Source organism: Triturus cristatus, chromosome 4_2 (genome assembly GCF_964204655.1).
Source record: "Triturus cristatus chromosome 4_2, aTriCri1.1, whole genome shotgun sequence".
Classification (NCBI taxonomy): domain Eukaryota; kingdom Metazoa; phylum Chordata; class Amphibia; order Caudata; family Salamandridae; genus Triturus; species Triturus cristatus.
This window is the reverse complement of record NC_140586.1, coordinates 201,418,314-201,698,443: the sequence shown is the minus strand read 5'-3', so window position 1 is coordinate 201,698,443 and position 280,130 is coordinate 201,418,314. Positions and strand designations below refer to the sequence as shown.

Here is a 280,130-nt window from a genome sequence, read left to right as displayed (position 1 = left end):
GTGAATCCAAAGTGGGTGCACCTAAAGGGATATGATTTCAAAAGAAAGGCCTGATGTCCTATGCCTCCTCCAATCTACAGTTATCTCTGGATGAAGATCAGCCCTCTATCTGCAAAGGTTGTTTCAGATAATTCAATAACCATTTTTTCCCAGGTTTCCTTTTAATTTGGTGCATGGTCTCCTGAAAAGGGAGCAGAGAGATCCGGATAAAACTCTGTGCCTATGTTCATGGCGAGGCTTTGTCTTTTGACAAAAGGGGAAATAGACCTCCCTCAGTTAATAACTATAGACTCTTGCTGTCAAACTCCACAGGTTAAACAGCTAAGTTGCTTTCAGATAAGGTGGTGATTTCAAACCCTGTTGACAAGATTTGTTGAAAAAAGCTATATTCTTGTTTACAACTGGTCATTATTAGGGCAGGTTTTTACTTACCGCCAGGTCCTCGGTTAAGTATTTCAAACTTTGTCTGGGGCTATCCAAGAGGTGGGAGGATGTTTGCAGCTTCTAGTGGTTATGTCGTCCTGAGCCAAGTAATAATCTTTTTTTTTGTACTTTTGTTTATTGATATTTTCAGATAAGTGCAATATACATTTTAATACAACAAACCAACATGCCAGTTATACATGTCATGAGATATACAACAGCTCACAAAATACATGGCAAATGTTAGACATCGTGCACCCAATGTAGCAATATGCCCTAGTATTACCAAGAACAGCAGTCATGTAACATTTAGGAGTACAGTTTCAGGAATATAGCAGTAGAGCCCAGACCCCGCCTTACATGATCTACATCATAAACACATCAAATAACCATATTGGATTATTACAATTCCCCGGCGGGGTCATCACGTGCCTAAACATCCCCATCCTCACCCTTCTGCTCCTGGGCCCAAGCAATGAACGGCTCCCAAATGTCACGGGGTCTCGAGGTGGGTGGCATTACTTCCCAAAATGTGTTTAGCTGGGAGGGGCCATATGTTACATCTCAAATCCATTCCTTAGCCGTAGGCTTCCTCTTCCTCCCCCAATAAACTGCAATCTGACGCTTAGTAAATAGTAGAAGTAATGCATGTAATTTACGCTTCTTAACTTGCGTATCCTTAACATATCCTAGCAGCCCCAATAATGGGGATGGGGTTAAGAACATGCAATGATCTGGTTTATTGATGTAAAAATCTTGGACCAAAACGCGGTAAGTTCAGAACAATCCCAGGCCATATGTAAGAAAGAGGCAGGAGTAAACCCACAGCGCCAGCAGCACTCATCATCTCTCAGCCCCATTTGATGTAGACTTATGGGCGTTCTGTAATATCTATGGAGGAATTTAAAATTATTCAAACGGAGCCTATTGTTGGGGGACAGTTCAGTAAGTTGATTGCAACAGTACGTCCATTGATCTTCAGTTAGTGGGGTAGGGAGTTCTTCGTTCCACCCCTGTAATGCTCTAGGCCACGTCACAGGAGCTGTGTTTTGCATGTGTGTGTAGAGGCGTGTGATAAGTTTGCGTGGCGATGGTGAATGAAGCAGGTTCTCTAGGGCTGATAAAGATGGCGGGGTAGCCGGGAAGTCGCCGTGCAGTATGTGGCAGGCGGCCCGTAATTTAAGATATAGAAACATCTCAGCAAATGGTACTTCCTGGCCCTCGTCTGCAACCGGGGGTCCCTGAATGTGTTATTTGGGTAGAGGTCCACAAACGTATGGAGTTGCAGTTTCTGCGCGACCTTTTTACTTATCCCGTCTTTGATATTTGGCAACATGGGGTTTTGTGCTAATGGAATGGAAGGGGCATGCAATATCTGGGTGCCCACTCGTCTCCGCAGCCCATCCCAAGCCCAACGTAGAGTTTCAGTGGTGTCAATGCCTTCTGTGGGGCGTTGATATGTCTGGTATAGTGCCACCCGTATACGAACTGGAGCCAGCGCATCTGTCTCCACTGCCACGTAGGCCTGAAATGGTGTTGGGTGAACCCAATAGTGTAAAAACTGTGCTTGCGCACAGAGTGCATATAATTTCATATCCGGAGCACCCATACCTCCCTGTTTTAACGGAAGCGACAGTAGTTCCCACGACACTCTAGCCCACACCAAAGAGATCAGTAGAGAATGTAATGTTTTGAAAAAGGCGTGCGTAAGTACGATCGGCAAATTAACAAAGAGGTACAGGAATTAAGGTAATACTACCATAATTCAAATTCCACACCTCCTGTAGGTCACGACTTATCCAGATGCCCAAATATTTGACCTTCTCAGCCTCCCATTTCAGCGGGAACTCAGAAATCACAGCCGTAGTGTTGTCTGTCAGGGGAAACATGACTGACTTAGCCCAATTAATGGATATGACGGCAAACCCTCCAAATTTAATGAATTCTCTTAAAATGGTGTCTAAATTCGTCGTGGGGTCTGTAATATACAGAGCGACATCATCCGGGTAGAGCGATTTAAGGAGGCTTCTAGTACTGAACCCTATCCCCCTGGCCGTATGATGTTGTCTGATACGTGCGGCTAGAGGTTCCATCGCACTGGCGAAGAGTAGGGGGGATAGGGGGCACCCTTGCCGTGTACCTTGCGAGATTGGGAACGGATTTGACAGTAGACCATTAGCCCATATCCGAGCAGTTGGCCCAGTGTACAATAACCGGATCAAATTAGTAAAAAGGGGACTAATCCCCATCCGGGCTAATATCGTAAAAAGCTAGGGCCATTCAATGGCATCTAGGAACACTGCCGCAGGCTGCACATCCGGGTGTAGGTAGTGCAGAACCAAAAAAACGGTCCGAAGATTATGAGAGGTGGACCTCCCAGGGATGAATCCCGACTGGTCTGGACGAGCAATAAGGGGGATCATGGGTTGTAACCTATTAGCTATCAACTTCTCCAGGATTTTAACATCAACGTTAATTAGCGACAAAGGCTGATATGAATCCAGCTCAGTGCCAGGTTTCTCAGGTTTCAGCAAAGTAATAATGATCGCCTCCCGCATCGTTTGGGGCAGTATGCCCAAAGTTTGGGCCTCCTCATATACCGCCAACAGATGAGGCACTAGCTCCTCCACATATGTTTTATGAAAGGCGGTCGTCAATCCGTCCGACCCAGGGGCCTTGTCCAGGGGCAGACCTTTAATCACCTGAGCGACGTCTTCCACAGTAAACGGAATGTCCATGTATTCCCTATGTCTGTTATTCAACCAAATGAGCTCCAAGGAGTCGAGGAAGGCCGGCATTCCCTCCGGGCAATTATCCTGAGTGGCCGTATATAACTTAGAGTAAAACAAGGAGAACTCATTAAGAATAGCTACAGGGCCCCTAATAGTACCTCCTTCTTCGTTAATCAGCTCGGGAATATAAGTAGTGGACCGTGGGGTACGAATCATATCAACAAGTATCCGTCCCGGTCTGTCTCCCTCCCCATATCTACGCGCTTCCGCATGCTTACCAAGAAACTTCACCTCTCGCTGCGCTTCTTCGGCATAGTCTAGCAGTTTCGTTTTCAAGAGAGCCAAAGTATCAGGTGTATCAGCAGAATAAAATTGCATTTCAAGGTCTTTGATTTGAGCTCCAAGTGAGGTCAGCGTGCTCCTAATGGCTTTCAGTATCCCCGCCTGGCGAGCGATACATTGACCCTTAATAACCACCTTGAATGCCTCCCACAAAGATGCTTCTGTGTCGACAGATCCTGCATTAAGAGTAAAATAGTCAGTTATATCAGTCCGCATTTCTTCCTTAAAGGCCTCGTCCAATAAGGCATGTGGAGGGAGTCTCCAGGAGAATGCTCGCTGCACAGAGTCAGGGAGTATCAGGTGCAGTAGGCAATAGGCGCGATCTGACAGAGTCCGTGGCAAGTGCGACACATCCACAATCCAACTGGCCACATCTCTAGATGCCAGCCAAAAGTCCAACCGGGACCAGGCCTTGTGATGCTCAGAGAAGCAAGTGACTTCCCTAGACAGGGGGTTCCTCAAGCGCCATATGTCATCAAAGTTGCCATCTGCAAGTATGGCATTCAAGACCCTGCTAGCAGCGGGATGAAGAGTCTGCGCTGTTCCCTGCCTGTCCATGTCATCATTTAGTACAGCATTAAAATCCCCCCTCCCATAAAACTGTGCTGCATCCAGTCGCTCTAATTTTGGCCCGTAAATCGTGGAAGAAATTAGGAGAGTCTACATTAGGACCGTATACACTGCTACTAGTACGGCAGGAACACCACTCAGGGATCCCAATAGTATAATGACCCTCAGGGTCTGTGTCTACCTCCCTCTCTCTCCAGTCGAGATTTTGCTTAACCAGTACTGCCACACCGCGAGAGTAGTTAGAATTGATCGAAGAGTAAGTATAGCCCCATCTGTTCTGTTTGAGCTTTGGGGATGGTTTGACGTTAAGGTGGGTTTCTTGTAGTAGACATATATCTATATTATGTCGTGTTAAGTAGGCATGTACGAGTCTGGACTTTCTGACATAATTTAAACCTCTAATGTTCTACATCAGGAAATTCAGGCTGTTAACGTGGTATATAAGAATGCAATACGTATTAAAGCACAGTGTCTAGGGCAACACATCATAGTCGCAAGTCTGGCTGTGTAATTTATCCAATAGCATGCAGGTACACTGGCAAAACATACATCAACATTCCCAACCCTCCACCCCCCCACCCAAACCAACCCCCCAATCAGGTTGAAGAGAACCCACCCAACAACATAGAAGGAAACAAATTAAATTCGGGAAAATTCCCATGGGGATGTGGGAGCACCGGCTCACTTCCCTACCGTACCAGGGTGGCAAAGAAACTGCAGAGAGCTAGGTCTGCTGCCTAACAAGAGAACGAGATAGCAGCTAAATGTTGTGAGTTGCTTCCACGGCACCCCAACCCCGCCAATTCCAGCATGATAAGATGGTGGACAACCAATAGCATCAGACCCTATATTTTTAGCAGAGAAATCAACCCTTCCCCACAGCAACCAGGGTCATCTGTCCATCTCGTGCATGGCCATCACGGAACAGATATATGAAACTTCCAATGCACAACTATAACCAGCAGTAATTGTCTAATAATATGGCAAGGAACGAGGTATCAAGCAGCGGAAACCATATAGTTACACACTAAATAGGAGAAAAACCTGAGCAATTTACAAAGCAAGTTCAGAGTGCCCTCAATCATTGTCACTTGGCTAGTTTTCGGTTGAGTCCTTCAAACTAGGGCTTCTCTTCGCCTGTTTACCTCCTATATGCTTTGCAAACTTAAGCGCGGACTTGGCGTCAGTAAAAAAGTGGGAAGAGCCATCATGTGACACCTTAAGCTTGGCAGAGAATAACAGCGAGTAGGGGATGTTTGCCTGCATAAGGGTCAGTTTTACAGGCAAGAACTCGCGTCTCGCCGACTGTACCGCTGGTGTGAAGTCTGGATAAAAGGAGATTTGGTTCCCTTTATGCGTGATTTTCCCCATCTCACGCGCCTGTCGCAAAATCATATCCCGGTCTTGATAATTGAGGAGTATCGCCAGGATGGGCCAGGGGGTGACTCCAACCGGAGGTTTAGGACCAAAGGCACGATGAGCTCTCTCTATCACGAAGACCGGTGAGAGGTGTGCATCAAAGAGTTCCCGCAGCAGATGGGTCACATACAACTCTATTTTAGCGATGGCCGCAGTTCCCGGAATGCCGGTAATGCGTAAGTTGTTGCGGCGGGACATTGCCTCCAAATCTTAATTCTTGGCATGTCTGACACCCAATAACTTGTCCCTTTGTAACAATTGCTCTTTCGTCTCCACCTGGAGCTCACGGAAGTCTGTTTGCTTGTTTTCTAGCACATCCAGCCGACACTCGTGAACTCCCACCTGAGTCTTGACAGATTCCATTTGGGTCTTCAAAGTATCCAATTTGGCGTCAAAAGTGAGGAGACTGGACTTAATTTCAAGCATGAGCGTCCGAATGTCTTCTCCCTGGTCTCCCAGCTGTCCCTCCTGCGCCAGGTTCAGGGTCTGATTCTGTAAGCTGGGTCATTCTCCTCTGACCAAAACTTATTTTGGGTTGTTTGGCATCTTGTTTACCCATGGCTTATATTGAGTCCACCACCACAGTAACAGAGTGGAAGCCTCACAGCAGGCCAATTGCACACGCTGTCCCACCACCTTCACGTGGCCGGCTGTCCCCTACAAATCTGCGGGGGACAAAAGGTAGAGCCAGGCACTCAACACAATCAAAGTCCGCACCACACTGTCCCCCAGGAGCCAAGCAGGCCCGTGGGATATAGCTCCGTAAGTTAGGGTCGCTCATCAGCAGTGGTACAATGCGGTGGAGCGTCCGCCCAGGGTTCTGCCTCCAATCACTAGCCTCCAGCTGCCCTCCCCAAAGGCGCCAGCCCAGCTTTCCGTCAACTCCGCTATACGCGTAAAAAGGCCCCAGCACACCGTAACTGCAGGCGGAGGTAGGCCAGCAAGTAGTTATTTTCCGAGGATTACCTCCTTGATCTACAGGGTCCGCAGCGGCATCTGGCACCTATCTAGCGTAGGGGTTGAGCTGGTAATTCCAGTCGGATCGCACTGGGTGATGTTGTGCTCACGGAGCACACCGCGTGAGCCCAAAATGGGGCCCTCGTCTTCCAGAGCGCCCCGCAAATCCCTCGCCGCCTTAGCTTACCCGTGTGGTTAAGTGGCTGTCTGTCAGGGCACACTGCGAGGCCGTCCGTCACCTCGGTCTCATCCAGCACTGCTGCAGAGGGCGGACAGGCTCCAGGATTCTCGACGACTTTTCCTGCTGAGGCCCGCGTCACTCTTGAAGCCACGGTCTCGAGTAATTCAGGCCCCTCTTCCGCCTGCCACCCGGATCCGCCCCGCCGCTGCTCTCCACACCGCAGGGCTCGTAGGGCGTCGCCAGAGCAGGGTAAACAGGCAAGGGTGTCGCCGCTCAGTACAGCATGTAATCCGCTACAAGTGTGTCATGCACAGAATGACCTCAACCCCCTTTTTGTTCGGATTCATGCAGGATGATGTCTTGGCTGGCAGAGCTTGCTCACAGAGCGGCCATTCCGCAGCACGGCAGACCACGCCCCTCCGAGCCAAGTAATAATCTTTGGCAATTTGAAGTCACTTGCAATGGCTACAAGTGGGGTGGTTGCTGCAAGAAGATAGCTGTACCTTGGTGGCTGTAAAAAAAAAATGGCTTTTGAAGATGCCGTTCTCAGGAGAAAAGCTTTTTGTGAAGGAGCTTGGGAGGGCCATTCATAAATCTTTTACGAATAGGAAGCACGCATGCCTTTTAATTTTGAATTAAAGAGCTTTGGTCCAGATGTACAAACATTGGGAATACCAATTTCCTTATTGCGATTCTCTCTGAATCGCCACTGATCGGTATTCCTAACGTATGAAACTCTTTTGAGTTTCATTAGCGATTCCCAGTGGGTCGCAAATAGACCTACCTCATGCATATTAATGAGGTAGGTCACAATTTGCAACCTATTAGGAATCGCAGCCATCATGGGGATGGTGGCCTGCTGAGGTCCGCAGACCCCCCATGTCTGTAATTGCTTTTTAATAAATCAATCCTTTTTTTTAAAATGCCATCAGTTTTCCTTAAAGGAAAACAGGATGCGTTTAAAATGAAAAAATGAAACTTTGCAGTTGCATTTTTTAAGAGTAGGCAGTGGTCTGTGGGACCACTGCCTGCTCTTAAAAATATTTTTTGAACATTTACAAAAGGGAAGGGGTACCCGGGGGATGCCTTCCCCTTTGAAAATGGGCTTACCACCAGCTTTAAACTGGTGGTACAGTATTATTGTTTTGTGACCTGAACTTGGTTGCAAAACATTAATACATACCATTCTGATTCTGAGTTTGGAAGGGACGCCCCTTCCAAATACTGAATTGGTATTTAGTAGTTAATGCAAATTGCGATTCGGTAACAAGTTACCGAATTGCAATTTGCTTTTTGTACATTGTAAAAAGCTTTTTAGCGGGCACAAACTACTTGTTTCTGTGAATCGGGACGTTTGCAACCGCAGAAAAGCTTTGTACAGCTGGCCCTGTGTGAGAAATTGAAAACCTTAAGATCAATTAAAAAATAAAAGCTATGACCCCACAGCTTACAAATCCCTTTCCGACCCAAGTCTGCAGGCAGTGATTTCAAGAATCTCTAGGTCCCAAAGGTCAAGCAGCATTTCAGCTATACCGAGGAGAGGGGTTATGGGGATATCGTTCAAGGAAGATTGCACCTGTTTTACAAAATGTGGCAAAAGTTGAGCAGAAATATTTCAGTCGTGCAGACTGTTTCTCAGGGGTATTCCTCGTAATTTCAGGATCTTCTTCCAGTGATTCGCCTCCTGCTCATTCCTCTACCCAAAAATCTGGAAAAGACATTGGGACCTCTGAGAACAAAGTGGACGGATGACTTAGGTGACATCAAAGATGAGGAATGGACGGAAGCTCTTCAGGGCCCCAGAGAGATAGCAATATGTGCATGATTTAGATTAGTGCAACTGAAGATTCTCCACAGAACATATTATTCTCGCAGACTAATACACAAAATGTGAAGTGCAGGAGATCCTCTATGCTTGAGGGGGTGTGGGCAGGAGGGCTCCTTTTCCATACCCTATCATGTCGTGGGTACTCTCAGTGGAGGTTCTGCTCGAGGCGAAGGGGTTGCTGCTGTTGATAAAGGGGGAGGAAAACTGGTCCAGACATGCTTGAATATGGTTAGCAATGGCCGCGGAGGTATCTAAATGGAATATTGCACAAAACTGGAGATCGAGGCTCCTTCCAGTGGTGGCTGACTGGAAGAAGGACCTAGACTGGTGCCAGAGGGTGGAAGAAAAAATATATTGCAGTAGGGGGTGCATTAAAAAATGGGAAAAAATATGGGGCCCGTGGAAAGCTTACCGTGCATTAGACCTGGGGTGAGGACAACTATACGGAGGGGGCAAGGTCTTTCAGTGACCTTCTGTAACGTAGATGATGAATACTACGATTATTTGAAGACGAATGGAGACAGCACCAAGAATGAAGTCGCAATAACCAAGTAAGATATTCTCAAATCTCTTTTATTCTTCTCTGGATTAAAACAACATGACAACAGCCAACGCGTTTCGTTCCGTATATCGGAACTTCATCAGGGCTGAAACCGACATAGAGCACAACATAAATAATCACACATAAAGTACACAGAGCCAGATACAAGCAATAAAACATGACAACCACATGACATATATATACATATAAAAGAATCATCAGCACATAGAAATTCAAAAAGAAAGGGAAACATATCCTAAGGCACTTAGACTTAAAGAAAGAACCTATAGTTCATTCACAGAAACCTTTTTCTAAAGCACTTTTACATAAAAACTATTACATAGAACAAAACTACACAAACATCCTGACAAATTCAATGTAATTGGATAAAATTGTCCATCCACAACTCATACCAAGATCCTATGTGTTCAAGTACCTGATTATAAATCTGCATATAAACGCATGTATTCACAAAATCAGAAACATATCTTATAAGCATCGGAGGGAATCAAAGAAAAGGACCTCGTCAATGTATCTTTCATGGGATCCAGAGCTTCATTTACAATACAATTAATAAATATAAACTTTAGAACAAGAAGAAGAAAAAAAGAAAGAAAGGGGGGAGAGAAAGTAAAAGGGGAAAGGACAGAGATGAGAAACAGAGAAAAGGAGAAAGAAGAGAGAAGGGAACCGGGAAAAGAAAAGAAAAAAAAAGGGTGAAAGAAAAAAGGAAAGGAAAAAGAAAAAGAAAAATCACCCAGATTTCAACAAGAGTAAACTGACACATTGCTGTAACGGCGTATTAACCCTGTCCAGTATATCAAGAACATTAAAGAATATGGAACAAGAGGGAAAAGAAAGGAAATAAGACTAGGACTTGTGGAAATAAAGATGGGGAAATATAAGAAATCCATATATACATATATACTCTCACCAAAACGAATCTTGTATGAATCACGTCCAACTTAGAGTATCAAGGCGATAATAAACCCATCGATACGGACAGTGCAGGATCGAAATCAGACCAGGGAGTATAAATGACCCTGGATTAGAATAAAATAAAATAAAATAAAATATAACAAAACAAAAGAGCTCCTTAGGTCACAAATCGGTTCAAAGAGGCAACCACCTCTATCTTATAGATCATTCAATCTGCTGTGATTTTTATCTCACCCAAAAAATTACTGTACCTTGTTTTAAACAGAATCTATGGACTGTGATATTTCCCACAATGATATTGGACGGGAACTTCTGCACGATTGGAAGTAAACAGCAAGGGGGGTGTGTCCGGACAAATCTGAATGGATGTAAATATATACCACAAGTGTAACTTAGGTTACGTAGTACTATCAAGAGAAATCGAGAAGAAAAGGACTAATGGTTTATAAACGTGGAAATATCACTTACATATAACTGCGTTTTAGATGTCCTTATAGACAGGATTGGTGTAAGGATTTGACCAAATGACGCCCGACAGCTGTTCTGAAAGAAGTGTATCACATCCTAAGTATAGTAACTCTGTATGTTGGCTAAGAATATTAAGACGATAACATTTTAAACAGTGCCAAATGTAATGACAAGGTCCCACCTGAATTGGAGGTATTTCCGATCTTGCCAATCGCAATGGTGAGCAGCTGTCCGCCACAACCCAGAACGAATGAAGTTATGATATACTTCAGTCGAAAAACTTCTGGAATATAGCAAGTCACGTGTAAAATTAGAACCATAATTGTACCCTACATCCATAGTTATCCTAAATCCTCAAGCCAACCAAACACACACCCCACAATACTTATAATGCCAACAACCCCATGTCATAGATACAACTCTCCATGTCTCTACATATGCTTATTTTAATGTATTGTATATCGCCTCGGTCTAATACGCCTAGTACAATCGTGTTACACCAAAAAACGTGAGCACCACGAACATATCTATAACTGATCACCCTCATCCAATAGGATACCTTTCCAATGAATCACATTGCCATCGGCTCACAGACTCACTCGCATCATAATTAGCCGTACCGACATCCAAGAAGTCCTGACCCACTTACCGCAAATGCCTTATATTTCGGCGGCCATAAATACACCCGAGCCAACAATAAAAGGAGCAGCAAGCTCCTCTCTCGTTTCCCGGCATTTTTAACCTGTGCGGAAAAGATCACGCTAACCGCGTACGACGTCAGTGCAGGTCAAATTCACCAAGTGTATACCTACGCCATATTTGAAGACTCCATAATCTGTGATATTTGTCATCCCACGTCATGAATTAGGGATTCATCAGACATTTCAAGTCCAAATACCAACCGCAAATTATAACGTTGATGATATTACTAATAAATAGACCTAGGCTTATCTCTTGGTAAGATCTGTTAAACCTTCATCTATTGTTTGTACAAAGGGAGCGCCATTTTGGATAAGTAATAGTGCTGATATCTCTAATGTTAGAAAAAGATACCGCACGATACATCCCGAGTACCTCGGGGCCATATTAGGAGGGTAGAATACCCATATAGTGAGTTGTTAAGTAAATGTATTCTACAGATGGCTTGGATCACCGTCAGGAGATCACAAATAATATTTTAATGCGTAAACTACCTAACAAACATGTGTAGTCCAATGATGTATACTCTATTTGGTGTACATCAAGACTCAGCTGGTGTGCAGTTTTGCTATGTGAAAAAGCTGTAAAGGTGAATATACAGACTATAAGGGTGCATATATAGATAGATATGGTATGCTGCACTGAGAAATTAACGTGTTAAAATATGCTAAAATCCACCAAACATCAACGACAATAATATAAAGCACATTTACATAGACAAAAATAGAGATTCATTGGAAGAATTGAGATACCAAAGGTTAATACTAGATATAAAGCACATGAATATTGACCTAAGTGGGGAATCCTTGATATCTATACCTAACCGACAGGAGGGGAAAGTTCCAAAGATCATACATTCTGGTTCCATGCCATTGAACATGTCCCTCCTAACAAGAGGGGTGGAAATAGGGAACTGCGGCTTAGACAGGCTGAGTCTAAATGGATCTGTCGCCTACAAGCTATACAATTTGGTCACAACACTGATGATGAAATGTATTATTTCCTGTGATTATGTATGTCCCAAAAGCCCTTCATGTATGTAATGGCCAATTGCATTTGAAATGTAATATTCTTGGTGATTATCATTGTCAGTGGAGCATTTGACATGTAGAACTGAACATTTGTCATTGAAAAAAAAATGTTCATGGAACAATTTGCATGATATTAGGTGCTTAAGACCATCAACATGTGTCCATGGTTATCTCCGTGCTTATTATCTATTTTTCAAATATTTTATTTCCTGCTGTTTTTCTTTTCACACTAAAGGGTCTCTACGGGGTTTTTGCTAATGTGCTTTATCTCAAGAACTAAGGGCCTATTATTTGGTCTGTGTAAATATGCTCTATTTTAAGAACTTTTTCACCCTGTCGGTTAGGTATAGATATCAAGGAGTCCCCACTTAGGTCAATATTAATGTGCTTTATATCCAATATTAACCTTTGGTATCTCAATACTTCCAATGAATCTCTATTTTTCTCTATGTAAATGTGCTTTATATTATTATCGTTGATCTTTCTGGGATTTTAGCATATTTTAACTTGTTAATTTCTTTGACCTGCACGGACGTCGTACACAGTTAGCGTGATCTTTTCCAAACAGGTTAAAAATGCCAGGAAACGAGAGAGGAGCTTGCTGCTCCTTTTACTGTTGGCTCGGGCGTATTTATGACCGCCGAAATATAAGGCATTTGCGTTAAGTGGGTCAGGACTTCTTGGATGGCGGTACGGCTAATTATGATGCGAGTGAGTCTGTGAGCCGATGGCAATGTGATTCATTGGAAAGGTATCCTATTGGATGAGTGTGATCAGTTATAGATATGTTCGTGGTGCTCACGTTTTTTGGGGTAACACGATTGTACTATGCTTATTAGACCGAGGCTATATACCATACATTAAAATAAGCATATGTAGAGACATGGAGAGTTGTATCTATGACATGGGGTTGTGGGAATTATAAGTATTGTGGGGGGTGTGTTTGGTTGGCTTAACGGACTTAGGATAACTATGGATGTAGGGTACAATTATGGTTCTAATTTTACACATGACTTGCTATATTCCAGAATTTTTTTGACTGAAGTATATCATAACTTCATTTGTTCTGGGTTGTGGCGGACAGCTGCTCACCATTGCGATTGGCAAGATCGGAACTACCTCCAATTCAGGTGGGATCTTGTCATTGAATTTGGCACTGTTTAAAGATTTATCGTCCTTATCTTCTTTGCCAACATACAGAGTTTATATACTTAGGATGTGATACACTTCTTTCAGAACAGCTGTTGGGCGTCATTTGGTCAAATCCTTACACCAATCCTGTATATAAGGACATCTAAAACGCAGTTATATGTAAGTGATATCTCCACGTTTTTAAACCATTAGTCCTTTTCTTCTCGATTTCTCTTGATAGTACTATGTGATGCGCCTTGGATACATTAACCTAAGCTACTCTGGTGGTATGTATTTACAGCCATTCAGATTTGTCCAGACATACCCACCTTGCTGTTTACTTCCAATCGTGAGGAAATTCCCGTCCAATATCGTTGTGGGAACTATCACAGTCCATAGATTCTGTTTAAAACATGGTACAGACATTTTTTAGGTGAGATATAAATACCAGCAGATTGAATTATCTATAAGATAGAGGTGGTCGCCTGTTTGAACCGATTCGTGACCTAAGGAGCTCTTTTTTAAGTGTATTGTTTTATTTTATTTTGTTCTAATCCAGGGTCAGTAATACACCCTGGTCTGATTTCGATCCTGCACTGTCCATATCGATGGGGTTATTATCGCCTTGATACTCTAAGTTGGACGTGATTCATACAAGATTCGTTTTGGTGAGAGTATATATGTATATATGGATCTCTTATATTTCCCCATCTTTATTTCCACGAGACCTAGTCTTATTTCCTTTCTTTTCCCTCTTGTTCCATATTCTTTAATGTTCTTGATATACTGGACAGGGTTAATATGCAGTTACAGGAATATAGGAAATGTGTCAATTTACTGTGGTTGACATCTGGGTGATTTTTCTTTCCTTTTTCTTTGTCTCTTTCACCCTTTTTTTTTTTACCGGTTCCCTTCTCTCTTCTTTCTCCTTTTCTCTGTTTCTCATCCCTGTCCTTTCCCCTTTTCCTTTCTCTCTCCCCTTTTCTTCTTCCTTTCTTTCTCTTTTTCTTCTTCTTGTTCTAAAGTTTATAGTAATTAATTGTATTGTATATGAAGCTATGGATCCCATGAAAGATACATTGACGAGGTCCTTTTCTTTGATTCCCTTCGATGCTTATAAGATAAGTTTCTGATTTTGTGTATACATGCATTTATATGCAGATTTATAATCAGGTTCTTGAACACATAGGATCTTGTTACGAGTTGTGGATGGACCAATTTATCCAATTACCTTGAATTTGTCAGGATGTTTGTATAGTTTTGTTCTATGTAATAGTTTTTATGTAACAGTGCTTTAGAAAAAGGTTTGTGTGAATGAGCTATAGGTTCTTTCTTTCTTTAAGTCTTAGTGCCATAGGATGTTTCCTTTTCTTTTTGAATGTCTACGTGCTGATGATTCTTTCATATGTATATATATGTCATGTGGTTGTCATGTTTTATTGCTTGTATCTGGGTTTGTGTACTTTATATGCGATTATATATGTAGTGTTCTATGTCGGTTTCAGCCCTGATGAAGTTCCGATATTCGGAACGAAACACGTTGGCTGTTGTCGTGTTGTTTTAATCCAGAGAAGAATAAAAGATTTGAGAATATCTTACTTGGTTGTTGCGACTTTATTCCTGGTGCTGTCTCCATTCGTCTTCAACTCGTATCTCTGGATTTCCAGTGAGACTCAACTGTAGCAGGTCTCGGAGATTATTGGCACAGGACATTACTTTTTGGTGGACGCTATGATTAAGGTGCCAAACGTATAGTCAGCTGCAGTATCGATTTATATTGGTTAATACTACGATTATTGACTGTTGAAAGAGATAACTGTACATGATTCACCTTTCTGTGATGTAACATTACACACTGGTCAAGTGTCGATACCATAATGGTAATGTCTCTGTAACCGCTACAATCTGTTTAATGTATTGATGAACGATAAGCTAGTTCAATAAAAAAGAGTTTTAAAATAAAATTGGAAAAAAAGACAAACACAGCAGGAGAATTTTTATATTGATGCAGAGGAGGGCTGTGGTTCCAGTTTCATGTTGGGAAAAGGGTCTAGAGTGGGATTCCCTAGTCCTTCTGGTGAAGAGACCTTTGGCGGACTATTGATTGATCATAGATTTGAAGGATCTGTATGTTTTTTTCTAAGAAAAGTCCAGTTCAAGATTCATTCTTTAAAACAGGTATTCTGATGGTTTAGAAAGAGATTTATTTTTGGCCATCCCTGGATCTCATGGATACTTATGCACACATTCCCATCAATGCAGAGCATCAAAGATTTCTAAGGTTTGTGGTGGGGGGGTCCCACTGGCAGTTTCAAGTGTTACCTTTCACTTTAAAGGCCTCTCTCAGAGTGTTCTTCATGAGAGGAACATTAAGGTTTATTCATACCTGGACAACCTTTTGAAGGGTTCCCATTCTCAGGAGGGCCTGTTCAAGGATGTAACTCAGGTGGTAGACACTGTGGGGGACTTTGACTTTCTTCTTAACCTCATGAAGTAATCAAACAATCAATCAATCAATCAATCAATTAATCAATCAAACAATCTTTATTCGATTGCATCAACCATTAATGACAAAAATAATACATCCAAATTCTTAAAACACCCCTAGCGGCGTGGATCCGGAGGGACCCTGTTATACGTGGATTGAAGTGGGCTCCATCGTGGGAGGACCGCATCTCGCTATATGCAGATGATATCCTCCCCCTTCCTAGCGGCTCCCACAAACTCGCTGATCGCGGTTTTTGATATCCTTTTAATTTTCAGCAGGTTCTCCGGATACTCCATTAACTAGGGAAGTCTCTTATTTACATTTTGCACGGGGGTCACCCCGCTGACCCTAAGAACTGTCCCATCCAAATCACCCCTGAGGGCTTTAAATACTTGGGAATCTATGTGACGTCCAACCCCCAGCTCTGCTATAGCCGTAACCTCCTCCCGCCACTACAAAGGCTGAAGCGGGACGCAACCGCATGGAAGGCACTTCCTCTCTCGCTGCTGGGCAGGGTGGCACTTTTCAAGATGATATCCCTGCCTCGCTTCCTATATGTGCTGCAAAATTTACCAGACCCAGTGCCCACGAGTTACTTTAAAGAAATCGAGAGTATGCAGAGGGAATTACTGTGGGGAGGTAAGCCTCGAATAGCGCTCCACAAACTCGCCCTTAATTGGTATGATGGTGGAATCAGCCTCCCAGACCTTAAGAAAAATTACTGGGCAGCACATCTTGCAGCCATCAATCATGGCACCTACCGCAGTATAGATGACCCGGGCTATGCTATGGACCGGTGGCTTCTCCCAGGTGGGAACTACTACAGAGAGCTCTACTCTACACCAAAACGCTTCCCCCTGATTGGACCGTCGCCAACACAGAACACTTCCGTTACCTCCAGGTCCGCCACGCTCTACAGACACACATACCCAATGGCACCTCTCTCCCAGACTACACACCCCTTGAGGACAGACTGCTTGACGGCTACCTGCCAGAAAAAACGATCTCCCTCACTTTCAAGAAAATTATTAATAATGCAGTCGAACCCCTTCAGGGACTCAGGGCAAAATGGGAAGGAGATGGCCTCGTACTGGACGACGAGGAATGGCAGGAGGCATTATCCTCCTCAAGGGAGGTGGCTATATCGGCAAAGTTTGCTAGTCCAGCTCAAAATCCTGCATAGGATATATGTCACTGGGCCCTGTCTGGTCGGAATGGGGAGGGCTGATGGGGGTGAATGCAGTTGGCAATGTGGCTCTGAAGGAATATTTATGCATATAATATGGGAGTGTGACCTCATTTAGAGATACTGGCGTCAAATCCACACAGTACTAGGCGCAGTATTGGGTCTTGATATCCGCCTCGAGGCGAAGAGATGCCTGTTAAATGTTTGGGAACCTACAGACCTGGGGAGAATGGGCAGGATTTGGGTAACACTGGGACTTAAGTTGGCTAAAAGGAACATCGCACAACAATGGGAAGCCACCAACCCCCCTACACTCGTGGAATGGAAGAAGAGCATGGATTGGTGCATGTTCCGGGAAAAAACTGTATATGTTGCAAGGGGGTGCCCGAAGAAATGGTCATTACTTTGGGGGGCCTGGAACACATACCGTGGGGAGATCTGTAGCCCACCACGTAGCACTAGTCTTGATGACTTGTTCTCACCATAAAATGTATCATCTAATGCGCTGTGGCTTTATTTTGATTGCTGCTCTGTATTGCCATAATGTCGTCGAATGAACTCCTCCTACCTGTCAATTATTCCTGTACCTTTCGCTTTAAGTGCTGATTTTTTGTTTGGTATATGTCAATAAAAAGAAATATTAAAAAAATATATATATTAAAACACAAGTAAAAATGCAGCAAACATTTTAAAACAGTAATGGAATAAAATATTCATCCCAACATAAACACATTTAGGACTTATGAGCACACCCAAGGTATCAAGTCAGCTAATCCGGGCCCCAACGTATACATCAGTAACAAAATGACCTTCCAAGAATTTTCTACACTTAACCACTGATTTAAAAAATGATCAAACTCTAAAACAAAAGTCCAAGATATTGAGTTGCTACAAGTACAATAAGGCTTTATTACACTTTATAAAACTTGAACATTTTAAAAACGGTTTGAGAAAGAGAATAACATTTAGCCTGTAGGATATACAAAAAAACAGAAATACAGCAGTGATTGTGCAGAGGCCCCATTACAAGGGCAGGGGAATGAACTGGGTACCCAATGATAAGTATCTCCCTGAAAACACAAAAATCTCCACGCGATACCTGCCCTGAAATGAAACAGAAGAGTTCTTTCACAACTGTTGTGTTCCAGGACAAGATAGGGCACCGGCTTTGGAGATGCTAAGGTCACAATGTAGTCCTTCACTGAACATTTAGGAAATTCTTGATCCCAACGTTGGTTAAGGCAACAGTCTCTGAATTTGCTTTTAACCAATAGTTTGTCCAAACTAACTATGTTGTGTGTTGCAGCAAATAAATCTGACAGAGTCCTGTATACATAGTTCTACCAGGGAATAGAGAGGCCCCTATCAAGTTTAAGGCAATCTGGAGTCACCTCCCTGTTAAAACTATTCTAAGTGTTGGCCCAAATACCAACCCATAACAGTAAAGGGGCAAACCTAGTCCCATCCAAAACATAATCTAGGTTCAACTCTGAGTGTGGAAAAAAATGGGAACTAGGCAGAAGCAGTCAAAGAAGATTCCTACAGATATGATTTTCTTCAATCTGAAGAGCAGATATATTATGGTGTCCCCAAATTCCTTCTCCGTACAGAGCCGCTGGAATACACTGCTGGTTGTAAATTCTGAAGAAGGGAAGAATTGAGTTCCTAAAGCTGGACCGTAAGAGACTCAGAATAGCCCGATCTGCCCTACTAAGTTTCATACATTAAATATTCATCTGGGGCTGCCACAACCCTCCCGAGCTATAAGTGACCCCAAGATAACAAAAGCTATTCACTCAGGGACTGACCCCTAACTGTCATAGATGCCATACTTCTCTTCCCTGGGCCGCACACCATTATGTGTGACTTCCCAAAATTTGTAGCCAAACCAAGCGTGCCCATATATGAAACGAATGATTCAGCTACGCTATGTAAGACTCTTGGAGTCCTAGTCATCAGAATGACATTGTAGGCATAAATTAGCGCCAGTACCGGAATGTTAGCAATTTTTGGAACGTCATCTTAAACTGCATTCAAATGGGGGCATAGGTTATTGATATATAAAATAAACAGGAGGTGGGGGCAAAATACTCCCTTGGTGCACTCCTCGAGCCAATGAAAAGCTATCAGAAGTTTCACACGCAGGGCCATACCTCACTGCGACTGATAAATTCTCATGCAAAACATGTAGGAAGTTTACAATGCAGTCCTCAATACCTATATCCAACAACTTCAATGAACTCCTAGTCCCGTTAACGGAATCAAAAGCTGTGGACAAATCCATAACTGCCAAGTACAGAGGGCAGTGCTTGGCAGAAGTATACCCAAGATCAACTGTAAATTTAAACATTGTTCCACTGTACCCTTTCCTGGACAAAAACATATTGAGAAGGAGATAGGAAATTATTATGGCAAGTCCAGTCTCTAACTCACTAGAAAATGTACTCGGCCTATGACCTTCACTGTGCTATTGATGAAAGAAATCAGACGCTAGCATTTGGACAGGTTCCTATCTCCTTTTTTAAAGATACGGCCAATCGGACAATAGTCAAAAGTGTCCATGGCATTGGTATTTCATGGCAAAAGGAGTTGTTGAATACGTTTACAAACAAGGGGCCCCATAGATCAATATTACATTTTAATAGGTCCTTTGGCACCCCATCAGGCCCTGGTGCTTTACCACCAGGGCTTGGGCGGATTGTATCCTCAATGTCCGGGAGTGTAATTAGCAAGGGTGGTGCGTCTCACATCCTTCCCCTCAATAAGCTAGCTAATGACATATCTTCAGCTATATAGTACATAGAGTTGAAATTGCTACTAAAGCGAAACTAGTTATGTTACAGGTCAACAGAGGGTTAATCGGGTTATCTCTCATTTGGATCTTGTTTACTGTTTCCCAAAACGTTTTACTACAGCTACCCAAGGCTGACTCCTCAAGTTGTTCCCAATCTTTGTTAAGTAGGGAAGTCCTCCTAAGGGTAAGTTTGTAGAATTACCTCGCCACTCAAACTTCCTCGGAGTTGCTGGGATTCCAGGCAAGACCCTTTCCCAACTGGCGATTTGCTGCCCTACATAAACCATCAAACCACCTTGGGCATTTAGGGGTTGGTGTGAATGGTTTCATCAGGTGCCTCTTGATACTAACACATAAGGAACTATAATAATCTGAGAGAGCTTCTCCACTCTCTTCAGCCAAACACCCCAAGAAAAGTGACAGGTGATAGTTTACCAAAAGGCAGAGTGTTGCCCTAGGCTCCTTGACACACCACATCAGTCTCAAATCATTACTAGAATGCTCAGAAATCCAAAATGCAGCTGCCAGGGATATTATCTTCTACCCCAGAAAATAGCTGATGGCATGAAGGGCATTATGAGCCCCCCATCGGGACTTCACAACAGTGCTCTGGGTGAGCCATGGAAGAACATTTCTAGTTACAAAAATATAGTCTATGGTGGAAGCCCGTCCATTTCCTCTGTACGTGGGTAGAGTTGGGCTGTCCCCATTGAAGAGACTGACCAAGTCCACCAGTTAAAATTCTGCTAGGTTAAAATTCAGCCCTATCCCTCTGCTGTCGTAAACGGAGTCTAATATAACAGGATGCTTGGTACCCAAATCCTTGGAATTAATGAGTTTAGTATTGAAGTCAGTACAAATAATGAATGTTGGCTGTACTATAGATGTTGATTCAAGTTTGCTTAAAAATGCAAATAACTCCTTAAAGTATCCTTGGTGAAATCATTATTATAAAAACCATCTAATATAAACGGGAAAGGCACGAATTATCCTTAATATACAAAACTTGAAATGTCACACATCCAGAGTCAATCAGAGTCCCCTTTACATTAAGGTTCAATTGGAACCAGACTTAGAGACGACACCCAGCTCTGCCCCAAATTGGTGATACAGCTGGGCTTGAGTAAGAAGCAAATCTAGAGCAAGAAGGTGCAGAGGTGGCCCATATCTCATGAAAAGCAATAATATTGTAGGCAGCAATAAGATTGATCCAGTCTGGGTCAATTATCTTCCCATTAAGGCCTGCTACATTCCATTTAAAAAAAGAAAGAGTTCCTGTTGTCATTCATCTTCACGGAGCTGGACCTGGGTAAAGTAGTTGAACCGTTGTTGAGCACTGTTGAAGGGGAAGAGAGTGGATTCGCTCATGGTCAGTCGACATCATATAGAACCTCAAAATGATACTAAGAACAGATCCCCTGGGTGCTCAAAGTGGGGACTTGGTAGCTCCTACAGTACAAAGGTGGATGCAAGAGATTGTTTTCGCCATCCTCCCCGGACTTGGATGCTAGATGGTTTGAATTTAGAGGAAGAACCTGCTGAAGCATATATAAATAGCCAAGAAGTACGAGAGAGATGACGCTCCTTGCATGGCGGGGAATGATTTGCCAAACAAAAGTCTTTGGACCAGTTGCCGGTATCTGAAGTTAATAAAAACACAATCACCTTTGGCTTCTACACGCCCAGGACCAATCCAACCAACCCTCATAGCTAGCAAAATGTTCTCCGCCATGTGGAATGGAAAGCTGGCTAACCAGTCTAGGACCTTATATCCACTAGCTGTGCAGGAGACTTTACCTGATTTTCCAGTAAGGGAGGCACTCTGGTAAGAACAACAACATACGACTGGCTGTCGGAGGGAGGTTGATCTGTGCTAGACCTTGGATACAATTAGTACTAGCTGTTGGCCCATACTTGCTGATCCTGTTGTTGACCCAGTTGATTCTGTTGACCTTGTATACACCTCCCCTTCAGCTTGCAGGTACCTACTTGGTCATAAGGTACAGTTAATATTTGTGGAAATACAGCTTGGCCCCTGTGATGGCACAGCCATCTGGGATCTGGGCTCAGAAGCACACCTCATCACTCCCCCTTGACTTGCGCCTATCATGGAAAGCCTAGGCACCAACATAGGATGATTATCCGTAAGGGCTGCTAAATACTTAGTCTATCCCCCTGCAGAAGAGCAATCTGGGTTTCAATAGCTTCCAGACGGTGTACCTGGTCTGCAGCAACTCTTTAAGACTAGAACTAAAACATTCCATTGGGAGCTCTCCCTAAGTCTCACAAGTTCCAGCACCGGCCTCCATTGGATTGGCACATGTACAATGCTTTTGCCTGTTAGGCTTAACATTAAAATGGGGCTAATCAGCGGCGCCAAACATCCGATTTGTATGGGGCCTATCTCCAGAGGTTTCTCGCAGGAACACGGGGTGCGAAAACACCAAGGTTGAGGGAACTGAATTCACAGCAGCAGATAAGTCAGCTACAGCATCCGAGTTCAATGAGAGCCTTCTCTCAGTAAGAGCTATTTCAATGCTGATCACCCCCACAGCCCTTTCTAACATCCTGTCAATGGAGGTACTCTAGGAAGGGTGGACAGGTAGGCTTTCAGTAATTTTCCTTTGCCCATTCTAATCAGTCACAATATCTCGATTGTGGTACACCCAAATGTAAAAACTAAGTGCTTCACCTTTTTCGGTGTTACAATATCTGAAACTGAAGCTGGTTGAGAGAAGATATGCAGCAACATTTTGTGGAGCAAGTCTAACCAAAGAGGGGGGGGGGGCACAGCGCGGCCTCCTCTGGGCTCTGGCCCGTCTTTGCCTGGGCAGAATCCGGGCGTGACCCACGTGACTCCCACCCAGCGGGCGGTGTTGGTGCTTTTGTAGTGTATTGGGAGGGTATTGTGTGCCTCCTCCCTCCTACTGCAACAATGAGTGCTTGGACCGTCGTCCCTCTCCGGTTCAGCAGACTCCAGATAGCCCAGCTTATGAAGTCAAAGTTGGAATCATCTCACAGCCACATCTACATTGGAGCTTGATTCCATACAAACATTCATCATGTCTGTCTGCCTCTGGAAAGACTCAAACTGGTGCACAGACTTTCCGACCTTCTACGAGCAGACAAGGCTTCAGCAAGAGAGTTCTTCCGAATCCATGGTAATACGGTAGGTGAATCTTTTTATGAAGCTATATCGGAATCCAACATTTATTTGGGAAATTAACTTTATTTCTTGTGTCTATTATCTTTCAGGCAGCATGTTTGTTTGTGGTCCCATTGGCTCATTGACATTTGGGGTCTCTGGTTCTCCACTGGGTTCCAGTTACATCAGTTTCACTCTCTCCAGTCTCACACAATCTGAGAAGACATCTTGAGAGGTTACTGGTTCCTTACAATTTGGATGAAGGAGTTTCCCTTTCTCCTCGAACCCGCAACTGTTGTAACAGCAGATGCCATCAAAAAGGGAAGCAGGGTGCTGATGTGCTCAAGAACTGCTCAGAGACACTGGTTAAACCATGGGAAGGTTCATTCCTCGAACTTAAAGGAACTTAAGAGGGTTTGGAAGGCTCTACAGGTGTTCTGCTACAAGACCTTACATTCAAACGTTATCATAAGAACATTGGTTTTCCCAAAGGTATAAGGACAAGAGTTTTTCTCTGGTTCGTTGTACCCCACAGAATATTTTTTAATTTTTACAGGATGATTTTGTTAAAGGTTGGTCGGTTTCCACTCTGAAATTGCAATGGCAGCTATTAAGGCCTTTCAGCTTCCTTGGGGTTCTCTGATTGACATTAAAAATTGGATTTTAAGACTCTTTAATGGTTTTGACCTCCTTTGACCTAAAGTAAGAAACATGTTTCCGCTTGATGACCTTTTTGTGGTTTTGGTGGCTCTAGAGAAATCCCCATTGGAGTACTTAGAGAAGGTTCCTCTCACAAATCTGTTTATTAAAGTGTTTTTTTGGGGTGGATATTATTACGGCTAGGAGATTGGGAGAATTCATGCCATTAATATGTCATCCTCTGTATCTTAGGTTATTTGAAGACCGAATAGTTTTGAGGTTGGGTCCACTATTTGTGGCAAAGGTGGCTTCGGCTTTCCATAGAGCCTAGGAAATCATTTCTTCCCCTACTTTCCGCTTCTACTGTTTTCAGGGAGGATGCTCCTTTAGATGTTGTAAGAGCAATCATAATTTACCTTTCCAGATCAGCTGATTGCAGAAAATGTGATGTGCGTTTTGGATTTTGAGACTCTTTCAGGTTTTTGATCTTTTGGTTCGTGCCAATAAGGGGACATATCTTCCATTTCTACTCTAAATTACTGGATTAAGGAGGTAATATCAATTTCCTTTGTGGTTCTGGTCTCGAGCTTCCAATAACAGTGCAAGCTTATTCAACAAGAGCACTGGCAGCTTCATCTGCAGAATGTGGAAGTGTCTCTATCTTAGAGATTTGTGCTACAGCAATCTGAGGAAGACAGTCTATATTTAATAATCATTACAGTTTGAATTTGGCCAGAGTTTCCGAGTTCAATGTTGGTACAGCAAAGAATGAGTCATAACCTTCAGTATATTTGACAAATTCATGCATTTTGCTTTATTACATCTTGTATTTTGCATGAATTCTGTCAAGTATGTACCTTAATTCTGTTTCATTGCTTTGGTATTCCTGCAATAGGTAAATAAGGGGACGAGGAATGGGATGAGGAGGCAATGTTTGGATTACTTACCAGTAATCTTCATTACTCCTATCCACATTCCTCATCCCATTACTTACCTACTCACCCTCACACTTCTTATGTTTGGAATAGGAGAGGGGTGTTTCAGAGAGCTTATAACAAAAGGATGTGTTAGAGGACTCCTGTCTCTTTAAATGGTAAAGGGGCAACTACTTTTATTGGAAGGATGGAAATGTTTGTAAAAGTGCCTGTAGTGAGGTGGGAGATATCACTACTTCAATAATTAAGTAATGGGATGAGGAATGTGAATTGGATTAATGAATATTACTGGTATGGAATGCAAACATTAGTAGTGAAATGCTTGCATATTGGTTTGAAAGGCTATCTCAGCTCTCTAATCCTCAGGGCTAGTTAACCCTTGATTGCCAACAAGAAAAACGCAGACGGGCAGGAGCTAAATTTTGTTTAGCATTCTACAAGTTTTCCAAGTGGCACTTTGACATGATTCCAGCAGCCATTCCTGGGGTTTCAACCAACAGCATGTTAGAGTATGGGGCTTGCAGTTTTGTTTTTAACAGTCATCATGAGCTCAAAAGCCCAGTATGAAAGGTTCTGTTGGATATAAAGACAGAATTGCCAGAAGTTGTTATGCATTACATGGAGCCACTTGACAGCTGTGTTTTAACATTTTACAAAGTGGTCCAGTCAATTTGAAAAACTGCTTGTTTCACAGGTAAACCTAAAACTAAACTTCGCTCACATATTTTGTGAGTATTCAGTCTTTCATTCACATCATGCATTAAAACAAACATTAGCAATGCAAATAGTTTTGTATAATGTAAAACCTTATGCCAAACTACATAGTACAACAAAGGTACAACATGAAAAGCAGCAGTGCAGACTTTCCGAACACAAAGTAAAGGACTGGTGGCAGAAGCAGCAGTAATGACACACAATTCTCTTAAATATACAGGGCAGGTACAACACAACTAGCTATCACATTAAACATAGAGTAGTTAAAGGACTGTTTTACATTCTCTGTAGACAAACATACAAAAACAGCCAGGGCTCTTATGGCATTACCATATATGCATGTACTCACATAGGATGATTAACCCTGGCCTACCTAGTGTGATATTCTTCAACAGAGGAATCCATCTCTAGCACCGGAAAGCATCCAAAATACTAGTTGTACTGTGTGCTAGGTATGAGGTCCCTAGAATGCGTGAGGTTATGGTTCGTAGCTTACATTTATGTCATTGTTAAGCTGTCAGACCTACATAAAAAAAGGTGCAGGTGTGAGCTAAAAATGTCGGTCTGCCACAAAATTAAAAACAGGAGGGCTGGGCTGCACCCTACCTTCCTTGTCGTCAATACATTTCAGTGCTCACATATTGCCTTTATGGGGCTAGACACCTTCCTTAGGGCGCTAGACTCTGTATCTTACATCAAATATGGTGAAGCAGTAGGTTTTTCAGCCGGTATGTTACACTAGTGCATTTAATGTATGCTTAGTTTTTTCATAAGATGAGGCAGCAACTGCCGCATATGATAACATTGTTTTCCAAACTACCTGTTACAAAAACTACTTTTCAAAAACATCTATCTATCTATCTATCTATCTATCTATAAATATAGATAAAGAGAGAGTAAAGGGAAATGCAGAAATAAAATATATAACAAAAGAGACCTGGGGACTAAAGGAGTTTGGGACTTGGGGGCATACCCCAGAAAAACAAATAAACAATCAAATAATATATACCCACCTTGTGAAAATAAACTCATATTCATATATTAAGGAGGTTTAGGGTGCTTCCCCCAATATAAATAACATTAAAATTAAATAAAACATAAACATGTCTGTGTACAAACACAACCATATATATACATATATAGAGTTGCCACCATGTAGTTATAATTGACTCAAAATTTCTTTAGAAAGAACTTTTTTTGAATCACTATTAACTTTGTTGATGTTGGATGAATCTGCATGAAACGATCCAAAAGAAAAAAATCATCCACTTCAGCTCCTTCATGGAAGGTTTCCCACTGATCCATCAAGTGGGGGGCCAATAAAAATGGTGGTCACAAAGTCTCCTGTGTTAATTCCCATAGGAGACTTTGCACTCTGATCTAGAAAAAAAGGCTGAACAGAATTACACCAAATTTGGCAAAAAGTTGGAACTATATTCAGAAAACATGCTTTTTGTGATTTGGTGTAAATCCGCATAGCTGTTTTTGAGAAATTGACATTTAAGGAGGGACTCCGATAGGGTAACAAGGGGTTAATGCTTAGAAAATGTTAGGTATATGTGGATGTTTGGTACTGTGGTTCTCCCACCGAAAAACTAAAAAATAGAGCCTTCTGTTTGGCTGAGGCAACTCTGTCCCCCGTCAACTATTTTGATCTGATTGGCTGGGTAGGGACACCCTGACCTGCATACATTTGTGGGTGGACCTACTGATACCAGGTTACTCCCTTGGCACCCAGAACAGCCCTTCCATGAGAGACAACGGTATCCACTGCATAAGCATTCAACCCATGATACCATGGTACCATGAGGTGGAAGCTTGAGTGGGAGTACTGCGAAACCTAAAAAAAAACTGTGTGGGGTTGGGCACCTGTGGGGTATTGGCTGCAGGACCTGACTTGAGGCGTGGGGTTGACTGCCCGTGACGAGGGTTGGGATTAGGGCAATGTAGTGTCAAAGGCCCGGTGCAAAGGGCACTTGGATGCAGGTTGCCTGAGGGAGTTTGGCATAAGCTCAACTTCGAATATGATCCCAAATTCCCAGAAATGCGCTGAAAACAAGGCTAAAGTGTTATAGTTAGGAGTTGAAATGAAGTAAAAACTAATGTTAGACACCAAAGATACAGCTGAAATTCACTGAGCCAACTATAGCTTGCCCCGCACCATGCACTGCTTATAACTTCACATATTACCTCACTTATGACATGCTAAATGACATCATTGTGGATATCACTGATGACATCTGAAATTACATAATTGATTATATCACTGATGAAATCTGAAATAATGTCATTGATGACATCCCTGATGACATCATCCGGGAATTGCAACAACGTCATTTGAAGCTCGTGGACTTGAAGTAATTCAACACGCTGCACCTGTGGTCAATTCTCTATCACCAATCATGACAAAATGGACATAACATTTGACCACATGCTGGACACATAGCATATCTATCAAGTCACCCTCATTTGATGGATGTTACCCTCTCTTTACTGGTATTCACCCACCTAATAAAAAACATGTCAGAATTTAATGGGGTTACCTCTTTTTAAAACTTGAATACTCTCCCAAAAAGATTTTGTACTCTACTTACCTTAACAGAATTTCCATCTTAAAGACTTCACATGGGCTGCAATAAGTCAAGAGGTTCACAGGTATGCATTTGCAATATAAAGATCCCTTCAGCCAGGCACTATGGACAATCCTCCATTGTTTGGCAAAATATACTACACACATTCCAAAGATGGACACAATAGTATACAGACTTAGAGCTGCATCTACAACCCCAGTGTGTGATAAACCACTTCTATTAGAACACCACTACATTATACATTTTTCAAAAGTTTTCAATGCCTCAAAATCTTCAAAAAGTTCTGGAAAGGGGCGTGGCCAAGATGGCGATCTGATCAGTTGCAGGGCTCGGAGGCTCTTCGCTCCTGGCCCCTAACCAGCCAAAACCCCGCTTTAGATCCCCTTTTGAGCACCGCAGCCGGCGGAACGGAGGCGGGGGTGAAGCAGCGATCCAGGGGGCGAAAGTGGTGGCAGCACACTCCCGGACGACACCCTACGCAGTCCTCCGGAGGCAGACGATGGTGGTGAAAATGGCGCCCAGGCCGGGAGCCAAGTAGAGCGGCTACTCGGGCAAGAGCGACAAAGCCATCTCGCCGCAGGGGCAGCAGCAGAATCGGATATTGCCCCGGGTGAGTGCCCACAGCACGTGCACCAGAGCGGAGGCAGCAGGGAGTGGCGCCATGGGAGGCCGGCGGTTCCCCGCTAGGTGAAGAGTGCAATTGAGGGCGCAGATCGCGGACCTACCCGAACGCCGTTCCGGCGCCCTCGCAAAGAAGCGGTGCATACTGGCCCCTGCCCGAGTGGCGAAGGCGGAGAGGCAGCCGGGTCGAGAGGTGCCCGCCACCACCGCAGAGGAGGCCTCTGGTGAGCCTTGGCCAGTTGAGCAACGGGCGTTGGAGGATGGCGCCAACGCGGGAAGTGAGAGGCACGTCAAGCGGTGACAGCGCGACAGGCCTACAAGCTTCCCTGCTGAACATCACAACAACCCAGGAGTAAGTAGTACAGGGGGGCTCTAATGTCGGTGAAGTGGCAATGGAAGCCCCCCGAAAGCAGCGCTAGGGTGAGTATAGCGCCGGTGGAGGAGCTACACCACTGAAGGCTGAGCAAGGCGAAGGGGTCCCACTACGCTGCAGGATCGACAGAGCAGAGTAGGGGCAGCAGACCTGGTGAAACAACTTGCCCACAACAGGGAGAACCTGGGGCCTAGAGTGCAGGGCCCGCAGCAATGAGGACGAAGAGAGGGCCTGCCATGCTAGATGGTGACTGGAGGCCCCGGCCGCAGACATTGAACTACGCAGTGGTGTGGGAGGGCCCAGCGCAGCATAGCAGAGGGAGACACGGAGGGCGAAGTGGCGGCTACGTGGCAAGATCCTTGCCTGGCTGCAGTGTAGAGCCCTTCACAGATGACTAGAGGAAGAGTACAAGGGGAGGCCCGTGTCTGTATATCTACCTGAGGCCTGAGGAGTGAAGTGACACGGGGAAGAGAGGCTGCGCAAACCGGTGGGCACCGGAGAGCACTTGCGCTTGGAAGGAAAGATCGGTGATGGAGGGGCAGCAGGGTCCAGAAGAGGCTAACCCTTGCAGGCTAAGCAAAGACCCCATCTGACTTGAACCTCCATGCAGCAGTGCTCACCCAGTGCCACACGAGTGTCCAAGTTAGTGTCCTAGGATGTCCACCTCAAGGAAGAAAGGGGAGCGATCCCTTAAGGAGATGCTTGCTAAAGGCTCCCTATCAGGGGAGAAAGGGGGTTGAACGTCACCAGCCTCTAAACCACAGGCGGAACCAGAAGGAGAGGTGCCAATCACGTGCGCATTCCTCGAATCGCTCTTCAATACCCTCCGGGAGGACTTTCAAACGCTTAAACATGAAGTGTCGGGAGAGGTGAAAGATCTGCCGCGATGTTGATGAGATCGGGGAGCAAGTAGCTGCTATTGAGGACCATGAACAAACCAGAGGCAAGGGGATAGAGCAATTACAACAGGAGCTGGACTTGCAGACCCATGCGGAGGACCTCGAAAACAGGTTGAGGCAGAATAACATTCGCGTCAGGGGGGTTCCACCGCAAGGAGAGGGGGCCGATGTCGCCAGATACCTACAGGGAATGTTTAGAGAAATTCTGGGAGAGGCCCCCGACTTTGAAATTCGTATAGACCGAGCGCACCGATTGCGCCTGGCGAGACGAGGAGCCAGCCCCTCCACCGGACATATTTGCCTTCTTGGCGGATTTTCCCCTCAAAGAACGTATACTACGCAAGGCTAGACTTAAGCAACCGCTCAAGTACCAGGGTCACTCCATAGCCTATATCAGGATCTGGCCTCCATCACTCTACAGAAGAGGAAAGCCTTCAGGGAGGTGACAACCTATTTGAGGGGAAAGGAGGTGGCCTACTCCTGGGGACACCCTTTCCGCTTGATCTTTAAGTGGAATGGCAAATTACATCAACTTCGATCTCTCCAAGAAACTTGTGCGCTCCTTGGACTAGAGCATCAGAGCCCAGACGAGTCACCCAGCCGCTCACGGAAGTCCTCTGAGGGAGGATGGTAGAGAATACACCACAGACGATCGCCTACACTAGCTTCGCGGCCGGATCCTGAAACCATGTCGCAAGAAAGACTGGCAGCCCTGGAAGCGGTGTCGAAAGATACTACATCGCCGGACCGACTATGATCTTCATGATGGTGTAGAATGGCACGAACTTTAGCTGGCAGGGAGGGGGGTCTGGGGGTGGGGGGCCAGGGTCACTTGGGCCACACATATACCCTGACTTTCTTGATCCCCACATGCCCGCGTCCTCGGATGATGGGCAATGGACTATGGTAAAACTTGGGGATTGTTCAGTTGGGGTTAGGGGGGGCATGGGAGGGATCCGGGAGGTTGGGGCTTTGGGGAGGACTCAAGGGTGGGGGACGGGGGGCGGGAGGGAATGACACAGATTGGGTGCGTATCTCAGGAGCAAAGGGAGCACTGCTTCAGGCTGGTTGATGGGGTGTTGTTGGGGTTAGGGAGGAGGGGGAGTGGGGAGGGGAAGCGGTGTGCTGCTTGTGGAGGGACCTAGACAAATGCCAGGGTCACTAACGAACAGAGCCAGGGTCCGTGGGCATGGCTACTTGGCTGCAGAGGACAGGGGCCTACTGCGATCACAGACAATACTAGTGACCATCTCATGTCACGATCCACTCTTCAATTGATCACCCTTAACGTGAAGGGGCTAAATAACCCCATTAAGAGGCGAGCTATCTTGTCCTACTTAGAGAACTCAGGGGCAGAGGTGTGCCTCTTACAAGAGACCCATCTCCTTTCCAAAGAATGGCACAGAGTGAGGTCCCACGCCTTTCCACCACAATGTTATTCCTCTGCAACGGACAAGAGGGTGGGGGTTGCTATATTGTTTGCCAGAAAGTTTCAGGGTACAGTGGGTGATAAAGTGGCAGAGGTCAAGGGCCGTCTACTGGCTAACAGGCTATGGGTGGGGGGGCTCCTCTGGTGGTGGGGTCCCTTTATGCCAAACAACAAATTTATAAGAGGGTCAAAAACAGAGGGGACTTGGTTTAAGGACTGAAACACCTCCAATCCCAAATAGACACAATGAAACCAACAGAAGGTGGACAGTCCGTTCAGAACAAAATAGCAGAACAATAGTTATTGTAGAGAAATACATGAGATCCTGCAAATAGTTGGGACAACCCCTCACAGGAGGTAGGAGTCCATCAGCCCACCCTTATTGGCGGAGCATCGTCATCTGGTACTCCTGGGAATCACTGTCTGGGCCCGGGGTCGCAGATCTCCAAGGACTCTGCCTGGTGCGCAGGCCAGTGATACCCAGAAAGAAAATAAACTCCTGCCAGGGTGTGTACCCAAGTAGTCGAGGGCTCCAGTGATGTGCAGTGCAAGAAAGTGATGTGAAGTTAAAAATGAATACTTGGTCAAAAAATGTGTTTAATGTAGATCAACCAAGTTTCATGTCTAAAAGAACCTATAGTCTGATATGAATTTTACAGGCTAATTTTTGGTTCGTGTAAAAGTGTGGTCAACATGTTTCAGCCGATACGGTGACTTAACCCGGCTTTCATCAGGACCGAAAGAACAACAAAAAACAGCTACTGCCAAACTAATTATAAAGTGATAGAGCTAGACCCATGCAAACCAAATGTGAGTGTGGGGTACCAGCGTGGCAATTGCCACCCTACCAGAAAAGGCTCAAACTTGAGCGTAAGAACAATGTCTTCATTCCCAGCTTTGTGTGGGAGAAAAGCCTCACCTCACCCGGCTGACTGCTCGGAGAAGGAGGCACCGCTCTGTCCGTCGATACCTCTGACTGACTCGCAAGCTATCGGCTGAAACATGTTGACCACACTTTTACACGAACCAAAAATTAGCCTGTAAAATTCATATCAGACTATAGGTTCTTTTAGACATGAAACTTGGTTGATCTACATTAAACACATTTTTTGACCAAGTATTCATTTTTAACTTCACATCACTTTCTTGCACTGCACATCACTGGAGCCCTCGACTACTTGGGTACACACCCTGGCAGGAGTTTATTTTCTTTCTGGGTATCACTGGCCTGCGCACCAGGCAGAGTCCTTGGAGATCTGCGACCCCGGGCCCAGACAGTGATTCCCAGGAGTACCAGATGACGATGCTCCGCCAATAAGGGTGGGCTGATGGACTCCTACCTCCTGTGAGGGGTTGTCCCAACTATTTGCAGGATCTCATGTATTTCTCTACAATAACTATTGTTCTGCTATTTTGTTCTGAACGGACTGTGTCCCTTTATGCCCCCAACTCAGGACAAGAAAACTTCCTTAAGGGTGCCCTGTCCGATGCTCTTAGTTCCCAAGACAGGAGTATAGTAGTGGGAGGTGACCTCAATCTACTTATGGATGCTGAGATAGATAGATCAGGCCAACGTTATGGCCAAATGGGAGCCCGATCCAGAAATAGGAGGGAATGGCTGGAAAGCAGGGGTCTGGTGGACGTTTGGCTGGAGGCTCATCCTCAAAGCACGCAATTCTCATTCTATTCCAATGCGGACCACACATATGCCAGGCTTGACCCTTTTCTAGGATCTACCGAATTAAACGCATTAGTACACACAGTAAACATTGCCCAGGTTGCGCTCTCGGACCATGACGCACTAACATTGACGCTCAACATGCCCCCGACTCATAGACCAATGGGGAGGTGGCGACTTCGGGAAATTTGCTCAAACGGACGGGCGTAACCCAGCAGCTTCACACATTCATTACTGACTTCCTGGCGACGATATGGGGGGTGCTCAAGGCAGTAGTAAGGGGCGAACTGATAGCTATTTCCGCTGCAGAAGCTCCAGAACGGAGAGACAAGAGAGAGCTGCTTACAGTATGAGTGGTGGAATTAGAAAGGGTGCACAGTCAAACCTGCGCTCCTAGGGTATGGCGCCAATCGAAAGCAGCCAGAGCACAACTAGCAAGCCTGGACATAGACAGGGCTGAATACGCGGCTCTTCGGCACAAACACTCATATTATATAGGAGGTGATAAAACAGGGCATCTCCTGGCGAGTAAACTTAGAGCCCGCACCCAGCGCTCCAAAATTCTGGCACTTTAAACTGTCGAGGGGGAGAAGGTGGAACAAGACGAATAGATAGCGGAAACCTTCCGGGAATTTAATGCGTATCTTTATGGTAAAGACCTGCAAGTGGGGGCGGATGGTGGGGCCTACCTCCAACACACCGCCACAACAGCGCTTAACGCAGCAGGGGCGGAAGCTTTAGATACACCTATTAGGATTGAAGAAGTGATAGGGGCAATTTCTCGTCTCAAACCTCTGAAATCACCGGGCCGGATGGCTTTTCGGCAGGGTTTTATAAAACGTTCTGTCCACTCCTTGTCCTGGCCCCGATTTTAACCCGCCTCTTCAACTCTTTCCAGGGTTCTCTGTTTCTTTTTTGCATTATTTATTCATCACCCTGCCTGAAATTGTATTTTTTTTTACTTAGACTGGGTGCTCCCTTGTGTCTGGACAAAGCTATACCTCTCTGAAGAGCTTTAATTAGAGCGAAACACTGTGTCAGGGGTTGCTTTTACTCATTTCAGGTTGGCTTGGTTGGTATTTTACCAATTCAAAGATGTAATATTGTGCCTGGAGTGGTAAATGGCTTTTGCCATTTTACAGCTCGGCAAGGACAGCACTGTGCTAGTCCTATGCTTAAAGACTTTGCTGTAGAAATGGCAAAAGATTTTGTCCTTTTCTATCTCGGCATGGATGGTACTGTGCTAATTCTATGCTTAAAGACTTTGATAGAAAAGCAGACATTTGAGGTGAGCAGATCCAAAGTGTCGCTGGTGTTGAGAGTGCTCTATACAGGAGCTGCTTTCCACCTAAACTTGAGAACTACCCAGAGTTCTCTGCTTCTTTTTTGCATAATTTATTCATCACTCTATGCCTGAAAGGGTATTTATTTTACTTATACTGGGTGCTCCCTTGTGTTTGGACAAAGCTATACCTCTCTGAAGAGCTCTAATTAGAGCGGAACACTGTGTCAGGGGTTGCTTTTACTCATTTCAGATTGGCTTGGTTGGTATTATACCAATTCAAAGCTGTAATATTGGGCCTGGAGTGGTAAATTGTTTTTGTCATTTTACAGCTCGGCAAGGACAGTACTGTGCTAGTCCTATGCTTAAAGACTTTGCTCTAGAAATGGCAAAAGACTTTGTCCTTTTCTATCTCGGCGTGGATGGCACTGTGCTAGTCCTATGCTTAAAGACTTTGATAGAAAAGCAGACATTTGAGGTGAGCAGATCTAGAGTGTCGCTGGTGTGGAGAGTGCTCTATACAGTAGCGGCTTTCCACCTAAACTTGAGAACTACCCAGAGTTCTCTGCTTCTTTTTTGCATAATTTATTAATCACTCTATGCCTGAAAGGGTATTTTTTGACTTATACTGGGTGCTCCCTTGTGTCTGGACAAAGCTATACCTCTCTGAAGAGCTCCAATTCGAGCGAAACATTGTGTCAGGGGTTGCTTTTACTCATTTCAGGTTGGCTTGGTTGGTATTTTACCAGTTCAAAGCTGTAATATTGTGCCTGGAGTGGTAAATGGCTTTTGTCATTTTACAGCTTGGCAAGGACAGCACTGTGCTAGTCCTATGCTTAAAGACTTTGCTGTCAAATGTGCCAGCATGTTACTGCGGACCATGACGCACTAACATTGACGCTCAACATGCCCCCGACTCATAGACCAATGGGGAGGTGGCGACTTCGGGAAATTTGCTCAAACGGACGGGCGTAACCCAGCAGCTTCACACATTCATTACTGACTTCCTGGCGACGATATGGGGGGTGCTCAAGGCAGTAGTAAGGGGCGAACTGATAGCTATTTCCGCTGCAGAAGCTCCAGAACGGAGAGACAAGAGAGAGCTGCTTACAGTATGAGTGGTGGAATTAGAAAGGGTGCACAGTCAAACCTGCGCTCCTAGGGTATGGCGCCAATCGAAAGCAGCCAGAGCACAACTAGCAAGCCTGGACATAGACAGGGCTGAATACGCGGCTCTTCGGCACAAACACTCATATTATATAGGAGGTGATAAAACAGGGCATCTCCTGGCGAGTAAACTTAGAGCCCGCACCCAGCGCTCCAAAATTCTGGCACTTTAAACTGTCGAGGGGGAGAAGGTGGAACAAGACGAATAGATAGCGGAAACCTTCCGGGAATTTAATGCGTATCTTTATGGTAAAGACCTGCAAGTGGGGGCGGATGGTGGGGCCTACCTCCAACACACCGCCACAACAGCGCTTAACGCAGCAGGGGCGGAAGCTTTAGATACACCTATTAGGATTGAAGAAGTGATAGGGGCAATTTCTCGTCTCAAACCTCTGAAATCACCGGGCCGGATGGCTTTTCGGCAGGGTTTTATAAAACGTTCTGTCCACTCCTTGTCCTGGCCCCGATTTTAACCCGCCTCTTCAACTCTTTCCAGGGTTCTCTGTTTCTTTTTTGCATTATTTATTCATCACCCTGCCTGAAATTGTATTTTTTTTTACTTAGACTGGGTGCTCCCTTGTGTCTGGACAAAGCTATACCTCTCTGAAGAGCTTTAATTAGAGCGAAACACTGTGTCAGGGGTTGCTTTTACTCATTTCAGGTTGGCTTGGTTGGTATTTTACCAATTCAAAGATGTAATATTGTGCCTGGAGTGGTAAATGGCTTTTGCCATTTTACAGCTCGGCAAGGACAGCACTGTGCTAGTCCTATGCTTAAAGACTTTGCTGTAGAAATGGCAAAAGATTTTGTCCTTTTCTATCTCGGCATGGATGGTACTGTGCTAATTCTATGCTTAAAGACTTTGATAGAAAAGCAGACATTTGAGGTGAGCAGATCCAAAGTGTCGCTGGTGTTGAGAGTGCTCTATACAGGAGCTGCTTTCCACCTAAACTTGAGAACTACCCAGAGTTCTCTGCTTCTTTTTTGCATAATTTATTCATCACTCTATGCCTGAAAGGGTGAAGTACTGGGTATTCTAGACCCAGCGGTGCAGGGGCACACACCCTATGACTTCGGGGTTTCACCCTGTTCCGGACCTACAGAAACACAGAGTCTTCTGGGTGAAGTCAAAGATTCGTTTATTGGCTGCAGACCAATGACAGATATCCTAGAAGTACAACAGCGTGTATGTTCTCAGGAGACTGCTGAAAATCATAGGAACGGACTTCTCCTTAAGTACAAAATATCATGCTCCAGGCATACATTCCTTGGTTTATGATATGGTCATATAAAGGCATACATTACAAACGAAAAAGCAGAGTCATGATGACCATCCCACATTCCAGTTCGGCCAGCCCACAATGATTTACACCGGAAGGTTCAGATCCCATGTTTGAAGTAAATAGACCCCCCAATAAACGTGAGCATCTCCTGTTTTGGGAAACAAGTAATAAAGCAAGAACATGCAGGTGTAGAAGAGATTAGCCGGGAGATTGTGTAGAATGAAAGGGTTTTATGACGGGTCAAGCCCTGATACGAATCACCGGTGGACGGAGGAAGGGGAGCTCGTGAGACCGGTTTGACCCGGGGCAGCAGAGCCAGCTGCCCAGGTCACAGAGAAGTCAGAGGGAAAGCTCATGTACTGTGAGGCCCGTATTAACTCCATCATAGCCTATGTGAGGGCAATGACAAGATGGCCACTGCTTCCAAAATGGAACCCGCGTAGTTGAGCAGAATACGTGTACACAGTGCATTCGTAACTAGAACGACACGCAAAGCACTCGTACGTGCCGCATTTACCATTTGCGGTTCGCTAATACCAAGATAGACAGGGGTAGGGCCCTGTCCCCTACGCGGTTCCCGAATATCAAAGTACGACAGACCCTCCTTTTGCCCTTACATAGGCAATCACTATACTCATCTTAATCCGAGTCTAGGTCAATGTCCGCAAAGTCATGGAGATGTTGCTGTAGCATCATCCTATTACTTAGTTCGTTCCTCGATACAGGTTTCCTTACCCATAAGGTAGTACAGAGGCCACATATCGCAGGAGCACACTGTATACACAGGCAGAACAGGAAAAGAATGGCTAGGATCATTCCAATGACCATCAGAACTTTCCAACCCCAGGCAGATATCAATTCCCAGAACCACCCCACCAGTGACCAATCTCCCTTATCCACGTGTATGGCTTCAGATATTTTATGGAGTTTGGAGATGGCTTGATACACTGTTGGAGCATTATCTGGTATGAAAATGCAGCAACTGGATTGGATGACCTTGCATACCCCACCGCGGTCTGCAAGAATAACGTCTAAGACCATGCGGTTCTGCAAAGTCATAAGGCGATCCGCTTGGAGCTCAGCTGTTAAATTACTAAGGGCACCAGCCGTTACATTGACGGTGGATTCAACCACACGAGTCAGCTGTCTCAGGTTCCTACTATTGACCATAGGTCCCCAAAACGGCAGGAAACCCAAGAAGAAGTCTCCTGCTTCCTGACCGGCAGTGTCCTCCTTACTGATCACACCTCTCACAACTCTGGTCTTATGATAATCAGAGGCGGCAGTAAATGTCGGCGGTAGCAAGTTCGCAATATAACATGTGCCCGAGAAATCAGGGGGCAACCATGTATATGCTCGATCATGACAGATGAAATATGTGCCCTTAGCAGCCAAAAACGCAGGGGAAAACTGTGACGGGAAAGTGTACGTTTCAGTACAGTCACTTCTTCCCAGTTGAGCCCTAGGGTTCTGACCATTACCCTGTAAGCAGAACCGACCCATGTGGGGTACGACCCAGATTGGAGATGAGATTTTCCGCTGTCTTTCACCCAGACTAATACTATACCCCGTCGCGTTCCATCCCATATAAGGTCTCAGCTCTTCTTTGGGAATGGATGAGTATGCATTAATATCCCTACTCATATCGGCAACTCCTTTCATCAAAGCCTTATTATTGGTGATGGGTCTGATGGAACGCGGTGGGCGAGGGGAGTATGTATCTAGAGCATAGAGGAACATGGTTTGGAATGCCCATGACGATCCATTGTAACTGTACGGTAGCACCAGGTAGGGAATACCCTTGTTAATGGTATGTGGCATTAACCCACAGACCCAGCAATTGGTCGTATTCATTACCAGTTGGTGCTGGTGCAAGAGTTGGATAAACGAGTTATTTACGAACTCTGATCGTCGGGTCTGTTCGTGCTCAGGCAAAGGGTGAAAAGAGTGAGAGGAGGCAGTAGAGAGAAGTATAGGCTGTTGAGTGGGTGCAATGGGTTTTGGAGCAGAGAAAAACACACATCCTACAATAAACATTATGATGCTACACAGTGTAAAAAGGCACAAAAAGACGAAACATTTACTTTTTACAATTCTACACATCCTGGCTTGAAAGCTCATTTCTTCAATCGGTCTCTCCATCTTACAAAACTCCATCCTCTACTCGGGCCGCTCGCGGTGGATGAGTTTCTTCTGCTAAGGAGTACGCCTGTCAGTCCAGGGAAACGCCCTAGACCAACCAGAACCGTCGACCTAGCGTCTTCGGCCTGTACCCCAAAGTCTTGGCACCGCGACCCTGCGGCAGAACCCGGATGGTGGTTCGAAAAACAAAAATCAAGAAAGTCCTTCAGATGGGAGAGCAAAAAATGTCAAAAGGGAAATAATGAGGAAATCTTTATTTGTCCATGGGCCTAGGTCTCAAATTATAGCGGAGACGGCCAGGTGTTGTTTGGTCTTGAAAAAGAAGTTCAGGCTCAGTGGTGTCCAGTCGATTCGATGGCGGCACAGCTTCCTGCAGAATATTGTCACTCTCTTGGACTGAAGCTGTGTCTTTTAGGCGTGCGTCACTGAATGGTACAAAGCGAGGCACAATGTCTGTCTCTGAGTCGGCGATACCCTCGTTGACCCACTGGTCATATGGCAGGGGCAAGGGAACTACCTTGCAGTGAGTACCATGGATCCAGTGCTTCTTCCCCTTCACTCGCACTGCTGATCTTGTCGAAAGAAGAACAAGATGAGGGCCGATCCAACGAGGCTCGTCGTTGCTCTTACGCTGGAAATTTCGTACTAGGACCCACGAACCAGGGTTGATGGGGTGTCCAGGAGGTTCAGAGGCTTGGGGAAGAGTATCATGTACCTGTTGGTGCAAAACACGCAGTTTAACAGTCAAATCATACAGGTAATCGAGCAGCACTGGGTGCTCTATCTCGCTGAATTTAGTGGGCCTTGGCACACCCCATACATTAGCCGGGCGGCCAAAGACCACCTCGTAGGGACTAAGTCCCACTCGGGAGTGTATCGTCATTCTGGTGGACAAGAGTGCTAGAGGCAGGGCATCAGGCCATTTAAGACCAGTGCTCACCTGAATTTTGGCCAACTTGAGCTTTAAGGCTCCATTGTAGCGTTCAACCAGTCCAGCTGATTGGGGGTGATTTGCAGCGTGAAACTTCTGCCTTATGCCTAAACCTTCACATACACTCTTCATCACCTTACCCACAAACTCACTCCCGTTATCACACCACACCATTCTCGGCATCCCAAACCTGGGGAAAAACTCCTTCACAAGGGCTTTGGCTGTGGATAGAGCAGTGTTATCTTTCAGAGGATAAGCCTCTACCCATTTGGAAAAAGCACAAACAACCACCAATACATATTTCAGGTTGTTGCATCTTTCCATGTGAATAAAGTCCAGCTGCAAAACTTCGAATGGACATGATGGGGGTGCAAAGTGACCAGCCGGAGTTGGGGTTCCCCTACCAGGGTTGTACTTCAAGCATACCATACAATTCTTGACCACATTCTCTGCACACTTGGGAATTCCAACATTTTGCCATACTGGAGCCAACAACTTGCAGATACCTTTTATACTGATATGCGCCATTCCATGCGCCATAGTAACCACTGGAAGCACATATGCATCAGGCAACAACCATCGCCTATGTTCTGTCAGGTCAATCCAACAACCATTCTCATCCAACTTACCCATACTCTCTCTCCACTTGCTTAACTCTTCTTCTGTAGCTTCAGCCTGAAGCGACTTCACACTCTCTATTGTGTTCTCACATATTCCCACATCATTAACCCATCTTGCGGGGCCTGCAACATACATTCTAGTCTTCACATTCTGTGCGGTTTCTCTCGCGGTCTCATCAGCAAACGCATTCCCACGTCCAACATCATCTGTGACTTTCTTGTGCGCACTGCATTTCATGATCGCAACTTGCAAAGGTAGGGTCAGTGACTCAAGGAGATCATTCACCAACTTGCCATTCTGAATTTTAGCTCCATGCGACGTCAGGAACCCACGCTCCTTCCACAGTCGCCCAAAATTATGAGCCACGCCAAAGGCGTACTGGCTATCTGTGTATATGTTCACTCTCATTCCTTCAGACAACACGCATGCTCTCGTGAGGGCAATTAATTCTGCTGCTTGGGCCGAATTATGTGGCACTCGTGCAGTTTCCACAACCGTATGTAAAGTCGTGATAGCATATGCAGCAGTCGTGTCACCATTAGGGAGCTTGAAACAGGACCCATCTACCCATAAAGTGCCGTCACACTCAGTCAGGGGAGTATCTTTGAGATCTACTCTCCCTTTCGTCTCTTCTTCTGTTCTGAACAGACAGTCATGTTGCTCAATCTCATCTGAGTCTGCTGGAATCGGCAATAATGTGGCTGGATTCAGTGTATTGCATCTTTTTATGTGTATGTGATTCGCTAACAGTGTTAGTTCATATCCTGATAATCGCGCACTAGTCAGGTGTTGTGTCTTGGTTCTATTTAATAATGTGTCTACAGCGTGTGGAACCATGACAATCAGTGTGTTGTCCATTACCAGACCAGCAGATTGTCGGATAGACATCGCTGCAGCAGCTGTCGCTCTCAGACAGCTTGGCAATGCCCTCGCTACAGGGTCCAAGGTGGATGAAAAATATGCGCATGGGCGCGGTCTGTCGCCAAAAGGCTGTGTTAACACTGACAACGCACATCCATCTTTCTCGTAAACATACAATGTAAAAGGCTTACTGTAGTCGGGAGTACCCAACACAGGAGCTGAACACAACGCATTGCGCAATTCCACAAAACTTTTCTGGCACTCTTCAGACCATGGGATAGGATTTGGTGTGTCTTTGCATGTTAAGGCTAACAAAGGTTTTGCCAATAAAGAAAAACTAGGGATCCAATGCCTACAGTATGAGGTAATGCCCAAGAAAGCACGCACTTCTCTCTGTGTCTTTGGCACACTCAACTGTGCAATGGCTTGAATTCTCTCTGGGGTCAGTTTCCTTCCCTCCTTCGATAAGAGATGACCTAAGTAGGTCACTTCTTGTCGACAATATTGCAGCTTAGAGAGAGACACTTTGTGATGGTAAGCTGACAAATGGCGCAACAGTGACAATGTGGCTTCTTTACAGATCTTCTCAGTATCCGCGGCGATCAGTAAATCGTCCACGTACTGGATCAGGATAGCGCCACTAGGTAAAACAAGTGCATCAAGCTGCGCTTTCAGAGCTTGACTATATATGGATGGACTCTCGCAGTAGCCTTGGGGAGCGCGTTTGAAGCGGAAGCTTCGGCCTCCCAGACTAAAACCAAAAATGTCTCTGCTCTCTTCTGCAATTGGGATACTAAAGAAAGCATTCTTTAAATCAATCACTGAAAACCATGCAGCGGAGGCTGGAATCATCGTTAACAAGGCAGTTATATCGGGGACAACCGGAAACTGAGGCACAACAATCTTATTAACCTCTCTAAGATCAATCACAAATCTGTAAACAGGTGGCTGTGAAGGGTCAGTTCGCTTTAAGACAGGTAAAATCGGGCTATTACAAACGTTGCCTCTTGTCTCTTCAATCACACCCTTATTAATCAAATCGCTGACAATGTCCAACAATGCTTTCTGCCCTTCATTAGAGATCTTGTACTGGGGAATACGTGGCAGTCTAACATTAGCTTTTAGAGTCACCACATATGGTGGTATTTCCAAGAGGCCCACATCATTGGGACCAGTACAATTCAGGTGGCATCGTGTTTTTAGACAAATACATTGGGGAAACCACTGTCTTGCCTAATGTAAGTTGTACTCCTGAAGGAGAACAATACAGTGTAGCGTGCAATCTTTTCAACAAATCTAATCCCAGCAAATTCTCACCACAACCTGTTGTCAGGATCAGGGGCGCTTTCAGCTCACAAGGTCCAACAGAAAGAGACATGGGACTGGAAATCGGGTTCCTAACCGGGGCGCCAGAAAAACCTACTGAAACATTTATATCGCCAGACAAAGGTGCGCCAGGGAGTTTGGAATGCATGATTGAACTCTTCGCAGCACCAGTGTCTAGCAGAAAAGGCTCCGTTACATTTGCTGTAGTCACCTCAACATACGGTCCACTCTGATCCACTGGCACTGAAACAACTCCCTCTCTCTGTCTACGGCAATCCTAGTAACCATTATTTTCTGCATCGCCATCTTCTGCATAATAATCATTATTGTAATACTGGGCCGTATTACCAGTCGCGTTAGCTTGCTGATCAAAAGTATTAATTGCGCTTTGGGGCGGAAGAGGACGCGCATTTTGGGGAACACTTCCACGCCCTCTGCCTCTAGGAGCTTGCTGACCACCTCTACCTCTTGCGCCATACGTATTACCATTCCGTTGCATTAATTTAGGGCAACTATATTTAAAATGACCTTCCTCTTTACAGTATGAACATTGGTTGGGACCTACAGGGACACGTGGTTGATAATACCCGTTCATTTGCTGGTTTGTCTGAAATTGTTGGGGTTGGTGATAGACACCTTGGGGTTGTCTATAATTATTACCACCTCCACGTGGTGGATAGGCCTGCTGTAGAAGGACCTTCGTTTTTAGTTCCTTCGTTTTCTTCTCCGTCCTATCTTTCTCGTCTTTATCTCTGTTTTCATAATACTGTGCAGTAGCCAGTATTTGCGCCGAAGAGGAAACGGCCCAAGAACTCTCTGAATCTTTCAACTTTTTACACAGGTCAGGGAGTAAATTCTGCACAAACTTGTCCACAAACAACCGTTGTCCACCCTCAGTATTCATATCTTGCCCACTGTGGTCAATAAACGTTTCCTCAAACCTAGTAAAGAAGTCTGACACTGTCTCATCTTTCTTCTGCTTACATGCAGATAACTTGTCCCAATTTACGCGCATCGCAGGCATTAGTGTCTTCATATACGTGATTATTCTACCAGGCAATTCAGCTACTAAAGGCTCAGGTTTCGCACCACCCGTTTGTCTAGCATCAGCAGCAACAATGTTCGCCCATGTATCCCCTAGTTCTACATCGTGATCTGCATTACGAATTGATCCCCATAGAGGCTGTGGAACAACATTACCAAACAACATATCTATGTCGGCCAAATTCATAACGCATGACCCTGCCGTCTGTGACAACTCTTTATAATAACCTGCTGGGTTTTTACGGGGATCAGGCAATGTCTGCTTAAGTGCTAACACCTCAGAGCGCTTCCATGGAACATGCACCCAAACACGCTGGAAATGCGCTGGCACAGCGGGGTTACCACCGGCAGCTGCAACCGCTTCCTTCCATACCGGGGGAACTTCTCTCATAGGGTATTGTCGCGCTTTTGCCTTACTCCCCACAAGGACCTCATGTTCAAACAATGACTGTTGGCAGTCGTCATTCCTTAAGGACAGTACAATCGCAACTGCTTTATCTACTTCGCGGTCCACAATCATACCAGTTCCAAAATCGCACCTCACTCTACACAATTCCTGCGGATTCGGATTTCTACCACTATCCTCCAATTCTTCACAGAGAATTTCGCACATTTTCTCAAATACGTATCTCTGTTTCGGGGCATCCCATTGATGGAAAGTGTTAACAACCGATTCCACATCATACAGTGAAGGAAAAACGATCCATCTGCGCGCCATGTGATCTATTACCTTTTTCTCATCGGGGTTAGGCAATTGGCTGCGCAACTGCTTACGCTGTACACCAGGAGTTGCACCAGATGACCCAAAGAGAGGCGACATTAATGTAGTAACCACATTAGCCAAACGCTGTCGCGCTGAAGGAGAAGCTGAAGCGAGAACAGGGGGAAAAACAGAGGGAAGAAAAGAGGATGTAGAGACAGGTACTGGAGTGATGGAAGGAAGAGTGTTAGGGGAGGCAGTTACTGTATTAGACAAAGTCGCAGGAAATGCGGGGGTAGTTGGAAGCACAACTGGCGGCGCTTGAGAGGCCTGCGCTACAGGAATAGGAACTGGTTGCCAAGCAACTGGCGGTTGCGGCAAGGCTTGCAGTATATGCACTGGAGGCGGCATATTTACAAGCTGGGGAGGCGCCGTGGCAGTTTGAGCATACGGGGGTGGCGAACTCAACAAATGTGACATCAAGGGATCTTTCTCCTTTTCTTCTGACTCATCCTGCTTAGAATATGGCAAAGCCGGGTAACATTTGTCAATCCCTAACTTACGCTGCCTGTGCAATTGCTCATTCATTTGCTCCTCTTCATTGTCTTTAAATTGTACAGCTGCTTGCATTACTGACATACCTCTCTCTCTCTTGTTCTTTTTCGCTAACTTAATTTCCTTCTGTTTGGCTTCCTTTCGCCATAAGCGGAAAGAGTCAAACATCGCCGGCCGGGCTTTCTTCTTAAACAATTTAATTTCCAGATTATCTAGAATATCGGTATCGAAACTACCATTTTGGGGCCATTTTAAAACACCGTCTTTCCTGGTGTAGTGGATCCACACTTCGTTATATGCAATGGGGCCTACGCCATGTTTTACATAGAGCTCATAAGTTGGAGTTCCAACCGGAGGAACCGGACATGATTCCTCTAGCTGGAAATCTTTTCCACAACCCAAACAGAATAATCTACCAAATAGTCCAGAACCAGGCATCTTCGCTCACTAGTCTAGATCCAAACGTCAAAGGATTATCGATTACGATATTCTCGTGAATACACGAGTCCTCCGGCTTTGGGGTTTGCAAACACCAAATCACCAATTACCAAACCAAACGATCCCGAGGGATACCAAAACAAATGGGAGACGCTCCACTTATACTTAACTGAATATAGCTGATCGATGACGTCACCAGAAGACTCTCTCGATTGTTTCGCTCTCTCAAACTCGTCAAGGGTCCAAAACAGGTCGATTAATCAGGGCAGCAGACCTTTGTAGCCGTCGGGACGCGGAGAACCTCGCAGAAAAGACTTTCGGACCACGTCGACATGCAGGGGTCGATGAAGTGGCGGCCTTCCTCCGGAATTTCCACACGAAGCTCCTCACGAACCTCTGGCTTGGACTGGTACCGCTGAAATCGGCCCGAGTTGGGCGCCAAACTGAAGTACTGGGTATTCTAGACCCAGCGGTGCAGGGGCACACACCCTATGACTTCGGGGTTTCACCCTGTTCCGGACCTACAGAAACACAGAGTCTTCTGGGTGAAGTCAAAGATTCGTTTATTGGCTGCAGACCAATGACAGATATCCTAGAAGTACAACAGCGTGTATGTTCTCAGGAGACTGCTGAAAATCATAGGAACGGACTTCTCCTTAAGTACAAAATATCATGCTCCAGGCATACATTCCTTGGTTTATGATATGGTCATATAAAGGCATACATTACAAACGAAAAAGCAGAGTCATGATGACCATCCCACATTCCAGTTCGGCCAGCCCACAATGATTTACACCGGAAGGTTCAGATCCCATGTTTGAAGTAAATAGACCCCCCAATAAACGTGAGCATCTCCTGTTTTGGGAAACAAGTAATAAAGCAAGAACATGCAGGTGTAGAAGAGATTAGCCGGGAGATTGTGTAGAATGAAAGGGTTTTATGACGGGTCAAGCCCTGATACGAATCACCGGTGGACGGAGGAAGGGGAGCTCGTGAGACCGGTTTGACCCGGGGCAGCAGAGTCAGCTGCCCAGGTCACAGAGAAGTCAGAGGGAAAGCTCATGTACTGTGAGGCCCGTATTAACTCCATCATAGCCTATGTGAGGGCAATGACAAGATGGCCACTGCTTCCAAAATGGAACCCGCGTAGTTGAGCAGAATACGTGTACACAGTGCATTCGTAACTAGAACGACACGCAAAGCACTCGTACGTGCCGCATTTACCATTTGCGGTTCGCTAATACCAAGATAGACAGGGGTAGGGCCCTGTCCCCTACGCGGTTCCCGAATATCAAAGTACGACAAGGGTATTTATTTTACTTATACTGGGTGCTCCCTTGTGTTTGGACAAAGCTATACCTCTCTGAAGAGCTCTAATTAGAGCGGAACACTGTGTCAGGGGTTGCTTTTACTCATTTCAGATTGGCTTGGTTGGTATTATACCAATTCAAAGCTGTAATATTGGGCCTGGAGTGGTAAATTGTTTTTGTCATTTTACAGCTCGGCAAGGACAGTACTGTGCTAGTCCTATGCTTAAAGACTTTGCTCTAGAAATGGCAAAAGACTTTGTCCTTTTCTATCTCGGCGTGGATGGCACTGTGCTAGTCCTATGCTTAAAGACTTTGATAGAAAAGCAGACATTTGAGGTGAGCAGATCTAGAGTGTCGCTGGTGTGGAGAGTGCTCTATACAGTAGCGGCTTTCCACCTAAACTTGAGAACTACCCAGAGTTCTCTGCTTCTTTTTTGCATAATTTATTAATCACTCTATGCCTGAAAGGGTATTTTTTGACTTATACTGGGTGCTCCCTTGTGTCTGGACAAAGCTATACCTCTCTGAAGAGCTCCAATTCGAGCGAAACATTGTGTCAGGGGTTGCTTTTACTCATTTCAGGTTGGCTTGGTTGGTATTTTACCAGTTCAAAGCTGTAATATTGTGCCTGGAGTGGTAAATGGCTTTTGTCATTTTACAGCTTGGCAAGGACAGCACTGTGCTAGTCCTATGCTTAAAGACTTTGCTGTAGAAATGGCAAAAGACTTTGGGGCATATTAACAACGGCCAGCAATAATTATTGCTGGCCGTGCTTAGCGATAATTATATTATCGCAGGCTATCTCTGGTATTTATCGCCCTGGTAGCGCGTTATTAACAACGCGTTACTCCAGGGCGATAAAAATTCCAGAGATAGCGAGGTTATCGCCCTTTTGCAGGGAACATCGCTGGTTTTCCAGCGATGTTCTCTGCAAAAGGGCGATAACCTTGCTGATACGACCTACAGGGTCTTATCAGCATAATCCACCCCCTATGTTAGGGATGGCTAAGTCAGGATTTTAGCAGATGTTAGGTTTTGGCGAAAACTGCAGTTTTCGCCAAAATCTAATGTGTGCTAAAATCATGTGGGCTGCCTTGTAAATATCGCGATGCAAACATCAGCGATATTTGCAAGGTAGTCCATCTTGGGTATGCCCAGTAACACCCACTTTACATCTCATTGGAGATGCAAAGTGAGGTGTTGGGAAAAAGGGTGCTAACATGTGATTATGCACTTTAGCACCCTCCTGTAAATAGGGCGCTGGTTTTATCTCTGCTTTTTTGGCTTTGTAAGCCAAAAAAGAGGAGCTAAAGCCCTTGTAAATATGCCCCTTTGTCCTTTTCTATCTCGGCGTGGATGGCACTGTGCTAGTCCTATGCTTAAAGACTTTGATAGAAAAGCAGACATTTGAGGTGAGCAGATCTAGAGTGTCGCTGGTGTTGAGAGTGCTCTATAGAGGAGCTGCCTTCCACCTAAATTTGAGAACTATCCAGAGTTCTCTGCTTCTCTTTTGCATAATTTATTTGTCACTCTATGTCTGAAAGGGTATATCTATATATATATATATATATATATATATATATATATATATATAACCTACTGTCGGTCGCCAGTAGGTAGTTATAGTTAGGACGTAGGTATTATAGGAAAATGGCAACATTCTATTCGCAATAACTTTGGCGCCGATTGACGAATCTTCGCGAAATTATCTAAACTAATTCTTTGTTGAGATCAGTTCCTATGTTGAAAGTTTGGGGGTGATTTGTCAAGGGGGGGGTCGAGAAAAAAGGAGGGTCCCAAAACATGTTTTCTCCATGTTAATTTCTGTAGGAAACATTAGACAAGGCTACAGGTCGAACGGGTGAACAGAATTAACCCAAATTTGGCAGGGAGAAGGGTCTTGGTCTAGAAAGAAAGCTTTCGTTTATTTGGTGTAAATTCGTTCAGTAGTTTTTGAGAAATATCAAAATTTACAGATATCGATATTTGGGAATTCTGCCATCTGATTGGCTGAGGTGTTACGAGCACGAGCTTGTTGCTGATTGGCTGTGAGTGGTGCGAGCGGTTGCAACTAGGAAGTGTTGGCCACTATTTTGTGATTCCGTTGAAGCGAGTAAAGTGAAAAAAAGGGGAAAAAAGGGCGAAAAAGTGGGAATTAGGAGGGTAGGAGCACTGTAACCTCTGTGGGGTGTTTAGGGTGTGCTATAGAGGGGGTGCGAAGCGAAGTATTTATCCCTACCGGTGTGTAAGTGGTGGGCTACAGAAATTAAGTGAGGTATTGGGTAGAGTCTGATGCAGGTAAGGTGAGCTGGTGTGGGACTCGGGGATTAAAGCGTGAGCCCAATTTGAGTGTCTATGCTGTGAAGTCATGTGCCGTGGCTGCTGCACTACAGTTGTGGAAGTAGTGTCCGGATGTGTTTATAACTACTAGGACGAACTACTGACCCGTACTGGTATGAAAGTCCTGGGGTACGAAATATATGTGAGGTATTGTCTAGAGTCTCATATTGCTAAGCTGAGCTGCTGCCGGAGTCGGGGATTAAAGCGTGAGCCCAAACTGTGTGTCATATGCTGTGCATTCATGTGCTCTGGCCGCTGTGCCACATCTGTGCAAGTAGTGTCAGCATTCAGTTATAGGTACATGGATGAATTTTTGTTTAGATGATTGTAGCTTGTGTATGGTGCTTAGGTGGTGTTGTATAGGGAGTGCGAAGGTAAATCAATATGGTATTTGTAGAGCGCAAACTACTCACCCCTATGGGTGAGTAGAGCTGGGGATCAAAGCGAGAGGTCTGTACTGCAAAGTGAGATGGTTTGGCCACTGCGCCACAGCTGTGTGGAGAATACATTTTGGCAAGGGTGCGGGAGTTGGCATTATATGGCCCTAAAATAGGGGGCCTAAGTTGTGAGTTATAGGGTGGCTCTAAAAAGAGCCCTTGTGTTCATTAGTTGGAGCTACATATAAGTGCGGATGCACAGCTTCAAGTTATTCAGGAAAACTTGGTTTACCCGATCTGTGAAGTGTACTCCATCACTTCTGTATATATCCGCCATATCAAAACGTATGTTGTTGTTGTATATGGACCCCATTTTGTGGTCTCTGAGGTATGCAGAGACAGCTCTGTTGAGTTTTTTCCCGAGATTTTTCAATCTGAGGACAAAATTGTTTGGACCATTTCCACTTCTGTCTTTGGCATATATTGGAATATACAAAGACAGTTTGAGGCAAAAGTAACATCAATTGTCCAAAGGTGTCCTTCATAAGCATTTCCAAATCTACCCCAGTCAATGTGCCTAGGTCGTTTCCACCACAACGCAACATCCACTACAACGCATTCCATTACATCGCATGACACTACAACGCATTTTTAAAAACTACCTTTACAACGCATTCCATTACATCGCATACTACCTTTACAACGCATACCATTACAGCGCATAATATTACACTACACTATCCAACACTTACCCTACTGTTGCACCCCCTGGAGTTAGAATAGTAATTTTTACCCCTATACTATCCAACACTTACCCTACTGTTGCACCCCCTGGAGTTAGAATAGTAATTTTTACCCCTATACTATCCAACACTTACCCTACTGTTGCACCCCCTGGAGTTAGAATAGTAATTTTTACCCCTATACTATCCAACACTTACCCTACTGTTGCACCCCCTGGAGTTAGAATAGTAATTTTTACCCCTATACTATCCAACACTTACCCTACTGTTGCACCCCCTGGAGTTAGAATAGTAATTTTTACCCCTATACTATCCAATACTTACCTTAAATGCAATGTAATATTATGCGTTGTAATGGTATGCGTTGTACAGGTAGTATGCGATGTAATGGAATGCGTTGTAAAGGTAGTTTTTAAAAATGCGTTGTAGTGTCATGCGATGTAATGGAATGCGTTGTAGTGGATGTTGCGTTGTAAAAATTGCGTTGTAAGTGCATGCGTTGTAAAAGTATGCGTTGTAACGTCATACATCCGGTCAGGGTGTTGGAGATGCAAACAGGTTTTAACCAAAGGCAACAATTGGTGCCACTTCAATCATCTCTGTCCAAACCATTTAATGTCCACATTTTGTAAACCTAGGTCTAAGTCAATATGTCTATGTTCTGCATACCTCTTGCACCAGAAAACATGGCTATGTCCTACGATCCACACTAGCATTTTGAAGGTATGGCTGGAAGGTATGGAAAGATGTCTGTAGCTCATGCAGTTCCTTCGTAGAATAAGAGATATGTTTAAAGATGGGGAACTAGTTTCTTTTCGAATACAACACGGTACCTGATTGGGAGATGAAAAGCATTGTTTTTTAAAAGTAGGGTGCACATTCGTTTTGTGGAAAAGTATGTTTGTGATTGGTTAAGAAAAAGCAGTTTGCACGTACATATTATAGTACATATTATAGGATAAAGTTTGTTCAACTCAACCACGCCTGCTACTTGCATTTGGAAGGCACTGTTCGAACTTAAAACAATCGGGAACTTTTAACCTGCACGTGCCGTTAAATGTTCGAGAAAATGTTGCAAAAAAATATCGTCTGGTTTTAAAAAATTGATTAACTTTTTACCTCCACGTGTTGCAGAATGTTCTAGAAAGTGTGTTGATAGAATACGTTGCATTTCTGACTTCGGTGTGTACCTGAATATTTAAAAAACTATTTATATGGAAAAGTAGAAAGACAGTAATAGAGAGAATTTTGAAAGCTAAAAGAATCAAGGAACTATTGTAATTTGTTCTTGATTACCTGCTGGCGGTCGCCAGTAGGTACTTATCACTGTTAACGGTCTGAAAGTGCGGTTTTGCTCAGAGTGGCATGGTGGTGATATGATATGGTGCTACAATCGGGTATGAAACCGAGAGTCTAAACCATGAGGTCATTGCTGTAAAGTGATGTGGTCTGGTGTTTGTAGCATATGTGTGCAAGTGGTGTTAGTAGGCGTTTATACCATACAGGGAGTGGGAAGCGAACTACTGACCGCTACTGTGTGTTGATAGTATACCGGAAGCGGGAAGCGAAGTAGTTACGCCTACTGGTGTGAAGACATGGGGATGAAACTGAGCTGATTGCTGTAAAGTGATGGGCTCTGGGCAGTGTAGGATACTAGCCGCTGTAGTATAAGTGTGTAAGTAGTGTTAGTATGCGTTTATAGTATAAAGGGAGTGGGAAGCAAACTACTCATCCCTACTGGTGTGAAGACTCAGGGATTAAACCGCGAGCCTAAATTGTGAGCTCATTGCTGTAAAGTGATGTGCTCTGGGCGCTGTAGCATACTTGTGGAAGAAGTGTTAGTTTACGTTTATACAATGTAGGGAGTAGGAAGCGAAAGTCTTACCCCTACCGGTGTCAAGACTCGTGGATGAAACTATGAGCTCATTGCTGTAAAGTCATGTGCTCTGTGTAGTATTCCATTCTAAGTCATAGTAGAATGTTAGTATGTAATTCTATTAGAATCTAAGGGGCATATTATCAAGGAACGGCGTTAAAATTATCGCCACTTTAGCGGCAGAAAACTGCCGCTAAAATGGCGATAATGGGCTTGATAATATGCCGTAGAGAATTCCAATAGAAGCCCATGTTAACACGAGAACATGGGCTTCTATTGGAATTCTCTACGGCATATTATCAAGCCCATTAGCACCGTTTTAGCGGCAGTTTCCTGCCGCTAAAGTGGCGATAATTTTAACGCTGTTCCTTGATAATATGGCCCTCAGTATGTAATGTTAGAATGTAGGGCTGTCATGAGGGGAAACTTGTAGAGTTTGTACACGGTGCTGGATTAGACGGTTGCTTTGCTGTCTGCTCCTGTTGGTGGTTGTTTCAGGTGTCTTGTTTTCTTGTAATAAATCTACTTATTGGATTCACTGCTGTCTGCCTTTCCACTACATAAATTTGGTGACGATTGGGAGAAGGCAGAAAGAAGGCACCACTCAGCAATATTTCAAAATTGCTTGCGCTGTTTCTACTCATGCCAGGGTCGTCGGCTCATTGAACTATGTCATCCGAATTCTGGTAGGATTTATATTTTTAGATTTTGCGCTTCCTCTGCTTCTTCACTACATTCTGGTCACTGTACTACACGTGTGTAAGTAGTGTTAGTATGTGTTTATACTAACAAATGCATCATGGTAGTAGGGAGGGCGACCTCTCAGGCGCAGCTCATACAATGCCCCGGGGTGTGCATTCGCTGGACATTTGTGTTTGCTATTAGGGTGGTGCATGGCTTCCACCCTGTGATAGCAAATACTTGGTCGACTACTTGAAGTGAGAGGAGGAAAACCTTGTATCGCTATAATAGAGAAAAGAACAAAAAAAGCAAGGTCTCACCCGTTCTTTTAAATGAGGCCCCTGGTAGGTGGGTAATGTTCTGTGGCCAATCCAATTATTATATTGCGCGGTATCTGTAGGACTGGGGATCTTAATGTCACATGTAAATTAGGCGTGGAAGGGCACAGAGACGTTTTGCAGCCTAGGGGAGCGCCACCTTCCCGGGTATTGTTTACTAATTGTTCGGGGGGTTCGAGGCCCACTGAAGTCCGGGGATCGCTACACTCTGGGTCTTTATTTAAATATGCAGGGTGGGCCTCGGCACTCCCTGAAGCCTTGGTGGTCCTAGGCAGTGCCTTATTTGTTCTGTAATCACACGGGCAGTACTTATGGTGTTATAAAGTGATACACTCATAGAACTCTTGCAGTTGTACAATTACACAGGCTTCATTTGTCTAATAGATTATGTTTGGTAGGTGCACTCTAATATTAAATAATGTTGTCCTTAAAATCTCCTATAAACAGATGATTTTCACAATAAACAATAGACAGGTGTCGTCAGAAAAAGAAGACCTATACACTCATTTATTTGAAAAAATAAGTAACCTTTATTAAAACAGAAATAAATAGAAATGTAATTCTAATAGAACAGTATAATAAAAAAAACATGGGTTGGACTCCAGTGGAAGAAGCGTAGGAAACCTGCAAGACAAACATGAAACATAAGTATGTGTGCTATGTGGAAGAGGTACAGAAAGGTAGTCCGAATGAAAGGACCATAGTGAGAATGGAAGGGAGGGGGAGTGGGTGGAAGGGAGATGGGGAGGGAGAGTCAAAAGAAGAGAGGGAGGAGGAGACAGAGTGACGGCCTATTGCACCCAGCCCTTAGTGTTTACCCTCCGTCACCCATTTGTCTAGGACGCTGGGGTCTGTGACAAAGAGTGTGGTTCAGCAAGTCCTTAAAATTAAATACATGAGGCCAGAGATTATGGGCCATATTACGAAGGTAGGGCGATAACATTATCGCCGCTTTAGCGGCAGGAAACTGCCGCTAAAGCGGCGATAAGGCGTTGATAATATGCCCTTGTGAATTCCCTTAGAAGCCCAGGTTCTGGTGTGAACCTGGGCTTCTATGGAAATTTACAAGGACATATTATCAACCCCTTATCACTTTAGCGGCAGTTTCCAGTCGCTAAAGTGGTGATAATGTTATCGCCGTTGTTTGATAATATAGTCCTACATTATTAGCTACGGGAAAATCGCTTGCAGTGTGCTGCACTCCAACCCCTTCCCCCGCACTGTGCTCAATTGTAGGTCTTGCACACCGGGGCTTCACTGCTCACCTGCCACCACTGGTGTGTTCCACGACGTGTTGGTGCAAGCTCCTAGTCCGGGGAAGGTTTTTACGATAGACCAGGTCTCCGGTCAAAGACGGTGTCTTGATCCCACGATGGAAGGTGTCAGAATGCCAGGGCATCATTGCGGGGTCAGCTCCCGCTCCGCCCTTCTTGTGGCAATCGATGGAAAAATAATTTAATGGTGGAAACGTCTGGAGGTAAATGAAGGTTTATTCCAAGCTTGATAGAAAATAAGAGTTGAGTGCATCCTTCGTTTTTGAAGTACGATCTACCAACTGTTAGTGGTAATCGTGGTTCAAAGAGGAGTTGGAGTGCATGAGAATACACAAGGTTAAATAATAATATGTTATGCCAATGTTCACATACAAAGGAACAGAGCGCATGCTAGAAGCATAATGTGCGCGTGTAATGCAGTGGCGGGAGCTTGTGTGCATGTACACTTTGTCAGGAGCTCACTACAGTGTCCTAAAAACCAACGCCACGTGTCTGTAGGGCAGCGCTGCCCGCTGGCTCAGGCCTAAAGTACGGTCCAGCAGGTCCTTAAAATTATACCGATGTGACTGAATGAGGTCAGAGATCACATCATTACGCACTGCAACATCGCTTTTTCGCACGTGTGCACTCAGGGTGATGCACCCCACCCCTCCCGCAGAACCGCCCTCAACAGGTGTCTGTAGGGCAGCGCTGCCCGTAGGTTCAGGCCTACCTTATGGTATAGCAGGTCTTTAAAATGAGACAGAGATGTGAATGAATGAGGTCAAAGATCACATGATAACACATGGCAATATCGCTTATTCTCACGTGCGCAGTCTGGCTGATGCATCCCATCCCTCCCGCAGCACCGCGCTGAAGAGGTGTCTGTAGGGCAGCGCTGCCCGCTGGCTCCGGCCTACAGTACAGTCCAGCAGGTCTTTAAAATGAGACAGAGATGTGACTGAATGAGGTCAAAGATCACATCATAAAACATTGCAATATCGTTTGTTCGGACCTGCGCAGCTAGGCTGAAGCACCCCACTCCTCTCACCACAGCGCGCTCAATTGGAGACCCTGTGCACCCAGGCCACTCTGCTCACCTGCTGTCATTGTTGTGTGAGCAAACACTATGGGCAGCAGTGCTCACAATTCAGATGGAGTGTTGATTGCAGGAGAGTGTACACCTCATGGATCCCTTTCGTAGACAACGGGCAGTACGGCTAACAATTTAGAGCCCATGTTGATTGCCAGGATGGAGTACACCTCATGGATCCATTTGTTTTTATTGCGCAATGTGATATGCGAGGTGGATGCGGCAAATCATTTGCGGTAGTGTGGAAGAAGAGGGATGTGTGGCGTCGTGGTTATCCTATTTATACGTACGCAAAGTGGGCTGGGCTTGCGTACGCCAGGCCAGCGTAGGGGTGTGAATAATTATTCCGGGGACTTGGGCATTGCTCAGTTCCTGCCTGGCCAGGAAGTGTAATTATGTGTGTTTCTTTTGTAGTTTTGACCTCGCAGAGTGTGCAATTTAGATTAGTGTAGCATGTGTCGGTAGGGCGGAAACTATCGTTAATGAGATGGCATGTGATCTAGGATGTGCAGTCTGCCCATGGCTGATGATGCTCCTTAGAGCCAGCAATACCCAGGCCGAAAGGAAGCACAATAATGTGCAGACACACACACCAGGGGCATCATGTAACACATATTTGTTTTTGATGGAACGTTCGAGATGCATGGCAATCACACGTGGAAGGCTAATATGCAGAGCATGAATATTTATCAAGATGATCGTTGCATGTTGTTTGTAGTATAAGATATGTGTATACAGGAAAACGCTTTTCAAAAAAGCTTTCTAAGCCGAAGAGGTGTCTCTCATGAAACGCTGTAGAGAGAATGAGTAAAATGGGTGGGGTCGTACAACTGTTACAATGGGAAATGTTATGAACCAATCAAATGCTTTTTTTTAAGGTCACATGGCAATCGCGCACCGAGCGCGCAAGGAGGCCGCACCCGACGCGATTTTGACAAAATCTATTTATCTTAATATAAGTTTATTACAGTTAGAAATATATAAATGTTTAAAATAATTTAGATTTTCGCGTGCTCTCATATACTGTTTAAAGTTAATTAGATATACTTTTGAGACAAAAAAAAAGTGAATGGCGTACCCGGCGTGACCCCATACATACATGATGTAACACATGGCTTGGAACTGCATACCCATCGGATACCAAAGTAGTACCTGGGGTGACTTCATGCGTATATGATGTTACACGGGACGCGGTGCCATGAACTCGTCGGATACGAAATGCGCATCATTTACGAGTTTAGCAATATGGCGGATAGGATTCGTGTGGTGATGGAGCTTGGTCCGCTACCGGTATGGGAGTGCAGTTTTCTCCACCCCCCAAAAAAATATATACTTTTATTTGGGAAGATATAATACATTACATGATTTTTAAAGTTAAAAACAAGAAGTATAAAAGAGTTCCAAAAAATTAAAAAATATAATAGAAAAAATATAGGTTTTATGAACATTAAAATATGAAATTAACATTTAAAAAACCTTCGAAATTCACTGAAAAAAACATAGGTTTTACAGACGGTATAGTTAGAAATTAGCATTTAAAAAACTTTAGAAATTCACAAAAAAATCAAAGGTTTCAGGGACGTTATAGTTAGTTGAACATTTGACTCATATAAAACCAGAGAAATTCGCCTGTTATAGTTAGTTGAGCTAACTATAACTCGTGTGCCCGCAATGCACTGCTGATGATGTCACATAGTACATCACTCATGACATGGTCAGTGACATCACTGATGACATCACTGATGACATCTCAAATGACATCGCTGATGACATCACTCATGACATCATCCACGTGACAATCTGATGCACATACTGATGCTCTAATATAAACTTTGATACACCCATTCTAAAATGCTGACTACTATTTTTGAAACCATACACAGAAGAATGCCATATACTGCATAGCACTCACTATTTCCTAGGTCTACACACACATCCAGTCACTTATACATGTAGTTACTCATCAATAGAGGACTATAATATGCACTTATACATCTATACATGCAGTCACACGCTGCCACTCATCCATAGAGTTACTCACATGCATAGTCAGTAATGCAAAGAATGAATCACATACCCATTTAATCATGTATACAGTTATACACACCAACTTCGTTATTTTTAGACCTACCACATCACTTATTTATACAGATACTAACACATATTTACTGTCTTATACAATCACTGATAGAAGCTGACACTTATTTATACACCCACTCTTGAAATAACTTAGTCTCACGTATACTCATTTATATACTCCAACACTCACATATAGTGGCTTAAAACATATGTAGTTAGTCACAGATATACCACTGAGACATTTATTCACTCACCAACACACCCATAGACACACTAACCCACCCATACAGCCCTTTCCAGATGCACATTTTAACCCATACAATCAATGAATCACCCACTCAGACATCTATGCACAGACTCATACAAACACAGACACTCAGGGACCCATTCAGATACTCAGACAATAAATCAATAACCTATATAGACACTCATGTAGGTATTCAGCAACCCATGCAGTTGCTTACACACCAATGGAGAGACTAATACAGATTTTTCCACAGTTTAGTCACTAACCCATGCATTCAGTTAGACACGTTTAATCACTCACTTATACAGTCAGTCACATACATACAAAATAATTCCTTTAGGCACTTGTAAATGCATTCATTTTTCAATACACCTTGGCATATATATATATAAAACATATTTACATTTTATAGAAACACACATTCACTGGATGATGTCATGAGTGATGTCATCAGTGATGTCATTTGAGATGTCATCAGTGATGTCACTGACCATGTCATGAGTGATGTAATATGTGACATCATCAGCAGTGCATTGCGGGCGCGCGAGTTATAGTTAGCTCTAACTATAACAGGCGAATTTCTCTTGTTTTATAGGAGTCAAATGTTCAACTAACTATAACGTCCCTGAAACCTATGTTGTTTTTAGTGAATATATATATATATATATATATATATACACACATATATTTTTTTTTAATCCATTCTCCTGTTCCTTTCAACTATCGAATAATATTTCAAAATATGTTTAGTTTTATGACTGATTTAATTGCATTTAGGTCCAGTGATTTGATGGTTTAAATCCAATTGTACAAGCGGCATGGCGTCACAGCTTCGGACAACGGTTCTTAATCTACAGAAATTTCAATTGAGATCTTTAAGTTTTATATCATGGGTGCAATGACCTATTCTGGGTCTGAGTTACACATGATTTAACTTTTTCACTGTATTCAATACTTTAATCACGATTTTGAATAGATAATGTATTTGAAAACCTTTGCACTTCATACTGTATTTTGACAGCACGATGTTATAATGTATGCCATTTGTTCTGCTGTAATTGGTGATTTAGCATTTTTGTAAGTGTACCGCCCAGTCATTTTGTATTTGTTGAAGTTCAACTTTGGAGATCCAACACTTGTTGTTCAGTATTCTACTAAAGGTCTTCGGTATTTTAAACATCTACTTGCAATTTTGGACTGATTGCAATGCTATAAATGTAATGGTCGTCCAAAATGTAACAATGGAGTTTTACAGACAATTTGTAGAGGATAGTAACACAGGCAGTGTTTCTACTATGTTTATGCACTATACATCACTATATAAATGGTGGGTGCCGTATGTGTGGGTGCAGTATGTATGTGTGAAAAAGGCCGACCACATGGCCGAAACGCGTCTATGGAAAGCCATGCTTAAATAAAGGCTTGTGAAAAAGGATCCTGTGCTGTGTCGAGCTTGTTCTTTTATTTCTGGAGCAGGCAGTGGAGGAATGATGTTCCGAGTTTGGCTGACATTGGATATCAACACTCCCCTCGGTCAGGAGCACCATGGCCATCAGTGTTAGGGGAGTCTCTATACAATTACTCCCTGCGGAGCCCCCCAAGCTGTGATGTGCTGAAAGTGTCAGAGGACACCCGAGTCTGCACGCAATCTTTAAAAACAAGTAATTCCAGGCAGTTGGGAGAGGGGCTTGCAGCATGTAAGCTGCATAGACAGAATCCATAACTTCAACTTGTTCTGAGCGACATGGCTGCCGGATGGTTGCGAGAAAAGGAGAATGCCACTGCAATTGTTGCAACAAATAGTTAATATGGATGTGCTTGCACACCATGAGGATTTTGTACTTCGAGGGCACCCATGCAGTAAGAACGGTAACTGAGCCATGCGTTATTGACTCCTGTGCTTAAAACTATTAGGGGTGGCAACTGAGATAAGTGATTGAGGTGGCTCAAATCCTGACATTAGAACTATATATGTATTTTCAATCCATTCTCTTGTTCCCTTCTACTGTTGAGTAATAATTCAATCTAAGCGCTTTAAACATTTTTATTCGATTTATGACTGATCTAATTGCATCAAGGTCGGTCCAGTGATTGATTGTTCATATCCAATTGTACAAGGGGCATGGCGTCACAGCTTGGGACAATGGTTCTTAAACTACAGAAATGTCGGTTGGCATCTTTATGTTTTATGTTAATGGTGCATGTGGTAATAACCCATTTTGGGTCTGTGTTACACAGGATGTATTTTTTTTACTGTATTCAATACTTAGGATTATGATTTTGAATAGATCATATGATTTGAAAAACTTTGCACTTCATACTGAATTTTAGACAGTAAGATTTTATAATGCATAGCATTTGTTCTGTTATAATTGGTGATTTAGCATGTTTATAAGTGTATCACCCCGTCATTTTGTATTTGTTGAAGTTTAACTTTGGAAACCCAAACACTTGTCGTCTAGTATTCTACTAAAGGTCCTCAGTATTTTAAACAACGACTTGCAATTCTGGACTGATTGCACTGCTATAAATGTAATGGTCATCAAAAAGGTGACAATGGAGTTATGAAGACAATTTGTAGAGGGTAGTAACACAGGCAGTATTTCTACTATGTTTATGCACTATATGTCACTATGTAAATGGACAATGCTTTTGGTGTTGTATGTGTGAAAAAGGCCGGTCACAGGCCGAAACGTGTCCATGGAAAGCCATGCTTGAATAAAGGATTGTGGAAAAAGGATTCCGTGCTGTGTCGAGCCTGTTCTTTTATTTGTGGAGCAGGCAGTGGAGGAAGTCTGTGCCTTCCGCGATGAGTTGTCTGCCTCACTCAGAATACCGAGAAGGACCTGGTGCTGGGCACCGCACAACATTCGTTTCTTTCCAGTGAGGATTTGTGGCTTTATTTCTTGTAGGGATTGTGTCTCTGGGCCCGACATTTATGAGGAGTCACAATTTGCTTCTTTCGGGATGACTATGCTCTATATAACAATGCTCATGACTATGTGGCTGCAATTCCCGAGTTTCGAACATTTGTTCTGTTAAACAGCGACATTTATGGCGGGATATTTACATAATGTCATCACTCATTTGAGAGACATATTGCAGCCCACAATGGAAGAGAACGTAAATCGCGCCACAAGATAACGCCATACGATGTGATAGAGTCAATCTTCTGTATTGAATTTTTAAACATTTTAAATGTATTTGCATGTTGTGTAAAACTCCAAACATAATTGATGTAAAGAGACATTTCTCCGCTTATAGTATTTTTAAATGTACCAATTAGGTGTTGAATATTTGCAGACTTACAACATTTCAATTTACGTGCAGCGTTAATAGTAAACACATTAGGCCTCAATGTCACTGGGGCATGAGAAGTGTATAAATGTCTGCACATTTCCTGACAGGTACTGCGCGCACGGTAAAATGGAAAAAGACAGATGTTTGTTTAGTTCTACTTGTAAAAGTTTGAATAGCGAGCGGGGGAAGTACCATTTCTATGTCCTTGATTGGAAGGGTTTTTAAAGCTGTCAATAACATGGTGATTTACTGATTGAGAAAGGCTGTGCGCAGCCGAAACGTGTCTCAGTTCTTTGTTTGTGCCGGGTCCAGAGTGACCTTACCTCAATAAATCAGCCATTATGTGGATCCCCGTGTACGTGCTCCCTTTTCTTTGTTGAAGGTGGGAAGGTTGGTTTGATATATATCTCTGCACTGAAAAAACCATAGGTTTCAGGCACGTTATAGTTAGGAATTAGCATTTAAAAAACCTTAGAAATTCACTGAAAAAACCATAGGTTTCAGGGGCGTTATAGTTAGCTGGACTTTTCACTCGTACAAAACCATTGAAATTCCCCCGTTATAGTTAGTACAGCTAACTATAACTCGCGCATCCGCAATGCACTGCTGATGATGTCACATATTACATCACTCATGACATGGTCAGTGACATCACTGATGACATCACTGCTGACATCTCAAATTACATCACTGATGACATCATCCAGTCAATGTGTGTTTTTCTGAAAATTAAATATGTTTTATATATGTATATCTCAAGGCCGATGGAAGAATAAATGGGTATATAAGTGTCTAAATGGATTATTTGTTTTTGAAAAATTGATTGTATAACTGACTGATTAAGTGTATCTTAGTGAATACATGGCTTAGTGAGTAATGTTTAAATATGTAAATATCTGTATCAGTCTCTCACTTTGTGTATAAGTGGCTGCATGGGTTGATGAGTAGCTACATGAGCGTCTATATAGGTTATTAGTTGGTTTTTTGAGTATCAGTATGAGTGTCTGAGTGTCTGTATGGTTCAGTGGGGGGTATTACGTAGTGCATAGGTGCATGAATGAGTGACTCACTGTTTGTATGTGTTGAAGACAGCATGTGTGCAGGACTGTATGGGTGAATGAGTGTGTGCATGGGTGTGTTAGTGAGTGAATGACTGTCTCAATAGTGTCTTTATGAGTAACTACATATGTTTTAAACTAGTATATGTGACTATTGGTGTATATAAGTGAGTATATGTGAGAGTGAGAGATTGGAAGAGTTCCTGTATGAATAAGTATGTGTTTCTATAAGTGATTGTTTAAAAGACTAAGTATGTGTACGTTTCTGTAGAAGTGTGGTGGTGTGTGTATAACTGTATATGCAAGTAAATGGATGTTTGATTCTTTATTAGCATGAGTGACTATGTGTGTGAGTAACTCTATGGATGAGTGGCGTTGTGTAACAGGATGTATAGGTGTACGAGTACATATGATGAGTGAGTACATGTATGAGTGACTGTAGAGGACTGTTGGTGAATGAGTGGATGTGTATGTGGATCTTAGAATTACTGAAAAGGTTGTTGTAACTGGTATTGGTATGTCCATTGTTTTGAAAATGTTAGTTTCTATTTTTGAATGTGTGTATCAAAGGTTATATTAGGGTGAGAGGAGGTCTGCCACTCTATCACAAGGATGATATTATCAGTGATGTCATAAGTGATGTCATTTGAGATGTCATCAGTGATGTCATGAGTGATGTCACTGACCATGTCATGAGTGATGTAATATGTGACGTCATCAGCAGTGCATTGCGGGCGCGCGAGTTATAGTTAGCTGAACTAACTAGAACGGGGGAATTTCAATGGTTTTGTACGAGTGAAAAGTCCAGCTAACTATAACGCCCCTGAAACCTATGGTTTTTTCAGTGAATTTCTAAGGTTTTTTAAATGCTAATTCCTAACTATAACGTGCCTGAAACCTATGGTTTTTTCAGTGAATTGCAAAGGTTTTTTAAATGCTAATTTCTAACTATGCCTACAAAGATAGGACATGTGAAGAAAGAAGAAAAAACGCACAGAATGAAAAAATAATGCAGAAAGAAGCAACAGAAGTCCTCAAAGACGAAGAAAAGTGCAGGAAGAAGGATAACGTGCAGAAAGAACAAACAGAAGAGCAGAAAGAAGCCTTGTTGCAAAATCATCCGGTACCCTCAACTTTTTCAGCCGGATACTGGAGGTAATTGAGTCTGACTAACCAGTCGTAGAACCAGTGCTATGTTAAAAGACACTCCGCATACAGTGAAAACAACTACATACACTAGGGAACACTATGCGTTGGGGTCCCCCTGTGATTTGCATGACCTCCTCTGTAAGCCCCTAGTATATAATAGTGTTACAACAAACAAATGATGGACGGAATGCTGACAATGCAGACATTCTCCCCCAGTCAAGAGATCTGGGTTAAATCCATCGTTCTTTTGCCCACTACGCCACCCCAGTTTAGGCATGGCCATATGCAAATCAGTCTTGACCCTGTGCCTCATGGGAACAGTCCATCCCGAACTGCCAAGCCATGTCTTCCCTGGACCGGAATCAAGCATCCTAGGACCGGTTTCTGGCTATCAGCCGTCATCAGCCAGGATAGCTTGACTCCAGTGGCGTAGTGAGCACTGGTCCCACGTCTGGGAATACCCATCCCACTTAGGGCGAAAAGCGTTACAACAAACAAATGTTGGACGGAATGCTGACAATGCAGACATTCTCCCCCAGTCAAGAGATCTGGGTTAAATCCATCGTTCTTTTGCCCACTACGCCACCCCAGTTTAGACATGGCCATATGCAAATCAGTCTTGACCCTGTGCCTCATGGGAACAGTCCAGCCCGAACTGCCAAGCCATGTCTTCCCTGGACCGGAATCAAGCATCCTAGGACCGGTTTCTGGCTATCAGCCGTCATCAACCAGGATAGCTTGACTCCAGTGGCGTAGTGAGCACGGGTCCCACGTCTGGGAATACCCATCCCACTTAGGGCGAAAAGCGTTACAACAAACAAATGATGGACGGAATGCTGACAATGCAGACATTCTCCCCCAGTCAAGAGATCTGGGTTAAATCCATCGTTATGATTTGCATATGGCCATGTCTAAACTGGGGTGGTGTAGTGGGCAAAAGAACGATGGATTTAACCCAGATCTCTTGACTGGGGGAGAATGTATGCATTGTCAGCATTCCGTCCATCATTTGTTTGTTGTAACGCTTTTCGCCCTAAGTAGGATGGGTATTCCCAGAGGTGGGACCCGTGCTCACTACGCCACTGGAGTCAAGCTATCCTGGCTGATGACGGCTGATAGCCAGAAACCGGTCCTAGGATGCTTGATTCCGGTCCAGGGAAGACATGGCTTGGCAGTTCGGGCTGGACTGTTCCCATGATGCACAGGGTCAAGACTGATTTGCATATGGCCATGTCTAAACTGGGGTGGTGTAGTGGGCAAAAGAACGATGGATTTAACCCAGATCTCTTGACTGGGGGAGAATGTATGCATTGTCAGCATTCCGTCCATCATTTGTTTGTTGTAACGCCTGGTATATAATAGGGCAAGGGGATTGAAACTACCTCTTAAAACGCGCCACAGGGCGTGTTTGCACATGTCACCTCAGGCCCTGTCCTCTCCCTTCCCCACTGTGTAAACACGCCCTGTGGCCGTTTTTAGTTGGGAGATTAAGTCCCCTTGAATCCTGAAGGTCCCTAGGGTCCAACTAGACCACTAGGTACCTCCAGTAAGCGCCACAGAGCTGCGTTGCAGAGAGATGTAAAAAGGGGCACGGCCTAGATCACCTCTCAGCAACGCAGTGCAGTGGCGCTTACTGGAAGCACCTGGTGGGCTAGTTGGCCCCCAGGATCCCTCAGGATTGAAGGTGAATTATTTCCCCAACTTAAAACGCGCCACACGGCGTGATTGCACACGTTAACTCAGGCCCCGTCCCCTCCCTTCACCACTGTGTACACACGCCCTGTGGCCGTTTTTAGTTGGGAGATTAAGTTCTTTTGAATCCAGAGGGTCCCTAGGGTCCAATTAGCCCACTAGGTACCTCCAGTAAGCGCCACAGAGCTGCATTGCAGAGAGGTGTAAAAAGGGGCACGGCCTGCACCACCTCTCTGCAACGCAGAGCAGTGGCACTTACTGGAAGCACCTAGCGGTCTAGTTGGCCCCCAGGGTCCCTCAGGATTGAAAGGGAATTATTTCCCCAACTTAAAAAGCGCCACAGGGCGTGTTTGCACATGTCACCTCAGGCCCAGTCCCCTCCCTTCACCACTGTGTAAACGCGCCCTGTGGCCGTTCTAAGTTGAGAGATTAAGTCCCCTTGAATCCTAAGGGTCCCTAGGGTCAAACTAGCCCACTAGGTACCTCCAGTAAGCGCCACAGAGCTGTGTCGCAGAGAGGTGTAAAAAGGGGCATGGCCTCAGAACACCTGTCTGCAACGCAGTTCCCTGGCGCATACTGGAGATACCTGTTGGGCTAGTTGGCCCTCAGGGACCGTCAGTATTGAAGGGGAATTAATTCCCCAACTTACAACTGGCCAGGGGGCGCGTTTGTAGAGTGCTGCAAGGAGGGGGCGTTACAAAAGGGGGTGGTGATGGACAGAGCATCAGAACCAATCAAACACTCACACCCAGTCAACAGATCTGGGTTTGATCCATCACCGTTCTTTAGCCCACTCTGCCACCCCAGTTCAGACATGATGCCTTCCCTGGACCGGAAACAAGCTTCCTAGGACCGGTTTCTGGCATTTCAGCCGTCTTCAGCCAGGCTTGCTTGAATCCAGTGGCAAAGTGAGCAAGGGACTCACGTCTGAGCAAACCCTGCCAACTTATGGCAAACAAAGCGGTACAAAAGGGGGTGGTGATGGACGGAGCATCAGAACCAATCAAACACTCACACCCAGTCAACAGATCTGGGTTTGATCCATCACCGTTCTTTAGCCCACTCTGCCACCCCAGTTCAGACATGCAAGGAGGGGGCATGGCATCTGGCGCGATGCCGGTCTTTTACTTATTTTATTTTTTCAAGAAGGAGGGCTGTGTGGCCCCCTTCTTTTTCTAATTTATTGGTCCTGGGGACCCCATCACCCAGGGCCTGCACCCTAATTTTTTTGTTTTTGAAAAAAAAAATTTGGAAGGTGGCCCAAGGCCTTAATTGGCCCCGGGGACCCCAACCCCCGTGGCATGGCCTTTTTTTATTTTTCATTCTTTAGGAGGGGGGCTGCATTGCCCCCCTCCTCAGGCCACTTATGGCCCCGTAAACCCCATCCCCCAGGGTCGGCCTTTGTTTTTTATTATTTATTTTTTTAATATATTTATAGAAATACCTTGGACATGCTGGACAAACCGTATGTACCTATCACCATGACGATTTGCGTGATATTCATTAAAAGGCGACTATGCATACAATGAATCCACGTGGAATGTATTTACACCGCTAGTGAAGCTCTGACGTGTCTGACGCCCTACCGCGCCTAATCCCTGCCCCCCCCCGCGCCGGTGGGTACTCTCCAAGTAGACACCCTTGTCGTTTATTTATACAAACATGGGTAGCTGTTGACGGGCACATTTAATACACACGCACACCAAGCCATTCAAAGGGGATCTGACAAAAATTTGACCAAAACTATGCAAGAAACCCTCCTCACGGTTAATAAAACACACATCCACCGCCGCATGTGTAATACTTTTTATTTTACTCTCTGGAAAGGAGACGAACCTCACTTGAGAGTCACAGAGCGCTCCTGGCTGAGCCCAATGCTGTGTTACACCCACCAGTGCTAGCCGAGTGCCACACACCTCTGTGTTGTATTCCACCAGCTAGTGCGTATGCTATGACACTCTCTAGCCCATGTGCACTTTAACACCACCCCGTGAATATGTCATGCCACACTTGCCTTCGCACGGGTTATATTGCCCCATCTAACGTGCCTTCCTCGATGCCTATGTTATAACGCACAGCGCTATGCCATACATATTACAATCTGGGATCCATATCTTTGTCACAGTGCATATGCAATGTTACACTCCCCAGCACATATTTTATATTACAACTTTTGAGACTAGTTAGGTTACACAACACTGCCCTGTGCATATTACATTCCAAGGCGCATATCGCATAGCACGTGCTAGTGCCTGTGCTATCTCGCGCTCTCCAATGAATCTGTCATTGCGCACAATGTACTGCATATTATTTTTCACGCCCCGGTTCATCTTATATCACACTTTTTGGTGCATAGTTTATACCATACACTATATCTAGTTTTCATTTGCAATCGTGCTCTCAGGACTATGTTCTATATAACACTGCATTAACCTACCCTTTTCACGGGCATTACATTTTGCGATGGGGGTTGGAGGGTCAGGGGGTGTTTCTGCCAAGTGAGCCCGGAGTCACAGTCACAAACGTCCTCTTCTTCATGATAAAAAGTGAGATTATGCTGCATACTTGTTCATATTTTAAGTAGTTCGCACAGACACACATTTTAAAAACAATTAAGTTCCTAATACCCACCTTCTCTGAACAGTTAGCTTGCTGCCCCATCCACCTCCTACCTATCCTCTGTTGGCTGAATCCATGGACTAGCCTCCTCCCTCCTGCCATGCATGGTCTGATGTGCTGCCACTGCCCTCCATTTAGCATCATGTACCAGTCCACTCCTCCTGCCCTCCATTGCCCAATTCTATGCCCCATGATTGACCTCCTGCTTAGCCTCTGTGCTTAGCTTGCTGCCACTATTCTCTTCCCCCTGCCCTCTGATGTCTTTGTGCATGCCCCTGCTCCATACCATACTTTTTGCCCACCATGTTCCATGGACCTGCCACTCCTATCTACTCTGAGTGTTCTGTTGAGCTGCCACTCCCCTCCCACCTGCCTAGCATTGTCAGATGACTGTAACCTGTCCCTGCCACCTCCACCCTGCCTGTCCACATACCATGCCCCTATCCCCTTCCTCCTGTCCTCCATGGTCCATTTTACTGCCACACCCTTCTGCCCTCCCTGGTCTGTTGTGCTGCAACTGCTCCTCCTGCCTGCCCTGCACAGTCTGTTATGAGGCCCCTTCCCCTAAACTCTCTTGTCTGTGCCAGGTCCTGACCCTCCCTTATATCCTCCATGGTCCTTTGTGCATGCCCCTGCACCCTCCTTCTTGCCCATCATAGCCATTCCCTGTGTGGTCAGCTAGCTGCCCCTGACCCCCTCCCACCTTCCTTCCATGGTCTGTGTGTATGCCATCATAGTCTCACTATTGCTCTCCATGGTGTGTCTTGTTTCTAGTGCCCATCCTGCCTGACCTCCATGGTCATGCAGGATGCCCTGCCCTGCCCCCTTGCCCCCAGCCCTCTGTTTCCATGTGCAGACCCCTATTCCCTCCCTCCAGGCTTGTCTGTTCCATTGTAATGCCCCTGATCCGTCCCTCCTGCCCTTTATGGTCTGTTGTGCTGCAGCTTTCTCTCCTGTCTGTCCATTATGGTCAGCTAGCTACCATTGCATCTTTCCCCTCTGTTCTCTGTTGTCCATGTGCATGGTCCTGTCCCCTCCCTATTGCTTTCTATGGATTGTTGTGTTGCACTCCCGTCCCGCATACCCTTTGTGGTGTATTGTGCTGCCGCAAACCCTGATGCCTGCCCTGTAGGGTCAGTTTGGTGCACCTCTCCATGTCCCACCTGTCCTCTGTTATCCGAGTCCATGTCCCTACCCCATTTCCTCTGGACTTCCATGATCCAATGTACCATACTTGCGAACAATTTGAACTTGGTAAGAGGGAGATTTTGAAAAATAACAGGGGTATTGATTTTCCTCTTTGCGTTACCTTGAAAAAGAGGAGATTGTATACAGGAGACAGATCAAATAAAGCCCATTTGAGGTTAAAAACATTGGACGTTTCCTGGCTGAATCGGGTCTGTTGGCATGTATGGTTGTACTACCAATGCCTCTTCCTTCTGCCAACAATGGTCTATTATATTGCAACAGCCTCTTTTGCCAGTCCTGTATTGTTGGTTTGTTGCCCCTGCCCCCCTTTCCACTGCGCTCCCAGTCTGTTGTGCTGCCACTGCCCTTCCTGCCTGCCCAGTGTGGTCAAATTGTTGCCTCTGCACCCTCCTACCTGCCTTCAATTTTCAGAGTCCGTGCCCCTGGCCTCTGCCTCTCAACAGTATCCTAATGAACAACTAGATTGCTAACATTATATAGTTATTACAAAAGTGTGGAACGCCTGACGTCATCTTGATGTGATCAAAACTGTAATACCTAGAGCATTTCCTTTAGAAATTACATATATGAGAGGGTCTTATTTGCATCAAAATTATGGTCAGTGCTCTAAAAAACTAAAATGAGGTCATATTTTCTGAGTTTTCAAATAGCGACAAAGCACTTTTAAATTATTTGTTATCTTTATTTTTTTTATCCAGTTGACCACTTGATTAAATGTTGCACTTAGGGGAGAGGACGTGGTGTTACTTTCAGAGCTGCAGACTTTGCAACTGGGGAACCAGGTTGGAGTTTCTGCTTCAGCTCAACATTCTGTGATTCTGGTCAAATCACTTAATCTCCCCATGTCTACAACCAAAATGAATTTGATCTTGTGTGATGTAACCAATGTTCATGTAAAGCACTCCAATACCTGACAAGTCTGCACTATGTAAAACTGAAAAACCACAAAAAATAAGTGTTTTGCACACTTCTGTCATTGGGCTACATGTGGGCTACATCTGGGTGATATTTGTGCTGCATTTGGGCTCTTTTGTCTCTGGTGGCCATCTTGGGAGATTTGTTTGTTATGAAGTTTCCTAATTTCCTCATTTACTGCAGTCTACTCAGTAGGAAATACTTTCAGTTTTTTACTTTGATTCCATCAAGAAGGTATTCAGATATGTCACACATTTGCCATGAATTCTGAATGTTAGCACTCTAGTTTCTCATTAGATCACTGTAGTAAAGCTATTGCTCACCACGGAAGTCTGCTGCTGGTATTAAAAGTGCATGTTTCAGGCTGCATGTCAGAATTTTTTAATGAAATAGAAGAGGATTTGAGAAGTCACTCAAAATGTGCCCTAATTTTTCTTTCTGCAGCACTAATCATATTTTCTATGGTAAAATGAACCCCCTCATTTTGTTCCTTTTTAAATTAAATGTTTTAAGTGTTACCAGTTTATTCCAATCAAGATGGCTTCAGGTGTGCCATACTCTTGTCATAAGTAAGACAGTAAGCGCTCTAGTTGTTCTTAAGAACACTCTGGGACATTCTGTCATTGGGCTATACTTGGGCTACATCTGGGTGATATTTGGGCTACATTTGGGCTCTTTTGTCTCTGGTGGCCATCTTGGGAGACTTATTTGTTATGAAGTTTCCTAATTTCCTCATTTACTACAGTCTCCTCAGTAGGAAATACTTTCAGTTTTTTACTTTGGTCCCATCAAGAAGGCATTCAGATGTGTCACACATTTGCCATAAATTCTGAATGTTAGCACTCTAGTTGCTCATTAGATCACTGTAGTAAAGCTACTGCTCACCAGGGAAGTCTGCTGCTGGTATTGAAAGTGCATGTGTCAGTCTGCATGTCAGAATTTTTTAATGAAATAGAAGAGGATTTGAGAAGTCACTCAAAATGTGCCCTAATTTTTCTTTCTGCAGCACTAATCATACTTTCTATGGCAAAATTAACCCCCTCATTTTGTTCCTTTTTAAATTAAATGTTTTAAGAGTTAACACTTTATTCCAATCAAGATGGCTTCAGGTGTGCAATACGTTTTGTCATAAGTAGGACTGTTAGCGCTCTAGTTGTTCTTTAGAACACTCTGGGAAGCTGCAGTAGAACACAAAGGAATCAACTGACAGTCTCTGCCCTTGTTGGATGTACATGTTTTTCTGAGAATGTCAGACGTCATTCTCACATGACTGAGAAAGATAATGTGAATTTACAGAAAATTTGCTCTAATTTTAGCTTATAGATCATTTTCCAAACCTCTGTGGGAAAAGCATGAGAAATTAGTTTTCGCTCAAACATGATTCATGATATCACAGCAGAAGGCTTTTTCACATGGTAAAACCACCTTAGGACACACCACAATTCCTAAAATGAGTATGGTACCATCAACAAATGATTTATAATGCAACTAAAGTCTTAAAACCTTCTATTAACTACAATGCTTTTTAATGAGGTGCTATCATGTATATTGGTCCCAAGATGGCTGCCAACACTTCTTGGATGAAGTACTGACAGACAATTAGATCTCACGATGAGATGTGTGGTTAGGCTCCGCCCAGATATATATGTGATTTTGATTTTGCTTTTCTCAGGAATTACTGAACGGATTTACACCATTTAAGCAAAAGGCACAACTCTGAAGCAAAGTCTACCTTTCTGCCAAATTTGGTGTAATTCCGTTCAGCAGTTTGGGCTGTAGGTGCGGCTAAAGGTCCTATGGGAAATTGCATGGGGAAAACAAGTTTTGGGACCCCCCTTTTTTCTCAGACCCCGCTACACGAATCATCCCGAGACTTTCAGGATAGGAGCGGACCGGAGCTGGCCAAAAGTTTTGAAAATTTCACGATATATATATCTTTCCACCAAACATCCCCAGTTGAAGACGCACTCAAGAAGCAGATGAATTCCAACGATTTTTCTAAAAGGAAACTGGCATTCCAATGATTCTTTTTCTAAAAGGAAACGGGCATTTTCATTCAGATGCATTTCAAAGCCTTACGTGTTTCAGAGCACAGCTCCTTGGTCACATGCTCCATTATACTGCACAGAAATGGTGAAAAGGCAGTCCCCCTCGGTATGTCCATTTAATTAGCCCTCAGTGGGCCTCACAGATGAATTCAATTAAGTGTTGCATGCTGGTATCAGTAGTGCACTTTAAAAATTCAATTACCTTTAGTAGGTTTCTGTGTTGTAGCAAAATGTTCATTTAATTTAAAAGTCCTCCAGTGGGCCTCCGAGATGAAAATGTTCAGTTTATTTTGTCTTTTCTGCTTTTCCACTAAGGAAGACTCGAAGTAGTTCTGTGTCCTCATAAAAAAAAATGTAAATCCGTATTTGTAAAGCGCAAACTACTCACCCTTACGGGTCTCAAGGCACTGGGGGCCATCGTGGAAATTAAGTGAGCTATTGCCCGGAGTCACATGGTGCTGAACTGAGCTGCCGTCGGAGCTGGGGATTGAACTGTGAACCCTGTGCTCTGAAATCAGCTGCCCTGGCCGCTGCACCACACCTCTAACCCCCTAACCTTGACCTTGAGGGGTGGTGCCGTCTTCCCGGCTGGACTGCCAGTCAAAAATCTTTCAACAAAACATTCCCAGTTGAAGACGCACTCGAAAAGCAGATTAATTCCAATGATTCTTTTAATAAAAGGAAACTGGCATTTTCATTCAGATGCATTTCATTGTCTTATGCGTTTTAGAGCACAGCTCCTTGGTCACAGGCTTCATTATACTTCACAGAAATGGTGAAGAGGCAGTCAGCCTTTGCATGTCCAACTGGGGACGTTTTGTTGAAAGAGATAGATAGATAGATAGATAGATAGATAGATAGATAGATAGATAGATAGATAGATAGATAGATAGATAGATAGATAGATAGATAGATAGATAGATAGATAGATAGATAGATAGATAGATAGATAGATAGATAGATAGATAGATAGATAGATAGATAGATAGATAGATAGATAGACAGACACACACATATACATTCACTGGAAAAAACAAAGGTTAAAGTGACATTGTTAGGTACGGTAGTAAGAACTTACATTGAAAAAATCAGAACTTCAATGAAAGAAACAAATGTTAAAGTAGCGTGATTTTGTGTTGAAACGCGATAAAAACTAAAGTTTAGAAACCAAAAAAACACTGAAATTCTTCATTTGAATCATTTCACTTGAGTTTAGATTATATTATGGCATCAATTGCCATGTTTCAGAAGCAATAGTTTCTAAACATGAACTTAGAAACATTCTTGAAACACCCACCAAAACAGCAATGCCATTAGTGATCCAAGCAGTAAGTCAGTTGTGTTGTGCCCAGCCGCGGCCGCTGCAGGTAGGAGCGGTGGGGCGGTGGGCCGGCTGGGGGGGGGAAAGGGGGGGGGGGGGGATTTCAAGGGACAACCACGAGACAAAATTCATTCATTCATTTTTTAGGTCTCACCTGAGCGCTAGCACATGCGCCAGCTCAGGCGAGACCTTTAGTAAGCGGGTTTTCAAAGTGCTACCAGAGAGGCTTTTGCTGGCCTAAAGCCTGCGTGCATGTGAGCGTGAACGTGCACAGGCCATCTGGCTTTTTGTAATGGCTCATTAAGCCTTACAGCTCGTGAATCCCCTCCCCTACCCTACCCCCTCCCTTCTCCCTCCTCGTCAGCTTCATTTTCACTACTCTCGCGCATCTGTCTTTTTCATTTGCCTGTTCCTTTCTCTCGCCTCTTATCTTTATCTCTCTTTTCTTTCACTTTCTCTTTGCGCTTGTTGAGCTTCTTATGTGTCAAAAATGTGCTTTTGTTTTGTGCCACTATTTGCATCTCCAAGGTGCTTACATTTTGTTTATCTAAAATCTCATGTTTTCTACGTTTTCCCTCTAGGTATGTGCGATATTGATGGGAGTCTGATTAGTAAAATTCCATTTTCTAACTCAGCTGGCGACCGCAGTCACTGCTGGCTTCTCTGGGCCGCATTTCCCATGGGTGAGACCATAAACAATTTTCCCTCTAGGTATGTGCGATATTGATGGGAGTCTGATTAGTAAGATTCATTTTCTAACTCAGCTGGCGACCGCAGTCACTGCTGGCTTCTCTGGGCCGCATTTCCCATGGGTGAGACCATAAACAATTTTCCCTCTAGGTATGTGCGATATTGATGGGAGTCTGATTAGTAAGATTCATTTTCTAACTCAGCTGGCGACCGCAGTCAATGCAGGCTTCTCTGGGCCGCATTTCCCATGGGTGAGACCATAAACATTCTGAACATTCCATCTAGGCCACGTGCTTTGCAATTTATGAAGAACGTCTGCCATTTAGCTAGTCTTTCCCTCTCCAGTATCCCGATCTGCTCCAACCCCTGTCCCTTGATCTAAACGCACTCTGGGCAAATACACATTTTGGACCCACTTAAGCCTACAAGCCACCGTCATCCACGTGCTGACACATCTGCACAGGAAGTGATGTCAGCTTGCTTCGACCCCTGTTCCATCAAATGATAGCGAGTGAAACAGAAACCATCTCCAAAGAAAAACGCATCCCTCAGTATAGTGAGAGAAAATGCAAAGTCATTCTAAAATTGATGAACATGCCAGGTTTCCCAGCAGCAAGTGTTTTAATTCATGCACACACATGCAATGTGCCAGGATAGCAATTCGGTGAATGCTGTGCTCGGGTATATAGGCCATTGACTATTGCATGCTGCTCCTTCAGCCAGGGACGTGTAGCGCGTTTATATGTGCAGTCTATGCAGAGCCCGATCTTGTGGGTTATTCCTCATAGAACTAAAGAAAAATATTGAATTGGAATATTCTTTAGAATCTTCTTTTCTGTTTCTCATGTCCAACAACAGCGTTTCCCGTGGTTAACGGTGGGCAGGGGGTGAACAAAAGCAAATATGAGCAGCAGGTAAACACAACAAACGTTGGCAAAGCCAACATGTCTGGCTTCAGCGTGCTAATGCATGCACTGCATCTGTGCATACACGTCTCCATGCATACAACATTAACGCCAGCCCTGTTGGCTCTGCTGATGCTGCTTTTGTTTTCAGCTGAATTGTGATTGTGTTTGGACCTGTATATGTGAGTCACACAGTCCCAGCAAATTCTTTTTTTTTTTTTTAAAAGCGTGCAGCAGTGAACAAAAGAAACAAGCAATGGTAAAGCCAATAGGTCTGGCAATGCCAATATTATGTTATGTTATTTTGGTAAAACTGTTGTTGGTGGGAGTTACTTGACTTTGGCCAATATAAAACGGACTAAAAGTAAACATTTATTAGTCTCAAAAATCACAAACATCCACAGTAGTCCCTTGCATTGAAGGGAACTATTTTGTGTGGGGATATGCTCCTTGTGAAAGGCAGAATCCTGTCAGTCACAGTGAAATCAGCCAATGACTAAAGTGGGCTGCCTCATTTTAAACACTAGATAGGCAATCAATAGGTTTGTCAAGAGTAGGTATCCAGACGGCTGCAGTGTGAAGCCAAATAATAATGAGAGGCACAGAAAGGGATGCTCCAATATCACACTAATCATTGCATAGTGAAGAAGGAGAGGGCATAAAATATGTGGTACAGGAGGAACACCCATATGCCATAGACTTCTTGGACTTGTAGCCCAATTTTATAATAGAATAAATGAAGCTACAAGTACCAGAATTCAAAGAAAAGAAGCATTTGCATAGCCAATAGGTCTCGCTTTTGGGACCTTATAAGTGTTTAGCCATGCAAGAGTTGATGTTGTTGTACAAAGGATATTGTGCTGCATAACTAAATACTTAAAGATCCCAAAAGCAAGACCTATTGGCTATGCCAATGCTTGTTTTCTCTTGTGGTCGTCTTTCGAAATAGCCCCGCCGGCCCCACCGCTCTTACCTGCGGTAGCCACGGTTCGTTGTGCCCCCTATATATGGGATATGTTGCTATAAATTATAGCTGAAGCTACATAATAGTCTTTTAACCCATATACAAGAGAGGTTTTTATACAGCACACATCCTGAACTGAATTATTTCAAGGTGTTCTCAAATGTGAAGGTCTAGCAAAAGAAGGAACAGTTAAGTACTTGCCTCATTTCACACAATGTGGTCAAGCGGGGAAGCCCCCTTAACACCGAATTCCAATTAATACATTGTGCAGTGCAGCTCTGAATATCACCTTTTTTCTTGTAGCACCAAAAGACTGTGTTTTGTGTTTAATGCTTTGGGGAGCTAAATCAGTAAATATCTTTAGTGTCACATGTTAAATCAAGTTGAAACAAATTGTTTCTAGAAAACATATAATGTTAAGTTCAAGTAAGACAAGAAATCCAGTTTTTATTTTGATTCCCCTGATTTAATATAAAAAATACATTTCAAGAACCGTTCAAGCTCCTCAACATCCCAATAAAGGCAGTTACAGGTATTAGTAAAACAAAGGATGCTCAAAGACCTCACAGAGTAAGAGGTGGTCACTTTCACTGAGACAACATTTAAGTGTAGCTCTCAGTTGTATACAGAATTTCAAATATAGCTCACACATGTGACTGTAGGCTACGTTTGCACTTTTGATTACACTCTGGAGGGAAGGGAAAGGTGATCAGAAGGTATGATCTTGAAGGTACTGTGAAGAGCAATAAAAATGAATGGAGAAGATTATGCTGGTGATTTTTCAAATTGTTCGATCATAAAATACGCTGTTTGAAAAATCACTAGTATACCCTCCCTCTCTGAGCACTCTCACAGCATCCTCAGCATCTTCCCTCTCATCCCATCTGACAACGTCCTCTCCATGGACAAATCAGAAATGTAAACATACGGTGCTACTGCACTGACCAACACCTAAACTGCTGCTTCTGAGAAGAGAGAAGGTGGGGTTTTGAGAATGTTTTGAAAGTGCAGGCACTGGGCATAAGGCACATGAAAATCAGCTCATTCTGGCACAACAGTCCAAGAGAAGGTACTATTGAATAAAAGCCAACCATCAGGCTTGAGATGGCTTGGGCCTACAGTGGCTTGCTTACATCTTCTTCTACCTGGTAGATGTGTCTCTCGATCTCTCTCACATGCACACACACACACACACACACACACAAATGCACATTGCGCCACATGTACGCCACTCTTATTTCGCTCCCTTCGAATGTTACCTCACATTAACTGACAACTAATGCACATTCAGTTCAACAAATGCATCTGCAGTTCGACAAGTGTGCAACAATGTTTGTGCTATTCATTTAAGTATATGCACCACAAATGGATGTCTCCAGTCCATCTTTGTGAACTTGTTTTAAGTTGATTCACTCGAACAGCATCTCTCAAAATATCAATGCTGCACCCAACTAATATCTCATCTACCTAATACATACAAGTAAAGATTGCCCAGGTCCATGAGATCCCTTCTGACCTTTCCCAGGATTGGATCATTACGCCACAACAGGAGAGGGCAGAACTTCCTGAGACCGCCTGCGTGAACAAAGGTGTCCAAGAGCCCAATGTGAATTTGTTGTCATTTGGTGACTAACTGTTGTGTTTTGTACTACTGGGGACTCCTCTTCCGAGGATGAGGTGTCCTCTTCAACACTCGTTTTGGCCGCTACTACCCTGTGTTGTTTGTCAGTCTGGGACAACTGTTGGTTATGTTAAAGTCTACGCCCATTTACGCAAATTTTCTACAGAGTGGATAAGTCTTTCAAGTAAAGTGAGCGGAGAAAGGAATCAAATCACTGGCCATCATTTCAACACAGTACAACCAATGTGGCTGCACATTAATCCACTCAACTCTTTTACCTGAGTTTAATAGGTTTAGTTATAGGTTCAAAAGCAAGACAATGTAGCTCATTCCCAATAAAATTATATAAAAGTACAAAAAGATCAGAGTACGCCCAAATCTCCTCAAGAGATGTACCCTATATAGTACAAAGCAAATAGCTAAATCAAAGGAAATGATGCAGGTAATCAGAAAGAAAAAATGAAGGTTCAATTGCATCAGATGATTCCCTTTAACGAGCATGAGTAATCTATCTTTCCCTACAGTACCTTAATAAAGACAACCCTAAATTAGAGCATTAGTAAAGGTATAATCAAATAAAGAAAAGAAAGGTGTCAGCCTCCTACGATGGGTCAAGTAGCGTAAAGCCACGCAAACAGTGGCATTGGTCTGTTTCCTAAGGAAACCCAAGATGGACTCTCTCCTTAACTGGACACAGCACGTAATATAATTTGCCAGGATGGTTCATGTGGCTAAGACTTGGGAAATTCCCATAACTCTGGTACAAATGGATACTTCAGCACCTTTTCTCAGCTGCATAACACGTTATCTCTTTTGTCCTTAGCCAATCCTTTCCCATGAAAATGCCTCTCCTCGCATGTTACGGCAATTTCCTCGGCCGACTCACCGTTCTCATGCTCTGCTATCTACTTACACAAACTCTTTTATTCTAAATAATGAGGCTTAGCCACACCCAAAATAGAAACAATCCAGCAACATACATTCCATACTTGAAGGTTAAGATTACCCCGTTTGATTTGAAGAACTCAGTTACTTTAACAGACACTAGATTATCACAATTCTCACCATAAGTATATTGTCTCAAATCCTTTGGGGATGACCAGAAGGGACCTGCAGCATACATCTTCCATCCTCCCTCTTCCAGGAGGTGACACACCAGCTGGAAGTACTGCCACAATTGGGCAATGGCCACTGCAGGCAGCAGACGTAGACTGCTGCCCAGAGTCTTCCGGTGAAGACACAGGCCTCTAGCTGACCCACTTTTAGGTCTTGGGTGAGGTACGGTGATTGGGTCACGGAGGTCACAAGTCACAGTGGCACAAAGCAGCCACTGGAGAAGAAGCAACTGCACAGTGAGTTATCTCAGCACAGTTTTTGAGTCCAGTTGCACCGTTCTCCTCTGGCACATTCTCAAGTGCAGCAATGTACACCTCTGGTACAGATTCGTTGATGCAGTAGTGCAATCCGGTTCAGGCACAACTTTCTTCATGCAGTGGCCCAGTCTGCTTTGTGCACAATTTCTTTGAGGCAGCAGCACCATCCAACTTGGGCACAATTTCTTAGATGCAGCCACACAGTAGGCTTCAGGCCCAATTTGCCGTTGCAGTTCCTGTCCAGAACAGTTTGTAAGGAGAGACTATGTGCAGGCTTATGAGGACATGCAGTTCTTTCTTTTCTGGCACACCCACACACTACCAGGAGTCAAGCAGCTTGTGGTTCTCTCTGGACAGTCACAACTTCTGAGTGGTTGGCAGGCTCCTTTCCCACTCTTATAGACAGGTTGTATTCTAGGGACTTCAGGACAAAGGAACAGCTTCTTTTATCCAGGGAAGGCTTCAGGTGACGTCTCTGCACCTCCGGAAAGCTGGCAGTCAGGCAGACGCCAGCTCTGATTGAACAGCAGTAATCTAAGTACTCTGAGGAGCAGTCCTCTAAGTAATCTGCAGTGCCCTCCCATCTTTGCTCAAGAAGAACTTGAACACCAAGTTGGTCAATGGCTGCCACTTTTATATAGTTAAAGGAGACAGGATATGTGGATTCATCCTGTGTGCTTTCAGGAATAGTTAACGGTCGTTCTTCTTTCAAGTGTCCTTTCCTGGCTGCTCTCCAGACACATCCTTTGTCTAGAGTGAGGTTCCCCACTGAAGAGTAGTCTCCAGCCTGGAGTACCTACAACAGAGGCATAAAGAAGTGTGAGTTTTCTACTTTTAGCTATCAACAGACACACTTAACATTGAAAAGGAAGAGAGACATAGGGCATACCTATCTAAATGGATTTTTGTTACCTTGAACAACAGAGACTGCAGCGCTATCCTTCACCTTGCCATCTACCAAATGACAGTGCTGCAGGAAGACTAAACCACAGGCCTCACAGTAAAAGACTGAATTAAATTTCTAAAAGAGCTTTGTCTCCTCTCTCTTGTCTTCAGTGTCTAGGTTTCCTCCTTCCAGCTTCAGGAATGTGAGCAATAAAATTCCACTGACTGAGAAAGCAACTCACCTCCGTCTTGTGCACAAGAATGGGCCAGATACTTCCAAAAGGGAACACAGAGGCCTGCATCAATCTGATTTACTCATAAAAACGATGCATGTAGCACATAGGCCATATAAACAAACAAGCATAACATACGCTTGGGGCATGAGCATGAGGATCTTGGTTAGCGCATAGAAGTTGGTAAGTATGACTCAACTCCCATGTTTCCGATAAAACATTCTGGTCACAGCTCTGGATTCACAGAACATGGTATACTGCCACCACCACTCCACAGTAGATCTCTTTCAGCAAATGAGGGCACACTTGATGAACTCCTGCAGGTAAAAGGACAGGTCCAAGATCTCACTCATGTCAAGGCCTAGGCCTCTGTGCACAAACTAGATCAATGTGAGGTTAGGGCCAAAAATCTAAAACCAGGAAAGCGGATACTCCAGGCTGGCACCCAGGACAGGGTAACAAAACTTTACCACATGTAGAGGACCTTCACAACCAAACTAAGCACAAATGACATATTCAATCTCTTCACAGATGATAATATATCACTTAACCGCTGACTTCATTAATAACATTTCCTAAGGCATTCAATGGCGTTATACCTAATTACTCAAGGGCAAATCTTTGGCCATACCTAGCAAGTTCAGTGAACAGCTACTTATTTACAACACACCCTAAAGTGAATAAGAAAGATTGTTGAGCTCAGAGACCACTTCAGACTGCTCTCAGAGCCCTGTGCCAAATGCTGTGAGCAGAAAGGTCTGGGACAACTATGCTGTCAGATGGCCTGGCTGGTGTGGGCTCTGGGCTCTACAGCTCTAGGATGTCACTGGAACTAGACTAACAGTTAAAGTGAAGGTTAACCTTTGGGTTACAGTTGTTGTCAGACTCTCTGCTCAGTTTTTGTTAGGTTTAGAAATATTATAAACTTGTGTTTATTTTCATTAGAGGGATCTGTGTCCAGAAGAGATCAATGGAAGCCAAACAACTCAATATTCACAGTCAAAATGCTATGCTATGCTATGCTAAAAGATTAGTAGAGTGCATGGCGGCCCGAAGGCATTCTAGCGCTGGTTAGTAGAGGTTGCAACAAGAACGAGGAAGACACCTAAGAAACCAAATCTAAAAACACCAAGTTTTATGAGCTTTTAAAAAAGACAGCTCATTGTCTATAGCTCGGATGGCCAAGGGGAGGGAATTCCAGAGCTTAGCTGCACTGAAACTAAAGGACCGTCCTCCACTTCTAGCTCTTTTGATAGCGGGAACGGTGGCTAGATGGAGGTTCAGAGATCAAAGTGACTTATTGGGAACATGGGGATAATGAACTGGCATAAAATAGGTGGACCTTGCCCATGTATGGATCTGTAGGAAATGTACAGAGACTTAAATTATTTTCTTTGGGCAATGGGAAGCCAATGGAGGTACCTTAATCCCTGCCTGGCTGCCTGAGACCTAGGAATTCCAAGTAATGTGCGTGCTGCTGCATCATTTTGTACAACTTGTATTTTCTGGGTGACTCCTTTAGGAGAACCCAGATAAAGTGAATTGCCATAATCCAGGTGAGAGAGAACAAGAGCCTGAACCACTGCCCGTTTTGAGGTCTGAGGGAGCAAAGGCAGAATCTTTCAAAACATATGCAAAAATCCAAAACAGGCTGAGATCTTGGTGGCCTGGACTTCCATTGTCAAAGTAGCTTTGAGCCACACCCCCAAACTTTTTACAACAGTCTTAGAGGCCGGGGGGGCTGAGGACAGTAGGCCAGCACAGGACTTGCTGGATGGGGGAATTGTTCTAGAAGATCATGAAATCTGTTTTACCTCTGTTGAGCTTAAGACAAGATGTATTCATCCAGCCAGCTACCTTTTCCAGGCACGATCCAAGGGTGGATGTTAAGGGATCCGAGTCTGGGAAAGAGATAAAACCAGCTGGGTGTCATCCGCATAGGAGACTATAGAGATCCCAAATGAGCTATAATGTCTGCCGGTGGTTGCAAGGATATGTTGAAAAACGTAGGGCTGAGTGAGGACCCTTGCGGGAACCCACACATAATGGGCACAATTTTTTTTTGTGTTTGAAAAGCTTTATTTCAGGAAAATATTAGTACAAAGATATCAGCAACAATACAAATACAGTTAAATAGCATGAAAAGGCCAATATCATAAGCAATGAGCAAAAGCATTTTATAAAGAGTTTTTAAGGGAAAAACAGGAGAAAGGGGGAAAGGGGAAGGGGGAAAAGAAATAAAGAGGAAAAAAGGAAAAAAGGAAATGATGCAATGCAATATGAGAATACAATAACATGCTTTAAAAGTAAGTGCTGTAGGCGAAAACAATAGTCAAAATAGCAAATACAAGAGCAAATATAACAAGAAATAAATCCTGTAGTGATATTGCAAGCAAAGAAGATGTAAATTCCTCAAGGCGGGTCAAAATTTTCTGCATTGGTGCATGATAGTTTCTTACGAACCATCCGGTCCAGATAAGAGGTAAGGGGTAACCAAAAGAGATCCCTATTGTGGGAGGGATTACAGAAGGAAGCAAAAGCGGTGTATCAAGTCTGTGGAAGTGACATAGAGAGTTCCACCAGCAGCGTATGGAGACCTTAGTGAGGGACTTCCAGTTGGAAGAAATATGTTGAAAGGCTAATGCAAGCATGAGGTCAAAGAGACCGCGAGAGTGAAGAGGGAGAACTAGCGAGTCTGATAAACTGCCAAGAAAAAGGATAGGTATAGAGTATTGAGAGGAAATATCAAAAATGCGCGAAATGTATAGCCAAACAGAGTCCCAAAAGTGAGAAACAGAGGGACATAAGAAAAAGAGATGAAAAAGGTTGGCATTGGGGGAAGAACATGTCCAGCAGAGAGAATCAGCAGACGAGGAAAAACGGGCTAGAGAAAGTGGAGAAAGGTCTAGTCTATGATACAGATAAAAGAGAGATTGAGTAAGAGAAGCAGAACGAGAAATTTTTAGAGATCTGGACCAGAGTTTATCCCACATGGCAACGGACCAAACACAACCCAAGTCCGCCTCCCAGGAAAGCTCCAATTTAGATTTAGGGCGATCCGGGTTAGGAGCAGAAAATAATTTATAGATGAGGGAAGCCTTGGGGAGGACAGAAAGCACCTTAAGAAGAGGAGCGCCGGGAGCAGAAGAAGGGGAAGAAGGGAGAGAGTAGAAAAACATCAAGAATAAGTGTCATTAGAGTAACAAACTTGTGCAAAAAAGAGCAAGGACAGTGAAAAGACCTCTGAAATTGAGGAAAGGAACAGGGAGAAAGACCGTCAAAAAATTGATTCACCCAGATGATGCCCTTAGACCTCCAAACCTTCCAGAAGATGGGCCTATTCTTTATAAGAATAAGTGAATTATACCAAACGGTGGAATCCAGAAAAGACTCCCGAGTAGTAAGTGAAGGATGAAAGAGAGGCTTTTAAAGAGAAGAGGTGGTTTTAAATAAAGGGAGTGACGAGTGCGGAGCCTTGGCTGAGAAACGAATAGTCTCTTTGAAAGAAAAAGGCAACAACAATGCTTGTTCGATATGCAGCCACAGAGGAGCAAGAGGAAAGGGAGTAGAAGCCAGCCACCTGGATGCCTGCCGGAGAGAGAAAGACTTATGGTAAAGACGAAAATCTGGGAAATTAATCCCACCATTGACTTGGACTTGCGAAGACACACTAATGAGATTCTAGCCCTCTTCTTACTGCAAAGAAATCTCGACAAACAAGAGTCGATGCGTTTAAAATAAATTGCGGGAATATGAACAGGCAACATAGACAAAATATAAATTAAAATGGGAGCTATCATCATCTTGATTGAATCCATGCGTCCCCACCAAGAAAGAAAGAGGGGATTCCAGGTGGAAAATAAATGATCAATACGAGATAAAACCGCAGACATGTTTAAAGAAATAGAGGAGGAAATAGAGTTGGAAAACCATACTCCTAGGTACTTAATTTTGGAACTATTCCAAGCAAATCCAGTAGAAGAGAATACAGAAGGAGTACAAAATTTGGTAAGAGGGAGAATCTCAGTTTTATCCGAATGAATTTTATACCCCGAGACCTGGGAAAAGGAATCAAACTCAGACAGTAAAGGGGGGATAGAAGTTTCCGGAGCAGAAATGAAAAGAAGGATATCATCCGCATAAGCAGAGAGCTTCAATTGACTGGTCCCATATGGAAAACCACAAATAGAGTCATTATTACGAATGGAAGACAAAAAGGAGTCAAGGGCCAGGACGAAAAGTAGAGGAGATAAGGGACAACCTTGACAACACCCCGTTGTAGAGGGAAGTACGAAGAGACTTGACCATTAACCAGGACAGCAGCTTTGGGAGAGGAGTACAAAAGAGAAATGAGAGAGATGAAACGAGGGCCAAAACCATACCAACGCAAAGAAGCAAAAAGGAAAGACCAGTCAACTCTATCAAAGGCCTTCTCAGCATCAACAGAAATAGCCGCCAAGGGGATAGAGAGAGATGGGACTTTCTTTAAAACCTTAAGAAAGAGACGAGAATTATCGGAGGTAAGTCTGCCTTTGACAAAACCGCATTGTTCCTTCCCAATAAGATGGGGCATAAGGGGGTCAAGCCGCAACGCAAGAGTTTTAGCAAACAACTTGTAATCCACATTTACCAAAGAGATCAGACGATAGTTCTTGCAGAATTTGGGATCGCGACCATCCTTAGGAATGAGACAAATGGTGGCTTCCTGGAATGTACCCTCAGCCTTGCCCAACAAACAAAACGATTGAAAGAGAGAAAGAAGTTTGGGGAGTAAGAGATCAGAGAAGTGTAGATAGAATTCAACCGAAAAACCGTCAGGACCTGGGGTTTTGCCTTTGGTAAGAATATTCAAAGCCGCAGATAGCTCTTGTAAAGAGAGATCCGCATCCAAGTCTGGGAGATTGAGATGAGAATGTGACGGTTTAGGAAGTTTATCAAAATAAGCCTGGACCAAAGAGGGAGGGGGGGGGGGGAGTTTCCGGAGTATAAAGCGCAGAGTAAAAGGATTGAAATTGGTCAAGAATATCCTGAGGTTTATGTAATAAGGTGTTCTCAGATGAGTAGATGGATTCAATAAAGGAACGCTCCTTGCGGGACTTAAGATAGTTGGCAAGAAGTTTACCTGCCTTATTGCGTCCACCATAATAACGCGCACTACTGCGAAGAAGCACCGACGAAGCGTTGTCAGTAGTAAATTTATTGTACTCGAGCTTGGCACGAATAAGATCGGGGGGGACGGGATTATTGGGAGAAGAGTAAAACTTATGTTCCAAAGATTTTATATGAGCCAATGTAGTTTTCTGCTTCTGAAGAAAACGCTTTTTCTTCTTAGAGACAAAGTCAATGACAAACCCGCGAGCCGTAGCCTTAAAGGAGTCCCAAAGAGAATGGGGGGAAATATTAGAAACATCATTTAACATAAAAAATTCAGTAGTGAAGGAAAAGAGAGGATGAGTAAGAAGAGAATTATTAAATCGCCAGCAAGAAGACCTGGGACGCGGAGGAAGGAGGTCGAGATCCGTCACAATAGGGGCATGGTCCGAGATAAGTATAGGTTCAATAGAGGAAGAGAGTAGATTTTGTAATAGGGAAGGAGAAAGAAAAATATAGTCAAGACGAGAGAAAGAAGAGTGAGGAGGAGAGAAAAAGGAATAGTCAAGAGAGTCAGGATGTGAAAGTCTCCAGGAATCGGTGAGATGTGATTGGGAAATAGTATCTAGGAATTGTTTATGAGGCTTATGAGGAATAAACCGAACAGATGACTTACGGTCCAGAAAAGGGTCCACAATCTGGTTACAGTCACCACCTAGAATGAAGAGGTCATCTCTATGCTGTATACATTTGCTCGTAATCGAGGGCCAGAAAAATAAATCGGGTTGTGTAGGGCCATAGACATTGAAGACCGTCAGAGGAACATCGTTAATCAGTAACTTAGCTAGTATCCACCTACCATCAGAATCTGTCTCTTGTAATAATACTTTACATGCTAACCTTTTATGACACAAGACAGCAACACCATTCTTCTTATTGGTAGAGGGCGAAAATAACACCGTACCCACCCAACCTCGCCTTAGCTTGAGAGACTCAGCCTCCGAGAGGTGAGTCTCTTGTAACAGAACAATGTCAGGATTATAAGAAGCAAGGTGGGAAAGAATCCTCTGGCGCTTGATAGGACTAATAGAGCCCTTTACATTCCAGGAGATTACTCTGAATTTAAACGCAATAAAACATTAATAGAAACAGTACCTACAGCATCAATGAAAAAGCGAGAAGATATCATATCAAAGACAATAAATACTAACAAAAAAGAAAATCGCAACAAATACAGGGAAATAGGAACAAATGGAAGAATATAAATAGAAAGAGAAAAACATGATACTAATAGAGAAGAGACAAAAGAGTATAATAGGGTGAGAAAGATGAAGAGGAAAAAAGATAAAGGACAAGAGAAAAAAAGTACAAGAAGAGACAGTACATATCCAAAAAGGATGACTGAAGATAACGTACCTGAAGGGGACATAAAAAGGATGGCGGGGTTGTGGAAGAACACATCAGTCGGCCTAGATGAAGAAAAAGAGGATGTGAACAAATATGGTGGAGGAAATAACAATAAAACAACATGTGTAGAAAAGAAAGAAACAACAAGATGTTAGATGAAAAAGACTTGATCTAAGGCAAACCAACAATAAGACACAAAGCAATGCAAAAACATTTTAGATAAAACCTGCAAGAAAAAAGAGAGTTAAGCATTCAACTACAAGCAGTAGAAATATCCATGCCAGCATTAAACTGAATGTGAATAAAGTTTTTAAGTTCTGCAGGATCTTGAAAAGTCCAGGTTTGGTTCTGATGAGTAACTTTAAAGATGCAAGGATGGAATAAGCCGTATCTGGCTCCAAGAGAGCGTAGAGGGGCACGAAGGCTCAAAAATTCCTTCCGTCTTGCAGCAGTTGCGTTCGAAACATCCTGGGAAAGAAAAACCCTCTGGCCCAACCATGAAACTTGACGCTTGGCTCTAGCCGCAGAAAGGACCAGAAGTAGATCTGTAAACTTTAAGAAGAGAATGATAACTCCACGAGGCTTGGATGAGGTGGAGGAGAGAGGGACAAGTCTATGAGCTCTTTGGATGCTAAGAGAAGTAGTGGCAGGCAAATCCAAAAGTTTCAGGAGGAAGGAGGAGAAAAACGAAACAGGATCATCACCTTCCAAGGATTCTGGAAGGCCATAAATGCACAGATTATTCCTCCTATTCCTATTTTCTAACTCCTCAGTGTGTTGCTGGAGGGCAAGAACGGACTTCTCTAGTGAGGCTATACGTTGAGAATTGACTTGGATCTCTGAAACCTGCTGCTCCACTGAAGAAACTCTGTTGTCCATAGTTGACCATTTTTGTTCAAAGTTCTGCATTTTGTTATTAGTCTCCTCAACAAATGGGCGTAAAGCACGGATCTCCTCCAGGAGTAACTCCAGAGAGATAGGAGAAGAAGGTTTGTCCGGAGGAGGAGAATCCTGCTTCAAGCGTTTAGAGGATGTAGAAGGAGGAGAGACCTTACTTGAAGAGGGCTGCGAGGAGGAAGCACGATTAGGGGCTGAAGCGGCCATTTGGTCTAGATTAGAAGAAAAATCAGCAGCTGAGGAGGAGGAAGGCGACGTCGTAGAGGCGTTTTTTGAGGGTACAAAAACAAACTTCGGGTTACGCAACTTGCCCATAGGTATTGAGGGGGCTAGGTAACACAATGTACCAAGGCAAGGAGGAAGAGAAGAAAATGATCTTCCTGACCCTGACAGGCAGGCACCGTACAGTGCAGATAGGCGGCACAGATGTGAGGTGGGCAACAGCAATATCGGTCAAGATTGAACTCAAAAAGGCATCGCAAAGACACTCAAATCCCTGCTGATAAAGCTGAGACAGGAAAAGGTGCGACGCCTTAATAAACGCCGAGGTGAGAATGGACTTTAGTCAAAAACCATGAGAGCTGTCAGAAAATGTGTACGTGCGACCACCACAGATATCACCAAACCTCCTAGAACCACAGCGCAGGATGAAGGTAGTCAAAACAAAGGGAAGTCCAGTGCCACTTCACGTGGTTCAAAACGTAATCCTGAAGTATCTCCTCAAAAAGCAGTGAAAGCAAGTCAAAGAGTAAAATGTAGTGCCCAAAAACAAGTTGGCGCCATATAATGGTCATTCCCACACATAGCGCAAAAGGGGCATAATATATCACCTCAGTAGAAGTCCGCAGCTGGTGAAACCAAGTGGAGGAGCGGGTAAAATACAAGTAAAGATCAACTCCCTATGGCATTCCTGAGCAGAAACCTCTCCTGATTCTCCTCAAAAGAAAGAAAAAAAAAAAAGGCTTCAAAACGCGTAGAAAACAGACATTAGGAATTCAAGCAGGCAGCATTTGCACCAGTCTGTGTGGATGCATTGAGCGCTCCGAGATACTCAAAATGGCGGCCGCGCTGAGGGGGACTGAAAAAGCGGCATTAATAACGCATATGGGCACAAAAAACCATAATGCAGACCTCAGGAGACAGGCGGCAGGTTCCGAAGTTGAAATTCACCGCAAACACTCATGTTACGGTTTCGAGAGCGCAGGACGCCGTATAAGATTGTCCCGGCACAGCGGAGCTCCCGTAGTAGGCGACCATCTTCTTCGGCGTCCTAGCCACGCCCCCAATGGGCACAATTTTTGATGGGCAACCTTTGTCAATACCTGAAAAGTACATTCATTCAGGAAGGAACAAACCCAATCCAGGGCTTTTCCTGTAATTCGGGCCTTACCAACCCTGTCTAGGGGTCTAAGGTGGTCAACGGCATCAAAGGCCACGCTGGGGTCCAGGAGTACAATGGCCACCGTGGCCCCTTGGCCCAGTCTTCTTTTTACCTCCTCCACTACAGCCAGAAGGGCAGTCTCTGTGCTGTGCTTAGGCTGGAATCCAGTTTGCTTGTGATGCAGGAAAGAATCAGCTTCTACGAAGTCTGCCAGGCAACTTTTCACATATTTTTCTGCCATTTTACTTAAACCTGGGAGCAAGGAAATTGGGTGAAAATTCCCTAAACAGGAAGGATCAAGGTTGGGTTTCTTTAAGTAAGCTCTGACCATGTTTCCAGGGTTGTGGTACCGTACCTGTCTCCAGGGAGAGGTTAGCTATGTTTAACAGAATGGGGAAAATAATTTCAGGCTCAAGGGTGAGGATTCTAAGAGGTAATGGATCCAAAGGAGATTCGGATTTGATTTCCCTAAAAAAGAGCGATGAATTCACCTTGAAGACCGAAGGGAATTAATAGTGCCCATCTTTCACTACTATTGTTTAATGGGATGGAATGGTCACTTCCATTAACCTCTTGAAATGATGATGTCCAGAATTTTAGTATGGAAAAAAGTGGCCAAGGCATTGGACCTGTCATTAGAGGGTTCAAATATAGGGGCATTGGTGGTGGGTTCCAACAGAGATTTTGTAATTTTGAACATCTCTCTAGGCAAATTAACGGTGTAGTTAATTCTTGTATCAAAATTGGAGACCTGAGCTCATCGAAATGGAATATGGTATATCCTCACTTTCTCCCACTATAAAGTTTTTTTATTTTCCCTGTAGTCCTTTCTCCGTGCCCTTTCTGCAGGTTCACTGATATAATATCGATTCCCAAAATATCCCATATACACACAAATACAGATGCAAAAAAAATCGATGTAAAAAATATCGACATCCTATATTTAAAATTGTAAGTACAAAAATATCAGAACAAAAATATTGATGTGAAAATTATCGATGTACAAAATAATTTTTTTTTATTTAAATAAAAATGAATGTTAAATATATTAAATAATAAAATTAACTTTAAGAAATGTGTATAGATTTAATATACATTTTAACAAATATAATAGAATAAATGTAATTAAAAAATATTTAAAAATACCTATATAAAATGTAATATATATATATATATATATATATATATATATATATATATATATATATATATATATATATATATCCCAGAGCGCCTCCAGCATGCCGAAAGGAAGTGGCCGCACAAGGAATCCAGGTAAGGGCTTTATTGGACAGCAGAAAAAGCGTGATGCATTTCGGCCGTGTGGCCTTCCTCAGATGCCGCTGCTCACCAAGAACATAGCCACGCCTTCTCCTTTAAATGGTACTGCAGTCTCCCATTGGTGGGAGCACCCTCCATCACCAGTCATGTGCTCGCCCACCAAGTGCAGCGCTGTAAGGACTGCAACTCCCAAGATGCTTTATTTTTGGGCAGGTATTGCGTGGGGAAACAAAGTTGAAACCAATGTGGCTGGTGTACTGCAGGGCAAGGCGTGGTGAACCCGGTTGTTGTAAGTCCTGAAGCCTCCCTGGGTCCCCGCATACGTTTCAACCAAGCAAGTGAAAGTCAGTCCGGCTGTAAGTTGACTGTAATAAGTCAAATAAACTACGTGAAGTCACGAGCTGCACACCGGCAGCAAGCTATGCTGAACAAACACTGCGAGGTGTGCTGGTGTCAATCCAATCCCTTAAAACAATGAATAAACTATTAATTTTAAATTATTTTATAATTTTATAAATATATAAAAATTTACAAATAAATATATATATTTACATACACTTATAACATAAAATCATTATGTTATAAATTAAAACATTAACAATTTTAATAGTCGGGGCATGGCTTGGACAGCCAGCATGGTGGACGCAGCCTAACCATGCTCCGCAAGTCCACGCCAAATAATCCTCACTTGGCAGCCTAAATCCTGCTCAGTCGAGCACATCGTACGTATTTACTATCGCGACAGCAGCCGGAGCAACATTTACCGGCGATAGGTGCGAAGCTGCGGCTTAAGGATGGCACGCTGTGCATCGGAGCTGCTGGAGGTGTGGCGCGGGCCTGGGCCTGTCAGAGGCCGTCTTTCACCCGGCTCACGACTCGGAGTATAGCTGAAGTGAGTGGGACCGGATCGGGCCCCAGAGGTGAGGTACAGGCGTCCGGTGCTGGGAGAGGACGCGGTGGGCTGCAGGCGGCGCCTGGGACACAGAGATCATAGTGGGCTTGCGGTGGGGGCAGGCCCGTCAGGTGGCAGCCGCCGAGCTTCCCGGAAAAATCCTTGGCTGCATATGTGCCTCCCTACCTAGCTTCATTCTACCCAGCGGCGTGGCGCTCTCAGACCTAGACGCCATCCGGACATAATATCGGCCCTGGAGGGCCGCACCAGATAAAGAACTGCAATATTGTGCTCCAGCCCCACGTGGCTTAGTGAGGCCCTGTGCCAAAAGGATTCCGGGTGCCCTGGGCCTCCCCCCCCCCTCTGCATCCCGCGGAGCAGTGGTGTGTCCAGCTGGCTGCTGCGACAGGGCCCCGAGGCAGGTGTTGACCGCCACCCGTTCGGACACCTGTGATCCTCCCTATATTTTGCTGGTCCTGGCTGAGACACTGGGCCAGACATCTGACAACTCGGTAGGGGTGCGCAGCGGGCTGGTGGTCCGGCGAGTCTGATACTATTTGGGGGCCTACTTGGCTGGCCGTCATGGGTTGCGGAGGTGGCTGGGCTAGGCTCAGTGCGGCTTGTGACCCAGGGCGTGCTGGATTCAGTGAGGACCAGTCTGCGGTGTTTCCCCGTGGCGCCGCCAGTGAAACACACCTGCGACATCCCAAGGCCTGCTGTGGTCTTCCCCATTGAGAGGAGAGCCCCCCCTGCCGCCAACTCCCTGAGGCCCCCGAGTCAGCCTCCTCCCTGATTGTAACCATGGGCAAAGTCAAACCAGGTGGTACAGGAGCCAAAGAGAGCACCCTCGATCACTACCCTATGACCCCGGGCAGAGGAGACACCAGTGGAGCCGTACAGGACAATGCAGCCCTCCTGGCGGCTATCACAGAGGCCAGAGACAAGCTTGATGCCAAGATTAGTGTGGTAGGATCCTAAGTCTCCTTCTTGCGCCAGGACCTCCGAAAGGCAGTGGACCGCATCATGGAGGCAGAGGTGTGAGTCTCGACCGTTGAAGACACTGTGACCACCCTACAGAAGAAAGTCCACAAGCTTACAGTGGTGTCGCAGGAGTTGGCATCTCGGGTGGAAGATGCAGTAGGCCGCGCCAGGCGCAATAACCTCCGCTTCGTGGGCTTCCCGTAGGGCTGTGAGGGCACCTCCATTAACCGCTTTCTAATCCAATGGCCTAAGGATCTCTTACCAGAGGATATGCTATCCATCTGCTTCGTGGTGGAGAGAGCCAAAGAAACCGCCCCCTGGGGAAAGCCCAAGGTCAGTAATTGCTAAATTACTCAACTATGCGGACCGGGATACCATATTGCAATTCGCCAGATCGCACAAGGACAAACTCTTGTTTGACTCACGGCCCATAATGATTTTCCTGGATTATACCCGTCTAGTGCAACATCGCCAATCCTTTGTGGCAGCAAAGCTTAGGTTACGGGACCTTAACATCCAGCATATGCTCCTATACCCAGCACGGTTGTGTGTCTTTTTCAATTCCAAGTCCCACTTCTTCGACACGCCGGAAGCCGTCTTCACCTGGACAGATGAACTCATCTGAAGCCTCACACTCAACCATCGCTGGAGTCGGACTCCTTCCGGGGCTCGCAGCGGAACAGACCAAAGAGGACAAAATCGATAAGACGACATAGATCTGGCTCCGACCAATGTTCTTCCAGTCCCAAACGGACATCCTGACCTTGACCGGCCGACAAGGCTTCCTGGCTCTAATACCATACTGATTGTTCGGATTCTAGAATATCCTGCTCCATACTGAACACTGAGTTGGCGTGGACATCCAGTCACAAGGCTGCCTAGCCCCGGACATTTGTACCCCATGTTAATGTTCTATAAGAGGGTTGGGTACCATTGACTGAGGGGCTCTAGGTCCCCCCGTTGGGGGCCCAGGGCTTCCTTCACCACGACAGATGCTCCTTGTATACGGCAGTATCAGGGGAGGGGGTGGCGGTATCCACAGGGTTTCATGTTATGCTGGTTTTAGTTTTTGCACAAGCGCAGACACATCGTCCAGATCCTGCTGCATCAGTTCCCAAGAGAGCGCACATAGACGCTAGAAGATTACACAATGCACACATTTCCCCACTTGGGGACCTGACCGTGGTATCCTGGAATGTCAGGGGATTGCTCAATAGAATCAAGAGGGGCGCTATCCTTTGCCAGGCTAAGCACTACGAGGCTGACATCCTCCTCCTACAGGAGACTCACCTGTTGGGCACCAAGGCTCCCTGCTTGGACAGATTTGGATACCACAGGATATATATCATGCAGGGTTCACCAGGGGATCCCGGGGACCGCCATGGTCATTCACCGCTGTGTCCCTTATGTCCATATAAAGCACCGGGTAGATCCGGGGGGTCGTTATGTCATATTATCAGGCACATTATATGGCGAACACATTAACATTGGCAGTATCTATGCACCCCCTCCGTTAGGGAATACATTTGTCCACAAGATCTCCCGACTCTGGGATAAACTCCCAGATGGTTTGACCTTTCTATGAGGGGACTGGAACAACGTCATGTCACCACTGGACATAAGGCGTGGGTCCGATCGAGGTCCCTCAGCCAAGACATCCAACTTGCACCTCCTAGCCACTACATTGGGATGGTCGGACATCGGACATCTGACGAGAGAATTTGCCGAGCCAAAGAACGACTCTGGAGGAAGGAATACTCAGATTGATAAGATGTGCTACAGAGAGGCACTGACAATATACAAAGAGGCCATATTTGAGGATAAATCTAGATTCTTTGCAGAGAAAATTATGGCTGCAAAAAATATTTCTGGGGAGCTATTCAAGACAGCTACAAAATTGGCCACTTTCGGCAATGCAAAGTCAGTAAAGACAACTAAACAATTTTGTGACAAACTTGCTAATTTCTTTTATGAAAAAGTGATCAAAGTCTATGATGAATTCTCCATAGGTGGCAATGACATCAGGCAAGCCGTGTCCATGATGGATGAATCTGACAATAAAGTCTTGTTAAGAAATTTCTCCTCCCTTACACAGGATAGAGTTGAGAAAGCTATCCTCAAAATTAAATCAGGCTCCTCCCTGGATCCATGGCCTGTTATGGTCCTCCACATGGTTCCAAACACAATAGCAAACATTCTAACACCTCTTTTGAATAATATCCTCACATCTGGGTATTTCCCAGCAGAATGGAAAAATTCTCTGATTAGGCCTATTATAAAAAAAACAACTCTTGATCCTCTCGAAGTGGCCAACTATCGTCCCATTGCCAGTCTACAATTTCCCTCTAAAGTTCTAGAAAAGGTGTTAAATGAGGAACTCCGGTCCTACATAGAACGTAATAATAAACTAGATATAGCGCAACATGGCTTCAGGCCACACCACAGCACCGAGTCTGTATTAATTGCAGCTACTGAAAGCCGACGACTACAACTAGATCAGGGTGGAAAGGCTATATTGGTAATGCTTGATTTATCCGCCGCGTTTGATACGGTTGATCATCATATTCTCCTTCAGCGTTTGGCGGATATAGGGATAAAAGATAAAGCTGCAGATGTTCTCCGTTCTTATTTGAAAAATAGGAAGCAAGCTGTGGTACTGGATGAGCACACATCTTCTCACTTTGTAATGCCGTGTGGAGTGCCTCAGGGATCGGCACTCTCACCTACCCTATTTAACATATACGTTTCCCCTCTGGCCAAACTTATTCGCTCCCATGGTTTCAAGGCCATTTGCTATGCAGATGACACACAAATTATCATCTCTTTAGCCACAAATCCAGAGACTGTGGCCGAGCGTTTTAAGCTATGCATGAGTCAGATCATCTGCTGGATGCAGAATAATTGCCTGAAATTGAATACAGGGAAGACAGAGGTAGTTATGTTTGGAGGAGACATGTTTCTCTGGAATTCAAATTGGTTGCCTGAAGCAGCAGGACTTTGCCCTCAGCCAGTAAAGAAGGTAAAAAACCTTGGAATTCTTATCGATGACCTGCTCTCCCTAACTGACCAGGTAAATAGTATCACCTCCTCCTGTTTTTACATCATTAAAATCCTTAGGAAAATCCTCCCTTTTATTCCTATGCCTTTGAGGAAAATGGTTGTAACGGCATTGATCCTGTCAAAAACTGACTATTGTAACTCACTCTATATTGGAGCAAAAAAAAGTGTCATCCAAAAACTCCAGACCCTGCAGAATGTGACAGCCCGGATGTTATTGGATTTACCTAAATTTAGCCCAATTAGCCAAATTACTCGCAAACAACTACATTGGTTACCCATATGAGCTTGCACAGGCTAGTACCGTCGCATATAGGTCAATACTGCACACAGTATACCCCACTGAGAAGTCTACGTTCTGCGTCAGCCCACCTGCTTGTGGTGCCAAAAGTAAGGACTTTGAAGTGGGGTGGCAGAAGTTTTCGGCACCTGGCTCCTAAATTCTGGAACACTATGCCGTTGCAACTTAGAATGCAAAGTGATCTACTACAGTTTAGAAAGGGACTAAAAACGTGGCTATTTACATGTATCCCCACAAAATCATAAGTTTCTCTGATCTGGATGTAATGGCAGTAAGCGCTAAGACTCCAAGGCAAACACGCGCTCTACAAAAACCAATTTTCATTTCATTTAATTTCATTTCAGTATCATCTAGCCGAACTGAGTTACACATACATGTCCACCGTCCACGGCTCTCTTTCCTGGATGGACAACATGTTTACACCACGCGGGTACCTTCACAGGTTCTCTCATGTCTCCCACCTCCCCAGAGGGCTGTCGGACCATTCCCCGGTTACTCTCAAACTCCGGACTCACTCCCATAAACCCCCCTTTAGGAGGCGTATGTCCCCATGGCACTTCCGGGACCCCAATTACCAGGAGACACTCACCAGGGCAGTCTTGGATTATATTGATGCGAATGTGGCCTCAGTCCAATCCAATGGTACCCTCTGGGAAACCCTAAAGGCCACAATCCGCGGGGTTGACATTGGTTACTGTACTAATGAGAAACGCAAATGCTCGGCCCAACTGGCCAACCTGGAAGCCCGCCAGACGACCTTAGAGGCGCAGCTTATCCGTGACCCCAGCCACCCCTCCAACGCAATCTGCTCGAAATGCAATAACATATACAGCAACACTTCATGGGCGAGACAAAAGAAATCTGCCTGGCTTCACAACATTGGATAAATCAGTGGGGAGATAAATCACGCAAAATGCTCCATAGGTTATGCCAGGCGGAGAAGTCCCTCGCCAATGTCCCAATTATCCGAGGATTGGACGGCACCCTACATTCGTCCCCTAGGCAGTCGGTGGGGAATTTGTGCATTATTTCTCTGCATTATACGTGCAGCAAGAGCAGCTGTGGTAGGCTCTCATAGCTGAATTCCTCAGAGATATTCCTCCCTGAAGACTCACTGACCAGGTGTGAGACCAACTAGATGCCCCTATCACAACCGACGAGCTAAGTGATGCGCTGGTCGCAATGCACCCGGGGCGGGCACCCGGCCCCAATGTATTCCCTATGGAATTCCTTCGACTGCATATACAAACATTAGGCCTACATCCGCTGGAGGCAATCCATGATGCTCTCGATCAATGCCTGTTACCCCGGGACTGGTGGCAAGCAAAGATTGTCCTCTTCCTCAAGCCAGGTCGCCCACCGTAAGATCCATCCTCGTATCGCCCTATCTCTCATTCATTTTGAGCCCAAACTCTTGGGCAAGGTCCTTGCTGACTGCCTGCCGGCTTCGGTGCAGGATCTGATCCACCTTGATTAATCTGGCTTCATACCACACCGGGTCACCCGCCTCAATATTTGACGGGTTCACAATGCCATGGCAATGGCCCCAGAGCTGGGGCGCCCTGTGGCCATATCACTAGCCGATAAAGACAAGGCTTTCGACTCCCTTAGCTGTATGTACCTCTTCCAACTACTTGAGGGCGTCAATTTTGGCCTGCGCTTTTTAGCATATATCCGCCTGTTCTACACAAATCTAACGGCATTGGTCCGCATAGCAGGACACTGGTCGGTTCCCTTCCCTATCCACCGCGGTACGCAACAGGGCTGCCCCCTGTCCCTGCTCTTATTCACCCTGGCTGTAGAACCCTTGGTGGTGTGGGTGCGCAGCGACCCGGTACTCCAGGCTTTGATGAGTCACAGTCACGCTCTGGCGGCATCGCGCTATACGCTAACAACATCCTTTTCTTCATGACCGACTCATGGTTCTCGGGCCCACAAATCCTGCAGATCCTCCGAGTGTTCGGTCAGACCACTGGGCTTCACACTAACCCCTCCAAATCTGTGCTATTTGCGGTATGTGGGGACCAGGGATGTGGAGCCTGGGTGGCATAGTTGTCCCAGGCGAGGGCTTCAAATATCTGGTCATCTTCATGTCACCTTGCCCAATGATTTCGTGGGCACACAACATAAACCTGCTTGTCGCCAGTCTAAGGGATGAGACAGCAATGTGGTCCTCCCTCCCGCTCTCACTGTACGGGAGCTCAGCGATTTTTAAAATGGTCTCTCTACCCAGAGTTCTGTATCAGCTGCAGAACTTCCCTTGCCATATACCACAATCCTGGTTCACACAAATTAACGCCATACATAATACATTTCTGTGGAATTGTGGGGGTGTCTGGGTGGCATTACATACATGTGCACAATCAACATATTGTGATGGCATCGCGGCGGCCGATGTGTATGCATATTATGCGGCTTCCCACTTACTAATTCTAAACAAATGATGGTATGGAATTGGCTACTCAACAGACCCAGCGTACACACACGGACACAGGCAATGGAAGGTGTCCCACTTCTTCAGCTGCTATACAGCGCACAGAGCCTAGACCTACCTCATGCCAGTAGAACAGTGGTCCGGCTCTGGAGGTACACGGTTAGACAAATGGGATGGGGTGGCTGCCTGACCCAGGCGACTCCCTTGTGGCACGGTACTAACCTGCCCCCGGTGGCGGCACTAATGGGCTTCTGCAAATGGGACCTGGTGGCCATATCCACCCTGTGGGATGTCATGCAGGGCACTACCCTAAAGTCCTTCCACCAGTTACAAGAAGAATTCCAGCTGCAAAAGACACAATTTTAAAAATATCACCAGCTGCACCATGACCTCGCCCCCATGATTGTCTCCCTAGATACCCTGCCGGAGTTCCATCCCCTCGAGGGCCGCCTTTTATGAGAGACCTAGGTGCACATAAAATCCGTCAGATATATCAGACTTTAACGACACACACCAGAACAACATTGCACAAAACTAGAAGGGCGTGGCAAGATGACATACCTGACTTGACTGATGATGAGTGGGTTAAAGCCTTAACTAACCCCCGGGGTGCGGCAGTGTCCTCACGCTATCATCTCATCCAATAGAAGTACCTACAGCGCGTATACTATACTATACGCGATCCTGACTCTGGAAGATGGGTGTTATCAAATCCCCCCTATGTCCAAAATTATTCCTACTTCATAGCACTGATGGGATAGGTGGGAACCAGTACAAACAGCACCTACTCTTTCTAGCCCACACTATTGCGAAGCATGACATTGCCCAGTTGTGGAAGGGGGCGTCTCCCGACGATAGGGGGGTGGAGAAAGTACCTGGACAGATGTATGGGTGTAGAGATCGCTGTGTTCCAGGCAAGAGGCTGCCCCCAGAAACACAGGAAAATATGGTCCTGCTGGGCAACATATCGGGGCATAGACCTACCTCCCCTTCCCTCTCAGACCCCCTGACTGAGATTGTCCCCGCATACCTGAACAACGTACACCACACTACATCACTGTCTGTACTTGTACTCAGTTATATTTCCTAAGATATTTGGGAACTAGAGCTATCTGCGCTATGTTTTTGTTGTTTTACCTGCAGGTTCTGCAGAAGTTACGAATGTATACATGCACTGGTACTTTAGAGTCATTTTGTCTCCAATGCATATGCACGGCCACGGCCAGGACTGGACCATGGAAATTCAATAAAATGTGTTATAAAAAAAATGTCATAGTCTTTAAAATTACATTTTGCACTCCATTGAGTGCAACAGTAGAGAGAGTGTTGGATAGCGGAGGGGTAAAAAATACTATTCACACTCCAGTTTGTGCAACAGTAGGGAAAGTGTTGGATAGCGGAGGGGTGAAAATTTATATTTCAACTGGAGTCAGTTCAAAATTAAGAACAAACAAATTAACAACAACACAAAAGATTTTTAAAAACAAAAAAAGAAACATATAAAAGATTTAAATATTACAAAACATAGAAACAGATTAGAATGTTAAAACGATCTAACAAATACCTAGAAAGATTTTTTAAAAATGCAAAACTAATTTAAAAACAAAAAACTATTTTTTATGAAAACTTTTTATAAACAAAAACATTACATAAATGTAATATTTTTTATATCCAACCCTATAACACCACACAATACACAACCCACATTTACATTTCTTTTAAAATGTACCTCCATAATTAACATAATTAATTATCAATTAGACAAATAATATTAATTTAAAAAAATGTAAAACAAATAAAAATTCATATATTCCCCAAACGTTACCCCTATCAAAACAAAACACAAACACAAAATAACAATAAACACTTACCATAAATATTTATCAATTGATAAATTAACATTAATAATCAACTAATTATTAATTAAGCATAAATTACTGTCCACCTTCTACACCAATAAACACCACAACCCACAACTAAAAATCATTATAAAATTTCCATAACTAATTTTACATTAATACATTAATATCAATTAACAACAACTTATTAATTAAATTTAAATAATTTACTTCCCACCCTTTACCACTATAAACCCCGAACTGACCTCACAAATTAATTACACAATTGCCATATTTTAATTTTAATTAATTAATTAGCATATATTAACAAACTATTAATTAATGATAAATAAATTACTTTCCACCCTATTCTCCTATAAACCCCACCACCTACTCCTAAAAGAATTACACAATTAACATAATTAATTACAAATTAATTAATTGTTATTAACAACCAATTAATAAATATTTCATAAGGAAATAACTCATACAATTAACACTAAAATATATATTAAATAAACATTAATTCATTAAAAATACTACATTTATTATAATTAAATTATTTCCCACCCTATCCCCCTATAATCCCACCACCCGCTCATAACAAAATGACACAATTAACATAATTGCCAACTAATTAATTAACAATAATTAACAGCCAATTGATTCATAATTAATAATAAAATATTTCCCATATTTAACACTAGAAAATCTAAATTAAATAAATACTAATACATAAAAAAATCCTAATTAATTTATTATAATTAAATTACTTCCCACCCTATTCCCCTATAAACCCACAACCCGGTCCCAAAAAAATGACACAATTAACATAATTGCCAATGAATTAATTAAAAATAATTAACAACTAATTAATAAATAATAAATTAATTCCCACAAATAACACCATAAAATCAAAATTAAATGAACACTAATACATAAAAAATAATGATAAATGTATTATACTTTTTTTTTTTGCAATTACTATTTGTGACCAAATTTATTATAATTAAATTACTTTCCACCCTATTCCCCTATAAACCCACAACCCGCTACAGAACTTACAAAACGCAAAATTCAATTAAGTTAAAATTAATAAATACTAAAAATGTAACACATATATTAAAAACCAAAATGTTTGTGTGTCAAATTTGTAATATTTAGTATGTTCTTATGGGATATATGTATGCAAAAAATTGACCAAGTGTTTTATGTAATGAAGATATTACTTTTCATGTTTATGTTTCAAAAATAAAAATAAGTATTTATTAACCCCTTTTGTGTGGGTTGTCAGCCAATGATTGACACTCGCACTCCCTCCCAAGTGCGTCTGTTGGCGGTTTGGCATACACTGGGGAGGTTTACAAAGGATCCGCAGGGTTTTTTTCACAATGCCTTCCTGACATGTTTTTCTGGCTGTGGATCGCAGTGTGACAGTGATCCACAGCCAGAAAAACGACTAAGGCACCAAAGACCTTATTTGGGAGAGTCAGCCCTCGTGGTAACAGGCGAACCCCTCTTCCATGGGTGGGGCATATATTTTTTTTTAAATGTGTTTTCTCTCCTGGGTGTGCGATCACGCCCCTGGGGGAAAGGACAAATCTTTTTTTTTTTAAATGAGATTGTCAGGGGATCAACCCTGCTGCCATATGTGCTATCCCCCTGTGGTACTTTACAAAAAGTGTTTTCCCGGGAGTGGGAGAGGGTCAGGGATTAGTTTTGCCCATTCGAGGTGCAAAAATGTATATGTAAATCTGCAGTTTATGCTGAAATTAAAGAGTTTGGGCCCCATTACGATGGCGGGCGGACAAAGTTCGCCCGCCACCGTAACAGTGAACGGGACCATTCACCAGAGGTGTGGCGGTCCCACTGTGGCCATTAGGATGCCACCGTCACTGTGGTGGTGGCATCGCCCTTTTACAACATTGTGGTGGGCGGTGCCTGCAACCTTGTCCATGCCAATGTAGGGGGGTACCATTGGTACCCCCCCATGTGCACCCCCCAACACCCTGGGGGCCTGCTAAGGGCCCCCAACAGCAAAGACCGCGAGCCTTTCCATGGCGGCAACGCCGCCATGGAAAGGCGAGTCACCGCCTGCATGATAATATGGATGGCGGTGTCTTGAAGACACCGCCAACATATTTTGGCCTTTTTCCGCCCAGTCGACGAGTCGACCGGCGAAAAGCGGCAGACGGTCTCCGCCGCAGACCCCCCAGCTATACTAATATGGCGGGGGTTCGATCATGCAAGGATGGCGGGCAGATTGCCCCCACCGGGTCAGCGATGGCTGCCGCCGGGCCGGCGGGGGCAATCCGCCTGCCTTCCTAATGGGTCCCTATGTGTCATTTTTTTTCATAAATGTGTGCCTTGCCCTGAGGGCCATTGCACTCCCAAGGAAAAAGCACACATTTCTTAAAAGAAATGCCACATAGTCTGTCATCCCTGTATAATCTGCTGATTCTTATAAAAAAAATGTTTGTAGCTCATATGGGTCAGAAGTGTGTACAAATGTGGCAACATTTTTTAACGCTTCAGATGGCCCTGCTCAAAGGTTGACTGGTCATCATTCAGTTGCTTACTTATGTATTTGGTTGCTATACTGGTGTTATTGAGGTAAAATATTTGCCCATGTAGAATTATGTGTTCCAACCACAAAAAAGTAATACTGACAAAAATGCAGCATTGAGTAGCATTTTGACTTTTCTTGCCACATAATTTAGTGCAATCTGTTGTATAATTTGGTCTTCTTCTGCCAAATAATTCCAGTGAACCTGGTGATAATACTGAGTTTTCACAAGGAGCACGCCTGAGCACAAAGTTGCAGGGGCTACTGCGAGAATGTGAGCTTTGACAGCACAGGTAGATTTTTGGTTTCAGAAAATTACTTTTCTACTGGTAATAGCCCATCAGGTCCCCCAGCAATACAGTGTTGCATAGGCCATGACAAAAGTATGCTGTGGTATTGGGTATGTGGCAAGGTGAAGTCATGCTTTGTTTGTATGTTGTTTAGTGTCTTTGGAGAACCTGCGGAATCAGGAAAACAGATAAGTAATGTTGTGTTTATTTACGGTTGCACACATCTTACCCGCACACACCCACCGACTGATTTAGAACAAAACTTTTGCCTTGTATGTAGGACAGTTTTTTAGAAGGATGATTTTAGCCAGTCAGCAGAGATGGTGTCTCAGTGGATGACTAATGCCCAGAACCTTACTCAGGTTATGGAGGGCAGTTCTGAGGCAGGATCAGAGACTGATACAGCAGATACTGAGACAGCATCTGAAGGAGAGGAAAACGGATGGATTAATCCCAGATCAGGGGGTGAGTGCTTGCAATGTTCAACACTCCGTCCATCATCCCCTTTGGTTTTGCTTTGTTTGCCCTGAGTTGGCAGGGTATGCCCAGACGTGGGTCCCTTGCTCACTTTGCCACTGGATTCAAGCTAGCCTGGCTGATGACGGCTGATTAGCCAGAAACCGGTCCCAGGATGCTGGTTTCCGGTCCAGGGAAGACATGGCTTGGCAGTTCGGGTTGGACTGTTCCCATGAGGCACAGGGTCAGACTGATTTGCCTATGGCCATGTCTGAACTGGGGTGGCGGAGTGAGCTAAAGAATGATGATGGATTAAACCCAGATCAGTTGACTGGGGGTGAGTGCTTGCAATGTTCAACACTCCATCCATCATCCCCTTTGGTTTTGCTTTGGAGAGGAAAACGGAGCAGAATCTGGAAGTAGTTTTTTAGTCAGCAAAGTTCCATCAGAGAACTCATTTGTCAGCAATTCTGAGGGACATGATGGCGGCTGTGCTGTCCCTCCGCAATCACATTCTGTGTAGCGGAGCAAATGTAGCAACCCAGCCCGGTAGACCATCCAAGAGAGCAGGTACGTGCGGCGGTAAGCCCAGACAAAGAGCATTCTTGGCAGCCCCCCAATTTAGTTCAGCTCCAAATTCTGCCTTTAACTGACAACACTGGATGTACATTTGATATGGCAATTTCTTTGCCAATTGACTACGTCCATCTCTTTTTGGGTGTTGACTTCTTGGAACAAAATGTACCACAAACAAATTGTGTGCTTGAACAATTTCTGAGGGAACATTGAGGCACTCAAGGGCCTCATTCTAGAGCACACCAGTGGACTCCCACTTCACTTGAGGAGTTGAAGATATTTTTGGGCCTCATGCTCAAAATGGGTTTTTTCCACAAACCAGGGTTGCAGTCCTACTGGTCTATTCCCACAGTTTGAGTTACCCCCATCTTCCCACCATACATGAGCAGAGATTGATTTTTGATATTGCAGCAAATGTTCCATTTCAATGACAATTCTGCTGCATTGCCCCGGGACTATCTACACCATGACAGGCTATTCAAAAGTTTGGCCTGTTGTGGAACATTTGTCTGCGAGGTTTCAAGAGATTTATACTCCTGGGAAGATTATAGTGACTGATGAGTCCTTCATCCGGTAAAAAGGGTGGCTGCTGTTCAGGCAGTCCAGTGCGAGCCAAAGAGTTCGCTATGTCATCAAGTTGTACATGCTGGGTCAGAGTTCTACTGGCTATGTGTACAGTTTGCGAGTGTATACGGGAACGACCCTACTCTAAACCCTGTAGATAACCCTGCTACGCTAGGAGTCACAGCAAGAATGTATAGGAGCTTGTCCAGCCACTCCTTCACAGTGGCTATAAACCTTTATGTGAACAATTCCTGTACAGTAGTAGAGCTGTACAAAGCTGGCAGTATGACTTACAGTACTGTTTGTTGTTGCAGCAAATGATTCCAGCAGGATCTTGTTTGTAAGAAGCTCCAGAAATCCCTGAGCACTGCATTGCATTCCAATGAACTGCTCACAGTCAAGTTCTTTGATAGGCATGATATGTACATGCTCACTACAATTCATGATGAAAGCACTTCTCCTGTCACGGGTTGGGATCAGATGGCTTCACAAGCCCACCTGTATACTTGATTACAACAAGTACATTGGCGGAGCGGATAAAAATGACCATGTTTTTCAGCCATACAATGCGAGTCGAAAAACTTGCACTTTGTAAAAGAAGCTGTTTACCCACTTGATCCAGATGGCAACAAACAATGCCTTTGAAGTTTATCGTCAGACCACCACAGGAAGAATCATGACTTTCCTTGACTTTCTATTGACCGTCATAGAGAGTCTTTCTGTTCCAGAAGCAACAGCCTCCACTTCATATGCTCTGGAGGATGTGGCAATGCTGCAGGATTGACACTTTGCCAATCACATTCCTGAAACAGCTAAAAAGACTTGATCATGTTGTTGTAGAATCAGCTCCAAGCAAGGAAAGTGTCATAAGAGCTGTGTCTACTTTCCCTAGTGCCGAACTCAGCCAGCTCTGTGTTTTCCTACTTGCTTTATGTTGCACCCAACAAAGTACTTGGAAAATGACTGAGGTGGCGCCTCCGCAAATACAAACCTTTCAATGGATTTGCATGGATACCTACCTTCCATGGATAACTACTTCACTAAGCAAACAGCCATATAATTTGTGTCCCTCTACTTGAAGAACTCATGGATTTGCTTAGGGCCTGCTCGACACCATTATTCACCATCAGAACATGGTAGGTGTTCTGTTCGCTGATGACAAGTGTATTATAGTCCCCATACTGCACATATTGGGGCATGGAACATAAGCCACATTGTTACGGAGTACCTTGTGTGTCAAAAATGTAAAATCTTGACTAGATTTTGAAGTGCTTTTTAGGGAACTTTTCAATACAACTTAAGGACCTGATTGCCCAGCGTAAGTGTAATAAGTCAAGGAAATGTCCAGTAGGACTCATTCAGCAACACTTCTACTTGCGTTGAAAGTGTACACAATCAATTAGTGACGTGTACTATAATCAATGTTATTGAAAAAAGGTACAAGACACAATTTCTTGAATGATGATGATTTTCAAATTTGTATTATCAGGACAATATACATGTCAGTATGTTTGAAAATTAGTGCAGACGATGTAGTGCTCAGGCAGTGAACTAATATGTATACAATAACATATAACAAGAAGTGAACAGATTGCAAGGTTGTGTATGATTTTATATCAAACAAACATATGTTCATTTATTGTATCTCCTGGCAAACCATACCATGTTTTGAAAGCAACTTAGGGAGACGATTTAACCTGTAGTTAGTCTTCTGGTCTCATCAGGACAAAAGTAATCGGACTAAAGTTCCCTAGAAACCGTGGAATCTTGGGAACTTCAATAAGGCATTCTGTAAGCAATACGTGCAAGAATACTTCAAGACAGTCTACAATGTACATCAGGCTGCTCGGTTAGTCGGTCAGTTCTGGCAGGGTAATCAAATTATTCAGGAGAAGTAAATGTTGTTATTGTGTAGAGAAAGTGGTCACACCTACACATACAGGAGTACTACTAGGCAAAGCCAACAATGCAAAACATGCCACTCGGTTCCTAAGATGGTCTCGTATAGTTAAATGGAATACCCAAGAAAAGCACACCTTTGTATTGTGTCACGCCACCAACATGATTGCAGATAATTGAATTTCTATAGCACAAACCTAGTCAAAGCATACTACATAGCCTAAGACAAGCATTAAATTAAACAGTTCATAAGAGGGTAAGCTGGTTGTGGATGGTCAATGCAACATGATGTAGTGTTCTTTAAAAGGGTGTATCTTAACTCTTTCGAAAAGTGAAGAAGTGGTCAGGTGGCCCTGATGGATACAGGATGCTATTCCAGATCATGGGTGCTTGGATTGAAAAGTCCTGCTTTCCCCTTTTTTTACTCTTCTCAGTCTACAGTCTGTTGGCGTCCTGGCTAAGGGAGTGCCTAGAAGCACCAGAGGAGGTGAGCTCGTCTGAAAGACAAGCAGGGGTGGTGGTTGGGATGGCTTTGTAAGTAATGCAGCCGAGCTTGTCTGCAAGATAAGCACGGGTTCTGGTCGGGATGGCTTTGTAAGTAAGCAGCTGACGTTGTCTGCAAGATAAGCAGGGATGCTGGTTGGGATGGATTTCGTAAATAATGAGGCTGGTTTTCACAATGGTGTGGGCCAGCCAGGGGAGCCAATGCAATTTCATTAGAATGGGTGTGATATCATAATTTTTCTTCAGGCTCTAGATGAGACGTGCTGTAGAGTGTAGGAAGCCCATAAGGAGTATAAAGAGTGCCAATGTGGGGGTCTGCAAGTCCATGAAGTAGGAAATAACAACCAACAGGTTCAAGACTATGAGAATTTGAACTGCAGTTCTGAAGTCACTTTGAGACAAACAGTTTGACTTTCTTTAGAAGACAGAGATTATATCAGGCCATCTATGTGTTTTTTTGGCAATGTGACCCTTAAGGTTGAGGTTGGTGTCCTGGATGAATCCAAGTGAGTTGAGGTTCACTGTCAAGGTTGATGTCATTGAGTCAGGTTTGCACTGTATTTTGTCTGTTTTTCTTGGCAAATAACAGGAATTCTGTCATGATTGGGTTGAGCTTCAGGTGTTTGCTGGACACCCAGGTCTGGATGATGTTCTAGCAGTGTTTGTGGCACTGGATGTTTGGAGCAGAGGAGACTATCACGTAGAGCTGTGTATCATCGGCATATTGGTGAATCTTCATGCAATTATCCTCTTTCCAGAGCTGCCTCTCCCTAGTGGATCCCTACTTGGGGGATCGCACTGGGATCGCAAAATACAAGCAGGGTCACACCTACTAGACACCAGGGAAAACTTTTGTTGAGGGAGAGCAGCCCCCATGGCATTGGCCTTTCCTTTACCTCACGGGCAATACAAACGTTCTTCCCCTGTGGGGCAGACAGAGAGTGTTTACCCCAAATCTTCTCACCGATGGTGGGCAGAACGCACCTTCAAGTAAAAAAAAGGGGGGGGGGACCAGAAGCCATTATTTAAACCAGGTCCTGCACACAGGGCTCCAATTAGAACTGTGCATCAAGGGGTGTGCTGTTCCTAACAGGGGGACAAGGGAAAAGGGAGGTCTTTCTTCGTGATCCCCTCACACACCCCGAAGGATGTCATGCTTCATCATTGGGCTCTGCTCCTCGTCGGGCCGGCGCTGAAATGCCCGACGGGCTCTTTGGCGGAGATCTTTTGAAGAAGCCGTGGGGTGCATGTGAGTATGCAGGCAAGGATAGAGTAGTGCACGGGTAGTAGGTTTTTAAAATAAGTCTTTGCCAGATGCAGCTCAGTTGTTAGCTTTAGTATAGTATAGCTTGTTTTTGGACAACCAACAAATACTATAATTCCCTGCCATCAGAAGGGTCAGATGGACGTAATGGTATATTACTTTTGTAAATAAAAAAATTATAGATGAAAATTATTTTCTTTCTTCCTTCCACAGAAGTACAGGACTTGGCACTGATCTTATTGCCAGCAGCGGCTCCTCCGCTATGGTGGAGGATCGTTGCCCCCCTAGCCAGAAGCCAAAAAAATTAAAAATAAAGTGATAATAACCTCTTGTTTATTATCATTTTATTTTTCTCTCTGAGCCTAGATTTTGGGGCGGGCCAGTGTGGAGACAAGCTTGAGGGGGAGTGTTGGGCACTGCCTTCACTGCGCACATGGGTTTGGACGGCCGTCTCAGGCCAGCCAAACCCACATGCGCAGTGAAGCTCTCTCCACTCCCAGTTGCATTGCTGGGTTGGAGAGAGCAGGCACAGGCTCATGCTGTGTGGGAGCACAAATCATCAGTGCTCAGACCAATCCTGACGCTGCTTTCATGCTGCTGAAAGCAGCATCAGGATTGGCCACAGTGCACTGGAGAAGCGAGGAGCGCAGAGTGACTACAAACTGGCAATCCCAAAGTTTATAGAAGGAAGCTGAAGTAAAAAGGGAATTAGGTTCCACGTCATGAACAAAGGTAGGAATAAGGGAGACAAGACGGTTCTCCCAGGCCAAAATTGATAACTTACTTAAGTATCACAAGGAGGGACATTTTAAGGGAGACTGTCAGGTCAAAGACCTTGTGCCAGTGACACCTATCATACCTAGAATGCTAACTATGGGGGAAGGGAGCAGTGAAATCCCTGTTGCCCGTAACCTAGTTGATATGGACATATGAGAAAGAGACCCAGATAGCCTGTAGCACATAAACCCAAACACAATGGAGTTCATACACAAGGTGGGAGGAAGCACACTGCCTCTCATCCCAACACAGTTCATCCCATTACATTCTGGTAAATGCAAAACGCTTACTTCAAAGTTGCTGTAATTTTTTACCGAAGTTCTTTTAGGTTGTTATCTCTAGACACGGGTTTCTGGGTTTAGCCCTTCATCAGTAGGGAGCAGAAGTAGTAGAGAACAGAGAAAAGTCATCTGGGGTTGCTGAAATGTAGCCTAAGTCTTCACAGAACAATACCGGCACACAGGTGCATCCCAGGTGAGCTCATCAGCTCATTGGCCTAACTTCTGCTCTCTACTGATGAAGGGTTAAACCCAGAAACATGTGTCGAGAGATAACCCCACTACGTGCACCAACTTTGGTGAAAAGCCAATGGACTACTTGGGGACAAGAGTACAACAAGGGAACCAAGGAAGGTGCTCTTTGTGAACCCACTTAAGCCTTCTCTCCGGGTAGATTACAAAGTGAACACCATGGCCATGTCGGAAACAGTCAAAGAAGACAGTGAGCCTCTTCCCAGTTGTTGCATGTGCCTTGGAGGATGAAACTAGAAGGATGGACCTGTGGAAGGTGGTACACTTAGCACCCCAAGTTAACCCCTGATCAACAGAGACAGTATAAGAAGCTGTTGGGGAAGTTTACCCACCTCTTTTCACTGATTCAAAGGTTAACACCTGTCTGTGTGTAAGAGATAGACACAGGAGATAGACTTCCTGTTAAAAGCAAGACTTATTGGATGTCTAACTACATCCAGTTTATTGACCTGGGGGGCCTGAGCACTAGCGTAGCCCTTGGACCAGTCCAGTGCTGTCTTTAGTGCAGTGCTGGCAAGGTTCTAAGGAATTGCCTTTCTGTATGGACTATCACAGCCTCAATTAAGTCACCAAGACATGATACACAACGGATTCCCAAAGTTGAGGAGTTTATAGACTGGTTGATTGCTGCAAACCACCTTTGGTTACTGGCAGATTGCTTTAGAACCAAGTATCAAGGAGAAGACAGCATTTCCCACACCAGAGGAGTTTTTGAATTTAGGGTGATGCCCTTCGAGGTGAAGAATTCTGCCACTTTTCAGTGCCCGGTGAACCAAATTCTTGTGTGATTGGGTGAGTTCTATGTGGCATAAGATTGCTGTGTTCAGAAAATCATAAGAGGGCCACCTGCGGCACCTTGAACAGGTGTTGGATAGGATACAGAAGGAGAAATGACAAGACTGTAAGAAATGGGATTATTCCAATCCAAAAAGCTTTATTCGACAGATAAATGTCACAAAAGCAAAATACATCTAATAAAAGCTCATTATTGATTACAAAACGTTCAGTGCAGCAGTTTTAAAAGTACAATAAAAAAGATTAAATAATACATCAAACTTACACTTACACTTAGTTAAGATCAGATTAAACAGCTAGCATAATGCATTAGATAAAAATATTGGATTGCCCTAGTTAAAAATACAATAGGTGATTAAGCATACACATTAGTTTAGAAGAATAAACTACGGACATGGATGCCAAACATCAATAGAGCAGTTGGTTGGTTGGGAGAGATCTTGATCTTATAGCCCGCATCCAGCTCAGATACTTGGCTACAGCTATTGCAATACAAGGCAGAGTATTATTACGCAATATCCTCATTGCAGTGCTACATATTCTGGTAGACAGCAATCTGCATATTGGAGCCAACCACGCTTTGCGCGGAGCTATATATGCTGGGGACACAAAAAGGGCATGGGCATAGGACTCTTCACACATCTCGCAAAAAGTGCATTTGCTGTCGCCCTCACTTGCCCACTTGGCCGTAAAGGTTCGCAAGGGCAGAGTCCCCACTGCAAATGGGATTATTATTCGGGGTGGATGACTAACCATCCCAAGGAACAAAAACCCCCTGTGTCAGGGTGAACCCTCAAAGTCAGCAAATTATCCTGAGCTCAACTCCCTAGTGGCTATGGCACATAGCAAACAGATGTATCTTAGTTCAATGTAACAAGTATTTCTGCAGTAACAAAAAAGAAACAAATAGCAAATGCAAAACAAAAAAATCTCAAAACAAATTAGACAAATACAGTAATATTTAATAAGGAAGAAAAAAGATACTATAATTACAATAATCAAATAGGGGAAACCAGAAGTTTTGAAATGTTAAAGTTTTAAGTGGGAATATGCTAAACAGCACAAAGTGATAATGAGGGTTCAATGATCGCAGTAGACCAGAACCCAGGCACAATTTGACGCTGAACACCGTGGAGTGTGGGTCAGCTACACCAACCAGGTTTGTCTTGGTCAAAGATATTACCTTCGGACTTTAGTTCTATAAGAAGTCCTTGTCCACCACAGGAGCACGCTTCTAAAGCCCCCAAGTATCTCAGGGGAAGCACGTAGAGACTTGCAGGGTTTTAGGCAGAGGTCAAACAGCAGGGCCCAGTCAGGTCCAGTTGCCAGTGGCAAACTAGACAGCTCCAGGAAATGGCCACTCGTTGCTTTTTGTTAGGGATGGGCACATCTCGCTGAGTTTTCCTCTCTCTGCGAAATTCAGCGGAGTTGCATAAAAACTCTGCGAGATTCAACGGAGTTCCGCCTACCTCTACTCTAAAATGCACCTCTGTTATCAATTCTAGTGAAATGATGACACTATCAATTTTGGATATTAATAGAAATACGGTGGCACAGGATGAGAAAGTTGTAAAGATAAAACAAAGCTAAAGGACGAGACAAGCCTAAAGCAGGCACAGCCGTATACTGGGTACACTGCCGAACACCATTCTGCAGAGGCCACTGCTGTACCTGTGACGTGCTTCAACTCACGAACCCTTGCAGGCTGACCATGAAGAAAACATGATGCACTCCTGGCACGCGCTCGCGGATTTGACACTGATTATATCATTAACTCATTATTTAGCATTTACGTTAGCGTTTGTTTTTTAACTACTCTTTCCATCCTCCCTTTTATGACAGCACCGTGCCTCTCACCGCCATGCTGGGAAGGGATGCAGAGAGCGGCCAGCAGCACTGGCACCCTCAGTCTAGGAAGCACAACCCATGCCATCATGAAGCTGTGACAAAAATCCCGATGATGGATGGGGTTTTGCGTGGGTGTTCCCACTGTTCTCTTCGGGTGAAGCCTCCTTCCACTAGGGCTTCAGTTTGTGAAGCAGCCCCGGCAGAGGAAACAAAACTAACTGTCACGGCAGCTCCCCTGCTTTTGCCTCCTCTCAGCACTGGATTCTGTGGAAGAGGGAAAGCAGAGCCCTAAGAGCACCGGAAGTATTAACACTCACACCCACAGTGTGGCAAGTGTGTATTGGCTGCCTGCTAGCCGTGTCATGTAACACTTAACCAATAGAAATACTCCGCAATTGCAAGGATGACTGGACTGGATCTGGTGACGTGGTAAGAGTGAAGAAAGGGGTGGGCGGTTTTTGTCAAACTCCACGCTCCAAGAGCAGTGCGGAGTGACAAAACTCTGAACTCCACCGGCATATCAGAGTTTACTGCCCATCCCTACTGTTTGTGTCCATTTAGCTTTACCAGGAGATCAGCTTTATGGTACTTGAAGTCCTCTTATTTATCCTGTGTAAGAGGGAGAGTAGGTCAAGTCTTTTAGGCTCTTCTCAGGTCTCAGACAGCAGCAGCAGTCTTCTCCTGATCTTCCACAAGCCCAGGAGTGTTTTGAAGTGGGTGCCTGAAGGTGCCACATTTATTTCTGACACGAGCTACTGGGTGGGAATGAATCCTGGGAACATCCTAACAAATGGGGTAAAAGTTCCCAGGACAAACCCTACCAACTTAGCGCATTTCGAAGATGGAAGAATTCTTCAACCACACTAACCTTGGGCTTCGATTGCTGGGGGTGGTGTAAGATGTGTGTGAGAGGAGGGAGTCGAGAGATGACGATGAGAGAGAATTAAATTAAACCACTTACCTTGCACTCGCCGCATCACCGATTCGGCAATCAGGCAAGCACAAGGTAAGGGTTTTTTATTTTTTATTTATTTTCCCCTAGTTGTCGTCTCTCGATTCCCACCCCACCCCGCCCCACCGCTCTGACCTGCACAGGCTGCTCCTGCACAATAATTATTTTAGCAGTCTATTTCCTATCCTTTCAAGTTGGCACACAGTGATATATGTAAACTCTCAAGAGACCTGTCAAGGAGGATATGACACTCCAGCAGCATTTGACACTGTGAGCTCCGGTCACAGGAGATCAGCTTACTTATTCTCAGAGTCCAAAATGAAGGGATGGAACGGAGAGGGAGCCTTATGAGCGTACTGAGAGACCAGGTTGTGTTTACATGACAAAGGTCCCAAAATTGACCCCAGGGTAAGAATGCATTAATAAAGAAGTGCATTCATCAGATCAGGACTGTGCGTAACCGTTGCCCCGTAATTTTCCCAGAGATCACATATGCAAAAAGAATCCATGATCCATCAGTGCATGAGGGGACCCTTGATTATATCAATATAAGATTTGAGCACAACCACATGACAAAGGGCTAGTATGACTTGAACTATGCAGAAATCCCTCGACGGGTACCGCAGTCCTGTTCACATTCAGACCACCATGCCCTCCTCCTCTCCCTTTCAGCCTCTGATCCCTATCCATCAAATTAAACAAGGATGTGGGGACTTCCATAGTGGACTGACTTGGAACCAGGTGCCGCTAAAGGAGGGAAGCTCATCCCAGGGGGGGAGGGGGGGGGGGTCCTTATCCCATGTACCTCACCCAGAGGAGATCCCGATGCCATTACTGTATAAGCAAATTTAGAAACTAAATACTATCAAGATCTTGACTTGTAATGTGGCAGGTGTGAGATCTAAGCTTGGTGACCCCAAATGGGGTATGTTTATAGACCTGTTTGATATATGCCTCATTCAAGAATCATTGAGCCTTGACCCTGTACATAGGTCTGGTTACATACATTTTTTTTGTCCCTGCTAGCCACAATGGAAAAAGTCGTCCCTCTGGTCCACTTGTTATTGCGTCACCTGATATTCAAGGTATAACCATCCATTGGAAGGATAGTCTCATATTCTATCTGTATATTATGTACAACTGAGGAATCAGAGGCGGAGGTGAAACACCAACACTGAACCAACTTATGCAACACAGGGAACAATTTGACACACATGATTCCCTAATTATTGCAGGAGAGTTTGATACTACCTTTGTACCATTTGATAACAGTGGCTACCCCCTCACAAAGGCAGAGGACAATAACTGGGGCATCCCAGCACTAGATATATGCCAGTGAAGTGGTGGACAGATGCAGCATATCAATTACTACCATTAACATTATCCTAGGGTCTGAGGACGTGCAGTGGCCATACGAAGTCTGACTTGCAAGCACTTCATTCTTACAATCGTTCCAACCAAACCAGCAGGATTGACTACATATTGATTGCTTTCTATTATGGAGATCTGTAGTAGATATGAAAGTGGTCACCAGGAGTGACAGCGATCGTAATGCTATCCACTATACATTGACTGACTTAATTAATCCTCTGGTAGACGACAATCACTCTCTACAGATCTGAACCCAACAAACAATAGAAGTAGAGTGAAATGGGCCAGAATAGTGGTAAAATTGGATCTCTGGCTATTATGAACAGGGCCCTCTTAAATGCCATCGTGGATTGAGATAGTCCTATGACTCCGCAGGATAAAAGCTCTGTGGTTCAACCCACTCTGGGGGTATATCGGCTGCCAAATCGGATAGCATATGGTGTAATAATGATTGTTGGGAGTGAAAAACGAGCTGCGTTAAACCTTGCGGATTGGTAGTATCGACCACATCAAATCAAAAAGGAAGCAATATAAACAGGTACAGGCAAAAGCTCAGTGATTGGGATACCAAGATTTGGGCGGACCTATATGAAGCAGCAAAAACTAAGGACTCCATGAAATGTTTGCACCTGATGAAAAATGGGTGGCATATTGGTAGAAACCACTTAGCGAATTCTATTCACCCTGAGGCCTGGCATAAGCATTTTTCTGATCTATATGGTCTAACCCTGGGGAAGAACGTGGGCCCCTGGGAGCTCTTAGATTCTGGGATACAAGTACAACTACCTCATCTCTAACTATAGAGCTAAATGAAACTGTGAGTGCAATCAAGAGCATCGCCCTTGGCAAAATTGCTGTGCCTGCCGAGTCCCTAGGGACCTTTTCTGTTCAGACCCATAGAATCGGGCCATATACATAAATAAATTATCCAATGCAATACTCGGGCGTGGGCATTCCAAGTAGCTGGAAAGCAGCAGAGATTGTTCCAGTCCATTAAAAGACCTTTAGCGATACACCTCTAAATTATAGACCAATAAGCCTCATTGATTTCACCAAGAAGGTCTTCTGTAGGCAGATCTTAAACAAACTTGATCACTGGATAGAAGAGCATGAATCCTTATAGAACTTGCAAGCATGCTTAAGGAGACACAGAAGTACCATCAATCAGGTCTTTAGATTTCTGACCATCTACTGGAAGATGATTGTCCTCCAGAAATCACATCTTTCCTTAGTTTTCATGGACCTGGTCCCCCACCATAAACTATAGGAAGTATTGAAGCAGAATGTGATCCCCCTGATTTGCTGAGTATCCTGACATTTTTGCACCAAGATACGTATACACAAGTACGCTGGGGACCCTTGGGTGAAATAACAAAACGTATAGGGATACACAAAGGTGTATGTCAGCAATGTGTACTTGCTCCAACTCTATCATCTGTGAGAAAGTGCCTCTCTTGACATGGTTAGCCCCCACTTTTGGGTGGTATTGATGTGGTTTTGATTGTAGTGCATAGGGTCTGTGCCAACCAGGTCCCCTGTGCCAGTGCTTCTTCCCTAAAACATATCCCCAGATGGTACTTCTGCCCCCTGTAAGTCCCTAGTAAGTGATACCCTTGGTTCCTGGGGCTTGGAGGCTGAAGAGGGTCCCCTGGGACCCCTCACTAGGACCATGCCACTGCCCTTGCTTCTTGCATGCCCTTGTGAGGTGGTGAGCTGAAAAACAACAAAGTCGACATGGCACCATGCCTGGGTGCCGTGACAGCCAGCACTGACTGTAGGTATAAGTAAGTTACCCCTCTAACAGGCCTTACAGCCCTTAGGCAGGGTGCACTATACCACAGGCGAGGGCATATCTGCATGAGTAGATATGCCTCTACAATACTTAAGTCAATTCTTAAATATTGTACATGCCAGGGAAGCCATAAGGAGTGCATGGGCTGGAAACTCTAGTTCCCCAGCAAGGTGTTGGCTTCACAGAAACCAGGAGTGTTTGGGACCAAGCAAACCCTTGTAATACATCCACACTGATGCCAGTGTGAGATTTATTAAAACATGTACTTAGAGGGCACCTCAGAGGTGCCCTCTGAAAACCTACCAACCCTTGTCTGGTCACTGACTGGCTTTAGGCAGCCTGCCACACAGACATTTTTCTGGAACCCTGGGTGGAGAGCCTCTGCCCTCTGGGACCAGAACTAATGCACATCACACCTCCTCCCTCAGGATGGGCTCAGTGCTCGAAGGGGAAGATTCAAAGGCCTGCCACCTTTTTAATGTGACCCCCAGCCTCTGCTGCTAGCGACAGATGGTAGCCCCAGGTTTACACCCCCATTTTGGGCTGAAACTTAGAAAGGCTAGCAGCTGTGCCCACCGTTGCCAATTCCACCCATCAGTTTCAGGAGGCGACGTTAAGCACACTTTTCAGTCCCCTCCATCTTGAAGATGAGGGGACTCCTCCAATCGGGGCGAGGTCTATGCCCCCTCCCACAGGAGGGTGGCATAATAGTGGGTGCAGTCACCCAAAGTAAAGTGCCCATTGGCCCTACCTGCTACTCCCCTAAAATGCCCCCTAAATTTAGGATTTAAGTGGCTCCCCCAGACCTGGAAACTAGTTACCTGCGACCTAAGAAAAAGGACATAGAAGACACCATGCAGCGAAGCCTGAACACGATGACTGACTTACAGTACAGCCAACACATGTTACGCCCCCTGTTGCAGCGCAGGCTTGGGGCTGTTTCAAGGCTGATATTGTGGATAAAACAGTACAAAAAGTAAGAGATTGGTGAATGGATAGTCACCATGATACCCAGGTGTGAACAACGTAAAAAGTGAAGAAAAGAATCAGAGAAAAGGCAAAAGAGAAAAACCAACCAACGAGAAAGATCGTTTTGTCAAAGTTCATGCAAAAAAAACATTGTATTGGTAATGACAAAAGTAAAAGAATTAGACACATGAATATGAATAAATACATACATTGACATTTAAAGAAGTACAAAAATAGTAGACATATCAATAAGCATATCAGAAAATATGTCATATGTGGTTAGAAAAGTACTAAGATTATCCCCAATTAACAATAGAACACAATGAAGTATGAGCAAACCCCAAAGTATATGTCCATATGTACAAAATGTCAAAGCCAAATTCATACGCATCTCATTAAAATTACCCGAATCAGCATCCCGAAATACAATAGGTATCATAGGAAAACACACCTATAAATGCCAAAGTTACAGATCGAACGTCCATTAAGTATGGTCCCACACACCATTAGATTAGAGTGCCAGAGAAAACCATAAGGAAAAAAGAAGAGAGAAGGATTCCATATATATGATCAAGTCCAAAACCATATTAGAAAATCCATAGTGGGAGTAAAAAACCATTATAAGCAGGGTCAATATGTAATAGGTCCCAAAAAAAAAAAAACAGTAGGATGTTATCAAATATGAAAGTTTTGAAATGCATAAGTGACAAATAAAAATATCATAAAATTCCTGCCGAATTATGTATTGCAGAGTAACAATAATAGAATAAATACATAAAAATGGAAATTAATATACATATGGATGTCCATTGGTAAATGTAGACATAAGGGTACAATGTATTAAGGAAAAAGAAAAATGGATAATAAGTAGAGTATTATATATGTTGCTTAAAAAAAAAGTAGAGTATCACATGTTACGAACTTGTCGTCTAAATATTGCAACCTTATAGAAGGCATGCAGTCCTGGTGCATGGAAGTGAAGTAAAAAACTATACCGAAGGTATCATATTATCAATCCAGGTGAAGGAGTGAAAGGAGAAGGGCTAAACCATCCAGATAGAGTGCGTCAAGTTTCAGAGTTAAAAGGAAATTATGGGATAGTTACCAAGGCAAGCCAACCGTGAAGGAGCACTAATGATATCCCCTTTAGTGTTAAAAGGCCACGCATGGTTAATATGAATGTGATGGAAAGGCTCTTACCAATGTTCGGCAAGCCAGAAATATCGGCTGGTTGTTAGTTAACATATAGGTCTGAAAGTGGAGAAACAGAGCCATGAGCTTCAAAGTATGAAAGGGGAAAGAAAACGATTAGTGCATTTCATAAGTGTCCGGTTACCTGCGATTGGTATAAAAAAAAAAGTGTTAGGCAACAATTGTATAGGCTTCATGGGATAGCTGCGGGACACGAGAAAATCAAGATTTAAAAAAAGAATTAATAAACAAAAGAAGAAGAGGGACCTTAGTAAAGGTTAAAAACAATATGTGGTCTAAAAAACAAATCTTCTGTTCCTTGTTATGTTATGTTACTTGCACTTGTAAAGCGCACGGCTACTCCACAGAGTGTCCCGGCGCTAAGAAGGACCCAGAGACAGATACAGAACACAAACCGACATGAAGATCTCTACTGAAGTTGGAAAAAACAGGTTTTTAGATTTCTCCTAAAACTAAGGGGATCCTGTACCTGTCTTAAGGAAAACGGCAGGCTGTTCCAAAGCTGTGAGGCCACCACCTGAAAAGAGTGGTCCCCCATGCGAGAGCGAGAGAATTTTGGCACAGTCGGCAGCCGCTGGGTAGAGGATCTCAGAGTTCTAGGGGGAGCATAGTGTTGAATACTGTTCCTGATGTAGGGGACCCCTATTTTGTGAAAAGCCTTAAAGGCCCGAACTAGGGTTTTAAAGTGTATCCTCTTGCGCACTAGGAGCCAGTGCAAGGATATCAGGAGTGGGGTCATATGTGTCCTCAGGCCTACCATAAGTATAGCGCGTGCCGCAGCGTTTTGTACCACCTGCAGGCGGCCTAATAGATAGTCTCGGAGGCCTAAGTACAGAACATTGACATAATCCAGCCTGGATGTAATTAAGGCCTGGACTACAGTATTCCTGTGAGGAACTGGTAAGAGAGGAAGAAAATTCCTCAACATTTTAAGTAGTCCGAAGCATGTCCCTGCCACAGTTTGGGCCTGGGACTTCTTGGACATGTCAGCGTCCAGTTTTACAGTGGTGGCTGAGCTTCCTGGGGGGGACATATGCTGAAGCCATCACTGGCGCCATTCCTCATGCAGCTTGTGCCCGAAAAAAAAAGATTTCTGATTTTTCGGAATTACACATCAACTGGTTCTGTCTGAACCAGGCGAATACCTTCGACATTTATCTCGCTTCCTCTCAGCATACTGTCTTTCTCATACTTGAACAGCTGCTGAGTGTCGTCGGCGTAGGATATCACTTTGGTGCCGCACTCCTCTGCCAGAAGTGCCAGAGGTGCCATGTTTACATTAAACAGGGACGGGCTCAGAATAGATCCCTGTGGGACTCCTACTTTCATGGAGGGGTAAGGGCCGAAAAAGGAGGGGCCCATACTGTTTGCTGGCGGTCTTCCAAAAATGAAGTAAACCACTGAAGTACCGTGCCTCCAATGTCACAGGCCTGGAGTCTGTGCAGGAATAAATCATGGGGCACCGTATCAAAAGCAGCGGAGAGGTCTAATAGTATCAGTACAGCTTTACCTCCTCGATCGAGTGTAATTTTTATTGTTTCTGAAATTTCCAGTAGAGCTGTCTCCGTACTAAAGTTGGCTCTAAACCTTGGGTGTAGTACATGATTGGCCTTTACAAAATCGGTGATAACAGTATTTACATTTGACAGGAAAGGTAGCAGCGTTATAGGCCTGTAATTGCCTACTACAGTAGGATCTGCCGAAGGTTTATTTAGAAGTGGTAGAATTTTCCCGTCTTTCCAACTGACAGGCATAATTCCCTTGACAGTTCAAAAAGTCAGAATAATTTGCGGTCCATATTAGCGCAATGGCATGCTACTGGTGGAACTTCTAAGAAATGTAGGACAGTGGTCGAGCACTTCACAATAGGACTCAAGTCCGGCATTGGCTGACCCCTCCTGGGCTCAACGACGATGCCTGCAGCCTGAATCCAGAGGCTCCCCCTCACTGGCTCCGGTCAGAAGACTGACGTCTAAAGGCACCCCTGCACCTCAAGCCCTTGCGCTTTTGTGAGCTGAAATGATGGTGCACCTATGACCCCCTACTTCTTTACTTACCGCTGCTGTCATTGGTCTCCCTCCTGCAACCTCCAATGCAACGCCTGCAGCCTGTTTGTCAAAAGCAGAATCCTCATTGAAAAGCATTGGGCAGCCGATGCTGTAATTGGACCCTGCATCCGGCCACCCCTGTGCCTCTGGTGGTGTATGTTTGATACTGCTTTGTGGTCCCCCCTGTGCTTGCCCTAACCCCCAAAGCTTGGTCCTTGCAACCGAATTACCTACCTGCAAGCAGTGTAGCTCAAGCACCCCCAGTCTCCATTGAAATGCATTGGGCCGAACTCCAATTTTGACCTCTGCACCGGCTGCCGCTGTGCTGCTGGTGGTGCAGTTTTGGTACTCACCACACTCTTGCCCCTTGCTGGCCTTTAGTCCTGAAGACTGGAATTGTGAGTGTTGTACTTACCTATTAAACAGCATTATTGTTTTCCTCCATAGGATAACATTGAACTGTTCAGAAATTGCACTGTGTTGAATTTTTAAAGTGAAAAGTATTTTTAGTTAAAAATGTATGTACCTAATTGCAAAGATGTTGGCCTTAAAAATAAAGTACAACCAAAGCACATTTTTATAAAATTGCTTTGAATCTCCTTTTTGAGTCATGTGGTCATTATTGGTCAATGTTGTGCAATAGATGCCTTACACTCCTCTGTGGTAGACCTAAGACTGCTCACCCACACTACCACTACTAGAGCAGGGTTTTACACTGAGCCCTGTACACTTTTGGGGAACCCCTGGACTCTGTGCACGGTATAACCACCTAGTGGCATACCACATACAAAGCCAGCTTCCTACAGTCTCTCTACCTTAATGAATTTGTAGCTCAACTTGAAGACTGTGAGAGTGATGCATCAAGGGTTGTGGGTCCAAATACCCCTCTGCTTTTGTTTGCAGATGACACCTCGTTGGTGTCCAATACTCCAGTTGGCATGTAAACCATGGCGGTTCGATTTGCGGCCTTCTGTGTTGATCAAGGGTTGGTGATCAATCAAATTTATGACTATTATCCCCCATAAATCACCCAGAGCCTTTATCACCCTTGAGGGAAGTGCCCTATACAAAGTAACCGCTTTCGATTACCTTGGAATTAGGCCAACCAGGAACAGGGTATGGTCTCCCCAAGTCAAGAAAAGCAGTCTGAACCTATCTCAACATGTGTCTGAATTAAAGAGAATATATCAGTCCACAACAGTAAAGCAGATTTCACCAGCTCTAATTGTCTACAGAACAAATGCAGAGGGTAGCGTTGTATATGGGACCGAGTGTTGGGGTTCTTCAGGACTGCCTGAACTGGGTGCAGCTGATAAACAACTTCTTCAGATCTTTGTTGAGTCTTCCTAAAAGAACACCCTTCCTACCTTTATGGTGGGACATGGGCATTAAACCCATTATCCACAAGGAACAATTAAAACCTGTCCTATATTGTTGCAGGTTAAAGCATACCCTGGCCCTTGAATAGTATTACAATGCCTTTAAGGAAATAGTGAAAATAGAAAAGAACTGTAAAATAACGTGGGGACGTCATCATCATCATTGTAAACTTTATTCGATCTATAAAAATAGACCATAAAAGTACAATAAAAAGGAGAACAATAGAGTACAGTAAATAAGCAAAAGTATATTTTCCAGTGCTTTATAAAAATAGTTCATAAAAAGGCAATATCATGTTTTAACAGCATACCCCGGTCTATGAATCCTAGTATTAGTCTCAAATTTTGAGCCAAAATCAAAAGGAAAGGGGGAGGGCAAAAACCTCAACTAAGGGTCCACTATGCGATTCCACCTGCCTGTGTCTCTCTTGCAATTATCAAAATGCATTTAAAACTTTATACAGTATTTACAACAAAAAAAATAGAAGAGTCAGGATGGGAATACGTTAAATTAAAACCACTTTGTATAACGGTACAGTTCATCAAACCTGGCCCCCTGAATTACAATAGTGATAAGACGGGCTACGACCCTAAGAGTCAAGACGGGAATAAGTTAAGTTCTAACCACCATTAATCGCAACTGGATCTGAGCCTGACCGCAGACCTTAAAAAACTGACGTCATATCAAGGATACCTTGCTCCAATTAGGCCTTGAAGAACTCTTGGGAGATACTACACTACTCCAGGGTATCTGTCAAGAAAAACTCTGGGCTCACATATGGTGCCTTGAGGTGAGCAACAAGAACCAAGGATCTCTCACCAGAGAATGTTTAGATCTCAAATCCCACAGTGAGTTTGAATGTTTCCTTGACTACATTCCAACCCCAGCTGCTAGACACTTTTATACCAAGTTCCTGCACTGTACCTTCCACTCCAGTCTTTTTGCTCAAAATGGAAATCCAAAGCGAATTTGAATACTATCTGTCCTGTGTGTTTGCAAGCAGAAGAAACATTATTGCATTTCTTCTGCCCTGGCTACGAATGCCAGAGGAAGGGCTGGATTATTCCGTTTTGCATACATCAATTTAATTATCCAGCACTAATTGCTTGCCCACCGTTAATCAAGAGAAGACCACAGCATGGTGCTTTGAAGTAGTTCAAACGATCTTTATCATTATTCAGTTGAGGTTAAGCACAGTGACATGTTAAGGACTCCAGTATGAGCATAACGAGCTGACTACATAAAGTGCAAGCAACATGTGGCAAAGCAAAGACCCGAACCTTCCCCCATGGCCTCGTCTTATTTGCATGTATTCTAAAGACCCCACCTTCAAAATAGTGGGCATGTGGAGACTGGCAGCGGGCGCTGAAGCAGGGGGTGGTTCCTCTGTGACAGGGAGTGGCTGGAGGGGCAGGAGTGAGCCTTGGTGCCCTCAGTCCATAGCACAGAGTTGTTTTCAAGTTATTCACTGGGGCTACAGGAATCAAGGCTAGGGGCAAGCTTTCCAGCGTTTATCATGGAGATAAAGGATTCAGACAGTGTGATGCTAAGTGACCGGCTACCATTCGTACACCCCTCCAAGGACATCCCTCCTACAGCAGGGCTTTGACAGCCTGTAAAGCCTCCGGAGCAGGCAGTCCCCAACCATCAGGTATGCCCTGGCTTCAGGGGTAATGCATTAATCCAGCTTTGTTCTGACAGTGGTCATGAGCAGATTTAAAAGTGCTGCCCACATTCCTGAAACATCAACACTAGGTTGTTTCTGGTTTAGAATACCACACTCAAGTTTATCGCTGTTATGTCTGAAATACTAATACCATCATTTAAAACAACGTACCACATGTAAAATGTGCTATAGCCTTTATTCAACAACATTGAGTGAAACATTCACATTGACAGTGTAATAAGGATTAACTGACTTGTGTTCTCGGTTTGTGGAAGCAACTGCTGCTCCCTGTTTAGAGAGTCCTAGTTCTACATTTTGACCATCCCGCATAGATTCTACACGCTGCTGCTTCAGGAAGACTACAAGCACCGAAAGCACCGAAAGCACCGAAAGCCCCTACGCCTTGGGCTGTTCTATGTAATGAAGATGGAGACTTCCTTAGTGCTGATAGCTTTGGTGGCTGCCATTATACGAGCAGTACTGTTCTGCTCTTTATCTGTGAGAGGGTGGAGGTGGTGTCTCTGCACGTCTTCTAGAAAAGAGGTGAGAATAAAGATTGAGGATTCAATGTATACGCCAAATGTCTAGCATACTCACTCCTACCAAGGAGTGGATAGGAAGCTGCTGAATGAAACTAAAGGAGGGTGGGTGCCAACAGCTCAACCTCGCTAAATATTAGGGGTGGGTGGAACTCCGCGGAATCTCACAGAGTTTTTATCTAACTCCACCGAGTAAAACTTTGCGCGTTCGGCCCACCCCTATATTATTTGCCAAACTTTTCTGGGCACTTAAACTGTATTGAGTCAAAGTCTTCTATTTAGAATAATTGCTAGACATGTTTCAATGTGTGAGTCTACATCAAGATTATTTAATCTTGTTTTTTTTCTTTTTCCCTAAAGCAAGCTATCCTGGCTCCTGATGTCTGCTATTACGATTTCATATGCAAGACCAAGAGAACCTATACATGAAGTGTGGCTTGCGGATATATTGATCTTACAAGCATTATGATTGCTGCTATGGTTCCAATTGTCTTCTCAAAGTCTTTGTGACTTTTATATACTATTTTATCTTGCTTAAAAACTCCTTTGGATTTTATATTTAGATTTTATTTATATGTGCCATGGAATTCAATGAAATTTGACTTGTGGTTTTACAGCCCAACTGAACATTTTATTGTATCTTATATTTATTTGTACTGTATTTTGTATTGTCACGTGTAGTTTTATGTTCTTTGTAACTGAATAAAGTATGGACTGACTAACACTGTGATGTCAAAAAGAGGCCCACTGTGTTTGGAGAATGCCTGGCTGGGCGGACACAGGAAGTCACTGCTCAGGTGTCAGCTAATATTTGCCTGTGACAGGTTAGGCCTCTTTGAAGTTAATACTGAACAGAAACACCATCCCACACACCAAAGCTTTTATTCTCTGCACTGGAAGCAGCCTTACCACCTCTTAAAATGCTAATTAATTGCGGGCAGAACTTGGAGAAGAAATGCAAATGGGCCCCCAGAGACTTTAGGAAGGGATCAATTCAACTTCACCATTACATTGGATTTCTAATAACTATTTAAATAGTTGTTTAATTATTTATTTAGTTGTTTCTTAACCTTATTTCGCATTATTAAATGAAATAATATAACTAGTGGTGGGCGGTAAACGCTGCTCCGCTAGCGGAGCTTGTGAAGTTCTACCACTCCGCGCTCCGCTTGGAGCGTGGAGTTCAGTAAACACTCCACCTTCCACCACGAAGCAGAGTTTACCAGTGCGTGCCCGACCTGAGATTTCTACACCTGATATGGCTTCTATGACTATATTCATGCAATGCACTCTAGTAGTACTGATGTGCTTCACAAGGCTGAAAACTTCAGAGCCAATTGTGAGGCGAGCAGCAAGTTAGACGGTTGGATGAATGATAGTGCCGGCTGCATTCTTCACAGCTCTTTTTCAACGTGTTGGAGGCAAATTGGAATCACCCTCCTTATAAGGCTGCATAACGCAATGCTGATTGGAGCTGTTTAGTGTTTGGTGTGGCACCTAGTGGCCTGAGCAGCCATGAGAGAGGTTGGAGAAGTGGGAGAGTTGCAGAGCTGTAACGCTGGAGTGGGACAGGGTGCCATTGGAGTTGCCGAGAACCATCGGCTGTGAGAGAGTGGTTAAGGAGAGGCCTAACGCAATGCAGAAATGGGAGAGATTCTGCAATTTGCTCTTAAGCAGCGCAGCCCTCTGCAGTAAGTGCATTCTATTCTAGTTATCATGTGCTCTGTGTCATTTGTTTCATGAGACACGAAATGAAATTGTTTAATGTTGGCCTTCTGTTCTGCTTGCTCCATCCTTGCTGTTCTGTGGAACGGTGTTCGGTTGCTCAGAGGCAGCAAGAATAAGTAGTAACAGAATGTGTTAGTGTGTGAAAGTGTTAATTAATAATTACAGGCCTCATCAGCGCCTCAAATTGGGCCTGCATTACAGACAGGCCTTTCTGCAGGAAACGCGGTACAACGAGGCTTTATGCTTTGCGGCGGATAATTGTACTAGATCTACGGGATATTTAGCAGGTTTTTGTCTGCCATGGCTCTGAAGGCTTAAGTAGCTCAGGCGCAACAGCTCTGGCGGCCCATAAGAAACATCATCGCAGCTCATGGTGGCTGCGGAGTGCAGAGTCATAAGATGCATGATTGAAGGGGGGTTCTTTTTTATGCTGTTGGTTGGGAGTCTGTGTCGGTGAAACTCCGCAGAATAACGCTGAGTTTTCATTCAATTCCCCGGAATTCCACTGAGTAGAACTCCATGAACTTCGCCCACCCCTAAAAATAACCCAGTGTATTCCTATGGACCACACAGCCTCACTACTGTTCTCCTTTTTGATCATCAGAACCTAGTTTAAGTTTAATTAAACACTAGACTGAAAATAGTTTATAGGGCTTTTTTTCCCTGAAAGAAAATGGGTAACAATAATTTTCCATATGTACTACTTTTAAATACCATTCACACTGCCTTATGGGCAATAACGTATACATTGGGGTGATTTATAAATATATATTACAGGCCATAGGTACACGTTGTACCATATTGCTGAGATTTATAGAAAAATTAAATGTGTCAATTAGGTGTACACCAGTTTTACCATGTTAAAAGGGGGAGCACAGGCACTTTATCACCAGTTAGCTTGGGTAAAGAGCACAGAGTTGTACAGCCAGGGACCAGTAAAAGGCTAAATATCTGGGGCGATCTTGCAGAAAGGGCAGATTTCCTAGACAGACAACCCTCCAACCAACAGTCAACAGCTAGGGTAGACTAATCAATGCCTTGATGGACTTCCCTGCCCAGGTGGTAAAACAAGGACAATTCACCTCTTCTGCAGTTCTATGCCCCTCTGAATCCATCTGTACCCCTCTGTCAAAATCCTCCTAATCCACTGAACTGGCCCATGTGGGGACCCTTTTCCTCATCTGCAGACCCCATCTGTGAGGGTCCTAAACTTAACTTGCTTCAGGGTGCATCCCAGTATGAAGATAGTACTACCCTGGCCAACAAGGCATGGAAGCCCATTCTGCCCTGGGGTCACTCACCCAGGGAACATTCTGTGCTTAAGACAGATAACCATCAGAGGCCACAAAGAGCTGTCAGTGTCAAGAGCCAGGCCCCTGACCATCCACCGCCAGGTGGAGCTTCCCATCTGTGGCCTTCGGCAGGCCTCACCTCGAACTAAGGGACTTATGAGGAAGCCTCCACTTGCATTTTGGATCTCTCTGGCCTCTTAAGTTTCCCAGAGTAGGAGGCTACACCCTCATGAAATGCACAAGCTTCTTCCACTCTTACTTCTACCACCTCACGGTTGGTATCCTGAGGCTGGTCATTCAGTTCAGCAACGTACCCTGAGACTGAACAGTTGCCTGGCAGTCCAATACTTTAAAGGGAAAACCACATACCCCCTCAAGGGTGACATAATCTGTCTGTGTCATAATCTGTCTGTGTCATGTTAGGTTCTGCCTGGTGCAGGTATCTTGTCTTCTGCCTCTGAGTCAGCTCACATATGGCCTCACCAAGGTCAGTCTTTAGGTGCTCTCCTCTCAGAGAAGATGACCCCAGACCTACTGGTCCTCTCACTCTGGATGGCCCTCACCTCTTACCCCTTTTCTCCATTTGGGCCTCCGTACTCTCTATTTGGGAGCAGTACCCTCAGAAATCTGTGTTTTTTGGGGCACCCTGGGCAACCTTGCCACCCACCTCTTTTTCCACCTGTGGAAGTTCATTACAAAGGATGCAGTCAGTGGCCATCGGGGGGCTGACAATGACTCCTTCAAGCCTGTACCTCTCCCATTCTACGGGTAACAAGGCTTCAAATTGAAAGAAGTCCTGCCCAAAGGCCTGGGATACGCTACTTACCTGTCCTGGCACATACTGTTCTGGGGAATCCAGCCGGGCTACCACCATAGTCTGGCTGGCACAAGTATCCTACAGAGCCGTGATAGGGACCCTATTCAGGGTGAACTCCTGGAGGCAAGTGCTCCTGCCCTCAGGGATCACCAGCTTACCTTCTGGGTCCACTTACCAACTAAGGGACACTAGGGAATGCTCTACCCTCTCCTCGTGGGGATAGCATCCCCCTAAAGTCACATTGGCCACCATGTGATGTGTCCACCTGTGGGAGGTATCATGAGACAGGCAGAGTCCCCCCACTTGGGCCCTGATTGGAGACAGTCATAACCCCTGGGTGGGTGAAAGGGGGCCATTGTATTCTGGCTATCAGAACCTCTGCCTTGTACTTTGAAGGGGTGAGGGAATCCTTTACCTCCAAACTCTTTTGGGACCTTTTAGAGATCCTCTCTGTTTTATCATTGCCTTCCCTCTCTCTCTGCCGAAGGGAACCAGAACTACCCTTGCTTGTATCACTCCCCAGTTCCTTTCTGGACACTCCAGTACCGATCCAGAGGTCAGATTCTTTCTCAAACTCTGAGCACAGTGAACTTGGAATCTACTAGTTGCTGGTGCAACACTCCAAAACAATTACTTACCATGTGCTCCTTCATAAACAAATTATACAGCCCATTGTAATCATTCACTTTGCTGCCACTCACTCAACCATTCAGTGCCTTATTAGAAGAATCCACAAAATCAACCCATGACTAGTGTGTCTGCTTCTGGCTATCTGTGACCTTCAAGCAAAACTTCTCTAGGGTTAAAACAAACTTTGTAATAAGGGCTTCCTTCATGGGGGAATATCTTATCTGGTTAGATACTTTAAGGGTCAACCATGTATCCTTCACAAAATGGCATGTGCTTCCACAGACTATCCTTCCAGTGCTTCTCTGGGACTTTTTGTAAACATAGGGCCACCTCATATACTGTAAACCACTTATCTATGTCAACCTCCACCACATAGCTAGGCACCAGATATTTGGAGATGTGCACACTTTACATCCCCTAGCAATTTCATTGTAGCTGCTACCCTCCTCACTGGACTCAGAGGTCCTTTTGGCCTTCAGGTCCTCTATAGCCCCTCTCATGGGCCAGTAGAATATTTTTTTTTCCAGAGCCAACTTATTTTTCTCCATGAGCAGGGTTGCTGCTGACGCCGATTCCTTCTTCTCCCCCAGAGCCATCTCTGCTGCAGCCTTCTTTTCCTCAAATGCTAGGGTAGCCAGGTTCAGCTTTAACTCCCCCTATACCCACCTGTCCTCCACCGCTGATTGGGTCAAGCTGCGAGAGGGCAAAATGCTCACTGCTATGGGCTCTGCTGTGATCTAACCCCTATTGCCTCATCCTCTTCTGACTCTGGTGCCTCTTCAATGTCAATTTTATTTCCTTTCTCAACCTCCTCCTTTTTCTCTTACTCCAGTGAGGTAGATCGCAACAGGTGCATTTCCTCCCAAACTCTGAGGGCAATCTGGTAGTCCCCCATTTTGGACTCTCTCCCCAGCCTTAGCCCACTGTCCTTGCACATCTTCCTCAGCTCTGCCATGTTGAGTCTTTCAACATCGTTCGGGTCCACCTCCATGCTTGCAAAAAGCATAGGTGCAAAAATAGAGAGTGTAGGAATTAATTTTAAAAAAATCAAAATATGGCCAATTGAAAATCAAAAGCCTATTTTAAAATCCAAAAGTCAATTGTTGATGTCACATTAAAAAGCAATTTTTAACTTTTACCTAAATCATTAAGTGGTACTGCAGAATACAAGTTGTAAATCACCAATGTAAGAAATTGGAGTACCACATAGGTTGGATGATTACCCAACTCAAAGGACAATCGCAATCATTCTCAGGATGAAGCCTCAAAGTCATAAAGTTAACCTGAGCTCAACTCTGTGGGAGCTCAGGCACAGAGCAGACAGGCTTAACTTAGGGAAATGTGCAAGTATTCATGCAGTATCAAAACAGTAATAAAGTCCAACTGCAAAACAATAAAAGTTCCAAAACGACTTAGACAAATGGAGTAAAATGTAATAAACAAAATGAAACCATCATGAACTGAACAATGTATCAACCTCCACCTCATTATCAGCGAGTATAAACTGCTCAAGTGTAGTGCCATTCATCTCACATTCATGGATTTGTCTAGCTCATTTAAAAACGTTAACAGATCCAAGCTGTGGGACCTCATGACCGATTTGGTTTTGTGGTAGGGTTTGGTGCAGTTCATGGAAGAGCTGCTTTTGACCTTCAGGCCATGGTGAGATTTGGAAGTATTGGAGAATGTTCTGATCCCCTGTGCCTAGAGCGAGGGGTCCGGCAGCGGTGTATGTTGGCTCTAATTCTTTTTCTGCTCTATATCAACAAGTTAGAGCCTGGTTTAGTAGGTTTAGGTGCTGCTGTTCCGAGAATCAAGAGTAAAATGGTGCCAGCGCTCCTCTGCGCAGATTATTCCGTCTACTGGCTAGAACCTCCAATGGACTCAAGACCCTCATAGATGGCTTTGTTGATTATATGGAGGGCCTCAACCTGGAAACTAATAGATATAAAACTTTTATAATGGTTTGTGGCCCCAGGAATGTGAAGACTCATGAAATTAATATTAAAGCCAATCGAATAGGGAGAGTGGGATCCTTTCCCTATTTAGGCATCACAGTTGAAGAAAATTTGAGTTGGACCTTGTGCATGGCTAACAGGTGTTCAAGTTTTACACATGCTACTCGGTCGATTTTTAAAGTCTCGGCATGTATGTAATAATGAAGGATGTCTCGTAGACAGGCCGCTTAGAACAGATTGTAGGTTTATTTGACAGGTAACAAAGTTCATATAAAGATCATCAGTAAGGCCTCAGATCTCCAGTGGAGCCCCTGTAAAGCCCCACCAGGAGCAGCCTCCCTGCTGCTCAGCCCCATCTCTCCAACTGCCAACTCCTCCAGTCCCCCACACTCAACATTCCAAGTGACATCACTCATGGCTGAGCAGCAAGGAACAGGACAGCAATGAGGAAGATGTACAACAACAACAATAGATTATAGCACATCTCCCTTCCTTAGAAAAACAAGCAAAAGATATGCATTGAATCAAGATAGCACAAAATACCTTTGCCTAAATGAAGTAGAAATAAAAAGAAAGTACATTATGCAAATAATTATACATCAAATCAGCAAATAGTCGCCAGAAAATATCTATAACAAAAGAATAATGAACCACATCCCCCTCCCTAGGGAAACTAATTAGATGGGTACACACTACCAAAAAAAAACACCTCACCAAGACACATAGAACATTGAAATAGGGAAACGTACCTCCCTATGAAACTCCAAAAACTGTAATAGGGGAAAACACCTCCCTATAGGGGAAAACACCTCCCTTAGACTCATAGAACATAGAAATAGGGAAACGCACCTCCCTATGAAACTCCAAATACTGTAATAGGGGAAAACACCTCCCTATAGGGGAAAACACCTCCCTTAGACTCATAGAACATTGAAATAGGGAAACGCACTTCCCTAAGACACACAGAACATAGAAATAGGGAAACGCACCTCCCTATGAAACTCCAATACTGTAATAGGGGAAAACACCTCCCTATAGGGGAAAACACCTCCCTTAGACACATAGAACATAGAAATAGGGAAACGCACCACCCTATGAAACTCCAAATACTGTAATAGGGGAAAACACCTCCCTATAGGGGAAAAACACCTCCCAAAGACTCTTTGAACACTGTAATAGGGAAAAACTTTCCCTATGATACTCCAAGATACCAAATCTTGTAATAGGGGAAAAACACCTCCCTAAAACTGAGAAATAGGGGAACAACCCCCTATGATCCAAAACCGGGCAATTAGCCTCAAAATTGAACACATCGCTCCACACAGCTCCACAACCCTACCAAAACAATGGGTACTTACCAGCCACTAACATGACACAACACCCTTGAACACCCTTGAACAAAAATGGAGACACACACCCTTAACCCAAGACACACCCAAAAACCCTCACGTGGGTGACTCTAGACCATCTAGGGTATCCTTTTACCCTATACAACACAGGGTCACCATCAACCCCATACAATTCAGGGCAACATAGCAAATCCAGTATGTCCTTGAACCCAAAATATACTGGCCAAACCACCATAAAATTAACTGACAATACACCCATAAATATTACATGGGAAACTAAAGACTAGGGACATCATGGGTAACTAAAAACTAAAGACATGATGGGTAACTTTGAACCCAAGAAAAACTAGCCACAAGAAGGAATTCAACAACAAATGCACAAATCCCCCAATAATAAACAGTAACCAATGTGACATTGCTGAAAATAAAGAGAAGGAAAGTCTCTGACTCCGGTGAGCGATCTCTCACCCGAGGTCCTCATCAAAGGATCCACTCAGCTGATAACATCCAAAACGTGGAACACAGGTTACCGTCCCAAAAAAACAAAAAAAACTTGCCAATGTGATATGCAGCTCCAAATTAAAATAAATGTCTGCCCAAATTCTACAAACCTCAAAGGCTCTCCGAAGAGTGTAGCAACGCTGTTAAAAAAACAGGCGTGCAACGAACTGTGGAACATATGTGGGCGGCAAACATTTCCATTTCAGTAAACAAGTACAGACGTGGTTGGCAACGTGCGCTGAGACAACAGTACCACCGGTCTAAAACGCCAACCATAAAATGGCGGCACGCAGCGCACGCTGCACCGGGTGGCTCAAGGCACGCGCGTGCATTAAAGTGTGGAAGCCGCAAATTGCTGCGCGAGCCGAGAGCAAGACTCGCGCTGTGAACAACGGACGAATGGCAGTTACTGGTAAGTGACTGTTCCCAACGAAAATTCCAAATGTCAGCAAGAGAAACAGAAACTGTCGCAAATGTCCCAAAAAATACTAATACTAATCCTTACGAGCCAGCTGTATGAAAGGCACACATCGGTAGGCAGAAATTCCTCTCCATAAACCGCCAATGCCACGAACTCCCGGCTGCTCACAGCTGCCTCGTTCAGGCAAACACTCCTTGGGGCTCGACTTATGCCCCCGACAAAGGAGTGTCAGTCGGTAAACTCGCATTAAAGTTAGTCAGTCTCTCCACAGCAACGCTTGATACACCCAACACCACAACAGTCCTCTTTTGTGCGCAAAAGATCCTCCCAGGATACAAAAACACACGCTGCCAGTGTAAAATCCCCACAGCTTCCTTCTACAGGGCAAACTCCAAATACTCCAGAACAGGAGCAGGCTTTAAAATCGGCAGGCCCAGGCTAGAGCTGACCGTTCCAGATAGACAGAAATGTCCTTTGGGGAAACACTCACCCGAATTCATCATCTAGCACGTCCACGATAGGGCTGACCGATCTACTGGTCACTGGTGGGGCTTGTGGAGTGCAAAATTACTTCTTTTTTTTCCTTAAGTGCGCTTCTTCAGTTCCAAGTTCATCCAAAGTAGGCCCTTCAGTTTCACAAGTCCAAGCTCCTTGAAGGTACACGCAGGTTCTTTAACTCGTCGCCAGTGTAATAATGAAGGATGTCTCGTAGACAGGCCGCTTAGAACAGATTGTAGGTTTATTTGACAGGTAACAAAGTTCATATAAAGATCATCAGTAAGGCCTCAGATCTCCAGTGGAGCCCCTGTAAAGCCCCACCAGGAGCAGCCTCCCTGCTGCTCAGCCCCATCTCTCCAACTGCCAACTCCTCCAGTCCCCCACACTCAACATTCCAAGTGACATCACTCATGGCTGAGCAGCAAGGAACAGGACAGCAATGAGGAAGATGTACAACAACAACAATAGATTATAGCAATGTATTCGGAACAAGTCTATTTTTCTGTTTGAGACATGCAAACGTAGATGTGTGCCTTTTTGAAAGATGGTGCTGGGATCTATGGTGCTGGGATCTATGGTGCTGGGATCTGTGGTTGTTCAAATACGGCCAACCTGCAGTTGGATGTGAACAGGGTGTTGCGTAAGCTTTTACAAGTTCCTCCCAGTAGTAGTAATTTTAAGGTACATAAGGAGCTTTGTTTAGATTATGTTGAAGATTGTATTAAATTGGCTACTCGGTTACTTTGGTGTTCTATCTGGTGTAATGTACAGGCCACCCTTAGCAGAGATGTAATTGAGGATTGTCTGGTGTGTTCCTTTGGCCTTGGATACACTATATACATACCAGCCTTTCTAGTCTTGGAAGACCCAGCTTTTTTAACGACCCTACATCCTGTTGAAATAATCTAGGGCAAGGGAGTTGGCCCTATCCACCTCAGACTCCTATAGAAAATATGTGCTCATTCAAATAGGTCCTGGGATCGAACCATACTTAGAGTGGGTTAAGAACCCCCGAGAGCGGTCACTCTTTACTAGATTCCATTTGGGCTCTGTTAGGTGGAAATGTGTTTTCCCTTGGCCAGTATGATATCTCTACCATCTGTTGTTGCCCCTGTGATGAATCATCTGATGAAACCCTACTGCACTTTCTGTTTTTTCTGTAGGTGTTACAGAGACTTGTCTAGGGGTTACTCATCCCAGCACTTCAGAAAGCAGAGATTAAAAAATGTAGACCTGCACTTCTCTATTTACAGTCTCTGTTATCTCAGGACGTTTGCTTTAGAATGGGCTTATTTTTAAAGACTGCTGTAAAATTACATAATTCATTGCTGTTTTAACCTGAGTTTTTATTGAACCTTTTTAGCATATTATCTGCCGGGTATGAATTACGTGTTTTATCTGTGAACAGTGGTTTTAATTTTATATTGTACAGTGTTTGTTGATTAATGCCTTGTATATGCTTTTATGGTCATTATTTAGCTGAAGTAAAGATGAATCAGATTGTGATTCTGACAATGGCATGACAAAAATCCAATAGGGGACTCGCTAAGACCCATTATATGGTTTTCGAGAAGCAGAACTGCAAAATCAGGCCAATTTCCATTAAGGGAAAACACATCACATGGGTAGCAGGTTTCCCTATTTAGGGGTCACTTTTGATTCAAGGAATGGCTGGTTACCCTGCCTTCCTAACTGTTGTCTGTGTTTTCATCAATCATTAGGGTATTGCTTGGATTGGCGTCTAGCTAGAGTGGGGAGTAAGCCGATATTGCCTTTGTTGGAGGTTTATAGACTTAAGTGTCTACCAGTTTTGACTTATGGGGCAGCCTTATGTGGGTACCGGGACCACTCGAAATTACAACAAGAGGAGAATCGTTTTTGCAGGAGCTTATTAGGCATAGGACCATGTAGTCCCCATTTTTTCCTCCATGAGAAATTGAGTTTATCTTTTATGGAAGGCCATATTAAACTTGCCCCTTTTCTCTTATGGATGGAGGTTTGGAGCAAAAAGCATGCCTCACTTAATCGTGAGGTGATCTCAGATTGTTTAGGATGTGACAATGGCCATAAGATCTCAGAGCACTGCTGAGGCTTTGGGATGGCCTGACCTGTATTGCTCTCCTCACACGCTGGATAAGACAGAGCATGTTAAGGTCAAAGAACTATATATCAGGTCTGCTTCTGCCATCAAGGAGTGAAGGGAATTGGATGAATTAACTCTATGAGACTATCTAGTTGTTATAATCAGTGATGGGCCTGAGCCCTATCTCTCCCTGGTGAGACACGCCTAGGAGTGGTCCCTTCTAACTAGTTTTCAGGCAGGCTCAATCAGAAGCCATCTCTACCTCCCAACAGGCCAGTACGATATAAAGAGCATTTTATATAATTCTTTGCAGGCATTGGATCACTTTATCTTTCTTTGTAGTTACTATGATCCCTTCCGATGTATATTTTTTTTTGATAATCAATTTTATTGAGTTTCAATCATACCAAAACAATACATTGGTAGCAAAATCACACACATTATGACGATTGTTTACAGCCACACAACTGGAGACAGAGCAGCATAAGGCATATTGCAGGGTAAAATAATTGCTCGTAAGTGACATTGAGCCTACACATCAGCAACCCCTTTAGGGGATTAGGTTGAACCATTTGCCCCACACCTTCTTAAACAGTTCAGGACAACCACAGGCTTCAAAGAGGGATTCCTCTTGGGTCCCACACCAGCCAACCCCCCGTTTCCATTTCCTGACGCTAGAGGGCTTCGCCTGGGACCAGAGTGCCGTAATGTCTTGCTTTGCCACCGCCACCGCTGTTCCGAGGAAGCGCTTATCTGCTCGGGAACCATCTAGGCTATCAAACACCCCCAGGAGCAAGCGCACGGGATCGTGTGGGACCGCCCACCCCAGGGTGAGTGCAAGTTCCAGCTCCACCCCTGCCCAAAACGCTGCCAGGACCGGACAGAGCCAGACCATGTGATAGAAGTCTGCAGAAGCGTGGTCGCATCGCGCGCAATTGGGGGGAGGACCGCAGTTGGGCGCTTTAAAGACGCGCAGGGGTGAGGTATGCCACATGCAAGTAATAGAGTTGGACTAACCTCAGCTTGGAGGAGGTCGTCAGCGTTTTAGGGGCCATAAGGGCGTCCCTCCAGTCTAGGGTCCTCCAAGGGGCCCAGCCACCCCTCCCAGCGGGCCCGCAGCGAGACACACCCCCCCTCTACCTAAATTCCCCATCATCACCTGGGCTTCTAGAGGACTGAAATCCGGGAGGGAGATGGGAGACGGAATGTGTACGTGGAGCACATGTCTAAGTTGTAAGTATTTGTAGAATTGTGAAGGGTGGAGGGAAAAGCGCTGCTGCAAATCCGCAAAGGATCTGATGTGGTCCCCCACACAGAGATCACCGAGAAGAGAGATCCCGATGCTGTCCCATCGGTTAAAGTCCAAAAGAGACGAGGCCTCCCGCAGCCACGTACCACACCACAGAGGCGTCTGTCTAGTGAGTTTCCGGTCCCACTTCGTGTGGCGCAACGCCGTGCGCCAAGCCAAGAAAACTGTCCTGGTGACTGGGGGGAGATCTTGGGGTATGGGGGCTCCATATAAGTAAGCCTGGAGTTGAGGGAAATCCATCGAGCGAAGTTCCACCTGGTACGCCGGGTCGGACCAGCCGCCCGCGAACCAATCATGGATCACGATGAGTCTTGTGGCTAGATAGTAAAGGTGGAGATTGGTAACTCCCATGCCCCCGTCATAGGGAGGTATACGGCGATGCACCAGGGACATTTGCGATCTCCCACCCCCTCAGAGAAACCAGGTGAGGATATCATCAATTTCACAGAACCAGCTCCTCGGAAGAGGAAGGAAGACGTTTTGTAAAATATACAAGAACTGGGGGAAAACCATCATTTTAAAGAGGGCACTCCTGTCCAAGGGGTTGAGCGGGAGGGACTGCCACTTCCGAAGGTCTGCTTTTGTCTTGTTGACCAGGGGTGTAATGTTTAAGGCCCATTCGAGTTCCGGGAGTAGGGCGATCCACACACCCAAATATTTGAAGGACAGCCTGCGCAGAGGAATGTTCGTCTGCCAGTCAAAGCAGTCCCGCGATGGGTGGTGAGGCACCAGGGTGGACTTCTCCGGATTGAGCCGCAGGCCCGAGACACACTCAAATGCGGAGAGGAGCGCCAGACAACGCGGGCCAGAGCTCTCCGGGTCTGCCAGAAAAAGGAGAATATCTTCGGCGTAGAGGGCGATCTTGTCGATAAGGGTCCCAGCCCACCCACGGATGCCGGAGTCTTGGCGTACAAGAGAGGCCAAGGGCTCCATCGCCAGCACGAACAAGAGCGGTGAGAGTGGGCATCCCTGGCGAGTGCCCCTCAGGATGGGAAATTTCTCTGAGAGCACCCCATTGATTAGGACCCTTGCCGAGGGACTGGAGTAAAGGACGCGGACGAGGCGCCGGAACGGAAGGCCGAACCCCATCAATTCCAGCACGTCCTCCAAATAACCTCAAGCAACCGTGTCAAACGATTTCTCAAAATCGATGAGAAGCAAGGCCAGGTATGGGGGGGAGGCGGTGATGGTGCGCAAGGGTGAGGTGGAGGCGACGTATGCAGTGCCGAGTGCCTAGGGCAGGCATAAAACCGCTCTGGTCCGGGTGGGGGCAGATCTGTTGGGCCAGTACAGTAGCAAAGAGTTTCACCTCTGTGTTAATGAGGGAAATGGGGCAGTAATCCGCACAGGCAAGGGAGGGCAGTCGTGTCTTCGGGAGAACCACTATGGTGGCCACATCCATTTCAGGAGGAAAAGACCCCGTGTCCACCACGTGCTGGAACAGCGCCATCAGGTGTGGGACGAGTAGGTCTTGGTAGGTTGCGTAGTATTCTTGCGGGTATCCATCCGGCCCAGGCGTCCTGCCCGAGTGTAGGAGTGAAATGGCCCCGTGGATCTCCTCTGGGGAAAGGGGTAGATCCAGGGTCTCGGAAACGTCCTGGGGGAGGCGGGGCCGCTGGGTCCTGGTCTCCGACAGCACTGCAGCCAGAGAATCCGCAGGAGGCCCGGCAGCATACAGCTTGGCATAGTACCCTGCAAAGGCCTGAGCAATGGCCCTCGAGGTGGAATGGTGATGCCGGCTGCATCACAGACCTTCGAGATGATGCGGTTCGCCCGAGGGTACGAGATTAAGTTATGGAGCAGTTTGCCATTGTTTTCACCCCAGCCATACACACGTGCAACCGAAGAATGCCAAAGCATTTTGGCAGAGTCCAATTTCATTGCGTAGTAAAGCAAGTTGCCGGGAGGAGTCAGGAGTATCAGCAGTGGCCTGGGCCGCCTCCAACAGTGCAGCGTGGGTCTCCAGCTGTGCAAGGCGGGCGGCCCAAGCCGTGCGTCGTGCATGAACCAGGCCTCTAGCCACTCCCCGCATAGTCGCCTTGCCAGCCTCCCACAACGTGGCCGGCAAGGTGACCGATCCCGTGTTGATCAGGAAGGATTGCTGCAGCTCCTGTTCGAGGGAGTCGATGAAGCCCTCGTCCTGCAAGAACCAAGCGTTCATACGCCAGGTTGTATGGACGCCCCCAGGCTGAGTTCCAAGTCGAAGGGAGACCGGGGAATGACCCGAGATGCCCTGTGGCAGAATATCCGTACCCGACACCAATTGGCAGTCGGTGGCCGGCACCAAGAACAGATCAATACGAGAGTGGGTGCGATGGGCTGCCGCGGTGTGGGTATATTGGTCCCGGTGAGGATTCCACATCCTCCAAGCGTCGCAGAGACCTAGGACAGAGGACCAATCAGAGAGTCACTTAGCGGAGGATAGACGGGACGCAGAGGGAGCAGCAGATGTGCTGCGCGGTGGATGCATAACAGCGTTAAAATTGCCCCCCACAACCGCCACCCAAGGCGGGAATGAGGAAAAAACACGTGAGGTGATGGAGGGTAGATGGCAGCGTGGCAGGAGGAACATATACACTCAGGAGATTAATAAGGTGCCCCTCGATCTTGCCGGACAGGGCCACGTAGCGGCCTTGTGTGTCCGTCTCGGCCCATGTCAAGGAAAAGGGAAGGCCTTTACGAATCAGTATGGCCACCCCCCTGGAGCCCCATGAGAAACCGGAATGCCAAACCCTGTTGAACCCATAGCGGGCAAGGAAGGTACAGTGGGTGCCCATCAGGTGCGTCTCTTGCAGGAGGATATCAGGGTCCTGACGGTGGGCGCTACGGAGGACAGCAGTGCGCTTAATGCGGTCTAGGAGGCCATTGACGTTCCAGGACAGGATGTGGAGGGGTCTACCCATGACAGACAACATTAGGATGGACAGTGTGAGTAGGGGACGGCGTGGGGGGTGTCCGGGCTCCAAGGGAGAGATCGATCCCAGGTTGGAACGTGGAGAGGAGAACCATATGGCAGGGCAAGGCCCATGTCCCCACCGGACTCCCGGGTGCTCGGGGAGGCGCTATGAAGAACCAGGGATGGCAGCCCGTAGGCGGCCGAATACAATAAACATGCAAGAAATAACATGGTGTCCCTCCACCCACATCCCCTCTCCCTCTCCCCCCCATTTTAGGCGGACCTGAGAGTAAAGTCCGCGTGGTCTGCCAAGGCTCATGTCAATGTCAGTGGTATGTGTGCGTAGTAAGCTACCAAGGAAAACAAACAACAGCAGCGGCTTCTAAGCGGCCAAAAAACAATAAACCAGCGGGAGACAACGGTCTACCCACCCTCCCTTGCCCCCCAACTCCCCCACCCTACTCTTTCAAACATGAAGCATCTGTTGCCCTGAAACAAAACACCTAAAACAACAATACGAAAATCAAGATAATAAGCTAAAACGCTTAGCAGGACGTGAGCGTATCAATGAGGGCCCCAGGAAGCGAGCAAAAATTACTCAGGGTACCCAACATACCAGCAAGTCAAGCAGAGTCTTGGCGAAGGTGGACCCCTCATACATACGGATACATCAAGGTTAACAGCTGCAAGGAACAATAAGGAACAGACGTGGACCCCACTCAGCTGGGCCGCAGGAGTCAGTCAGCATCATCTTCGGCAGATCCGTGAAGCATGGGGCTCCGGAATAGGTTTGAGTCGGACAGGGAGGGCCGCAGCGTTGCAGATGGGACCGGAATTGGGCCCAAGCCCTCCAAAGAACCAGGCTCTGAGGAGGTGTAGGAGGAGGGGACATCTGAGACCTCACCACCGGGGATAGCGAGGCCCCTCCTCGCCGGCTGCTCTTCTTGTGGGCGCGGTGCGGCATCTCTGAGGTTTAGGAGGGGGTGGTTGGGAGTGCCGTGGGCCGCTGCGGCCGGGATGGGAGCCAGGACGTGCATGAAGAGGGTGCTCCTCCGTGAGCCAAGTCCAGGCCTCTTGGGGGGTATCGAAGTAAAAAGTCTTGTCCTGGAAGATGACCCGGAGGCGGGCCGGGAAGAGGAGACCATACCGGAGACCCAGGCCACGAAGTTTATGTTTAACATCATCATAGGTGTGCCGTTGGACCTGCACCTCCCTGGTATAGTCGGGGAACACCATAATTTTGTTATTTTGAAAAATCAGTGGCCCCTGCAACCTCGCTGCCTTGAGGATAGCGTCCCAGTCTCAAAAACTGAAGATCCTCATGATGATGGGCCACGGCGGGGCCCCGTCGGGGAGCCAGGGAGCGGTGGGCGCGTTCAACCGCAAACCAAGGGGAGAGGAGCTCCTTGGGCATCCAGGATCGCACGCAGGTTTCCGTGAATGTGTCTGCTCGGCCCTGTTCAGCCTCTTCAGGAAATCCGACCAGGCGCAGGTTGTTCCTCCGTGATCTATTTTCGGCATCTTCAGCCCGGCGATGGAGTTCGGAAGTCCGGAGCTGAGCCACCTGGGTCTTGAGTTGGGTTATGTTGTCCTCCGCTGTGGAAATACGCGACTCAGCCTCCGTAATCTGGGCCGTGGCATTGCGGAGATCCCTACGAATGAGGGCCACGTCAACCCGTACCTCACCAATCTTGCTTTCGACTGAGGCCTGGGAGGCTCCAATGGCCTGCAGAATGGTGTCCAGGTCACCTCCAGCGGGAGAGGGGGACGCAGCTGCCCCCCTCCAGAGTCCCGTTCGCTGGTAGTATAGCGGTCCATCGTGGTTTGGTTTGGCGGGGCGGCCGCCTGCGTGTTACGGACTCTACCCATCTTCACCGGTGGAGAAAGTCGTTGGTGCAGGCCAGGAGATGAGGTACGGCCGGGAGTCCAGCAGCAGGAGGAGACAGGCACCCAGACCGTCAATACTCAGCTCCGGGCGCAACTGGGTAAGGCCCGAACTGACCCCTCGCCCAGGGCCGCAGCTCGGGACAGCCGGGAGAACGGGGAGACGCCAAAGGGCAGGAAGGGTTCCGACCCATGACGGAGGCCGCCGGGGCCGAGGAGGCCAAGAGGGCCAACACACACCACAGCCAGCAAACATGGAGATGCACCTCCAGGGGAAACCGTGGTGCCGGAAGAAGAGGGAGACAGCAAGAAGGAGGGGGGCAGGGGTGGTGCCACCACTACACCACCTGCCACCCGATATGATGGCCAAACCCAGCCCCACGCACCAGCAGGAGAGCCCCCAAGGCCACTAGGGAGTCCAGACACCCCCAAAGGCAGGCCGCCCCAGCCAGTCCAGAGCAGTCGGTGGTGGGTGATTTGAGCCTGATGAGGGAGAGGCCAGGCAGGTCCAGGGCCCCCCATGGGCCAGCAGGCACAGGAGGCACCCCCCGAGGTGAAGTGTGGTACGGGAGGGGGGAGGGGAGGGGGGACCTGGAGCAGCGATGCCAGCACTCTGCCTGCCACCCGATAAAGTGGCCAATCACCGACCCCCCCACAGTCCAGGGCTCAAGGCCACCACAAGGAACCGGCACCCCCAGAGGCCCCGCAGCAAAGAGGAGGTCACCGCCCCAACTCAGGTCCAAATCAGCAGGGGAGATAGGGCAAGGCAGCCAGGGTAGAAGAGCCAGGCAGAATCAGAGTCTCCCACTGGTCATCTAGTACAGGGGGCGCCCCAGAGAAGAAATGCAGTGCGGGGGGACACGCCGATGTCACCCCGCCGCCCGACACATTGGCCGAAACCCCGGTCCCACTCACCGGTGGTCCAAGGCCTGCAGGTACCACGAGGCTATGGCGCCTCTGCAGATCCGGCTCAGCGGAGACCAGGGCAGATTAAAGAAGGACGTCCGCAGCCCCGGCAGGCCTCAGGAAGGGCCCTTCAAGGCCTGCAGTTCCCACGAGGCTCAGGCGCCTCCACAGATCCGGCGCGGCAGGCTGAGAACAGATCAGGCTGAAGGAAGGACATCCACAGTCCCGGAAGGCCTCAGGGGAGCTCAGGGCTGTTCCTTCCCCGTGGGATGCTGCGATGGATGGTGTCCGGGCCTCAGACATCCGCCAGGGAAGGCCTCGCCCCCACAGGCCCACCAGACCATGCAATCAGCGCCGGGCCAGCGGAGAGCACCAGAAGTAGTCGAGGAAGAGCACCACTCCCCACACCACTGCCCGACACCGGCAGTCGAGGCTCGATAGTCTGCGCGCGGCTGGTGGGGTTCGGATATGGGCCCCCCCCCAGAGCAGCAGGCCAGGCCTCGATCTCCTGGAAGCCGGGCTGCTTCCGGCGGCCACCACACACCACCCCCAGCACTGGGGTGCCCTCACACCAGAATTATCCACAGCGTGGACTTACAATGAGAGCAGGCAGGCACAACCACCAGCGCAGCCAGGGGAGCCGGACCCCCAAGAAGGCGCCGAGCCTAGAGAGGAAGGTCTGCCAGGGCCGCCATTTTAAGGACTCAGGGCTGGCGGGAGAAGGCGGCGGCCCTCAACGGCGGGGATGCCGGTCCGCCCGCAAGAGGGATCAAAAGAGAGCTGGCGGTGATAGGAAGCTCAGCGGGTAGACATAGGAGGTGAGCAGCAGCTGGTAACAGGCGGATGACGGAGGGATCCAGAGCACTCTTAGAGTGCGTCCGCCATCTTGACGCCTCAGGCCACGCCCCCGATGTAGATATTTAATATCTATTCTTAACACTTATGCTTTTTGGCAATACAGAACAGCAATTTACTTTCGTCGTATAATGTCTGAGCCGGCTGGCTGCCGCTCTTTAGGAGGATTCTGTAAAAGTGCTCTGCAATGGCGCAGCTGAATGATTTTTTTAAGATTCCCTTTTAGCTTTCATCTATCTTTTATCGCAATGTATGTATTAAAATGCTATTTGGTAGTTGAGATAGGTTATGATCATGCTATGATGTATTTTTTCTGAATTGGATTTAGCTGATCTTATCATGTATTGTTTTATTGTTGCTCTTTTATGATTATTTTTAATAATCTAATAAAGATTGAAAGTTGAAGTAAAAACCATTCCAAGCACCATCGCTATCCTATCCCAAGTGCAGCCTCCCGCTTTTTTGTATGTTACAGCCTTAGTGAGCGCATGCTGCTATAATCTCTTAATGCTGGCCTCATATAGCTGGGCTCTCTTACAACTAAAACCCTTCCAGCTGCAGAAAAAGCCCGACAGAAACGGCAACTCAGGGCATGTGTAGGTCAGTATTCAGATGCAACCACATGTGCACTAGCTTACACTGGGATTTTGTGATTTGGATGACTGATGCTGGAACCATCCAATTACAAAGCAGCTCAGTGTCACAGAGCAAAGGCAGGGACGGGTAATTCCAGAGGTAATATTTATCAAGGTGACAGGCACTGTAAACACGAGGCTGCTCAAAAGATTTAACTATGGCCACAGAACTAAAGAGGACAGTAGGTGGCATTAATCAGAGAAATGAAGAGAGACAAGAGACAATCATTAGTACAAGCAATAGACAATTATAACAAGGTTTGATCAAAGTAGAGGATGTACTGGTATACAAAATTGGGTCTCTTTGCAGCCTCGTGAAAGCTCTTTGGACTGGTACCGAAAGATTGCTCTTTATAACGGTCGTAGTATGGCCTGCTGTGAGAGAGACTGTTGTACTCAGCGCAAGGTGAACTTGGAATGCACCACTGAGACAGGTGAGGCTCCAAAGGACCTAGGCACAACATCAGAAGTATTTCCCTTACCTGATCAGAACAGACACCAAACCAGAGCTTACAATGCAAACGGATATGGGACTGCCACAGACACTGGAACGGATTTGTACTGGGACAGAAAACCAGAGTGGAAAGAACATTTTGAAAGTTAGCAGTCAAGTTCTTTATGGCTGCTAACTAGAAGCTCTATAAATGTGCAGGGCAGCGGGTGTGCGCCAATAACTCTAAGGAGAACATTTGTTTTGCACTTAAAGGCACTAAATCATTGCTATTTTGGCACTTGGCTATTTTTAACGTGCGTTTTAAAACTTTGTTTTCCCTGGCTTGCCTTGCTCTGTTTAGCTTGTTTTTGGCTGCCATTTTGAAAATTATCAGTCTAGTTATTTGTGGCTGCTAACTGTAAACCTTATATATGTGCAGGCCAAAGGCACACCAGAAGCAAGCCCATCTGCGCCCATCCATGCCTAACCGGGACCAGGAGCCAGGGAACCTGCCCAGTTTCTCAAGTGTTCGGCCTCTGAGCTTCACAATTTAAAACTGGTTAACCCTTTCCTTGGGTGAAAGGTGTCTGAGACCTTGTGGAGAGCGGGTTTACTTAGAAATCCCCCCGTGGAGTGTTCTCTGGTCCCTGCCCCACCTGGTACTGGTATGCAGGGCCGGACTGGGAATCACAACCGGCCCTGGCAAAGTGCTCGGCCGCCCCCCCCACCCCCGGCGGGGGTGCCGCCGAGCTCTTTGCCAGGGCTGGTTTTTGGCAAATTTTGTTACAGGGCCGATTTTGCAGCTATGCTGCAAAAACGGCCCTATAACAAAAACGGCTCCCAGGGGCCCAAAACCGTCCCCCACCCGTGCGGCGCACCGGGGGATTGCCTGGTGCCTTCTACGGCCAGTCCGGCCCTGCTGGTATGCCCAGCTCTACTCCTCTGTTTGCCCCCACTAACAATTCCTTTCATTCCTTAGGCATGACTTTCCTCAATACCAAGTCCCTGAATAGGCATAGCACTGAAATCTACAACTTGGTGGAGGGGGAACTCATTAGACATACTTTGACGTACAGGACCTGGCTGGAGGAGGAGTCTATGCATGATATTTTACAGACATTACTCTCTCAATAAAAAAAATGTAACACCAAAAGAGACTCTCACAAGAGGGATGGGGAGTTGCCATTTATTCCCGCTCAATCTTAACCCATCTTTTGTGATCTGATCCACTATTCCTCAAGTTGACAGTATGTCTGTAAAAATGGCATTTCTCTCTTGCAGTCTAGTGTGCATCGTTATATAGAGAACACCGCACTGCATGCCCAACTTTACTGACTCTTCTTTGAATTAATATGTGGCCTTGGTACCTTATATAGCCATCTATTCATCGTTGGGGTTTTTAACTTTTGGTCCGACAACGCTCCCACAAATTAAAAGGACAAGGAGTTCTTTGACCTCATGCCTTCCTTATCTTTCAAATGACAGGCCCAATTACCCACTCATTCTTAGAGGCATATTTTGGATTTGAGATGGTCACAGAACACATCTATCAAGAAGGTGTTGGTCCTCCCTTGCATATTGTCAGATGGCCACCTTACTTATTAAATTTGAAGCATTTCTATGGACTGGCTCTGCATTGAGTAACGCGTGTACGAGCACCTTACGCAACTGGAGCAGGGTGAATCTCCAGGAAATGGCTAATATCTTCTGCCTAATCTGACAAGTCCCCAACCCTTTTATTGAACAGACTTCTGTGGCTTTTTTTAACTCGCTGTAGCATGCCCATGATGTACCTGTCCCAGAATGTACTTGAATGATGTGGCCTCCTTTTACATGCACTCCATGGTTGAATGATGAATTGAAAGCAGCTAATCACGGGCTACGCTAACTTGAAAGGCAGTGGCAAAAGATATACAGCACTTTAGAAAGATAATGTTTTAGTGAGGGTTTGAGGAAGTATAAACACTTGCTCCTCTCCACCAAATGCTCTTTTTGCTCTAACCAAAAAGATTTAGTGGCAAATGAACAAAAGAAAACTTTTAAGATACTTTACAAACTCACTTGTTCCAAGCGAGTAACCTGGGATATAGAACCCTCCCAAATGTTTTTGCGATGCACTCTCCACTTTATTAAATTCAATTAAGAATAGCATTCCGACCTCTTCGGTGCCTCAAAAACTTGTGAGTAATGTGGAATGTTGCACCATTAATTCTCATTCCTTGGTCCAGTTTCCTCAGCTCCTGCATGAAACCGTTATTTCTCTCATACAGAAGGTGAAATCTGGCTCCCTGTTTGATCCCTCCTTCCAGTATGCGAGCAGTGTCTGTCATAATGGCCAACCCTCTAATAGACCATTTAAGTAAGTCACTTGCCTAAGGCATTGTCCCTGACAGATTTAAAGCTGAAGTGATACTTCCCTTATTGAAAAAGACGGGTGATGACCCCAAGGTGCTGAAAATGTATCACTCCATTTCACTTCCACCATATGCAGCCAAAATGGTGGCATGTTTTTGTTACTCAGGAGCTAATCAGGTTCCTTTGTTCATCCAACATTCTTCATCCATTGCAGGCAGGTTTCTGCCCAGCTCACAGTACAGAAGCAGGGATACTTTCTGCCCTTGATGATCTATGATGGGAGTTGAATTCCAGACATGCGTTTGCGCTAGTTCTCCTAGATCTATTGTCTGCTTTAGATACTGTCAACGATGCAATTCTGCCAAATTATCTGAAGACGGCCAGCCTATCAGGCCAGGTTCTGAGTTGGGTATCCTCCTTCCTTGGAGGCCACACAAAAGGAAGTGCAGTTTTGCCAGTTTTATTCTTCTAAGACCGATGTTTTTTGTGAGGGGGTCCCCCAGGGCTTGTATCCTTGCCCATTGATTGTATCCTAGGCAAGTCGTGGTTGTAGAGTCTACAACTACGGTGATGACTCTCAGCCTATCTTCCAACTTGAGGGTACTGCTCAAGCCTATCAGGAATTGCAATCTACCCTGAAGTACATTTGGAGCTGAATAGTCACTAACTCCCTCAAGCTAAATGTCAATAAGACTTAACTGGTTATTCTCAATCACAGGACGGATCTCTGGGCCAACACCTACTGGCTCTCTGAGCTCGGAGTCCCTCCTGTCCCAGCGGCCTCTACCAAGACCCTGGGCATCCTGCTAGGCAATCATCTGTCCATGATCCACAGGCTTTTGTGAGTACTATGCATCCCTCTATGAGAGGGCTGCTGACTAGGCAGTGCAGGGGATAACCACTTTTCTGGATCTGCTTCCACTGCCGATCCTCCTTATAAGGAAGGAGCTTTTGGCATTCGGTGGCGATATTGAGTAACCTGAGGTTAAAGCTGCGGTGAAGTATATGGTCCAGGGGACTGTGCTGTGCATGGATGGGCTCCTGGTTGAATTTTACACCACATATATTGAAACCCTTGCCCCTAAGCAGGTGGGCTACATACCCACCTCTACATGTGAGGCACTAGCGAGCTCTTTATTGAAGCCGTGCCGCTCCTCCCAGGATGTGAAGGCTTATCAGCCTTTATCAATGCTTAACGTCAATTATAAAATATTGAGCCGAGTCTTGGAGATGCGCTTATTCCCATACATGCCTCAACTGGTGCATTCGGACCAGGCGGGTTTCATTCCAGGTTGGATTACTATGCTTAATATCCAAAGGCTCCTGGCATTGATGGGAGATGACACTTGTGATAGATGAGTGGCTGCAGTCATGGCAGTGGATATAGAGAAGGCCTTTGATTGCCTGGAATGGGAGTTTCTCTTTACAGTGTTAGAAAGGATGGGGCTAGGGGGTGGATTTGTGAATTTGACTAAGCTCTTGTACTCCCTCCCCATGGCCAAGGTGAGGACAAGCGATGTGACTTTGGAAGAATACATGTTGAGCAGAGGAACCCAAAAGGGCTATCCATGTTCTACATTGCTTTTCATGCTAGCGGTTAAACCATTGGCCTGTAACGTGCGATCCAGGGTCTCTGACCAAGGCATAGAGGTGCAGGACTGGACACATCATATAGATTTATATGCAGATGACATGCTATTGTTTCTTAAAGATGCATTTGCAGATGTGGCGAGAGCTGTGGGCCTCCTGGACCATTTTGGAGCAGTCTCAGGCCTGAGGGGTGCATCCGGCTCCAGCCTGAGGGGCTTGAAATGGAAGCTCACCTGCCTGCAATATCTGGAAGTCAAAATATATCATGGCACGTGGGAACTACTGGAGGGTAATGTGGGTTCAGCTATTCAGGCCCTACAGTCCAGTGTAGACTTCTGGAAGACATTGCTGGTCTCCTCCCCGGTCATATATCTATGCTGGTAGCACTTACCCAGCTGCTTTAATTATTTATTCATGTATTTATTTTAAAAGCACTGTCAGGGGGATCCCTTCGTGCATGGCCAAATCTTTTGTCCCAAAAAACTTGTGTGTCAACTCGTATTTGCTTTCCCTTCATAAAACTTTTTTGAACTAAATGTATCAACTGATCTATCACCCTTCCCAATCTCCTAGCCAGAATTTGAGTATATAATTTGTAATCCGCTATTTAATAACAAAATGAGCCTATAAGACTCACAACATTTCCGGGTCCTTCCCAGGTTTCAACATTATACAGATAGTTGATTCATCCTATGACTTTGGTTAGTCTTGCCCTTCTAAGAAGACTATTTAATAATTCCATCAAGACAGGGGCGACCTCGTCTTTTAGGGACATATAGATCTCATTAGGTAATGAATCTGGGCCAGATGCTTTCCCTTTTTATTAACTTCTCTATCACACTTGTCATCTCCTCAATTTCTATCCCTGAGTTTAACTCCTCTCTTTGCTCTTGCGACAAAGTTGGGACTACTATCCTATCAAGATTGGAATTAATGTAATCTTTTGAGGCCACTGTGTCTTCTGAATACAGATCCTGAAAAAACTTAGTTAAGGCATTCTCAGTCTCTGAGTCGTCTGTGCTGGGGTTATCTGGACCACTAACCGAATTGATGAAATCCTATTTCGGTTTTGTCCGGTTTTAAGTTTCCATGTTAATAGTTCGCCGCATCCTTCCCCAAATTCGGAATGTGAGAGTTTGCTCAACTCCTATTTATTTCTAACTGTGATCTCTAAAATGTTGGCCATTTCCTCCCTTTTCTCTTTTATTTCCTTATCAATTTTACTTAACTCTTGAGGATTCTCAATTTGTTCTGCTGACCTGCTCAGTTGGTGTAATCCACTTTCTAATTGCCTTATTTTAGTCCTAGTATTTCTGTTCTTAAAAACTGTTAAGCTAATCAACTTTCCCCTGATAACTGCCTTATACACGTCCCAGGTAATTTGAATGGGGGTTCCAGACTTGTTTAGAGAGAAATATTCTTCGGTTTCCTCCTTGAGTTTTGCCATTACTTACTAATCTAAGAGTAAAGTTCGATCCAACATCCATCTTGAGGTGGTACATGCCTTATCTATTATTAATTCCATTTGGACTGCTGAAGGATCTGACAAGTATGCCCGTAGATGTTCCACTTTTCGAACCTCCTTACTTACTCCGTTATCTACTAAGAAAAAAATCTATCCTTGAAACATGCCTGAATCCTTTATTTCTAAAGGTTGATAGAGAGCCATGTTATTCTGAATTTGTAGGGGTGCATTATAATCACTGGTAGTCCGCACCCATATATTTAGTGGGAACATTAACGTGTGCTTTAGAAATGTGGTATTAAAAGCAGCATATATCGGTGTGATTAGAAATGTAATCAAGTCATTTATGAAGTCTAATGTAGTGTTTAGTCGAAAATGTATGTTAGGTAATGCATAATGGATTAGTCCACGTATAATGTGATGTGTTAGGATTTAAACGTGCACCATATTAAAGTCTGCACTCATAGGTTGCTTATTCATGTACGCAATTTAATGAATATCAATGCTTATAGTATGATTCTAGAAATGTGTGTTTAAAATGTGTAAAGGGCTGAGCGCATCTACGTTTAAGAGAAAGGCCTATTCGTTTCTTATGTTAGCTGAATATTGTAGGCCGAAAACTGTTTCCCTTGAAAAGGCTCTGAGGGTTTGTGAGAGACAGCAAATCTCAGAAAGTGGAAAGTTTCTCGTTCCCATGTTTCTGTTGGAGGTGCAAGGACACCTAGCTTATTAGGAAGACTAACCTTTGTTTTAGGAGTTCGGATGGTATGACAAGCCAACATGGGAGTTTTCTGGAGTGCAGGGATGATACGTTCGGCGGAGAAGGTGCCTGGGACCCAAGGTCAAGTTAACCGTCTTTGGATGAAGTACGAGTTTCAGTGGGAAAGTACAGGAGGAAGGCATACCTGAAGAGGTGTGACGGAGGGTGTGTTCTACGATTTTGGGGTTTGGAATTGGGGACAGTGCCCCGTGGGTTGAAGAGTTGAGGATTAGATGGGAAGCTAGAAGGAGCATCTTAGAACAAACTCCGTACTGAGCAAAGTGAGTGTACTTCTAAGGCAGTCTTCACTTCGGACACCTTTTTACTCTCTTGCCTGGGGAAAATGCTAAGTAGGGATGTCACCCTAGAGATAGAGTAGGGATAGACTAACTGATTTTTCTTTGTAGGTTTATGACTTCTAATATACAGATTGGAGCAGTTATTGGTTGCTTAATGCTTCTGGAGCTAACTATTCTTCTTATCCTGAGTCACATGAGACTCCTGCGTAGGATCTTTTTTGTATTAGTGACCATTTATTTCCTTAACCTCATGATGAGGTGCTTGTATGTGCAATTATTTTTGGCTTTGTAATAAACCCCTAAAATCTGAAACTCAGAGTCAGTGATCCTTTAGAGTTCCACATTGGATTTGTTGATTATGTGTTAAAATTGGATTTACTCCTCTTTACAATATTTAGCACATAGAAAGATCCTGGTGACCTGAGAGGATTCTCGGTGATGGTAAGCTAGGAAAGAATCCGGCTTTATCAGTGTAAACTTAAGTTCTCTAACCGCTTTAACTTTCCAAACCTCCACCAACCCCAGAACTTCGATGCAGCGTTTCAACTACAGCGTAATTTTAGGCAGATTACATATTTTAGATGTTTCCCTGATGGGTAGCCTATCTTCCCTAGGGTCTATTAACAAATTGAAATCTACACCCAGAATTTTAGAGGCTGTGGTGTCTAGAAGATGGCTATATAAAGACTGCAAGGGGGAAGGGTCATATACGTTTGGGCCATAATACCCTACCATCATGTATGTTTTCCCTAACATTTTGACTTTCAAGGAGATCCATCTCCCCTTAGGATCCATTTGCAGCTCCTCTACTGGCATGTTAAAGGATTTAAAAAATAAAATACACCCCTTAACACAGCAGGCCTGGTTAGTGCAGACATATGTATCCACCTGTTTTTGTTTCTTCATTATCTCCCCCCATTCCGCCTTTAATATGTGTGTTTCTTGAAGGATTACGATTTCACTATCCACTGTCCTTAGGTACTCCATAATCTTTTGCCTTCTACTTCTGACTCTAAGGCCATTCACATTTCAAGTTAAAATGTTAACCAGCATTTAGTTTGATTATTTTGACCCTGATCGTCCCCTGTGCCTTCTCAGATCTGGGCTTCTCAAATTCCCCAAAATTAGACAACTCTTTTTTTTCACATCTGCTCCCACACCCTGTGTGAATATATCAACATATGATCCTGTGAACTCCCCCCACATCCTTCCCCTAGAGTACCCTCAATTACTTCTTACGGTGAGTCATGATCACCCCTTTCATGGTCCCCATTCTCTATGCATGTTAACTTTTACTTTCCTGCACATTTTAATCTGTTCTAACCAAATCTCCACCTCTTTGGCTTCTCATATGTTGTGCATTTGAATTTTCCACATGATTTGTAGGACAGCTGGAAACCACATCTGGGCTGTCATTCCCTGGGACCTTAGCTCCTGAATGTGTAGTCCTAGTTCCCACTGCCTGTCCTGCGTGATCTTTTAAATATCTGAACAAATTTGAAATGACCATTCTCCTTTGTTTTTTTTTCTAAATAGCTTTTGAAGTTAATTCAAATTCCCTTTGGGTTCTTTCTCATCCTCTAATTTTTAAAGGGATCACGATACACCCTCTGAATATCTTCTTCCAGATGTGTCGGCTCCAGCCAGGGAATAAATTCTTTCAGGAGGTCAACCACAAAGCTCTTGATGTTCTTCCCCTCCATCCCTTCTGGGACATTCAGGATCCCTGGGATGTTCCTCCTTGAGTTCTTTTCTGATGGTATTCCTAAGGTCTTTTTCATTTATTTTCAGAGACTGTATGTCATCACAGTTCGCCTCTACTTCTCTGCCCAGCTTGTCTAGGGAGGCTTCCACTGTAGATACTTGTTCCATCAGTGTATTGATTTTTGCTTTTAGGGGCTCACATGTCCCTTGTATTTTACCTTGCTTTCTCTCTGAAGTTGCAAAGTTCAATCTCATTTCCGACATTAGGGATTCAATTATGTTTTCCACAACTGAATGTTCTGCTTGACCCTGGGTATCTTGCGCCTCTTCCTGCACATCAATACGTGACACCACTTGTCTTTCCTGCCCCTGTGCCTGGAGTGGTGCTGGAACCTCTGGCTCTTCTATTGCCAGGACTTGGAATCTGTTACTAACTGTGACTTCCCCCTCCCCAGTCAGTTTATCCCCTTTTGATAACATTGTTGGTCTACTTTTGTTTTGGCTACGTCCCCTTTCTGCAAGTCTCCTGTGATGAAACCTGCTTAGCTTGGACTTTAAAAAAGGAAGGGAAGGAGGGAGTAACTTTTATCTTAGTTCCTAGAGGCCTTCCTCATGATGAAAAAGAAGGGGGTATCTCCAGGTTCTAGGCTGCTGCACCCTGCTTCCCAGCCGGTTTATGAAATATGGGCAGCAAAACTGCACTCTTCCTTGGAGTAGTAGTACTGGTGGTAGCAATATTAGCCACTAAGTTCCTATTCCTTAAACACCAACTAGTCCCCCGCTTCTGGTTATAACTTTAGGGCTTAACTTATAAGGTTGTTTTTACCTTTGATCTCTGCTCCCTCTGTTTCTGGAGATACGGGGACTCGTGATTTCTTTTTTCCCCCACCCCGGCCACTTACCGGAGTCATACGCGCTCTGTCTGGTCACCGCACATTCTCCTGCAATCTACTATCTTAACTTTGACAGAGGTTGCAAGAATCCAAGCTGCAGTTCTAGCCTCCATTGTGTCCCGGCGGGAGAGCCGAGTGGCAGCCTTCTGACTCCACCAGAGACCTGCTGCTTCTTCAGCCCACACAGAACCAGCGGGGCTGCAGTAGTCCGCTGGTTTCTTCTGGCGTTCTTGATGCCAATCCGCTGGCCCTGAATGTCATGCATATGGCTTGTCGAGAACCACGGTATGTGTTTTTTTAAAAGGAATAAATCTTTGCTGTCAATGGAGACAAAATTAAAGGCCCGTTCATCCTGATTTTTCTAATTGACGCCTAGAGAAATTGGGAGCTCATGACCGGACTTCCTCAGCTGGCTGCTATGTTCTCCACCCTCAATCCTGTCAATCGACTGCTTTATTTTTTTGCAGTGTTGCCTATAGTGGTATCTCGTGGAATGTTCTGAGAAATCAAGTCACTAATGATTGTGTTTGTTTGGGGATCTGGCCGGCGACAAGTGGTGATGACTAAATTACAAAGCACCCGGTCACGGATGGTGGATTGGTAGCCCCGGATTTTTAGGCTTACTATTTGACAGTGCAGGCACTGTTAGTTACGCTTATACACAACAAAGGACCTGTTCACAAGGTGATATTAATACTCATATCCCTAATTCACTTGTCATACATTTAGACAATCTATTGTACCAGAGGTTATATATATATACCATCTGTACTGATAGGGAATGGATCACCAAACTTTAGAAGCGTTAAAATATATCTGTAAAGTTAATAACCTGTGTCTCCTGGCTTCCCTTTGTGTGGTGAACTATACCTGAACCACAAAGAAAAAGAAGTAAAAAAAAGGTGAGAAAGGATTGGTGGTGCCCCACGGTAGTAACACCAAGAGGGTAAGCAGGAAGGTACTCGCCTGCTACCTCAAGTCCTCATCATCAGCTACCACTGCTCCAAAGTAAAAGTGTATAAGAGAGTGAAGAAACCTAAAGACAAGGTGCTAAGGTGTGTATACAGTGATTGTCTGTGCACCAGCTAGTGCGACAGAATCAACCCCACAATTGGAACCCAAGGGTCAAACTTTTCCTCCCCCAGTCCCAATCTAAAACCGAGCTAGATCACACTGGCTAACAATTTTTATTCAGTGCTGTGTGTCTGCTCATTAAAAGCCGACATGTTTCATTGCCAAAGGAAAAAACTCACGCAATTTCTTCAGGGCGTGGGTCAATCACTCCACCCTGCACCAAAACTTGTCTATTTTAAAACTCCTACGGGAGACACAAGAAAACAGACAGACATGCAACATATAACACAATTAGTTGGCTTCTGATCACATTAAAAACAGGTTATTCAATATAGAAACCTCCCCCACATATTTGTCACATGATTTACCGGGATATTGCCCAACATGGGCATACCTTTACCCTCAAGCACTTGTGTATGTGTATACAATCACTCTATCAATGGCTTTCCCAGTCACTTCCAATCGTCTATCTGTAAAACATGATAAAGTATCGTAAGGCAGTGAATGTTGACAAGACGCAGTTACAATAATATTTCATACACTGTCCTATTCTGCCATTAGTTTCATATAGCAATAGCGACGGGTACAAAAAATTCCTTATTACCCTCGACCCCTAATCTCAAGAGTCTGCTTAGGCCATTACATTTAGAGAAAAGAGAAAAGTCAGGTCTGTCCCAAAAAAGGCTGATGCAGAGCAAAGTAGAGTTGCCAATATTATCATGTTTGCTTCCCCCCACATTGCGTGTGTTCAAAAAGCCAAGTTCAAATAAGCTTACTGTGACCGTGTCGGTGTCAGATGTTAACTCAGCACTGCATCGGTCCAGATTGAACTCAGCGTTATTACCGGGCTTGGGCGAGCTGCGTCTTCGCGTTCCACGTTAAAGTCGGCGCCATTACTGAAAGGAGTTGGATCCGCTGCCCTGCATATTTACTCTTTATTATAGCGGAAGACGAGTACTTCATGGCACACTTTTCCAACTAATATTGTACAAAGTATCTGATTTTTTGGATGTTAGATGGATATTGCGTAAAATTAAATTTTGCCATCCAATCACACATGCTAAAAACCATGTACACATGACCTTGCACAGTAATGCGGGTCCCGATGTTCGTATTAATGTTTATATTTAACCGACCTTGGAGCGGTTAAATTTCCAAAGTTATTGACAGATTCATTTATCATAGCCCTCACTAGGGAGTATTTTTTTTTTGTAAATTGAGCCCATGGCAACTTTATTAAACCCGTGGTGAACACACATAGCTGTTCAAATGCTCCTTACATGATAACTGTAGTACTGACAACTTCAGTGCTACACGAGGGTTAAAAATAATTGTGCCATTACCCCCAGAAGACGAATGATGTGTTTAGCACGTTATGGTCAACGCCAGTCTAAACCACTTCGTCTCATAACACAGGACTTCACTGGTTTGACAGATACGCAAGTGTATGGGTGTGGGGTACTCGGGAGACCTCGAGGCTGGGTTCCTTATTTATACACCGACCATGTTCCATTCAATGAGGTCGTTCAATCCAAGTTGATCTATCCCTTCTTGATAGATCCACCGTGCCTCTCTGGTGCTGAGTCTGGTTTCCATATTGTGTTGATCCCCCACTACCCTCTCAAGCACGACCCAACGGATATCCTTAGGTGCATGTTTAGAGATTTGAAAATGCTGCACCAATTTAGTTGTGAGTTTCCCTGCACGCAGTGTGCTCAAGTGCTCTTGTATCCTTATTTTGACCTTCCGTGTCGTGAGACCAATATAATGTAGGTCACACGGACATGTAAGCCTGTAAATGACGTTGGTAGTATTACAATTGCTGAATTTGTTAAAAAAACAGGTTTTTTTGCTAGCAAGAGTAACACTTTTAGTCGGGGATGTACACTCACATACTGAGCAACTCCCACATGGGTAATGTCCCTGCGGGAAGCCAGTTTCTCTGAGTTCCTGTTTTGGTCTGGTTACGCTACCTGCAGAAAACTTGGACCCGATTCCCGTACTCACCTGAAATTCCATTGCAGAGGCTAGAGGCGCTGTCCCACAGGGGTGCTGATGAGGACAAGTGGAGTGGGTGGCATATGGTGTCACCATGTTGGGAGATTTGTTTTGCATGGGTGAGATGCTCACGTTTGAGGATATACAACTAGAGCATGATCTTCCAGGAGGTTATTTCCAGCTTCATGGAGATGTGACAGCAACAATCACAAAACACTGGAGGGCTGAAGTGGCTGACCCACCCACACACCAAACTGTCATGTTATATGCACAACAACTGGCACGCATAAAGCAGCAATGTTCTTTTAACAGGAACTCCCGGTGGACGTGATTGCACCTTTTACTAGCCTCTGGAAAAAGTGGGTGGGAGACCTGGGGACACTAATCCCAGAAGCAAATTGGGTAAAAACACTGGAACAAATCCCTAGAGTGTCTAGAAATACCTGCTTTAAATTGATACATTTTTACTTCCTTCATAGGGAGTATCTCACAGGATTTGGGAGAAAGTAGTGAATTGCCTTAATGATTTCACACAGTGTAACATTCTTTGGTCCTGTGTCTTGGTCTGGTTCCCACACCCGGCTAAGCATAAGGCTACATCCAGATTTTCTGAATTGGCCATGGTCCTTGCGAAACGTGAGATTATGATGAATTGGAAGACTGCTAGAGGTCCCAGGGTAAATAAATGGCGTGGTGAGCTTGTCAAGTGGGTGGGATTTGAGAGTGGGACACTGCTCAGGGAGGCCAAAAGAGGTTGTGGCTTCCTTGAAGTGGCATGAGCATGGGACAACCTGGTTGATGGCTTGGGTGACCAGGAACTGCCGCCATAGGTTGGATCCCCGGTGGGAGGGGCGAGTGTGGACCAGTGCATAAGAGTCAGGAGAGTACCCTGGAGCTAGGAATTGAAAAGATTACCACTTGGATCTAAAGGAGTTGCAAAGAGGTAGGCGGTGGTGGCCTCCCTACACTGAGACCCAAGTCAGACATGTGTTTACTGGGGGCGGCACTGCTTTTTTGTTTGGTAGATTGTTGGGGTAATGGAGTAGGGTTTTTTCCCCACAGGGCAGCCCGAGATGATTGTGGGCCGGGGTGGACTTCATAGACTGCGGGAGGCTTGGCGTGAATGCTGTGCACCACATGGATTCAATCTAGTTGAAGGGGTTATTGGGATTGCATGGGAACATAATGTAGCAGAAGACTATTACTCCTTTGTTGTAAGATGACTACCATGTCTGCGATAAGCTAATAATAAAACTTTTGTGGAAAATTAAAACTGTCCTTGATCCCCATATCACCTCAGTCAAAGCAAAGTGCTTTGGTCTAATGAAATCCAATAGAAAGGTCGCTTCTCTTTGAAAGTGGCTGTTGCAGCGGTAATTGTGTCCTGCTTGAACTCTGAAAATTACCTGAATTTGGGTCTCCCTGCAACTTCTTTACACAAACTACAAACCATTCAAAATACAGCATCAAGGAGAGTCTGTAAAATGCATAGATATGTGCCTAACTCTCCTTACTCTTTTTAACACCTTGCATTATTTACAAATCCATTCATGACAAGGTGCCAGCCCTTGCAGCAAGTAGAATTAAGGGATATGTTGCTACTCGAGCTCTCAGATACTCCCTTGCCAACCAGTTGAGGATCCTTCAGTTCAAGTGACAGAAAGAAGGGGTCAGGAACTCCTCTGTCTTGCCCCCCCCCCATCTTATGGAACTATCTACCTTGCTCGGTCAGACTGGAACCTAATTTCCTGAGGTTCAGGAAGTTTTTTAAGGTCTGGCTATTTAAGCAACCCCTCTCTCCTTTCCCCCAGCTCTCATAGTACCAAGAAAGTTTTCCTAATATAACATCATTATGAACAGTGCTTCAGAATTCCTAAAAGCGAATTCTTAGGACAGAACAGGCTATTCCTAATGGGGACTGGGATATGTAAAGCCCTGTTCATACAGGGAAACTATAACTAGGATTTAGAACAAGGAGCTCAAGAATGTACCCAATAGGCACTGCAACAAGTAATGCTTTAATGATAATGGAATTAACTAAAGCATACAAAAAGTGATGGATGGATTGTTTGAATTAATCTTAGCCACTGGTAATCACTTGGGCTGCATCCCAGTCCATTATTTTGCACACCGTGCCACCTCAATATGGACATATGGACCCAGTAATTTGCAAATCAGGCTTGACCCTGCTCCCAAGGGAACAGTCCGTCTCGAAAAGCCATGGCAGCTCCTCCCTGAACTAGAACACAAGCAGCCACATGCAGACCGGTTTCAACCTAGTCAGGGCTCATCAGACAGGTATAGCATGGTTCCAGTGACAGTATGCAAATAACCCACGTCTGAGCATAGCAGTCCCACTTAGGGCAACAAACTAAAGTTAACAAAAAGTGATGGATAGAATGCTTGACACAAAGCAGTTAGGCTTAGCTTAGAGGCAATACATAAAGTATTTATGCAGCATAGTAACAGTACTAAATGTGAAAATACAACACAAGAAAACTCCCAGACCAACTTAGAAATATGTAGTAAATTGTAAATATAAAAATTATACCAGGACTACAAAAATCCAATCAGTAAAACCATAGATATGCAGTTTTACATTTTTTTGCGAAAAAAGCTATTAAAAGCACTGGTCACGCTACATCGGGGGAAGTCACAAGTTCAGACCAACTGCGATTGAGCAGGGACCAGGATAATCTCGCTGCAAAGTTACCTTCTAAGTCAGGCGCAAGTAGTTCCTTTCACAGTGGAGGCTAAGTGTCGCATACGGTTGTTATTGTAGCGCGAAGAGCATGTTGGGAAACACAGACAGGCATCACTGTAGCACGTAGAGCCGGTCTGGTGTCACAGACTGTCATTGTAGCTCTGAACTGGGGATCGTAGCAGGCTGTTTAGCGCAAAGTGGAAGTCTCACGTTGCCAGCTGGTCACCACTGTTTACGGGAGAAGAGGTTTCACAAGAGTTCTGCATAGGTGGCAGAGTCTTTGCGCAAATGGGTCTGTTCGCGAGGAATCCAAACTTCTGGATTTCCACCTTTTATTAATTGAAGGAGCTCTAACTAATGCCAGCCAAGAATCCAGAACCTGGGTCGCACCTCTTGGGGATCAGGATTCCCTCCAGCTGAGGTCAGCAGCAGGGCTCAAGCAGATCTAGTTGCAGGTCCAGGTAGGTCCAGTTGAAGCAGATAATCTGGGCAGTTGCAGGGAGGCATCTGAAACTTGCTGTCTCCCTGTAGCACATAGGAAGTCAATCAACTGACCCTTGGAGTCACTCTGGGTAGACTGGGATGAAAGGCAAACAGGTCCAATCTCTCTTCTCAGACAACAAGGCAGGCCTTAAAGCAGCAGGGCAGTCTTCTGGCAGCAAGGCAGACCTTCATTTGTAACTTCCACAGGTCCAGTAGTGTTTTGATGAGTGGTTCTGGAGGTCCAGTATTTCACCTGGTGCCAGCCTTTGTGTGGCGGAACTCCTTGTCCTATCCCCACATCTGGTTCTTGAATGTTTTTCCCCTATCAATGCTCCAAATAGTCTGGGGTGACAAGAGGCTGGGCCAGCCAGTGTCAGGTCCCTTTGTGTGTGCAAAAGCCCATAGAACTTTAAGTAGGGCTGATTACAGCCCCTCCTCAGTCAACCTGCCAGGATGCCCCATCCTGTCCAAACCTAAGCCCCCTTTATGTTACTGTCTGAAAGCAATACATAAACACCAACAGCAGAGCCATTCACAGTCTTGTGACCCAGGACACTGACAGAAGGCACAAACGGTTGGGATAAGAAAATTGCAACTTTCTAGAAGTGACAAAAAAGTGATAGCATGCACTTCTATGTTCTCCATGTAAACGACAAGTTTAAGGACGCTCAAGGGCGAAAGTTTGCGTGCTAGCTTGAGATGTGCTTTTCCCCAGTGACACACATGAATAATTGCAAAGTCTCTGGTGCGTTGTCACGCCCCAAAATCAAGCTGCACAGCGTTGCACATGGTTGTACAATTTATTAATCAAGAATTCAATGTTTTTCATCCATAATCTTTATGTTAAACAATTTAGTCCATAAGTTTCACATTCATATTAGGAACAGAATAATTCCTATCTTTACATGACAAGGAATGCCCATCCATGCATTTTTCATGGCATTACAGGCTACAGTGGCAAGCAGGAGACATTTTTAAAGGGCTTCTTTAGTGGGTGGCACAATGAGTGCTGCAGGCCAACTAGCAGAATTTAAATTGCAGGCCCCAGGTGCACGTAGTGCCATTAACAAGTGACTTGTATGTAAATTAAATGTGCCAATTAGGTGTACAATCATTTTATCATGCATGAAAAAGAGAGCACAAGACCTTTGGCACTGGTTAATTGTGGTAAAATACACAGGGTCCTAAAGCCAACAAAAACGAACCCAACAAACAGGAGGGGTGAAGGCAAACAGTTTGCAGGAATACCACACCAAGGATGTCAGGTCTAACACAAACCAGTCTTGAGCCTCCTCCACTGGGAACAGTTGAGCCCAACTGCCAAGTCAGGTCCCCTCTGAACCAGAACACAAGCAACCCATTACTTTTTTCGACCTAGATAGGGCTCATCAGCCAGGTATAGCTTAGTACCAGTGTCTCAGTGTGTATGGAACCCACTCCTGGGCATACCCCTCCCACTTAGGGAAACACACTAAAGCATACAAAAAGTGATGGATGGAATGCTTGAATTAATCTCAGCCACTGGTGATCATTCGGCCCGCATTCCAGTTGATTGTTATTTTGTACACAAATGCCACCTCAGTTTGGACCCAGCCATATACAAGTTAGTCTTTACTCTGCTCCAGTGGGAACAGTTCAGCCTGAACTGATTGGAACACAGAGCAGGTGTTAGTTAGCTACAGCTCAGTGTAGGTGTGAGCAATTGAAGTTCCTCCTCCAGATCACTATCTGATGGAGTGCATGAAGATTCCAGCAAGCAACAAGTGTACATTAGTAAATTCCAGAATGGATCATAGAATTGATATTCCTTCAGAATAATGCTGGTATTCATTAAAGGAAGCACATGTGCATGCTGGAGGTGGAAGCACAATGTTTAAAGTATAAAGGTCCTCTCACCTTCGGGTAAGGCATACAAGTATCATAATAAATTAGCCGTTGATAAGTAAAGCCTGTAACAGAATCTGAACTGGATCTCGTTAGTTTCCAAGGGAATAAGGAAAACTTAGGAATGAAACAAGTTCCAAACTAATGTTCATGATGAACGCATTGGTCACGGAAGGTCTTGAAGTAGCACCAACCGATGGCAAGATAGAAAGATCCTCATACTTGGCTCATAAAGAGTAGAAGCCCACCCTAGGTATACAGACTGGCTCTGATTTATGCTCATAGTTCCACTGTTTCCACTGGGGGTCTGTGTGTACAATTTCCTGATTGTGGCTTGTAAGGCTCCTACCCTCAAGGAACAAATAAGAACAAAGCAAGGACACAGGAAGGCACATGAATAAATGTATAGGAGCGAGCAACATAATTAAACAAGCATTTGCAATGCAATAGGTCTCACATTTGGGAGGGTTAGAGCTATTGGCATTGTAAATGATAATGTATTTTATCTCTGTTTCTGCCTTTGGGGCGTTATTAGTGTTTAGCCATGCCGCACATTAGCCAAAACTTCTACACTGCAGACGGAGTATTGCTTAACATTGTGGAGCAGACGAAGTGAGCTCAGTGGACAAAGATGTCCTTTTAAAGAGGCTGCAAAAGCACCAATCCATAGATGTCCCTTCTGAAAGCTGCATGGGAGACCTTTTGCCACTAGGTATCCCTTCTGAGTGAAGTAAAGAACCCTGCAATACCACTGCTGGTCCCTAGATGGAGTGTTAAGTGGAACACAGCAGCCACAAATCTTTAATATATTTCACCTTTGGATGATGAAAATCGAAAACATGTATTTAAAGTGGAATAAATGTGAGGCCAGTGGTGCTCTTCAACACCATCAATAGCAATAGTTACGCTTCATTTTTGTTAGGGTGATTCTGTAGAGAGGCTACACAGGGAAATGACCTTAGGGTTAGAAATCACCCCGTAGTCTGGTCGATTTATAAATATATTATATATAAGGAATTTGATGAGCATTATAAACACACACACAGTCCTATTGAACATAAGTTGCATTGTTGCCATGTTGAAGTAGTGTCTCTAAACGTCTGTGCAACAGTAGTACTGTGGATGGGTACAAGAGACTGTGACTTTAGCCCCAGACACAAAGTAAAGGCTGCGAAGGGGTGAGCTATAACAAAATGAAAATTGAAGTATGACTTCCAACTCCGTTGGCTGTATTGAAATGTACTATTATGTAATAAACCTGAATCATTTATTTCATTAAAAAGACAATATAGTGATGGAGTAGCAAAGACACAAGAGCAGTTGACATATTAAATATAAGAATAGAACTCGAGCAGACGAAGCCTGCTCACTGTCTGAAAATGTTCCTTTAAAGAGGCTGCAATGGCACCAATCCACCAATAGATGTCACTTTTGGATGATGAAAATCGAAAACATGCATTTAAAGTGGAATAAATGTGAGGCCATTGGCGCTCTTCAACAGCATCAGTAGCAATAGTTAAGCTTATTTTCTGTTAGAGTGCTTGTGTAAGGAGGCTATGCAGGGAAACAACTTTGGGGTTAGAAATCACTCTGTGGTCTGGTCGAATTATACATATAATCTAAATAAGGAATTTGCTGAGCATTATAAACACAGCCCCAGTCCTACCGAACAGAAGTCGCATTGTTACCATGTTGAAGTAGTGTCCCTAAACGTCTGTGCCCAGAGTGAAAATGTGCTGCTGTGGATGTGTAGAAGAAACAGAGGCTGAGTGTAGCACACTCCCTCGTCCGCCCCGGATCTCAAACCGTGGCTCCCGGTGATTGGTTTGTTTGTGACTCCATCTGGACTCTCACCAATCACAATCAGACGGGTAGCTGGACAACATGCCTCCTCCGCAGTTGGATGGACATCATTGGACTACTTTAGCCCCAGACACAAATGAAAGGTTATGAAGGGGTGCGCTATAACAAAACAAAAATGTAGGTATGACTTCCAACTCCATTGGCCGTATTCAAATGTACTATTTTCTAATAAAACGGAATAATTAATTTTATTAAAAGATAATATAGTGAAGGAGCAGCAAAGACCCAAGCACAGCTGGCATATTCAACATAAGAATATAAAATACTGAATGGTGACGAGCAGGAAAACATTGTTTTTTTAAAAAAGATGGACGCTAAAGCTGAACACACATGGCACTGAAGAGTATAGCAAGAAAAAACAAAGTAGTCCCCAGAGCAAAACATAAAAAACCGAAAGCGTAAGGAGACAGTACTTGGCCAGTGCTCCATGGCAGGAAAGCAGAAACACAAAGAAGGGAAAAGAGGAAGGATTGCTCAGTAGCAAGCAAGGATTTCTGAAGAACAAAGGCACAGACAAATAAAAAGCAATGCCAATACAAGTCACTAAGCGACAGTATAAGTTCTGTCAAGGCTCAACCTAAAAAACTGCAGCAGCAAGGCAGACTGTGTCCCGTTACCACTGAAGCATCAGCAAGTCCACAGTGACTTCCCTACACTTGAAGAAAAGTATTCATATAGGTTTGTATGTTGACAGTGACAGCGATAGGTATAAACATCAGAGTATCAAATATAATTGTTCAATAACATATATGCATATTATACATGACACTAAAGTGGAAATAGCATACATAGCAAATCAGTCAAACATATATAAAAAATAAATTGCTACCCAGTTTGTGATGGTAAGGAGCTTAATTCTATCCAGTAGCGTAGCAAGAGAAGAATATTTCCTCTGCAAGCATGAAAAATGGTCACCCTGAACCTGCCTTAGGTAATACAATACAGTAAAAATAATTGTTCAGTTGTTCCTTTAGGCCTCTTGACCCTGGCACGACTGTACCTGCTGCACCATTTTTTTTAAATGTATTTCGGGTTTTATATAGCGGGAACTTGATCCAAGGGCACCAGAGCACTTTACAAGGTTTGTACAGGCAGCATTTATAAGGAATGCACACAAAATAAAGCATGGATAAAAACAGCAATATATATATATAAAGGTAAACAAATAATAGGGGATGAAATAAGTGGTCGATATAGTTTGAAGGAAACGATGATAGGTTATAACAGGTGTTGATGGAATGATTGATCAGTTGTTTTGTAGCTAGAGATGCAAAGACTTTTTGATGGAGGGGAGGGAGGTGCATCTGAGCAAGTTGATTTTTTTAGGAGGTGGGATTTATGGGGCCCATTACAATGGTGGTTGGATCGCCACCGCCGGGCCGGCGGTGACCTCCGCATTGCAATCGTAACCTTGAAAAACGCCGGTCAGATTATGATGGCGTGGTGACCGCGGCAGTGTGAAAACCTGTCCGCCGCTTTTCTACCGGTAGCAATTCGCCCGCTGGCCTGGCGGGCGGAGCTGGACTGCCAAAATGGTGCCGGTGCCTAGCTTTTTCCGCCATCCAGATTAGGATGCATGCGGAAGCTAGCTTTTCCGCAGCGGTCTCTCTGCTATGGAAAGGCTGGCGGGGATTGTGTTTGGGGGCCCGTTGTGGGCCCCCCTCATGTTGGGGGTGTGGGTGCACTGGGGGGTACCCACCTACATTTCACTGTTAAAATGTAAAATCTGATTCTTTCATTTTTTGATTAAGCTGTGCTTCATCCATGTTCACCCCTGCCCTACTTTCAGCCTGGCTCTCTTTTTGACACCGCATCTGTATAAACATGAGTAAAGAATTGCAGGTCGGGACATTGCATCCTGTGTAAACATGCAGAGTCAGCTTGCTCGAAGGTTTTCAGGCAATAGTTAATCCTTAAGTAAAGTCTACTCGGAATAGCACATCTTGTTGTTCAGCCTTAAAACGTAGCAATTGCACAAGACACCGAGGCTGTTGATTCTTGCCTTGCCTCATTTGTGTGTTCTTTCCAAAGTTCTATTTACCTCTGGGCGTTCCTTGTTTGTGATCTTTCCTATAAAAACCCATGTAACTATCTTTCAAGTGTGCTCCCTCCTTGAGTAACTACATGGTGCTCCTTGGATGGAGACCCATTCATGAATGATTAATAAATGAGTTTGTACTTCGCTCCACTGTTGATTCCTCCTTACTTGATAAAGACCAGTGGCAAGAGTGGTGACCCTGCACCAAGCAGATTAAAATGTATCTGTTCCACATCACTGCACCAAGTGGCAGGCACAGTGCAGTGAAATACACAACATGCTCGGTTTCATGGCGCAGCGGTTCTGCTGCCAACACAGCCTGCCACAATGTTTAAGCTTTGGAATCCGACCGCTGCGGTGGCAGGCCCATCATAATACAACGGTTGGGACCGCTGGAAGCATGACAGACGGACCCAATCACCGCCATGCGTGCGGCGGTCACATCATAATACCATGGGCGGGACCGCCGCACGCATAGCGGTCAGACCCAATCTCCGCTACGGTGCCGTCCGGAAAAAATCCGACCGCCATCCTAATAGGCCCCTATGTATTTATTGAGTAGAAATAGTTTAATGTTTTTCCTGACGTCTAGGTATGATTGATTGTCATGTAATTCTTGTGTTAGAGCGTTTCAAATTCTGGGAGCATTCCCAGAGAAAGAACGGGCGAGTCTTAAATTTGAACAGATTCAGGAGAAGAGTGTTTAAGTTGAACAGAGGCCTCATTTGGCCAGCTTCTGAGAGTTTGTTTGCGAGGTGGTTAAGATTTCCAGTGTAGAGAGCTTTGTGGGTTAGACAGGCCGTTTGGAATATGCTTCTGGCTTCGATTGGTAGCCATTTGAGTTTCTTAAGTGTGGGAGTGGTGTGGTCATATCGCCTGCCCCCAGAGAGAAGTCTAGCTGCTGCGTTGAGAGTAGATTTCATAGGTCTAGGGTGGATTTTGGAAGTACCAGTGATTGTTGCGTTGCCGTAATCCAGCTTGGCGAGGAGTAGGGATTGCACTACAGTTTTTAAATCTTCAAGTGGGATGAAGGGTTTGATTTTTTTTTTAGGTTTTTAAGCGTGTAGAAGGCCCTTTTGGGCAACAACCTTTACAACGCGGTCATTACACCGCGGTACCTCTACAACGCGGTTGTTACAACGACCGCGTTGTTACAACGCAGTACCATTACAACGCAAGTCGATACAACGACTTGCTCTAAATGGCGCTCTAAACTAAGGAATAGAATAATTTACTATTCCAACATCTTCCCTACTGTTGCACACACTGGAGTTGGAATAGTAAATTATACTATTCCTAAGTCCAGCGCGCCATCTAGAGCAAGTCGTTGTAACAACTTTCGTTGTAATGGTACAGCGTTCCAACAACGCAGTGGTAGCAACGACCGCTTTGTAAAAGCACGTGATGTAATGACTCGCGTTGTAAAGAGACTTATTCGCCACTTTTTGCTAAGGTGTTAATATGGTCTTTCATGTTCCAATTGTTGTCAAGAGTATTCCCTAGAGACTTAATAGAGTCAGAGATATATAGTTTACAGTTTAGTGCATTTAGGTTGTCAAGCCAGTTATGGATAGGATATCACTTTCCTTTTGGCTAAATGAAGAGGGGTTCAGTTTTGTTGGGGTTAAGCTTTATGTGGTTGTTGGTCAGCCAGGTTTATACCATGCGTAGAGTGTTTATTTAGGTGTTGGATGTCTTTGGATGACGAGATTTTGATGTAGAGTGTGGTGTCATCAGCGTAGAGATGATAGGCAATTTTGGCCTGTTTCAAGATCACTGCCAAGGGTCCCATAAAGAGGTTGAACAAGGCAGGGGACAAGATTGATCCTTGGGGAACTCCTTGTGGGACTAATATTGCTGGTGAGGTGGAATTGTTCAATTTGATTAGTCAGTATCTTGGGTACAGGTATGAGGCGAACCATGAACCACTGCAGGACAGTGCCCTTTATGCTAGGACACTGTGAAAGGGTGTTTAGGGGAATGTTGTGGGTAACGGTATCAAAGGTCCCGGAGAGGTCCAGGAGAATTAGGAGGCAGGCCTCGCCATCGAGAGATTTGTGTAAGTCATCAGTGATATTCAAGATTGCAGTCTCTGTACTGCCACCTTTTCTGAACCCTGATTGGAAGGTGTCATGAAGGTTGATTTTATGGGGCATGGCTTGGAGCCGCGGATGGCGGCCGTCTAGATCGCGAGCTCCGCACCTGAGCCCGCTTTTCTCCTGATTGAACGGTGTCCGGGGCCCCCCGTACGGCTCAGCCGGTGGCGGAGGGGGCTGGGCTCACTCGGTGCTGCTCCGGGGATCCTGGTCGGCCGGTGAACGGAGATCTGCCCCTAGAGGCTCTGGTCGGGTCGCTCAGTGGCCAGGCACCTAAGATGGCGGACTAGCGCCGAAGCGGAGCCCCGGAGCTGCTCGGAGCGGATGGGCGCTGGGTCTCGGCTCAAGAGCTCAGAGGATGGCGGATCGGAGCCCCGCGAGTGCCGGAGCACGGAGATTGGCCGCCGGACCACGAAGGGCATTCCTCCCATTTTTGCCCCGCGCCCGACCTCCAATGGGGCCTTGGTGGAGGTGCTGAGCCCGAAGGAGATTGCGCAGAGGCCGCGCCTAGGAGCCACCTGGGGGCCCCGTGCGAGGGGGTTAGCCCCTGGCGGCGCCCGGCACCTTGACATCCTCCTGATCTACGAGGACCTGTGACCTGCCGTGGCCTGCCCGCTGTGAACCCGGAGTGGGTTAGAGGCCTCCGTGTGGCCCCGAGACCGGAGACCTTCGGAGCCCTGCTGGGGGCAGCTGCGGAGAGGTGCATCGCGCTGCTGCAGGCGCCGGAGGCGGAGGGTGTGCTTCCCTGGGACCCGGCTCCCGCGCCTTCTGGCGCCTGACCTGAGTTGAGCTGGGGGCCGGTGGGGTCCTTATCTGCAGGCGGACCTGCGGTGGGAGCCACAGAGAAGAGATGGTGCAGCGGGGCACAGCCGGAGGGACTGGTGCCTGTGGCGGGGGCTCCTCAGTCGGGAGTGGACGTGGCTCTCCGGACGCCCTGCCGGAGCGGGGACGGCTGTCGGGCCGAGTGCAACCGGCGGATCGGGGACCTATGCGGTGGGTCCAATGAAGACAGGAGCCAAGGCAGAGCTGGCAGTCGGGCCTGAGCCTCACCCCTGAAATACGGAGCTGCCTGAATAGCGACTGCTGACCGCGCATCGCACTGCGCTCCTTGGCGGGGAGGCACGGGGTGTCGCCGCACAAGGACGGAGGGAGACGGAGGGACCCCCTCAGGGACTGAGCTGCGGAGAGAGGAGGTACCCCGCCGACTTGCCCCGCGCTGCATGCTGCCCATCGGTGCGGGAGAACTGGGGACGGATTAGGACGTGGTGGATTGAGGGCCCGCGGAGAGTCGTGCGGGAGTGATGGCAGAGAAGAACCGTGAGCATTAACTGTCATCGACGTTATAGCGGAGGTGAGGATTGGAGCGCCCCGAGGACATACCCATGTGGCATGCGACTGTGGTTGTGTGGGAGAGCGTGGACTGTCATCTTGGCCACCGGGTGGCGCTTGGAGGTGCCCCTCCCGGTGACAGCTTTTAGTGTCTCTATAGCTCCAAAGAAGTGGGAGACCTCCCTCCGTGGAGACGCACTATGGGGAAGCCCAGAGGGAAGAAAGAGGGCGCACAGCAGCAATCGGACACTGAGCTCTCGGGTCAGGGCGAGACGGAGGACCACGGCCAACTTCGCGACCCGCACCTGCAACAACAACTCGACAACATCCTGGCGGCAATCGTGGACACCAAACCAACGCTGCAGCAGGACATAGCACAGGTGGCGACGGGCCTCGGGCTCCTGAGGGCGGACCATGGCAAGCTTGTGGACAGAGTCTCGGAGGTGGAAAAGACGCTTCAGGTTGTGAGTCCACTACAAACCACTCTTCAGACAACTATGTCGGATGTCCTGGTTCGAGTTGGGGCACTAGAGAAGAGAGCGGAGGAGGCGGAAGGGCGCAACCGCCGGAACAATGTCCGCGCCGTGGGGCTTCCGGAGAAAACGGAGGGAGAAGATATGGTGACGTATCTAGAAGGTTGGCTCCGGACGGTGGTGGCTCCGGAGGGCCTGTCGTCCTTTTACTCGCTGGAACGAGCGCACAGGGTGCCTGCTAGGCCTCCTCAGCAGGGCCGACCCCGCCCGCCCAGTGGTGGTGAGGCTGCTACACTACCGGGACCGAGACCTTCTGCTCCAGAGAGCGCGTACGCATGGGCCCTTCCAAGTGGGGAACAGCAAGGTAACTCCGTTCCCGGATTACACCTATGAAACCCAGCGGCGCCGCTCCTCCTTCCTCGCAGTTAAACGAGAATTACGAGAGGAGGGCCTGCAGTACGCGCTGCTGTTCCCGGCCAAGCTACGCATCATTGTGGATGGATCCTCGCACTTTTTTGAGACGCCAGATGCCGCCTGTGCATGGTTGGAGTTATACAGAGCAGGAAAAGATGGTATGGGGGGCTCTGCACGAACCCCGGCGGGGGTCCTACAGCAAAGGAGATTGCGGAGGCCCCGACGCAACCGAGGGAGCGCGAGGGGTCCGCTTTCGCAGGAGGCGGAGGCAGAACGGAGAGAGGCGCTGGATGCGGCAATGGCGCTGGCGGGGTCCCGGGGCCGCCGCACTCCGGGGCGGACAGACTCGGATACAGGCAGGGATGGCTCAGCTGATGAGGGCTCGGAGTCAGACAGTGTCCACCTGCCATCGGTTACACCGGCCACGGCGGACGGAATGCTGGATGAGGTTTAGGCCTGATGCGGGACTTCCTTTTGTGGACCATCCTGGCCTCGCTGGACTTTCCACTGCAGGTTTGATGTGGGAGGGAGTATGAGGGGCAGTGGGGAGCAGGAGGGAGCGGCTGCCCGTGCTGCCAAATGTGCCGGGGAAGCCGGCCGGACTGCGGGACTGGACATGGCATGAGCTCTTGAGTATGGCTGGTTGGGATGGTTGGATGCTGCGCTGGGTGGGGGGGGGAAGAAAAATGGAAAAGACAAAGGAAACCGAAGTAAGTGGGGGGACCCCGGGAGTGCTAGGCTGTTAGGGGCTCGGCGGGACACAGCGATTTGGAGGACTTAAGGCGGCTGTCCGCTGGTAACCGAACCCCCCTCGTTGCCCATAAGGCATGCCCACAGTGTCTGCTGTCGGGTTTCGCAATTGTTTCACTGGTATTATGGTTTGGATGGGAGCTAGATTGGTGTTACTAGGTCCTGTTCTTGGGAGGGTGGGGGTGTTGGGTTTGTTGGGGGATTGTTGGGGAGGGATCCTCACTGACGGCATAGCGGCGGAAAGTTCTCGATTCAGCAGGATGCTATGGGAGAATGACTGATTTAATGCATTTGAGATGTATAACCTGGAATGTGAGGGGGCTTCATACTATGACGAGACGGCATAAGGTCCATGCTTATCTAATCCGCAGGGGAGTTCACATAGCATTGCTCCAAGAAACTCACCTGACAAAGGCAGAAGGGATGGCGCTGCAGCGTAGATGGAGGGGACAGGTTTTCAACACCACGTATTCTGCGTTTGCTAGGGGGGCGCTGATCTGGGTTAGAGCGGGTGTCCCGTTTCAAGTGACTAGGAAAGCGGTTGATCCTGAGGGCAGATACGTGGCTGTTGAGGGGAAGCTCAGGGGGAGGGATATCGCCTTTTGCAGTATATACGCGCCCAATGTTGACCAGTTGGGCTTTCTGGCGAGGGTGTCCGGCGCTTTGGCTTCCTACCTAGCGAGCCCACTGGTGATGGGGGGAGATTTAAACTCTGTTATGGATGTCTCTCTTGATAGATCTCACCCACCTTTGGCCGACTCACCGGTGAACCGCTTGACCAAAGGTAGGCAGGTGCGTTGGGGACTGATAGACGCTTGGAGAGCGCAGCACCCGGGAGATGGAGACTACTCTTATTTTTCTAGCATGCACGACCTACATGTACGCTTAGATGCGATATTGTGCTCCCCGACGGTAATGCCCGCTATAGTACGCACTGAATATCTAACCAGAACACTCTCCGATCACAATCCCCTCCTCATCAGCATGGATTGGATGGCCGGGGTCTCGTGTGTTCCTACTTGGAAACAGACCTGAAGCGATGGACGACCCACTGTTCCAGGCAGCGCTGGAAGAGGGCATCACACAGTACTTTGAGGAAAACACGAACACGGCTGAGACAAGGGCGACAGAGTGGGACACCTTTAAAGTTGTAATCAGAGGGCTCTGCATAGGGAAACATGTGGGCATACGGAAAACGCTTCTGGACGACTTGGCCAAAGCGGACTCCGCTCTGCGGGAGGCGGAAAAGGAGAGACCCGGCCATCCTGAGCTGAGGGTTGCCGCAGCTAAGGAAGCGGTGGCGGTTGAAGTGGAACGCTTGCGCAGTTTTGATCATAGACGATACATGATGAGGGCCCATGCGGAGGGAGATAAAGCGGGGACGTTATTGGCTTGGTTAGCCAACCCCACCAGAAGGAGTTCCCCTATCCTGGCTTTGGAGAGAGAGGAGGGAGGGTTGGTTTACACCCAAACTGAAATCATGCAATGTTTTAAGCGCTATTATGAGACGCTCTATAAAAGTAGGTTAGAGGATGGGGACCCTGCCGTTGACACTTTCTTGGATGAGGTCACGCTGCCGGGACTGGACCGGGAGCAGGCATTAGACTTGGGCAAAGACGTAGAACCGGGTGAAATACGAGCTGCCATCAAGCGCATGGCCCGCAACAAGACACCGGGGCTAGACGGATTGCCCATAGAATTCTATGGGAAATACACTGACTTGCTGGTTCCGCGGCTCCAGGAGGTTTATAGAGAAGCTAGAACATTAGGACGGCTACCCCAATCGATGCGCGAAGCGCTGGTGATCCCGTTATTGAAGCCGGGTAGGGGAAGTGAGAATGTGGCCTCTTATAGGCCGCTGTCGATGCTAACCACCGACTATAAAATTGAGTAGTGTACTGGCGGCCCGATTACTACAATATATGCCCACTCTGGTCCACGAGGACCAAACTGGGTTCATACCACAGCGCAACACGACCGCGAACATCCGGAAATTGTTGCGGCTACTGGACGATGACCACCCAGAAGCCCCACAGCCTATGATACTCTCGGTAGATATCGAGAAAGCTTTTGATAGCTTGGAATGGGGATATTTGTATAAAGTATTGCGAAGGTTTGGATTAGGAGAGGGCTACCTCCAATGGACGAAAGTATTATATACTTCGGCAGTGGCTAGAGTGCGAGCGGGATCATTGGTTTCACCGAGATATCTGGTTGAGCGCGGGACGAGGCAGGGTTGCCCGCTCTCCCCGTTACTGTTCGCCTTGGCGGTGGAGCCCCTCGCGGCTAAGTTTCGGACGGGCCGCAACTACGGGGGTTTGGATAGCAGAGACAGGCGACAGCATATATCACTTTATGCTGACGACCTTTTGTTGTTCCTCGAAGACGCTGGCGGGGCAATGGCAGGAGCGGAGAGTTTACTCTTGGGCTTTGGGGACATATCAGGTCTACGAGTTAATTGGGCTAAGACGTGCCTGTTCCCGGTGAGACAGGGGGAGACTAGGCCGGACATGACTCGAGCGGTCCGCTGGGAACCCACCTGTCTGAACTACCTAGGGGTACATATATATCATACGATGGCAGAAATACTGGAGGGGAATGTGGGCCGCAGTGTACGGGCCCTGAAGGGGAGTATGGCCTTTTGGGCCACCCTCCCGTTATCGGTGACGGGCCGCATCTTCCTTCTGAAAATGGTGGCACTCCCTCGCTTATTATACTATTTTAGGACACTTCCGGTGTGGATACCCAACTCCACGTTCCGGCTGCTGAAATCGATGGTGGTGTCCTTTTTGTGGGGTACGGGCAGGCGTAGAGTGGCGCAAGCAACGCTTATACGGCCCAAGAGTGAAGGAGGGCTGGCGGTCCCCGACTTTGAGCTATATTACTTAGCGGCGCAATTGCAGATCTTCACCCAAAATGTGGCGCGGGTGTTCCGCGTTCCGGAGGCTGGACGAGATGGGGGAACACCACGCCATGTCCTTTCCTACATTGCCCTGCAGCAGAGGCTGGAATCCCGGGACCTCCTTACGGAGGAGATAACCTTCAGGCTCTGCTGGAATCGATCCCAGAGACGAGCGGGGGTGTTACATCCGTATGCGCCGGAGATGCCACTGGGGATGTTGACTGCATTGCCACACGGTGGAGACTGGTCGCAATTACAACTTTGGGAAGAAGCGGGACTGCAGGTGGTGGGAGACCTTTATGAAAACGGGATTTTGCTGACCTACCAGACTCTCCAAGAGAGGTTTGATTTGCCTCGGGGAGGTTTCCTGCTGCATGCAGCGCTTACCAGAGCGATGCAGGCGCATTGGAGGGAGGGGCTGATGGAGCCTCAGACGTCGATGGCCTGCCAGTATACTATGATGGCGGCCGGAACTGTCAAGGCGGTTACGTGCCTATATTCTAGAATGCTCCTCGAAAACCTACAGCCCCTAGCTGAACTGAGGGGGAAGTGGGAGAATGATTTAGGTAGAGCTATCCCTGAGACGGCCTGGGCACAGATAGTTAGACGAGCTTGGAAGAGCACGAGAAATGCAAGGTTCCAGCTGGTGCACTTCTACATACTCCACAGAGCATACTTGACGCCTGGGAAAATCCAGAAATATTTTAAAGTTGAGGAGGCGGCATGTCCCAGATGCCTGAGAACTGGGTGGAACTGGCTCATATGCTGTGGTCTTGCCCAGCGCTGGGGCTTTACTGGAAGGAGGTGGGAGATACCCTGAATGAGGTGACGGAGAAGTGGCTGGAGTTCGATATGGCTGTTAGTATACTGCACTGGTTCCCACACACGCCCAAAACTAAAATCACGAGCAAATTCGTAGACATGGGACTTATATTGGCAAAACGAGAAATCACGAAGAGGTGGAAGGCAACAGTGGGTCCCACTAGTAAACGATGGAGGGGGGAATTTCTTAAATGGGCCACCAGCGAGGGCGCGCTGCGGTATCAATGGGCTCATAGGCGCAACGATAAGGCGCTAGAGGCGGCAGCTGCGTGGGAGGCGTTAGTGCAGGCACTGCGAGATTATGAGCCAGGCGCGGATGGAGTCGACCGAACCGGGGATGAGAGGACGACCCCGGAGAAAACTGGGCACATCACATAACTCGACACATTGGTATTCCTTGGGCTGTACGATATTAGAGGGCATAGATGGCCGCATGCGTTGCTGAGGAGGACTGAGGGAGGGGGAGGGAATCTAGAAGTTTCATAGTGTTTAAGGGTGGAGGTTTTGTTAGGTAGTTTATTGGTTTATGCGTTGTATAGACCGGGAGGGATTTTTATGACCCTGCTTTAGGTATTGTATGATTGGCGGGGGGCTTGTGCTTAATTTGCAGGAAGTATGGTGAAACAAATTGTGTAAGGCTTTATATGTGGTTGTGTAAAAAAATCAATAAACTAGGTTTTATAAAAAAAAAAAAATGAAGGTTGATTTTATCAATGTGGCTGTCAAGTGGTGAGAGCGCACATTTTTCAATAGTTTTGGCAAGGAGGGGGAGGTTGGTTATAGCTCTGTAGTTATTGAGGTCATTTGGGTCGGCGTCTGTCTGTTTGATGAGGGGGTGACTTGACCAAGTTTAAGAGAGGTCGGCATAGCGCCAGTGGATAGGGAGTTAATGATTTCTATCCATGTTGGGGAGATAATGTGTCTGAGATTTTCGACAAGAGAGAAGGGAAGAGGGTTAGAAAGGTGGGCTGTCTGCTTCATGCATGAAAGTATTTTTAATTACTTATTTTTCAGAAATTTTTCAAACTTGGTCCAAGATACATTGTTTTACAGTTGCAAGTGATTGTTGTTGGTGTACTTGTTCACTGAGGGGTTAGATTTTAGGGGAACATTGGTTAGGTAGGAAGCAAGGAGGGGGTAGTCTTTGGTAGAAGGGCCATCTTTGGTAGTGGACAAAGAGTTAGGGGGTCTAGAGAGAGTACCATGTTTGTTATTTTTTCTGAGAAAAATGTGGCATACTCTTCAAAGCGCTTTTTAGAGAGATCAGTTAAATGTTGTGAAATAGAGAAAGTTCGGTGTTTATTTTAATAATTTTGAAAATGTATTTAGGTTTTCTTTCAGGAATGGTCAAATTAGGTTCTGAAGAAATAAGGTTCTCTGTAAATATGTTTTTTTATTTTAGGCATTCAGCTCGGAGGAGGGAGAAATGGATCAGCGCAGGTTGCTGTCTCAAGGTTTGTTCAGTCAGTCTTAGTTGTCGCCTCTCCTTATTAAGGTCTTTATTGAAGTAGGATCTGGGGGGATACTTCCTGATTTCTTGAGTTTAAGGGGGTGACAGTGTTGATAAGTTCAGTCATTTTTGTGTTTTAGTGGGAGGTGAGGTCATCGGTGGTAGTAAGCTTGGGTGGAGGGAGACTTAGGGAAGTGATTAGGGATTCTAACTCTGATTGAGGTACTTGGTGCAAGTTCCTCGTCCAGTGCTCAGGACAATAGGTTTGGGTGGGGAGCTTAGGTTGGTTGACATTTAGATCGAATAGGATTAGGTGATGGTGGGTCCAGTCGATGGGTAAGATGGAATGGAGGGATAGGATATTATGGTTGAAAATGAGAGCCTTTATTGTGAGTTTGCTTTTTGCAGTGTTGAGTGAGACCTTTTGATTCAACTAGGGTGGATAAGGCTTGTACTGTTGTATTGCCAGCATCATTCAGGTGCAGGTTTATGTCTCCTAGAATAATGTCAGTAGAGTCCTTCATGGAGCTTAGCATTATTAGGTCTGTTAAATCATAAATGAATTGTAGTTTCTCACTTGGTGGGTGATAGATGGCATGGGATTTGATGAGGTGAGAAACTTTGGAGGAGAGATTAACTCCTAGATATTCAAAGGTAGCCTAGTCAGCTGTGTGGAAGGGTTTTAGGCATAGATCATTATTGTATATGATAGCTAATCTACCATCTGCTACACTCTGTACCATTGCGGTGAATGCTTGAGAAGCACGTGGGGTGAGGAGGTTCATAATGGGGGATGAGTTGATGTTCAGCCAGGTTTCAGTAAGAAAACATATGTTGATTTTATGGAGTAGGATGCCTTGCACTATTTATGTGGCATGCTTGACAGCTGACCTGCAGTTTAATAGCATGCAGTTTAGTGTGGGTGATGTTTTTGGTTCAAATTAAGTGAGCTGGATGGTAGTGAGTTAGGTTGGGGGCCTAGAAGGACAATTTGTGGGAGGTATCCTATTGGTGCAGAGGATAACCGGAATCTCAGGGTAGCAAGGCTGTTTGGGAGCGCATGTGTTGCTCAGCATTTCCTCTTCCAGCTGTGACATTCCAGTTGTGGTGTGTCTAGGTTTAGGGTGATTGAGATTATAGAGAATAGAGGATCATGTGGTAAAGCGTAAGGAGTCAGAGTTTATGGATGTGGTAGGATCGGAGTTTGCCATGGTTGAGCGGGTGCACAGACAAAATATCGAGTTTTTTATTTTGACCTACGTTAATATCGAGTTTTAAATATCGTAGGGACAGAATATCGACATCAAGAATATCGGTGACCAGAATATCGGCCTGAAGGTAAGAAATATCGTTTTTGTTAATATCGAAGTTAGTAATATCGATAGTAAAAATATCGATGTTAATAATATCGATGTTTATGTTAGTGTTATGTATTTTATATGTATGTATTCCACATGTTTTGTTATGTTTTGTATTTTTTTTAACATATATGTATTCATTGTTTAGAAGTTAGTAAAAAATGTTAAAAGTAAAATTTGCGTTTTAGTACCGTAGCAGGTTGTGGGTTTATAGGGGTGGGTATAGGGTGGGAAGTAATTTAATTATAGTGAATTCATTCATAATTTTTGGAAATTATCAATTATTTTTAATTACATTTTGCATTTTAGTTCTGTAGCGGGTTGTGGGTTTATAGGGGAATATGATGGGAAGTAATTTAATTGTAATTAAGTCATTATTCATTTTTATTTATTGTTAATTATTAATTGGTAATTGATTGATTAATTGATAGTTATAATAATTGTATACATTTTTTATTGGAGCGGGTTGTGGGTTTATAGGGAAATAGGGTGGGGAGTAAATTAATTATAATTTAATAATTTTTATTTTTGGTATTGATAATTCATTTATTGTTTAATAATTATTAATTGGTCATCAATGTATATTAATTAATTGATACATATATTAATTGTGTTAATTTCATTCAGGAGCGGGTTCTGTTTATAGGGGAATAGGGTGGGAAGTATTTTATTATAATTAAGTAATTATTTATTAATATTTATTGGTATTGATAATTTAATGTTTATTAATTATTAATTTGAAATTAATGTTTAATATTTATTGGTATTGATAATTAATGTATTGTTAATTAATTGGTAAATAATTTTTATTAATTGATTAATTGATAATTATATTAATTGTGTTCAATTTTATGCGGAGTGGGTTGTGTGTTTATTGGGGAATAGGGTAGGAAGTAATTTAATGTTCTTAAAGTAATTATTAATTTTAATTTATTGGTACTTATAAATAATGTATTGTTAATTTATTAATAAATCATCATTTAATTTTCAAAAATATTTAGTTGATAAGTATGTTATTTTAAACCCCTACGCTATCCAACACTTTCCCTACTGTTGCACTCTCTGGAGTGGGAATAGTAATTTTTACCACTACTCTATCCAACACTTTTCCTACTGTTGCACTCACTGGAGTGGGAAAAGTAATTACAACCCTTTCACAATCCAACACTTTCCCTTTTGTTGCACTCTCTGGAGTTGGAATAGTAATTTTTACCCCTACACTATCCAACACTTTCCCTACTGTTGCACTCCCTGGAGTGGGAATAGTAATTTTTACCCCTACACTATCCAACACTTTCCCTACTGTTGCATTCTCTGGATTTGGAATAGTAATTTATACCCATGCTCTATCCAACACTTTCCCTACTGTTGCACTTTCTGGAGTTAGAATAGTAAATATAACCTCTACGCTATCCAACACTTTCCCTACTGTTGCACTCTCTGGAGTGTGAATAGTAATTTTTACCTCTACGCTATCTACCACTTTCCCTACTGTTGCACTCAATGGAGTGGGAATAGTAATTTTTACCCCTACACTATCCAACACTTTCCCTGCTGTCGCACTCACTGGAGTGTGAACAGTAATTTTAACCCTTTTGCTGTCCAACACTTTCCCTACTGTTGCACTCTCTGGAATGGGAATAGTAATTTTTACACCTTCGCTAGCCAACATTTTCCCTACTGTTGCATTCTTTGGAGTGGGAATAGTAGTTTTGACCCCTACGCTATCCAACACTTTCCCTACTGTTGCACTCTCTGGAGTTGGAATAGTAATTTTTACCTCTACTCTATCCAACACGTTCCCTACTGTTGCACTCACTGGAGTGGGAATAGTAATTTTAACCCTTTCGCAATCCAACACTTTCCCTACTGTTGCACTCTCTGGAGTTGGAATAGTAATTTTTACCCCTACACTATCCAACACTTTCCCCACTGTTGCACTCACTGGAGTGTGAATAGTATTTTTTTTTTCATAGATATGTTTATTACATTTTTTACAGCTTACAGTCTGAGATGGTACCATCACATCATTCCACGCAGGGGATCAGAAAGCTTCAGCAGGACTATAACAGGTGAACAAGGTGCATTGCTCAATATAAACCAACTCCTTTTCTTGTTAAGTGGCCTGAGTGGTAGATACAGTTTCTAAACATAATGAAGCTTGAAAAGAGTCCTTTCTGGGGCAAGATGCGAGCAGGCAGTTCTACAGAAAGCTCAACTTCCTTCTGCAACGGTAGCTTCCTGAGTCGTCCAATTGGAGTGCGTTGCATGAAATGAACATAAATCATGTACCAACTTATCCCAAACGTGAGATAACATATATAAAGGACAAAGTAACCCCCCCTAATACCCTACCCGTGGTGGCGGCAACGCTCATACAATGGGGGAATCATATGACACTGGGACTCCGATCAAAATTGAAAGAGATGAAGGCTCTTATGGTGGAAGGACATACAGCCGATGGGAGGCCTCTTGACAGGAAGGAGAATAGGGGAACCCATTTAAATTCAAAGTTCTTATAGTTATCCCTGAAAATGTCAGACATACGCTCTAGGCTCAGCAGTTTCCATAGGTGAGAGTGCCAAAGGAAAATAGCCGGAGCCTCCTTCCTCTTCCAGGTGGCAGCCAAAGTTATCTTAGCCGCCCCAATGCAAAGCCACATAATCATTTTATCAGCTCGAGTCTGGTGTTCTAGGGAAGAGTCACAAAGCCCCAAAAGGACACCCGCCATGGTATTGGGGGTGGGATAACCCAGCATGTCTTTTATGTGTGCCAGAATTTCTTCCCAGAAGGGGTGGATAGTTGGGCAATCCCACCATATGTGTTGAAAGTCCCCAAGTAATCCACACCCTCTCCAACATCTATCAGAGGTGGCGGGGAAGATCTGCTGAAGTTTGGATGGATGCAGGTACCAGTCCATCATGGTCTTCAGGTGCGCTTCCCTGAGTTCCGTGGAGTGATTGAGTCGCGCAATATCAGTCCATAGGTGTGCCCATTCCTCATCAGAAATAGGACGATGAATCAAGTCTTCCCACATGGACATATATCGGGGGCGTGGGGATAGGGTGGTTTTAAGAAGGAGCTATATATAAACGAAATCACCCCTTTCATAGAAGTAGTCTTGGTGAGGAAGGTCTCACATTTTGTGAGAGGCCGGGTGGCTGCCTCCCGTACCTGAGGAGTAAGGGCCCAGTGTATCAATTGAGTATAGTGGTATCTTTCTGAGTTCTCTAGTTCATAGTCCCGTTTACAGTTATCGAAAGTGAGAGGGTCAAAGTTATGGAACAAGTGTGTTAGAGCTAAACAACCTCCCCTTCTCCAGGCGTCAAAGGGTCCCTCATGTAGGGCCGGGGAAAATGCTGGGTTGAAGTGGATCGGAGTAAATGGGGAGGGGAACGAAGTCCATCTATATCGTCACCCAAGACTGAGTCCCACACTGTTAGGGTGGTGCGTGTGGGGGTGCTAATATAGGTATTCTGAGGTCTGTCCTTTCGAGGGTGCCACGCCAAGTCCCAAATAGTCGTCCCCGTCATACTACAATCCATATGTAACCAATGTTTCTCGAATTCCTGTTGTGACCATTCATCCAAGACTCTCAGTTGCGCCGCTTTGTAGTATAAGAGAATGTCTGGGAATCCAACTTCCCCATCTGAGCGAGAGCGGCGCAGTAGAGAGTAAGAAAAGCGAGCACGTCCCCCCTGCCAGATAAAGCGTAGGATCATGGCCTTCACTCTTCGAAAGAAGTGACTCTCCAGTTCAATGGGTAAGGCCTGAAATAAACAGAGGAGCTTGAGTAGGAGGGTCATTTTCACGGCGTGTGTGCGGCCTAACCATGACAGGAAGAGAGGTTTCCATTTTGTGAGTTCAGTTTGAATGCGTGCAAGGATGGGGGGAAATTGGCAGAATATAGCCCCTCAATTCTCAGCGTTAGTTGAACCCCCAGATATTTGATGGAAGAGGTAGCCCATAGTAGTAGAGTAAGAGACTGAAGCCGGAGGACTTCTGCAGGCGGGAGGGTAAGGTTGAGTATATACGATTTGCCTAGACTTATTTTAAACACTGACACTAGTTCAAAACGCTCAAGTTCCGACTGGAAGTGCGGGAGGGACGTAGCAGGCTCAGACAGGGACATAAGGACATCGTCCGCGAACAAGGATATTTTATGGGATTCCCACGTGAATGGTAATCCCTGAATGTCAGGGTTAGGCCTGATTGCTAGGACTAATGGGTCTATGCTGAGAGCAAAAAGTAAAGGTGAAAGGGGACTCCCCTGTCGCGTGCCTAGAGAGTGGTGGAGGGAGGATGATTGTATCCCGTTAATCACCACCCTAGAGCGGGGGTGACGGTAGTTAGCTCTAATCATATTGAGAAATGTAGGCGAAAATCCGAATGCTGTAAGTGTGTGGAATAGGAATACCCAATCAACACTGTTGAAGGCCTTCTCGGCGTCTAAACCTACTAAGACCACTGGGATTTGGCGTCTGTTGGCTTTTCTTTCAAGTGTATGATTCTACCTGTATTATCGTGTGTTTGACGTCCTTTGATAAATCCCGACTGGTCCGGGTGTATAAGGTCGGGCATGAGGTCATTTAGGCGTTTGGCTATAATTGACGAATACAATTTAGCGTCCAGATTCAATAGAGCAATCGGCCTATAAGAGGCGCAGTGCTGGGGATCTTTCCCCAGTTTGGGTATCACTGAGATCACAGCTTCGGACATGGTGCCGGAGGTTGTGCCCTCTTCCGCCATTTTGTTAAAGAGACGTGTATGGTAGGGTGTAATGTCGGGGGAAACTGTCTTATAAAAAAGGGCGGTATAGCCGTCCGGCCCGGGAACTTTGGGGGGCTTCAGGCCTTTAATGGCCATGGTGACATCCTCTATGGTAATAGGAGCGGTGAGCAATTCATTCCAGGCAGCGGACACCTGGGGTAGGGGTAGTGATTGGAGATAATGCTGTTGGGCGTTCGAATCTAAGGTTTCCCCAGAGTATAGATCCCCATAAAAAGAGCCAAAAATCTCAGCTTTGTTCTCGTCTCTATGCATAAGTTCCCCCGAAGGACCCCAAATGCCGCCTATGTATGCTCTCTCTTTTATCTTTTAGTTGTCTGGCAAGATGTTTACCAATTTTATTGCCCTGGGTGTATGATAGGTGCTGTAATTTGAGGAGTGTGAACTCTGCCCTGTTATTATAAATGGTCCTGAGTTTACCTCAGAGCGCTGTGATATTGCGTAGCGTTTGCCTTGTGGGGTTCACTTTATGGGTGCGTTCAAGAAAAGTCAGTTTGGTTTCCAATAACTCTCTCTCGCTAGCGCGCTGCCTATGCAGTGCCACGTTGAGGGCAATACACTCCCCCCAAAGAACAGCCTTCAGTGTATCCCAGGTGGTAAATTCAGAGGTATCTTCTGGCCTGTTAGTAGCGAAGAATTCAGTAATGGTTTCTCTTAATTTGGTACAGGATTCCTTGTCTCGAATAAGCGACGGTGGAAAGTACCACCTGGGGGTAGTCGGGGCGTTCCCAAACCAATTGAGACAAACAGAAAGTAGGCTATGGTCGGATGCCGAGAGGGGGAAGATCTTGGCATCCTGCAATGCGCCTTGTAGGGACTGACTAATAAAGATATAATCTAGCCGGGAGTATGTATGATGGACATGTGAGTAGAACGTGTAGTCTCAGGTCTGTGGGAAAAGAGTGCGCCAGGTGTCTAGAAGGCCCAAGTCATGTATGCGCAGTTGTGTCTCCACAGAAAAGGAGCCCATGTCCGAATGCTGTGTGTACGTACTGTCCAAGTCTTTATGCCATATCAAATTTAAATCGCAATTGAGGATCAGCGGACCTTCCTCAAAGTTAGTTAATTTCCTCAAAAATGTGTGTAGGAAAGCCGTCTGACCAGTGTTGGGGGCATATATTGCCGCAAACATGCAGACCCTCCCTTTCAGGCGCCCTATGATCCTAACCCAGCGTCCATCTCTATCACTCTGAACACCCAGAGGTTGAAATTGTATGGAAGAGCGAAACATAATAGCCACCCCCTGTGTTTCGTATGGGCCGAGGACCTATAAATTAGTGGAAAATGTTTGTGTTTGAGACGCATGTCTTCGGCTCTAGCTAAGTGCGTCTCATGCAAAGCCACTATGTCGAGGTGGTGGTCAATAATGTATTTCCATACTTTGTGGCATTTTTGGGGGGAGTTAAGACCTTTAACATTCCAAGTTCCGATAGCAATCGACATTATATCACAGGGAATAAATTACATCTCTCCCCAAGCCCCGAAAGCTCCAACCTGTCACCGCTCCCAATCTATCCCCCTGCTGTAGTGTAAGACCAGAGTACGCCAGCTGTGCTTTCCTAGAAATTAGAGGTCCCCCCAAAAGCAATTGTTAAAAAGCCGCCATCACAACCCTCCCAGACCCACCCTGTAACCCCTAGAAAAATGAGAACAAACAGAAACAAATATACAATACGAACATTACTTTTGGTCCCCCTATGGGGCCGAAGTGACCCCCTAGAGATCATGGGGGAGAGCAGGACGGAGGACCCCGTCCACACCCGTCCCGGAGGAAAGATCAATCAGAAGCATATTTGTGCGGCTTATAGAGGGAGAAAAGAAAACAGATAAAAAAGGCCAACCTTAATGAAGGCCCACACCTAGAAAAATGCATCAATAAGTCATCTACATCGGCAAGTAAAACACTTAGCAACAACATGATTCACAGCCTGTATCTAAAAGCAATCAAATCCTCGTTTTTTTTTTTTAAACCCACTTCACTATAGACAAAAGAAAGCAACATCAGTCTTACTTATAAAGTCTGCAATGTTCATGATCTCTCCTCTTCCATAGAAAGTGTCCGATGCCTCAAGAACAGGGGCAGCAGCGGGGCTCAGGAGTGGAACATACCTGGCACTCCCGGCAGATGCCAGCTCCTGTTGTGCATCAACAAAGGCGTGTAGAGACGTCAGCCAGTATGTCGGGTATGCAGGAGGCTGTGATGCTCGGCCCAAGGCGCACCCAAAAAGCGATCAATGCCGTCCCCTGCGCGACCCAACAGACCATGCTGAGATTGGCAGAGCCGCTCGGGTAGATTCTCCAGATTTGCCTTGGGAAGGGACAGCCTCGTCAAAGGGAATGCCCAGAAGATTCAAGCCTTCTGTAGGTCGGTGATATGGCGTCGTTTGTTCTGAAATTCAAAGCTGAGCCCAAATGGATAGGTCCACCTGTACCTGATCTTCTCATCTCGCAACTTAGTGGTAACAGGTCTGAGCAGTTGTCTCCATGCCAGCGTAGGCGGTGCAACATCCTGATAGGTGGGGCAGGAATGACCTTGAAATGTGACGGAATCTTTCGCTCTGGCTGCCTGGAGAACCGCCTCTTTTACTTTATAGGAGTGGAATTTTGCCACTATGTCACATGGCCGTTTCTTCTCTCCGTGTTGCAGAGCCCCCACTCGATGAACTCTGTCCAATTTTATTTTAAGACTCTGTGGTGTCAGAATCTCCGAAAAGAGACCTACCACGCAGGCCTCCAGGTCAGGCCCCTCCATGCCCTCCTCTAGGTCCCTGATTCGTATGTTCTCCCTCCGTGCTCTGTTCTCGAGGTCTTCTGCTTTGAGTTGCGACTAGTGGAGCTGATCCTTAAGTAATCGCACTTCGTCCCGGAGCTCAGTATAGAGTTGCTCCTGCTCCTGATGATGTGCCTCGAGGTCAAAGACTCTAGTGCCGACAGAGTCCACATCTTGTTGCAAGGAGGACAAACGTTCCGTCAAGTCTGATCGCAGTTGGTCCATGGAGGATTTGATGTCTTGGCTGATGTCGCTACGTAGTTCAGATTTGAAGTCTTTAAACATGCTTAAGAGATCCGCCTTCATAAGAGCCATTGCTGCAGAGCTTGCGTCTCCCCGTAGCGTAGATCGTTTTTCTGCGGTCGAAAAGAAATCTGAGACCTTATTTGGCGTCTTGCTCGTTGTCTTCTTAGGCGGCATATGGATGGAACCTTTAGAATTGCACAGGCATGACCAGAATGTAGTGTGCAAGGATCCAGCTGGGAAGCGTCATGAGGTGATGCCTGAATTGTTGATCTCCATGCCGTAAGGACTCGTACCTTGGAACCTACGGAGGATTCCTTCCAGGGACTCAACTATTTAGTCCCCCGGCTCACAGGGGAGGCCACCGTTGCTACGTGAGAGCGTGGTGATCAGACGAATGTTAATACCTTTAGTAGGGAAGAGAGCCTTGAGGTATTGCTCCCTCAGCCAGATATGAGGAACTGCAGCGGGTACAGCAAGATGCCAGACTGCGGCGAGCAGGGTTGCCAGTGTGTGAATCGTGAGCAGTGGTTAACTGGCGCTGGTGGTTTCCACAATTAGAGGGAGATGTGCAAGCCCAGCGGTATCCAGCAGTGGTGAGCAGCAGCCCCTCAAGCCTTCAGTGCCTGTGCAATATGTGCCAGGCCCGCGGTGTCTAGCGAAGTGGAGGCTCTAATTGCAGCGCTTAAGGAGCCCTCTGATGCGGACACAACAGGCGATTCTGGGCAGCAAGCAGCGAGCGCGGAAGATCGCCGCCATTTGGCAAAGCGCTGCCGCCATTTTGAAGTCAGGCACACGCGGGGGATGTGAAGTTTAGCCGGGTTAGAGAACTGAATTTGCCGCTCCCATCGCCGCAGGATACGCGCCACCATGTTAACCTGCAGTGCCTTCCCCTTCCAAGGCGGCGAAACCGAACCTGGCAGTTCTCGCGGCAATCAATGTGCGCAGGTGATCTCCGCCGGTGCCTCACATCGTCACATGTCTGTAGGCTTCGTTTGCGGTAGTTCTATGTTGCCGCAGCCGCTTCTTTCCCCACCGAGACAGCACGTGGACCGGGAACCGAGACGGGCTACGTCCGTTCGGCCATCTTGCCCAGCCACCCCCCCACCGTGAATAGTAATTTTAACCCTTTCGCTATCCAACACTTTCCCTACTGTTGCACTCTCTGGAGTGGGAATAGTAATTTTTACACCTACGCTATCCAGCACTTTCCCTATTGTTGCACTCACTGGAGTGGGAATAGTAATTTTAACCCTTTCATTATCCAACATTTCCCTACTGTTGCACTCTCTGGAGTGGGAATAGTAATTTTTACACCTACGCTATCCAGCACTTTCCCTATTGTTGCACTCACTGGAGTGGGAATAGCAATTTTTACCCCTACATTATCCAACACTTTCCCTACTGTTGCACTCTCTGGAGTGGGAATAGTAATTTTTACCCCTACATTATCCAACACTTTCCCTACTGTTGCACTCTCTGGAGCTGGAATAGTAATTTTTACCAATACGCTATCCAACACTTTCCCTACTGTTGCACTCTTTGGAGAGGGAATAGTAATTTTTCTCCCTACACTATCTAATATTTTTCTGTATTGTTTTAGTTAATGTTGTGTATAATTTATTTTAAAAACATTAAAAATGTTGTAGTTTTTTAATTTGTTATATATATTTGTTATATTTTTATTTATATTATTTTTGTATGTGTATATATGTAGCAGGGTCTGGTTTTGAGGAAGCGAGGGAAGAATTAATTGGGTTGGGGCAGCAGAGGAGAATGGTAGTAATTGTGATAATGCGTGACAAGATACTGAGCTCAGGGTTGAGCAGGGGTTATTCATGGGTCGGAGGGGTTTAATTCCATAGGACAGAAAGGCAGTCTGTAGTGGTGCCTGGAGGTTTAACTTTGAATGTTGCTATTAATGGTTTGGCCCCTAGATGGAGCTCTAGGGCTGTGGTTAGGAAAAAGCCTGTTTTTGTTTTCTTGGGTATTATGATTAGGGCTGCACTGGGTCGAAGTCTGATTTTTGTTTTCGGAATTGTTTTTTTTATTTTGTATTTACTTAGTTTGAAGGAGAATCGCAGGGGGATTTGGGGGCAGATGACTGCCGTTAGAGGAGAAAACATGTGGCATGGACAGGGCAGCAAATTCAAAATGGGGGCAGACAGGCCACAGCAAACTGCTACATACAAATTAAGAATCAGACAGGGTCTCTTGTAGGAAAAGTGTGAACATCAAAAGATGAGGTTCTCTCTTTTGAGCTTAAATAGCTATGCAAAATCCCTGAGATAAGAAAATGGAAAGTATGGTTTTCTGTTTTCACTACATGGATTTTGTAAACTGAAAGGTTCTGGTCTTTGAAAGCTTTGATCTAGAATACCCTGGAGTCATCTAGTGTGAGATGGAGAGCAGCTATAGAGGTTCTGACCATTATATGCGTCAGAATCGGGTGAAGCAGGTTGGAAGGTAGCCGAGGCAACAGGGCTCACCATAAAGGAATTGTTATTGTCTTCTCCTCCAAGAACGGCAGTCTCCCGGAGCATGGAACATTGCTCTGAATGCTGTGGGTGGATAATAGGGGAGTGGATACCTAGGAAGGATGGGCCCCCGGACATATGTATAGAATCACAGCAGGATGCCTAAAAAGTTTTGAGTGCTACTCGTCAGCCTACTTGCAGGCACTACTTAAATTGAAGCAGAGGAGCTAGAGGTGCGTGGGCCGGTTAAATGAGGTGGGTTAAGAGGCTGCCGAGTTTAAGTGGGGCAGCGGGCTCACAGAGGCAGTTTCTACAATTGAGCATGGGGGCGTTTGCCATCCTCCGATGTTTCCCCGAAACGCATTGCCAAATGAAAGTTTAAAATCAAAATGTCATATTATTTACATGTCATCCTCTGCCAGTGTCTGGGTAAGGCAGGGTGTGGTCAATCCTGCTGATTGACAGTAAGCAGCTAAAGCCTGATGCGCATGTCGGGTTGAGCAGGTCTGTTACTGTGGCCAACCAGAAAGGCGTACTTTAGGCTTCTGACCGCGCTGCTAAGGAGCCAGGAGGAAACGCAGCACGGTTGCCCCAGTCTGCTTTGGAGCACTGGGTTGCCCTGCTCACACAAAACTTTGCTTTGCTCTCATTCTGTTTACTAGCAAAAATGGCATGAGAGCAAGGCATGATTGTTTTCAAAGCAGCAAGTTCAGGATGCGGTGACATGACAATGGACTGAAGAACATCGAGGATGTGCTGCAGCTGATGGGTAAGTAAACGTTTAACTTTTCATTATAATAAAGCGTTAAAGTAATCATGCATGCCATGTCATTGATTAACTTACTGCATAATTTGCATTCCTGGCAGTTAGCTATTTCGAGCATGTTTTTCAAAGTAGGGTGTTTCTCTATAATTAAGAGGGTGTAACGTAATGGCCAGAGATGTTGACTTTGGAGCTGGGGAAGCAGGTTTTAGTCTAGGCGAAGCTTAACATCCTGTGATTCTGGGCAAATCACTTAATCTCCCATGTGCCCATGAAAATGAAGGTAAACCTGTATAATGTAACTGGTGCTTATGTAAAGTGCTCCAAAACCTCTGGATCGAGTTCACACGACAGACTGATTTTATAGTGCATACTTCGAACTCTCTGTTTTCATTTTTGACTGACGCACTGTGAGAAACTCGCACTGCCTTCAGCCTCAACTCCAGAGCTCTGATTCGTAGTCTGTTATAAACTATACACTTAACAAGCCATGATTGGAAGCTTTGGCTTTGAGCCTAAAGGGACTGCTAGATTCTCACAGTGCCTGCCAAAATATTCACTTTGTTCGCCTCACCATTTGTGTATGTCACCAACCGTTACTGCGGTCTCATCTTGTAAAGCAATGGTGCCACCTCGCTTTCTCTCGCCCTGTAGCAGTGCCTATGCCAACTTTTCATGTTCTGCATTCTTTAGACTCATAGCATCACAACATTGCTCCTTAGTTTGGGGCCGGAGTGCCCCAGCTGCTGTTGTGGGTCAGATCGGGATCCTCTATCGTCATGGGGCCGGGTGAGAGGCTAAGGCTGCAGACACACTGTGAAGAGAGATGCTGCCGTTCTTTTTCAAAAAGCAGCAATCTCCTAGAGAGTGGAGCACCGTTGTGAATGGGGGGAGGCAGCAGGGGAGTGATCATCGGGCTGGAACAGTTATCTCCCCTGATCACATCAGCAGGTACCATGCCCCTCAATTCATATGGGTCAGGAAGTGCGCTTGCCTGTAACTGCTTAAAGGGGCATTTGCAAATGATTAGGGGTGGAAATTAAATTACACACACAAACACCGTTCCAGATCCCTGTCACTAGCAGCTACCCAGAATATCTGCCAGGCGAACAGCGGAGGCCGCTCTTTCTCCCTCTATACCTCAGAGTAGCACCATCACTCCAACAGTTCAGGAGGAACCTCAAGATCTGGATGTTCAACCAATAGGAACAGGCAGTGTGATTCCGCAGCAGGACCCCACAGAGCCTCAAGACCGTCATGGGTGAACCAGCCACACTAAACAAATCCTGATTGATTGACACCAATGCCCTGCATCAGCGGTGGTGAACAAGAAAGAGTAGTACAGACGTGGTATATTTGATCCCTATCTACATTAAGGTGACCAGACGTCCCGGATTTCCCCGGACAATCCTGGTTTTCAGAGAACTGTCCTGGTGTCCCGACGCTTTTCCTAATTTTGATCGTGTGTCCCGGTTTTTGGGACAAGGTCAAGTCAACCTGTAAAGGAGAAGTGAAAGGTGTGAGCTTCTTAAGGAATTTGTCTGTTTCAGGCAGCAGGAGGATATCGTCTGAATGCATGCTGCAGCAGAGGGAAGACAGAGGGGGAGGAGGGCAGGGAGGGTCAGGGCAAAGGCGATGCCGTAGCTAATGTTCTGTAAGCATAGCTTGTACACGTGTGGCTATTTTATATACGCCACCCCCAAGCAAAAAATCGGGCCAGGCCAGTCATAATTAAGGCTAAATACTTTAGTCCTAATTTTATGTCTGGCCTGTTCAGATTTTTTGAGAGAAAAAAAAATCTGATCACCCTAATCTACATGCACCTTGCCTTGAACTACTCTTACACCATGGCAGGGCTCAGTTACTGGGAGGGACTTCTTGTACAGCTGCATAACTGTGTGATAGGTCTGCATTTGCCACACACCCCCAAGTGCAAATTTTGCAGATGTGACAGATATATTTGTTCATTGAAATGTGCACATAATGCTTTGTTTCCCCAATCTGTGCATACACCGATTACAAAGAAAAAAAATAGAGTGAATTGTATACTCTGTCTTTTAGTAAGTAGGGTTAAAATATGGTCTAGCACTGAGCGCTCTCGATTTTTAAATCTAAAATGCAGTTGGATAATCTTTCTTCTTTTTTATAACTCTCCTCTCTCTTTCTCCTTCTATCTTTGCCTGTGAGAGGTTGCTACAGTGACCTTCTCTGGGTAGGTAATTTCTTGTACTGTGTACCATTCCCTGAATGTGGGAGCCTGATTCTGGGCGCGTGCCAGACCGGATTTCACAGAGCGCCACGGCAGGCGCAGCAGCTCTTTCAATAGCAAGGAGAGCAAACTGGCTGGAACTGGTTCTAACCGCCCAGGGTTGAGCTCACAGGGACAGCTGCGCAGGAGGATTTGCTAATCATTCCAGAAGAAAAAAAAAAGAGAAAGGAACAAAGGAACTCCTTGTACACTTATTTTAAAACCCTTTCACACACGTATTTAAAAAAAAAAATACTTCTTGTGAACTGCATACATATATACACTAGGTATACTGTAAATACATTCTTTGGTGGAGGAGGAAAACAAAGAATGCAAGAGTAACAAATCGTTTCCAGAATATGTCTTGTAGACGTATGGCTTGAGCACACAGCGTCCCTAAAGGGTTAAACAATTAAAGATCGCACACAGCATTTGGACATTAGCCAGAGACGGTTTGGCTGTTTTTTTTGTAAATCAGGGAGAGTCTGAAAAGCAGTTCGGGAGCTGGGGAGGAAGGATCACTGGCGTGTTTTTTTTTTAACCCAAGCCTTGCAGTTTTAAACCCTGCATGAGTGCTGTCGTGCAAGGAAGAGTAGCACAGGCAGGGGGCATAACTGATCCCTATCTACATGGCGCCTTGTCCTAAACAGCTCTTGACACCATGGCAGGGCTCACTCAGTAGTGGGAGGGGCCCTTCCTTCTACGGCTGTAAATCTGGGTGAAAGGTTTGCATCCGTCACACTCCCCAAATTTAAATTGTGCACATGGAATAGATGTACAGTTGCACGTGTGCGCATTGAAATGTGTGCAACGCAAACAACCTGCTTTATTTCCCCAGTCTGCATGCACAGATTATAAAGAAAAACCTTTGTGAATTGTGTACTCTTGTCTTTTACTAAGTATGGTTAAAATGCGCTGGCACTGAGCACTCCGCTCGCCAAGGCGCACACATACCAGCCCTCCCGATTTAAACAAAATACTCTGGATTTTTTTTTTAAATCTAAAATGCTGTTACGTTTCTCTTTTGTTAAACCTACCCTCTCCGTGTCTCTTTCTCCATTTGTCTTTCCCTTTGCGAGGTGGCTGCAGTGACCTTGTTTCCTGGGGCCTTTGCAATCCGACTTATATATATTTTTTTTTTTAAAACGGAAAAGGCAATTTCTTGTACTTGTGCACCATTTCCTGAATGTGGGAGCCTGATTCTGGACGTGTGCCAGACCGGATTTCACAGAGCGCCACTGCGGCAGCTCTTTCAATAACAGGGAAGGCAGACTGGCTGGAACTGGTTCTAACCGCCCAGGGCTGAGCTCACAGGGACAGCTGCAAAGAAGAACTTGTTAATCATTCCAGAAAAACAGAAAAGGAATGAACAAAGGAACTCATTACACACTTATTTAAAAACCCTTTCGCACAATTATTTTAAAACCTTTTGGCTTTTACAAAATAACATTCCCTGTGCATTGCAGACATTTATATACTCGACACATTATAAATACATGCCTGATTGCTTTGGTGGGGAAAAACAAAAACAAAATACATCATGTTTTTATAGAGTAACAAATCGTTTCTAGAAGGTGTGTTTTAGGCGTTTGGCTTAAGTACAAAGCTGCCCTAAAGGGATAAACTAATAAATATCTTACACTAGCATGTTTGTTACGGTGCTCTTCTTACTTAAGTCTTACAATTATACCAAGAACTGCACATTAGTGTGTAAATAATAGCTGTTCACCTACACCATAGCACAGTCACCATACTTGTCCAGGGGACGAAAGGTTTATCTATTCAAAAACAAGGGGCAGATACCGGAAACAGCTTTTTATTGACAAAGCTAAGCTGTTTCCTTTATTTTCATCTTTTCTTTAATGGTTCCTGCTACAGACCCCCCTGACGGTGGGGTGGGCATGTCACAGGGACGAATGAGTTTGATGTTTGTCTATTATGTTGTCAGTGTAGCAAAAGTATGCCATGTCCAGTTTTGGAATGTGGGGTTTCTCTAATGAAACTTTATTACATATTGTGTGCATCCGTCTCCGCCTGCTAAAGGAGCGACAAGTTTTGCTGAAACCCGTTTTTATTGACTATGGGGTGAGAACATGCCGTCAAGTTATAATACTTTGCCTCTCCGGGAAATCAATCTACATAAATAGTCAGTTTGTTAAGTTTATTCTCATAGTACATAACATGTTAAATTTGGACTCAAAATTCTCATAGATTGATATGCAGAGTAGTAATGATTTGTATGCAAGGAGGCACTATATCGATTTTTTATTCGTTCATTGAATTACAAGTGTTTAAAGTTTATTCTGTCTCATGAAATGAGTTTATTTATGATGCGTATACATGGTGCCAGTGCCCCAGCACGGTATGTTAACATGCTGAATTCAAACTCAAAATTTCCAAAAACTGATCTCGAGTGCAGCACTGCGATGTAAGCACGGAGGCACTTTATTGATCCGCCGGACACAAAACCCCCATAGACCGATGAAGAGTGCAGTAATGATTTGTATGCATGGAAGCACTTTATTGAACATTTATCTGCTCATTGAATTACAATGTTTATAGTTTTATTTGACTTATGAAATGTGACTTTAACAATGTAGTGCAGCACTGAGATGTAAGCACGGAGGCACTTCACAGATCTGTCTTCAAAATCCACTGAGACTGACGTGGAGTGCAGTCAAGATCTGTACAGACGGAAGCAGTTTAGTGAACATTCATCTGCTCATGAGCTACAGTAAGTAAGTAAGTAAAATTTTATTGTTTTTGATTAATTAAAACCATTACAAAAATGCATTCTACTAAAACATTTTGGTTAAAATCCTTTTCGATCGATACTCTGTTAAAAAATGTATGTACCAGGACATGCGTGAATGATAATAAAGTGCAGTGTCCATGGTTCGTTTTGCTTGGAGCCTCAGGAGTCTATATGCAGGTTACAGTACCGCTGATCCTTTGCTTAGATGCAACTTGAGATAGGAACTTGACAAGCTTCCCACTTAGTTGTGGATCCCTTGGGTTAAAGCATGCGAGTACTGCTTGCCTCCGAGTACGTATGCCACGTTCATTAAAATGAGTTTTTAGGAGGCCTACCCATTCTTCTTTTAGTTTGATGCAGGAGCATATTATGTGTTCAATGTCCTCGTTCTCAACTCCGCATAGCCGGCACAAGTTCCCATAGTTCTTTCTCAGCCATGGTGGGAGATGAGGTATGACTGGCAGGATCCCTAACCTGTGTTTTAGAAAGGCTTCTTTAGACTTCCTAGAGTACCCCAGTTCAAAGTATGCCTGTGAGCCAAATGATTTGTACCTGCACAGTCATCCATGAGTGACTCCTGTATGCAAAGGCGGCTTTATCTTCTGTGAAAGAAATTTCCTTAATAACCTTGTTTACGATGTGCTTAAAGTGCGAGTGCGTTGTCGGTACTTCCCATAGTTCAGCGAGTCCTGTGGCAGCCAATGATTCATCCAAGTATGCTTTAGCCAGCGTAGTGGATGTGCTGCACAGTTCCTGCCAGAGCTGGTGGTTCAATGTATTCCTGGCAGAGTTCTTAATTTTATGCCAGCACCTGAAGTACGAGCCTCGCCTTGCGTGGAGTTGCTTTGTTAAGCCAAGCTCTAGGCGAATCTGTGCTGAGCTACAGTGTTTATAGTTTTATTTGACATATGAAATGTGATTTTAACAATGTATACATGTGGCAACAACGCCCCAATATGGTATGTTTTTTGTATGCACTGACGCACTTTATTAAACATGCATCTGCTCATTGAATTACATTGTTTTAGTCTATTTTGACCCATGAAATGTGATTCTAACAAAGTATACATGTAGCAACAATGCCCCAAAACGGTATCTTATTTCACAAAATTTAGATTTAAAACTCTCGCAGAGCAATGTGGAGTGCAATAATTAGTTGAAAGCACGGAGGCACTTTATTGGCCATCCACCTGCCCACTGAATTCATGGTGAATATAGATCCATGAAATATTGTTTTAATGATGTGTTTACTCGGTATCAATGGCCCAGCATGGTATGTTACCCCTAAATCATTATAATATTTGTACCAGAATTGCTTTGAGCTCAATGACACTTTTAATTGGTTTTATTTAATTAACATCTTCTTCCCTATTTCATTTTACAAACTAATGTGCTCATGGTTTCATACTTCCTTTCGATTGTAATGATTTTTATTAATCAGTCAATAAAGATTTACTTACTTGCACTTGACAATTTTCACAGTGATGATACTTGTGTAAATTATAGCATCACACGCTGCATACCGATCGGTACCTCTGGTTGCAGCTTCAGCTCCACAACGGGGTACCGACGGATAGATGAGTGGACGACGGGCCATGCTCTCTATATTGTGCTTTTGTAACTACCAACTGGGTATTCGTGGCTCTGAGCTTTGGAAACACTGCAGTCTCTTTACGTGTATCTGAACATGTTTTCACAGACTTGATAGATGCCAATTAGTGGTTCACTCCATGACTGCTCCCTGTGTATTACGTTTTAATACCATTTTCATCCAAGCAATGCCAGATATGACCTTAAGACTGTTTTGAAATAATGTGACTATGCTTAAGACTATAACATACTTACTATAGATACTTACATAAATCTATTTATTTTCCTTATGTTTTAACAATATGTCATACAGCATCTCAGACCATTGGTTTAAAAATGTGACTATGCCTAAAACTCTGCAATACCAATCGTAGATACTCACACAATCCTGTTTTGTTTTTCCTTATGCCTCTAGCAATATGTGGGGAATCATTCTCACTTTAGTCGGTGTTTGTTACGATAACTGTGCAGTGGTTGTCCGCCTGTGTTTGCAAATGAGTAAATCTGTGCTCGCATGATTAATGAGATTCATGGCACAGAGATACATACTCTTTTTCCTTTTTTAGAGCGGGGCCCCCTTCCCTGGCTGCCGCCAGGTTGAGGTGAGGCTATATATCCAAAAAATGTGGGTGAGTTCTTTTCCGCCCTTTCATTAATGATAATTTATAGGATATGTTGACAATCCACTCAATAAGCAGTATATGTGTGCTTTTGTTTTACAGAGTTTGTTTTTGTTGACTTGACAGATACCTATTATTCTATATTTCTTATTGGTATTTCCAGTATTACGGAAGAATACACTGGAACATTGGTCTAGTATTTTCATGACACAATTATTATTTATGCACTATTGCGTCTTTTCACGTTGAGCAATAGCTTTGTATTTTTTATGGTCCTGACGAAAGCTCGGATACTGAATTAGATCATAAGGGCTGAAACATGTTGACTGTGTGTTGAGAACCAGCAGTCTAATTTCCATACTGCTGTTTGCACTGCTTTTTATTCCTACCAGAGAGAGCAAGCTAATAAAGTCAGATCATTTTGCTTTCACTAGGTAGTTTTAACATCACTTTTTCTTTAATTTGCGCTGCATTTTTTGCACCTAACCTCATTCACCACGGGACTTTAGGATCCCAGAGAGTGTAGCAGCTTCTACATTAAAAGCATCCCTGAGCTCCTCCCTCATAGTGAGGGGGTTGTAGCCCCCAGTGGAACTAGGTTTTCCACTGAGATGAGATACCCAAATGATGAAACATGTCACCTATGGTGAGTGAGGGAATTCGTCCTTAAAGGGATAACTTCCCTATGGAGAATTGATGCCAAAACGTTATCTGTCACAGTAAGCACACATCAGTAGAACAGACCCGAGGATTTCTAGTGTTACATATTAGTCTATTTTGACCCATGAAATGTGAGTCTAACAAAGTATACATGTAGCAACAATGCCCCAAAACGGTATGTTATTTTGCAAACTTTAGATTTAAAACTCTCACAGACCAATGTGGAGTGCAATAATTAATTGTAAGCACGGAGGCACTTTATCAGCCATCCACCTGCCCGCTGAATTCATGGTGAATATAGATCCATGAAATGTTGTTTTATTGATGTGTTTACACGGTATCAATGGCCCAGTATGGTATGTTACCCCTAAATCATCATAATATTTGTACCATAATTGCTTTGAGTTCAGTGGCACTTTTAATTGGTTTTATTCAATTAACATCTTCTTCCCTATTTCATTTTACAAACTAATGTGCTCATGGTTTTATATTTCCTTTCGATTGTAGAGATATTCATTAATCAGTCAATAAAGATTTACTTACTTGCACTTGACAATTTTCACAGTGATAACATATGTGTAAATTATAGCATCACACTCAGGAAGGAGTCTCCCTCCCTGGCCAGACATTTGATGCAGGCAGCGGTGGCTGGCAACAGTTGTTCTAGCCACACACCAGCTCCAACAAGCATTGGCAAAGCCAACAGGCCAGACAATGGTAAGCGGGTGCACTGTTTTATTTTGTTTATTTTTATTGAAAGAATATTGCAGACACATACAGAGGTGTTGGACTTGGCCCTTTTCCCGAAATTTTTCACTTTTCTGGGAAACTACATGATATATGAATGCAAGCATGGAATGCTGTGTGATAGTGTATGCAGACTGAGTTTCCCCATTTTAAACATATAACTTAAAATGGATGCCATAGCTGTGTGGTTGCGCCGTTTGACTGAGCTGGGTTACCAGTCTAGTTGTTATTTCCCAGCAACCCCAGCTTTTGGAGGGAAGCCTGGCACCCAGGGTGCTCTACCCCTCCCCCTAGGCCAGTTAGAGCCAGTTTCCCTAGACGCTTCTAGAAGCTTCTGGCACTGTCTGGAAGGTGGGGCGAGGGACGTATAAAGGGCGGAGCTGGGTTGCCATGTGCTCAGTCGGACGGTGGACCTGAGAGAGAGGGGACCTGCTGCCAGGGGTTACCGCCGCATGGGCCTGTGTGCTGGGTCCTGAGCCTTCCTACATCCCTCTACTGTCCCCAGGGCGAGGGAAAGCTATAGTTGGGGCAACGCAGTCCTTGAGAAGCCTTCGCAGGAGTTTTAGGCGGTAGCGTTTAGTCAGGGACCTATGCCTCTGAAAGTGACAGGGCTTAGGTGCTGCCTTTCAAGTGAGTGAGGGATCCTGAACTACCCATAGATCTGGCCCGGCGAGAAGATAACCCAGGGACGACAGGCAGAGACTAATTAGTCCGCCTGCAGCCACCAACGCCACTCACCCCCCCTCCAGAAACCCTCAACCAAGGGGCAGGAACCAGAGAGCGCTATTTACAAGCTGCCGGCAGAGAAGGAGCGCTATTCACAAGCTGCCTGCAGGGAGAGAGCGCTAAATTCAAGCTGCCCGTGGAAGGAGAGCGCTATAGGTGGTGAGCGCTATATTTGAAATGACTGTGCACTGCTCCTAAAGCTGGTGGGACCATCTAGCGCCGGTAAAGCGCTACACATCATGGCCCAAAGGAGGTGAGGAGCGTGTGGCCAGGGAGAGCTGGGCGCTTACAGATATAACGGGAGCCTACCCCGCGTGTCAGCCTAATTAGGAGCCCGGCGGGAGCCCACCCCGCGTGATGCCGCCTTTAGGGGGTGACTACCCCACCTCAGGGTTGTGGGAGTAGCGGGAGCCCACCCCGCATGTGTGCTGTACCGTCGGAGGGAGCCTACCCCTCAGTGCGGGACCGAGGAACTAACTAGCTCACCGCCGCAGCCGGTGTCCACCGAGGAGGGGAGGCGCTGTGCCCCGGTGCGCCGCCGCGGCCCCCGAGGCCCCCGAGGCCCAGGGAGGGCCGCCGCGGCTTCAGCGAAGGCCGCGCTAAGCCTGAGACGCGCGAGCAAGCGTTGCCCGGCAAACGGGCGCCGGCCGTGTCAGTGGCCGCGCCCCCTGGAAGCCGCGACGGAATTGGCTTTCGGGATCAGGCCCGAGAAGAAGGACGAGGAGCCGGCGAGAAGAGGAGCTGCAGCCTGGGGGTCTCTCCGTGCACTGAGGAGAGCCCCCGGTGCGGCCGAAGTCGTCTTGAGCCTTGTGGGCTCCTTGTTGCAGCCCCGGGTCCCAGGAGGGGGGCCCGGGTGAAGAGGGAAGAAGCGTTGAGGTGGTCGGGGCTCTCCTATGCTGAAGAGAGCACCGCGTTGGTAGCAGAGAGGCGGAAGGTCAGGGGCCCGAGGTGCATTGTCGGCGCCTGCCCCCACCGCCCGGGTGAAGCCAGCAGAAGCGGAGGACCCCCTCAAGATCCCCGGTGAGTGGGGGCCCGTCAAAGGAGGAGGGGGGGAGCAGCGGGGCACAGTGTCGGGCCTTCCCCCAAGACCCGGAGAGTGTCCGGGGCGGCCGTGCCCCTCCAGCTGCCCCGACTGGCAGTGGGCAGCTGCAACGTGTGCCTAATTGGCCCGAGGAGCCTCAGTGAGCCGGTGAGTGGGGCTCTAACGTCGTGTGGGACTGGTGGAGGAGGGGGGGCAACGGGGTACATTGCCGGTGCCCGCCCCTGGTGCCAGGAGCCTGCACAGCTGCCCCACCTGACAGCGGGCAGCTGCAACGGGTTGAAGTACTGGCTTAAAGCCCGGAGGGCCGACTTGCCTACGGACGGGCTAAGTGGACCCCCCCTGGAGGAGGCATGAATTGGGCCTCATTCCGACTGCCGAGAGGGTGACTGTAAGGAGGGGACATGCTTAAGGCCCCTCTTGGATGCCCTGACCTACTGAAATGCTGAGGACTATAATTAAATGCCAGGGTTAGAGCTTTGATTTTGGGCCTAATGTAATGCTATGTGGAACGCTCCATTAACATGCCCTATTTGAAGCACTGTTGATTTTCCAGGCGCAGCGCTATGTTTATTTGCCATGCTCTGAGTGCTAGTGCCTTGCTAGGTGCGGCGCTATGTTAAAAGGCTCTATGGGAAGCGCTATGGTTTTGCTCTGTGCAGCGCTAGTTTTAGATGCCAGGGTTTGATGTGTTGATGCACTGCCTACCCTAATTTCTGCCTCAGGCTCAGGAGTCAATCATATTGGTGATGCATAAGGGAATGCCATGATGTTTTTATTCCAGGTGTCCCGGACTATTGCTGATGTTGCGCCATGATGCTTTTCTTGCAGGGTTGCAGCTGATGGACTTATTTTTACTATCTTCTAAATCGCAATGATTCCGGCAGGGGCCCGATTGGCCCTGCCCTGTACATAATTCCACCCCCGTAAATTTAAACCGAGCGCCAGTTGGCGCAGTGTAGAGATTACCTGACACCTTGTGGTTTTGACAATACAAAAGTTCTTTTTACCTAAGCTGGTGTTGTGTCTCTTTTTGTAGTGTGCCTTGTGTGTCGCTTGTGTGTACTGCGTGGATGCTTTGCACATTTCCTCTGGAGTTTGGCCCGCCCGCTCTGCACCACGCTACCCGTTTCCAACAAGAGGAAAACAAGAAAATATGCCACGACCTAAACATGGTGGTCACATACTTGAAATAAACATCATAAATGAAAAATAATTTAAAACTTGCATTCTATTTTTAAAAAAAAGTAAGGATGCAGGGCTGTTAAAAATAGTTGTGAGATGATGGGAGAAAAACAGAGACCGCTTGAGGCGGGGATGGTCAGGTAGAGACTCAGTGTAAATCTGTGCTTCAGTTCATGAGGTCAGAAATCAGAAAAGCCTATCACTCAAACACAAATACAGTTCCTGACGTAAAGATTGAATCCAAAGACCCTTTCAGACACAGTTATGCTGCCTTTCACTCAGACTATTTAAAGTGATTTATAAACAGATTTGAAATGCATGGATGAATGGAGAACTAAAAAAGATGAAACAACAAATTGAAAAGCTGCAATGAACCTGGCTCAAAATAAATATCAATCATGACAAATTTCACTTTCGCAAACTTAACAGAATGTACAAGTCAACAATCAAAAAAGCTAAAACAAAAAGGTGCAACTAAAGAATGTTATCAAATTCTCACTGAAGTTTGTTAACCTAAAGGGTGTTTGAGGCGCTATCAAAGATGATCAACACAGTATTGTTGCCCTCCCCTCTCCTGGCCCTGTTGGGCTATGTAGAACCCATACAGGCGGCGCACCGCAAATTCATCGCACTTGCCTTTCTGCTTGCGAAAAGGAGAGTGGCGTGTCGCTGGGGCAGGGGCAGGGCCCCAAAATTCAAGGACTGGTTGCGAGATCTTGTTTATTGTCAAGATCAGATCCGTACGTACTCTGAGCTTATGCCGCCCACGTCACGGCCCGCTGATATATGGGCCCCACTGCAATGTTACCTCCTTGATGGGTCGACGGCCCCGGATGACTGTCAGGCTGCTGAGTGAGCTCGTGCTGGGGAGCTGTGTCGCCTGGAAGGTGGCTGCCCGAGGATGTTTCCGGGGTGGGCAAGCACTGTTTGCGCTTCGGTTGTGGGTCTCCATTCGGCCTGGCATGGGAGTGTGTTGATGTGAGGAGAATGGAGTGGGAGGTCCTTTCCCCCCCCCCCCCCAAGGGTCGCTACCCCCTGCGAAGGCCTCCTTGGTTCCGATTTATAGATACTGCTTTACACTGGGTCTGTGTTGCTGTCTGGGTCACCCCTGCAAGGACTGTGATATATATGCCTTTGTCCAGCCTACTATGTATCGCCCATGTTGATAAGTATACGGAATGTTGCTCCTTGAACTGCAGCTGTATGTTTTTCTCTTTTTTGTCTTAAAATTTCAAAATAAAATATTTTAAAAAGTTTGTTAACCTAAATGCACAGGAGGAACTGATTCTATTTCCCAGGAATTTACTGACAAACTGGCTGATCACTGCACAATCCAAGCAGAAATGTTGGACTCCAATCTAAGATAAAGGAAAACCACCAGCACCAACCCATTTCCAACACTTTACTCCAAGAGTAGGATAACCCAACCTCTATATTATTCCAAACAACTATCAAAAACTGAATTTATGCGTCTTGTCAAAGCAAGCAGGACACCCTTGTCCACCACAAATCTTCAAGAACATCATTTTAATCACCTCTGCTGCCACACCAGTCAGAACAATCATCAATCATTCTTTACCTACAGGAGTCTTTCCAGAAGACTTAAAAAAAAGTATACATACACCCATTAGTATAGAAAACAAACCTGGACCCACATGACCCTAACAAGTACAGACCGATCACAAATGGACCTTTCCTGGGCAAACTGATAGAAAGACCAGCATTCACCCAGATGTCACAATTCATTGAAGTCAGCTTCATAATTTCCAACGTTCAAACAGTATTCCATTCAGGAAGAGGCACAAAATCTGCCCTCATCACCATCTGGAATTACCTTAAAAACTCAGTAGACCAGAATGGAGCTGCTGTTCTTCTCCTCTTTGACCTTTCAGCTGCCTTCGGCACATTTGATCATAACACGCTAACCCAAACTCTGCGAAGCCGGCATAGAGGGGTCTGTTCTTGAATAGATCACATTCGACATTCAAAATTTAACAAATCTCATCCATACTCCCCCTTTCTCATCCAAACAGTACTTTACAAAAGCAAGGGTCCCTAAAAGATGAATTTCAGGTCATATGCTATAACTACGCAGATGGCACCCAAATACTTCTAAAACTGGAAAGCCCCAAAGACATTTGGAAAGTCAAAAATCTTCAGTTGCCTCAGAGCCATAGATCACTGGATGACATGGAGACACCCTAAATTAAATGCATCCCTAACTGAAATACTCACATGTGGCGAATGGAAAAAAGTATGAACCACTCCGTACCTGACGATCTGGTACCATCTCCTAAAGTATTCAAGTAAGTAAGAAACCTTGGAATTACCATGGACTCCATGCTATTGATGAATCAGGGAGAGGATGTGGCCTAACGGATAGGGCAGTCAACCTCGAAGCTGAGGAAACAGTTTCGAGTCTCGGCAGGGATGCTCAACATCCTGTGATTCTGGGCTAATCACATAGTCTCCTCGTGCCTAACAAAAAATTAATGTGTGTCTGTCTGTCTGTCTGTAACTCAACTGGTGCTCATGTAAAGCACTCTAAATACCTTCGGGTCTAGTTCATGCTATATAGAAATCCCCCCCAAAAAAGATGAATACCCAAGTGGATAAGTTACCAAATATCAAGATTCATTACTATGAAAACTCTAATATGCATCTTCCCCCCACATAGGATTCCCACACAAGGCCCAAACTACTATCTCTCTAGTATTAATAGTCTAAACTCAATTACGACAATGACCTCTACCACGGATCATCACTCCTATCAACTATAAAAAGACTGCAACAGATTCAGAACTCAGCTGCTAGACTACTCCTACTTGTAAAAGCCTTGAGGCCCTGCATTGGTTACTAGTTGCCAAAAGACCTGCCTTCAAACTACACTGTGTCACCCACAAAGCAATAAATGGAACAGGACCACTTTTCATCAGGAATAAAATCACCAAATAAATACAACGAAGAAACCTCTGCTCAAAATCCCACCATATGGCCCACTTATTCTGCAGACTCTCCGGGTCTTTGGACAGAACACTGGGCTGCATGCTAACACTGCTAAATCGGTACTGTTCCCAGTATGCGGCCATCAGGGCAGAAGTATGTGAGTAGCTCAGCTGAAGCACGCCACAGAGGGTTTCCAATATCTGGAGTGTTCGTGTCCCCCTGTCCAAAGATTTCGTGGTCATGTAACATTAATACGCTCCTCGTTAACCTTCGTGATGAAACTACCATTTGGTCTTATCTACCTCTCTCAATATATGGACGGTCTGCCATTTTCAAAATGGTCTCCCTCCCCAGACTAATCTATCGTCTTCAAAATTTCCCTTATCATATAATGCGAGCGTGGTTCGCGGAAATTAATGCCATACATACATTTTTATGGGGTGAGAGTGGCACTACAGACCTGTGCGCAATCCACCTACTGCGGAGGCATTGCTGCTGCTGACATTTACTCCTATTACGTGGCGGCGCATCTCTTGATCATTAATGACTGATGGTATAACTCACCTACGGACCCGGTGTTTGCACTGGAACACGCAGCCAAGGAAGGGACTCCCCTCATACGATTACTGTATAGTGCTCAGACTCTCAACTTCTTACCACACGCCAGCTGAAGGACTATTAGATTGTGGTGGTATACCGTCCGGCGAATGGGATGGCACATGTGGCTGATGCAGGCATCGCCCCTATGGCAAGGTAATTATCTATGCCAGGTGGCTGCGTTGAAGGGGTTCCGCCAGTGGAACCAGATTGGCATTTCCACATTGGAGGACATTATGCGGGGCCTACAGGAGGAGTTTAATCTCCATAAAACCCAGTTCTATCGGTATCTCCAATTATGCCATGCTTTGACTCCCTCGCTTGCGAACTTAGCTGATCTTCCAGAATTCCACCTGCTAGAGGGCCGCCTTCCTATGGGCGATCTAGGTGCACAAAAAAATAAGACAGATCTACCAGACGCTGACTACGCACTCCAACACAACTCTAGACAAAACACGCAAGGCGTGACAGGACGACATCCCAGGTCTGACGGACGACGGCTGGGCAGAGGCGATAGCTAGTCCTCGGGGTACCGCTGTAGCCTCCAGATACCATCCAGTTTAAGTATGTTCACACGTCTCTGTCTCTGTAAGATGGGAGTTGTGGCATCCCCTCTGTGCCTCCGCTGCAACGGGAGGAGGGGACATTTCTCCATACAGTATGGACTTGCAAGGCATTGCAGACTTTCTGGCGTAGGGTATAGACATGCCTTAAAGAGGTTCTGGCCTGGGACCTTCCACACGATCCCCGATTGTTTCTGCTTCACAGCACTGAAGACATAGGTGGGAACCGATATAAGCAACACCTCCTCTTTCTTGCCCTTACAATCGCTATTCGGGATATTGCACAGTTATGGAAGGGAACTTCTTCACCAACAATAGGAAAGTGGCGCAGACAGCTATACAGATGCATGGCTGCAGAGATGGCGGTATTCCAAGCGAGGGGGTGTCCTCAAAAACATAGAAAAATATGGTCTTGATGGGCTACTTACCGGGGCATCGACCTCCCTCCTCTTCTCACGCAATCCACGTAAGAGCAGTTCCATGGGAAGATTGGTGGGCTATACTGTATGGTGTGTTGTCTAATCTCTTTGGGTATATGTATAGATTGAAATTTGCTTGCCAAAGCGGGTGGGGTGGGAAAGTCTGCGTAATGTTTTCAGATCTGTTACAGTTGTTACATATATGAGCTGTACCCATTGCTATTTTCATGTCTAGTATCCTTTTACTAATGTGTCCTATGTGGACTATGTCAGGCTCTCGCCTAAGCGGTACTATAAAAACCTAATAAAATATGTTTAAAAAAAGAAATCCCACCATACACGAATAAAACATGGGTGGTATATCAAGCAGCCAAACTATGGAATTAACTACCCCCAAATCTACAGATAACTATCTTATCTTCAGAAGACTACTAAAGAGTTGGCTCTTTACTGCATGATCTTCATACTCAAAACATAAATGTACAGTATATGCCTATATATGGAAACATGTATAGTTTGATTATATGCATGTAGTTAAATATGTGCAATTCTTTGTACGAATATATATACAACTTATGGTTAAAAAATATATATATTCATATAGGTCTGCTTAACAAATGTATATATTACGGTTAAAATATGTATAGAGGTCACTCCATAGTTTACAAATAATGATTATATGCTTATGGGTCTCTGGCTTATTTTATTTTATCTATCGCAATATGTGACAAGTTCTATAAATTATTTGATTATATGCTTATGGATCTCTGTAGGAAGCTGGCTCTATATATATTATACCAAAGTAAGGTATAGTGTGTACAGAGTCCAGTGAATTCCCAAAGGCTTACAGAGGCTCAAGTAGATAATACCAAAAGCTGTATTTGTGGTAGTGTGGTGGAGTAGTTAGGCTTATCAGAGGGTAGTGTGAATGCATTTGGTGTACATACTCATACAAGTCAGGAACACACACTTAGGGCCATATGTAGGTGGCATACAATTTACCGATTCTTAAATACCGAATTTTACCGATTCGGTATTTAAGAATCGGTAAATTGTATGTAGGTAATAATTCGGTAAATGTTACCGAATCGGAGAAATTCGGTAATTACCAAATCGGTATTTACCGATTCGGTAATGAGGCATACCTTTCCATTTATTCCTATGGGCCTGGAGGCCCATAGGAATCAATGGGAAGGTATGCCTCATTACCGAATCGGTAAATACCGATTCGGTAATGGGGGGAGCACATTCAAGGGTGGCAGGGTGTCACATTGACACCCTGTTGCACCTGATTCCTGCATGTGTGCACATGTGTCGGACATACATGCCCTAAGGGCATGTATGTCTGCCACATGGCACTCTTATTTCAGCAAAATATTGCTTTTTGCAATGTATTCGGTATTTATCACCAACCTATATTTGGTGGTAAATACCGAATTCTAATTCCTACACAACACTCATTAGAGTGTTTCCTACATCTCATTTCAGGATTCGGTATTTACCGAATCGGTAATTTTACCGATTCGGTAAATTACCGAATCCTGAAATATGCCCCCTACATAGCAAATGCCTAAATACCGGTCGGTAACGGCATATTTACCGAAAATCGGCCGTTACCGACCGGTATTTAGCTTCCTACATATGGCCCTTAATGACTAACTCCAGGTCAACGTGTTGTACAAATATTACTTTAGTTAGTTTTATTTTTAGGAACCAAGCTGAACCCACTTGCAGGTAAGTAGACTTTTCAATTATGAAATACTTTCAAGTTATTGCTGGCAAAAGGTTTGTATAGAACCAATATAATACATTACATGTAGAAAAAGATACTTTGTATTTAGGATCAACACTTAGTACAATTCAGTGAGAGACCAATGCAATCCTATAGGACGAAATGCAGGTGAGGAACTTACAGGTGAGTAAACAATTTCCTTCAGTCTCCGAGGGTTTTGGTCAACACTGGGCAATGGTCGGACCACAGTAGGTACTGCACCACCAGCGGCACAGGGGCGGCTGGGTGCAGAGGTCACTGGGCACAATGTTATCCTATGGGGGCTCAACGAAGAAGCACCGGTTGAAGGTAAGTACCTGTGGTTCAGTGGCACAGGCCCTGAGGGTAGAGGTCAGCACTGGAGGGGTCACCAAACATCACAGAGACTGCACCACCAACAGCACAGGGGCGGCAGAGTGCAAATGAGGCGTCAAGAGCCCTGTAGAAACCAATGAAGATCCTCTGTTGAAAAAAAGAGCTGCAGGCTTGATCCAGAAGGCTGGCTGAAGGAATCCCACCAGTGGAGATGTAAGTTGGATAGTGGGGGGATGCAGCAACATTGTCGGTTGGGCACTCCTTGGCCTGGAGGCTGCGGGTGCAGGGGTGTCTTTATACTTTGGGTTTCTCTCACCGGTTGCGGTTCCGGTTGCGGTCGAGGGGGACCCTTCAGGTTGAGGCTGTAAATTTTGTGGGGAACTTTATGAGAGGTTGTCCAATGCTGGATCCCAGGTCAGGATCGCTGGGGAGACATCACAGGGTTGGTGGGTCACCTGGACTCCGGCCATGGGCGACGGTTGCAGAGTGTTGCCGGGGTCGTGGATGCGCCTGGATCTGAAGCCCTGGGTTTAGGTTCTTGCTGGACAAATCCGGTGTCCATGGGAGAAGAGAGTCTTTGTTGAAGACAGAGCAGGTCCCCGGTGTTCTTGGAGGTTGATGGCTGCAGGCCATGCCGCTTTCTTAGTGCATAGTCGCTGGAGGAGGAGACAGGCCAGTAGGGCTGGGGCCAAGTCAGTTGTCATCTTCTCCACTGCTGCACCGCTCTTCGGTCCTTCTTCGTTATAGGTCGTCAATTGAGAAGCAAGGTTCAGGGGAGCCCTCAAATACTAAATGTAAGGGTGTCAATACGTTTGGAGGGCAGCAGCCAATGGCTACAGTCCCCTAGGGTGACTACACCCTTCAGGCGGCACCCACCTTATGGAGAGAGCGGCACATTCCTGTTCGAATTGGGGCTAATTTTTTAATTCAAGATGGAGATTTTTCAAGAGAGTGGTTCCCCTCAGCTACTGGCCACCCTAGGGGTGTGCCAAGCTATGGTGGACACTCCTACTTTGTTTACTAATCTTCCTACCTGTCCTGCCACCAAAAATGGGGCTGGGACAGGGGATGGGCATCTCCACTAGCTGGAGCTTCCCAAATCAGCATAACACAAGGTGAGAGCCTTTGAGGCTCACCATCAAGTGTTGCTGTTCCTCCTAGGGGGAAATGAGAAGCACCTCTACCCGGAGCAGGCTTTGTTTCTGAATTTCGAAAGCACAAATTCTCTCATCCCATGAGGTCAGAAACATGTCTGGTGGTGGCTGGCTGGCAGGGACCAATCATTCAATACACTAGAAGTCAGTCATTTTTCAGGGGCATCTCTAAGATGCCCTCTGAGTGCATTTTATAATAAATTCAACACTGGCATTAGTGTGGGTTTATTATGCTGAAGAGTTTGATACCAAACTTCTCAGTCTTCAGTAAAGCCATCATGGATCTGTGGATTTTGTAATGACAAACTCCCAGCCCATGTACTCAAAATGGCTTCACTGCATTTACAGTGTCCAAGGATGGACTCAGACATTGTAGGGGAATATCTCAATGTAGTGATATTGAGAATAAAATAATGACCATTGGCTCCATTTTGCTCCATTGTGCTGACTCCATCTTGTGTAACATTCTCCATTTTCTGTGCTCACACGTAGATGCAAAGTGGTGAGGGGTTGTTTTCGCTCTTCACTTGTTTTCGCTCCTCCTCGATCAAAGTGAAGCAGAGCATGTTGTGTGGGATGAGTACTTGGTATCTTTCAGGGAATGTGTGGAATGTACAGCTCTGTCTCAGAGTCAAAATACAGCAGCCTGGCCAGCTTCTGTCTTGACCTTGACAGAGGCCAGTATGGCCAGCTTGGTTTTTCTTAACAGAAGAAAGGGGGGAGGTTTCTAGAACCTTCCCCTCACTGTGAGTAAAAGGTATTAAAGCCGCAGAATGTTGAGAGACAGATTGGAGCTCATTTGTGGGGCAGACGTGTCGTCACAAAAGAACAGAACTTGAGTCCCGGTCGCAGGTCCATGCCTGGCTGTCAACGAGCTCCCCAGCTTGAGTTGGCAAGGATGACGAGTGAACGATCGGTGAGGTGTTACTTACTTTGTGTATATCATTTATAAGTTTCTTTGCTCTTACACGTATATATGCTACATGTTATTCTGGTTTTGTGCTTAAGTCACTTGATATTTGGGAGTCTGCATCAACCAATATATTTTGTCTTCCTTTTCAAAGTATTGAATCAATAAATATGTGTGTATCACTTTAAATGCACCTGGATTTGTTCGCTTGCTTTGTCTTAAGAGAGTGCTGGGTCTTGTTTTATGGCCTCGTCTTTTGGGAGTGCTGTTTTACGTGTGTTATTTAAATTTGCAGCAGTGCATTTGCCTCCTCTCAGGAGTGCTGGGTTTAGGTGTGTCAAATTAGTAGCACAACATTTTGGCATCACTTGCAGGATGCGAAAAAAAAATTCAAAGGGGAAAGAAAAATGTTGTCCAGAAAAACAAAGGCAGATTCCCAGATACCAATTGAAATACCTGGGTGGGAGATGTGTGTTTAGCTGACACTGAACCAGTACAAGTGGTTGCGTGTTTGCAAAAAGTGCCTGTTGAGAAAGGGAAAGAGGATAGCACAATAGGGCGAAGAGGCTGGATCCTCTTATGTGCTTATCGTAAAATGCATGAAAAATGTGTTCATCTGCAGCAGGAACATGAAAATATTGAAAAACTGTTTGTTGAAGCCAAAAATACCTCTACGATGTTAATTTGTAAGACTAAGCTATTACAGGATAAGTTGGAAACTTACCAGACTGTCCTGGAAAAGGCTGCACTACGTATCGCACAATATAAGTACAAGGAAAGGAGGGGAAGGGTTATCAACGGAAAAGGGCATTTAGCTACTGCAAAGGTAGGAATTGACTGGGACCCAGAAACGTGGGATGGGAATAGTTGGGATTCTGACTCTGGAGGAGAGTGTGATCAAGCCAGGAGCCAGGGTGAGTCGGAGGAACGCAAAGTGGTTCAGGCGCAGCCCACACATCGTAGGAAAATACAGAGTGGTCCAAATTTTCCAAAGGGGGTTGCAATTAATTCTATGGAGGATTTTACTCAGCAGTAGATTAATTACATTTTAGACAGATTCCGACAAAGACCCGGAGAATCTCTGCTTGCATGGATGGTAAGGTTATTTGATATGGGAGCCTCTGGGGTAATGTTGGATCACAGAGATGCTGTGAAATTCTGCACACTCAGTACTGATCCCACAGTGCAGGAGCAGTTTTGGAATTACAGGGGCAATAATTAAACTAACCTGTTACAATTGGCAGTGGTTGCTTGCAATCATAAATACCCGACAGAGCCAGACGGGCCAGTGAATGATAAACCTTGGTATAAGTTGAGAGATGCTATACAGAGGCTTAAGGAGGAAGTGATAAAAACTGCTATTTTTCTTAAAAATGCACAAAAGTTGATGGATGGACTGTTGTCTGTGTCAATGCTAAATAAAATAAACCGTTTGGCTCCCCCTGCTTACAAACAGGTGGTGATGACTTTGCTAATTAACCAGACTGGTAATAATTTGGCGCAGGTGATTAAGGCAGTTCGTGAGTTGGGAGAGTTGGGGGACTGAATAAAGACTGAAAGACCCTCCAGATCTGAGACATGTATAGATAAAAACAGGCTGTTTAGGAGAGATATGTTAATGGCTTTGTTGAGGGATAGAGTGGCGAAAGAGAAGATAGATGGAATAGAGACTACATGTCTGTTGGAGATGTATTGGAAAAGAGGGTTGGACAAACAAGACAGAGTCAAAAAAGTGAGTAAGCAGAATAAAATGCAAGTGTGTCAAAGAAAGTCAGAGGTGGATGAAGAGGAAAAGCAGGGTGAGAGAGCTGCCTATTTGAGGATGAAGGAAGGGAGAGATTCAGAAACTGAATGGCTAAGTGATAAATGGAGGGGGGAGGAGTTCCCCCAAGAGTATGACAGATTATACCCAGATTTGACCTGGGCAAGGGTTGACAGATTGAAAGCAAATTAGGAAATAGGTCAAGCTCTGGTACAGAGATGGGCTCGCAAAGACAATAGACTTATGTTGACATAGAAATTTATTGGAAACATCGTAATGTTCAGAAGGCCCGAGCCCTAGTAGACACCGGAGCGGAGGCCGCTTTGATATATGGAAATCCAAAATAGTTTAAAGGGCAGTATTTCACAATCACTGGCTTAGGCGGAAAAGAGACACTAGCTGTGCAGACAAAGGTCCAAATGAAAATAGGGAGAATACCAAAAAGAGAGTACACTGTATTGATTGTGCCCCTCTCTGAATATATTATTGGAATTGATATCTTGACGGGAATGACTGTATTTGGAGAACGGGTACTATCAATTTGGACCAAAAAGGTACATTTCAATTGGCGCCGTAAGGGTGGGTCATTTGAAGATTCCTCCAGTGAAGGTGCCCCAGGCTACTAAGGTAATTCATTTGAAACAGTACAGAATTCCAGGAGGGCATGAGGAGATCAGTGCAACCATACAGAATTTGATAGAGGCAGGGTTGGTGACTCCAATCACTGCCGCCTGGAATAACCCCGTGTGGCCTGTGTGCAACAGTAACAATATTTGGCACGTGACAGTTGATTATTGCGAATTGAAAAAGCACACTCATCCTTTGACTGCTGCTGTCCCAGATTCTGCAACTTTAATTGAGAAAATATAGAAGCATTCCGGGACTTGGTAGGTGACTATTGATATTGCCAATGCTTTCTTTTCTATACCAATAGCCCCTGAGAACCAAGAGCAATTTGCATTCTCATGGAATGGTAGACCGTACACATTCAAAAACTTGCCTATGGGGTACTTGCACAGTCCTACTATCTGTCACTGGCTGGTGGTGGAGCACTTATATGAGGTGCCAGTTATTCCTGAAGTACAGCTTTGTCATAACATTGATGATGTGATTATGCAGGGAGAGACACAAGAGCAAGTGCAGATTCAGCTGGACACAGGATTGTGGAGCATTTGCAGAGTACGGGATGGGAGATAAATCCCACAAAGGTACAAGGACCCTCTCAAAGTGTGAAGTTTTTTAGGCATTCAATTGCATCAGTGACACAGAGAGGTGGTGCTGCAGGTGAGACAAAAACAAACAATTTGCTGTGCCACGAAATAGGAAGGAAGCCCAGAGGTTCATTGGATTGTTTGGCTTTTGGAGACAGCATATCCCTCACTTGAGTCAGATTTTGGCCCCTTTGTACAAAAATATGTGAAAGAAAAATGCATTTGAATAGGGAGAGCAGCAGCAAATTGCGCTTGAATCAGCAAAAGAGGCTATACAGCATGCTTTGGATTTGTGGCCAGTGTGGGAGGAGGATGTTGACCTGAATGCGACAGTGCAAAGACTGTATGCTAATTGGAGTCTGTGGCAGAAGCAAGGAAAAATGAGGGGGCTTTTAGGATTTTAGACAAAGAAATTGCCAGATGCTGGAGAGCGGTACACTCCCTTTGAAAAATAGTTGCTTGCATGTTATTGGGCCCTGGTGGATACTGAGCAGTTGACCCTAGGGAACAATGTGAGTTTGAGACCTGAGATTCCTATAATGCAATGGGTGATGAGTTCCCCCAAGACTCACAGAATAGGACATGCGCAAGAAGCCAACATAATCAAATGGAAATGGTACATACAGGACAGGGCCCAAGTAGGTCCCAAAGGCAATGGGAGATACAGTACCTGAGATACAAGAATCTCCTGTGAAGTGGGGTAGGCCATTTGAAGAATTGTCTTTTGAAGAAAGGAAGCATGTGTGGTTTACTGATGGTTCAAGTCAGGTATGTAGGGGCTAAAAGGCACTTGAAAGCGGTGTCATACAATCCAGTGACTAAGAAATTGTTGACCACTACTGGAGAGTTAAAGAGTAGCCAGTTCACAGAACTATATGCTGTATATCGAGCTTCGAAACAAAAATTGCCTGGAAAATGTCATATATACACTGACTCATGGTCCACTGCCAATGGGTTCGTCAATTGGCTTCCCACGTGGCATGCCCATAACTGGATGATACATTCAAAGGAAGTAAGGGGTAAGGAACTGTGGAAAGAGATCTGGGCCATGTTACCGCAAAGCACAGTTACCGTGTATCATGTAGATGCTCACTGTTCCACTGACTCACTCGACCGCTGGTTTAATTCTCTCACATATGAAAAAGCTAAAATGTCGGAGGCTGAGGAGGCACCGCAAGATTCTAACCTGGTTGGGATTGCGAAATGGGCACACCAGAAGTGCGGACACTTCGGAGAGAAAATTACTAGCAGGTGGGCAGAGAATAGAGGGATACACATTCCCCTAGATCTGATCAAAACTGCGATCTCACAATGTCCTATTTGTCAGCATACCCAACATAGACCAGTCCCACAAATAGTGAGAGGCAAACTAGGCAGAAGAAAATTACCAGCACAGATCTGGCAGATTGATTACATTGGGCCCCTGCCAACTAGTCGAGGATGTCAACATGTGTGCACGGCTGGAGACACATACTCTGGATATTTGATAGCATTTCCATGTAAATGTGCTACTCAGTTGAACACATTGAAAACGTTAGACTTGTTGATTTTGTACTATGGAATTCCACTGCTGATTCAAAGTGACAATGGGTCTCATTTCAAAAGCAAATTGGTGCAGGATTATTGTGCACAACACAACATTGAGTGGGTCTTTCACATTCCCTGTTACCCACAGGCTGCAGGTCTTTTTTATTTTTTTCTTTATTTTGATTTGCAGTTTGTACAAATAACATAAAATTGCATCAATACATCAGTGCAAGAATTCAAGAAAAATGACAATACAAAGATAGAACATCCTTTATCCTTGCAAAATCTGCCTTAATCAGAGTGAGGAGCCACACTTTCTTTATATAAAACTTTTTTAACTATCATTGTTCATCTGATTTTACTCCTCCTCTCTGATTCCAGCCCCTCTCCAGTTTGATACAGGAGCCCAGATACTTTCTCCAAAGTCTCTTGATTTCTTCCCCTTCTGAGCATATAGAGAGATCTCAATATTATGCAGACCAAGCAATCTAGAGAGCCACATTTGAAATGAGGGGGCTACAATATCCTTCCACCCAGCAGAAATCAAAATCCGAAGTACTGCGACAGAGATAAAAACCAGAGCTTCCTCCACTTTCCCCAGTTTTAACCTGTCGTCAGTGCCTAATACCATAAGGGTAGGAGATATATTGATTTTCGGACCTAACAGCCCCTCCCAAAATGTTTCAATCTCCCTCTGAATACCAGCCAGAGACCCACAATTATAAAACATATGAAGCAGATCTGCCTGACCCCCCTTACATCTAGGGCAGCTATCGTCTTCCCTTACCCCCCAAAGATATAACTTAGCTGGCGTATGATACAAATTGAACAAGGTTTTATAGTGCTGTGCCCTCAGACTAGTAGAACAGAAGATTTTCTTATTCAATAGGAGGGCCAAATCAAGATCGACATCGGGGTTTCCCAATTTTATAGCCAAAGCGGATTCGATTTTTTCTATATCATCTTGAATTTCCCCGTTGAGTAGACTATACATATCTTTTATCTTCTTACACCCTTTGACCAAAAGATCTACAATTGGGAATTTGCCTAATAACGAAATCCTCGGTCTTAATGCCTTCAGCCTAGACACTAATTTAACATACAGCAACCAATGTTTTGAAGGGATACCGACGCTATTCTGTAACTCATTAAACCCCGATATCTCGTCTCCCCTCATTATATCCCCTAATGTTTTAATACCTAGCTCTTCCCATACCTGAAGGTCCCTATTGACTACCGTCTGTGGGAATAAGCTAGAGTTGTTTAGATGGAGATATTGATTAACCTTGGGAATTCGACAAAACTTTGAGATTGCCCTCCAGACCCCCCATGCACCATCAAATACCTTAAAACGTACCTTCCTATAATATCTGCGATCGACTTCGCACATTAAGAGACCAAATGCTTTCCTTCCTACTAATAACTCAAAAATTGAGGGGGGCACCTGAGTGTCATGATTTCTTCGACTAGCTTGTGACTCTGACTGGAATAAAATGGACATATGCATCAATAGACACGACCAATGATACAGCTTCAAGTTCGGTAAGGCCAGACCCCCTCTATCCCTAGGGAGAGACATAAGATTAGTAGAACGCCTTACCCTCCCATATTGCCAAATAAACTTTATAAAGATGGATTCTAAACTTTTAATAACTTTTTCTTCAATTAAAAGAGGTATATCCCGGAACAAATAAAGAATTTTGGGGAACATCGTCATTTTCAATACATTTACCCTCCCTATCAATGAAAGGTGTAATACGTTAATTCTTTTTAAATCCGCTTCTATAGATTTACTCAGTGGGCCAAAGTTCTCAGCTACTATTTTGTCTATTGAAGCATTGATTCTGACCCCCAGCTAGCTCGCTGAGTCCACAAAACTTGCGTCTGTTTTGATAATATTGTTTGTGCAAATTATTAATGTTTTAGATTCGTTTAATAAATATCCCGAGTGTTTACCAAAATCCTTTGCCATTTGTGCCAAAACCAGAAGTGCCTGATGCGGATCTAAAGTGACCACAGCCAAATCGTCCGCATACGCCAAAATCTTTGTCTCATGCCCCTTGCATACCACAGGTCTGATTGTTGGACAGACTAGTATTTTTCGAATAAATGGATCGATGTACAGAGAGAATAGGATTGGGGAGCAGGGGCAGCCCTGACGCGTGCCTCTACTTATAATAATTTTATCGGAGCTCTCGCCCATAACCACCACTCTGGCAACCGGGTTGACATACATTGCCCTAAGTGCTCTTATAAATTTCTCTCCAAATCCCCTCCCCTTTAAGATCCCCCAGAGAAAACTCCAAACCACTCGGTCGAAAGCCTTCTCTGCATCGAGCAGGATCATAGCCATCCCGTTTCCCACTATGGACTGAGCATCGAACAGAGCTATTGCTCTCCTAATGTGGTCTGTAGTGCCATGCCCAGGTACAAACCCGTGTTGCCACGGGGAGACTAGGCCGCCTATGATCCTGCTCAACCTTTTAGCCCATATTCTGGAATATAGTTTGGTATCCGCGTTGATCAGCGAAATGGGGCGATATGATCCCGGATTCTCGCTTGGTTTCCCCTTCTTATGAAAAACGACTATGTTTGTTTCCCTCCATGAGTCTAGAACCACTCCTATACAAACTATGCCATTAAATAAATCTACGAGAAGCGGAGTAATCTCTCAGACTCAATACATTTATATACTTCCAAAGGGATCCCGTCAGGGCCGGCGGCCTTACCCATGGATAATTCCTGCAGGGCTGCTTTAATCTCACCCTCACCAATATCCATCTCCAGCTCTTCCCTAGTTATGTTATCAAGTCGGGGGCCGTTATCTATATATTCTTCACCTTGGTGACCGCCTGTATTTCCCTCGGTGTAGAGGTCTTGATAGAAATTCTTAAAAACCTGCAGGATGTCTTTGGCTTCTGTGTATTCTATACCATTATCTTCTATCTTAGTAATAATGTTTTTTGCTCTTTCCTGCTTGATTTGTAATGCCAGCAGCCTACCTGCTTGTTCGCCAGTTTCATATCGTTTCACCCTTGAGCTTTGATATTCACCTGTCACCCTCTGCGTTACCAGCTTTTGTATATCAGCTTTAGCTACCAGCAGTTTCCTTTGACTCTCCATTCTATCCCCACCTTGTGCTATATCTAAGATGTGTTGTTCCTCTACCACTGACAATTCCATCGTTAATCTTTCCAGCTCGCTCCTGTCCTCTCTTCTCAGTCTGGCCGCACAGCTTATTGTTTCACCTCTTAAGGCTGCCTTAAACGTCTCCCATACCGCATTTCTTGAGGTACTATATCTATTAGCTGCAAAGAATTCCCCCACCCACTTTCTAATGTGCTCTACAAATCTTTCGTCCAACAATAGTCTCCTTTCAAAAGTCCATCTAGTTCTTACCCTTTCTACCCTATCCAGTTCATATGTTAATACCAACGGATTGTGGTCCGATAATACCTTTGGAAGCTTAGTTATTGCTACTCGATTTATTTCTAAAGCTGACACAAAAAAATAATCCAGCTTAGTATATCTCTGGAATGGGTGTGAAAAATATGTATAGCCTGGGTTTTCGGGTTCCTTTATTCCCTATACATCTAACAAACTATGTGAACTAATAAGAGATTTGACAGCCCTGAACACCCTTGGCTTTCGTCCTGAATATACTATTTCTGGGCCCCAATCCGCTGAAATGTTCAAATCACCACAAAATATTATGGGTGTTGACCAGGTGGCTAGCTCCGTTTCAAGAAAATCATAAATCTCTGGATCATCATTATTAGATCCATACACTATACACAACGTGACACCTTTCACCAGCTCAGCTAGGACCCATCTCCCATTACTATCCACTTTATTCCGTCTAACCCCTCCCAAGACGGTTCTGACCAAGACTGCCACTCCCCTATTTGTCGATGTTTGCATTGAACAGGCAGCTAATTCATAGCCTCTCACATACATAAGTTTCCTTTTAGCCCAGGGGAGATGAGTTTCCTGCAGACATATAACGTCCAATCTATTATACCTCGCAAAATAGGCTAGTTTTTGACGTTTCTTCCAATCATTTAGCCCTCCAATATTGATTGAGCACACCCTAATGCTTGCCATCCTGAGATTCTACTTGAGCATCAAAAAATACCTGAATCCTTATCTGGTTATCATTTGCTGTATCCTTGCACGGACTGTTAGAACCTTCATGGTACTCCAAACTGCATTTTTTCCCCCCCATTTTCCAGCTTAACCCCCCCTCCCCCCCTTCCACCCACTGTCCAAACCCAACCCCCTCCATCCCCTCCCCCCCCACACCACCGCAACATGACCCCCTCTGTGAAGCGCTCAGACCTAGTCTGTGCACGTGCAGGTCTTATTGAAAGGATGAATGGATTGTTGAAAGATCAATTGAGAAAGTTGTCTGATGGGCCATTGAAAAATTGGAGAGATCATTTGAATGAGGCATTACAAATAGGGAACAATAGACCCTTAGGAGATGCAGAAACCCCTCTGATGCGGATGTTAACCCCAGTCTTGCAGATTCAGCCTCATGTAGCCACTAACACAATTCTCCAATGGGAGATAGCTCCCAGAGCTTTGGCTCCATACCGGGCGACACCAGAGGCTGCAGGTCTTGAGTTGCATGCTTTGAAACTGTACAGACTCAGACCAAGAGTTATAGCACTCATTGAGACAGGAGTACATGTAAAAATAAGCATTACACTATGACATGTAAACATGTAGTATCTGCTGCCAGTCATTTCAGGCACGTTAAATTGCCTGTAGGATGGTTATTCTCTTGTGGTAATGTTACATACATGCACATTACAGCAAATTTCACAGATGGACAGTGTGCCTTTACTAGATTAGGCCTCATGATGTTCCCATTAAATCCAACATCACATGTCTGGAATACGAGAGAAGCTGTTCAACTCAGTGAACATTGTGATTCTGAAGTTCATTTATTATCTAAGTCTGAATATATCAGTTAAGCTGTTTCAATAGTAGGAATTCCAGGCCTAACCATTTATAATTCTAGGGCTGTTAGGGAATTAGCATGTTTGATGGTGAAAAATATTAATCATACATCAGTTGCTTTAGCAGAATTATTATTAGATGTGCGGGGGCAAGAAAAGCTATCTTACAGAACAGAGCAGCAATCGATTATTTACTCTTGAAACATGATCACAGATGTTCAGACTTTGAGGGTATGTGCTGCTTTAATCTTTCAGATCATTCCAAATCAATTCAGTCGCACATTGAAGCTTTATACAAGTTAGCTAAAGATGTCAAGCAGGATGTTGAAAAAGGATGGTGGGATTGGGTGTTTGCAAGATTTTGGTAAACTTTGCTCTGTTTTAGGCGGAATAATATTAGCAATATGTATCTTGATATTATTATGTTGTTGGATCCAGTGTATGCCTAATCTCTTATCTATACTTCGACCTAAAGAAGTTGATCTCAGACTGATATGTTAGGAAAGCCAATGGTAAATGGGTGGAGTGTAGTGATATTAAGAATGATATATCGACCAATGGCACCATTTTGCATAATTGACTCAATTTTCTGTGCTTGCACATAGCTGCAAAGTGGGGGGGGATGTTTTCGCTCTTCACTTGTTTTCGTTCATCACCGATCAGAGTGAACTAGAACATGTTGTGTTGAATGCATGCTTGGTACCTTTCAGGGAACATGTGGAATGTACAGCTCTGTCTCCGAGTCAAAATACAGCAGCCCGGCCAGCTTCTGTCTTGACCTTGACACAGACCAGTACGGCCAGCTTGTTTTTTCGTAACAGAAGAAAGGTGGCAAGGTTTCTAGAACCTTTGCCTCACGTTGAGTAAAAGGTACTAAAGCTGGAGAATGTTGACAGGCGGATTGGAGCTCATTTGTGGGGCAGACGTGTCGTTATTAAAGAACTGAACTTGAGTCCCGGTCGCGAGTCCATGCCTGGCTGTCAATGGGCTCCCCAGCTTGAGTCGGCAAGGATGTCGAGTGAATGATCGGTGAGGTGTTACTTACGTTGTGTATTTAAGTTCTATGTTTCTTTACTGTTTGCATCATGTATATATGCTAAATGTTATTCTGGTTTTGTGCTCAAGTCACTTGATATTTTGGAGTCTGCACCAACCAATATTTTTTGCCTTCCTTTTCAAAGTATTGTATCAATAAATATGTGTGTGTCACTTTAAATGCACCTGAATTTGTTTTCTTGCCTCGCGTTAAGAGAGTGCTGGGTCTTGTTTTATCGCCTCGTCTTTTGGGAGTGCTGTTTTACGTGTGTTATTTAAAGGTGCAGCAGTGCATTTGCCTCCTCTCGGGAGTGCTGGGTTTAGGTGTGTCATATTAGTAGCACAACACTCACCTGTGGTATAGTGCACCCTGTCTTAGGGGTGACTTAACTATGTCACAGGTAGTGGTTTGTGGGCCTGGCACTCAGGGTAGTGTGCCATGGTAACTCTTTTGTTTGGACACACCACAACACATAACATGCAATGGCAGTGTGTATGTGTCTGGATGTGGGGCCCATTAGGGTGGCACAATACATGCTGCAGCCCTTACGGACCCTCTCTGGTCCCAAGGCCCTACTGGTACCTTTTACAAGGGACTTTTAGTTGTCCCAGAGATGTGCCAATTATGAGAGCAATAGTACAGTTTTGGGAAAGAACTAAGTCTGGGCGGTGCTCGCGGGGTTCCGAAAACTCCGCTTTGTGTAGCAGAGCCGAGTTTTTTTCCTCACTCCCGTTAGTCCACGTCAAGTTGGCAATTGCGAGTGTGGGAAATCAACCTCCTGGCAAGATTTCTCAATGCGGGCGGTCAGATTTCTCATTGCTAGTGGTCGTGTATGCTCCCGACCGCTTGCGTTGATAAACTGACCGTTCACGTTGAGAAAGCTGCCGCTCAAGTAAAAATCTACTCGAGCAGCAGAAAGGAAGCAGCACCCGCTTGCACTGTGCATGGTGCCATTCGCGATGATGTCAAACATCTGGCACTGAAAATCATCGTGAACAGCATTTATCTAATGCACTCCGCCGCTTGCGGAGCTTCGCGTAGCGTGGCAGAGTTTTTTTTGCACTTCGCAAAGAGTTCCATGTAACGGAACTCTGCGAACTCCGCCCAGGATTAGAAAGAGCACAGGTGCTGGGGCCTGGTTAGCAGGGCTCCAGCACACACTCTGTCAAGTCAGCATCAGGTATCTGGCAAAAAGTTAGGGGGTAACCATGCAAAAGGGGCACTTTGCTACAGTCTCCATTATTTTTTATTTATCTATCACAATGTGTAAATATGATCATAACACTTGTGTCTGTAAGTGCATCACTATTGAAATATTGGGAAAATGTAAAATAAAAAGAAATTTAAAAAAAGAAAAAGAATTATGCATAAGAAATTAGCTTCACGTACAGCAACACTTGGAAGTCAGAATTTATAACTATTTATCCATACATGTACATATGAGACTATATATATATTGCAGCTTTATATCTCTTTGTTATTTTTTTTATACATGTATACCTTTCTATGTAATTATATATCTATATATTTGTTAATCTACTCCAACTGTAGAATAAATAAATAGATAAATAGGGAAAAAATAAAACAAAATATATTCAACTCTCTCTAATCCACTACTTTACATCTGATCCGATTCCTCTCTCATTAAATCCTCTACCTCCACTCTCTGATTATACGAAACCTTAATGTATCACTATGATCTCCATAATGAACCTCTCCAGACTCTTCCCTCCATTATCCCTCCTTTGACTCATCCCAAACCTCATTTTACTACCATGATCTCCAAAATAACACTTTCTAGTCTTTTCCCTTGTCTATCCTTCCTTTGACTCATCCCAAGCCAGAAAGCCGAGGAGGGGACTCTAAACCCCAGCATCCTTTGTGGACCGAGAGCTTCAAATGCAACCTTTTGCCTGTGCCCGGAGGCACACAAAAGGGGGAAGAGCATACTGCAGCGTGGGAGACCCGAAAGCTGATGAGGGGACTCTAAACCCCAGCATCCCCTGTGGCTGGAGAGCCACCAACGCAACCTTTTGCCCGCACCCAGAGGTGCACAAAAGGGGGTAGCGCATCCTGCAGCGCGGAAGACCGGAAAGCTGAGGAGGGGACTCTAACCCCAGCATCCCATGCGGGCCGAGAGCCACCAACGCAACCTTTTGCCCACACCGGGAGGTGCACAAAAGGGGGCAGAGCATACTGCAGTGTGGGCGTGCCTGGGCTACGCCCGGTCAATGCCCGGGCCAAGGGCGGGCCCGTCTGCGCCCGTCAGAGCCCGGAGGAGGCATGGCTGGGCCACCTCTCTTGGCTTTGCAACAGACTCAGAGGGTTGAGAGTCTTGTATGTACAAAGGAACTTGGTGAGGACCTGAACCCTTACCGCCTAAACCGAGGCAACAAGGTAAGCCGGTAGGGCGTTTGGTTATCTCGGACTGTGTGCTGCTAATGAGGAAGGGGGCTAATAGAGGTTTTCAGTTCCCCCTCCTCCCGCTTTGCAGATTGCTTGCAGGCACTGACTCTTTGACCTTCTACTTTTTATCCTGTCCACCTGTTGTTCTAACCTCTAATTTCCTGGGGAGGCCTCAGTCATCCTTTCATACAGTTTACCGTAGAGGCTCCTACATGTTTTGTTTTTGGTGACCTTGCCTTGCCTTGCCAGGTTAAATATCCGCTCCTCATCCAGTCTGGCCTCATGGGAAACGAAAGCTCACCACAACAACTCAAGTAGTCCCCGCAACCTGAAACATGGACTGCTTTCTGAAGAAAGGAGCGGGGGGTCCTCGACAAGGAAATTGAGCTGGTAGCTAGGAGCCTCTCCCGCTCTCCAGTAAACCAATTGTGTACCAGCTCCAACATCCCGGCAATTGGTAAGGCTTCCTTGTCAAGCACTGTGGAACTTGAAGAAACGACTGTATCTCTGCCACCTTCCGCGGGTCAAAGCAAAAGTCCTGAAATTCAGGCAGGGGGAGGGGATCCAACAAGGCACACCCAGTTCCAGTTTTCTTGGCTGGACATGGGCAGCTGGTTACCAATCCTGAAGTGGTAACAGCAGTTTCCCGAAAGGACCAGGCAGGGGATCTGGGGCCGGGTCTAAACACAAATACATGACAGTAGAGGCCAAGGCAAAACATCTTAAGGCCGATTTTTTAACCCCAAACTACCCGGAAACAGTAGTCCCATCGAAAGACGAGCTGGCAGCAATGCTGGAAGCCTGTGTGGATACCCTTCTGGATGGACTGGATTCAAAGCTGGAACCCATCAGCAACGTCTTACTACAATCGAAAGGGAACTCTCTTCTTGGTTCCAACAGAATAACAGGGCCACTAATATAGCCAACATCTCCCAAACGGTCCTTCCAGTCAGTGGTGGAAACTTGGATCAGGCTCAAACTATCTTGAAGGCAGTATCGGGGGAGGTTGATACAGTTGCCGCAGTTAGAAATATCTTGTGTAGGAGCGTCACCCAACCTACTCCTTCCAACCCCTGGCCTTGCCTGCCTCCTCCCCCAAAGGAGGGACCACAGGTGGTCCTACAAGGAGAGAGGAAAGCCGAGGCGGTAATGTGATTACACAGAGGGAAACTGCTGGATGTGAGGCTTCTACTCCAGCATTAGGGGAGCCAGGTATCCAGGGTGTAGGCCCATACCATATCAACTTACAGTATGGAGCAACACCTTATGTCGTAGTTCTGGGAAATGTTCCAGTGCTGAAGCCAGGTTCCACCGAAGACTTTTATCAGCTAAAAAATAAAGTCCTCTACTGGCTAAATAGCAATACAACTCTGGGATATAGAGTGGATAGAAACATCATCATGGTACGAAGGGTGGCCTGGATTGCAGGGTCTATAATGAGCACTGACGGGGACTGTGTGATAAATAACTTTAATCAGTTCCACCTAGTATACAGAATTCTCCATGTGGTTAATTCTCGCACCACTATAGGTCCAGTCACTTCTATTATGGTCCTTCCCTTGAGCTTCTTCTGCAGATCAATATTTCCGGTACCAACACAATATTTACAGTTCCCGAGGAGACTCATGAGTACGGCCGCCTACGAGCAGCACCAGGCCCCGTCCCCTGTTCCAGTTTTCAATGCCTTCGCTCCCTTTGGCCTCCTTGATAACTGTGATTAACTGGGAGGATCTGAGTCACCGCTCCCCGCGGCATCTTATCCACGTCCGGAATGCATGAACCAAGTGGAATTAGACATCATGGGGTTCTATCCCAGTGATACAACATACATCTCTCATATTTCCTGGAATACAGCCAGTTTGGCAAGCAAGTCCCCCGTCTCAGAATGGCGTAGCTCAGACGTTTGACATCATCTGTTTGCAGGAGACCTGGGCTGTGGACAATTCTTTTTTGTTGGAAGGGTATAAATCTTTCTTTGTCCCTGGAAGCCCATCTAGAGCTGGTCGAGCCAAGGGGGGACTTGTGGTCTATGCTTCGCTTTGGCTGGATAGTGGTGTTGCAGAACTGAAAACAGATAATCACTGCCTGCAGGCCTTGCTCTTTTCCCGAGGGTCCAGTAGTATGTTGCTCCTGAATTTCTATAATGCAGTTTCATCCCTCCCTGAGATATGCAATATAGCTCGTTTGGGTAAATGTTTGGATAGCTTTAGTGCCTCCGCAAGTTACACCCCAACATTGTTTTGGTAGGTGATTTTTTTTTCACAACACATTTTATTCATTTTTAAAGGTACGGAATGGGCTGAGCCCGTCAAATACATTACATATGATGCAAAAGACATAGAGTACCTGATTTTATCATTCCATAACAGATTGGCCTGTAGAACACCAGGCCGAACGAATAACGAGGAACAAATGACACAGAACCCTCCTAATTGGTAGGTGATTTTAATGTTCACCCATGAGGGGAACCAAGAATCCAGGGTTCATGGGTTTCTGTCTTGCCCCGCCATTCGGGCATGCATTTTGAACATCATGGGCAGGGGGACTCCCTTAACGCTTTAGTATGTGATTTTGACCTACAATCAGTGATGTGTAAATGGTACCCTGCCCAGAGCTTCTTTACCACCCACCTTCAAAGGGCATCGTAGTTACTCGTTTATTGCTTTCATTCTCGTTTCCACACCCCTTTTCCATCTAATATCGGACTTTTCAGTCAAGCCAAGTATTCACAGCGACCACAACCCTCTGTGCCTTTAAACCAGATGGCTTGCACTAGGTCTCAAGAAGGAGAGTAGGAGTGGAGGTGCCCTACAGCCCACAGATAGGGGTAGGAGGCTCAAATGGCACAGATCACCCACAGCCTTTTTCACAAGTCCTTTTTAGCTAATTGCTAAGAGGAAATCCAGGTTTGTCTGGCTGCCCAGCGGCACCTGGATGCACTCGTTGTTAAAGCTTTCAAATCCATCTCCTGCTCTATTGCTGACTTACTGACGATTTTCGCCTCGAATGAGCAACAAGATAGGGCCCCGAGATGGTTCGACATAACATACTCACGTGCAGCTAGGTCGCTCAGCGTAGCACTGCACACTGTCCCTAGAGAAAGAGGTTTAGTCAGAACCTTTAGAACCAAATATAAAATTTGCCCTTAAAAAACGTAGAGAAGCTCTGAAGAAGGAAGCCTGGCGAAAGCTAATGGAGCCCAGTACTATTAGGAGTAGCACTAAGTTCTGGGATATTATTAATAGCATAATCCTGAGAGTAGAGATCGCAAGCGCTCTTGATGAGCACATCATGGAGGATGATTGGGTTAGCCACTTCGAGGGTATGTTTGGGGGTATGACAGCCCAGATATCATCCAGTAAGGGAGTAAACAAAAAATCCATACTAACAGTTTTGGAGGAAGAAGTGAGGTGGGGAATAGCGGGCATGACATGAAACAAGGCACCTGGAACGGACGTCCGCTTGCCTGACCTTTATTTGTCCAATATGGAGTTTCTTGCTCCGGTTCTTACTGCTGTCATTAATGCAGCTGTCAGGGCTGGTTGCCCGGCCTCATGGGCCACCTCCACTACTGTCCCCGTCTTTAAAGAAGGTAATAGAGAGAGTACACACTGTTATAGGCCCTTTTCCCTGCTGGACTCTATGGTCAAAGTGGTTGGACGAATCTTGTCAGATAGGCTATCCACTTGGGCTGCAGAGAACAACATTCTGTCAGACTCCCAATAAGGGTTTCGTTCTGGTCGTTCAACTATAGAGCAATGTCTGAACCTCTTCCTAATAGTGAACAAGTACACGGTTGCCCGCACTGGCACTATTTTCCTGACCTTTATGGACCTTTCTTCAGTATTCGATTACTTGAATAGAAGCAGGCTGTGGCAGACCCTGCTTTCCTTGGGGGTGGACAGGGATATAGGGCCTCATGTAGGTAGCTAAATACCGGTCGGTAACGGCCGAAATTTGGTAAATATCCCGTTACCGACCGGTATTTAGGCATTTGAGATGTAGGAGGCATTTAAGGATGTAAGGATTCGGTAATTTACCGATTCGGTAAAGGATCGGTAAAATACCGAATCGGTAAAATACAGATTCGGTAAATTACCGAATCCTTAAATTATATGTAGGGAGCACTCAAGTGAGTGAATTTCAGTAGTAAGGATTCGGTATTTAACACCAACTACAGGTTGATGTTAAATAACGAATACCTTTCAAAAAGCTAAATTTGGCTGCTTTAAAAGTGCCATGTGGCAGACATACATGCCCTTAGGGCATGTATGTGCGCCACATGTGCACACATGCACGAATCAGGGGTGCAACAGGGTGTCAATGTGACACCCTGCCACCCATGATTATGCTTCCCCCATTACCGATTCGGTATTTACCGAATCGGTAATAGTAAATGGCTTCCCATTCATTCCTATGGGCCTCCAGGCCCATAGGAATGAATGGGAAGGGATGCATTATTACCGATTCGGTAAATACCTATTCATAAATACCGATATTTACCGAATCGGTAATAATTACCGATTGTTTACCTACATACTATTTACCGATTCATAAATACCGAATCGGTAAAATTCGGTATTTATGAATCTGTAAATAGTATGTTACCTACATATGGCCCATAGTCTTTTCCTACAGGATCTCCACCAAGACACTAGGGCGGGCGCGCGTTATTCTGGAAGCATCAAGGCCTCACCCTTGTTTTCTATCAGGAGAGGAGTATGACAGGGTTGTATCCTGGCCCCTTTGCTAGTTATTATATATATCAACTGCCTGGAGAAAACCCTTATAGACACCAGGGTGGATTTCCCGCAGGTAGAATGGCGTGGTCTTCCTGTTCTGCTGTATGCAGATGACGCCGTTTTGATGGCCAGGACGGAACGGAGGTTACAAACGTTAATACATTATTTTGTCCAGTTTATGGGGGAGCAGGACCTCATGGTTAACAACTCTCACTCCTTTATTATGCAAATAGGGCCTGCCCTAGCAGGCCATACCCTTTTAAGGTAATGTCCACCACAGTCCCAAGGACGAGTGGCTTTTATCTTACCTAGAAGTTTTATATTATGAGAGAGTGAAATGGGGGCCTCAACTCACTTGCAAGAGAAACGATTTCTCTAGAGAGACCGCAGCCATATTTAATTTTAAAACCAGACTGGGGAAAAGACCAGTGGGAGCCTTATTAAAGCTCCACAGCACTAAGTGTCTTTCCAAGGCCTTATATGGCAGTGAAATTTGGGGGTACATTAAGATAGGGGACCTCCAAATTGCGGAAAATAGGTTTCTGAGGCGGCCTCTATCTGTTCTCCAAGGCACCCCCTCTTTCACAGTACATGAGGAGCTTGGCATGAAATACATAACCAATTTGATAGCGCTCCGTCCTGTCTCGTTATGGTTAAAAATATGAGCTGGTAAGGGGACAACATTAAATAAACTAATTTTTAAAAATTGTCTGGTCCTTGATCACACCCCATGAATATCGTTGCTCAAGTATATTGAAGTGACCGTAACAAGGCTGGGGAGAGGTGACCTGTTTACTAACCTGGACAACTAAGAGAGACCTAAATCTTATAAAGGCAAGTTTCTCGAAACAGAGGGTTATGGCAAGGTAAGAGAGGGAGCTCCTGAAGCCTAGTGTATGCCGTTTTATCATGTTAAAAACCACCAAGATGGCGGAGCCTTACTTACTGGGATTCATAAACTCGTATGACAGATTCCTGCTAACGAAGTTTCAGTTTGACCTTTTTTACCACCTTCTTGCTCATCCTAGGGGCTGTACCAAGGGCCACACTTTGCTATCCTGTGGCTGCGATGGTCAATCTCCACAGGACATGACCCATTTTATGATGTTTTGTAGTTATTATGAAATTCCCAGAAAGTACTTTATAATTCTAATTCTGAAAAAGGTTACTTTTAGGCAAGTGTGCCCAGCTTTCATCTATCTACAAATGTAGCACTGTGTTTTATGTACTTGAATTTTTTTAATCCGCTATCAGACTTAGATCCAGTTGTGATTAACCAGCCTGCTCTCTCCAATTGTATTTACTGTAATGAGCCTGATTGAATGGATTTTACTGGCGTAGCATGTATGAAATTGGAGTCAGTGACTTTCCTGCATCCACATTGGTACAAGGTATTTTAATTCACTGGTTGATTCCTGTGAGGATTGTTTTTTTACTAGAAATATCATTGTATTTTATATTTAATATGTGCTTTTACGGTTTTAATATCTGAAACCGAATAAAGATTATTTGATTTGATTTGACTCATCCCAAACCTCCTTTTACTACTATGATCTCCCTAATAACCCTTTCTAAATTCTTCCCTCCTCTATCCCTCCTTTGACACATCCCAAACCTCTTTTTACTTCTATTATCTCCCAAATAACACTTTATAGTCTCTTCCTTCCTCTATCCCTCCTTTATCCTATTCAATCCAACTAACAAACTCAAATTAATAACTTAGATTTCCCTATACTAATCCATCACTAATCTACTTTGGATTCTGAGGTAGTGAGCTACTTTCCAAAAAAGCACCTGAACACCTCACCAGGAGTCGAGAGCACTATATAAATACAATTACAAAACATCATAGTGAGTTTTCACTCTATAGCTGTCCCTCCATTAACTGCTTATCTGGCTGCACTCCTTTTATCTCAAACCTAGACACTTCTAGTTTCTCTTTCCAGGGTTGCGTCTGCATTTAACCCCTGGCTGTCTAAATTCTACGGTAATTTATTTCACCCGAGGTGGTGCAGTGAATCGATGAGGTCTGCTAAAGCCTCCTTAAAAGGAGTAGAATCAGTCTCTGCAAATGGTGGTTGGAGGACTGTTGAAAAAGCAGATGCCTACGTCTTGAATCTGTAGGGTTGGCAAATGCTGTATCAACAGATTGGCATGCTTCAATTATTCTTCCCTGTTGCCAGGCTGGTAATCTTTGGCAGTCAATTTTTAAACATCAGTCTTCATATACCTGCATTTAACATTCCTTTAGCCATGCACTATGTGGAGTCGCTCTACTTTGGTGTATACCTCAGCCTCTGGATAAAAAGGTGAAGAGACTTATTTTTATTCTATTTTCTTTTGCTCAAAAAGAGGAATTAATGCAAAATAATCAAGGTCACAATAGATGAATATCGAATAAGTTACCTGGAAGCCAGGATATTCAGGTTTTTCCTGAAAGCCAGGAGCATGGGAACAATCCATAGCTTGGCAGAATGGATAAAAGACAATTACTTTACTTGAGAGGTTTTGAGCTTTAGCGTTTCAATGAGTACTGGCTACACCAGGATCCTCATTAAATTGTATTTGTCACCTCAAACTTGGGCTCCCATATTTGTGTGACTATATACAAATTAAGGCACCCTTGCTGTGGCTTTCTGTCTGGCGTAATGAGGACACCCCACTATCAAGGGCTATAATCAGCGACTACCTGAATTGTCACAAAGGTTCGTCAAACCCATGATTGGCGTTGTGAAAAGATCCTTTGATGAGGTTGGTCTATCTCATCCTTTTTTTATACCACCTCATGTGCATCTGTCAATAAACGAAAAGCTTCATTAATGGTATTAGCACAATTGCATGATAAGAGGGCTTTGGAGGAGTCTAGGAAAGCAACAATTGGAAAATATCTGTCCATGAACATGGAGGTTATATCAGATAGTTACATATGGAAACTAAGGAGGACCTAGGAGCGCTCTCTATAATTTAGGTTTAGGGCGGACACAGTAAAAAACTCCAATAGGGTATCAGACCAATTTAGATACGATTGCATGCCCGTGTAGTAATGGTGCTACTCAGTCTATGATTCACTTCTTCTTTTTTTTAAAAACGTTATGTGTTATATACTAACAGTATCTTGATTCCATTAATGAGAGTGGAAAACATGAGATGAGGTGCCCAAGCCTTTCTTGCATTACAACGCCTCTCAGATGACGAAACATCTGTTGCTGTAACTCGCTTCCTCTGTGCTGCTGTCCGATCACGCATAACAATGCACTTTATTTAAAACATGTGATGTTGCTAGCACCGGTAGGGATTATCACTTTGAAACTATTCAAGTATATTACTAATTTTTACATGTAGTGTTTTTAACACTGGTTTTGTGAAAGGTAATTTCGCAATATTCAAAAATGATGAATTGCTCTGAAAGTTTTACCGCAGTAAATTTTTTATTGCATATAGTTTTTTTTTTTTTTTTTTTAAACCTTTATTACAGAATGCAAAAGATATACAAAGATGGGCCTACAACCTTTAGGCCGGCCGCTAGCAAGCAATGGGAGCATAAAACATAGTTATGAAACACAAGCAGCAAGTGATAAAGGTCCCAGAAGTCAAAGGAAGCGTTGGCGGCCAAACCGCCCGGACCCCCCAAATGGCGGTTTCATTTTTTATGAGAAACGACATACAAATCCACAAGGCAGCAAAAGTCAAAGCAACATTATGGGCTCCCCTGGGGAGGACCCTACCGATCCACAGGAATGGGGGGGGGGGGACGGGCCGGGACAGAAACAAAGCGAACGCGATACACAGAACCAAGGTAACAAGCAGACTAGGGAGACTGGGCCACTGCCAAATCAGGCGTCAGCGGCGGGGTACAAATCCCGCCACAATAGGAGTTCCAGGGGCCCCACACTTTCACCCATTTCCCAGGCTTACCTCTCGCCACATACACTACCTTCTCCCGAAACATACACGAATCCATGTTGTCCTTCCACACCGAGACCGTTGGTGACCTCTGGGAGCCCCACAATTGTGCTATGTCACGCTTGGCCACCATGTATCCCAGTGTCACCCACCACGTCTGCGGCACCGTGTAATCAGTCGGCTCCCACACATTTAGCAGACATCTCCTAGCCTCGGGAAACAGCGTCACATGCGTGACCGCTTGCAACACCGCATGTACACCACGCCAGAAGCGCGCCACCTCCGGGCATTCCCACAAAGTATGGAAGAAGGTCCCCGACAAACCACACCCACGCTTACACATCCCATCCACGGCATATCCCATACGCATCAGACCCGGCCCCGTAACGTAGACCCTGTGGAGTATTTTGAGCTGGACGAAACGAAGGCGGGCCGGTATGGCCACCTCTTTCGGGGAGGCCACCGCAGATACCCAGTCCTCGTCATCCAGCTCCAATCCATCGGCAACCCATGCCTCACGTAGGCCAGTCAGCAGTCCCGAGCGATCGTTGATGAGCTTTTTATAAATCAATGAGATAGTGCCATCCGGTACATGCCCATCTAGCACTCTATCTTCCAGAGGGGAGCACTCCGGGATGGTCGCCACATCCGGGAATACAGAACACAGCGCGTGACGAACCTGTACATACCGGAAGTACTCCCTGTCCTGCAACTGGAATTCCGTCTGCAGCACATCGAACGTTTTGAATCCCCCCCTCGTCCAGAGATCGCCCACCCTGCTGATGCCTATCGTGTCCCACTTCTCAAAGCCTTTCGAGGTCCACAAGCAGGCCAATCGCTCAGATGCATACAGTGGCGTCGCCCGGGTCAACCGATCCTTCCACCCCATCGGCAAGTTTGCCGCGTGCCACACCCGTACCGCGACCCGCGTAGGACCCGTCAGACGTGCGTCGAGCGATCTAGAGTAGAGCGCACGATTATAGTCGCCACCCGGCAGCAACAATTTGTCCATTTCAAAAGCCGGGTTAAGGGCGGGCCCGTAAAGGCCGTGGTTTATCGCAGCCAGCTGGGAGGCCCAGTAGTACCGTTTGATGTTTGGGAGGGCGACCCCCCCGTCATACCACGGGAGCGTCAGCTTCGCGAGGGCGATACGCGGCCTCCCATCCCAAAACAGGTGGCGCTGCAGACCCTCCACCTCCCGAAAGTAGCGCGCCGGGACGACGTACATCGTGTTTTATAGAGCGTATAAGAAACGCGGCAACGACATCATCTTAAACAGTGCTGCACGGCCGAGCGGCGAGAGCGGCAAGCGCCTCCAACGCGCCACATCCTCCTTCAGGCGCTGGAGGGGGGGGAGTAAGTTCTGTTTATATCGGGCCGCAGCGTCCAGGGTAATAAAGATACCCAGGTACTTAAATCCCTGCGGCGCAACCTGGATAGGGCAACCCCGCGGAAGGATAGGAGTCTCCCCCGAGAGGACATACACACAGGATTTAGCCCAGTTGATGACTAAGCCGGAGTTGCGGCCAAATGAACACAGTACATCCACTAACACAATCAGTGATTCACGCGGGGAAGCAAGGTACAAAAGAATATCGTCCGCGTACAGGGAGACGCGATCCTCATACTCGGGGGTCCATCGTAGACCACGAATCGAAGGGTGCCACCGCAGCCACTCCGCCAGGGGCTCCAAGGCAAGCGCAAAGAGGAGCGGCGACAGCGGGCAGCCCTGCCGCGTGCCCCTGCCCAATTCAAAAGAAGCCGATACTCTACCATTCACCACCACCTGCGCCAGCGGTCCGGAATACAACAATTTCACCCAGCCAATGAATCCCGGGCCAAACCCAAACGTAGCCAGCGTCGCCCAAATATACGGCCACTCAAGCGTGTCGAACGCCATAGTGGCGTCCAAGGACGCCAAAATGGCTGGCTCTCGTATGAATGGGACCCTCGCGAGCACCCCATGCAGACACCGCAGGTTGAGCGCGGTGTTGCGATGAGGGATAAAGCCGGACTGGTCCTGATGGATCAGATCGCACACCACGCTAACCAGCCGATTAGCCAGCACCTTGGCGAGAATTTTCGGCTCCGCATTCAACAGCGAAATGGGCCTGTAAGACGTGACCCGATCCCGCGGCCTCACCTCCTTATGAATAACCACAATAGTGGCAAGACGCTGGTCCAGCGGGAGGGAACCCGCCAACCGGGCCGCGAGGAACATATCACGGAGATGCGGAGCCAGTGTATCCGGTCGTAATTTGTACAATTCGATGGGAAGGCCATTAGGACCCATGGCCTTGCCAGAGGCGACCGAACGTATGGCGAGGGCAATCTCCTCAGATGTCGGAGCCGCGTCCAACAACAATTTATCCTCCTCCGAAAGGGAAGGCAGCGCAATGTCTTTAAGCAGGTCGTGGGAATCCTCTTCCGAGCGGGAAGATACCGGGGAGTACACCCCACGGAAATACTCAGTGAAACAATCAACAATTTCCTCCGGCTCAGTGACACACACACCATCCAGTCTCTCGATCGACGGGACCACTCGACTCGCCCTCTCCTTTTTATCCAGCCACGCAATCAGTTTGCCAGCCTTATCACCCACATCATACAGTCGCCCCTGTTGCTCTCTACTCAGGCCCCTGGCTGCCTCCGTGACTAGGGCCTTGTAGTCCGCCTGTTTGAGTCTGAGAGCATGCAGTTTATCGTCCGTGACCCCACACTCCAGATCACCCTCCAACTCAGTTATCTCAGATTCGATACAGGTCACCTCCTCCCGCTCGCGCCGCCGGGAATGGGAAATGAGGGATAGGGCCTCCCCCCCGAAGTACCGTCTTGAATGCCTCCCACAAAGAAACAGCGGATGACACAGACCCCACATTGTCTTCAAATTATCGCTCAAGAGATTTAACCAAATCTGCGCGAATTGTGGGATCACGCAGGTACCAGGGGTTGATCGGGACCACCCTCCCCTCCCCCCTCGGGACAATGTCGAAGTGCAACAGGAGCGGGGAGTGGTCTGAAATACCCAGAGCCAGATGTCGCACCTCCCCAACCCTCCCCGCCTGTGCTGCTGGCATCAGAACATAGTCAAGCCTCGAAAGACTGCCATGGGACCCGGAATGAAAGGTATATTGTATCTGCGTAGGGTGTTTCAGCCGCCAACAATCCACCAGCCCCAGGGTATCCAAGAGGCCAGATAACCAAGCTTGGGCACGGGGGAGATCCCTGGGTGGGTGACGATCCTCAGTTCCGGAAATTACAGCGTTAAAATCCCCCCCAACCACTAGAATCCCCTCCGGCAGGCCAAGAAGAAGGCGCCCCAAATCAGCGAAAGTAGTCATCTGCAACCCTGGCGGGACATAAACAGAAACCAAAACAATCACTTTACCCTCCAGTCTACCCACCAGAGCCGTATACCGTCCCCTATCATCATGGAGCACCTCATCAACCTCCAACGGGAGCGAGGTTTTAACCATAATGCCCACACCCCTCGAACCAGATGTGAAGCCCGAGTGAGCTACAAGGCGATAGCCCCGTCTATTCATGGCACGAAAGGAATTTCCAATGAGGTGTGTTTCCTGCAGAAATACGATATCGGGTGAAATCCGTTTTAAGAACTGCAGGACCACCCCCCGTTTTATCCTGTCCCCCAGTCCATTAACATTCCAGGACAAAAGCCTCAGTCCCCTACCCCCCATCATAGCCAAAACCGCTCAGTCTCCCCCCAGAGAGCACTTTAAAGATAGCACAACAATACTTCTGCCTTGTGGTACAAATAAACAATACCCAACCCCAACCCAACATCCCAAACAAAACTCCCCCCTCCCTGCACCCCTGCATGAGCCCAAACAGCCCCCCCCAACTTGCAGTGTGCCTGTCGCCCCTGTGTAAACTAAACTACAAAGACCCCCTAGAGGAGGAAAGAGAACCCCCTCGAGACACAGCACAACCTCCAATGGAGGGGGAACAAGACACAACAGTCAAGAGACCCTAAGCTTGGCCGAAAGGTGGCATCATCAGAAATGAGCCCCAGTGTCAATACCTCATACCCGGTCCGGTGGGCACTCTCCTCCCGCTGCCCCCATCCCATCCCGATCATGTCCCCCAGACAAAGTGTCCAACCAGTCCCCGGCCATCTCAGGACGATCAAAAAAGTGAGTGCGACCATCAGCCTCCACACGCAGCCTGGCCGGGAAAAGCATTGCGTATTTTAAGTTCATGTCTCGAAGCCGCCGCTTGACGCCCATGAAACTCAGTCTCTGCTTCTGGACCGCCTGCGTGAAATCAGGATAAAAGTTCACCTCCATGTTCTCCAGCTTAAGCGGCCCTCGCAGTCTGGAAGCTTGTAAAATCGCATCCCTGTCCCGAAAATTGAAGATACGGGCAATAAGAGGCCGCGGGGGAGCTCCGACCTTCGATCTGCCACCAGGAACTCTATGGGCCCTCTCCACAGCAAAGAATTTACTCAGTCCTCGAGGCTGGAGATGGGTAGAAATCAGGTCTTCCACAAAGAGATCCGCCGCCGAATCCTCCAGTCCCTCAGGCACTCCGATAATGCGAACATTATTCCTCCGGGCCCTGCTCTCGGAGTCCTCCAGGCGCCGATCCGTGAGCGCACTTGCCTGCCGGAGCCGGCGCACCTCCGTCTGGAGGGCCGCTACCTCAGTCGTGAGGCCCGACGCTGTATGGGCCAAAGAGTCAACCCGGTCATTTGTCTTAGATAGATCTGCTCTAACAAGGTTGACATCGATGAGGACCGCATCGAGTTTGTGCGCCAAGGTGTCGAATTGTTGGCCCACCGAGGTCTTCATCTCAGCAATGGCGCCCATGACGTCCTGCAAAGTCAGATCCGTAGGCAAATCCGGAGCATCCGGGGGGGAACTCGGAAGACTTATGCGACCCGCCGGGAGACCCCTTCGGGAGGGTGTAGCGATCCATACTGTTGACTTGAAGTGCGGTGCCACGCCGGGTAGATTTGGCCTTCAGCCGATCTCCATCCTGCTTCGTGGCCATCGTCGTCTATCGCGCACCCTCACTAGTCACGCAGTGGAGAGCAAGCAATCGAGGCCAAGAACCCCGGAGGTCACCTCAGGAAGGCGGAGCAGGTCCCCGCAGGCAGGCAGGCAGGGTCCCCCAGCGAGGCCACCACCACACAAAGAAGCGCCGTAATCCCACTCGCGATGACGGCAAGGGGACTCAAAAGCGAAAGTGAAAGTGTGGGGTACGCGACTCGCCAGGCTCGTCCCGCCGTTGTTATTCACTTCTCCACTGGATCACCCCCAAACTCGAGTCCGGGGTCAGGAGAGAAGTAGGCCTCAAACTTCAGTCGATGCTCATCCTGGCCCCCGGGGTCCGATTCAAAAACGGAAAACGGGTACCACCTCGGCTCAGGTTCACCGACACAGTCCCCTCAACCAATTCAGGATGAAGACAGGATAAACGTAGGAGGTTGCGGAGGTCCTCGGGAGCCTCGCACCTACGCGGCCATCTTGGTTGCGCGCTAGGCTCCTCCCCCTATTGCATATAGTTAATTAAAACCATTACAATTTTGTATTAAAATCATCAAATTGCCGAAGATATATAAAAGGCATAGAAGAAAAACAAAGAACAAAATTAAGCTTTCATATTTACAAGTGCAGCATTAATCAACTGCCAATCAGCTATACATAAGTTGTCCCTCAATCTAAGCCATCCTTGATCTTGTAGCTAAAACAATGTGCAAAATACAAATGTCTACTAGGTACTGCTGATCCTCTGCTTTATGACTAAGATCAAGAGCAAAATGCAATGTGAGCTATACAAAATAACACTAGTTTTTAGATGGGCATCAGATATCATTACTCTGCAGTATGCAAATATACATACATCCTCCATTGCGTTGCTGAAATCGCGTGCTAAATGCAAATATAAACTGGATGTTACAGATCCACAATTTCCTGTGCAAAACCATGTGCAAAAACTGCAATATGAATTATTAGCTGAAATTACGTGCAAAGTGTAAACTAGATGTTACAGAACATGTATCCGGGCCATGTGCAAAAATGCAATATGAACTATAAACAAGTCAATTAATTGAAGATAATGGTCCTCAATTTCGTAACTAAAATCATGTGCAAGGAGGTAAGTATGAGTATCACTGTAGCATTGATGGTGTCTAAAATGGGCTTAGCAGCATGGTATATAACATAATTTAATGCCTAAATAATGTGCAATCATTGTGTATGTGGTGTTGTCTTCAAACATTGAAATATGTGGTGTAATATGTTTCATAGTTAAAATCAAGTGAACACTGTGGGTCTCTACTGAGCCCTCTGTATCCTTCTATATTCACCATCAGAGTTCCAAATGTGCTAAGTGTGCTGATACGATGTGTTGGTCTTGTGTACTTAAAAGGCACTAATGTGAACGCTAAGGTGCCGATTACGATCCGGTAAAAACCGGGTACGAACCGTCGGTCGGAGCGTATTCTCCGTCCGACTCGTACCCGGTTGTAAAACATTACAAACATGGAATTACGATTCGCACGGAAAAACCATTTCCGTACGAATCGTAAAAAACACCGACCGACGAAAATATGCATACGAATGTGATCCGGGAATGCTGCGACGTGACGTCGGGACGCTTCCAGGCAGCGTTTCACGACCCAGGAAGTACGATTCGAACCGACAGCAGTCCGGACGGCAATATTTTTACGGCACCCAAAAAGTGCCGGAAATGCGAAGTACGGCGCAAAACGACCAGAGTAGGTGGCCCGGTAAGCGCCGTACCCCCCCCCAGCCCCCGCATGTACGTGCCGTACCCCCCCCAGCCCCCGCATGTACGTGCCGTACCCCCCCCAGCCCCCGCATGTACGTGCCGTACCCCCCCCAGCCCCCGCATGTACGCACCGTACATACACGGGTGGGGGTACGACTCGAACGTACTCGGGTGTACATACACGGGGGGTTCGACACGTACACGGGTGTACATACATGGGGGGTTCGACACGTACTCGGGTGTACATACACGGGGGGGTTCGACACGTACTCGGGTGTACATACACGGGGGGGTTCGACACGTACAGTTCGACACGTACTCGGGTGTACATACACGGGGGGTTCGACACGTACTCAGGTGTACATACACGGGGGGTTCGACACGTACTCGGGTGTACATACACGGGGGGTTCGACACGTACAGTTCGACACGTACTCGGGTGTACATACACGGGGGGTACGGCGCGTACATGCGGGGGCTGGGGGGGTACGGCGCGTACATGCGGGGGCTGGGGGGGGTACGGCGCGTACATGCTGGGGCTGGGGGGATACAGCGCGTACATGCGGGGGCTGGGGTGGTACGGCGCGTACATGCAGGGGCTGGGGGGGGTACGGCGCGTACCGGGCACCTGTTTGGACGTCTCCATGGTTGCTATAGGAGTTCGGTGCGGACGGTCTTTTAACCATACGGTTGTACGTTCGGACGCCCGGGACGGATCGTGATTCCCCGGTCGGACTTCGCTTTTCACGTTTGTACGGTAAATCGTCCGAGGACGTGTCGGACACTTTTTCCGACCCGAGGACGTGTGGGGAATTATTCCCAATGCGACTCGTATGGGCTTTTTACCATGCGAATCGTGATTGCCAGTTTGTACGGCACTTGTACGATTCGTACGGTAAAAAGACCGGATACGAGTCGTACGGGAATTTTTTTTACCGGATCGTAATTGGCACCTATATGTTTGATTTTAGTAATAATGTGTTAACTTTTTGCAAAAATCTGGCGGCCCTATATGAGGTCTGTAACGAATAGCTGTTCAGCAGTAACATTACAGCCGGCCGACATGATCGAACTTGGAAAGTGCAGAATACATGAAGTAATTAATACCGTCTCAAATTATTTACGGCTGGGCAAATACACAATAGATGAATGAGAGTCTCTTCAGCCTGGCCACAAAGTCTGCAAAGCATGGTTGGCCATGTTTGTTTCCATGTTGGGACCTGATCTTTTGAACTAAAAGCTCCCAACTGGATCCAAAGTAACAATTACTGGATTGATGGAGTTATGTGTTGGAGAAGGTACGGTTGAGGTGATTGAATCTCATATGAGAATAGAACCATCCAGCCATGTTTTTTCTTTGATAGGGCGGCTTTGTCCATTATCCAGGCTTTTTGTTTTGCAGCGTTGTTGGCTATTTTTTTGAATGCAGTGAAACTGTAGTTAGTGTTCTAAGCATCATGCATGTTGAGCGTTGTTAAAGCTTGTTCAAGTACTGTATGCCAGTCTTTTTTTCCTTTTGCTTGGTTCTTCATTTCTGTCCAGAAATGCCCTAGCAAAGATTCTTCTTCTGCTTTTAATTTCCAACACATTTTTATTATTGCTGCTTGCCTAACCGGATGTTGATTTAATAACCCGAATTCCAGGCGCACTTGAGCTTGAGATGCAAACTGCGGGATCCAAAAGATTTGTTTGAATAGGCCTGATTGTTGGGGATTCAGGAAGTTTGCTTCTTGTCCTTTGAATAATTCGGAGCCATAGGTGAGGGTTGGGAGAAACTTAGCAGCAATAACTTTTAGTAGATGGGAATTTGATGGACACTTTGCTTGAGCTTTTCTATTTGTTAAGTGATCTTTAAGTGTGAACCTTGAATCAACCACTACTCACAGATATTCATAGGAGGCACTCTGCTCTATGGTGTTTCCTGCTGCATACCACTTGAATTTATTTCTGTGTGGCCCTGTTGGACTTGGCCCTTTTTGGCAGGTTCACCCCTGAACTTTTTGCCTTAAGTTCTGACATGGTGTTGGTGGTTTTAGGCCTCTGGGCACTTTAGCACTGTGGTCCAGTGTAGAGTGCGTGCACTCTCTGTGCACATTTGGTGAAGTTGGCCTGCCCTCCCATAGGAATGCATTGGGGATAAGTGTGTCCATGGTTATTCCTGGTATGAGAGGAGCGCAGGGTCGAGTTTAGTATGTGTGAACTCGTGAGAATAAATACTACGCATTGGTGTGTGCAGATTTATGATGACTGGTGGAGAAATACCACTTTTAGAAGTTAGCATTTCTGTGTGTTATGTGTCTGCCTGCCTGGTGTGAATTGCATGTCTGGCTTGAGGGTGACAGGAGCTGACAGGTGTATGGCTCCAGGAGGGGCAGGATGAGTCAGCACTAGGCTGAATGGGACACCTGGGCTAAGAGTAGTGGGAGGGGTAATCCCCTGACTCAGAATAGGATGATGCCTGCCCTAGTGAATGCTGGCTCCGCCCCCCTGTGGTGTGTCTGACAACGAGCCCCCACTTGACAAAGGGGAAGAGTAGCTTGCCAAACAAAGTGCTCCAAATCCCCCCTGAACCAGTTGCATCTGGTTCCTCCATGCCCTGCACTTTAGACAAAGGAATTAGGGATATAAATATAGGGGCTGTGACGCCATGATGTTGTTCAGTTTTGGTGTGCTGATCCTGCTGGGGCGTGCTGTTGCTGGGGCCCGGGGGGGGGCTGCCATGAGGGCTTGCCTCCCTGGGCCCTGCATTGCCCCTTGATCTCTAGAGGAACTTGATGCTTGGGCTTCTAGCGCCTTGCGAGTGCTTTATCTCAACTTATCCCAAGGAGAAGGAGCAAGGAGAGCATGGGCTTCGCAGCGCGGTGCGGCGCTGCTGCCCTTGGAGAGGGAATCCCCATTGTAGGGATTTCCCCGTGATACAGGCATCATTGTGGGTGCCCACCCTGCGTTTGGATTTTTAATAAGCCTGTTTTGAGGAGAGCGGGTGCTCACCCGCACTCCTATTATTTAACCGAAGGCGGGTGCCCACCCCGCTTCGTGGCTTTATTTAATGAGCGGGTGCCCACCCCGCATTGCCGCTGAGGAATCACCGCCGCGAGGAAGTCAGGCAACGTGGTGCCTGACGGCAGGCGGGACTTCTGGTTTTACGAGGGAAGCCCCACGCACGTGCCCGTTGCAGAGAGGAAGGAGGAAGTCCGGCGGGAGCCTTCATGGATGCCGCGAAGAAGAAGCGGCCGGAGCAGGCAGCGCCTGTGCAGTATCCCCTACGGGGCTCCCGTGGTGAAGAGGGAGCCCCGCGTGCTGCAACAGGATGACCGGATTCCAGGCGGGGCTCTCATAAGCGGAGAGAGCCCCGCGTGTTGCAGCCCTGGTGAAGTCAAAGTCCCAGAAGGGGGACCAGGCAAAGAGGAGACCGTGGGGAGCAGCGCAGAGTCCCACAAGGAGCCGGTGAGTAAAGGCTCTATGTGGGTGGTGCCGATCCAGGCACAGTGTCCATGCCAGTTTTCTGAGCGGCCCGCATGACAGAGGGCCGCTCTAATGAGGGGGGACAAAGTTGGCGGGGGCCCAGAAGGGCCTGTGTCCCCGCCAGCATAGCGAGGCCCATTGTCGGTGCCTGAGTGGTCCCGCGAGACAGCGGGCCACTCCATCAAGGGGGCATCTTTGTTTTGGCTCCAACTTGGGCATTATCTTTGTGAAGGGCCCCAGGGGGGTCCAGAGGCACAGTGGTGCCCGGGTGTTTATGCTGATTCCAGCTGACCTACGAGAGCGCAGGCAGTTGCAACGTTTTGCGCAGTTCTATCTTAGAGAGTTCCTGAGCAGGACAGTAGGCACAGTGGTGCCAGTGCCTTCACAATTCTTCACAGCTGTGCAGCACTTAGTGCCAGCTGCTATGTTTAGGCCACAGTTCTCTGGGGGCAGGTTTTCAGAGATAAGAGTGAGGTGCACTCCTTTGCCCCAGCGCGATAGCGCACCTTGGATTCAGCAGCCCTGACATTCTGGACGCAGGGCATTTGAGCCCCTTTGAGAAGGCCAGTTGGCCAGGGGGACTGTTAGGTTTGTAGGGCGCCAGGCCCTAATGTGATTTATGTGGTGCTATGCAATGTGTTTTATCTGCTATAATTTACGCACCCTGTTTCATGCCTCTAATGTGGTTTTATGATTATGAGGTTTTGCATACTGTGTTATGTTTGAGTTATTCTCTACTATGGTTTAGGTATTAGGTTATTTGCCTACTGTGTTTTATGCTAGTGAGATTATTTCCTAATGTGAGTTATGCTTAGGAGGTTATGGTCTAATGCGTTTAGACTTATGAGAAGATTGCATAATGTGTTTTTGCTTATGAGGTTGGCACAGAATATTTCACGCCTAATGTGATACTGTGCATAATATGGTTTGTGTTACAGGATGATGCTGAGTACAGTGTTTGCCAGTAATTACTGGTTGTGTTCTACGTTTATTACATGTTCTACATTTACTATCTTTACTAAGTGATGGTTCTGACAGTGGTCCAGTTGGCCCTGTCAGGTGTCTATAATCCCTTGTAAATATTACCTAATGCCAGGTGGCACAATGTATATTATGTGATTACTATTCTAATGTGTTATGAGAATACAAAGGCTATTTTTGATATAACCTTGTGTGGAATTCCTTTTGTGGTGTGCCTGATATGTTGTTGCTATGTGCGTGTGCAAACGCTTTACACATGGCCTCCGGGATAAGCCTAACTGCTCGTGCCAAGCTACCAAGGGGGTTAGCAGGGGTTATCTTTGGCGTGTAACTTCCTTGCCCTGACTAGAGTGGTGGACTCTGCCTGGCTTTGGCGCCAGCCTTAGCCAACTAGAGATCCCATTTCTAACAGGCCCGGTGTTTGCTGAAAAACAGATAACCTTTGTTTCATTGTAGTTGAGAGACAAACCGAGCCCCTTGGTGTATTCCAGCAGCTTTGTAATCAGGCGCTGTAAGCCCACTGGAGTCTGGCTGCATAGAATAATATCGTCTGCATACTTCTTACTTTGAAGTGTACTATCTTTGGAGGGTCACTCTGGACTTCTGATAGCCTCTTGTCTAGGTCTACGGTGAAGATGTTAAAAAGACTAGGAGCCAGCACACATCCCTGCTTTAAACCGATGTGTGTTGGAATCCTTGCTGTGGTTCTTTCACCGTTCCCTAGTTTTATCTGGACCTAGATGGATGTATACAAGTTGACAATGGGCCGCAGTAGCAGTGGTGGAATGCCCCAATTTGCCATCTTTTGCCACAAGAGTTCTCTCGGTACCATGGCGAAGGCTGCTTTTAGGTCAACAAAACAGGTGTACAATTTGGTTAATTTTCGCTTTGCTTTTTCGACAAGAAGGTTCAAGGCCAGAAGGTTACACATCGTACTTGTGCCTGGTCTAAAGCTTGTCTGTGTGACTGGGAGAATCTTGCCAGAAGTGACCCATTCTTCTAGAGCTCTCAGGAGGTTTGACGCGTATATTTTAGCCTCTACATCGATTAAAGCAATTAACCTGTAATTCGCTGGATCCGATCTAGTGCCAGCTTTAAATGTCGGATGTAGGACGTTGCCTCTCCATGATGCTGGTATGCTATTTGATTGAAAAGCATGGTCGAACAGTGGAGTGAGAAATTCAGACCAAAACGATTTGTCTTGTTTAAAAAGCCCACTTGGCAAGCCGCTTGGGCCTGGGGCTCCACTAGATCTTAGTTTTTTTATGACCGTTTGGACCTGGTTGATTCTAATCCAATTTTCTTCAAGCGCATTTTCTGAATGAGCATTTTTGGGTTGCTGCAGAACGATATGGTCTGTATTCATAACTTGATATTTAGTATTATCCATTTTGTTTTGAGCTAGATGGACTAACCAGTCTGCCTCTAGAATGTTTGTGTTATGTTGGCGGAAGGATCCGTTTGCTATGTTGTTAATTTCCGCCCAGAATTTTTTATTGTTATTTGATTTACTTGTTTCCAGTAGGTTTAGCCAAATTTCGGTTTGTTGTGTTTTCTTTGCTATCCACACCTCTTTGTTGTATGTTTGCCTCAATTGATGGATTTGCTGCTTTGCGCCTTTGCTCATGCTTAGGGCATTGCCATGTAGACTTCTTATTTCCTGATTTAATGCCCTTTTTTTACCCGCTAATGAGCTAAGGAACTCTGTTGTTGTTATCCTGGATTTGCTTCCACCATACTTGTTCTGTGATGGAAATTTGGAAATAAGCATCGTAATCATATTTTCCCAATTTGCCCAGGGCTGTTCCAAATTTTGTTCTTCTCTAGTTGCCGGTAGATTTTTTAGGTAATTCATTATTTCACTGGCATTTTTGCCGTTCCATGCAAGTCTTATTGGGTTGTATGGACTAGGGACTTTCGACAAGTCATTGCTTGCAGCTGCTCTTGAGATTTGGATGCAAAAGTCGATTGACTGCGGGCTGTGATCGCTCTCTAGTCTGTGGATTATTTGATAACTAGAGATCATTTGCAGTAGCTCGATGTCCACTATTGTGTAGTCTAGAACAGAGTGTGCCCGCTTGACTATTCTGGTTGGTGTGTGGTAAATAAAAATACCGGACTGAATTTCATACGGAATCTTAAAATAAAGTAAATAGCTCAAAATAACAAGAGGCAGAATCCGTGGTATAAGAGGTTTTCTAATGGGCTTTATTCCATTCAAAATGGCCGACTCGAGTCGCGGCCTTCAGGTTCCGTCACCACGAGGGTTCAGGAAGTGAAGTACAATAATTTATTAACAGACATGTATTTTTATAATAAGTACATTACAATGAAACGAATGTAGAAGGCGTAACATTTGATAAGAAAAGTGACAAAACAGTGACATAATCGAAACTAGGCGTAATAAGGAATAAAAGAAACATGATTGGTTAGAATTATCAGACATAGGTGGATCTATAAGATAATACTTGGCATAGATGCGCGCGCGGCAGCATGACGTGTAATTGACGTGCAACTAGGGGGTGAAGGGGACTTGACATTTAGCTCTACATGTGGAGACGAGAAGTCTGGGGGTCAAGTCAACCTAATCCCAAATCATATCTAACATCCTATGTTTAAAGAACTATGTTATCCACAAGGAAGAGACTCTCGGACAGAATCTACTCTATACTGACTGTGTACGTGTACAAGCGTCTAAGTGTCTATATGAGATGCGAGGGATAGAAAACTTTCCATGGCAACAGGGCTATGAATCACTTGCAGGAGGACGGAAAGGCTGAGTCCTTTGCTTGTGAGCTAAAGGAAATGTTTACCTAAATCACTGGACAGGAATGCATCGGCTGGAGAGCAAAATAGATAATTCGAAGGTGAAATACAGCTTCTTGGCAGACAGGCGAAAACTGGCCGAGGCAGGCACCGTTAGCTGCACAGGGAGTAGGACAAAGTTCATGGATACAGATGCGAGCTCAAGCTGAAGCTGTCAGAGACAGAGAGCAGGGAAAGGCTTGAGGACAGAATCGGGCCTACTTGCCTGAACTGTAAAAATGGAGTAACTTAGCCATATAAAGTCGGTGGCCTTTCATACTTAGGAATCGAATATCCAGCCCTGTGATGGCGGATCTGACAGAGAACATGTCGACGGTAGACACACATATGTTTGCGTCTTAGAAACTGGAACTGGAGGGAACATACATGTACTTGTAACATGCATATAGAACCGTTGGGGTCCAAGATAGGGGACATAACTGATCAGGAAAATCCACATTTCCACATTCCCTCCTTGTCCCCTTCTTGCCCTTCACGAGACATCAATCTTCATCATTCCATTGATTTGCTCATGGAGCATCATTTCTTCTTCCTTCCGGCATTCTGAACGGGACCTGTGATGTGGAATGCATGATGTGGCACACAGACCACAAATCGCTGGTCCACCTTGCAGGCATAAACAACAACTGAAGAGCATAAGAAGGCCAATACCTAGGAAGGATAAAACTCTCCATCCCCAGGCTGATATCACACTCCAAAACCACCCGGACCACGTCCAAGTGCCTGGATTCTCGTGTATCTGGCTTACAATCTTATGAAGGTGTGTTATAGCTTTATATACAGATGGCGAATTTTCTGGTATGAATATGCAGCAGCTGGATCCGATGACCCTGCAAGCTCCGCCCCTATCGGCCAGGATGACGTCAAGGACAAGACGATTCTGGAGAACAACAATTCTCATCACTGATTGTTCCTCTGTCAGATTGCCTAGGGCGGCTATAGTCTCGTTTACTACAGCTTCAAGAGTCTTGGTGAGTCTGCGTATCAGCTTACTATTTGATATTGTACCTATATAGGGAAAGATACCTTTATTGAAATCTACATACTTGTCCCATGCTGTCTCAGTATAATCGACAACTGGGAGATCTCTTTGCTCTCTATTGTGTACTAAATGAACATTTCGATAATAATCAGGGGGAGCTAGGAAAACAGGTGGCAAAAGGAATGCGATGTAACAGGTACCATCCCAATCTAGAGGCAGACGTATATATGCCGTCTGACCACATATAAAGTAAGAATGGCGAGAAGCTCTAAATGAAGATTTACCTTGATCACTATATTCTACTGTAGTAACGCATTGGCTATGGCCCATATGTATGGAACCAACTTTTCTTACACATAATTCACCCTTAACTGGAAATACTGACATAGTGGGCAGAATTAGTTCAACTTCGGATTTGACATTCAGAATCATAAGATTAGGCGTAAAATTACCTAATTTATACACTTCATTTTCTAAATCAGTTCCTGTTCTACTGGGGTGACCCTCCTTATTAGGGTGACAGACTTTGAATAAAACTAGATTCAGATTTCCCCATATCCAATGTTGTTGATAAACTGCTGTGTCTGGGTCTATGGAATTTAATAAACTAAACCATGCTCCACAGGAGCCATTGTGTGTGAATGGATGTGGAAAGAAAGGCAGAACTCCTTTGTTATTCTGATAGGGAGGAAGTCGGCCACACACCCAACAATTGGTCGCATTACTAGTCTGATGGGAATGATGTAACATACTAATGAATGTGTTATTGCGCAGCGCAAGTCTATAAGATAATTCATGTGGCGGTAGGTCACTAAAAGAATGTTCTGCAGCAACATTATAAACATGTCTAGAGATAGGATGATATATGTGCAAAATCACACTCGTAATAATTACTAAAATACTCAATAAAAACAAAATTAATAATGTCCTCATACAGTAGCTACGCAGTGATTTACAATACGCCTGTCGTTTCAACATTTCTCGGGTATTTTCTCTACTCAGGTCCAAGGGATACATGTCGGAGACAATTCAACCGCTTCACCTTGGAGAGGACTTAAACAATCAAATTGCTCGACTGTTTGGGCCTAAGCTTTAATTTATAGCACTGAGAGTCATTCTGTTCAACAAAAGGAAGTTTTGAATCAGTCTGTGAGGGAGTGCAGGGCACAGTGTCTATATCTGAAGGTAGTCCATGAAATTTTTTGACGTGACTTGAATGAATCCACCCTTTGCGTCCCTCGATCTTCACGGCTGTTCTTGTAGTCAACAGGACCAACTTGGGTGCTTTCCACCTGGGCTCCAGTTGACTTTTCCTGTCGAAATTTCTCACAAAGACAAGATTACCCGGAACAACGTCATGGGGTTTCGCCTCAGTGTTGTCGGGAAAGGCTGCAGCTACCTGTGAACGAGAAGATTGTAGTGCAGACATCAAGGAAGCCAAGTAATCTGTCAGCATGTTACAGTCAATGTCAGTTATTTTGCGTGGTATAGGCGTCCCCCACATATTCGGTGGTCTACCAAAGATCACCTCATACGGGGATAGCCCTGTTCTAGAGTGTGCTACCATTCTCATGTAAAAGAGTGCAACTGGTAATGCTACTATCCAGTCGACACCTTTCTCTCTACATATTTTGGACAGTCTGATTTTCAGTGTCTGGTTATGTCTTTCTACGAGACCTGCTGCCTCGGGGTGTCGGACACAGTGGAATTTCCACTGATATCCCAACAAGAGTGAGACATGTTTCATTAATTCGGATGAGAAAGGCTGACCGTTATCTGAATATACAACACGTGGTAAACCGTACCGTGGGAAGAATTCTCGAACTAGCTGCTTGGCAGTAGTCGGGGCAGTGTAATCTGATACGGGATACGCCTCTGTCCAACGGGAGAGAGCGCAGACAACTACGAGGACATATTTGAATCCTCGACAACGTTCCATCTGAATATAATCCATCTGGAGGACTTCAAAAGGATGGTCAGGAGGCTGAAATCCACCCTGCTCTACGGGAACACTCTTTCCTGGATTAAACTGACAACATATCATACAGGTACGAACTTTTTGTTTAGCTGCTGCTCGTAAATGTTTGTTGAACCAAATGTGCTGAATGCTGTCTAGCATAGCCTTCTCTCCTAAATGTGCTGGACTGTGAACTGTAGCTATAATGGCTTGAACCATGGAATCAGGGAGAAACCATACAGATTTCTCCTTCGTCATCCATCCTTGATCTGTCTGGATCCCTCCTAGTTCAGTCCACTTCTTTATTTCTTCTGCTGTGGCATGTGTCTGTATGTCAATTACGTCAAGTGTGGGATCCTTAATTGTCATACACTGTGTTGGTGTCTGAACTATTGGCTTTGTCATGTCTAATGTGCGATTCTGAGCAGTCTGTTTAGCTGTTCTGTCAGCTAAATCATTTCCTTGAGAAATGGTATCAGTAACCTTCGTGTGTGCTTTACATTTCATAATCGATATAGCAGTGGGTAGATGTATTGCGTCTAACAAAGCATGAATGAGGGGCCCGTGCTGAATGTGGGCACCATGGGACGTTAAATAACCTCTCTCTCGCCACAGCACGCCGAAGTCGTGTACAACTCCGAATGCATAACGTGAGTCAGTGTATACATTAACTTTCTTATTTGTGGCTTGAATACAGGCTTGCGTTAGAGCAATAAGTTCTGCTGCTTGGGCTGACAGAGTATCTATACAATGTGTCTCAATAACTTCAGTGTCTGTTGTGACTGCATACGCGGCCACTAAATCTCCTGTACTTGCTCTCATGCATGATCCGTCTACATACAACGTCAGGTCTGGATCTAACAATGGAACGTCTGTCAAGTCTTGTCTAGGTTTCGTCTTTATTTCAATGATTTCAACACAATCATGAGCTAGTGGGTCTGTTCCAATTACAGGTAATAGTGTAGCAGGATTCAATGTATTACACCGTCGGATCTCTATGTGTGGTTGAAACAATGTCAGTTCATAACCGGTAAGTCTTGCTATGGTCAAGTGTTGTGTTTGTGTTCGGTTCACAAGAACCTCTACTGCATGTGGTACTTGAACTGTCAATGGGTGTCCTAATACTATGGCATCGCTTTGTCTGATTGCTAAAGCTGTCGCTGCCACTGATTTCAGGCATGCAGGCAAAGCCTGAGCTACGGGATCTAATGTACTGGAAAAATAAGCACATGGCTTGCATGATCCTGCTTGATCCTGAGTGAGTACTGACAAGGCAGTACCTTCGCGTTCTGTAACAAAGAGTGTAAAAGGTTTGCTATAACATGGTGTTGCTAAAACAGGTGCTTGACATAAAGCTTCCTTTAGGCTTTCAAAAGCTTGTGTATGTTCCTGAGTCCAAGGGAGAACAGTCGATGTGGCTGCCTCCTGTGTGGTTAACTGAATGAGCTGCGCCCATTTAAACTGAATCCGAACAAGTATTGGCTTTCCGGATCTATTGGGACGCTGAAGAAGGCATTCTTGAGATCAATTACAGTAAAGAATGTTGCTTCGGAATCAATTGCTGTCAACAATGATGATATATCAGGGACCACAGGGAATTGTGGTACAATACACTTGTTTAGTTCACGCAAATCAATAACCAATCGGTATACTGGCGGAGCAGTAGGATCAGTTCGTTTAAGAATCGGAATTATCGGTGAATTACATACATTGGAGTCTGTTTCTACAACTACTCCCTGGGCAATTAGCTCATCAATGATTTTCAACAAAGCCACTACAGCATCATGTGGTAACTTGTATTGTCGCATTCGTGGTAGTACCACTCCTGCTTTCAATGTAACTCGATAGGGTGTAATGTTCATGCAGCCAACATCCGTAGGGCCTTGTGCCCATAGATGTACTGGTAAAGTCTGTAGTCGGGGATCCATGTCTCTGGACACATAGTGACCTTTAAAATCACGTAAAAACAACCTTACTCCTTCCGGAGAACAACATATTATGGCTCCTAGTGCTTTCAGAGTTTTAATTCCTAACAGATTTTCTGGGCATGATTTAGTAAGCAATAAATCTGTAGTTCGTGTCAAAGGTCCTATCGTAAGTGGTAGAGGCTGTGATACTTCATTAACAATAGGTTTTCCTGAAAAACCAAGGGAAACATTTTGAGAGCCTGAGAGGGGTGCCCCTGGAACTTCACTACGTTTTATGGTTGTTCGACTTGCCCCTGTATCGAGTAAGAATTTTCTATCTTGACCTAATAATTCACTATGTACATAAGGTCCTTCTTGATCTACAGGAATCTCGATAAGCGGTAAGTCAACTTCCCTCTCTAGGCTGGTTCATGCGTAACGCTGATACTCAGGGTATTCATACTGTGCAGTCTGATACATTTGTCGTGTTGTGGTTTGTGTGGCAGTAGCAGGCAACGGTGGTGCAGCTGGCACAAACTGTATGGGTTGCTGTGAGGCTGGCATGGACTGTTGCTGAACTGGCATGGACTGTCCATGCTGCATAGCTCCTTGTTCATTCTGATCTTGTCTAACTAATCGTGGTCTCTCTTTTGCAATACCTGTAGCTATATTACGTTTCAAGACTTGACAATCATGTACATAATGGCCTAGTTGTTTACAGTAATTGCAGGTTCCTTTTACAGGAACTGCAGAATCACCAGAATGTGTCACACCCTTTTTGTGACCATCTGCTGGTACTGTCTGAGAAACTAGCATTTTCATTTTTGTATCCTTCATGCGTCTATGCTCGTGTTCTTGTTCATCCCTAATTCTATTGTGATGATACTGTAACATTTGTAGCATTTGCGACGGAGTGTTACTTTGCCAGGTACTCTCGAATTTCAATATTCTATTCTTCACTGGAGGCAATGCATTTTCCACTAATTTTGTCACAAATAAATGTGGATATGAGTCACTACTTGCTTTTATACCACTATTTATACCAAAACATTTTTCAAATCGAGCATAATAATCGCTTGTGTCTTCATCTTGCTTTTGTTTACAGGCTGTGATTGCACCCCAATCTTCCTTTTTTGTAGTTAATAAACGTGGCAGTACCTGTACTAGTAAACCTGGTAATAGTTTAACTTTATCCCCGAGCCCTGAACCTGCAGCTCGGCCCCTTTCTTCCTCTGCTAAATGCTGTCCAGTCTATCTTTTGGTCTCCCACTTCCCACTCTTTTTCTTTCAGTTTTTCATATATGCCAGCAGGCAAAAGCACCTTTAATATCGTCATAATATCAGGAAAGGTGTACTCTCCCATCAGTAACATGTCTTTAATTTCTCGGTGGAAACCCGCTGGGTCTTTGTCATGACTAGGTACTACTTTTTTCATTTCTAATAATTCCATTTTTGATATGGGTGTGTAAACAAATACACGGTGAAACTCATTGTCTTCGCCTTTTATTGGGTGCACTTCTCGTAGGGGATTTTGTTTATCCATATAGTACGGCGCTCTTTCTCTGTGGGGCAGCGAGAGAGAATCCGGACTTACAAAAAGGACATACTGCTTACGTGACACTAATATCTCTTTAATTAGCTTGTTACTAGAACCTCTCCATCTGTTCGTGAGTAGTTCCGTTAATATATCAGGTAAAGGACCAGGGTCAGCATGTTGGCTCTTATATAATATGAGGAGTTGCTGAATCATATATATTCCAGCTAAACGTTGTTCATCTGTACTGAGGTTAAAAAACGTGTGTGCTACGGTCTCATCACCGTATTTTTCAGGACTGTCAATCCAGTGAACGGCTGATCTGGCTAATTCTTGCTCATCCATGGAATCGAGGAGGTGGTAACCTCTTCGTTCTCGTAGTATTTTATCTGCGGCTTGAAACGAATGTTCAGGAGATTTCAGATTTATTACAGGCGTCGGATACGTTCTGCTATTATTTGGACATACAGAGTGTATTGGATCAGAAAAACATCTAGTATTTTCACAAGATCTTCCTCTGCCTACATAGGCTATGGTCTCTGACTGTCTTGCGGAATTCCCTGATTCGGACACTTCATCTTGCTCAAACTCGTCTGTTCCCAATCTCTCTTCATGAATACGCTCTATTTCTTTACGTATTTTTCGGCACATGGCTATTATACAATTTTGCTTATCGTGTCTCCCTTCTGATATATTCTGACTCCATCTTGTAAGAATAAGTATTGCATTCGGGTCTACCCCGGACGATCTTGATTTCTGATTACACAGTTTATGAGGAAACGTAACAGTTCCCCCTGTATCTCTACTTTCTGGAATTCCATAGCTCTGTTAATACATCCTGGATCTCGTCCTGTTTGAACAAAATGATATATGTTATCTAGATGCGTAGTCATCCCTGGTAACCTTGCTAAATACTCTGCGGCTCGCCTGATACGTAATGATGCCAGGACCATTTCGTCCTCTTTACCAACCACTGGGTCATATCTACAATTTACAAGGAGTTCCTTAAGCGTACGTTCACTTACGAATTTAGGTGTACGTGAATGCGCTGACTCTTGAAAAACAAGTTTATTTATTCTGGGTGGTGTAAAGGTACTGCTAGCACCTCCCGTGGCCCCATCTGGGGCGTCGGGTGTGAATGGATTCGTTGAACGTGACACAGCAACTATGGGTGTCGATACCCCTATAGGATCGACTGCGGAGACAGATGCGGAAACAGATGTGCTTGCCGAAGCTTGTATCGGGACTTGCTGTTGCACGGGGACAGATACCTGATCCTGACGTTGAACCCCTCCGCCAGACGGTCTATGTGGTGTGGCGTTAGCATACTCGGGAGCTGCATCGTCTAGATATGAGGAAAGAAAAACATCTTCTGCGGTTCTGGGATGCCCCTTTGGATGTACCTTAATTGGAAATAATGGGGGTGGCAAGTCTTTTGGCATCTCTGTAACAGCCTTAGGTAGTCCTTCGGCTAGAAGGGGATACATACCATTCATAAGAGCATTTCTTTGTCTATTCACTTGTTCTGATTTCACTCGGATACCTTCCTCAATTAATAGATTTTCTTGAACTTTATTTGAACTTTCTTTACTCCTCTCTTCTTGTCTACGTGCTTTTTCTGTTCGTCTATGAGATTCTTTACGCCATAACTCAACAGCGTCTTTCTGAGACTGTCTGACCTTTCTTTTCCATAACTCTTCCTCCACTTTCATGATGCACTCTGCATCCCAGGTTCCCGCTATGGGCCACCTTTGACTTTCCGGTAATCCTTTGGTATAATCTACCCATAGATCAAGAAACAATATGGCATCTAAGCCATGTTTATGGTACATGAAATGTCCTGGAGTGTCTCTAGGAGGAATAGGAACTGCTTCTTCAAGCACCCCTTTTCTGGTAGTAATCTGTCTTAACTTCGAGAAGAACGGCATATTGACAACTGATCTGATACTTACTCTTGAATTTTCTTAATACGAAAAACACCATAAATGAACAGTGAACAATGAACAGTCATTCATACCACAATATGCAAGACATTTCTGAATACTTTAAACATTAAACATTAAACATTTAATAATGGTCGACAATGATGACAGTCTGCCTAACTAATCACCACGCTGAATTCTTGACAATAACTGAATACTTCGGAATACTTGATATACTGCTAAACAGTACATATACACTGCTAAACAGTGCAGACCGGATTTGTGTACCCAAATCCGTCTTGACCGGCACAACCTATGTGCGCGTCAACACGCCTCCCCGGCGATGGTACTCACCGAGTAGCTCCTTGAAACGGAAGGCCTCAGAGAATGGACAGGACTCGATAACTGCGGACATCGGACCCTCTGGACGTCGGGATTTCGGAAAACCTGGTGGGCCTCTGTATACCTCGGATCTTGCTCTCTCAGCTAGGCTCTGGTCGGGATACTTCGCACTTCTCACCGCCTCGTCTGGGTTGATCGCAGCCTCAGTCGCCCCCGCTTGACCGGAGGGAGCTTACAGGAAATCCTGCTGGTACGCGTTTATGGTCCGTCCAGCTATGGCAGGAGACCGGGCCTGCAACGCACCGCCGGCGCGTGAGATGAGAAAGTGTCCCTATTCGGGCGCCATTATGTGGTAAATAAAAATACCGGACTGAATTTCATACGGAATCTTAAAATAAAGTAAATAGCTCAAAATAACAAGAGGCAGAATCCGTGGTATAAGAGGTTTTCTAATGGGCTTTATTCCATTCAAAATGGCCGACTCGAGTCGCGGCCTTCAGGTTCCGTCACCACGAGGGTTCAGGAAGTGAAGTACAATAATTTATTAACAGACATGTATTTTTATAATAAGTACATTACAATGAAACGAATGTAGAAGGCGTAACATTTGATAAGAAAAGTGACAAAACAGTGACATAATCGAAACTAGGCGTAATAAGGAATAAAAGAAACATGATTGGTTAGAATTATCAGACATAGGTGGATCTATAAGATAATACTTGGCATAGATGCGCGCGCGGCAGCATGACGTGTAATTGACGTGCAACTAGGGGGTGAAGGGGACTTGACATTTAGCTCTACATGTGGAGACGAGAAGTCTGGGGGTCAAGTCAACCTAATCCCAAATCATATCTAACATCCTATGTTTAAAGAACTATGTTATCCACAAGGAAGAGACTCTCGGACAGAATCTACTCTATACTGACTGTGTACGTGTACAAGCGTCTAAGTGTCTATATGAGATGCGAGGGATAGAAAACTTTCCATGGCAACAGGGCTATGAATCACTTGCAGGAGGACGGAAAGGCTGAGTCCTTTGCTTGTGAGCTAAAGGAAATGTTTACCTAAATCACTGGACAGGAATGCATCGGCTGGAGAGCAAAATAGATAATTCGAAGGTGAAATACAGCTTCTTGGCAGACAGGCGAAAACTGGCCGAGGCAGGCACCGTTAGCTGCACAGGGAGTAGGACAAAGTTCATGGATACAGATGCGAGCTCAAGCTGAAGCTGTCAGAGACAGAGAGCAGGGAAAGGCTTGAGGACAGAATCGGGCCTACTTGCCTGAACTGTAAAAATGGAGTAACTTAGCCATATAAAGTCGGTGGCCTTTCATACTTAGGAATCGAATATCCAGCCCTGTGATGGCGGATCTGACAGAGAACATGTCGACGGTAGACACACATATGTTTGCGTCTTAGAAACTGGAACTGGAGGGAACATACATGTACTTGTAACATGCATATAGAACCGTTGGGGTCCAAGATAGGGGACATAACTGATCAGGAAAATCCACATTTCCACAGGTGACGCTGGTCGATCTTGTGGAATGTGTCTGTTTAGAGTTATCATCTCTATTTCAGCTAATATTGAAGCACATAATTGACCATTGCGATCTTTTTTGCTGTAATTTGTAAATACAGGGGGGATTATTTTCCCTTTGAATTTATTTTGTTGTTTATTTTGTGTTTGGTCTACTTGCAATAAGAACATGTTGATATCACCTAACAATACAATTCCTGCTTGTGGAAAGGTGGATTGCAATGATTTGAGCAGCGCTTAGGAATCACGATTGTCTCCTGTTTTGCCTTTGATGCTGGATGAATGTAAACGTTACATATTAATAGTAACTTTTCCTCGTAGTTGCGTGGCAGGCCGTTGATACAATCTTGTGGTAATAAAATGTTTATGCATTGAATCCAAGTTTGTCCTAGCCCAATCAGTTCGTAGGACCATGGTATGCTTCTGCTAAGGTAAGTTGATAAACCAACAGATGCTCTGCCTGATGCTTTGCCTTTAGTGGCGTATTGATGGAATTCTTTAAAACCGGTAATTGGCATAGGTGTTGTAGACCAGGTTTACTGAAATAGTAAAATGTCTATTTTTTTTAGGAAGATTAGCAGACCCGCTCCCTCTGTCTTTCTGACAAAGCTGTTGATGTTCCAAGAGCACAATTTTAAATTACTTTTTCATGCCTCATTTTTCTTATTCTCCATACCTCGTGATGTTGAAAGAAGAACATTTTGTACTTGAGTGGCTGCTTTTAGTACTACTTGATGGATAATACGTAAATTAGGCCAGCCCTCCTGGGCACTTGAGGTGGATCCTACTGCTCCCCGAAATGATTCACTGTCCGTTGCCGATCTTAACTCTGCTATTGGACATAGCAGACCGGGATATCGTTCTATTTCCGTTGTTCTTTTTTCAATTCCCCATTTGGTAAAACATTCTCCATGGTGCCAAAATTTATTTTTGATTTTTGGGTCGCTCCAAGTTATAACCGTCATTTCTCTACCTTTTACACTTGGGAGTATTTTGAATTGAATACTTTCAATGTGGTTTGTATTGAAATGTTTTAATGTTTCAATGGAATTATCAAGCTTTAAAATTGCACTACAGTTGAGAATATTATGGTGTCCTCTTGAGTTATAGTGTGGGATCAGTTCTAACATTACTAAACGTTCTGGATAATTTTGTCTGTCATTGCTTTGTAAGTTTGAGATTCTGCTAAATTTGGCTTCTCCTAGGTACTTTTTCTCTTCAGTTGTGTTTTGAGAGAAAGTTGTTTTTATCGTGACTGTTTTAGTCAGATCTGCTTTCATTTTCTGAAGTTTTACTCGTTCTCCTAAGAAGGAAAAATGATTGGTATGAATTTCCAACCGATGCGTGTTTTTCGGAGATTGCTGTTGTTCAGCCAAGGTTTTTCTATTTTGAACCTTTGATAGTTTGGGGAAGTATTGAGATATACTTTGTTGTTTCCCCCGGGGAATGTGCACTAATGGACCATCTTCATTTGGATCTTTAGTGGAGGAAGATGATTGCCGAGAGTCTTTGCGACAGCTTATCTGCAGTACTGTTGAATCTATTGAGGGAATATTCATTCCACGATAATCAGGTTGATGACTAAGTTCCCTTGGCTTTTCGGAATGGCTCGTGTTTGCCTTATTTCCCTCGATCCCAATTCCAGAAACTATTTCATGCAGATTTGCATGGTGGCCACTTGCGAAAGATGACTCTTGGGCCTGATTTTGAGAAGTATGTGCTGTAGCTTGGCTTCTTTTTTGCTTGTTTTGCCTTGACTTTCTCAGTCTCTTACGTTCATGTTTGGTTAGTGGATTGCGATGTTTTTGTTGCTGTTGTTTTAAAGCTACTACATCAAGCAACGAGTCGTTTGTGTGTGCTTTGTTGGTTGATTTGCATTGACGTATTAGTTGATGTTTCTATCTGCATGTCTAAGTTAAAAACTCTTGGGGTGCCCTTCGTTTCCTCCGCACTTTCTGAATTGTCCGGAGGAATGGTGAGCTTCTGTTGATTTGGGGCTTTTATCGCGGAAGCACTAACAGCAGTTTTGACGATATCCGTTGTTTTTTTACTTCTACCAGAATGTCTGTTAGGATTGCTGGGATGGACTGCAGTTGATTCACAGTGCTGGAACACTGGCATTCGTGGTACGTTGTGTGAGGGTCTTTCTGCACCCGCTCAATTGTGGAATTTAGTTCTTGAATTTTTCTTTCTATGCCAGAAACATGTAATGCCAGGACTTGCAAGAGGTCGACTTGCAACTCTAGTTTTTCTGAGTGTTGAAATAATGCTGAGGAAATAGTTTCCATAATATTGATGAACGGAGACCATAGTGGGGCCTGTAGGAGTGAAAAATGGTCTGTCTGATTGGCATCCATTCGCTGGCTTAAAAGAGTATCCTCTCCTAGTTTGCTCGTGATATTGTCCACGAATTCTCCTTCCGGACATGTGCTTGGTTGGATAATAGGACCAGATCCTGGTTGAAATTTTATTGATTGGTCAATTTTTGAATGAAAGATGAGTCCAGTCCCTGGTCGAGTCTTTATTGGAGAGAGTATGGAGGAGCCCTGTTAGTGATTTTTCATTTGAGGTAAAAATAGGAGTTTCCCCCTTGGGCTTCCTGTATTGGCCCGAATGAACTTATTAAACAATCCTTAATTTCCGAAACAATTTTGGGCGGGGCTGCACACTGACCCCCCGAGATGTTTTCATCTTTTGTTTTGATGTCCGTTCTCGCCCTACCAGCCCTAGAGGAAAAAAATACTTGGCCTACACCAGGTTTGGGCCCGAGGGTGCAAGAAGACAACCCAAAACTTGCGGATCGTTGCTTTATTTTGACCTCTTGCGCCACTAATGCTGCTTGTGTTGCGTTTGTTTGTGACATTTCTGATGCTTCACTTATATTTATTTGAGCTGTCACCATCACTCTGTTACCAGTTGTTTTCAAGGTCTTTTGGGTGCTACAGCTATCCTCCAATGAGAAGCCAATCTGTGCGTGCCCCATGTTGGGTGTGGATCCGACTGAGGGTGACATTCTTATTTTTGGATCCTGAAAACCAGTTGATGGATCCTGGTGAAATTAGAAAGTCAGTGATTTCTAAGTTCCTGCCTGCTGGTGTTTTTTATCGGCATTGGTAACACTGTTGGTGACACTGTTTCTGGAAATTCCAGTGTTTTTGCTTCTATGAGGGGAACATGGACTCCTTCACTCATCTTCCCGCTGTTCTGGCGAGCTTTTCTCTTTGGCTTGATCTCAGTTCTGTTTTATCCCCGATCTCATATCGAAACAGCCGTGAGCGCTCCTTCTTCCTTCACTCTCGCTCCCCTTTTACACTTGCATTACACTTCCTTTGCTTCCTTCTGTTCCTTCTCTTCTTTTGCTGCCTCTGTGGGTCTGTTGACCTGTTGGCCTGTTTGCACCCTAAGCTTGCTATAGGGCTGTTGGTCCAATTGATCATTGCGTATTGTAGGCTGTTTGCCCCCTAAGCTCGCTGTTGGGCTCTTGGGTTGTTAGTCCTTGCATGCTGTGGGTCTGTTGACCTGTTGGCCGGTTTGCACCCTAAGCCTGCTAGAGGGCTGTTGGTCCAATTGGTCCTTGCATTGTGGGCTGTTTGCCCCCTAAGCTCACTGTTGGCTGTTGGTCCTTGCTCGCTGTGGTCTGGGCTGGAGCTCAGGGTTGTCCAACCCAGCAGCTTCCCACCCCTTCCCCCACGACATGGGGCTAGGAGGCGCTTGGAGGGGTGGGAGGGCGACGGAGCTCGGGCGTGGGGAGGTCTCTACAATGAGAGGTGCCTCTGTGGTGTTCACTGGGGGAGTACCTCCCCTCCACACCACTCACCCCCTAAGCTGCCTTCACCCACACTCACCAGATGCCCTTGGGTGCCTCAAAATGCCCTGAGGGTCCTCAACTGGGCTGCGGCGCTGTAGACTGTGAAAAAACACCAACAACCTCCAATTTCCACTGATCTGCTCTGCGCAGGTTGAAACACAGGTTGAGACACAGGCGGAACCGGTGGTGCAAGAAGGCCAGAATGCAAGTGGGGGATCACCGGGGGACAGCACTCGGTCAAACCGAGCTGTCTCCGTGGACCCCCAGGCCCGCTCTTTCACAGCAGCCCACTACAGCTGCCGGACTTGCAAGTATTTTTTCCTTGGTGTGTGTGCGAGCGGAGGAGTGGTGGGGGCAAGGGGGACATGTTTGTCCCCGCCACCACACAAACAATGCGAACACAGCACGCCCCGCCTCTCGACATACCGTAATCCGGCGCCCGGCTGAATGCCGACGCCTTTGGCTCCGGGTTCCGGGTTTCAGCCTGGCTCCTCTGCTACCGCTACCGGGTTCCCCCAGGCTCTGGTCTGCTCCGGCACAGCAAACGTGTGTACGTGCGTGGTATGTCTGATGTCTCAATCAGCAGTGATTTACTCCCTTCTCTACGCTTAGAATGTTTTACCATTTTTATTTCTTGAACTGCTCTGGAACACGCAAGAGTAGTACCAGGTAAATAGATCCATTAACTGTCCGGAATCGCAAAGTAGATTTCAGTTTCTAGGTTTATATAGCCTGTTCTAGTACATCCAAATCGTTATTGGCCCAGCCATTAGGATTGGGTATTGAGATATGTGATTGTGTTTTAAAATGTTACATTTTAAATTGTAATATATTAATTGTATTGTTTTATGTGTACCTTTATGGTTTCCTATGTATAAACCAAATAAAGATTTATAATGAAATAATGAATGACTACTGTAGTTCTGCTACCTCACACCTCTTGGGTCTCATGAGATGTTTGGAAGACTAGGTAGGCGACTTTAAGAGCTTTGTAAGTGAAGCAGATGATTCTGAATGTAAAGTTTCTTCCCTCAGAGGATTCCATAGCCCTGTTTTCTGAGCAAAAACTGTAAATGTATACGTTTCATGCAACAAAGGTGATGAGCAGGTTGCATATGAATCTATAAAAGATAGAAAAGCTGTGGAACTGTAGGCACAGGAAAATAAATTAGTTACTAGAGTGGATTTAGCTTTTGACTAATTGGTGTTTTGGACATTTACTTTGAGTGAGTCTCATTACTTGTACTTCAATTACTGTAAATTCATAGTATATGGGATAAGAGTACTAACTGTCAGTGTCAACCTTCTAAGTTATGGTAACTGCTACTCAGCTAGGGTAAGAGACTCTGGGCTGGGTACATGTGAGTACACCTGTGATCTATGCATGTGAGACTACTGTCATGCATAGCATGGTATCTGCGCACAGGTAGCCTGTTGCAGAAGTAACTTTTCAAAGATTGACACTGACTTGAGGTAGGCCTTATATTGTGACTGGGCATTCATAGTTTAGATCTCTAGTGTTTACTGAAGCTCTGTGTTATTTACACTGTATTGCATATTATAGGCAAAATCTGAATTTAATTAAAGTTTTGCTCCACTTAGGTATAAATAGTCCAGCATGGTATGAATTGAGGAGTAAACATGCATGTCTGAAAAAGGAAGGGGTGGGGAGAAAATCTGCATCTGTTTATCAGCTTGTCACACTGCTCTTGAGTTGGGACAGCCTATGCCCTTAGAAACAAAGGAGCAGTGCCAGCCCTCTTGTGAAGATTTGGGTGTAATATATGATATGGCTGTGGGGCCTTATGGTGGAATGCAGTTGCAAAACTGTCTTGGGTCCAGTCAGGCTTATTTGTAACCGTAAGCTCAACCCTGGGTAACTGTGGCTTCGAGCAGCAAAGCTTAACAAAGGAACGTAGTGTAAAGCATTTAACAGCACCAAACAACGAAAATGAATCTCACACAATAAACAACAATTTATAAAAATAGAGCGTATTTTTATGACTTTTTAGAGACCTTGATGATCAAGATGCACTAGAGGATTCCGGAGATACCAGTTTTTGAAGATACAAATACTTATAAATGCAGCTACAAGCAAGCATTGGTCAAAAAAAAGTTTGCAAACTTTGAAAAGTTTGAAAGAATTAGTTTGGCAACTCCGTTCCAGCTTGGACAACCAAATCTGACAGGATGGAGGTCTAGGGGGCTAGAGAGGATATTTCCAACAGTTATCTTGCCACAAGAGCGTTTTAAGGCAATTTCAAAACATTACAGGATGACCGCCATAAACTATAATTAAGGCTCCCGGTTTTCCGTTTAAACGGATTTTTACACATAAATACAGACGGAAAACTTGTTTTCCTTTTTCTGTATTTATAAATAGAGACAGAAAAATACTGCCAAAAGAAATGGCCAGGTGAAATCAGAAACCGCTGCCATCGAACAGCAGCTCTGGAGAGGGATGAGCAAGAGCAGCTTGGAGCACTGTGTCTTTCCACCCCCAAGCAGAAGGAAGTGCATTAACTGCTCATTTCCCCCCTGCACAGTAAGTTGGTACAAAACAGAGATACCAGAATGCGCTCCAGTACTGGAGCAAGCAGGGGAGAGAATGTATTCTGTGCCAACCTTAGCGTATCTCGAACTGGCTCACGACAGGCAGAGGGTGTGCTAAAAGCTACAATGCAAACAACCACAATGCAAAAGTGGAAACAGACCACAAGGCAGGTCACAATATTCAAGGGAATTCAGCCCACCCATGCTTAGCTGCTCCGTACTAAGAGCTCTTCCTTAAGAGGCTCACTAAAATTCGACTACAGGCACCAGCTGCTCTTTCACAAAGACGGGCTTTAAAAAAAGAAAAAAAAGTGTGACAACACCCCAGGGCATCGGCTGCAGTCTCAGCAACCTATGTTTTTTGTTTTATGGGAGGGTGAAGAGGTGGATGGGGCACTGGGGTGGGGGTTGGGGGCTGACATCTGTAGCACCATCTTAGTACCAGAGGAGTGAACTTAACAGTAGGGGTGGGCGGAATTTGCATAGTCGCGCTACGCAAAGCTCCGCGAAATGGTAAGAAATCTCCGCGAGCACGCAGACATTCCGCAAACACACGGAATTGCTTGTTTGTGATGCTTTTTTCCTGTTCGCTAACGCTGTTTGCGTGCTCGGGGGGGAAATATCTCACGAACACACATTTTGAGAACGCGAACAATGAAATTACCCAAATTCCGCAAATTCCACGAGCGGAACAGAATTTACCACCCAGGCCTACTTAACAGACTCTTCAGCATTTCGCCATTTCGCAATTCACAAAAAAAATTGCGAAATCAGCTGGCGAACGCAACGGCTGCGATATTTACCAAACCAGCCGCGAAAAAAAGTCTCCCGGTAGGCATTAAAAAATGATGCCATTTTATTGGCTGTATGCGCATACGTCACCCTGTGAAACGGCGCTGTACAGCCGTATTAGCTGCCCCACTTCCTCGATTACAAATAGTTATGAAAGAGGAGCGAGAAAAGGAAAGTATTGCTTCTCTGCTCTCCAGCTTGCAGGCCCGACTGGAAAGAATGTAAAAAATTAGGATCCCAGCAGGGGGACGGGTGGGGCGTGCAGAGCATACACTGACAGAGTCTGCTCTGCCGCTTCATCTACCCTCCCCCCTTTCTTTCTTCATCCCTTTTATTCCCTCTCTTTGTCTAGCAGCTTCTCCTCTCTTACTGAAAACCCTGACTTCAGAAACGGTTCTCCCCCTCTCTTTTCTTCTTTCGTTGATTTGTTCCCCTGTGAAATGGATCCAAAAAAGATAAAACCTGTAACTGTGGTCTTTTTCTGGAATTTTTCTATTCCAAAGCAGTGCTTGAAATGGATAAATAGAAGTGCAGGTACTCTGTTACAGAGTACCTGCTTGTTTCTGAGAACTGCAGGTACTCTCTCTCTCTCTCTCTCAATATAAAAAAGTGCCGGTACTCCGTACCGGACAGTACCGGCCCATTGAAAGCACTGTTCCAACTGTCGGAATAAAAGGTTAAAAATATGAAAAATAACTAAATAAAGCCAAAGAGAGTGGTAGCAAAGTGGGCAGATTGATTTTAGTCATACCCAAACACATTTGCGCCACTCTACAGAGTTTGCCAGTGAAGCGCTACTTTTATTTACTTGTCTTTCTTTGAATAGCGTTGTCTTCCCCTGGGCAGGGAACTAGTGCACCAATCCTGGAGGCACTGCAACACGTGGATTGGAAAACAAAATGTGTACTGCGGCTCGTGTCAGTGAATTGGTCTTTTTACTATACTGCTTACATACTGTAAGGATGTAAGCAATGGACATTGAAATGGGTCCATTCCGTGCCCTGTAGTCATGTCCTGAACTTTTCAGGCAAAAGCACTCACTGATTTCTGACTAGTGAGTGTAAAAGCGTTAAAGTAACCATTTTGTTCCTGTTTACATTTCACATGCTTTACTTACTTTTGCATTCCCTATGAATGAGTGTTTGCTTTTTCCAAGATGATGTTACTTTTTTTTGTAGGCAGCATATTGCTCTTGTCTAATGCGTAATTTAAATTGGCGTTTATAGCAGGGCACAATTGGGTAATAGTTGAGGGCAGTGCGAGTTTCTCTCAGTGGGGCAGTATGGTGTTTAGTGGGGGAGAGGATGTGACACCATGGTCAGAGCTGCCGAATTTGGAACTGGGGAACCTGGCTCTGAAGGATGATTATTGCAGATGTCTGTCCTGTCTGCACTACTCATAAAAGGGAGTCAGTGTACGGGACACAAGAGGAGGCTGTGTGACTGCACCCAGGGAGCGAAGGGGGGCTGTGTGAATGCACCCAGGGAGCGAATGGGGGCTGTGTGACTGCACCCATGGAGTGAAGGGGGACTGTGTGACTGCACCCATGGAGCGAAGGGGGGCTGTGTGACTGCACCCAGGGAGCGGTGAAAGTGGTGCCACGGCAGGGGTGCACTCATGGGGGCTAAAACATCCCAGGGAGAAATACAGCCCCCTCCCACAAGGTTAGTAGGTTAGTAGATTGGAGCTGTGCTTCCATAGAGCTGCAGAAACTTTCAACATGCCTATTTCAAAGAGGAATACTATGCTAAAACAGGTTCCATCGATTTAGGGCTGAAAAGGAATTATAACGAGCAAAATAAAGTGCCGCAATAATGCCGCTAAATTTTCATTTTTGTGCAGCTAAATGTGCAAATTTATGACGCAATATGCTGGGGTATCTGACTTAATTGTGGCAGAAGCAACAAAAAAAAAGCATTGGCATGCTTGAATGCATTGCATATACATATGATATTTAGCACATTAAATCTAGTCCTTCTGGCTTTGACAATACTGGGAAAAGAACAAAGGATGGCTTTCTGCATATAACGTACTTAGGAGTTAAGCAACTTAATATGACAGACACTAATGATTTAGCATGCTTTTTAGTGGTAGCACATTAAATCTAGTCCTTCTGGCTTTGACAATACTGGGAAAAAAACAAAGGATGGCTTTCTGCATATAACGTACTTAGGAGTTAAGCAACTTAATATGACAGACGCTAATGATTTAGCATGCTTTTTAGTGGTAATGCACTTTTAAGGTTCCTCGTGAATTCCGATGGAAGCACTTTCTAGAGCGTGTATTTGAAGAAGGGGAATCAAATACAATAGGACTTTGCAGACAGCTGCACAAGCAACATCTAATCAATACCACTAATTCACACATCTTTTCCAAGAGGACAGGGAAGACATTTGCTTCCAATATTTAAAGTGCACTTACCATAGGCTCCAATTTTAGCAACAGCTGTGGGATGGTCGTGCCCAGAATGCCAAAGCCATAATCATTTCAGTGAATGAAGTATCCAGAACAATGCCACCAACAACCTAAGTGGGTGTGAACAAAACTTGACTGCACTCATGCCTAGTCTGGACCTGCATGATCATGCAAGTGAAAATCAAAAATTACACGAGTGCCTTTTCTTTTTAAAATTACCAATTCTATTGTGTTTACTTAATTTGGTGTATATAAAACAATATCTAAACCTAGAACAACTGAGGTGCCGATTCCGATCCGTTAAAACAAATTACCGTACGACTCGTATCCGTATTTTTTTACGTACGAATCGTACAAGTCCCGTACAAACGGCGAAGTACGATTCATACGTGAAAAATACATACGAATCGCTTCGGGAAAAGTCTACGAGATGTCCCCGGACAGTTTTACATACAAATCGTAAAACTGAAGTCCGAGTGCGCAAGTACGAGCCGTATCGCCCGTCCGAAAACACAAGCGCATGGAAAAGGCCCCGTACGGAGCGAACTTTGTACGACCCCTACCCCGAGTACACTTGTGCCTGGGGTACGAATTGTACGGCCCCCCCAGCCTCCCACCCCTCCCGCGTATGTCCGCACCATACCCCCCACCCCCCGTACGTCTGCACCGTACCCCCCACCCCCTGTATGTACGGGCCGTACCCCCACCCCCGTATGTACGGACCGCACCCCCCACCTCCCGTTTGTATGGGCTGTACACCCCCACCCGCGTATGTCCGCACCGTACCCCAGGCGTACCCCAATCCTCGCGTATGTACGGTCCGTACATACGTGAGGATCGGGGTATGCCTGGGGTATGGTGCAGACATACGTGGGTGGGGGGGTATGGTCCGTACATACAGGGGGGTGGGGGGTATGGCCTGTACATACGGGGGGTGGGGGGTACGGTGCGGACGTACGGGGGTGGGGGTACGGTGCAGATGTACAGGGAGTGGGGGGTACGGTGCAGACGTACGGGGGGTGGGGGTTACGGTCCGTACATATGCAATGTTGGGGTACGCACCGTACATGATGACACGTACAATGTGGGTGATGGCGTGCATCGCAGCGTACTTAGCTTTTCCGGCACTTTTTGGCTCCCATAAAAATATAGCCATGCGGTGTGCTGTAGGTACGAATCGTAGTTGCTGGTCCGTAAAACGCTGCCTGACTCCGTGCGGACGTCGCATACGCGCTGTCCAGGATCTTCGACCCTGCTCAAGGGCCGGGCTGCTCTCCTGCCGCCACAGCACCACCTGTGCGTGCTCTCCCCCGCTGCTGCCGCTCTGACTGGGGTTCGAGCCTCCTGTGCCCTGCTCAGCCTGCGGTTTGTGTTTAGTTCGTAATTGCTCTTAACTGCTGTATTGTGCTTGTATTCCTTTTGCCTCTGTCTCCTTCGTGGTTCCCCTTAGCCCCCCCTCCTCCCCCCCACTCTTGCTTTCTGTGGCCAACTATTCCCGCCGCTTCACCCGCGGCCACGCCCCCTCGCCGCCCTGCTCCCGCCTCCCAGCTGCTCCTCCCTCCCTCCTCGCCTCTTAAGGCGGCCACTGGCGACTGGACAGGGTGACCTTCGACCCTGCTCAAGGGCCGGGCCGCTCTCCTGCCGCCACAGCACCACCTGTGCGTGCTCTCCCCCACTGCTGCCGTTCTGACTGGGGTTCGAGCCTCCTGTGCCCTGCTCAGTCTGCGGTTTGTGTTTAGTTCGTAATTGCTCTTGACTGCTGTATTGGGCTTGTATTCCTTTTGCCTCTGTCTCCTTTGTGGTTCCCCTTAGCCCTCACTCCTCCCCCCCACTCTTGCTTTCTGTGGCCAACTATTCCCGCCGCTTCACCCGCGGCCATGCCCCCTCGCCGCCCCGCTCCCGCCTCCCAGCTGCTCCTCCTTCCCACCTCCCCTTCTTATGGCGGCCACTGCACGGCTGTGCTGCTGGCGCGCCAAAGGCAAGCCCGTCTGCGCCCGTCCGTGCCTGGACCGCGCCCAGCGCCAGAACCCCCGGACTCCGAGGCCACCACAACACCAGACTGCACTACGACTCCAGCAGCCTCCACGCACTCCACCCTGGACGATACCACGCCTGCTACCATGCCACCTCAAAGCGCACCCAAGGACCCTTCACCTGCCGGAACTGCAGCTACACCAGCATCTGGCCCGCCAAACCACCAACCAGAGAACCCAACCACCTCCGATGCATCCTCCTCAACACCCGCTCCGCCCGCAGGCACGCCGTCGAACTCTGGGACCTCCTGGACTCAACCACCCCCGACGTCGCCTTCCTGACGGAGACCTGGCTGGACACCCCCTTGGCACCTGACATCGCCACTGCGAGGGCTACAAAATCTCCAGCAGAGACCGCATCAACAGAGTGGGAGGGGGAATTGCCATCATTCACAAGGACACCCTCCGAGTCTCCACCAACACCGACGACACCCTCACCACCGCCGAGCACATGCACTTCCTGATCCACACCGACCCCAACACCACCCTCAGAGAAACACTCGTCTACAGACCACCCGGACCCCGACCACAGTTCTGCGACACCATCACCGACCTCATCGGCACCCACGCCATCGCCTCCACGGACTACATCCTCCTCGGGGACCTGAACTTCCACCTCGAGAACAACGATGCCAATTCCGCCGCCCTGATCGACAACCTTGCCAACCTCGGACTCAAGCAGCTTGTGACAACACCCACCCATGCCGCTGGTCACACACTGGACCCCATCTTCACCGCAAGCCCCCACGTCTCCTTCGACCACACCACCGAACCCCACTGGACAGATCACAGATGCGTCCACTTCACCTTCAGGAAACCCACCACACACCACCGCACCCAACAGATGCCACGCGGCTGCTGGGGCAAGGTCACCAAGGACCAACTGACCACCACCCTCGGCCTGGGACCTGCCGCCGATCCCACCGACCCCGACACCACCAACCTCAGACAATGGATCATCGACTGCGCCAACACCCTTGCCCCACTCAAGACCTCCACCACTAACCACTCCAGCAAGAAGGCCGCTTGGTTCACCGAAGACCTCTGGACCTCCAAGTGCAACTGCCGGAAACTAAAGAAGAGCTGGCTTCGCTACCGAACACCAGACAGCCACACAGCCCACAAGAACGCCATCCGCAGACACCACCAACTCATCAGGACCGCTAAGAAGACCGCCTTCAAGGACCGCCTCGACAGCAACGCACACAACAGCAAAGAGCTCTTCAACATCGTGAAAGAAGTCTCCAACCCCAGCTCCAACACCAACGACATTCCACCATCACAAGACCTGTGTGACTTCCTGGCCACCTTCTTTCACCGCAAGATCGCCGACATCCACGACAGCTTCAACACCGCCTGGTCCAACGTCAGCGACGAAGACACCATCAATACCATGAACTCCATCCATTCCGGATCCCCATGTGACCCATGCCCTCACCACGTCTTCAACAAAGCCTGCACAGCCATCGGACCCCACCTCCGGAAAACTATCAACATCTCCCTCGAGACAGCAACCTTCCCAGAAAGCTGGAAGCATGCCGAGATCAACGCCCTACTGAAGAAACCCAAGGCGGACCCCAAGGACCTCAAGAACTTCCGGCCCATCTCCCTGCTCCCCTTCCTGGCGAAAGTTACTGAGAAGATCGTTAACAGACAGCTGACCCGCTACCTCGAGGACAACAACATCCTGGACCCATCCCAGTCCGGCTTCCGCAGGAACCACAGCACTGAGACTGCCCTCTTCGCCGCTACCGACGACATCCGGGTCCTCATGGACAAAGGAGAAACAGCCGCCCTCATCCTCCTGGACCTATCAGCAGCCTTCGACACGGTCTGCCACCGCACCCTAACAGCACGCCTCCATGACGCCAGAATCCAAGAGAAGGCCCTGGCATGGACTACATCTTTCCTCTCCGGCAGAACCCAGAGCGTCCGCCTCCCACCCTTCCACTCTAAGACCACCGAGATCATCTGCGGCGTTCCTCAGGGGTCTTCCCTCAGCCCGACGCTGTTCAATATCTACATGGCACCACTCGCCCACGTCGCACGACAAAACTGCCTCAACATCATCTCCTACGCCAACGACACCCAGCTGATCATATCCCTCACCGAAGACCCCCACACCGCCAAAGCCAACCTAGACAGAGGAATGAAGGCCGTCGCAGAATGGATGAAGCACAGCAGGCTGAAGCTGAACTCTGACAAGACGGAGGCCCTCAGCCTGGGACGACTCCTGGTGGCTAACATCGCTAGGAACAGCCCCAGAATCCAGCGACCACGCACGCAACCTGGGGTTCATCCTCGACTCTGCCCTCTCCATGACCAAGCAAGTCAACACGGTCTCCGCGTCCTGCTTCAACACCCTCCGAATGCTCTGCAGGATCTTCAAATGGATCCCCTCCGACACAAGAAAAACTGTCACCCGGGCCCTCGTCACCAGCAGACTGGACTACGGGAACGTCCTCTACGCAGGAACAACAACCAAGCTCCTGAGATGGCTGCAACGCATCCAGAACGCATCAGAACGACTGATCCTTGACGTCCCCCGACGCAGTCACATCACACCCCACCTGAGAGACCTGCACTGGCTGCCCGTCAACAAGAGGGTCACCTTCAAACTCCTCGTCCACGCACACAAAGCCCTACACAACGCCGGACCATCATACCTCAACGACCGACTCAGCTTCTACACCCCCACCCGCAGCCTCCGATCGGCCAACCTTGCCCTCGCCACAGTCCCACGCATCCGGAAAACCACCGCCGGCGGCAGATCCTTCTCCCACCTCGCCGCCAAGACCTGGAACACCCTCCCCACCAACCTACAACAGCCCCAGGACCTGCTTGCCTTCAGAAAACTTCTCAAGACCTGGCTCTTCGATCTGTAGCAGCCCCCCAGCGCCTTGAGACCCTCACAGGTATGTAGCGCACTTTACAAATGTTATGATTGATTGATTGAGGATCAGAATTGTATGTATTTTGTAGCCGTACAGTGTTTTTTACAATTCGTACGGAAATGGTATTTCTGTACAAATCGTACTTGCTGGTTTGTAAGGTGGAATTCCCGGGTATGAGTCGTACAGAGAAAACGCTCCATACGACCATTCGTACCCGGGTTTTACAGGATCGGAACCGGCACCTGAGTGTAGGTGTGAATTGTCTATTTAAATAAATGTGCAAAAATACTAGCTGTAGCGTTTCCTTTTGCTTGCAACAAACATAAATGTGGATGAATACAGATAAAATGACCAAAAAATAAATATTGATAAGTACAGACGGAATAGTTACAAAAATAAATACCATAAAACCGGAAGCCCTAACACTATAATGGAGTGGTCCTGATGCTGAGGATACAGGTTAAGGATGCTCCGGTTGAGGTGCCGTTGACAGAGGCGTCTTCGTTGGGGTCCCTCAGTCCCCGAGTGATGAGGGACTACTTTGGCCACAGAGATTGGAGTCTCTGAAGTCCTCTATTTTGAGGTAGTGGGTCAGCCAATGCTGGACCACTGTTGGAGAGAAATCCTTAGGTGCGGGCTAGTGTCCTTTGGGTAAGATGGCTCCGGCCTCTGATGGCACTCCTGGGTTAAGCAGATACAGGTGCAACTTTTGGCTATCTCTGATTTGTCCTTTTGTGTGCCTGGTAACTGGTGGTGGCACAACATCTGCAGTGGCTTTCAACTTGTCGGGTTGGGCTTGTTAAGCTGTTGTGTCCCTGGAGCTGGTTCCACAGGAACAGCCACCTGATCCTTGGAGTCAATGCTTTGATCTGGAGCCAGGAATCAATTTTTCCCTTGATCAGGAGCCGCTAGCACAGTCCAAACTTTACTAGCCCATACTGCAGCAGCTGCAGTCCTTTCAATGGCGCGGTCTCTCTTTGTGCAGTGTCAAGTGCAGCACAGCTGTCCTTCTTTGATCCTTTCTTCAAATCCAATGTGATCTGGGAAGCAGGGCACCAGGCGTGCCACATTTATCCCAAAAAGGTCTTTGAGCGGACCACACGGTCACTAGCCAATGGGCTACTAGGTCCCCTTTTTGCTAGTGACGTGTTTCCTGCAATGTGTTCCATCTGACTGTCTCAGAGTGCACTGCTCTAGCCACTCTCCAACTGCTGGGACCCGTCCATAATTGTCAGGAGCTTGGTAGCCCACCCTAGAAGTGTGGCTACCTGAGGGCTATATGCCCATGGGATAACCAGTTTGGGGACGAGTTTCCCCTCTCTGTCCCTGTCTCCAACTTGTTTCCAGGAACAAAAGGAATCTTGCTCAGGGGTGTTGTTACAAGTGGCCCTTCAAAAGCAGCTTCCACTTTGAAGCTCACCTTTTGGTCTAACACCCAAATGGCCTAACTGGACGGGGAGATAACACCTCACTCTGCAGTAACTGCCTTTGTTCCTTACCCTGCAAGTCATTTATACGCCTCCCTGGGCAGGCACAAAGTTGTCTGTGTGCTGGGGCCTTTGTTAGGCCACTAGACTAGCTGGGGCACAGACTGGCAACTTTCAAAAAGTTGCTTAGCTTCAACAATGACATTAATTTCGACTTGGGCATCACGTCAGACTTAATGCTACAATTAATTTGATACCTTACAGTCCCCAGTTAGGTAGTTCCATTCAGACGTTAGCTAGTCTGGGATGGCAGCCAGTAGCCCTGTGTTCGCCAATGGTGCTGTTAACATTTCCTCAGCAAAATTACATCTTTAAGGATTTTGCTGCTAAGACATATATAAACTGATATGTCTTGTTTAACAATATACAGCTCCCTGCTATTGGGCTCGATTGGTCTTCTTTAAGGGAGACTTCCACGTGTCATTAAGGCAAGGGTTGGTTTTGCCATTAATGGTAATGCAAAGTCAAACTAGCAGTGAACACATTACTCTTCAATCAATCAATCAATCAATCATGGCATTTGTAAAGCGCACTACATACCCGCGAGGGTCTCAAGGTGCTGGGGGGGTAAGCTGCTACTGTTCGAAGAGCCAAGTCTTCTGAAGGTCAGAAGGCCTTCGGTCTGCCGTAGGTGGATGGGGAGGGTGTTCCATGTCTTGGCGGCGAGGTGGGAGAATGATCTGTCACCTGCGGTCATTCTTCGGATGTGGGGGACGGTGGTGAAGGCAAGGTCTGCCGAGCGGAACCGGCGGGTGGGGGCGCAGTCGGCTGTTGAGGTACGTTAGTCCGGTGTTGTGGAGTGCCATGTGTGCGTGGGTGAGGAGTTTGAAGGTTATCCTCTTGTTGACAGGGAGCCAGTGTAGGTCTTTCAGGTGAGGTGTGATGTGGCTGCGGCGAGGGATGTCGAGGATCAGGCGTGCGGAGGCGTTCTGGATGCGTTGAAGCCGTTTCAGGAGTTTGGCCGGGGCTCCTGCGTAGAGTGCGTTTCCGTAGTCCAGTCTACTGCTGACGAGGGCCTGGGAGACTGTCCTTCTTGTTTCGGTGGGGAGCCACTTGAAGATCCTGCGAAGCATGCAGAGGGTGTTGAAGCAGGAGGAGGAGACAGCGTTGACCTGCTTTGTCATGGAGAGGGTAGAGTTGAGGATGATCCCTAGGTTGCGTGCGTGGTCCGTGGGAGTTGGGGGTGTTCCTAGTGCAGTCGGCCACCAGGATTCGTCCCAGGCCGAGGGGGTGGATCCGAGGATGAGGACCTCTGTCTTGTCCGAATCCAACTTCAGTCGGCTGATTCTCATCCAGTCGGCGACGGCCTTCATTCCTTCGTGGAGGTTGTTTTTGACAGTGTGGGGGTCCTTGGTGAGGGATAGGATCAGCTGGGTGTCGTCGGCGCAGGAGATGATGTTGAGGTCGTACCGTTGTGCGATGTGGGCGAGTGGTGCCATGTAGACGTTGAACAACGTTGGGCTGAGGGATGAGCCTTGGGGTACGCCGCAGATGATCTCGGTCGCTTTGGAGCGGAAGGGGGGGAGGCGGACGCTCTGTGTTCTGCCGGCGAGGAAGGAGGAGGTCCAAACCAGGGCTTTCTCTTGGATTCCGGCGTCATAGAGGTGTGTTCGCAGTGTGCGGTGGCAGACCGCGTCGAAGGTGGCTGACAGGTCCAGGAGGATGAGGGCCGCGGTTTCCCCGTTGTCTAGCAGGGACCTGATGTCATCGGTGGCGGCGATGAGGGCAGTTTCGGTGCTGTGGTTGCTGCGGAACCCGGACTGGGATGGGTCCAGGATGCTGTTCTCCTCGAGGAAGCTGGTCAGTTGTTTGTTGATGGCTTTTCAATGATTTTTGCCGGAAGCGGGAGCAGGGAGATGGGTCGGAAGTTCTTGAGGTCCTTGGGGTCCGCCTTGGGTTTTTTGTGTGAGGCGTTGATCTCTGCGTGCTTCCAGCTCTCCAGGAAGGTCGCTGTCTCGAAGGAAAAGTTGATGGTTTTCCGGAGATGGGGTGCGATGGTGCTGCTGGCTTAGTTGAAGATGTGGTGTGGGCAGGGGTCGTCCGGGGATCCGGTGTTCATGATCTTGAGGGTGTCATCGTCGTTGATGTTGGTCCAGGAGATCAGGCGGTTGGTCCGGGTGGTGGTCGTGGGAGCGGGGGTCTCAGTGGTTGCTGGGGTGGTGACAGTGTTGAAGCTGTTGTGGAAGTCTGCGATCTTGCGATGGAAGAAGGTGGCCAGCGAGTCGCACAGGTCTTGTGAAGGTGGGATGTCGTTGGTGTTGGAGCTGGGGTTGGAGAGTTCCTTCACGATGTTGAAGAGCTCTTTGCTGTGGTGTGCATTGTTGTCTAGGCGGTCTTTGAAGGAGGTCCTTTTGGCGGATCTGATGAGGTGGTGGTGTCTGCGGGTGGCGTTCTTGTGGGCGGTGTATGTTTCCGCTGTTCGCTCACGGGTCCAGGTTTTTTAGAGTTTTCGGCAGGTTCGCTTGGAGGCCTGGAGGTCTTCGGTGAACCAGCTGGCTTTCTTACTAGTGTGGGTGTTGGAGGGGTTCTTGAGGGAGGCGAGGGTGTTGGTGCAGTCGTTGATCCACTGTTTGAGGTTGCGGGTGGCGCTGTCGGGGTCAGTCGGATCTACGGGTGGGTTTCGGGCGAGGGAGGTGGAAAGCTGGTCTTCGGTGACTTTGCTCCAGCAGCGGCGCGGCATCTGATGGGTACGGTGGTGCGTGGTGGGTTTCCAGAAGGTGAAGTGGATGCAGCGGTGATCGGTCCAGTGGAGCTCAGTGGTGTGGTTGAAGGAGACGTGGGAGCTTGCGGAGAAGATGGGGTCAAGCATGTGGCCGGCGGAGTGGGTGGGTGTAGTGACGAGTTGTCTGAGTCCGAAGTTGGCGAGGTTGTCGAGGTTGTCGATCAGGGTGGAGGAGTTGGTGTTGTTGTTGTTCTTGAGGTGGAAGTTCAGGTCCCCGAGGAGTATGTACTCCGTGGAGGCGAGGGCCTGTGTGCTGACGAGGTCGGTGATGGAGTCACTGAACTGTGCTTGTGGTCCGGGGGGTCTGTAGATGAGGGCTCCTCTGAGGGTGGTGTTGGGATTGGTGTGGATCTGGAAGTGCAGGTGTTCAGCGGTGCTGAGGGTGTCGTCGGTGTTGGTTGAGACTTTGAGAGAATTCGTGTGGACAATGGCGATTCCTCCTCCTACTCCATTGGTGCGGTCCCTGCGGATAATCTAATAGCCTTCCTGGATGGCTATGGCGATGTCGGGTGCCGAGGAGGGGTTCAGCCAGGTCTCCGTCAGGAAGGCGACATCTGGGGTGTTGGAGTCCAGTAAGTCAAAGAGTTCCACGGCGTGTTTGCGTGCGGAGCGGGTGTTGAGAAGGATTCATCTAAGGTGGTTGGGTTCTTTGGTAGGTGGGTTGGGGGGTCGGATGCTGGTGAAGCTGCAGTTCCGGCAGGAGAAGGGTCCTTGGGTGCACTTCGGGACAGCCAGGCAGCAGGTGCATGATCGTCCAGCGTTGAGTGCATGAAGGGTGCTGGGGTCGTAGCGGAGACGGGTGTTGTGGTGTTCCCGGGGGCCAGGGTTCCTGGCGCTGGGCGCGGTCCAGGCGCGTACATGCGCAGACGGGCTTGCCTTAGGCATGCCTTCATCGCGCCAGCGGCGCAGCCCCCATATATGGGGAGGAGGAAGGGACGAGCAGCTGGGAGGCGGAAGTCGGGAGGAAGGGGCAGCGAATGGGCAGTCAGGGGGGGGCAGGGCTGCAGGGGATGCAGCGGCAGGAACGGGAGCGGAGGACGGCAATGGGCAAGGGCACGGGGCAAGGGCACAGAATCGCGGGGCACACAAGAAAAACGGGGCACAGATCAGGGGGCACACAAAGGAAAAACGGGGCACAGATCAGGGGGCACACGAAGGAAAAATGGGGCACAGATCAGGGGGAACACAAGAAAAACAGGGCACAGATCAGGGGGCACACGAAGGAAAACGGGGCACAGATCAGGAGGCACAGAACTTACCTCAGCAGCAGCAGCTGGGGCAGGGACAGGACGCACAGGCGGTGCTGTGCGGAGGGGGAGCGGCCTAACCAACAAGGTCAAGGGTCGCTCACTTCACCGCGCAGCGGCCGCCATATATGGGGAGGAGGGAGGGAGGAGCAGCTGGGAGTCGGGAGGAAGGGGTAGCGAATGGGCAGTCAGGGGGGCAGGGCTGAAGGGGATGCAGCGGCAGGAACGGGAGCGGAGGACGGCACGGGGGCAAGGGCACAGAATCACAGGGCACACAAGAAAAACGGGGCACAGATCAGGGGGCACACAAAGGAAAAACAGGGGACAGATCAGGGGGAACACAAGAAAAACGGGACACATATCAGGGGGAACACCAGAAAAACAGGGCACTGATCAGGGGGAACACAAGAAAAACGGGGCACAGATCAGGGGGCACACAAAGGAAAAACGGGGCACTGATCAGGGGGCACACAAAGGAAAAACGGGGCACAGATCAGGGGGAACCCAAGAAAAACGGGGCACAGATCAGGGGGCACACGAAGGAAAAACGGGGCACAGATCAGGGGGCATGGAACTTACCTCAGCAGCGGCAGCTGGGGCAGGGACAGGACGCACAGGCGATGCTGTGCGGAGGGGGAGCGACCTACCCAACAAGGTCAAGGTCTGCAGTGGCAGGCTGGTAGTCATTTTGTCGTTGGTCACACTCAGAGTGGCACAAACAGTGCTGGAGCCCTGGGTAGACACTCTGCCTTGCATGCCCTTGGTTCCCTGTGTACCATATACTAGGGACTTATAAGTAAGTCGGTACTTGCCAATTGGGTAATGCAAATTCAACATATACCTTATAAGTGTAAAAACACTGGCACTAAGGTCAGGTTAGCAGGCCTCAGTGCACTCTCAGAGTCGAGAAACCAGCAGCATAGCTGCATGGGGCGTGCCCCCCAAATTGCTTAATCTTATCATCTTCCTTTATACAAACACCTGGGTTCAGGTCAAGCGTAGTGATGGAACCTGTCTTACATGGAAAATTGAAACTTCTGATGGCTTATGGGAAGGGTCTGGTCTTGCTTCATGTTTATTTAACCTTTTCATGGCGGATCTGAATAAACATCTGAAAAACAAAAAACTCCCACTCCCCCAAATTTGCAAATAGTCCTCTAAAATATTTTCAATATGCTGACGATACTATACTACTCAGTCAGGCACCCAGAGGCTTACAGCGATTAATCAATTACTTTGAAGAATATATTTCATTTAATCATCTTGAACTTGACATTAAGAATTCCAAAATCATGTCAATTGGGTCATCTACAGCCAGATCTCAATCCTAGCATGCAAGGGGAAAGTCAATCGAACTAATCAAGAGTTACAAGTATCTCATAATTTTGTTTGATAATAAAATCTCTTTTAAATAACATTTTGATCTATGAAAAGCTAAAACAGCTTCCTTTATTTTTGCTTTTAAATCATTTTGGGGGCGTGGTCAAGAGAGAGGATGGATAGGATGTGCTTCCTTGTTCTTCCTTCCCACTGCCGATTGGGCCCTGCTGCCTGCCCTTTCTACATCACAGCAGGCAGCATGAGGTGCCCACTTCAGCCCAGTAGACCACCGAGCATCAGAAGATACCACCAGTCCTGGTGACCTGGCCCCACAAAGCAAGATCTAAGCCGTGTTACTCGTGGCGAGAGCAGCCCGGACTGTAGAAAATGGCAGCGCCTCCAGCACAGCTCCTCTGAATTTGGTCGCCCTGCAGCACCACAAGTCCAAAGACCCAGAAGAAAATAATGGATGCTTGCGGTGATGCAGCCTGCCGAAACTCCCTACGAGTGCCCTCAAATTTGAAGTGGTCTAAAGCATTGCAAGCTTTGTGGCCCCAGAGACTGCAAGCGAGGTGAAGCGATGAAAGGAAATAAAGACGGTGGAGGAGCTACAAGACAGGCTAAACCTGCAGCTCTGGTAATGAGCCAGGGCTGGCACTGACGACAAAGAGCTGGACGCATGCCCTGTAGCCACAAGAGCAGCCCCCGGGCCTGATGTTCACAAGTAAGAACCAGGCAGCACCGAAAATAACAGTGGACAATTGCCTTTACCCTTTGGTTCTGATGATGCGCTAATCCTGTGCTGCGCGCACCCCCTGGGGGCCACCGGAGCTCTGTGGGGGCCATGCGGGCACCAAAGACCCTTACTGCCACCCTTGCCTCCCTGACATGGGCCTCAGAGACGCATGCAGATAGATCGGGAGCTGGGAACCAACCTAGGCCCTTGAAGAGGCCATTTCGGGGGGTCTTCCAAGCCAAATCCTTCTGAAGCAGTGGGAGAGGCTGGCCAGACAGAGGATTTCTTGGCTCAGAGACTCGGCATATGTGACCCTCGGTGGACACGGGGACACTGCAACGAGATGAGAGTGGATGGGGAAACTGAAGCCTTGCCCCCCGACACAGGCTGGTGGTACCCAGGAGGGCCTGTGCACCCCAGAGAGTATTCTAGTGGTAGCCAAGTAACCACCTTGTGGAATAAAAGCTGAGAAGTGCGAGTCACATCGTGGAGAGACACCAGAGGGGCGCCGCAAGCCAAGATCGGCAGCTAGGCCGTGAGGCTACTACGGTGTGGGAGAACATTAGAATGCACAACCACTGAAGGAGAATTCACCTGAAGACTGCAAGTGTCACTGACGGGGCCTTGGGATGGAGTGGTTAGGCATGCAATGAGGTCCATGATGAGATTCTCCCCCCAAGGAAGCAGCAGCCCACGGACATTGGGCCAAGTCGCATTAGCGGGCCTCACATGCGGGGTATAGGATTGCGGCCCTTCTAACCCTACCAGGAACTCCTGCACCACACCTGTGATTGCAAACCATCCCACAATAAACTGCCATGGGGCTGTGGGTGAACATGGCTGCGACACAGGTGAAAACAGCGCATCCTCAAAGAAATGCTGACCAAATCGCCTGGGACCCAACCAGGAGATTGACCAATAACCCCAGCCCTGAAGTCACTACCAGACGTCAAGGATGCTGAGGGCCCAGTAATGTTCTCCTTTCTCGAGGCCCTGTTTTCTTCCCACAGAGATGACCTCCAGATGGTCAAAAAAGGGATATCTTTCGACCTGAAAGAGGTCCGAAGGGACCTAGTGGAGATGGGGAATAGGGCCTCCACCCTCAAAGACAATGAGTCTAGCCATGATGAGGAAATAGAACAGCTAAAGCAAGAAGTCATCCTGTTTTGGACCAGAACTTCGACCTGCGAGCACATGCTGAGGGCCTGGCAAACTTGTCAAGGTTTAATAACAAATGCATCAGATGGGCCCCAACCAACGCAGATGGCAAAGACGTAGGAGCATATGTGAAAGACCTTTTCCTCCAAATACTGGGATCAGCTCTGGGCAGAGGCAAACAGTGGGCCTCCCGCAAGTGGAGAATGCTCGCCCAGCCGACGTACCAGTCTGTGTCCATGACTTCCAGCTTAAAGGAAAAATTCTCTGCAAGGCCAGGGAAGAGCACCCCCTACAATTTAGAGGCCACATGCTGATGCTCTACCAGGACTTGTCAACTCTTACACTACAAAAGACACAAGATTTCTCCCAATAACTGCCTATCTGTGAAACCACAATGTTTCGTACTCCTGGGGCCACCCGTTCTGCATAATCTTCTGATGGGAGGGAAAACGTAACCAGCTCCGGTCCCTGACGGAGGTCTGCCATGTGCTGAACATCGAGGAGCCCACAGAGGGAGACCAACAGACCCGCCCCCAAGGAAGGAAAGCTCGGAAACACCTACGATGGCAGGGGGCATAAGGCCATCTAAGGGACTACAGCCATGGAATGTTGGATAGTGCCGAGATGCTGTCCGATGAAGCAGACCAATCAGAGACAACATGAACACCAAGAAGGCCCCGGATTGCAGTCGTTAGAGTGGATGATGGGAGAGACGGAGCAGCTCGGTTGGATACATGTACCACCACATAAAACCGTTAACCCAACTTCCCAGTGGGACATTTCTGGCTCAAGCTGGAACATCAGGTTTTGCAGAGACAATGTTTTTGTTCTTGTCATTGTTGCATACACATACACTGGACTCTACACTGTAGACTCCAGCGCACACAGGGCTCACCAGAGACAGCATAGGGTTCAGCAGAGAGAGCGGGCGCCTTCTCTGGGGGGGCTATCATTTAGTGCTTCGTCCTCTTAACTCCCTACATGACCGTTTAAAGGTTATTACCCTCAATGTACAGGGGCTGAACAACCTGCCAACCAACGAGCCATCCTGGCATACTTCGAGGGGACGGGGCAGACCTGTTTCTACCACAGAAGACCCACCTGGTCTCCAGCAATTGGCACAGTATACAGTCACATGCCTCCCCACAACAGTTCTTCTCTTCTAACCCCTCTAAAGCAGCGGGAATGGTCATACTGGTTTCCTGCTCGTTCCAAGGTAAGGTGGGCTCCAAGCTAGTAGAGATCAAGGGATGCCTCCTGACATACTCCGTGAATGACTACACCTTTACACTGGGCTCCTTATATGCCCCGAATGAGGGTCAAGAGTGCTTCTTGAGGAGAGGGGTGTCCTCTCAGGATAGACTGGTGCTCTTGGGGGGAGACCTTAGCTTAGTGTTCAACAACTATCTAGACCACTCAACACACTGATTTGGTCACACAGGGGCCCTTTCAGGGGTGGGGACCAATGGCTACAGGAGATGGGTTTGAGAGACCTTTGGCAAGCACACCACCCCCAGACTCAGGATTATACATTTTACTTGCACGCCCACAAGACATATATGTTGCTGAATCACTTTTGGGAACAGGGGAGCTCCAAATGTTGGTCTCAGCCACGGAGATAGAGCCACTACTACTATCAGACCACACAGCAGTTTCCCTTACCCTAGCCCTTCCTCCCATGTGTCACCCCTCCTGGACATGGAGAATGCAGATGACATCACTAAATAGGCCAGAGGTAGTGAAGAAGATTACCCAAGTGATAATAGATTACCTAGCTATTAACAACACTGCTGGCACCCTGGTCACTACCCTCTGGGAAGCTCTAAAAGCTTTCATTATTGGGGAGCTAATTGTCATGTCAGTGGCGGATAATAAATTCCAACGAGACAAAAGAGAGCACCTCCATAAACAAGTGCAGGAATTAGAACATATACACAAATGCACAGGGGCACCAAGGGTTTGGCGGCAACTGGAGGCAGCACGCGCACACCTAGGAAGACTTGACATTAACAAGGCGGAATTTGCACTGCTTCGGCTTTGACACTCCTTTAATGTGGGGGGAGACAGAGGCGGGAGGTTGCTGTCCAACAGACTCAAGCCACAGTGACAGGCATTGGGAGTGGACTTACTGGTGACCAAAGGCTATAACGACATCATTGGGCATGTCCCTATAGCGAATGTCTGACAGAATATCGGCGGACAGAAAATCGACCTACAAAAATATCGACACAAAAATATCGATGTCAAAAATATCCAAGTCCTATCTACATAATGGTGAGTACAAAAATATTGAAGCAAAAATATCGTTGTCAAAAATATCGATGTTAAAAATATTGTTTTTTAAATGTTTTAATAATAATGTAAAATTAAGTAAATAATACATATAAATAAACAAAATATAGTTAAAAATATTATAACATGTTAAAAAAATAATAACATACATTAAGGGACCGATTCCGATCTCGGTCAGAAGGGCACCGAATTGGGTTCGGCCGTAGCGGATCCGATTCCGATGCTTCTTTTCCTACCGATCCGTGCACGGGTCCGGACGACGAAGTACGATGCGAAGATGTGCAAATTCTCTGACCGACTTGTTCCCGGCTCTGACTCGATCCGTCCGACTCGGTCGCACGCTAACCGACGCACGCAATGGAGACGATTCTCGACCAAACGAGTACGATGCTCGAATCAGACAGCTCGACCGAGTCGGAGCGTCCGGCTCGCAAAAGCTCCCGGAGTCGGACTTCAGGGGTCCACGTCAAACCCCCCCGACACCCGCAGCCGTACGACTCGCACACAGGGGGAGACCCATGGGTCTCCCCCACACAGGCATGTACGGCGTGGATGACTCCTGTGGGAGTCCGACCGAACCGAGTCCGACAGCATACATGCGCATCGGACTCGGTCGGTCGGACTGTAGGGGTCCGGCTCGGTCGGAAAACACTCCGGATCCGACTCGGTCGGAGTGCTTTCCGACCCGGATCGGAATCGGCACCATAATGTTAATATGAATTAAACATATACATATAAATTAATATATATACTTACTCCACATAGTGCAACAGTAGGGAAAGTGTCGGATAGCGTAGGGGTAACATTTACTATTCCCACTCCAGAGAGTGCAACAGTAGGGAAAGCGTTGGATGGCGTAGGGGTAAAAATGACTATTCCCACTCCAGTGAGTGCAACAGTAGGGAAAGCGTTGGATAGCGTAGGGGTAAAAGTTACTATTCCCACTCCAGGGACTGCAACAGTAGGGAAAGCGTTGGATAGCGTAGGGGTTAAAGTTACTATTGTCACTCCAGTGAGTGCAACAGTAGGGAAAACATTGGATAGCTTAGGGGTTAAATTAACATATGTATTAATTAAATGAATTTGGTAAAATAAATAACATGTTAATAATTAATTAACAAAAAAATTAATTATAAATACCAATAAAATGTAATTAATATTTACTTAAATAACATTAAATTACTTCCCACCCTATTCCCCCATAAACACATAACCCACAACACATTAAAAAAAATGATTACCAATTACTAATAAATTAACAATAAATTAATTAACAATAACAATAAATATAAAATATTAATAAACTAATTATAACTAACATCATTATAAATTAATCAATTAATAAAACTTAATCACCAATTAATAATTAATTAAAAATAAATTAATATTCAATAACAATAAATAAAAATATATTAATTAATTAGTTATTATTAAATTACTTCCCACCCTATTCCCCTATCAACCCACAACCCGCTACACATAAGAATTAACATAATTATTTTAAATATCAATTAATCAATTAATAAAAAAGAATTACTAATTAATAATTAATTAACAATACATTGATGAACAATAAACAATAATAAAAATTAATAATAATTCATATAATGATACATTAATCAATTATTAAAAAATAATTAGCAATTAATAATTAATTGGCAATAAATTAATAATCACTAACAATAAATAAAAACATATCAATTAATTATAATTAAATTACTTCCCACCATATTCCCCTATAAACC

The 280,130-nt window shown here is 45.8% G+C and overlaps 1 long non-coding RNA gene across 1 annotated transcript; it reads right to left on the bottom strand.

Annotated features, from left to right (window-relative positions):
- Nucleotides 1-75,766: 75,766 nt before the first annotated feature.
- LOC146833383 (uncharacterized) lies at nucleotides 75,767-190,426 on the bottom strand. The gene is made up of 3 exons (XR_014960574.1): nucleotides 190,206-190,426; nucleotides 85,930-85,982; nucleotides 75,767-79,100 (listed from the first exon to the last, which is right to left on the bottom strand). It is a non-coding gene; the product is annotated as an uncharacterized LOC146833383 (long non-coding RNA).
- Nucleotides 190,427-280,130: the final 89,704 nt, after the last annotated feature.